Source organism: Amborella trichopoda, chromosome 13 (assembly GCF_054954075.1).
Source record: "Amborella trichopoda isolate Santa Cruz 75 chromosome 13, AtrichopodaSantaCruz75HAP2 v2.0, whole genome shotgun sequence".
Taxonomy (NCBI): domain Eukaryota; kingdom Viridiplantae; phylum Streptophyta; class Magnoliopsida; order Amborellales; family Amborellaceae; genus Amborella; species Amborella trichopoda.
The window spans coordinates 48,423,752-48,695,448 of NC_142348.1; the positions used below are offsets into that span (position 1 = coordinate 48,423,752).

At 35.0% G+C, this 271,697-nt stretch overlaps 13 protein-coding genes, 3 long non-coding RNA genes and 2 pseudogenes across 58 annotated transcripts in view; 5 read left to right on the forward strand and 13 right to left on the reverse strand.

Moving 5' to 3' along the window:
- The window catches only part of LOC18446064 (protein LATERAL BRANCHING OXIDOREDUCTASE 1), a 3,961-nt gene extending 2,956 nt beyond the window's left edge, over window positions 1-1,005 (reverse strand). Inside the window, exon 1 of the mRNA XM_006856189.4 lies at window positions 483-1,005. Within this exon, the coding sequence (XP_006856251.2) occupies window positions 483-952 (470 nt within the window). The 5' untranslated portion in view covers window positions 953-1,005. The remainder of the gene's footprint in view (window positions 1-482) is intronic.
- A 25,793-nt stretch (window positions 1,006-26,798) lies between these two features.
- Window positions 26,799-43,988, reverse strand: LOC18446063 (uncharacterized; annotated as a pseudogene). The gene is made up of 8 exons (XR_016048191.1): window positions 43,305-43,988; window positions 39,745-40,070; window positions 39,322-39,589; window positions 37,141-37,322; window positions 36,222-36,290; window positions 29,817-30,311; window positions 27,929-28,256; window positions 26,799-27,067 (listed from the first exon to the last, which is right to left on the reverse strand). The product of XR_016048191.1 is annotated as an uncharacterized LOC18446063 (transcript).
- A 5,410-nt stretch (window positions 43,989-49,398) lies between these two features.
- LOC18446062 (protein LATERAL BRANCHING OXIDOREDUCTASE 1) lies at window positions 49,399-53,297 on the reverse strand. The gene is made up of 3 exons (XM_011629448.3): window positions 52,710-53,297; window positions 50,813-51,137; window positions 49,399-49,835 (listed from the first exon to the last, which is right to left on the reverse strand). Exons 1-3 carry the CDS (start codon window positions 53,228-53,230, stop codon window positions 49,566-49,568), a joined length of 1,116 nt encoding a protein of 371 aa, XP_011627750.1. The 5' UTR covers window positions 53,231-53,297; the 3' UTR covers window positions 49,399-49,565.
- Window positions 53,298-54,822: 1,525 nt separating this feature from the next.
- Window positions 54,823-63,641, reverse strand: LOC18446060 (uncharacterized). 13 transcript variants are annotated; one of them, XR_002282958.2, is made up of 8 exons: window positions 61,707-61,858; window positions 61,542-61,604; window positions 60,673-60,774; window positions 59,667-59,753; window positions 59,445-59,576; window positions 57,616-57,695; window positions 56,793-57,034; window positions 54,823-55,377 (listed from the first exon to the last, which is right to left on the reverse strand). XR_002282958.2 is itself a non-coding variant. In XM_020674584.2 (8 exons), exons 1-8 carry the CDS (start codon window positions 63,180-63,182, stop codon window positions 55,314-55,316), a joined length of 873 nt encoding a protein of 290 aa, XP_020530243.1. In that variant the 5' UTR covers window positions 63,183-63,640; the 3' UTR covers window positions 54,823-55,313. The 13 variants fall into 13 exon arrangements, 9 of the variants coding, with proteins under 9 accessions (XP_020530243.1, XP_020530244.1, XP_020530242.1 ...); XM_020674584.2 differs by lacking the exon at window positions 61,707-61,858 and adding an exon at window positions 63,165-63,640 and having other exon boundaries at window positions 56,793-57,119; XM_020674585.2 differs by having other exon boundaries at window positions 56,793-57,029.
- Window positions 63,642-64,323: 682 nt separating this feature from the next.
- Window positions 64,324-68,182, reverse strand: LOC18446059 (protein LATERAL BRANCHING OXIDOREDUCTASE 1). Its single transcript, XM_006856184.4, has 3 exons — window positions 67,538-68,182; window positions 65,739-66,063; window positions 64,324-64,760 (listed from the first exon to the last, which is right to left on the reverse strand). Exons 1-3 carry the CDS (start codon window positions 68,056-68,058, stop codon window positions 64,491-64,493), a joined length of 1,116 nt encoding a protein of 371 aa, XP_006856246.2. The 5' UTR covers window positions 68,059-68,182; the 3' UTR covers window positions 64,324-64,490.
- A 1,466-nt stretch (window positions 68,183-69,648) lies between these two features.
- On the reverse strand, window positions 69,649-82,046 carry LOC18446058 (uncharacterized). 16 transcript variants are annotated; one of them, XM_088856738.1, is made up of 13 exons: window positions 81,426-81,628; window positions 81,261-81,323; window positions 81,073-81,132; window positions 80,387-80,488; window positions 79,280-79,366; window positions 79,058-79,189; window positions 78,551-78,960; window positions 77,869-78,333; window positions 76,219-76,280; window positions 76,034-76,142; window positions 72,566-72,645; window positions 71,742-72,068; window positions 69,649-70,198 (listed from the first exon to the last, which is right to left on the reverse strand). In XM_088856738.1, the coding sequence occupies exons 7-13, from the start codon at window positions 78,890-78,892 to the stop codon at window positions 70,135-70,137; spliced, it is 1,449 nt and encodes a 482-aa protein (XP_088712864.1). In that variant the 5' UTR covers window positions 78,893-78,960; window positions 79,058-79,189; window positions 79,280-79,366; window positions 80,387-80,488; window positions 81,073-81,132; window positions 81,261-81,323; window positions 81,426-81,628; the 3' UTR covers window positions 69,649-70,134. The 16 variants fall into 16 exon arrangements, 8 of the variants coding, with proteins under 8 accessions (XP_088712864.1, XP_088712860.1, XP_020530240.2 ...); XR_016048340.1 differs by having other exon boundaries at window positions 76,034-76,149; window positions 78,551-79,189; window positions 81,426-82,029; XR_016048346.1 differs by having other exon boundaries at window positions 78,589-79,189; window positions 81,426-82,021.
- A 5,444-nt stretch (window positions 82,047-87,490) lies between these two features.
- On the reverse strand, window positions 87,491-96,420 carry LOC105421580 (protein LATERAL BRANCHING OXIDOREDUCTASE 1-like; annotated as a pseudogene).
- Window positions 96,421-105,965: 9,545 nt separating this feature from the next.
- LOC18446056 (elongation factor 1-alpha) lies at window positions 105,966-112,844 on the reverse strand. Its single transcript, XM_006856182.4, has 4 exons — window positions 112,748-112,844; window positions 108,328-108,812; window positions 107,074-107,604; window positions 105,966-106,578 (listed from the first exon to the last, which is right to left on the reverse strand). Exons 2-4 carry the CDS (start codon window positions 108,787-108,789, stop codon window positions 106,228-106,230), a joined length of 1,344 nt encoding a protein of 447 aa, XP_006856244.1. The 5' UTR covers window positions 108,790-108,812; window positions 112,748-112,844; the 3' UTR covers window positions 105,966-106,227.
- An 8,094-nt stretch (window positions 112,845-120,938) lies between these two features.
- On the reverse strand, window positions 120,939-137,760 carry LOC18446055 (cyclin-T1-3). 2 transcript variants are annotated; one of them, XM_006856181.4, is made up of 7 exons: window positions 137,645-137,760; window positions 132,482-132,788; window positions 127,444-127,525; window positions 124,836-124,970; window positions 124,093-124,268; window positions 123,823-123,974; window positions 120,939-122,492 (listed from the first exon to the last, which is right to left on the reverse strand). In XM_006856181.4, exons 2-7 carry the CDS (start codon window positions 132,712-132,714, stop codon window positions 121,585-121,587), a joined length of 1,686 nt encoding a protein of 561 aa, XP_006856243.1. In that variant the 5' UTR covers window positions 132,715-132,788; window positions 137,645-137,760; the 3' UTR covers window positions 120,939-121,584. The 2 variants fall into 2 exon arrangements, with proteins under 2 accessions (XP_006856243.1, XP_011627746.1); XM_011629444.3 differs by having other exon boundaries at window positions 132,482-132,847.
- Window positions 137,761-147,950: 10,190 nt separating this feature from the next.
- Window positions 147,951-159,782, forward strand: LOC18446054 (hydroxyproline-rich glycoprotein family protein). Of its 12 annotated transcripts, none has more exons than XR_016048353.1 (8): window positions 147,970-148,083; window positions 148,173-148,462; window positions 149,441-149,555; window positions 154,676-155,149; window positions 155,630-156,164; window positions 158,479-158,513; window positions 159,338-159,492; window positions 159,611-159,782. XR_016048353.1 is itself a non-coding variant. In XM_088856748.1 (8 exons), coding segments are annotated over exons 2-8 (1,278 nt in total). In that variant the 5' UTR covers window positions 147,970-148,083; window positions 148,173-148,259; the 3' UTR covers window positions 159,340-159,782. The 12 variants fall into 12 exon arrangements, 7 of the variants coding, with proteins under 7 accessions (XP_020530357.1, XP_088712874.1, XP_088712873.1 ...); XM_088856748.1 differs by having other exon boundaries at window positions 155,630-155,909; window positions 155,996-156,164; window positions 159,338-159,782; XR_016048356.1 differs by having other exon boundaries at window positions 148,004-148,462; window positions 155,630-155,909; window positions 155,996-156,164.
- Window positions 159,783-165,404: 5,622 nt separating this feature from the next.
- LOC18446053 (thylakoidal processing peptidase 1, chloroplastic) lies at window positions 165,405-170,407 on the forward strand. 2 transcript variants are annotated; one of them, XR_002282978.2, is made up of 7 exons: window positions 165,405-166,260; window positions 167,795-167,863; window positions 167,975-168,043; window positions 168,169-168,255; window positions 168,721-168,788; window positions 169,857-170,180; window positions 170,313-170,407. XR_002282978.2 is itself a non-coding variant. In XM_006856179.4 (6 exons), exons 1-6 carry the CDS (start codon window positions 165,613-165,615, stop codon window positions 169,975-169,977), a joined length of 1,062 nt encoding a protein of 353 aa, XP_006856241.1. In that variant the 5' UTR covers window positions 165,405-165,612; the 3' UTR covers window positions 169,978-170,262. The 2 variants fall into 2 exon arrangements, 1 of the variants encoding a protein (XP_006856241.1); XM_006856179.4 differs by lacking the exon at window positions 170,313-170,407 and having other exon boundaries at window positions 169,857-170,262.
- LOC18446052 (Pentatricopeptide repeat (PPR) superfamily protein) lies at window positions 170,215-173,251 on the reverse strand. The gene has a single exon (XM_006856178.4). The coding sequence runs from the start codon at window positions 172,609-172,611 to the stop codon at window positions 170,443-170,445; it is 2,169 nt and encodes a 722-aa protein (XP_006856240.2). The 5' UTR covers window positions 172,612-173,251; the 3' UTR covers window positions 170,215-170,442.
- A 3,822-nt stretch (window positions 173,252-177,073) lies between these two features.
- Window positions 177,074-182,412, forward strand: LOC18446051 (lysine histidine transporter-like 8). Of its 2 annotated transcripts, XM_006856177.4 has the most exons (6): window positions 177,074-177,605; window positions 178,183-178,316; window positions 179,529-179,956; window positions 180,205-180,336; window positions 180,938-181,450; window positions 182,201-182,412. In XM_006856177.4, exons 1-5 carry the CDS (start codon window positions 177,142-177,144, stop codon window positions 181,421-181,423), a joined length of 1,644 nt encoding a protein of 547 aa, XP_006856239.1. In that variant the 5' UTR covers window positions 177,074-177,141; the 3' UTR covers window positions 181,424-181,450; window positions 182,201-182,412. The 2 variants fall into 2 exon arrangements, 1 of the variants encoding a protein (XP_006856239.1); XR_016048357.1 differs by lacking the exon at window positions 182,201-182,412 and having other exon boundaries at window positions 180,163-180,336; window positions 180,938-181,629.
- On the reverse strand, window positions 179,195-184,613 carry LOC148779296 (uncharacterized). Its single transcript, XR_016048360.1, has 2 exons — window positions 184,479-184,613; window positions 179,195-180,395 (listed from the first exon to the last, which is right to left on the reverse strand). It is a non-coding gene; the product is annotated as an uncharacterized LOC148779296 (long non-coding RNA).
- A 1,073-nt stretch (window positions 184,614-185,686) lies between these two features.
- Window positions 185,687-186,561, forward strand: LOC148779297 (uncharacterized). The gene is made up of 2 exons (XR_016048359.1): window positions 185,687-186,052; window positions 186,240-186,561. It is a non-coding gene; the product is annotated as an uncharacterized LOC148779297 (long non-coding RNA).
- Window positions 186,562-189,326: 2,765 nt separating this feature from the next.
- Window positions 189,327-190,247, forward strand: LOC148779298 (uncharacterized). The gene is made up of 2 exons (XR_016048361.1): window positions 189,327-189,474; window positions 189,978-190,247. It is a non-coding gene; the product is annotated as an uncharacterized LOC148779298 (long non-coding RNA).
- A 3,779-nt stretch (window positions 190,248-194,026) lies between these two features.
- Window positions 194,027-204,577, reverse strand: LOC18446050 (ATP-dependent Clp protease ATP-binding subunit CLPT1, chloroplastic). Its single transcript, XM_006856176.4, has 7 exons — window positions 204,092-204,577; window positions 203,717-203,988; window positions 203,561-203,596; window positions 203,214-203,323; window positions 198,087-198,266; window positions 195,605-195,732; window positions 194,027-194,562 (listed from the first exon to the last, which is right to left on the reverse strand). Exons 2-7 carry the CDS (start codon window positions 203,953-203,955, stop codon window positions 194,530-194,532), a joined length of 726 nt encoding a protein of 241 aa, XP_006856238.1. The 5' UTR covers window positions 203,956-203,988; window positions 204,092-204,577; the 3' UTR covers window positions 194,027-194,529.
- Window positions 204,578-238,224: 33,647 nt separating this feature from the next.
- Window positions 238,225-259,528, reverse strand: LOC18446048 (BAT2 domain protein). The gene is made up of 9 exons (XM_006856174.4): window positions 259,238-259,528; window positions 257,321-257,521; window positions 255,973-256,070; window positions 243,600-243,690; window positions 243,197-243,400; window positions 242,859-243,115; window positions 241,046-241,136; window positions 240,515-240,734; window positions 238,225-238,678 (listed from the first exon to the last, which is right to left on the reverse strand). The coding sequence occupies exons 1-9, from the start codon at window positions 259,364-259,366 to the stop codon at window positions 238,473-238,475; spliced, it is 1,497 nt and encodes a 498-aa protein (XP_006856236.1). The 5' UTR covers window positions 259,367-259,528; the 3' UTR covers window positions 238,225-238,472.
- Between the last annotated feature and the right edge of the window lie 12,169 nt (window positions 259,529-271,697).

Consider the following 271,697-nt stretch of genomic DNA (forward strand, 5'->3'; position numbering starts at 1 on the left):
TACTGTGAACAAATACAGAGAGAAAGAGAGAGATGAGAGATTTACTAAGAGTGACTTAACACCCAAAATGACCCACTTCTTGATTTTGATGAGAAAGGGACCCCAAGAGAGTGAGAGGCGTAATAATTTTCAGAAGAGAGCTAGACATATATCAAGAAATAAGAGTGAGATAAAACTAAAATCTGAAAGAGTAAGATTCTAAACATGAATGGAAGAGTGGGAAGTGTGTGTAATTCTCTTCAAAGAGAACCCAAATCCTTAAATTTCCATCAAAGAAAGACAAGCCCCAATAACTTACGTTTCAAGAGAAAGTGTTGAAAATTACTACTTGCGCCGAGTACTCGGATTGAGTTCGAGTAAACAAAAAAATGGTTAAAAATCTATAAAAAAAAAAATCAAAAAATTAACAAATGTTTGCTTAAAAGTAAAATTAAGCGAAACACATCAAAATAGAGAAACAAGAGAGAGAGAGAGGGCCATACTGGAATCCAGGTGGAAAGGCCGGCCTCTGGTTCCTCAACAACATAATATCCTTATCCTCAGGATCATGTGAAGCAGGAACCTCAACCGGATCTCTAAGCATATAGTCATAAACCTCAACCCAATCCCTCGTATTCTTAGTGTGATCAGTGTTATTATACCCGACCGGGTTATTCAAATCCCTCTTAACCTTCAACTTCTCCTCCAAAGGTTGGTGAAAAAAGAGGGCCAAATTCTCTCTCACTCTATCCATTATCTCTCTAGAAACGCAATGGTTAATACAATGGAAGAAACCCCAGTCTCTAAGAGCTGCACCCACCTCTTTGGCGAGCTTAGCCTTAGCCTCAGGGTCTACTGTTTCAGAGGAGAGGAGAGAGAAATCGATGATCGGCGTGTTCTCGGCGACCGGAACCGGTGGCTTGGCTCGGTACTCCACCGGTTGGATGTAAGTCGGGTCGACCACGCAAGTCATCGTGCTGATTTCTAGTTCTCTCTCTGGTGAAAGGTAGATGCCACCGATTTCTTGCTCTTGTTGGGAGCTGAAAGGGGTATTTAAAGAAGGGAAGGAAAATTCCAGAGAGAGAAAGAGGACATTAAGCAGCCATCGAGGGGCAATTTTTTTAAAAAATATTTTACTGAATTGTTGAGATTTTACTCTCATCTGTAAGATCTGTCACCTAGAGAAACCAAACAATTTTGGATAGGACAGGTTTCTATACTTCCCCGGGCGCATAGAAAATCTACGCTTTTCTTACCATCCAACTGTTTAGTTTTGATGTAAGTGAGCCACTCACAGTTTGATCTTAGATTGATGCTTTAAAGTATTTTATTTTTAATTTATTTTACATAATATGAATATAAAATTTGGTATGAGTTATCTTCTTATTAGTACGCACCTATAAAAATTATTAAAAATATTTTTTTTATAAAATATAATAAACAAACTACCTTTTGAATCTTTCAAAGATATTTCGATCATTTTAATTTATTAAAAATATTTTTTTATATTTTTTGTAAGTGTGAGTTTAATAGAAGATTGGACTCTCAAAATTTGATATCAAAATATTTTATAAAAAATTAAAATAAAATAATGTAGAGATATGCTAATGTGATTGGTGCAATCTTAACCTTTCATTCAGAATGGACAGTGGGATAAAAATAAAATAAAAAATATATAAGTTTTATATTTTAGGGGAAGCACATAAAGCTTGCCCTCTTAATATCCCCTAGTTACCCCTAACTATAAATAGTAGTTTGTCCCAACCGCTCTATTTTTGTATAGGGGACCATTCGGACATCCAATATCGTGACCTTTCTCCCAATTGAAAGATTAAATGATGGCGGTTTCATAAATTAGATAACCAAATATGACTGTTTGTACTCTTTTAAGGGGGGGACTGATTCGGATTCTACATGCTTCACTAATATATTTTCAAATGAGAGAGGGATTCAGACATTAATAGCTGAACCCAATTCTCACTTAAAAAATCACAAGTGAGTTTCAAAAAAATCAAATATCCAAATTGACCCACTTTAGATTTTATCAAACTATTTTTTGAAATGGGTGACAGGTTTGAACATTGTAACTAGTCTTCCACTAAAAAATTATAAATGAGCAAGTTCAGATATTAGGTGTGCAAATTCACACTTATTTTTCGAATATTGGATATCTTAAAGTAGGGATTGTATACTATGAGATCATTTATCTTTGTTATAAAGAGGTCACAATTGATGTTAGCCATTAGATATTAGATTGAATGGCTTGGGGTGTGTCACAAAGTTTGAGGGAAAAAAAAATTAACCTTGAGCCATCCGATTTGAAACCTGGTAAATAAGAGTAATTGTAACCTCTTTGTATTAAAAATAAATGGTCTCGCTTTATACTTTCCCTTCACAGTGACATATAATCAATGTTGCTTAAATAAGATACACTAACCGTAACAATTTGTTGGATATCTCTAATACACATCTAAAGAGAAGCCAATGAATTTGCAAAACGTCTGGCTAAGGCTAGGAGTGAATCAGCCGGAGCTAGGGGTAAGTGATGGTCTCTTTACTCTTGTAAAGATTATTCTTTCTTTCTGGTAATATTACTTGATTAGTCAAATTATGTAAGCTTGTTATGAAATACGAGTTAATTCAAGTGGAATGCTCAAAAAGAGCAAAAGGTCGATTAAAAAAAAATAAGGTTGGAAGTAGTGAAAAAAAATATGAGAACTTATAGCCTCTTTGAAGGTATGATCATGATAAAGCAGAATGAAAAACTAAGATTTGCATAGTCAACCTCAAATAATTGAAAACAAAAACTATGATGATGATGATAATGATGATACGTCTTCGGCACAAGTCACCTGTTGTTATAGAGTTGTATATATATGATCTTTATTTTCTTCATCTTTTATAATAAAAATGAGTTGGGGCTCTCTCCCTACAGATTTACCCCGAAAAAAAAATAAATCATGATATGTAATTTTGTAAGAAAGAAAAAGAGAGATGTTGAAGGTATAAGGAGAGAACATTTTGCTTTGCAAAAAGTTCAAATGGATAGAGAAAGAGGAGCTCATTTAGTCACACGTTGGTGAAGCATAGCCTTGTTACGACTTCATCAATTTTGGTGGCATTTGCCTTCGACCCCCATTTGTCGCGTCTTTGGGTTTAATTGTGATATATAAATTTTTTTTTTTTTTTAACAAATTTTGACTAGGTATGATTTATATAAGGCATTAATTTACTCACTGTCAAATCTTATCGAAGGATGCAATATTGGTGCCAAATTTTCATATAATGCTATAAAAATCTTCTATAATATCAAAAAAAAAACAGTGTGATTTGCGTAAGGTCGCAACCATAAACAATCAAAATAAAGTGCACTTCTAAATTTTATCTTAAGATGCAATTTTGGCATCCAAATTTCTTAGAATGGCCTAAGAATATATTTTATATCTAATTATACAATTTCAAAAATCGAAAGTTAATTAGATCAAACAAATCTTGAAATAGATGGTCTAAATAATGTGTTGTAAAATGTACTATTTTTTAGACTTGAAATCTTTTTTTATATATATCCATATTCTAGATAATCAATTAGATAGTTTTTTAATGTTAAAACAACTTTTTTCAATGGATTAAGGCGCAATTTAATTCTACAATTTAAGTTGTAACCTTAATATAAACTTTTTTTAAAATAAAATGTTAAAAAAATATGTTTTAACTCTTTATTACAAAATTTAAATCTCCAAAAATTATACAAATTGCACTGGTTTATAAAATTTTGAAAGTTTTGAAACATAGAATATATTATTTTTTCATGTTAATACATCTCAATGTCAAGATGATCAATTAAAAAAAATTTCACTAACTAAACAAAAGCTTTAGAGATGCACCTTACTTTTATACTACATGACAGGAGATGAGTTGTACAACATAATATCTTAGAATTTTATTCTATCATAAAATCTACCAAAATATATATATATATATATATATATATATATATATATATATATAACTGCAGCAAAGAAGGCCAAGGCTCCTCTCTCTCTCTCATAATTGAATAAAAAATGTGCGGCCGAGATGGGCACCTGAGTGCATTCCTTTGTGGCTTCAACGTGGTATTATTGGAATACAACACGTGGAAAGGCCTTCAAATTTTCATATTTATGATAAAAGTATAATTTATAATTAATTTGTTTTGTTCGTCAATAATACCAAGGCATTTTGATTGAAGGGGCAAAAAGTAAGGTTGGAAACGGAAGCGGGACCACAAGGGGGTCCAAACAAGCAGTCGACCTTATTTGACTAGCGTGGGGTCGGGGGTGTTTTTGGAATTAATGAACTTTAGTGGTTGGAGAGTCACATCAAAAAGACAAAGTGGTCCTGTCTCTACGTATTCGTTTGCATTCTTCCCCTTTTCATATACTCGTATCAATAACTTTGTACCCATCCTAATTTTGAAAATAAAAGAATTGGTGGTCCATGCGTCCAAACTGTACATTTGATAATGCGGATAAAGGGAATTTGTTTGACTTCGAAAATCATAAATCTACTGAAAATGCTGATGGAAAAAATTGATTTAGAGCATAGAAATTGCTTAAACCAAAGCCCCCCTTAAAGTTCAATATAGGCATGCATTTAATGGACAATCATATCTGACATTGGTATGAATCCAAAATGTAGGTCTATTATCCCCGCCCAAAACCGTTTCGGTGCTTCAAATCTGGTAGAGCCCGATTCCTTGATTAGCAAGGCAAGCTCGCACTCTCAGAAATCTGATCAATCGATCAAACAAAGTACGACTGTTGTTCAATTCGCGCTAGGTCTGACCTACCTATTCCTGCTCGAGGTAGGGCTATTCTTTGTTATCACGGGTACCCACTAGAAGTTGGAATTGTGGGTGGCCCGTCCCCACTACCATCTCTTGTGTTCAGTATCAATTCGATCGCCCCTCCACCTGAGGGGGGAAAAGCAATCGATGTCACGTGTGTCGTTGATGGGGGAATAAAACCACCAATCTCATCCCTTAGAAGGAAGATGAATTATGAAAGAAGGATTGCCCATCTATCGATGCCAGCTTCAATCCGAATGTATAGGGGTTGGTTTAACAGATCCAAAAGGGGAAGAGCGGACATTCACGAGGGATGGAAGAGAGAAGTTATTCAAATTCTAAGAGCTTTGAAATTTTCTAGAATTATCATAACATGAATTAAATCTTATTTTAAAAAATTCATCATACAGAAAAAGGTTTTATACTGTGAGACTATTTATTTTTGAAAAAAAATTATATAAGGTTTCAACCTTAAAATGTAGGATTAAGGTATACCTTTAAAATTCATCGTAAAAGCTGTTTTAAAGTTGGAAAATCATCTAATCACAATCAATTTTAGCCATTTGATGTGAAATCCAAATAATGAAAGTAAATCACAATATTCAAAACATTTTATTTTGGATTTTGTACTCAAGCAATAACACATCCTCAACCAGTTGATATCAAATCTAACGGGTCAATGATAATTGTTACTTGATTATGTCAAAAATAAATGGTCTCGTTATAAACATTATGTAGAATTTAGAGAAAATATCTTCATACCCTTTATTTTTTGGTTTTATTTCACAATAGACCCAAAGTTTTAAAAGATATCTTGGGGCATAAAAATTGTAGATTTTATTTCTTCTAACCCCTTGAACTAATTTAAACTTGTTTTTTTTTAAGCCAAACAAATCTAAAACGACATGCATTTTTTAAAAATAATACTCTCAAATTTCTAGAGAGAGATAAGGGTTTCATGGAGGTGAGAGGTTACTGGGAGGAGAGAGAGGGGTATTTGGAGAAACACAAGAGGAGAGAGAGTGAGAGACGCATGAAGAGAGAGAAAAAGAGAAATTTGGGATATATAAGTGAAGAGAGAAATGATTGGGGTTTAAAAAGAGCATATCTTTTTTACAATTATTTAAGTTAAAAAATAAATTTAAAATACTTTGAGGGATAGAAAATATCTTTTGAAATTTTGACTTTATCAATAAATAAAACTTAAAAATAAAAAATACGAACATTTTTTTCCTTAGAATTTAATCCCAAGCGACCACCGCACAGGCGGCTCAAAACATTGTATTCCACCGTTCAATTTCACTATCTAATAACGTGGACTCCGTTGTATGAGCACGACACCGTTGTTTAAATAAATTTGCATGAGAGAGATTGATTAGATTTAAATAAGTAAATAAATAAAGATTTTGAGATTTTGACTGATTCGGTTGTGGGCCAATGTGAGGTGTACAAATGACATCGGCGGCTTTTGGCCGCCTACATGGAAGTTCCTCTACTCATGCCAAAAAGGCTCTCTCTTCATTGAAAGAAAAAGTTTCCTTGAATTACATATGCACCTCAAAAAATCCACGAAGAAGGTTGCTTTGACGTTGGAAAACCCTCTAGATCATCTCAACATTATGATGCATGAATATTACAAAAAAAAAACAAAAAAAAATTATCTTAGAAATAATGTATATTGCAACACATAATCTAGACCGTCAATTTTTAAGATTTTTATATGTTTATAAATCTACTTGATTTTAACTATTTTTGGAGTTTAAAATTTTATAATTAGTGATAAAAATGGATTTTCAAGTAATCTTAAAAAAAATCATATTAAAATTACATGTTATGATAAAATTTGGCTGTGCGCCTTTGTAACAATCCTAAATTTTTTTTAAAAAAAAAAAAAAATTCTTTATAGTATGATGATCCATATAGGCATTATAGTCCTTAGGGACCATCACTACTTTTATATCTTTCTACCCTGCACTTTTCTTATCATCTGCCACGTCCTTTAGTGGACGTGGGATGCTACACCTCATGTATGTGGTGGAGGTGTTTAAAAGAATTTAAATAGGACGAAATATAAGACGTCGCCTAACAACTCCTTTGTCGCTCTCCTTTTTACAAACGCAGTGAGCTCTTCTCTTTAGCTGAATTTTTTTTATCGAAAGCTGCCTCTCAAATATTATAGGTAAGTGACTTCATTGTCTTAAAGAATAATTCGTTTTTTCGTAAAATGAAATAATTATTTTTGTCTATTATCACGAATTTTAGGCAAGGCAAATTTTATGCGTAAGTGACCTCATTGTCTCGAAAAATAATCTTTTTAATAAAATTGTGATATTTTATCTATGTTAGAAATTTTAAATGATGTAAATTCTTAAAAATAAATTTATTTATTTTTCTTGTCTATTGTTAGAAAATTTTAGATACTGTAAAATTATTAGAAATAAATGTGATATTTCTGCTTTTAGTAAAATTGTGAGATTTCTTTCTACTGTTTTTGAATATTTAGACATTGTAAAATTCATATGCAAATGACTGCCTTGTCATTTGAAAATTGATATTTTTGCAATTGATTATAGCATTGTCTGTGAAATGTTTATTTACGAATTGACATCCCATAAATTGTGATAATTTCGTGATAATTGCGAATGTACTTAAAATCACATTTATTGTGTGTACAGACCGGGACGAAGTCAAGATCCAGAATAGCTGAAGCTAATATGGAAGGAATTCACAAAGTTGCTCTAATATAACATCAGATGGAAAACAACAATCCACCCAGGCAGTCAGTTACGGGAAATGGTGGGAGTAATATCAAACAATTTAAGAAATTGAACCTACCTTCTTTTAAGGGTGATGTAAACCCACTAGAAGTCGCGGGATGGATTATACAATTGGAAAAAATATTCGAGGTAATGGAATGTCCTGATGATAGGAAGGTGGCCTTAGCAGTTTTTATGTTAGAAGGTGAAGCACAACATTGGTGGCGAATGGCAAAAGGAGTATTGGTCAAAGAAAATAAACCCTTGCCTTGGGAAGTATTTCTAAAGGCATTTAATGAAAAATATTTCTCAGATTTTATTCGAGATAAAAAAGAAATGGAATTTCTGGAATTAATCCAAGGAAACCGGACAGTAGCACAGTACGAGGCCAAGTTTACTGAATTGGCCAGGTTTGCACAACATATGATTAACAATGAGGCAAGAAAGCTGAAATTTTTTTAAAGGGGTCTCATACCAGTTGTTAGAAGCAGAATATCAGTCTTAAAATTGAGAACTTATGCTGAAATAGTGGATCGAGCCCAAATTGTCGAAAAAGATTGTGAAGATTACCAAAAGATGAAAGATCAGAAAAGTCAAGTTATACCCATACCATCTAATCGACAACAGTTTGAAATGAAAAATAAGAAGCCAAGGCCCTTGCCACTTCAAAGCCCAATAGAACTATGTAAAAAATGTGGGAAAAAGCATGGATCGAGCTCTTATTATTAGAATACTAGAGCCTGTTTTAAATGTAAAAAATTGGGCACCAGATAAGAGAATGTCCTAGCTTACAGATGCAATAGCTTCCAAAATAGGGAGAGATAGGTCAAAAGCCTCAGATGAAGGGAAGGGTATTTGCGATCACCCAACAAGATGCTCAGGCCTCAAAATCAGTGATCCAAGGTACTCTTATTATCTTCAAAAAAGTAACTCATGTTTTGATTGATCCTAGATCTACTCATTCATTTGTGTCACCACACTTTGCATGCCACTTAAAGGTAGAACCAGAACAATTAGAATACATTCTAGAGGTAGCCACACCGATGGCAAATTCAATTGACGCCAATATAGTGCACAAATCATGTGTAATAAAGATAGAAGAAAAGGAACTGTTGGTTGATTTAATACTCTTAGAAATTCAGGATTTTGATGTAATATTAGGCATGGATTGGCTTTCTTCATACCATACAAGAATTGATTATTACAAGAAAATGGTTACCTTTAGTATTCCAAATCAACCAGTATTTTACTTCAATGGTATCAAAAAAGACTCGCCATCATATTTAATCTCCTGTATTTGAGCTAATCGCCTCTTTTGAAAAGGGTGTCAAGGCTTTATTGCCTATATCAAAGAAGATAGAAAGGAAGAGATAAATTTGAATACCACTTCGGTTATCCGAGAATTACCTGATGTTTTTCTTGAAGAATTACCAGAATTACTGTCTAACAGGGAATTGAATTCTCTATTGAATTATTGTCAGGGGTAGCCCCAATTTCTAAGGTACCTTACAGAATGATACTTGCAGAACCTAAGGAACTTAAGGAACTTGAACAACAATTGAAAGAACTATTCGATAAAAGTTTTATCAGACCCAGTGTGTCACCTTGAGGTGCTCCGGTATTGTTTGTTAAAAAGAAAGATGGGACCATGAGATTGTGTATCGATTATAGACAGTTGAACCAAGTGACAGTGACAAATAAGTATCCATTACCTAGAATTGATGATTTATTTGATCAATTACAATGATCACATGTGTTTCAAAAATTGATCGTAGATCTGGATACCATCAGCATAAGATTAAAAGTGAAGATGTTCCCAAGACAGCTTTCAGAACAAGATATGGCCATTATGAATTTTTAGTCATGCCTTTTGGATTAACCAATGCACCGGCTGCATTTATGGATTTGATGAATGGAGTCTTTAAACCCTTTTTGGATGAATTTATTGTGGTATTCATCGATGATATTTTAATTTATTTCAAGAATCAGAAGGAACATGAGCAGCATGTAATAATGGTATTGCAAATATTAAGAGAAACGAAATTGTATGTCAAACTTAGTACATACGAATTTTGGCTTAAACAAGTGACATTTTTAGGACATGTCAAATCAAAAGAAGGTCTATCAGTTGATCCTTCAAAGGTTGAAGTCGTTATTAATTGGAAACAACCAAGTAATGTGACTGAAGTTCGAAGCTTTTTGGGATTGACAGGATATTACAGAAAATTTGTAGAAGGATTTTCTCGAATCGCAACCCCATTGACTCGATTGACACAGAAAATATCAAATTTGAGTGGACAAGTGAATGTAAGGAGAGTTTTCAAGAACTAAAATTTCGATTAACTTCAACACCTATTTTAACTATTCTTGAGGGGAGTGGGGGATTTATGATTTATAGTAATGCATCACATAAAGGCTTGGGCTGTGTATTAATGCAATATAGGAAAGTAGTGGCATATGCATCCAGACAGTTGAAAGAATATGAGAAAAAATATCCAATTCATGACTTGGAGCTGGCTGCAATGGTATTCGTTTTGAAAATGTGGAGGCATTATCTATATAGTGAGCAATTTGAAATATACACGGATCATAAGAGCTTGAAATACCACTTCTCTCAGAAGGATTTAAATATGCGGCTGTCACACCCCAAGAATTTAGAATACTGTTATTCCTGAGATGTGACAGACAAAACATATATACATCTATTGATAGGACAAATTTACAGTGGCGAGGTCTTACATAGTAAATAAAGAAAGCTAGCACAACAACAGTATCTTCCAAGGTTGATCTTGACTAGCACTCAAAATGAATCTGTAGTTATCCTGAAAAAATGTTTACCATAGTTTGATGAGTTTGGCTACTCAGTAAGTGATCATCATAATCCTAAAAATAATCACGATTGCAAGATATCAATATTTTCCAAAATGAGATCTATAAACAGAAATGCATCAACAGTTTCACTTTCAATAAATGCATAATTAAGTATAATCCGTGTAATTGAAATGCTTATAACACTTTTAACGGCAGTACATAATTCAAAGGATTTCACAAAATACCCTACTGGCGTCCCAAGTAGGTCACCTATATACCCCATCAGCGTCCTGATGGGTCCACTTAATCCCTATCGGCGTCCCAGATAGGTCCACTTAATCCCTGCAGGTTCACTTATACCTCACCGGCGTACCGGATGAGTCCACTTAATCCCTACCGGCGTCCCAGATAGGTCCACTTATACCTCACCGGCGAACCGGATGAGTCCACTTGCATACTTAAATTATTTCTAAATCTCTTTAAACATTCGAAAGCAGCAATATCATGTACTCAACATATCACTGAAACCATTAATATGAATTTCACTTAAACCATTAATAACAGTCACTCTCTATAATATTTCAAAAATAACCAATCAAATATTTGGGGCTCAAATTTAGAAAGGTAGCAGTTTGTAAAGGCATTCTAGCATAATTGCCAATTTAATATGTATAGAAAAACTCTTATAAAAATTCAAGAATACGGAATTATCACAATTTATGGAATATCAATTCACAAATAAACATTTCACAACAATACTATAATCAATTGCAAAAAATGTCAATTTTTAAATAATAAGGAAGTCATTTGCACATGAATTTTACAATGTCTAAATATTCAAAACAGTAGAAAGAAATATCATAATTTTACTAAAAGCAGAAATATCACATTTATTTCTAACAATAGACAAGAATAAATAAATTTATTTTTCTAATTTACAGCATTCAAAATTTCTAACATAGATAAAATATCACAATTTTTATTAAAAAGATTATTTTTCAAGATAATGGGGTCACGTGCGCATAAAATTTATCGCGCCTAAAATTCATGATAATAAGCAGAAATAATTATTTCATTTTATTTTTAAAAAGAATGGATTATTTTTCGAGACAATGAGGTCACTTACACACAAAACTGATAAAATAAAGATCCTAAACGGAAATATCACTATTATTAAAAATAGACTATTTTTCAGAAAGATGATGTCACGTACACACAAAACTTATAAAATAAAGATCCTGGACGGAAATATCACTATTTATTAAAAACAGACTATTTTTCAGGAAGACAATGTCACTTACACACAAAACTTATAAAATAAAGATCCTGGACGGAAATATCACTATTTATTAAAAACAAACTATTTTTCAGGAAGACGATGTCACTTACCCACAAATACTTGAGAAGGAGCTTCCGATAAAAATTCGGCTAGAGAGAGGAGTTCACTGTGTTTCGACCAAAGAGAAAAATCTCATAAGTTTTCTAAGGTAGGAGTCCTCATCTCTCTGAATTTAAATTCTACTAATATATTATTTTATTCTTTTATTACGTTACAGGTGTGAGCGTTAGCTTACGCTTTAAACGACTAAAGCCCACGTCCTTTAGTGGACGTGGCAAGAGCAAAGAAGCAACAAAGCTTTTAAACGAAAAGCTTTGAAAAGTAGAGATGGTCCTTAAGGACCATCATGTTCAAATGAATCATCATGTATTAAAAGTTTATTTTCTTCTTCTTTTTTTTCTTTTTTTTTTAAAAAAAAGTTTAGGATTGTTACAGCGGCAGATAAGATGGATGGATTTCTTAAAAAATTATGATTGTAGAATCTATTATCATTAAAGAAAAGTTAACGTTGTGACCGACGCTCTAAGTAGGAAATCTATGGGAGTATTAGCTCATCTAATGATCCAAGAAATGAGATTGTTAGAGGAAATAGTGGATTGGCATCCGGCTCCGTCCATTAATGGTGTGGTAAGTATAATTGCCAACATTAAGGCAGAATCCCAATTAATCCAACGGATTCGATTGGCACAAAAGAAAGACCCTCAGCTTATAACAATTGTAGAAGATGTGAAGCTGAGAAAGAGAGACGAATTCTCTATATGTAGTGAGGATTTGCTAAGATTCAAAGGTCGGGTTTGCGTCCTGAATGATGAAAGTGTGAAGAAAGCTATCTTGGAAGAAGCACATCACTCTCCTTATACGATACATCCCGAAAGTATTAAAATGTATTAGGACCTGAAGAAAACCATTTGGTGGAATAATATAAAAAAAGATGTAGCACTATTTGTGTCTAAGTGCCTAACATACCAGCAAGTAAAAGCTAAGCATCAAAGGCCCGCTGAGTTGTTGCAACCTTTACCCCTACCAGAGTGGAAGTGAGAGCATATCTCTATGGATTTATTCTCTGGCTTGCCTAGAACAAATTCAGGATATGATAGCATTTGGGTCATTGTGGACCGGCTAACCAAAGTTGCCCACTTTCTACCGATTCGCACGACATACACTTTGGATCGATTGGCCCAGTTGTACATTAAGGAAATAGTGCGGTTGCATAGAGTTCCGGTCAGTATTGTATCAGACAGGGATACTCGGTTTACTTCTAAATTTTGGGCTAGGCTACAGTCAACCATGGGGACGAGACTCACCTTTAGCACTGCCTTTCACCCCCAAACTGATGGACAATCGGAGAGAACCATCCAAACCTTGAAAAATATGCTGAGGGCATATGTCATTGACTTTACAGGAAGCTGGAATGACCATTTACCCTTGATTGAGATTGATTATAATAATAGCTTCCAAGCCAACATTCAGATGGCACCATATGAAGCCCTGTATGGAAGGAAATATAGGTCACCCATCTGTTGGGACGAGGTTGGTGAAAGAAAGCTTTTGGGGATAAAATTGTCTAGGTAACCACAGATAATATAGCATTAATTCGGGAAAGGCTTAGGATAACTTAGAGTCGGTAAAAAAGTTATGCCGATAACCAACGGAGAGATATTGAATTTGAGGAAGGTGATCGAGTTTTCCTAAAGATCTCACCAATAAAAGGCATTATGAGATTCGATAAGAAAAGAAAGTTGAGCCCACGTTACATCGGGCCATTTGAAATCCTGAAAAGAATCGGAGGTGTCGCTTGTAGACTTACCTTGCCACCCGAATTGGCAAACGTCCATAATGTGTTCTATGTATCATCACTACGAAAATATCAGCCCGACCCATCCCATATCTTGAAATATGAACCTTTACCGATCAGGAAGGACCTATCCTTCATTGAGCAGCCAATTTTGATACTGGATAGAAAGGTACAAGTGTTGCGCAATAAGGAGATTCCTTTGGTCCGTATATTATGACAGTACCATTCAAGAGAGGAGTCGACTTGGGAACGAGAAGACGATATCAGATAGAAATATTCCTATCTTTTTCAGTAATCAGGTACATAAATTTAAAGGACTAAATTTCTTTAAGGGGGGAAGAATGTAACAATCCTAACCTTTAAAAAAAAAAAAAAAAAGGAAATAAAAAAAAACTCCTTATAGTATGATGGTCCATATAGGCATTATGGTCCTTTGGGAAGATCGCTACTTTTATAGCTTTTTACCCTTCACTTTTCTTACCATCTGCCACGTCCTTTAGTGATGTGGGTTGTAAATATTAGAAGCTTATTATTAATGCTACACCTCATGTATGAGGTGGAGGTATTTTAAAGAATTTAATTAGGACAAAAGGTAAGACGTCGCCTAACAACTCCTTTCTCACTCTCCCTCTTACAAACGTAGAGAGCTCTTCTCTTTAACCGAATTTTCTTTATCGAAAGCTACCTCTCAAATATTATAGGTAAGTGACTTCATTGTCTTGAAGAATAATTCTTTTTTATTTTAAATGAAATAATTATTTCTGTCTATTATCACGAATTTTAGGCAAGGTAAATTTTATGCGTAAGTGACCTCATTGTCTCCAAAAATAATCTTTTTAATAAAATTGTGATATTTTATCTATGTTAGAAATTTTAAATGCTGTAAATTCTTAGAAATAAATTTATTTATTTTTCTTGTCTATTATTAAAAAAATTTAGATACTGTAAAATTATTAAAAATAAATTTGATATTTCTGCTTTTAGTAAAATTGTGAGATTTCCTTCTACTCTTTTTTAATATTTAGACATTGTAAAATTCATGTGCAAATGACTCCCTTATTATTTGAAAATTGATATTTTTGCAATTGATTATAACATTGTCTGTTAAATGTTTATTTGCGAAGTGACATCCCATAAACTGTGATAATTCCGTATTCTTGAATTTCTATAAGAGTTTTTCTATACATACTAGATTGGCAATTACGCTAGAATGTCTTTACGAACTGCTACCTTTCTAAATTTGAGCCCAAAATATTTGACTGGTTATTTTTTAAATGTTATTGAAAATGACTGTTACTAATGGTTTTTCTGAAATTCTTATTAATAATTTCAGTGATATGTTGAGTACATGATATTGCTGCTTTCGAATGTTTAAAGAGATTTAGAAATACTTTAAGTATGCAAGTGGACTCATCCGATTCGCCGGTGAGGTATAAGTGGACCTATCCGGTACGCCGGTAGGGATTAAGTTGACTCATCCGATACGCCGGTGAAGTGTAAGTGGATCTATCTGGGATGCTGATAGGGATTAAGTGGACCCATCAGAACGCTGATGGGGTATATAGGTAATCTACTAGGGACGCCAGTAGCATAATTTGTGAAATCCTTTGAATTATTCACTGTCGTTAAAATGTTATATGCATTTCAATTATTCGGATTATACATAATTATGTATTTTTTAAAGTGAAACTGTTGATGCATTTCTGTTAATAGATCTCCTTTTTGAAAATATTGATATCTTTCAACCAGTCGGGTAATTTGTGAAATCCTTTGAGTTATGCACTACCGTTAAAATGTTTTATGCATTTCAATTATTCGGATTATACTTAATTATGCATTTTTTATAGTGAAACTGTTGATGCATTTCTATTAATAGATCTTTTTTTTTAAATATTGAAATCTTTCAACCGTGGTTATTTTTAAGATTATGATGATCACTTACTGAATAGCCAAACTCATCAAACTATGGTAAACATTTTTTTCAGGATAACTGTGGTTTCATATTGAGTGCTCGTCAGGATCAACTTTGGAAGATATTGTAGTTGTGCTTAAACTTTCTTTTGTTACTTTGTAAGAATTCGCCATTATAAATTTGTCTTGTCAAGAGATGTATATATGTTTTGATTGTCACATCTCAGGAATATCAGTATTGTGAATTCTTGGGCCGTGACAGCTTTAATTGGATTGTTTAAAGTGGCGACCTTATAAAAACCACACCTATCGTTGAATATTTATCTATTCCTTTCAATGTGGACTAAAATATTGTAAAGGAAATTCATTTAAATTTACATACAGAATTTAAATCTCAAAATCAAAATTGAGGGTTATTATATTCAAAACTTCACTGAAATGTCATCACCACCCATATCTTGGAAACAGTGTTTTGAAAATCTACTTGGCCTTGGTACTCGGCCTTCGGCTGAGTCGAGTTATTTGGGCGAGTTCGAATGACTCGCCGAAATCCAGCCCTAGCTTAAAAATAAATAAATAAAATCGACATTAATAGATATAATATAGCTTTCACTTTGCTTGTCTGTTCTTAAAATGGCTCTTTGTGAGTGGCCTTGGGTAAATACACCTTCATGATTCCACTTTCATGATTTCTTTGCATTATTGCTCTTAAAATGCCTCTCGGTGAAGGCCTTGGTTGGATTTGAACCCCACTATAGTACAAAAATAAACATATGCACAAATCAATATGCCTTTTGGATGTGTTGGTATTGGAAGTGATACATTATTCCAATGGTTTAAAAAACGATTGGTGACTCGGATCGGGCACCCAAAAAATCGATCCGGATCGGCGAATCGACGATCCGGATCGGGAATCGGGTGAATTGGTCAGAATAAAGCTTCAAAAAAATTCGAAAAAATTATTAAAATTCATTATAAATATTGTTTTTTAGGAATCCAATAAGAAATGAGGGTACTCCATTAAGAATTTTCATGTTTTTGAATGAATATGCGAATATTGATATGTTCTTTCCCTGCATGAACAGCCATTCAGCATTTAATTTACGTCACACAAAAGGATAAACATGGAATTATCATGGAATAAGTATATCAACATACATGGACTACAATAAAGCATAAAATTAATAACATACGATCTAAAAATAAAATGATAGACGACGTTGTTGTTCTTTTTGGTCACGTTGGTGCCATTGAGAATTCGTTTGACAATTCATTGATTCGATCTAAAAAGAATCATCGATATTAGCAGGCGTCTAACTATTCCCAAATCCCTGAGTGTTAGTGTTTTGTTGTGTTCCTAATCCAAAATCCCTGAAGCTTGTCCATCCTTCATGCTCACCTGCACTGTCGTGCTCATCCCTACACTGTTGCTGTTGGGACTCGATATGTGAATAATATGGTTGGGATAGGCTGGCCTCAGAATCATCATCTCTCTCATTTTCTCTTAGACCTCCTTCCCGCTCTCCCTCATTAGGTGCAATATCACCGACATCTCCGACGAATTGTGGATACGTTGGCTGGCTGCTTCCTCTTTCATGCTGCTCATCACTTTCTTCAAGATCTTCATCACCGATAGCCTCAAGGAACGCTCTCTTGTGCAACACTGGCTCCTCCTCTTCTACTACACATTGGTCTGCTGTGTCTGTGACAAATATTGTGTCTAAGTCTATCGGCCCATTGTCTTCAAGCTTCCTTCTTATTTGTCGCTCTCTGAAGTTTAAATGATAATGAACGTAGAGTAGTTTATGAAGCTTCTCAGAAGTGAGTCGATTCCTCTTAGTAGTGTGCAACCATTGGAACGTACTCCAGTTGCGCTCAAGGCCAGTAACAAAACATGTCTGTGAGAGCACCTTAACTACTATCCTCTTTAGGTCAGGTGCATTAGTACCATATATCTCCCACCATTCAGCTGGATTAAAATGCAAAAAGCATTGTAAGGGCAAGAACAATTCATAAGATTAAATATATGAATGAACAAAATATTAGCGAGGGGATAACCTGGATCCATCATAGTTCGAGAATTCTTGGCAAGTCTAGTTCCGAAGGATTCTATAGCATCCATATACATAGCAAGCTAAAACAAATATATTACGTTTTCGAGCATTATTCCTCACAAATATAATAACTCAATGAAGTTCTTACCCAAACATTCAATAATACCTCTTGTATTGCTACTACTTGGTTTCGATGGCTTCTCTCCAACCTTGCAATAATGTATCTGACCCCTTCTGTAATCTTGTGGGGTTGTTCAGGTGTCAAATAGAAAAATTTTGGGTTGAAGTAGTAACCTAAAAAATATATAGGTAGAAAAATGTCATTTACAATTTCATAAAAAAATGATATAAACTGAAATATTGTAATGATATAAATATATATTTACCAGCATAATGAATTGGACGTCCAAATTTGGTGTTCCACCTCCTTTCTATAATCTCGATCACTTTGCTAACAAAATTACACTTCTCCCCAATATCTGATTTCGCCCTCCCAATACCTTCATAAAGGATACCCATGGTAGCTTTCTTGTCAGCATCCACCATTCTTAACACCGTGACCAAAGGGGCAGTGGCCTCTACAACACTGGAACATCGAGACCAGAACCGCCTATTTGAGACTATGTTGTCCACTTTTATACCGGTACTGGATTTCGAGAGGCGGTCATTTAACCACTCTTCACAGGTAACAATCTCTTTAATGCACCTTCAGATTCTCGAATGGAGTCCACAGGTAAGTAATCGATCGCAAAGCGGGTTATGGCAGGCCTGATTATCTCTTTTTTCTTAGAGTGTTCTCTAAAAAGAAATAAAATTTTAGAGTGGTTGTATATAAATCTCGACACCAACATTGCTTCCTCTAGAGTCTCCTTCACAATTTTGACTCACCGATCTCCTCTAACATAAGATCGATGCCGTGTGCAGCATACGGGGTCCATACTAGATGCTTCCTCTTATCCATCAACTTGCTGCCCGCAGAAACACATGCACGCGCATTGTCCGTAATAAACTGAACTACATGCTTATCTCCCACCTCCTCCACTATCTGATCATATAGTCGTACGTAGAAGTTTGCATCCTTCTTCATCCCTGATACGTCTTTGCTAGACAAAAAAGTTGTACCTTTTGGGGAATAAGCCAAGAAGTTTAAAAACTCATTTTTGCTAACGTTATTCAACCAACCATCACTCATGAGAGTAATGCCTGTCCTTGGCCAACTCTGTTTATATTCTTCAATCCACTTTTTAACTTCCTCCACCTCTTCATCTAATATTGGCCCACTGAGCTCATATGCCGTCGGGGGTTTTGCCCCGGGCCCGACTCTCTGGATTGCACTGACCATAGGTGGAAAATTTAGGCTATTGGCTGCATCAAAGGGAATCCCTTTATCGTAGAACCATTTACCAACATATCTCCCTAACATGTTTCTTGTACCTTTAACCATGGCTTTTACGGTCATCTATTGTGACTTAGGCTTTGAGAGAAATGGGTCTTTACGACCATGACCTACAATACTGACACTCCTATGTAACCTAGAAACAATTTCTTCAACATTTGATTCTCCTTGATACATATTGCCACCAACCCCTCCATACAAATTTGAGCTGGGCCCGCCATACATGCTCGAGTTGGGCCCGCCATGCATATCTGAGCTAGGGCCACCATGCATGTTTGAGCTAGACCCACCGGGCATTCTAAACCCACGTTCCCTCTGATATTGTTCATGTAAACTCAATCTTGTGGCCATGTTCAGCTCATTATTATATTGCTCTTTTAGATCATTATTATATTGCTCTTCTGTATCATTCCTGCTTGAGGGTGTATATAAACTAGCTATCTCCTCATTCATCCTATGTTTGACAATTTTTTTACCTTTGTTAGCATTGAGAATTGCCGCCATCTGTTTTTTTACATTATTAGGGACACTAGTGCATGCAGAAACTTCTCCCCTAACCTCTGCCAAGTGTTGCTTGAACCTATGTACCCCACTACTTATCACTCTTTGACAGTAATTACAAATAATTTTGTCTTTTTTGTTGGGATCAAGTCTGACCCCATGTTGCCATGCAGGGTCTTCTGCATATCTTGACATGATTCAACTGTTTTAAGATGTAAAAAGTATAAGATTAACCTGACAGTTCAAAAAGAAAAATAATCACCATGTGTAGTGATAATATGTTGCAATAGTTCATGTAGTCATATTTGTTGTTATTTGTTATTGCAAAATCCTTTATTGACAATAATATTTTCGTGCATAACAATTACAAACATTCAAGATAATATAATACAAATGCAAGCTCCAAACATGGCTACAACTCAGTTATCAAGAACATACATTTTTTGCATTAAAAAATTAATAATAAAAACAATTCTTCACAGAGCCAGCTAACATCAGTCATTCCAACTAAAAAATCCATGAACAACAGATAAAAAAAATACAGTTTGGCATTAAAAATATAATAACATGCATGTTTTTGCATAAATAATCTATCAACATACAATTTTTTCAACAAAACTTTAACAATAAAAATTTAAAATATGGTTTAATACCTCATGTTAATTAAAACCTTGTCAAGATTTTCACATCTTTTCGAAAAATCATCGTTTTTCAAAAAACTCGATCATGGAAAAAAAAAGGTACAGCAAACTCAAACAATAAAAATTAAAAATTGGGTTTAATACATCATGATAATCAAAACCTTATCACGATTTTCACATCTTTTCGGAAAATCATCATTTTTCAAAAGATTCGATCATGGATAAAAAGAAATTAAAAAAAAAGTACAGCAAATTTTCAAAAAATTCGATCATGGATTACAAAAAAAATTTGATCATGGATTAAAAAAAATAATTAACAAATTTTCAAAAAATTTGATCATGGATTAAAAAAAAAATCACAAATTTTCGAAAAATTCGATCATGGATTAAAAAAAAAAATCAAAAATTTTCAAAAAATTCAATCATGGATTATAAAAAATTCGATCAAGGATTACAAAAAATTCGATCATGGATTACATAAAATTCGATCATGGATTACAAAACAAAAAACAAAAAAATTGATCGTGGATTACAAAAAAAGAAAAAAACAGTTCGATCATGGATTACATAAAATTCAATCATGGGTTACAAAAAAAACAAATAAAGCAAAAAATTCGATCATGGATTACAAGAAAAAAAAACGAACATTTCGATCATGGATTACAAAAAATTCGATCATGGATTACAGAAAATTCTATCATGGATTACAAAAAATTTGATCATGGATTACATAAAATTCGATCATGGATTACAAAAAACAAAAAACAAAAAAAAACAAAAAATTAGATCGTGGATTACAAGAAAAGAAAATAACAATTCGATCATGGATTACAAAAAATTCAAACATGGATTACAAAAAACTCTATCATGGGTTACAAAAAAAATAAAAAACAAAAAATTCGATCATGGATTACAAAAAAAATAACAAACATTTCGATCATGGATTACAAAACATTCGATCATGGATTACAAAAAATTCTATCATGGGTTACAAAAAATAAAAATAAAACAAAAAATTCGATCATGGATTACAAGAAAAAAAAACAAACCTTTCGATCATGGATTACAAAAAATTCGATCATGGATTACAAAAAATTCTATCATGGGTTAAAAAAAACAAAAAAAAAAAAAAAATTCGATCATGGATTACAAAAACAAAAAAAAAAAAACAATTCGATCATGGATTACAAAAAAATCGATCAAGTATTAGAAAAAATTTCGATCATGGATTACAAAAAAAAAAAAAAAAAAAAGTCTGTTTTTCACATAGCTATCTTACATAAGCCATTTTAACTCAAAAATCCACCTCTAAGTGAATAAATTACATCCAATTGGGTACATTTTCTGATAAACAACAATATAAGGAATCAAAACTCTAAATTTTTAACACATTATTTCTAATATATCATGAAAAAAAAATCAAAAGGCGGAAAAAAAAAAAAAAAACAGTAGAATTTTGGTTCCGCAGACATCTCTGTGTTCATCTCAAATTTTATGCTGTAATTGACCAAATTACATAAAATTGAAAATTTTAAATCATAATAGACACAATAAAGATTAAAAACCCTACAAATTGAACTCATTATCTTCAAAATATGGTGTGAAATTAATCATATGGCGGAAAAAAAAAAAAACCCAAACTTCTTACCTGATTTTGTGAACCGGAGCCTTCAATCTCCAAAAAACTCTGTTTTTCTCAACGATTATCAGAAATTAGTAACAAAAGGTTTTGATGCACAACTTTACGATCAAAATGCTTACAAATTTTGAAAGATTCAGGCCCTATTTGGCATGAAACACAAGGAAAGGCGAAAACCCTAAAAATGCAAGTTTCGTGATCCAAAAACACCAAATTTTTCAACCATTTAATCCGTGTAAAAGCTGAATAAAGCTGTTTACAGCCTACAAATTAGATCACATGCCAAAAAAACAAAAAAAATGATCAAAAAATGATAAATTTTGAAGAATCCCGTGAAGAACATTGTGCAACCCGTGTTCTTCATGGGACTCGCCGATTCCGTACAGTGAATCGGCGAGTCACTGTGCAGAATCGTCTGGTTCTTTCTAGAACCGGATGAATCCCGATTTTTTTAACGATTCGATCCCTCCACGGCAATTCCCGAGTCGAACCGGGCGAGTCCGGTTCGACTCGGCGTTTTTTTAAACACTGCATTATTCTATATAACAAAAAAAAACCGATGTATAGAATAACTGAGTTCCAATCTTCTCAAAATACACTGCTTGGAAAGAGCGAAAAACACCACCTCTCATCTATAACTATGGTTCGATTGTTACTTGGTAAACATCGACCATAGCTAGATTGTCTGTTTCTTGATTCTTTTTGGTCGGCTTCTTGATTCTTTTCCCTGTTTATAATTCGAAAAATTACCTCCCTATTCTAGACTTCATTGCCCAAGCATTGAAGCATCATGTTACCTCTCCATATTAACATTAAGTATTACTTTTTGGAGAACATCACATGGAGTCAAGTACGGAGAACATCACAAGGAGTACAGTAGAATTGAGGCAATGTGTGGAAAGTTTGAAGTATTGGAGTCTAAGTTTAGTAGAAATAAGGATGTTGAGATGGATGAGTAGTAAAGCAAGAAGGGATAGAATTTGGAATGAATACATGTGAGAGAATTTAGATATAACACCAATAACAAATATGATGAAAAAAAAATAGACTTAAGTGGGCTGGTCGTGTGTAGGGCATACTCAATACAACACTTATTATGAAGTACAAGTTAGTTCAAGTAGAAGGTTCAAAAAGGACGTAAAGTAGTTTAAGAGGATATGGTTGGAAGTACTGAGAAAAGATGGTTTGGATCAGCAATCCAAACGATTGCCCTAATAGAGAATTAATCAATAAAAAATAAAAAGAAAAATAAATAGAAAATAATGGAAAATATAGTCAATAAAAAATAAAAATAAAAATAAATAAAAAATAATGAAAAATATAATCATGGGAACCATGCAATTTGAATTGTTCAATTCCCTAATAGAATTTGTCAATTCCATGCGAAACTGACCCAATTCCCCATTCCAACCAAGAACCAGGTCATTTCCCAATAATTCCCAATACGTAGTGGGTGATTCTAACCCACATCAGCATTTTTTAAGTCATTAATTATCTTAAGGGTGCGGTTTGTAATGAGCCTAGGCTCTAAACGATCAAATTAGAGTCTACCTTCAAATAGTATGGAGAAATGTGGTTTCAATTCTGAAAATCTTTGTGATAGCTTTAAAATATATTTTCATATTTATATATAAAGTTTAAAGCTTCAAAAATAGTGTAGATTGACAGATCTATAAAACTTGAAATCTGAAAAATTGATGGTCCAAAAATGTGTTATAAAATACACTATTTCCAAAAACTTGAAATCCATTTTTTTCTCATGTCCATACATCTTGATGTCGAGATGATCAATTTGAGGATATTTAGGCATCAAAACAACCTATTTTAGTGAAATTTTTTAGGTAAGCTCGAATTTGATTGTTGAGAGCCTCGGCTCTATATAAACTTTTTTCTTTTCTTAAAAAGAATTTCCTTATATTTATGTACGGACCGGCTAAGCTTGCCCTGCCTAATTTTACGGGCTCGAGCCTCGTCATCATGAAATCTGGCCGGGCCTAGGCCTAGCAAACATGGTTTCAGGCCAAGCTTGGACCTTGTCGGGCCTAAGCTGAACCCGACCACTAACAGCCCTACTAGTATGTGACTGCGTTGCATAAATTCCTATATGTCCTATTAAACTATTAATCATTTTGGCCAGCACACACACACTCTCTCTCTCATGTCTCAACAGGAGGTTATTCAATATCTTTCATTGCGTGTGCTCCATAGGATGCTGGATTTTAAACTCGTTGAGCTCATTGGTGACATGCCAAAGCAATGCTTATCTGACTCAGCCTGTCTTTTTAGTTTGTCTAGTGATATGAGTGATTACTTTATTATTACAACACGCAAATGACCACTCCTATAAAATGATGGTTATATACACAAAGAAATTTCTTTATTGTTGACCCTTATTTCAATTATTTATGTAAGGGTAAGGTTGAAACTTTGTATATTTATATAATCTATAGTCCATACACCTCAAAAAGTGACGAAATTTAACTGTCTTGGATTCTTTCATGGTGATGGATGAGTTCCACCTCCATTTTATGGATTCTGCTCAAGATTTTCGGTATGAACTTATATATATATATATATATATATGGGTGCGGTTTGTATAGAGCCTAGGCTCTAAACCATCAAATTAGAGCCTCCCTTCAAATAGTATCGAGAAATGTAGTTTCAATACTGGAAATCTTTGTAATAGCTTTAAAATATATTTTTATATTTATTTATAAAATTTAAAGCTTCAAAAATAGTGTAGATCAACAGATCTATGAAAACTTGGAAATATTGAAAATTAACGATCCCAAAATGCGTTACAAAATACACTATTATAAAACTTGAAATCTATTTTTTTCTCATGTCTATGCATCTTGATGTCGAGATAATCAATTTAAAGATATTTAGGCATCAAAACAACCTCTTCTAGAGAAATTTTTGAGGTAGGCTCAAATTTGATTGTTTAGAGCCTCGGCTCTATATAAACTTTTCCATATATATAGGAAAATTTTGAGATATTAGCCCACTAGCTCAACGGCCCAAATTGAATCTGACGATCACGACCTCATTTAGTGTTTGAATTTTAATTATTATTTTTTCTACGCATCCAAATAACTTGAAATTTTAGACGTCCATTCTTCTCATCAAGGAGCACCTAATAAAAATATTTTAAAAATAATTCGCAAAAATAAATTGTCCAAAATACCCCGAAACATTTCAAGGGTATTTTGGTTAATTTATTTCACGTAAATTTTTTTTTTTGATATTTTTATTAGATTCTCCTATTTTTAAGAATACACGCATAAAATTTCAAATTATTTGAATTTGTAGAAAAAAATTAAAATTCAAATCCGAAATGAGCTCGTGACCGTCAGATCTGCCTAGATTCAATTAAAACCGTTGGGCTTTTATGAACACACACACACACACACGCACGCACACACACACACACACACACACACACATATATATATATATATATATACTTTCTAGGTTGCATTTTCAATTTTTTTTTATTTATTTTATGATGTTCATTAGAATATAAAAGAGTGCATATTTTAAAATTTGGATCCAAAAAATGGCTCTAACACGATTTTTCAGGATTGTTGTATTATATTACTACACAACCGTTGCATAAAATCATAGCCTCGTTGCATGCAATCACTCTCGTTTTCACCCCAATATAGCAAACTTTTAAGGGAAAATTACACAAATATCCATTATATTCACTGTTATTACAAAAATGCCTTTTAGTTTATGTTATTAATCCGTTTTTCGAATTATAACACTTTTTTTAAAAAAACACAAATTTACCTTTTTTGGTTTTTCAAAAACCGAAAATTAGAGAATTTTGGTTTCTCATAAACCAAAACCAAAAATTAATGAAATTCGGTTCTTCAAAACCTCCTCTTTCCCGTTTTTCAAAAACAGAAATTGAGTTTCGTCTTCAAAACCTCCTTTTTGCTCTCTCTATCTCGCTCAGAAATCGAAACTGGGTTTTCCTATGGGCAAAAATGTGTTGCCAAATACAAAATGCGTTCCCCTCGGATCATGAGGAACAAATGATCCCTTCCCTAAAGCATCACTTCTCCAAATAGGATGCGCCAGATTTTCAGCGAACAAACTGAAGCCTTCTTTCCCATCACCAGAAAAGACTTTTTGAGGATGGTTGGGGAGCAAGCAGGTCCCTCAAACTACTGAGTCGCAATTGCCAAACTTGTCAAAGCATCTAGCTCTGCATTAGACATGGTCAGAATAAGCGTAAACTTCTTTCTGAACTGCAGCTCTAATCCTCGAAAACACGTGAAAATATTGAAAAGTAACAGGAGCAATTTGCGAAAAGTTTGCCATCCAAAAGAACAATCAGGTTCAACATCTTACTGTGAATCCTGCAACAATATTTTATAAAGAATGTTTTACATTTGCATAGGGTAATATTTCAGTCCAAGAATCATTACGCACGGGACTGTCCCCTCAATTCATCAGGCCACCACACCCACATCAACTTCAGCCAGACGCCCAACCTTCAGCTGAACCTAACAAAGTCCATAGGGGCCAATGTGCCATGCTCTGGAGATGAGAGATGCAGCCAAAACGTGCATGGAAAGCTTGGTGGGAATGCAAAAGATGAGTGGGACATTGGAAACAAAAGTGAACGAACCCAGCAAAGTGTAGAGAGAGAGGGGAAAAGGGGGTTTTGAAGATGAAACTCAATTTTGGTTATTGAAAAACTCAATTTTTTTAATATTCGGTTTTAGAAAAACCAAATTTCTCTAATTCTTTGTTTTTGAAAAACCGAAAACAACAGTTTGTCTTTTTTTAAAAAAAAATGTTATGAAGTTCAAAAAACAGACATATATATAATAAGGAAAACTAAAAATATTTTTGTAATAACGATAAATATAACAGATATTTGTGTAATTTTCTCGAACTTTAAACCTGCAAAAACTAGACCAACACAAGCACACATGTCTACATAGCCCAACCACGGCAGTATATCCATGTCAAAACTATAGACATAGAAAATCATAGCATTCCAAACTTCCATCTCATAGTGTAAGTCATCTATTACATTATATCATTTATTACATCATATGATAACTTCAAAGACTTCCTACCTGGGCCATTATTTCATTACATATCTGATTATTTCCTAAGGTTTCATATCCCCTAAGCATTCAGCTTGGCTACTCTAAAGTGTTGTATTTGAAGGTTTTCAATGTTCCTCTTCTTGAAATTGCCAAGCTTTCTGCTAACAAAAAAGTGACCCCAATTGTATGGTAAATAGTTAGGGGATTTTCTTCAGATACCATTTCTTCAAGAGGTTTTATGTACTCATAAGCAGAGGGATAGTAAAAGAAGGGCACTGAAAACCTCTCCCTCTTGGAGTTCACTACCACTCTGTGCTCTGCACACTCATACTCATCATTGCTTCACACCTACAAAAAGTTAAAGACACAGAATTTATGAGAAAAACAAAGAAAATGTAGTTTTAGCTAGGTCTAGCTTGATTAATAGTTTAGTACTGATTTATTTCACTAGAGATCTCTTAATTTCTTATGTGACCAATAGACATTTCTTGTGTACCTTCTTTGTTTGTTAAAATAAAATTTTCATCGTCTGTGAACGTCTATGGGAATCATTTTAAGTTCCAAGAGTGGAGAATTACAAAGAAAATAATATATTTTTATGTCTCCAACATAGCAAATGCATTGAATTATAAATGCAAAGGTTATAAATGCAAACATTGCTCGACTGGAAGATGCTCGTTGCTGCAACTTTGAGATTCTGTCTACGAACCAGTTCGATACCCCAAGAAAAAGGGAAATTGTATTATGATAGTAATTGGAACTTCAAGTTGAGGAATGACACAACTCGACTTACTCATTATTGCCATTGGATCTGAGGAGCTAGTTTAAGCCTCAAATGATATTATAATTATCTGAAAAATAAACTACAAATACATTGATTATCAGTAAGAAATTCAGCATAAACTTCTGCCTCATCCAATTTCTCTATCTAGAAGAGATCACCAACTACCACCTCTATCAAAAACATTTCAAAAATTTTAGGAGAAGAAAGTTGCTAAGAAAATCTATCCTTTTAACATGCGAACAAGTTAGTAATACGTTCGAAATAAATGCTACCAATGCATATGCACCATGGAAGTAAATCACGATATTAAATAAAACAATCAATCCTCTATGTTTTCTCACAATTCTAAGCTTGAATTTCAATAAAGTGTTGTTCACCCAAAAAAAAAAAAGATTTCAAGAAAGTGTTCTTTCTCTTTCACATACCTGAATCAGATCCCCTACATTGATTATATAAGAATTTGGCACTGGTGGCTTCACAGCCACCCACTCACCATCCTTGCGCTTCACCTCTAGACAACCAACATCGTCCTGTGCAAGCACAGTTAGGGCTCCAGGATCTTTGTGTCTTCCCACTCCTAGTGCCTCATTTGGACACGGGCATGGAGGGTAGCGATTCAACCTTATAGAACTTGTATGGTCCTTGAAAAATTCTTGTAAGCGTGAGGCTGGCAATCCTAAGTTCAATGAAATCAGCTCTAATAATCGGACTGCAAGCTTCTTGGTGGCCTGTGCATATGCTTCACATACGCTCCTTCAACAGACAAGTTAAAGGTTTATTAGTACAGTAGATTTTGTGAGGTTGCAAGATGTGATTTTTAAAATATAGGGCATTAATCCTTTGAGACTAGGTTTCACAAAAAACGTGGACACCAACAGTTCGACAATCCTAAACTCCGAAAAAATTCTGACAAAGTTACAGGCCATTAACTAAAGAAGAATGATCATGTAAGAGAATGATCTTTAACCAAAATGTATATTCTAAAAGGATTATATCCTTTGAGACCATTTACCATTGTCACAACAAGGTCACAATCACTCCTAGACATTAGATATCAAATTGGATATGAAACCATATATAATGATAGAATGGCATAATAAAAATCTAAAATAGAATAGAAAAAATAGAGAAAAAGAATAGAAATTTAGAAATAGAAGAATAGAAATAAAAAAGTTTAAGATCAAATAAAAGATAAAGGAAAATCTATTAAAAAAATACATTCAAATACAAATAACAATAAATAAAAATAATTGCATTACATAAATTCAATTATTTAATTAAATAATGAAAATTAAAATAATAATAATCACCTATAATAAGTCTGGCTTTTATAATGCTGAACAGAATAGGAACTTGAGTTGTCCTTTCATTAGTAACACCAAACAACATGACTAGGAGAAATGGCCGGACAGGTGGGCAATTCTAAAAACAAGAAATAAATAGTAATTTTTCCTATTCAATTAATGAAGGCTTGAAAGGGTGTCTTTACGTAATTTTTCCTTTTAACTATTTATCATTCCATTGATCGGGTCAACATGGTGTATCAAATCGAATGTATCGAGACAAAATGAAAGCGATGGTAAGGGCTGAACTAGTGATGAAAAAAAAAAAGAGAGAAAAGAAAAGAAAAGAAAAGAAGAAGAAGAAGTTCAATTAATCATCAAAATATGTCAAATTTGAGTGTATTGGGCTTTTTTTGCACACAAAAGTGGTTCCCAAACCCTTGATAGGGTTTGCTGCAATGCATAGCGTCCTTTTACTATTCATGTGCAAATGTCTTGGAAACCCCGCCTTTTTATTACATTAATATAAAAAGTTACCAACACTAGCCTACTTAAATTAAAACAAGTAATTCCATAATCAAAACATTCTATAAGTATATTAACAACTTTTCTAAATATTTTTACAATTTTAAAAATATAAAAAAAATTAAAATTTTAAAAAATAACCTAGAAATTTCTAAAAAATACAACCTTAAAATTTAATAAGAAAAATTCAAAAAGAAGCCTGGATTAATCTTCAATCAAGGTTCATTTCATGGAGAGTGAAGATTCACTATTCTTCATAAATTTTGTAGGTGAAGCCCTAAAATTCTAGAAAACTTCCAAGAACATACACACAAGGAAATTTCTATTTTTTTGAGCAAATCTTAAACAAAGATAATGAAATTACTAGATTAACCAGAGCATTCCAAAACTATAGAAAATTTCTAAATTCCTAGATTAACCAGAGCCATAATTTTGTAATTTTGAGAAAACTCCAGTCAAATAAGGCCTAATGATGACATGAGAGCAAAATTCAAATACTCCATACCTCATTTCTGGCGGATTCTCCGGCCACTGGTTTGCGGAGGTGGTGACCCTTTTGATGCTTTCGCCATCAAGCTCAGGGAATACAACGAGGCTCCTCACCGAGAAATCAAAGACCTCTTTCCAATCTCTCACATTCTTGGTATGCTCCCCATTGCATTGTCCTCACCTCGCCGAACTTTTTGCTTCTCCGGCAATGGAAAACCGAAAAAAATGATAATCACTTCCTCTACAGCTGTTCTAAGCTCTATTGGAACCCCATGGTTTATGACTTGGAAGAAACCCATCTTTACACCCATGCTTGATTTTATCCACCAAATTTGAAAGAGTTGCAGGATCTATAGATTCTGGAGAGAGCAGGTACGATTTCTTGGAATTCGGCGATAGGAGAGGAGAGAGGTCGAACACCTTCTGCAACTTGGTGAGAGATGAGTGAGGGCCTGTGCTCAGGTGCCTGGATGAAGGCTGTGTCCATTTCAAAAGGTTTTGATTCCAGGCCCATGATGAATTATGAGGTTTCTAAACCCTTTTTGAATTATGAGGGTAAAATCTCTTGGTTTTCTCTCACTAGCTGGAGACCTTTCTCTCACTGTAAAAGCTCTTGATTCACTCTCACTAACAGAAGACCTCTACCAGGAGAGAATGGAAGTAGGTTTCTCATATGTTCAGAGGAGCTTTTAACTTTTCAAGAGATACCGAATCTCCATTACCATACGTTTCTCTCGTTCATCATGTAAACCTACAAGTGGCAACAAAAAGCAAAAATAGAAGGATGAAGTTTCTACAAGGCCCAGGCATTATGGAAAAAAAATAGAGCCTGATCTTAAATCTTTGAAAGCATTTTTTACAAAGGAATTGTGGCTCTAAAATCAATTTTTAATATCAACAATCAAATTTGAAACTAAAAAATAATATACATCTTGCTAATCTGGCGACACTTATTTTTAAAGTGAAATAGATGGATTAGGTAATTTTTTCTAATATTCACTATTTTTAGAGCTTGATATACTTTTTTTTTTTTACAACCACAATGTTCAAGTCGAGATGATCAATGTTGAGAGAGGGCCATTAAATAAAAATTGTCTTTTAAAAAAAAAAAATTTAAAAAGAAAAAAACTTTCTAAAATGAGATAAAGATGAGCAACATTTTTAGGAAGTTATAGGATATTGTTTCTAATTTGGTCATTATCATTGGCCCATACAAAAACGAAAAACATAAGAGAGCATGGTGACCTTGATGCAAACCTTCCTTATTACCCTCGCCTTGCTTCCATTGTGGGGCTTTGTTATGCGTGGGGAGACCTAGAAGCCAAATTTTGCTTTATGCCTAAGGATGCAAATTTGCTTTATGTGCGAGGATAGCAGGTCGATCATCAAATTTCAATGAAATTTGCTTTATGCGTGAGAATACAAATTTGCTTTCTATAAAATTTCCTCATATCACTAAAGAAAGCCCTTTGTTGTTTAGTTAATTCATCTTCATTGAAGGTTGAGGATATCATTTTCGTTGATGTATTGGAAGCTCATACAATGGTTTGTTGCAATTGTATACTTATTGACGAAGCAGCTGTTCATTTCGTATGCGCATCAGATTGAACCTCGAAGGGATAGTTATTAGATACATATTGTCAATTTATAGAGAGAGGAACAATAATACTTATTTGGGTCTTCGATTGTTTCTGATTAAGGCATCTTCTACTCTAATCAGGTCAGGCTTCTGGTTATCTTTATCTTCTTGTAAATGGTTGATTCAGAAAATAATTCCAACATAAAACTTAATATTGTTCTTTTGAATAAACTTAATTATCTTGTTTGGTCAAAAGCTGTTTTTTGTTTTTTTTTTGAAAAATTTAAATTTTGATACATAACTATGAAGATAATCATGAATTTTGGTTTCAAAACCTCTGAAGAAAGTATTGAAAAATCTCCCTTAGTTGCTAATAATGAAAAATATTAAACAAAAATACCTCAAAATAATAGTGGAGGTAGAGACCCAAACAGATCTATCGATCAAACCACAACCACTCAAACTCATCATTGCAACTGTGATCATTATCATCGACCAAGTAACAACAATGGCTCTTCCTCCGCACAAGATCATTCTTCTTCATTCCCAGATACGGGTAAGCCTTCTGCTTTTATGACTTTCTGTGACATTTTTTCTTAGATAATAGATTCAGGGGCCACAGATCATATGACTGGCAATTTCAATATCTATCTGACCTCAAAATTAATGAAAATATGAATCATAAATGTATTGTCAATGGTTCCGTGATTCCCATCCATGGTGTTGGCAACACCAATTTCTTCTCCAAATCTGAAAACTCTGAAGTTCTTTTTATGCCATCACTTTCCTCTAACTTGATGTATGTTAGTAGAATTACTTAGAGCATGAATTGCAATGTTATTTTTTTTCTGAACTCTGAGACATTCCAAGATCGGGCTACAAGGAGAAAGATTGGTGACGGAAGACTATCTCATAGGCTATATTTATTTAATCAGAAGAATAAGGCTTTAGTTGCCAGTCAAGATAATTATAATATTAAACAATTATAGCATTAGAGATTTGGACACCCCTCAGTTAAAGTTTTAAAAATATTAATGTCCTCTATATCCTTAAACTTTAACTCCTATGAAATCTGTAAATTCTCAAAATATACAAGACTTCATTTTCAGTCTTCTATGCATGTTTCAAATGAACATATTTATTTGATACATTCTGATGTGTGGGGACCAGCCCTAGTTGATTCTTATGTCGGTTTTAAATATTTCATTATTTTTATTGATGATTGCTACTTAGGTATATTTATTGAAATAAAATAGAAGTTTTTCATGTGTTAAAAGAATTTTTCAAACTGATTTCTAGTCAATACAATGGCAAGATTAGAATTTTGTGGAATGATAATACAGAGTATGTAAACAAAGTTTTTTCTCAGTATTTATTGAATCTTGATATTATGCACCAAACATTAAGTGTTGAAACACCTCAGGAGAATGGAATTGCTAAAAGGAAAAATAGAAACATTTTGGAAGCTACAAGGTCTTTAATGTTTCAGATACTTTTTCCAAAAATTTATTGATCTGAAGCTGTTTTAACTGCTTGTTATTTGATTAACAGACTTCCAAGTAAAATTCTTAAAGATAAATCTCCCTTTGAAATTTTGAAAAATAGAAAAATTGACTTGTCTCATTTGCAAGTATTTGGATGCGTGTTTTATGTTCTTGTAGCTGGGCACAACCGCGATAAACTTGATAAACGTTCCAATAGATGTATTCTTCTTGGATATTGCTTTACTCAAAGCGTGTTAAAATAGAGTCATATTTCCATGACACATTGAATAGTGGTTTAGAAAATAGGACCCCAGGGGAGTGTTCAAGAGGTCATTGTCCCTTACATGATATTAATACTAGCAATGTGTCCAACACACCTAGAACAAGTCATGATGATTAAGCTGAAACTAAAGATACCTCTGAAATTTACCAAATTGGTTTAGAAGAAGACGACTACGTCGTAGCTGCGGCCCCGGCCCCACCTAATCTCCCGTTGCACAGGTCTCCTCGTTTCTCTCAATATTCTTCTTTACTTCAATATTTTTATATTTACCATGCAGTTTCTTATCCTATTAAAATTATATTTCCTATGAAAATATATCTCCTGCCAATTTTATTTTTTAAAATTTTATTTCCAATAATTCTGAGCCAACCAATTTTAAAAATGCTATTTCTCAATCTGTGTGGAGGAATGACATGAAAGAAGAACTTCAAGCACTTGACAGGAATCATACTTGAGACATTGTCAAGCTACTTAAATGAAAGAAAACAGCTGGATGTAGATGAGTTTATAAAATCAAATATATTAGTGATTCGTCTGTTGAGAGGCATAATGCCAGGTTAGTGGCCAAAGGATTTACCCAAACTTATGGAGTCGGCTATAAATAGACTTGTGCACCAATTGTCAAGATGAATATGGTTCGTGTTCTTTTATCTATCGCAGTTAATTATAGATGATCTTTGCATAAGATAGATGTTAAAAATGCCTTCTTATATGTGACCTTCACGAAGACATCTATATGATTTTTTCCCTAAGTCATTCTAAAAAAAGGGATAAAGGACTTGTATGCAAATTAAAGAAGGCTTTGTATAGACTTAAACAATTACATCGTGCATGGTATGTCAAACTCAGCTCTGCTTTGATGAGCATCGGGTTTCTTAAAATTCAGTCGATTCTTCGATGTTCACAAAAAATGGGAACTTCAGGTACAACAGTTGTATTCATTTATGTTGACGATATTATCATTACAGATAATGATAAATAAAGCATCATGAAGCTTAAAAATTATATTCACACGAAATTTGACATCAATGATCTTGGTCAACTAAAGTATTTTCTTAGCATTGAAGTAGCACATTCAAAAAAAGAACTATTCATTTTTCAAAGGAAATATGTATGTTGAAAGAAACTGGGAAATATGTATTAGACCCATTGACGTTCCTGTTGATATTAATTGCAAACTTAATTCAACAAATGGAAAACATTTTGAAGATGTGAACCACTTTCAAAGACTTGTGGGCAGATTGATTTATTTGACTGTGACACGACCAGATATAATGTATGTGGTTAGTCTTATGAGCCAATTTATGTATACTCCTCGATCATGTCACATGGAACTTGTCTATAGGATTCTCAGATATCTTAAGTCGTTACCCGGTAGAGGTGTTTGGTTGAAACCGAATGGTCACACTAATATTATTATTTATTTTGATGTTGATTGGGCAGATAGTCGAATTGATAAGAGGTCCACTACCGGTTCTTGGACATTAGTCGGTGGAAACTTAGTTACTTGAAAAAGTAAGAAACAAAATGCAGTTGCTCGATCCAGTATACAGGCCGAATATAGAAATATGACTTCAACTTCAAGTAAATTTATGTAGCTAAAATACCTACTTCGATATATAGGGTTCCTAACGGTCAATCCAATGAAGATGTTTTGTGATAATCAAACAGCTATGTATATATCTTCCAATCCATTTTTTCATAAAAGAACCAAGCATATAGAAGTTGATTGTTACTTTGTGAGAGAAACGGTTTTGTAAAAAATTATTAGTACTCATTATGTTCAAAGTGAATACCAACTTGCAGACATGTTTACCAAAGCTATTGCAAAAACAAAGTTCCATTAGATATTGTCCAAGTTTGGCTCCATTGATATCTGCGCACCAAATTGAGGGGGAGCGTTAACAGTTATATAAACCAGATATTTAGTTTCATATCTTGTATATTACAAGATATTAAGTTTCTTATATTGAGTTTCATATTTTATAAGATTACTATTGTAGTGAGGTTAGTTTCCTAAAAGACAATAATTGTAACTTTATAAATATCTGGTAAACCAGGGTAATCCCTTGTAACGAGATACTGGTTTACTCTTCATAGACGTAGGCACTATTGCCAAACTACGTATATGTCGTGTTAATTTTTGTTTCTCTTTCCTTCATCGCTATTTCTTTTATTGCAAATTCTACGTAAACGTTGTGATTGTGTATCATATATATTGAAAGGCTCATTCTCCCTTAGAGAGAATATAGCTTCTTATGGAAAGAAACATTGTGATTGTTCCTCATATATATAAGAATGCTTGTTTTTCTTATAAAGAAACGGTTTCGACAGAGATTTTGAGTGCTTTTTTTTCTTTGTTTTTCTTGTAGAGAAGCGGCTTCGATGGAGATTTTGAGTGGTTTTTTCTTTCATAGTAAGAGAAAATCTCGATTGTTCTCAAAGTTGTATTCTACATAGTGGTTTAATTATGGAATACAGATATTTAGGAGAGTAGGTTTAAAAGAGATCTAAAAGGGCTTACATGACTGGGCTTTGTCGAGGTTTAAAAACATAAATTTATGTCCCAAAATCTTTGATATCCGTAGATATAATCTTTTTAGTGAACCACGTAAATTTTTATGTCTTTTAAAAAATATGTATTTCATATTTTATTTCTCATACTTTGATGGCCAAAAATCATCCAATCGAGTTTAAAGCTGCCCCACCGAGCACGCTTTACTTTGATTGTTTCGAGTCGCGGCTCTATACAAACCGCACCCTTGCTCATATAGCTAAGTAGAAAATCCTAATTTTAACCCAGTTGGATGTGAAAACTAATCATCGCAAGCAACAATTAAGTTTTGAAACCAACGAGGGCACAACAATCGAAACAGACGCAACAATTTGAAAAAGATTCTCTGTCCTCAGATAGGACAAGGGGACCCACAAAAATAATTGAAGAAAACGATATGCATGTAATTATTGCAATTCTTAAGGCTCAGAGAGGAAAAGTGATGAAATTTTCGTAAAAAACTGAACCGTAAGTTGCCTGATTGACTCGTTGAAGAACGTGCAGAGCCATAACAGATTTACATTGAGAGAGACACCCTGAACATGGCCTGCCATGCTTTGAGAGGTGGCCAGAGACCCACATGTTTGCTGCTGAAAAAAAATATATTAAAAAAAAAAAACATAAATAAAACAACGCTCGGGTAGTTTTTTTGACCAAGGGAATAAATCTACATCGTGATTTGTACGAATATATATACACGTCAAAAAGACTTTGTAAGGACGCCGAGCCTGGCCCTTATCCTCATAGGGCCCGCTGCAACTGGAAAAAAAGGCCTTAACACACAGCCCGAGTTTTATTAGAGCCCGAGAGGAGGGCTGGCTTGACCCAGCCTCACCCTCTGACATAATTGCCCAGCCCTAGGCCAGGTGGGCCCGGGCTGATTGCACCAGGCCAGGCCACCCATCCCGTTGCGAAAAGCGAGAAATATGGTTATTGTGTATGGATGTGACACGCCAAATTGCACATGCCTCCTCTGACCTCCGATGTATAGACAATGGATCAGTATTTGAAAAATAAAACTTGTCCATTCAAATCGGAATCTCTCGTAAAACTCCTAAACAGGAGAGACGGGTTCTAAAGAGCTGAGAATTGGTGACTTCTAAGAAAATTGTGTGTAGGGTATTTAAAAAGCATTTTGTACACCGTTTGATATGTTTGGTAGCACTTGGTTGGTTTGAAAATATAACACAATTCAAGCCAACCCAAGAGCATGATCAATATGTGAAAAAAATCTGGAGAGATACTTGTCCCTAGTGGAAAAATCTCAGCCCCCATTTCATAAATTACACATAAATCTGGTTTGTCCCTCGACCTGCCTCGAAAGCCCTTTCCTGAACCCTTTGTTGTCTGAGAAGCCTTTTACAGGCCTCAAATTTTGATTGGGTGGATACATAAATGGCGTGGCCTCTCTGAAAATAGTATCGGAATTGTCTCTCATACGAGGAGAGCGTTAAGCACAGGGTCCACGACATCATCCAGTGGGTGGGGGGATTGGATTTGGCATAGAGTTTCTAAGCATCTCTGAACTGCTTCAACAGAGTTTTCTTCACTGCAGTTGAGCTCAAAACTATGGCCATTCTCTGCAACATGAACTACGAGCCCTGGGGGTGCCCTTGATTCCACTGTGTCAATGTAACTCATTATGACCCCAAATCAAGAATCTGTAATATTTGATTTTAGAGAGAGATGGTAGCTTCCGTGAGAGCATCTGCAAAATTTGATTTTAGAGAGAGAGAGACACGAGGGTGTGAGATTTAATTGGATTTGCGGCACTATTTCGGCACTTCCCTGGGGAATGAATGTTTGGTTTTGTTTTACCATATATTGGCCATGGTAAAATATTTGCATATACATTTGGAGTCTATCAAACGTGTGAAACGTAATTTACAAATATTTTTCAGGTAATATTTACAGGCGAACCAACCCTACCTTGAGATTTATCATTTTAGATTTTTTTTTATTTTTAACCACAATGCATATTCCACCCTTTAATTCATTTCAAGCTCATTCAGCCAATCTCGCTCTCCAGGAAACATGATATACCTTTTTTAATTGGAAATGTATAACATAGCGCGACTTATTTTTTTTATACAAAAAGGTTACAATCATTGACATCAATTGGATGTGAAATCGAATGGATAGTGATATACCACTAATTGAGCACAAAGTCCGAGATAAATTTTTTCGAAGGCAATAATACATTTTAATCCCTTAGTTTTCACATTCAATAGCTAAGAAAAGTTATGATCTTCCAAAATAGAGCCTTAGAGTACACGATCCCTTTTCAATTTGAAATGCATTTTTGGTGAAATTGAGAGTTACAAAAATTGGGCTATCCCAATTTTGAGCTCCCCATCTCTCGGATTTCAAGTCTAATCATTCCACATGGTTCCAAAACTTATTTACATTGTACATTCAAAGCAATTCGAAAGTTTACACAAAATAATTTAAGTGTTTTAATTCAATATTTCTTTTACAATTTCACGGAATCGAAATGGCTCAGAAAAGAGATAATTCCAAAATGCGATTAAGTGTTTGGAACTTTGAAATGTATTTTTTTGGCACTGAAACGGATTCAATATTTGAATTCAGCAAAATTGATTCAAAACATCGGCAAAAAAGGATCTTCCTGTGGTCTCTTTTTTTATGTAAAAATATCATATGAGGAAAAAATATTATTTAAGGGGTTTAAATACTTTGTAAAATTGTTGAAGGGGTAAAATCATCACAATTATCATTTGAGGAGTTGCCTTTTTATTTTCATATCACACAAGTACCTCCTGACAAAAAATCTTAAAAAGTTTGCACAATTCCCTTCTTCAGGGTCAGGGAACTGAGGTATTTCAAGAATTTGACCCCCCAATAAGCCTTAATGTCAATAATGACCTCTGCTTGTTTAGGATTACAAATAAACACAACTCAGGCCTGCTAATAAGGAATAATTAAGGTTGTTTATGTTATTTGATACATACAAAGCATTTAGATACCAAATGACAAAAACAGCCCGTTGTTCTTTTTAAAAGCTTGAAAATTAAATATAAACCTTAAACCTAAAAAAGGAAGACCAACAAAAGCAAACAGGTCCATATAAATATATTTAGGGTGAGCTTTGTATAAGGTTGCTTCCTCATACAGGAGCACCCTAGAAAATTTACTTAGAGATATCATTTCGGCGTAGAAAACCTTATGATGGTTTCAAAATCTCGTTTTATCTTCAATTATAAAATTTAAAATTTCAAAAATGGCATAGATCAAAGAACACTTGAAAACCTTGAAAATAGACGGTTAAGATACCCTATTACAAGATGCATCATTTTTTGGACTTGAAATTCTTTTCTTTCTTCACTTTCATTCATCACAAGGTTGAGATGATCAGTTAGAGGGTTCTCCTATGCTTGAACGCTCTCCACTGTAGAATTTTTAGGTGCAACTTACTTCAACAGTATAAGGTTGCAACCGTATATAAACTTTTTCCATATATTTATATAGAAGAAAATCATAGTGTTTCGAACTAACATTTCACAGTATAAGTCCTCTATTACAATGTAGGACCACTTCAAAGACTCTACCTGGCCATTATTTCACTACATATTTGATTACTTCTTAAGTTTGAAACCCCCTAAGCATTCAGCTTGGATACTCTGAAGTGTTGTATTTGAATGTTTTCAGTGATCCTCTTCTTGAAATTGCTAAGCTTTCTGGTAATATAACAGTGACCCCAATTATATGGTAAATAGTTAGGAGGATTTTCCTCAGACACCAGTTCTTCAAGTGGTTCTATGAACTCATAAGCAGAGGGATTGTAAAAGAAGGGCATTGAAAACCTCTCCCTCTTGGAGTTCACTACCACTCTGTGCTCTGCACTCTCGTACTCATCATTGCTCCACACCTACAAAATGTTAAAGACAGAATAGATGAGAACAAATAATGAAAATGCAGTTTTAGTTAGGTTTAGCTTGATTAATAGTTTATTACTCGCAAAAAAAAAAAAAAGAATTTCAAGAAAATGTTCACCCAAAGTAGTGTTCTTTTTCATTCACATACCTGAATCAGATCCCCTACATTTGATTATATAAGAATTTGGAACTGGCGTCACAGCCACCCATTCACCATCCTTGTGCTTCACCTCTAGACCACCAATGTCGTCCTGTGCAAGCACAGTTAGTGCTCCAGGATCTTTGTGTCGTCCCACTCCTAGTGCCTCATTTGGACACGGGCATGGAGGGTAGCGATTCAACCTTGCAGAACTCGTATGGTCCTTGAAAAAATCATGCAAGCGTGAGGCTGGCAATTCTAAGCTCAATGAAATCAGCTCTAATAATCGGACTGCATGCTTCTCGGTGGCCTGTGCATATGCTTCACATACGCTCCTTCAACAGACAAGTTAAAGGTTTATTAGTACAGTAGATTTTGTGAGGTTGCAAGATGTGATTTTTTAAAATATAGGGCATTGATCCTTTGAGACTAGGTTCTACCAAAAACGTGGACACCAACAGTTCGACAATCCTAAACTCCGAAAAAATTCAGACAAAGTTACAGGTCATTTACTAAAGAAGAACAGAATGATCATGTAAGAATGATCTTTAACCAAAATTTATATTCTAAAAGGATTATATCCTTTGAGACCATTTACCATTGTCACAACAAAGTCACAATCACTCCTAGCCATTAAATATCAAATTGGATAGTCTAGGTGTATCATGAAATTAAAAAATTGTGTTTTAAACTTTGATATTAGTCAATGACACACTTACAACCATCTAATTTAAAATCTGAAAAAACGATGATTATAATCTCCATGTACTGAAAGTAATTAGTCTCTTTATATACTTTTCCTATTATGAAGGAGAATGACCGTGTATGATTTACGCCTACAACCTTGATGCAAGATGTATGTTGAGAATAATTGGAACCCAATCCTTTTTTGAGATGGAGATACGGGTTACTAGTAATCTTGGAAAAGGATAGGGATCGAACAAATGTTAATGCATGTCGGACTTCTAGATTGTTGGCAAACATTCTCCTAAATCCAACTGCATAAAATATACACATCTAAAATAACTTAAAAAGAAGGTCAACTATTATGGTGGTTTTTTGGTAAATTTTGTTTCTTTTAAGGACAAATTACGTACAGACACCTTTCAACGCCTTCATTACAATATGGGTCAAATTTTTGTATGGATTATGTGGAGACCATCCTCAGCGGACCTCCTTCTTTTCTTTTCTTTTTTTGCTTTTCTTTTTTTGCCCATGTGTCCAGTATTTCTAACACTGGATACGTAGGAGATCCTGCAAGTTTACGACCATTTCTCCTAGTCAGGGCTTGTCGGGTAATGGTATTGCTAATACCGTAATCAACTTCTTTTAAATAATTATTATTATTTAAACTCTTACTATTTTGCAATAAAATTTCTTGAAATAGAATTTAGCATAATAGAATATCTTTTCTATTCTGCATGAACTACTAGATAGATATCTTTAATTGTTAGAATATATATTAGGATAAGAAATTCTATTCTATCATTTTTTTTATTTTTTTTTGAAATTTTAAATATATTTTAAATTCTAATTAATTCAAATTTATTTTTCTAATTTTAGAATTAGAATATGAAAATATATATAATGATGGAATGGTAGAATAGAAATCTAAAATAGAGAAATAGAATAGAAATTTAGAAATAGAAAAATAGAAATAAAAAAGTAAAATATTAAATAAGATATAAAGGAAAATCTATTAAAAAATTCAAATACCAACAACAATAAATAAAATACGAAATAAATTAAAAAAATTGAGAAATGGAATAGAAATTTAGAAATAGAAAAATAGAAAGAAAAAAAAAAAAGTAACATATTAAATAAAAGCTACAGGAAAATCTATTAAAAAAACATTCAAACAAATAACAATACAAAGTAAATAAACTTATATCCATTACATAAATTCCATTATATTGATTAGCTAATAAAAATAATCACTTATAGTAAGTCCGGTTTTTATAATGCAGTTGAGTTGTCATTTCATTAGCAACACTGAATAGCATGACTAGGAGAAATAGCCGAATATTGAACAAGTGGGCAATTCTAAGGGGGTGGGGGAAGAAAAAGAAAACGGGAGGCAAGGTGGGTATAATTTTCACAAAAATTTGACCCCTACTATAATAAAGGTATTGAAAGGTTGTCCTTACCATTGTTCGCAAAATCGTTCAATCTAACCACTAACCATCCGGTTAGATCGGAACCGATTACTGGCCGGTTTTAGTTTTAGGCGGTTAGGGGGATCGACCAATATTTTTTAAAAAAAATTCAAAAAAATGTATATAATTTCTGAAAAATAAAGACTTTTGATTTGTAATGTATTTTTAAATATTCTTTACATTATGGTAAAGATTAAAAACTATTTTGGTCATTAATACTTAATTTTATATTTTCTCATCTTTTTTAAAAAATTTAAAAAATGGCCCTTGAAAAATATAAAATGCATTAAAATCTATTTTCTTCATTAATTTTCAATTTTATTTGAATGTGTTTTGTTTTAATCATTCTTTATATGTTTTTCATATTTTAGTTTTATATATATATATATATATATATATATATATATATACATATTTATTTATTTTTTCAACACTTTTTTTACCACCCGGGACTTGCCCGGTTAGAGTGGTTGAATCAGCCGGTTTACTGGTTAAGCCAGTTAAACCACTTCCAGACCCATATCCGATTAACCATTCCGATTCGATTTTGCGAACACTGGTCCTTACGTAATTTATCCTTCTTCTAACTACTACCGGCAGGTGAAGGTGGTGTACCAAATTGAATGTATCCGGACAAAAATGAAAGCCATGGCTAAACCAGTGATGCAAAAAATGGATAAAAGAGGGAAAAAAAAAAAAAAAGGAAATCAATAAATCTATCAAAATATCACAAATTGAAGAGGATTTGGCTTTTCTTGTAAAAACAAAGTGACTCCAAAACCCTAAAGAAGGCTTGTTGTTACTATTCACAGCCTGTTTAGACTGATCATGTGCAAAAGTCTAAGACACCCAGATCTTTTTATTACATTATAATTAAAAAAAAGTGATCAAAACTAAAACAAATAATTCCATAAACATTTTAACCATTTTTCAAAACATCTCCTAAAATCCTAAAAATATAAAAACTAAATAAATAAATCCTAAAACCCAAATAAAAGTTAAAATTGTAATAAATAACAATAAAAAATTCCAAAAATAAATCCTTAAACTTTAATAAGAAAAAAAAAATAAAAAAATAAAAAAGAAGCCTTGATTAATCTTCAATCAAACTTCATTTCATGGTAAGTGAAGATCCACTATTCTTCATGAATTTTGTAGCTGAAGCCCTAAAATTCTAGAAAACTTATAAGGCCATAAGCATAAGTAAATTTCTAATTTTTTGAGCAAATCTTAACTAAAGATAATGAAATTCCTAGAATAACCAGAACTTTCCAATACTATAGAGAATTTCTAAATTCCTAGAATAACCAGAGCTTTCCAAAACTATAGAGAACTTCTAGCCAAAATTTTGAAAAAATTCCAGTCAAATTAGGCCAAATAATGAAATCAGAGCAAAATTCCAAGATTCCATGCCTCATTTCTGGTGGATTCTCTGGCCACTGGTTCGCGATGGTGGTGACCCTTTTTATGCTCTCGCCCTCGAGCTCTGGAATTACAATGGGGCTCCTGACCGAGAAATCAAAGACCTCTTTCCAATCTCTCACATTCTTTGTATTCTCCTCATCATAATACCCCATTGCATTCTCCTCATCTCGCCAAACTTTTCGTTTCTCCGGCAATGGAAATCCAAAAAATTTGATAGACACTTCCTCTACAGCTCTTCTAAGCTCCATTGGAACCCCATGGTTTATGACTTCGAAGAAACCCCAGTCTTTGCACCCATGCTTGATTTTATCCACCAAACTTGAAAGAGTCGCAGGATCTATAGATTCTGGAGAGAGAAGGTTCGATTTCTTGGAATCGGGCGACAAGAGAGGAGAGAGGTCGATTATGGTGACACCTTCTGCAAATTGGTGAGAGATGGCTGAGGGCCTGTGCTCAGGGGCTTGGATGAAGGCTGGGTCCATGTCAAAAGGTTTTGATTCCAGACCCATGATGAATTCTGAGGTTTCTCACTCTCTCACTGTAAAATCTCTTGATTTTCTCTTAGCTGGAGACCTTTCTCACTGTAAAAGCTCTTGGGAAGAAGGCCCTGGAGGTGCAAGTGGGTTTCCTACATGTTGAGGTGGAGGTGTTTTTAACTTTTTAAGAGATAGCAAAGCTCCATTAGCATACGTCTCTCTTTTTATCGTGCATGGCTAGGAGGAGCGACATAAAACTATAAACCAATGTTGTGGTTTTAGTTTAGGAGGAGTTTTTTTGGGTGATAAAAATGAAGCAATTTGGTACTACCTCATATTTAAGGGAAGATTTTGTATTTTTTAAAAAAAATTAATATAAAAAAATTTAAATATTTATATATATAAAATTAATAGAAAAATTTAAAAAAAATAATTTTTTAAAAAAATACTATTATATAGATTTTTGTTTTTCTGACAGAAACATCCTGAAGCTTCGGCTGAAACATACCCAAAGATGACTGCAGCATGCTGAAGCGGCTCGAATCTGACTGAAGCAGCAGTACCATACTTCTCTTCGCTTCAATTTATGCTTAAAATCTGAAAACGAAATGAATTTGATAATATTGCTATAAACAAACAAACACATTAAATCGACCTACTTTCTAATGACATAGACTGTAGGAAAAAATAAAACATTAAAAATCGACTAAATTTCTAGTTGAAACTGTCCCAAGGTTTAGATTCATTGCACCTGGACTTCAAACCATGAATAGACAGAATCACTAAAGATAGTCCTTCAATTACTTGGCCCAATTATTCATTCATTGGACATCTCTGTTTTAACGTATATAAAATCACTAACGATAATCCTTTAATTATTTGGCCCAATTATTGATTCATTGGACATCTCTCTTTCAACGTATATAAAATATACAAGGGATTGCCTATAGATTCTTTAGAATTTTAAAATGAGTAGTTGTAACAGTGTCATTGAATAAACACAAAATTCAAAAAAAAAATTCTCGAAACTCACTACTCACCTCAAACCATCCAATTTAATATCTAACGAGTAGGAATGATTGTGATTTTCATGTATAAAAAATAAATGATGAAATTTTTGTAAGCTTCATAATAACAAAATAAAGTCTTACTTGATATTCTCATCCGAAAAGCACTTTGAGCATTGGAAATTTTATGATGGTTCTAAAATCAATTTTCAACACCGATAATAAAATTTGAAACTGAAAAAATGGTACAAATCTTGCAGATCTATTAACATTTATTTCAACGGGAAATATATGGTCTAGATGATTTGTTGCAATATACACTATTTTAAAATCTGAAATCCTATTTCTTTTCACAACCATAATGTTTAAGCTGAGACGATTGATTTAAAGATTTTTCAGCACCTTGAAATTTTCGATGAATTATGAGGTAGGGTTTTATTTATTTTGATAGGGTTGACCATTTTCCAAAAATAGATGGCCTCTTTGTAAATCCCAGTGTATGCATTTGACCCGTTAATAACAGAATCCGGGTACCGAAAGAACCCGAATCTGCTTGAAAACAAGTCATGTTTACTGGATCTCGGTTGCCCGAAAAGGATCGGTAATAGCATGCCTAGTGTTTGGAAAATTACAGATCCAAACCAAAACTCGCCCGATTCAGATGGATAGGTGATTAATTGCGATTTTAAAAACCCCAAAATTCTTCTGATCTTTTTAACTTGGGAATCATACGAGTCAGACAAGTTTAACACTAGTGATTCAAGACAAGATTCCGGTTTTTACAACGCTAGCCTTCCGCGCGCTCTTTTTTTTGAGTCCAAATTCGAAAAACCATATTTTTGATGAAGCGGCTAGCATGCGGCCAAAGCTGGCATACGTAGAAATGCAGGTTTGCTAATAAATATATTTTTGAAATATAATCTGCTATTAATTTTTAAAGAATATACCATCTTTAACATGGAGATTATAGATATAAATAAATAAATAAATTTAAAAAATTAAAAATAATAATTATATTGAAAAAATATTTAGACTATTCATTACAATTATTTTTTGGTGAACTGCCTATTTGCATTTATCTTTATGATGGATGCTTTATATCTTTAGCCAGCATATTTTACAAATGCGGTCCAACCCATATGACACAATTGTTCATATTTTGCTTCGCTCTCGAAATAAACAAAATAATCATCAAAAACCATACAATACAACGCAATTACGGAAAAAAAAACAAATGAACAACTCTGCTTTCTTTTCTTTTTTTAAGGGTAATTCAGTTGTAGGAATCAAACTTAAAATATAACGCTGTTTAACATTAGCGGCTAATCACTCAAGCCCACGCCAATGAGTCCGAAATAAACAAAATACCATTAATGACTCGTAACAGTATGTGAATTGGGTTATCGTTGTCCCATCAATGGATGGGATAGCGATGAGGTGACGGCAAAATACACAATTGAAATAAGGATGAAGTTTTTATTAAGGCCCAGGCATTATGAAAACAAAATAAAACTATATTTTAAATCCTCATCCCAAAAGAACTTTCGGCAACACAAATTTTTATGAGGCTCTAAAACTAATTTTCAACATCAACAATAAAAATTTGAAACTCAAAAAATAATATGGATCTTGCGGATCTGCGAACATTTATTTTTAGGACGAAATGGACGGTCTAAATAATTTGTTACAATATACACCATATTTAGAGTTTGAAATCCTTTTTTTTTTTTTTACAACTATAACGTCCAAACCAAGCCAAAATGATCATTTTAAAGATTTTTCAATATTTGAATTGTAATTTTTGAGGAGTTATGAGGTAAGGCTTTATTTATTTTAATAGGGCCACAGCCCTATCGAATAATTTTTCTTGAGAAGAATAGCATACGCTTGATCGGTCCCACTTTGCCACCGTTGATACGACAGATGGCCGCCGATGCCTATGGCGATACTGTTGAAGTCCTGGTTACAGCGCAATTTCGGGAAAGGAATAATACCTCAAGACCAAGAAGAGACATGTATCTCATTTTTTCGTATGTGTAGGATCCATCACTTGTCCTAAAAGATGAACGGTGGAAATTAATTCTACCCATTGATATCCAGTCCCCCGGAGTTAGTACCTATCGTATTGTTAGAGAACATGTATTGTGCATTCTGAGCATCCATTTAGTGAAATTCAAGATCTAGACCTTAACAAACTAAAAAGAAAATTATTTTGTAGCATTATTTATCTAGTCATAATAAAGCCATCTAAGAAATTTAAAAATAGAAAAAATCCTTCTAAAGCCTAAATCTGAGCACCTTACCAAATTGGATGGCCTATGTTACTTAGGCAAAAAGTAATTTCTAAGTTGTGTTTTCAAAAAAAATTTTGTCGTGATGATTCATGATATGATTCATTGAAATGAAAAGAATGTATATTTAAAAATTGGGATCAAACACACAATCTTAACATGATTTTTTTAATATTATTTCATTATATTACGGATGCGGTTAGCATGCAGGCCAAGCCCGCACATGTAAAAATGCAAGCCTCTTAATAAATCTATTTTTTAGATGGATTTTTTGACTTAATTATAAAGGATATGTATTCTCTAATATGAAGATCATGAATATGAAAAATTAAATAAATTTTAAAAACTAAAACTAATAATTCTATTAAAAAAAATTTTGTACCGTTAGTTTCAATTGGTTTTAGATGGACAACATATTTGTATCCATCTTTACTTTACATTTCGGGGCCTACATATGTAGAAATGAGGTCCAGCCCGTATAAAACAATTTTCCTTATATTACTGTACAAATATAGAAACTTTAAGAAAGGATCAATGCACTCAATCCAATAGAAATGTGTAAATGACAAAGTATCAATCAAATCCATGATGAAAACGCGTGACCAACTGAGGAATCACAATCATCCATTTGAATGAGGAACAGTTATGGGGAGTGTGAGGACCCAACAATGAGGTCTCGTCCTCGTCCATGTTGGTTCCACGGGACATCCCCATCCATGGTTCAATTAATGGTGATAACCAAAGCAATAACATGGTTCTCCATGGTTCACTGGATTGTAGCATATGAACTCACAATGGAATGGAATGCCCAACACCGGCGCACACACACAATGCATGTCTTTACGGTCCTACACTAAAAGGTCCCAGTCTTTCCCTTAATTTGTATGAAGGACACGGTTAGCATGCGGCCAAGCCCGCATTTGTATAAACTCGGGCTTGCCAATAAATATATTTTTAAATATAGTTTGATTTTAATTTTTAGAGAATGTATAATTTTTAACATGGAGATCATAATATGAAAAAATAAATAATTTTTAAAAATTAAAATTAATAATTATATTATTAAAATATTTAAACCGTTAATTACAATTATTTTTAAATAGACCACCTATTTGCATCCATCATTAAAATGGAAGCTGCCTCAGGGCTGCGTGTTGTACAAATCCAGTCCAGCCCACACGAAGCAATTGTTCTTTCTTTACTGGGCAGTGAGCAAACCCTGTCCATCAAAATAGATGAAACTAACGGAAGGTTGTAATTCTATTTCAACAAATAAAACTGCAGCCTTATGGAAATCACATCCAATAAACAAAGACGACGCTTGAGTAGCTTTTTCATCCAAGGGAGTGTATCTACCTCGTGATTCGCATGAGTATCTTAGGTGCACGTACATGGCTATGAAAGGTAGGGTCGGTAAAGCCCCAGGTCTGGGTCGGGCTAGCCTTGGCCTAGCCCTATTAGCGCTAAACCGAGTTAGGCTGGTCTAAAAAAAACATTAAAAACAATTAAAGCAAATATATATATATATATATATATAAAAAGAGAATCAAACCTGGGTATGGATATGACATCCCACATGGTATGGACTATGGAATAGTATTTAAAGACGAATATTCGTCATTTCGATTCAAACTGGATTTCTAATAAAATTCCCAACTAGGATTGACCGGTTCGAATTGATTCAAAACTTATTTAAATTGTACTATGATTCTAAACCAATTCAAAAATTTGTAAAGAAAATATTTTAATCGTTTTAATTAAATATTCCTTTTACAATTCCTCCAAACTGAAATGGCTCAAAAAGGAGCCATTTCAAAATATGATCTAGTGTTTGGAACTTCGAAATGTACTTTTTTGGCACTAAAATGTGATTCAGTATTTGAATTCAATAAGATTGATCCAAAATATCGGCAAAAAGGATCTTCAGGTCGCCTCTTTTTTTAAGTGAAAATATCATATAAGGAAAAAATATCATTTAAAGGGTTAAAACACCTTACAAAATCATTCAAAAGATTAAATTATTAAAATTAACATAAAAAGAGTTGCTTTTTATTTTCATATCACGCAGATACCTCCTTAAAAAAATCTTAAAAAGTTTGTAGAACTACCTATTCAAGTTGGGAGAACTAGACAATCAGGAGCATTTCAAGGGCTGAGTGTCAATAATTACCTCTACTTGTTCAAGATTACAAACAAGCACTATTCAGTGTTCCTAATAAACAACCTTAATTGTTCCTTTTAAAAGGTTGGAAATTAAATATAAAACTTTAGACCTACAAAAAAGTAGACCAACAAAAGCAAACATGTCTAGATAGCCCAAGCATGGCACTATATCTACATAGAATAAAATCATAGTGTTCCAAGCTTACATTTCACAGTATAAGTCATATATTAAATTGTATGACTACTTCAAAGACTCTTTACAAGCCTATTATTTCATTACATATTTGATTACTTCCTAAAGTTTCAAACCCCCTAAGCATTCAGCTTGGATGCTCTGAAGTGCTGTATCTGAAGGTTTTCAGTGTTCCTCTTCTTGAAATTGCTAAGTTTTCTGCTAATATGAAAGTGACCCCAATTGTATGGTAAATAGTTTGGGGGATTTTTCTCAGACATCTTTTCTTCAAGTGGCTCTATGAACTCATAAGCAGAGGGATTGTAAAAGAAGGGCATTGAAAACCTCTCCCCCTTGGAGTTCACTACCACTCTGTGCTCCGCACTCTCGTACTCATCATTGCTCCACACCTACAAAATGTTAAAGGCAAATAATGGATGAGAACAAATAATGAAAATTCAGTTTTATCTAGGTTTAGCTTGATTAATTTCTTATGTGACCAATAGATATTTCTTGAATACCTTCTTTATTTGTTAGAATAAATTTTCATCAATGGGAATCATATTAAATTTCAAGAATGGAGAGTTACAAGGAAACAAATACATTTTTATGTTTCCATCGTAGTTAATGCATCAAATTATAAATGCAAAGGTTTTGATCCCATAGCTCAACTCGAAGATGCTTGTTGCTGCAACTTTGAGGTTGTGGCTAGAACCAGTTGCTACCACAAGGAAAAAAAGGGAAAGTATATTATGATAGTAATTGGAACTTCGAGCTGAGGAATGATCGGGTAGGAATTTTTCGGATCGGGTCTAGGGCAACCCAGATCCAGATCTAGATCAAAAAAGTATACATAAGATTTGAATTTGATCAGATCCAAATCAAGATCAGGATCGAAAAACTATCTATAGGATCCAAATCCACAATCCGATCCATAATGGGGATAAGGTCTTTGAAAGTTAAAAATACTATATATAAATTAATTAATATATAACTATAAGATTAATATATACTATTTTAATGACCATATTTGATTCACATTTACCCATATTTGATCCGAATAGTCATTTGGATCCAAATTTTAGATCCAAATCCGAATTTCAGATCCAAATCTTGGATCCATATGCAGATCTGAATAGGATCCAAAATTCAGGTTTAGGATCTGAACTGGGTAAATTCTCAGCCCTAAGGAGTGACACACCTTTACTTATCCATTATTCACATCAGTGCTGCTTAACGCATATGCACCATGAAGTAAAACATGATAAACGAAAACAATCAATCCTATATGCTTTCTCACAATTCTGAGCTTGAATTTCAAGAAAATGTTCACCCAAAGTTAGAGAAAAGCAATCAATGAACTAGTGTTCTTTATCTTTTCACATACCTGAATTATATCCCCTATATTGATTATATAAGAATTTGGCACCGGCTTCACAGCGACCCACTCACCATTCTTGCGCTTCACCTCGAGACCACCAACGTCGTCCTGTGCGAGCACAGTTAGAGCTCCAGAATCTTTATGTCTTCCCACTCCTAGTGCCTCATTTGGAGATGGGCATGGAGGGTAGTGATTCAACCTTATAAAACTTGTCTGGTCCTTGAAAAAATCATTCAAGCGTGAGACTGGCAATCCTAAGCTCAATGAAATGAGCTCTAGCAATCGTACTGCAAGCTTCTGAGTGGCCTGTGCATATGCTTTGCATACGCTCCTTCAACACACAAGTTAGAGGTTTATTAGTACACTAGATTTTGTGAGCCTGAAAATGTGTTCTTTTTAAATCAGGAAAAAGTTTGTATAAGGTTGACACCATAGTAGAATTAATAGAGGTGATTTTCATACATTTATAGATTTGTTTGGTTTGAACCATTTTTGAAGTTTAAACTTTCATAATTAGAGATAAAAATAAATTCTCGGGCCATCCTAAAAATTTTTGACACCAAAATTGTATCTTATAACAAAGTTTGAAAGTGCACCTTACTTTGTTTGTTCAAGTACTTTGATTGTTTAAGGTTGCGGCGTTCTACAAATCTCACTCTTTAAATAATAGGGCAATGATCCTTTGAGACTTGATTCTACATAAATTGTGGACATCAATCTCAATGTTGGTTCCCAAGCACAAATGATGAAGATGATCCAAACTCAGGCAAATTTATGACAAGATAGGTCATTCACTAAAGAACAATTGTGTAAGAGAATGATCTTTAAGCAAAATGTATTCCTTATAGGAGAATAGTCATGTATGATTTATGCCTACAATCTTAATGCAGGATGTATGTTGAGATCATTGGACCCCTATCCTATCAAGTGATAGGGTTAGAGATTAAAAACGGTTACTCTCTTAATTTTCTAATCCAACTCCATAAAACTATAAACATCTAAAAATAAATAAAGAGAGAGGGCAAACTATTCTTAAGGATTTTTTGCAAATTTTGTTTTTTTTCTTAATTTATTTTTCGCATTTCATTGATCTTGTCAAAGTGGTGTACCAAATTGAATGTATCTACAAAAATGAGTTCCATAACAACCTTCAGAGGAAAAAAAAAGGGAGTTTCTTAACAGACTGTAAAGATTCAACCTACATGCCAAAAGTATAACCACTTAAACTAGTGTCTAAATTATTCTTGGGCAAGATTTCTCTGTTTGTTAAGAGCAGGGGGAGGGGGGGTTAAGTCAGTGGGACAAGACGAGTTTCCCTAAGTTGGTTGCACAACTCACGTATATAAAAAAATTCAAAAAACAAATCTAAAAACAAATAAAAAATGAAAAAATATTGGATTGTTTTATAATCTTTTTGTATATGAATAGGATGAATTTGGTAAAGATTGGTGAGTGTTTCTTTTCCCATAATCACAACTTTTATATTATTTTTTATTTTTTTTTAATATCCCAATTTGTAGATCAGTTAATCATTTTTTCTCTACATTTTTAATCGTCTTTTAGGTTTCAATTTTTTTTTACTATATGTTTAATTATTTTTTATTTTTTTTATATTTTTTTGGGCCAAAAGGCCCTGTCCTGCACTAGACTCGGGATGACTCGGCCAAGGCCCTAGCACCTTGGCCGAGTCTATTTTCTGTACACTGGTGAAGGACAGACTAGAAATGGTCATTTTGCTAGTTTTTTGAGCAAATCTTAGCTAAAGATAGTGAAATTCAAGATTAACCATAGTTTTCCAAAACTAGAGACAATTTCTAACCAAAATTTTGTCATTTTGGGAAAATTCCAGTCAAAGTACGCCTAATAATCTATAACACAAGAGCAAAATTCAAACACTCCATGCCTCATTTCTGGCAGATTCTCCGGCCACTGGTTTGCCAAGGTGGTGACACTTTTTATGCTGTCGCCCTCAAGCTCTGGAATTACAATGGGGCTCCTCACCGAGAAATCAAAGACCTCTTTCCAATCTCTCACATTCTTTGTATTCTCCTCATCATAATACCCCAATGCATTCTCCTCATCTCGCCGAACTTTTCGCTTCTCCGGCAATGGAAATCCAAAAAATTTGATAGACACTTCCTCTACAGCTCTTCTAAGCTCTATTGGAACCCCATGGTTTATGACTTGGAAGAAACCCCAGTCTTTGCACCCATGTTTGATTTTATCCACCAAACTTGAGAGAGTCGCAGGATCTATAAATTCTATAGAGAGAAGGTTCGATTTCTTGGAATCGGGCGACAAGAGAGGAGAGAGGTCAATTATGGGGACACCTTCTGCAAATTGGTGAGAGATGGCTGAGGGCCTGTGCTCAGGGGCTTGGATGAAGGCTGGGTCCATGTCAAAAGGTTTCGATTCCAGACCCATAATGAATTCTGAGGTTTCTCACTCTCTCACTGCAAAATCTCTTGATTTTCTCTTACCCGGAGACCTTTCTCTCACTTTAAAAGCTCTTGAGGATGAAGGCCCTGGAGGTGCATGTGGGTTTCCTGCATGTTGAGGAGGTGTTTTAACTTTTTAAGGGATGGCAGAGCTCCATTAGCATACGTCTCTCTTGTTTATCGTGTACCCATAGGAGTGACAGAGACTTACGAAAAATTAAATTTTTCTAATGACAGAGACTATAAGCCGACTTAATCTCTAATAACAGATATTATAAGCAAAAACAAAACATTAAATGGACTAAATTTCTAATTGGAAAAGTCCCATGGTTTGGGTACATTGCACCTGGACTCCCAAGCCACGAATAGACAAAATCACTAACCATAATCCTTCAACTACCTGGCCCAATTATTAATTCAATGAACCGCAAGGTGAAAATTTGGGAGCAGCTAATTTTCTCTCTCTTAGGTTCATTGCACCTGGACTCCAAGCCAGGGATAGACAAAAATCTCTTCTTCTAGTGAGTTTTTGAGATGCATCATAGTTTTTTTTTGTTATTTAGGGTTATCAACTTTATATACACATTATATATATTTATATATATATGAAAAAATATACAAGATGATCATTTACTTTTTGTGCAAAAATATCACAATCACTTTTATCTTTTTGAATTTCAAATTAAGTGGTTGTGAAAGTGTCATTGAAAAGCCTCAAAGTTCAAAAAAAAAAATTCCGGACTTTCTAACCAGCACAATTCTATCCAATTTGACAATTCTATTTAATTTGACATCTAAGAAGTAGAAGAGGAATTGTGGTCTCCTTGTAAGGTAAACTACTCTCACTGTACTCTATATATAGCTAAAAGATTTTATAGTCTTGCAAAAGTAAGTGTCTATTCACTCCCCCCAATAAAACCCAATATAAGAGTATAAAACCCAATATAAAAGTAATTTTAGGAATCCAACCAACAAAACCCAATATATGAGTAATTTTAGGATTCCAAATTTTGAAGATGCAACCTCTTCAACCAGCACACTAACCTTACTAAAAATGAAAAATCCCAATTGAACTCTGTGCACCAGAAGAAAATAATGTTTCACAATTGAATAGAGACCGTCCAATTTTTGAAAGACAAGATCCAACAGTCAAAAACAAACTCAAAATTCAAACTTTTTTCTTTTAAAATAATTATCCAGTGATTCTTAAATGGTTCCCGAAATTTTAGACCGAATATTTCTTCCAAATGGATCTTTGGAATAAAGGTGCTTCTGCACAGCATGCCCCCGCAAAGAGCATAGTTATACGTGCTCCATACGTATTTGCCCTTCAGTAAAAGAATCATGGTATGAAATCGAACCCAAATCAGCTTGAAAATGAGTGATACTGATTGAATCTAGATGACCAAGAAAAATAGGAAATAGCATCCATTAGCGATTCAAGGCAAGTTTCCGAGTTTTGGAACACTGGCATTCATCGTCCTCTTTATCTGACTCCAAATTTGTATAAGAACACTATAATTTGCTTCTCGCTCTTGAAACAGACAAAAATTAATCATAAAAAACAATACAATAAAATGCAGTAAAAAAAAAAAAAAAGGTCCATATACCATTAATGACTCGTTAGACGTTACAGTATGGTAATAGGGTCATCACGGTCCCATCAATCGATTGAATGGGGATGATGGGAGAGTAAAATGTACAAATTGACAATAATGGCATGTTTGATGGGTCCTCTTTGCAAATATTCTTATGCAAATGGGGCCCTATGGCCATAGTGTTCCTTAAAGTTCTCGGTCGGAACATATTTTCGCAAAGGAAATAATTACCTCTAGACCAAGAAAGAGGGGACTTCACATCTCATGTTTTTCTATGTACAGAATCAAGCAATTGTTGCGAAAGATTATGGTGGAGATTTACTGTGCCCTGTTCACAATCCAGTCCCAGTGAGTTAAGTTTGATCTAAAACGTCGGTAAATTGACAACTGACTCTGCATTTCTCGCATTCCCAACGTAACATGGCAAAAGTTTGCTTCTTGAGGCTGGAAATTTCCCAAGTCCTTTTCCATTTAGGTTTTGTAATCGATGCTTTCCCTCTCTTTGTTACTGCAGAATTTCTGAAATCTCGTGAAACTGCATATCATAAAGAGGAATGGTTAAAAATACATACAATCTGTAAGGGATGCAAGCATTCAAACTAAAGAGGAGTAAATGGTGAAGTATCAATTTAATAGATGATGGAAACATCCATCATGTGGCGAGCTGAGGCATCACAGCCATCCATTTGAATGAGGAAGGGGGATGGAGAGTTTGAGGACCCAACAATGGAGTCATGTCCTCTGTGTTGGTCCTACTTGCCATCACCATCCATGGTTCGATTTTATTGAACACAAGGGCCCATCAAGAAAGCGGTGGCTTCCACCTAGGAGTCATGTGTCCTTGGTGGTTACAAGAATTAATCTCCCTCACCCTAGTTAATTGTTCCTTAATAAGCCCCAATGGCCCAATCCCTTCTGAGAGTGGTTCCACAAGGATCTTACATCAAAGTTCAGATATCAAAGTTCAGATCGGGGTTTTCTTCTCATATCCCTCTAATTTCCTCAAGGACTAAAATCCCATGCTATCAAACGAATAAAGAAATAAAAAAAAAAAGAGAAATTTATGCTAATATCCCCCACAATTTCCATTATTGAAAAAATCCCCCCAATTTTTGTCTTTTATAATTTATACCTTTTCAAATTGCCATGACTTCAAATCATCAACATCCTAAAGTAATTAGACCAGTTTTTGACTTTGGTCTTCATCTTGAAGATCCGAAGTCACCTATGACTTTGGATTCAAAGTCATGCCCCACATTCATCACTTTGAATTTTCATGATCCAAAGACATTGTCACATATTCATGACTTTAGATATTCAAGATCCAAAATCATGTCCAATATACATTGGATCTTCAAGATCCAAAGTCAACAATTGATCCCGATCTGATCTCATTTGGTCAAACTTTCCATTGACTTCCTCAAGAAAGAAGGGGTGCCCCTCCTATCTTGCCCTCATATGGAGAGCAATCACCCAAATAAACGGGCATTAGACCCGAGGGAAGGGCCTTCTCATTTGAATCCTAAGGTCAGCAGCCCATTTTCGACTCACGGTGATTTCGGATCTTTGAGATCCAAAGTGGTGGGCAAACAGAGGGAGGGAGAAAAAAAACAATTACGGTGCAATGGGGTATATGGGGCCCCGACTTCAGGACGTCAATATCCGAATTCATAAAATGAATTTGTGACTTCAGATCTTGAAGATCTAAAATGGCGGCAAATTGGGAATTAAAAAAAAAGAGGGAAAAAAGGACAAGCATGTAACAAACGAAAATTGGGGGAGATGTTTTTAATAATGGATATGATGGGGGATATATGCGTGAATTTCTCATAAATCAATAAAACAGTCGCTACAGCACTTGAGAAAATCAAAATTTGAAGCCTAACAGTAGAGAGAAGAAAGGTAAGACAAAGCAGTAACTACATGAGAAAGAAAACATAAAGCTTATACCTTCTCAATAAAGCAGTTGGGTTATAAGGGAACAAGTTCTTTTTGGGAAGATTCTCCAGAGCATACTTCAAAGACAGCAAACATTCTTCCGCATTTTCAAAAGTCGACTCTCCTGAAGTCTTCCCTTTCCTCTTTTTATGACCTGTTCGTGGTGGCTGTGTAGCACTAATTCCTTCAACTGAAGAGGACAGAGGCTGTACCTTCCCCACAAAATCACGTCCATCCACTGAGACCGTTCTTCTCTTGCAACATAACCGATTCATCTCATGATTAGGCATTGAAAATCCTTTAAATATAGGCCATGAGTTACAAACTAGCCGCAAACATCTAAAAAGGATAAACAGCAGCAATTAGAAATTCCTTAATCAATAAATTATATCCCTTTTATTGTGCCCCTGCAAAGTAAATTAATTTCTTATAGTAATCAGAATTTTATTGAAGAGCATAAAGAAATTACACAAAGAATGTCAATTCCCTATCAGTGTTCCCCAGAGAGAATTCTATATCAGGGAGAGAACACATTATGCAGAGGTGAAGATATTCAAAAAGGAAAAAACATAAACTATAATCCAATGGACTGCCGTCATTCTATCATCACCATCAATGGAAATGGATGGTAAAAAAGAGAGGGTAGGACCAGGCAAAACAAGACTTGACTACATTATCAGGCTCCAATGTCTCCATCACTGATAAACTGTAGAATACATAGACTAATAAAGTTTGGAAACTTTATCAATCTCAAGACATATGGACCAATTTTCACTCATAAAGCCTACAGACTGATATAGACAATCGATTGTAATATCTAACAGTTGTAATGTACCTTAGAAGGTATTGCAAACATAGAACTCCTATATCTTTTGAGATAAGGTAATCAAGAAGCAGGAGGTGATCATATCGTATCTGCAACATAACCAGGTTATAATACGGATGTTAACTCAACTGTACCAAGAATTAATAAATAATTTAAAAAAATACAGCAGAACAAAGCATTTGAATGCTCAGAGGATGAACTATATTAAAGGCAAGAGCAGAAGAGAAAGAAAGAGAAAATTTGATTTTACCAAGATAGAAAGAATTGGGAAAATATCAAATCATATATAACAAGGGATTTGTTACACCACAATTCCAGAAAATCAAAATCTGGTTAAACGGGTAGCACAAACTGCGAACCCCTTCTGAATATTGTGGCTCACTTGAGAGAGACTTCGCCGTAAATTTCACAGGTATACTTCAGAATCTTTTTTTTTTTTTGCTGCACTTAGTTCATGAACCAGCTTCCCACTATAACAACACATCTAACTCCAAAAGTTTTCATTTGATTAGTTTCAGTAAGTACTACTCTTTCAAACAAAGTTCCAGTTATCCGATTCTTGTTTTTGTACTTTTGTAATTTTCCAATTCTATCTAATATTTTTGGTTTATTAATTTAATTTCATAATGCCAATTTTTAGCCATCTTGCAAGAGAACTCTGACATGCAACACGAGACAACTGACCATGTCATGAACAGTCTATAACCACATAAGAATTCATGGGAAACTTTGGCACTGGAATGAAGATAGTCATCTCATCAATAATCTATTTGCACATTCGTGTTGAAACCATTTCACAATGTGCATTAGCTGTATCTATGTAAACATCATAGTAACTGCATGAATACATATAAAGGCCATAAGTATGATCATCATTCCAAGAATCAGCACATGCATGCCCAATGAAGCAATCATCACTACAAGCATGAGTAAATAAAGAAAGGATCCGGTTTCTATGCGGCCAAGCCCGCATATGTAGAAATTATTGGGTGCGTGTGGCCATTAAAGGCCTTACGAGTGCTTGTAAAAAGAAAATATAGTGGAACATGAACTCAATAGGAGTGTGGTCCCATGTGGACCATACTAAACAAACGTTATTTGCTAATACTGGCCCGTGCTTGACGTGTTAGGTCAGTCTGGTTAAGGAAAACCCATATTACCTAGGCATAGAGAAACAAACAGATGAGGATTAGATGGATTATCCCTTGATGAGGTTAGAGTATGCCCGGAAGAGCGAACCGAGGGACTGTGTGACCCTTGTGTTTGATGGAGGCTTTCAAAGACAGGGCCAAAGCTTTATCATTTGTACCATCACACGGCATGCACATTGCTAGCCGTTTTCGAGAAAACGAACTACCTAAAGCGTGTGCATATGCGAGAGATACCCCCTGTGCACCACCGAGCAATGGATCGCATCAGATCAAGATGACCTTGGTTTTGTCTCCAGGGGGGACCTGGAATCTATATACTGGGACTACGACCCCTTGCCCATTGGCTAGACTTTGGTGACTCACTAATGATCCACGACATGGACTGTGGGTCATGGGCAACGCTGGGTCGGTTTGAGAAAGCATGTGTGGTTCATAGTGCGCAATTGGACATGGAGTGCCCTAGTGGATATTTATTTCTAGACCATATGGATCATTTTCCCATCAAAGTATTTAATTTTGTTTATTTTAATAATATATAATTTTAGAATTGTTATTTGAATTTTCTTGAATCTCAGGATATTTTATTTATCAAATTTGAATTTATAAAAACAAAGAAGCAGAACTTGAGGTTGTGAAAGAAGCAAAACTTTTATTATGACAATCAGAATGGACGTTCCCAAATGCCACCTCTGAGGTTTTGGTGGCGATGTGATTGAACTGGTCATCTCCAATTATTAGAGGAAATGAAGAATCAATGCTAAATATTGCTGCTTCTAAGCTACTCCATAGAAAATATATTAATTTCTCCCATTTGTTTCCCTGCAAAATTTTCACGGTTTCAAAATTAAAAATGAAGCATAGCAAATTCAATTGGCCAAAATATTTAAACAGAAAGATTTAGGCACATACATATTTCCCAAGGAAGTTGGAAAGAACCACAAAAACTTTCCCAGCTGAATGACGAACAAACTGACTTGCAAACGTTAAGAAGACCACCTGTTTGGCGGAAAATTACTGAGAATTTAAACAATGAACAGGCATCCTAAGCATATAGAAAGAAAAAACCATCATAGAAATCTGCTGACAATGAACAAACTTCCTAAAAACATCTGAAGAGAAAACATAATAAGAAACTGAACAATGAAATATCAGCCTAGGCATATCTGAAGAAACTATAATAGCAACTCAAGCTGCACATAAAAGAGTACAAACTATCATTGGGACAGGGGAAACAAAACGAAGCCCATAGTTGAACCTCGCTGCTGGGTTTGACAAATAACTTTAGCCTCATCTTTCGCAGCATAGTCCACGGTTAGATGTCAGTCATTTCAAATTGTTTTTCTAAAAGAATAAAGAAGTGATGACTATTTTCAGGTGAAGGATCCGTGAGTGCAGAAGTTTTTCAAGGTTGATGGAAAGTATGGTATGATCCATTTCGTTAATGTAACGGCACAACCGTCATCACCATCCCATTAATAGGTTGGACGATGATGGAGGGAGAGCAGGTGCACCACCAGACATGCCATCGATTCAAATATCACTTCCCATTTTTCATTCATCACCATCCAACCCACCGATTGGGTGGTGATAACCCATATGACATGGTCCTGCAGACCATACTTATCATACTATATTTCTCATAGTTATTCATACTAAACACATAATAAGCCAGTGAATCATCAAGAATGATTTCCAAAACAGCACGTAGTATGCTTTCTTGCGCAGCAGAAACCCAAGGTATTTTCCTTGATTTTGTTATAGGGGCTCATTTAACCCAGACAAGCAAGCCACTACATATTATCACACACACACGAAGGAGAAAAGGCAATTACTATCGCAAATTGCCAAAGCATAAAGGTGCTCATTATTCATGTTAAAATGTCCCTATCAACCAAAACACAAAAATTTCCCTTACAAGGGTAGGCATGATGATATTCAGGCAGTCATGACCCATTGGAGAGGAGGCTTGGAATGTCCTATCACTTTTATCTTCACACACCACATTCATCAAAACTCCCTACAAGGAAGAACAGGAATTTAATTCCAACTTCTATGTTCATAATTATGCAGACAAAACCAAAATATGTATGCCTGACATAGAATTAAAATAACATGCAGATCTCAAACATACGGAACCCACCAACAATAAAATATTCCTACAGATACAATAATATCCTCAAGTATACCGAGGATTCTTCATATAAGCCACTTACACAAGGATTTTTCTCCAAAAACAAAAAGATAAAAAGTTCCATCACAAGAAAGGTCAATCCATATTCAAATACACACATATCTATCAAAATCTAAGCGACAGAGCAGAGAATGGCCATTCTGAAAGCATGTTTCTCAACATCATAAACAAAAAATCATTCACCAATTCTAAAATATGCTTAAAAAATTATTTTCTTTAATGAGATAAAACATGCTTAAAATCTTTTGAAGTTTTCACCCATTTTTTTCAAAGCTTCTAAATATGGTTAGCTTATGTATAGAAAACATATCTACAAGTATTGTACTCTTGGGATAGCATTGGATTAAAGTATGGATGAGTGAAACATAACATCTTAAAACTATAAAAACATATATATTCATTCTTTACTTGTTCAATTGCTTTTTTGAGTTTAACGGAATCCATTCTTTGCCGAATCAGCTGGGAAACCTAGATCAAACTCCTCTTTAGTTAAAATAGCTAAGAAGAAAACCCTAATTTTTACCCAATTGGATGTGAAAACTAATAATGGCAAAAAACAATAAGAACTGAAAAGAGATAAGAAGTGACAATACCTGTGATAACCGTATCAATGTATCCATTTCTCTCTCCTCAGTTAGGATAATGGGACCACAATCCTGAAAAATAATTGAAGAAAACGATATAGTTATAAAAATTGCAATTCTTAAGGCTCAGAGAGGAAAACAGAGACAGTGGCGAAATTTGCAGAAAGAGCTCACGGTAAGTTCCGTGATTGAGTCTTTGAAGAGGTTGCATAGCCATGATAGATCAGAAGAACACATGGGCGCAAATGCTCACACGCAACTGCACTGTTTTATAGAGAGACCTGCGATGCCGCATGGCCTGCCTACCTGCCTGCTTGCTATGCGTTAGAGCTTAGGTAGAGAGACCTACCATGCCACAAACCGCCGCTGAAGAAAAACGAGAGTAAATCTACAGCGTGATTCGCAGGAGTATCTTATCCGCGCTCAGACGCAATTACACCAAATACACAATGGGCCTACTCTGACCCAGCCTGGCAAGGTCCTGAACCGGTCAAAGAGGCCTGATGAAGGCCATCTTTTGAGGTGTCAGTCCTAACGGGGGAGCATTGACCCAGGCCCGGCGCAGCCCTACCCTTAGACTATAGTTGCCCAGCCCTGGCCCTGGCCCTCAGACTACATTTTATAGCCCAGACCCCAATTTTGTAGGGCTGGACTGACCAGGCCAACCCAAGCTGCCCTAGCCATTACCACCCTAAAAAGCAAGAAATATTGTCACGAGAAAACAGCTCAATAGCATAAGTTCAACGATTCGGATTGAATATAGATAGATTTGATAGTCACATGTTTATTTTATATTTAAATTTTAATATATTTTTTATAAATTTTAATGATTTGAAATTTGGAGTTTCTGTTCTTCACATCAAGGTGCATCTAATAAAAATATTAAAAATATTATTCGTAAAAAATAAATTGATCAAAATTCCCTTACAACTTTCATAGGTATTTTGGTTAATTTTTTTTTTTTAATTATTTATTAAACATTTTTATTAGGTTTGCCTAATTTTTTAGAGTACACACTCAAAATTTCTAATGAATTGAATTTTTAAATAAAAAAAATTAAATTAAAATACAAAATACAATCGTGACCTTTAAATCAGCCCATATTCAATCTAGACCATTGAACGTTTACTGCAGCTATAGACAATCTGGGCCATTGAACATTTACTATAGGTGCCTCATACTCTCAATGTCTCATCAAACACACAATTGGGAGTCCCGAAGGCTTTTAACAAAAAGGAAAAGTTTATATAGAGCCTACGCTCTAAACAATCAAATTAAAGCCTACCTCAAAACTTTCACTAGAAGAATTTATTTTGGTGTCCAAATATCATCAAATTTATCATCTCGACATCAAAATGCATGGACATGAGAAAAAAATAGAGTTCAAGGTTTGAAAATACCTTAGACTTCTGCTGCGCAAGAAAGCATACTACGTGCTGTTTTGAAAATCATTCTCGATGATTCACTGGCTTATTATGTGTTTAGTATGAATAACTATGAGAAATACAGTATGATAAGTATGGTCTGCAGGACCATGTCATATGGGTTATCACCACCCAATCAGTGGGTTGGATGGTGATGAATGAAAAATGGGAAGTGATATTTGAATCAATGGCATGTCTGGTGGTGCACCTGCTCTCCCTCCATCATCGTCCAACTTATTAATGGGATGGTGATGACGGTTGTGCCGTTACATTAACGAAATGGATCATACCATACTTTCCATCAACCTTGAAAAACTTCTGCACTCACGGATCCTTCACCTGAAAATAGTCATCACTTCTTTATTCATTTAGAAAAACAATTTGAAATGACTGACATCTAACCGTGGACTATGCTGCGAAAGATGAGGCTAAAGTTATTTGTGAAACCCAGCAGCGAGGTTCAACTATGGGCTTCGTTTTGTTTCCCCTGTCCCGATGATAGTTTGTACTCTTTTATGTGCAGCTTGAGTTGCTATTATAGTTTCTTCAGATATGCCTAGGCTGATATTTCATTGTTCAGTTTCTTATTATGTTTTCTCTTCAGATGTTTTTAGGAAGTTTGTTCATTGTCAGCAGATTTCTATAATGGTTTTTTCGTTGTATATGCTTAGGTTGCCTGTTCATTGTTTAAATTCAAATTGGATTTCTAATAAAATTCCCAACTAGGAGTGACCGGTTCGAATTGATTCAAAACTTATTTAAATTGTACTATGATTCAAAACCAATTCAAAAGTTTGTAAAAAAATATTTTAATCGTTTTAATTAAACATTCCTTTTACAATTTCACGAAACTGAAATGGCTCAAAAAGGAGCCATTTCAAAATATGATCTAGTGTTTCGAAATGTACTTTTTTTGGCACGAAAATGTGATCCAGTATTTGAATTCAATAAGATTGATCCAAAATATCGGCAAAAAGGATCTTCGGGTCGCCTCTTTTTTTAAGTGAAAATATCATATAAGGAAAAAATATCATTTAAGGGGTTAAAACACCTTACAAAATCATTAAAAAGTTAAATTATTAAAATTAACATAAAAAGAGTTGCTTTTTATTTTCATATCACGCAGATACCTCCTTAAAAAAATCTTAAAAAGTTTGTAGAACTACCTATTCAGAGTTGGGAGAACTAGACAATCAGGAGCATTTCAAGGGCTGAGTGTCAATAATTACCTCTACTTGTTCAAGATTACAAACAAGCACTATTCAGTGTTCCTAATAAACAACCTTAATTGTTCCTTTTAAAAGGTTGGAAATTAAATATAAAACCTTAAACCTACAAAAAAGTAGACCAACAAAAGCAAACATGTCTAGATAGCCCAAGCATGGCACTATATCTACATAGAATAAAATCATAGTGTTCCAAGCTTACATTTCACAGTATAAGTCATATATTAAATTGTATGACTACTTCAAAGACTCTTTACAGGCCTATTATTTCATTACATATTTGATTACTTCCTAAAGTTTCAAACCCCCTAAGCATTCAGCTTGGATGCTCTAAAGTGCTGTATCTGAAGGTTTTCAGTGTTCCTCTTCTTGAAATTGCTAAGTTTTCTGCTAATATAAAAGTGACCCCAATTGTATGGTAAATAGTTTGGGGGATTTTTCTCAGACATCTTTTCTTCAAGTGGCTCTATGAACTCACAAGCAGAAGGTATGTAAAAGAAGGGCATTGAAAACCTCTCCCTCTTGGAGTTCACTACCACTCTGTGCTCCGCACTCTCGTACTCATCATTGCTCCACACCTACAAAATGTTAAAGGCAAATAATGGATGAGAACAAATAATGAAAATTCAGTTTTATCTAGGTTTAGCTTGATTAATTTCTTATATGACCAATAGATATTTCTTGAGTACCTTCTTTATTTGTTAGAATAAATTTTCATCAATGGGAATCATATTAAATTTCAAGAATGGAGAGTTACAAGGAAACAAATACATTTTTATGTTTCCATCGTAGTTAATGCATCAAATTATAAATGCAAAGGTTTTGATCCCATAGCTCAACTCGAAGATGCTTGTTGCTGCAACTTTGAGGTTGTGGCTAGAACCAGTTGCTACCCCAAGGAAAAAACAGGGAAAGTATATTATGATAGTAATTGGAACTTCGAGCTGATGAATGATCGGGTAGGAATTTTTCGGATCGGGTCTGGGGCAACCCAGATCCAGATCTAGATCAAAAAAGTATACATAGGATTTGAATATGATCAGATCCAAATCAAGATCCGGATCGAAAAACTATCTATAGGATCCAAATCCACAATCCGATCCATAATGGGGATAAGGTCTTTGAAAGTTAAAAATACTATATATAAATTAATAAATATATAACTATAAGATTAATATATACTATTTTAATGACCATATTGGATTCACATTTACCCATATTTGATCCGAATAGTCATTTGGATCCAAATTTTAGATCCAAATCCGAATTTCAGATCCAAATCTTGGATCCATATCCAGATCTGAATAGGATCCAAAATTCAGGTTTAGGATCTGAACTGGGTAAATTCTCAGCCCTAAGGAGTGACACACCTTTACTTATCCATTATCCACATCAGTGCTGCTTAACGCATATGCACCATGAAGTAAAACATGCTAAACGAAAACAATCAATCCTATATGCTTTCTCACAATTCTGAGCTTGAATTTCAAGAAAATGTTCACCCAAAGTTAGAGAAAAGAAATCAATGAACTAGTGTTCTTTATCTTTTCACATACCTGAATTATATCCCCTATATTGATTATATAAGAATTTGGCACCGGCTTCACAGCGACCCACTCACCATCCTTGCGCTTCACCTCGAGACCACCAACGTCGTCCTGTGCGAGCACAGTTAGGGCTCCAAAATCTTTATGTCTTCCCACTCCTAGTGCCTCATTTGGAGATGGGCATGGAGGGTAGTGATTCAACCTTATAAAACTTGTCTGGTCCTTGAAAAAAGCATTCAAGCGTGAGACTGGCAATCCTAAGCTCAATGAAATGAGCTCTAGCAATCGTACTGCAAGCTTCTGAGTGGCCTGTGCATATGCTTTGCATACGCTCCTTCAACACACAAGTTAAAGGTTTATTAGTGCACTAGATTTTGTGAGCTTGAAAATGTGTTCTTTTTAAATCAGGAAAAAGTTTGTATAAGGTTGACACCATAGTAGAATTAATAGAGGTGACTTTCATACATTTATAGATTTGTTTGGTTTGAACCATTTTTGAAGTTTAAAATTTCATAATTAGAGATAAAAATAAATTCTCGGGCCATCCTAAAAATTTTTGACACCAAAATTGTATCTTATAACAAAGTTTGAAAGTGCACCTTACTTTGTTTGTTCAAGTACTTTGATTGTTTAAGGTTGCGGCGTTCTACAAATCTCACTCTTTAAATAATAGGGCAATGATCCTTTGAGACTTGATTCTACATAAATTGTGGACATCAATCTCAAATGTTGGTTCCCAAGCACAAATGATGAAGATGATCCAAACTCAGTCAAATTTATGACAAGATAGGTCATTCACTAAAGAACAATTGTGTAAGAGAATGATCTTTAAGCAAAATGTATTCCTTATAGGAGAATAGTCATGTATGATTTATGCCTACAATCTTAATGCAGGATGTATGTTGAGATCATTGGACCCCTATCCTATCAAGTGATAGGGTTAGAGATTAAAAAGGGTTACTCTCTTAATTTTCTAATCCAACTCCATAAAACTATATACATCTAAAAATAAATAAAGAGAGAGGGCAAACTATTCTTAAGGATTTTTTGCAAATTTTGTTTTTTTTTCTTAATTTATTTTTCGCATTTCATTGATCTTGTCAAAGTGGTGTACCAAATTGAATGTATCTACAAAAATGAGTTCCATAACAACCTTCAGAGGAAAAAAAAAGGGAGTTTCTTAACAGACTGTAAAGATTCAACCTACCTGCCAAAAGTATAACCACTTAAACTAGTGTCTAAATTATTCTTGGGCAAGATTTCTTTGTTTGTTAAGAGCAGGGGGAGGGGGGGTTAAGTCAGTGGGACAAGACGAGTTTCCCTAAGTTGGTTGCACAACTCACGTATATAAAAAAATTCAAAAAACAAATCTAAAAACAAATAAAAAATGAAAAAATAATGGATTGTTTTATAATCTTTTTGTATATGAATAGGATGAATTTGGTAAAGATTGGTGAGTGTTTCTTTTCCCATAATCACAACTTTTATATTTTTTTTTATTTTTTTTTAATATCCCAATTTGTAGATCAGTCAATCATTTTTTCTCTACATTTTTAATCGTCTTTTAGGTTTCAATTTACTTTTACTATATGTTTAATTATTTTTTATTTTTTTTATATTTTTTTGGCCAAAAGGCGCCTGCCCTGCACTTGAGCAAATCTTAGCTAAAGATAGTGAAATTCAAGATTAACCATAGTTTTCCAAAACTAGAGACAATTTCTAACCAAAATTTTGTCATTTTGGGAAAATTCCAGTCAAAGTACGCCTAATAATCTATAACAAAAGAGCAAAATTCAAACACTCCATGCCTCATTTCTGGCAGATTCTCCGGCCACTGGTTCGCCAAGGTGGTGACACTTTTTATGCTGTCGCCCTCAAGCTCCGGAATTACAATGGGGCTCCTCACCGAGAAATCAAATACCTCTTTCCAATCTCTCACATTCTTTGTATTCTCCTCATCATAATACCCCATTGTATTCTCCTCATCTCGCCGAACTTTTCGCTTCTCCGGCAATGGAAATCCAAAGAATTTGATAGACACTTCCTCTACAGCTCTTCTAAGCTCTATTGGAACCCCATGGTTTATGACTTGGAAGAAACCCCAGTCTTTGCACCCATGTTTGATTTTATCCACCAAAGTTGAGAGAGTCGCAGGATCTATAAATTCTATAGAGAGAAGGTTCGATTTCTTGGAATCGGGCGACAAGAGAGGAGAGAGGTCGATTATGGGGACACCTTCTGCAAATTGGTGAGAGATGGCTGAGGGCCTGTGCTCAGGGGCTTGGATGAAGGCTGGGTCCATGTCAAAAGGTTTTGATTCCAGACCCATGATGAATTCTGAGGTTTCTCACTCTCTCACTGCAAAATCTCTTGATTTTCTCTTACCCGGAGACCTTTCTCTCACTGTAAAAGCTCTTGAGGATGAAGGCCCTGGAGGTGCATGTGGGTTTCCTGCATGTTGAGGAGGTGTTTTAACTTTTTAAGGGATAGCAGAGCTCCATTAGCATACGTCTCTCTTGTTTATCGTGTACCCATAGGAGTGACGGAGACTTGTAAAAAATTAAATTTTTCTAATGACAGAGACTATAAGCCGACTTAATCTCTAATAACAGAGATATAAGCAAAAACAAAACATTAAATGGACTAAATTTCTAATTGGAAAAGTCCCATGGTTTGGGTACATTGCACCTGGACTCCCAAGCCACGAATAGACAAAATCACTAACCATAATCCTTCAACTACCTGGCCCAATTATTTATTCAATGAACCGCAAGGTGAAAATTTGGGAGCAACTAATTTTCTCTCTCTTAGGTGCATTGCACCTGGACTCCAAGCCAGGGATAGACAAAAATCACTTCTTCTAGTGAGTTTTTGAGATGCATCATAGTTTTTTTTTGTTATTTAGGGTTATCAACTTTATATACACATTTTATATATATATATATATATATATATATATATGAAAAAATGTACAAGATGATCATTTACTTTTTGTGCAAAAATATCACAATCACTTTTATCTTTTTGAATTTTTGAATTTCAAATTAAGTGGTTGTGAAAGTGTCATTGAAAAGCCTCAAAGTTCAAAAAAAAAAATTCCGGACTCTCTAACGAGTACAATTCTATCTAATTTGACAATTCTATCTAATTTGACATCTAAAAAGTAGAAGAGGAATTGTGGTCTCCTTGTAAGGTAAACTACTCTCATTGTACTCTATATATAACTAAAAGATTTTATAGTCTTGCAAAAGTAAGTGTCTATTCACTCCCCCCAATAAAACCCAATATAAGAGTAATTTTAGGATTCCAACCAACAAAACCCAATATATGAGTAGAATTCCAAATTTTGAAGATGCAACCTCTTCAACCAGCACACTAACCTTACTAAAAATGAAAAATCCCAATTGAACTCTGTGCACCAGAAGAAAATAATGTTTCACAATTGAATAGAGACCGTCCAATTTTTGAAAGACAAGATCCAACAGTCAAAAACAAACTCAAAATTCAAACTTTTTTCTTTTAAAATAATTATCCAGTGATTCTTAAATGGTTCCCGAAATTTTAGTCCGAAAATTTCTTCCAAATGGATCTTTGGAATAAAGGTGCTTATGCACAGCATGCTCCCGCAAAGAGCATAGTTATACGTGCTCCATACGTATTTGCCCTTCAGTAAAAGAATCATGGTATGAAATCGAACCCAAATCAGCTTGAAAATGAGTGATACTGATTGAATCTAGATGACCAAGAAAAATAGGAAATAGCATCCATTAGCGATTCAAGGCAAGTTTCCGAGTTTTGGAACACTGGCATTCATCGCCCTCTTTATCTGACTCCAAATTTGTATAAGAACACTATGATTTGCTTCTCGCTCTTGAAACAGACAAAAATTAATCATAAAAAACAATACAATAAAATGCAGTAAGAAAAAAAAAAAAGGTCCATATACCATTAATGACTCGTTAGACGTTACAGTATGGTAATAGGGTCATCACGATCCCATCAATCGATTGAATGGGGATGATGGGAGAGTAAAATGTACAAATTGACAATAATGGCATGTTTGATGGGTCCTCTTTGCAAATATTCTTATGCAAATGGGGCCCTATGGCCATAGTGTTCCTTAAAGTTCTCGGTCAGAGCATATTTTCACAAAGGAAATAATTACCTCTAGACCAAGAAAGAGGGGACTTCACATCTCATGTTTTTCTATGTACAGAATCAAGCACTTGTTGCGAAAGATTATGGTGGAGATTTACTGTGCCCTGTTCACAATCCAGTCCCAGTGAGTTAAGTTTGATCTAAACCGTTGGTAAATTGACAACTGACTCTGCATTTCTCGCATTCCCAACGTAACATGGCAAAAGTTTGCTTCTTGAGGCTGGAAATTTCCCAAGTCCTTTTCCATTTAGGTTTTGTAATCGATGCTTTCCCTCTCTTTGTTACTGCAGAATTTCTGAAATCTCGTGAAACTGCATATCATAAAGAGGAATGGTTAAAAATACATACAATCTGTGAGGGATGCAAGCATTCAAACTAAAGAGAAGAGTAAATGGTGAAGTATCAATTTAATAGATGATGGTAACATCCATCATGTGGCGAGCTGAGGCATCACAGCCATCCATTTGAATGAGGAAGGGGGATGGCGAGTTTGAGGACCCAACAATGGAGTCATGTCCTCCGTGTTGGTCCTACTTGCCATCACCATCCATGGTTCGATTTTATTGAACACAAGGGCCCATCAAGAAAGCGGTGGCTTCCACCTAGGAGTCATGTGTCCTTGGTGGTTACAAGAATTAATCTCCCTCACCCTAGTTAATTGTTCCTTAATAAGCCCCAATGGCCTAATCCCTTCTGAGAGTGGTTCCACAAGGATCTTACATCAAAGTTCAGATCGGGGTTTTCTTCTCATATCCCTCTAATTTCCACAAGGACTAAAATCCCATGCTATCAAACGAATAAAGAAATAAAAAAAAAAAGAGAAATTTATGCTAATATCCCCCACAATTTCCATTATTGAAAAAATCCCCCCAATTTTTGTCTTTTATAATTTATACCTTTTCAAATTGCCATGACTTCAAATCATCAACATCCTAAAGTAATTAAACCAGAAGTAATTAAACCAGTTTCTGACTTTGGTCTTCATCTTGAACATCCAAAGTCGCCTATGACTTTATACCTTTTCAAATTGCCATGACTTCAAGTCATCAACATCTTAAAGTAATTAAACCAGAAGAAATTAAACCAGTTTCTGACTTTGGTCTTCATCTTGAACATCCAAAGTCGCCTATGACTTTGGATCCAAAGTCATGCCCCACATTCATCACTTTGAATTTTCATGATCCAAAGACATGGTCACATATTCAAGACTTCAGATATTCAAAATCCAAAGCCATGTCCAATATACATTGGATCTTCAAGATCCAAAGTTAACAATTGATCCCGATCTGATCTCGTTTGGTCGGACTTTCCATTGACTTCCTCAAGAAAGAACGGGTGCCCCTCCTATCTTGCCCTCATATGGAGAGCATCACCTAAATAAACGGGCATTGGACCCGAGGGAAGGGCTTTCTCATTTGAATCCTAAGGTCAGCAGCCCATTTTCGACTCACGGTGATTTCGGATCTTTGAGATCCAAAGTGGTGGGCAAACTGGGGGAGGGACAAAAAAAAAAATTTACGGTGCAATGGGAGATATGGGGCCCCAACTTCAGGACTTAAATATCCGAATTCATAAAATGAATTTGTGACTTCAGATCTTGAAGATCCAAAATGGCGGCAAATTGGGAATTAAAAAAAAAGAGGGAAAAAAGGACAAGCATGTAACAAACGAAAATTGGGGGAAATGTTTTTAATAATGTATATAATGGGGGATATATGCGTGAATTTCTCATAAATCAATAAAACAGTCGCTTCAGCACTGGAGATACATGTCAAAATTTGAAACCAAACAGTAGAGAGAAGAAAGGTAAGGCAAAGCAGTAACTACATGAGAAAGAAAACATAAAGCATATACCTTCTCAATAAAGCAGTTGGGTTATAAGGGAACAAGTTCTTTTTGTGAAGATTCTCCAGAGCATACTTCAAAGACAGCAAACATTCTTCTGCATTTTCAAAAGTCGACTCTCCTGAAGTCTTCCCTTTCCTCTTTTTATGACCTGTTCGTGGTGGCTGTGTAGCGCTAATTCCTTCAACTGAAGAGGACAGAGGCAGTACCTTTCCTACAAAATCACGTCCATCCACTGAGACCTCTCTTCTCTTGCAACATAACTGATTCATCTCATGATTAGGCATCGAAAATCCTTTAAATATAGGCCATGAGTTACAAACTAGCCGCAAACATCTGAAAAAGATAAGCAGCAGCAATTAGAAATTCCTTAATCAATAAATTATATCCCTTTTATTGTGCCCCTGCAAAGTAAATTAATTTCTAATAGTAATCAGAAATTTTATTGAAGAGCATAAAGAAATTACACAAAGAATGTCAATTCCCTATCAGTGTTCCCCAGAGAGAATTCTGTATCAGGGAGAGAACACATTATGCAGAGGTGAAGATATTCAATAAGGAAAAAACATAAACTATAATCCAATGGACTGCCGTCATTCTATCATCACTATCAATGGAAATAGATGGTAAAAAAGAGAGGGTAGGACCAGGCAAAACAAGACTTGACAACATTATCAGGTTCCAATGTCTCCATCACTGATAAACTGTAGAATACATAGACTAATAATGTTTGGAAACTTTATCAATCTCAAGACACATGGACCAATTTTCACTCATAAAGCCTAGAGACTGATATAGATAATCGATTGTAATATCTAACAGTTGTAATGTACCTTAGAAGGTATTGCAAACATAGAACTCCTATATCTTTTGAGATAAGGTAATCAAGAAGCAGGAGGTAATCATATCGTATCTGCAACATAACCAGGTTATAATACGGATGTTAACTCAACTGTAACCAGAATTAATAAATAATTTAAAAAAATAAAGCAGAACAAAGCATTTGAATGCTCAGAGGATGAACTATATTAAAGGCAAGAGCAGAAGAGAAAGAAAGAGAAAATTTGATTTTACCAAGATAGAAAGAATTGGGAAAATATCAAATCATATATAACAAGGGATTTGTTACACCACAATTCCAGAAAATCAAAATCTGGTTAAACGGGTAGCACAAACTGCGAACCCCTTCTGAATATTGTGGCTCACTTGAGAGAGACTTCGCCGTAAATTTCACAGGTATACTTCAGAATCTTTTTTTTTTTTTGCTGCACTTAGTTCATGAACCAGCTTCCCACTATAACAACACATCTAACTCCAAAAGTTTTCATTTGATTAGTTTCAGTAAGTACTACTCTTTCAAACAAAGTTCCAGTTAACCGATTCTTATTTTTGTACTTTTGTAATTTTCCAAGTCTATCTAATATTTTTGGTTTATTAATTTAATTTCATAATGCCAATTTTTAGCCATCTTGCAAGAGAACTCTGACATGCAACAAGAGACAACTGACCATGTCATGAACAGAGTCTATAACCACATAAGAATTTATGGGAAACTTTGGCAATGGAATCATGATAGTCATCTCATCAATAATCTATTTGCACATTCGTGTGTTGAAACCATTTCACAATGTGCATTAGCTGTATCTATATAAACATCATAGTAACTGCATGGATACATATAAAGGCCATAAGTATGATCATCATTGCAAGAATCAGCACATGCATGCCCAATGAAGCAATCATCACTACTAGCATGAGTAAATAAAGAAAGGATCCGGTTTCTATGCGGCCAAGCCTGCATATGTAGAAATTATCGGGTGTGTGTGGCCATTAAAGGCCTTACGAGTGGTTGTAAAAAGAAAATATATAGTGGAACATGAACTCAATGGGAGTGTGGTCCCATGTGGACCATACTAAGCAAACGTTATTTGCTAATACTGGCCTGTGCTTGACGTACTAGGTCAGTCAGGTTAGGGAAAACCCATATTACCTAGGCATAAAGAAATAAACCGATGATGGTTAGATGGGTTATCCCTTGATGAGGTTAGAGTATGCCCGGAAGAACGAACTAAGGGACTGTGTGACCGTAGTGTGTGATGGAGGCTTTCAAAGACGGGGCCAAAGCTTTATCATTTGTACCATCATACGGCATGCACATTGCTAGCCGTTTTCGAGAAAGCAAACTACTTGAAGCGTGTGCATATGCGAGAGATACCCCCTGTGCACCACCGAACAATGGATTGCATCAAATCAAGATGACCTTGGTTTTCTCTCCAGGGGGGACCTGGAATCTATATACTGGGACTGCGACCCCTTGCCCATTGGCTAGACTTTGGTGACTCACTAATGATCCATTACATGGACTGTGGGTAACGCTGGGTCGGTTTGAGAAATCATGTGTGGTTCATAGTTCGCAGTTGGACATGGAGTGCCCTAGTGGATATTTATTCCTAGACCATATGGATCATTTCCCATCAAAGTATTTAATTTTATTTACTTTAATAATATATAATTTTTAGAATTGTTATTTGAATTTTACTGAATCTCAGGATATTTTATTCATCAAATTGGAATTTATAAAAACAAAGATATTGATTTTATAATGATTTAAATATTCAAATAATAATTTTATATTTTTTTAAAAATAAATAATAATATAATTGCATGGGAGGCCCAATAGGACTCTTGGGACCACCATAGCAAATTGGGTGGGGCCCATTACGTGCCACAATGGGTGGCATGCCCCACCTAAGACACTTTCTATTTTTTTGGTAATCAAGCTCTAAAGCTTGAGAGATAAGTTTGTGTTGTTTTAAGAAAGCTTAAGCCTTGAGGAAATTTTGAATGATATTTTAGTATGTATGAGAAGACTTATGCAAAATAAGAAAGGATAATATTATTATATATTAATTTCTTATTTGAATTAATTGATGGGAAAATAATTTAGGAAGTAGGGGATAATGGTTCTAGCACCTTCCACAGGATGTTGATGGCCCATCTATGGAATGGAGAGCTCATATCTCTCACCCCACAAGTCGCCCAAGATCAATGGTGCATAGTCAATCTCACATGAATGGCAAGCAAAGGAAAAACCTAAATTTGTTCAAACACTATAAAAAGGGGAGCACCCTACCCAAATCTCTACACCATATCTCTTATACCTAAAATCTCTCTTCTCTCTCCCATATACAATAAGAGGGGCACGCCCCTAGTAAAGGAATTCTCTCTCTCTTATGAAAATTAGGGGGCACGCCCCACCTAGTAGGAAACTTCTCTCTCATCTTGGAAACTCTCTCCTCTCAAAGAAAACCCTAGGGGGGGCACGCCCCACTCTATCTCATGTCATGGTTTCTCTTTCATGGTGTCTCTCATCTTCTCTCATGGCACATTGCGGTTAAGGTCCATAGGGTTGTGGTAGAAAGAAAAGTATCTCTCTCAAACTAGGTTATCAAGGGGGTTCATCTAAGGGTTTGAGTTTTGTGATCAAAGGTGTTCATGTACCATTGGTGTGACTAGTTCAAACTTGCTTTCCCAATTGAGATTCAAGGTTGACCATTAGATCCCGCACCATTGGAAGGTGGTTACTCAGTATGGGGTGTAAGAAGCCCGGTTGAGGTAATCTCCAGCACCCTCTTTTGTTTCTTGCATATTTATTTATTATGTCTTTTATTCCCAAACATAGGTTGTGTCTTTTCTTTGTTATTGAAAGAAAGGTTTTTGAATGGCTTCGAGTTCTTGAGATCCTATTGTATTCTTTTATTTTATTTTATTTAAAGTTATTATATTGTAAAAGGACTACTTGTGAGTGATCTAAGCAGTGAAGAAAATAAAAGAATTGAAAAAGAAAGAAAAAATTTATTATATACTCCGGCTAGATCACACGAGTCCTTTCAAAAATGCCGACCTCTTAATAAATCTATTTTTAAGATGGATTTTAAGGCTTAATTTTTAAGGACATGTAATCTCTAACATGGAGATCATGAACATGAAAAAATAAATAAATTTTAAAAACTAAAAATAATAATTCTAGTAAGAAAACATTTAGACCGTTAGTTTCCATTGTTTTTAGATGGAACATCTACTTGCATCCATCTTTAAGATGGATGCTTTACACTTTCTGGACCGCATATGTAGAAATGCAGTCCAGCCCGCATGAAACAATTTTCCTTGAAGAAAACATAGATTAGCCCAAGTTGGAATTCAGTCAGAAGAATTTAGCAAAAATTAACAATAAGAAGATAAAGATGCATACCAAGAAAGTAATGCAAAAAAATCAATTGTCTTCTGGTCTGAGAACTCACCCCAGAGAGAAATGTATGGAAAAGGAAGATGGGGTTGAAAATGTTTGAAAGATGAGAGTGAAAATCATCCTTAAGTTTGTCATAACGCATGCTAATTCCATCATTGTGACTGCATACTACCAAGAAACAAATGTCAGCAAGCATTCTACCAATCCGAGACAAAACATAACACAAATTCTTCTCACATTGGAGGGCCTGTATTGGGGATATCGAGGAGCTGCAGAAGCATTTCAAACAAGATATCATCCTGCAAGTAATAAGGAAACAGTGGATTTATAAAAAAAAGAATCCAAAGGAAATAAATAAATAAATGGAGGTCACTATAAGTGAACCAAGATGATGAACACTATGAAGGTCATGGAAGAATTCAGAGCAAAATACTTAATAGAAGAATCTTTAACAATAGAGTGTGATACTTAAAACTTTGGAAGGCCAATATTAAAGACAAATTAAACATGAATTAACTCATTTTAGACTTTCATATCCATTTATAACTCCATTGCGAAAAGTAGTAGGCCACCTTGCCATGGAAGCAATAATTCTTTAGTCCAGTTTTCCATTTTTCCAACTTTGTAATGTGGACAAATCTATATTCCTAAGGGAGAATATATAGGAGTGAGTTTTGAATTCTTCCATGAGTCCTTTCCCTCCAGTTTTCATAAAATCTCATTCTCTCTAAACTCTATCAAGTTCAAATAGGAATTCCTGCAAAAGAAGGAATTTTGGATCAATTATCAAAAAAACAATACTTATCTCAACTAATTTCAATGAAATTAAAAAATTAATCAATCGTAGTAAATGACCAAAAAAATCCTATTAAAAAAACGCTAACTTAATGCTAATCTTTTTGTTAAAAGTTAAATATCATGATTTTTGAAAAATAATTTTCATCTGAACCACATCAACGTGCAAGACATGTATCATTAGCAAGTTGTATCTAATTGGGGGTCCCAATCAATACTCTACAAGCCAATAATGATGATCATCATAATGGTGTAGTGATTACAATAACAACAACAATAGTAACTAAAAAACAATGTTGTTAATAATAATAAATTAGACATCTGTTTCCATATGCCAGAACATGAGTCAGCATTCACAGATCTTAAGTATTCTCCTAGCAAACTAGTGGACTACATGGCTGTTTGTTTCTGTTGATAATTAAGAGAAAATTATCATGAATTGATTCATACAATCAGCATAATGTCTTAACAAATCAATCCATAACCTCTCTTAGAAAAACATTTTGTCTACATCTTCTAGTTTTGCAATTCGATATCTTAATTATAAGCTCATGTTTTAAGAGTTCCAGGTTTTCAAATGCTTCAGACCATATATTAGTAGATGAAAATAAAGGCTCGGAAAGTAGGAGCAGGATGATGCCAGAAAGACTCCCTGCAAAGAATAATACAACTATGGGTATGAAATATGCATACGAAAGCTACATCTAATAATACAAGAGAGAGAGAGAGAGAGAGAAAGAGAGAGAGAGAGAGATTTGGAAATTGTATTATATTCCAAAATATTGTTCAACAAAAAATAAATAACAAACTTAAGCAAAGGTTTGTACGGTTCATGAAGCCTTGGGTATTACCTCTGGGGCTTTTGTATGCTTGGATATTTCTTATTAATTTCATATGGTACGATATTCACTCAAATTCACATTCAGAACTATCAGAATAATTTCAGATTACCAAGGCCTTATCCCCAAATAGAAGACAAGGGCCCTCCAAAAATTGCAACTAATTAACAAAATAAAAGCTATTCTTCTGCAAAGAAAACATAAATATGGGCCTAATGATACTACTTTGAAAAGTAGGTACAGGAATACAAACCTCCTCCACAAACAGATTTAAGAAAGCTACTCTAAATCTGCTACATTCTTCACAATTTGTGTTGTCGGCTTCCAACCTTGTTGAAGGAACATGCCACTGAAGCCACTTCATAAGTTCTTTCATGCCTTGATTGGAGGGAAACCCAACATCACATTGGGAATTCATGGAAGAAAAAGCTCTTCGTCCAGTGGTTTCGTTTTCTAGATTCATCAATCTGATGGAGAATTTGAAAAGAAGAAAAATAGCTTGTCTCTGTAAATGACGTGTAGACACACTACACAATCTGCTTTTCTCAGATAGACTTGAAAGAAATGGAGATCCTTCAAGAAAATCACCATGATCAACATAACCTTCAGAGATTTGTTTGTATAATATATCACTGCAACATCTACAAAGCAATTCCAACCAGAATTCAAGGGTTTCACCCTGTTGATGAATATGATCACATAGCCTGATCATTAGCATCTGCATAGAAAAAAAACAGCAGTCAATCGAACATGTCTTACCTCTTTCAAAATTTTAGACTTCCAAGACAGAATAGCAAGAAGTCAAGAGTAGGCCGATGAGAGAATGCAACAACATGTGTGAGTGCTTGTGCATGCATGTAGGTTGTGACAGGGAGTAAAGGTAGATGTATGTATCATAGAAACAAAACAAGCAACATACAGGATCAGTTGCATACCATCATCTTGTGTCGCAAGAATCCTGAGATGCACTCACCATTAGCATTTCCAGGCTTCACAAGACACCAAACAGCAAGCTCAGGAACAAGGTCGCTAACTTCTGTGGTGATAGAAAAATCCTCAACCAACGACCCTGAAACTTCCTCTGAACCACTTCTTTTGACCAGTGAACATAAAAGTTGGAGCATCATTCCTAATACGTGTGAATCCAGAAATCCTATGTCTCGATTAAATAAAAGCTCTCCATAAGGCTCTGCAGAACTTCCATTTGAGTAATTAGGCTTCATCATTTCCAATAGATCCCAAAACACACTTGATAAATATGCATTTGCACATTTCATGTAGATTTTGAAAAGTTCATCTTCTGGTTTCAGAGATTTTAGTATGGTACGTAAAATCCGAATGATTTCTGTAATGGTAAACCAATTTGCATTCATTAATCTTGAGGTTGTGAAAGAAGCAGAACTTTTATTATGACAATCAGAATGGACGTTCCCAAATGCCACCTCTGTGGTTTTGGTGGTGATGTGATTGAACTGGGCATCTCCAATTATTAGAGGAAATGAAGAATCAATGCTAAATATTGCTGCTTCTAAGCTACTCCATAGAAAATATATCAATTTCTCCCATTTGTTTCCCTGCAAAATTTTCACGGTTTCAAAATTAAAAATGAAGCATAGCAAATTCAATTGGCCAAAATATTTAAACAGAAAGATTTAGGCACATACATATTTCCCAAGGAAGTTGGAAAGAACCAAAAAAACTTTCCCAGCTGAATGACGAACAAACTGACTCGCAAATGTTAAGAAGACCACCTGTTTGGGGGAAAATTACTGAGAATTTAAACAATGAACAGGCATCCTAAGCATATAGAAAGAAAAAACCATTATAGAATCGCAAATGTTAAGAAGACCACCTGTTTGGGGGAAAATTACTGAGAATTTAAACAATGAACAGGCATCCTAAGCATATAGAAAGAAAAAACCATTATAGAAATCTGCTGACAATGAACAAACTTCCTAAAAACATCTGAAGAGAAAACATAATAAGAAACTGAACAATGAAATATCAGCCTAGGCATATCTGAAGAAACTGTAATAGCAACTCAAGCTGCACATAAAAGAGTACAAACTATCATTGGGACAGGGGAAACAAAACGAGGCCCATAGTTAAACCTCGCTGCTGGGTTTGACAAATAACTTTAGCCTCATCTTTCGCAGCATAGTCCACGGTTAGATGTCAGTCAATTCAAATTGTTTTTCTAAATGAATAAAGAAGTGATGACTATTTTCAGGTGAAGGATCCGTGAGTGCAGAAGTTTTTCAAGGTTGATGGAAAGTATGGTATGATCCATAAGGTTAATGTAGCATCACAACCGTCATCACCATCCCATTAATAGGTTGGACGATGATGGAGGGAGAGCCGGTGCACCACCAGACATGCCATCGATTCAAATATCACTTCCCATTTTTCATTCATCACCGTCCAACCCACTGATTGGGTGGTGATAACCCATATGACATGGTCCTGCAGACCATACTTATCATACTATATTTCTCATAGTTATTCATACTAAACACATAATAAGCCAGTGAATCATCAAGAATGATTTCCAAAACAGCACGTAGTATGCTTTCTTGAGCAGCAGAAACCCAAGGTATTTTCCTTGACTTTGTTATAGGGGCTCATTTAACCCAGACAAGCAAGCCACTACATATTATCACACACACATGAAGGAGAAAAGGCAGTTACTATCGCAAATTGCCAAAGCACAAAGGTGCTCATTATTCATGTTAAAATGTCTCTATCAACCAAAAAACAAAAATTGCCCTTACAAGGGTAGGCATGATGATATTCAGGCAGTCATGACCCATTGGAGAGGAGGCTTGGAATGTCCTATCACTTTTATCTTCACACACCACATTCATCAAAACTCCCTACAAGGAAGAACAGGAATTTAATTCCGACTTCTATGTTCATAATTATGCAGACAAAACCAAAATATGCATGCCTGACATAGAATTAAAATAATATGCAGATCTCAAACATACGGAACCCACCAACAATAACATATTCCTACAGATACAATAATATCCTCAAGTATACCGAGGATTCTTCATATAAGCGACTTACACATAAGGATTTTTCTCCAAAAACAAAAAGATAAAAAGTTCCATCACAAGAAAGGTCAATCCATATTCAAATGCACACATATCTATCAAAATCTAAGCGACAGAGTAGAGAATGGCCATTCTGAAAGCATGTTTCTCAACATCATAAACAAAAAATCATTCACCAATTCTAAAATATGCTTAAAAAATTATTTTCTTTTATGAGATAAAACATGCTTAAAATCTTATGAAGTTTTTACCCACATTTTTCAAAGCTTCTAAATATGGTTAGCTTATGTATAGAAAACATATCTACAAGTATTGTACTCTTGGGATAGCATTGGATTAAAGCATGGATGAGTGAAACATAGTATCTTAAAACTATAAAAACATATATATTCACTTCTTACTTGTTCACTTGCTTTTTTGAGTTTAACGGAATCCATTCTTTGCCGAATCAGCTGGGAAACCTAGATCAAACTCCTATTTAGTTAAAATAGCTAAGAAGAAAACCCTAATTTTTACCCAATTGGATGTGAAAACTAATAATGGCAAAAAAACAATAAGAACTGAAAACAGAGATAAGAAGTGACAATACCTGTGATAACCGTATCAATGTATCCCTTTCTCTCTCCTCAGAGAGGATAATGGGACCACAATCCTGAAAAATAATTTAAGAAATTGATATAGTTATAAAAATTGCAATTCTTAAGGCTCAGAGAGGAAAACAGAGAAAGTAGCGAAATTTGCAGAAAGAACTCACGGTAAGTTCCATGATTGAGTCTTTGAAAAGGTTGCATAGCCATGATAAATCAGAAGAACACATCGGCGCAAATGCTCACACACAACTGCACTATTTTAGAGAGAGACCTGCGATGCCGCATGGCCTGCCTGCCGGCTATGCGTTAGAGCTTAGGGAGAGAGACCTACTACGCCACAAACCGCCGCTGAAGAAAAACGAGAGTAAATCTACAGCGTTTCGCAGGAGTATCTTATCCGCGCTCAGACGCAATTACGCCAAATACACAATGGGCCTACTCAGACCCGGCCTGGCAAGGTCCGGAACAGGTCAAAGAGGCCTGATGAAGGCCATATTTTGAGGTGTCAGGCTAACGGGGGAGCATTGACCCAGGCCCGGCGCAGCCCTACACTTGGACTATAGTTGCCCAGCCCTGGCCCTGGCGCTGGCCCTAGCCCTGGCCCTGGCCCTCGGACTACATTTTATAGCCCAGACATAGGGCTGGACTGACCAGGCCAACCCAAGCTGCCCGAGTCATTACCACCCTAAAAAGCAATAAATATGGTTATTATTCCAAGGTGTGGAGTATGGACTACGGACTGGTATTTGAAACGAAAAATCTCGTCCCGGCAAAACATCTAGCTCAATAGGATAAGATCATCGATTCGGATTGGATATGGATAGATTACAAAATAAATTTTAATATATTTTTTTATAAATTTTAATAATTTGAAATTTAAAACGACCGCTATTCACATTAAGGTGTATCTAATAAAAATATTAAAAATATTATTTTTAAAAAATAAATTGATCAAAATTCCCTTACAACTTTCATAAATATTTTGGTTAATTTTATTTTTTAAAATTATTTGTTAAACCTTTTTATTAGGTTTGCCTAGTTCTTTAGAGTACAAGTTCAAAATTTCAAATGAATTAAATTTTTAAATAAAAAAATTAAATTAAAATATAAAATACAATCGTTACTTTTAAGTAGGCCCCTATTCAATTTAAACCATTAAACATTTACTGTGGCTATAGACATTATGGGCCATTGAACGTTTTACCGTAGGTGCCTCGTACTCTCAATGTCTCGTCAAACAGAGGGAGTCCATAAGGCTTTTTGACAAAAAGGAAAAGTTTATATAGAGCCTAGGCACTAAACAATCAAATTAAAACTTACCTCAAAACTTTCACTAAAAGAATCTCTTTTGGTGTTCAAATATCATCAAATTTATCATCTCGACATCAAGATGTATGGACATGAGAAAAAAATAGAGTTCAAGTTTTGAAAATAGTGCATCTTGGAATGTATTTTTGGACTGTCAATTTCAAGATTTTCAAGTTTATATAGATCAGCACAATCTACACTATTTTTTAAGCTTTAAATATTATAACTAAAGATTAAATACAATTTAAGGCTTTCACTAAACTTTTCGGTATTGAAGTCATATTTCTAGATACTATTTGAAGGCAGGCTCTAATTTAATTATTTAGAGCCTCCATTCCATCAAACTGCACCCTTAACAAAATTGTGTGGTTCGGTGTAGTGGTGATTTTGTGCCATAAATCAAGAATCGGACCGTACTTGAGGATTGCTTGAATGCATTGTTTAAAAAAACACCGACTCCGGTTCGACCCGGGAATCGCCATGGACGGATCGAATCGGCGCTGCACAGTGACTCGCCGATTCATCGTACGAGAATCGGCGAGTCCCGTACGAAATTTTTTTTTTTTTTTTTTTTTGTAATCCATGATAGATTTTTTTGTAATACTTGATCGATTTTTTTGTAATCCATGATCGAATTGTTTTTTTTTTTTTTTGTAATCCATGATCGAATTTTTTGTTTTTTTTTTTTTTTTGTAACCCATGATAGAATTTTTTGTAATCCATGATCGAATTTTTTGTAATCCATGATCGAAATGTTTGTTTTTTTTCTTGTAATCAATGATCGAATTTTTTGTTTTTTTTTTTTTTTTTGTAACCCATGATAGAATTTTTTGTAATCCATGATCGAATGTTTTGTAATCCATGATCGAAATGTTTGGTTTTTTTTTGTAATCCATGATCGAAATGTTTGTTTTTTTTTTTGTAATCCATGATCGAATTTTTTGTTTTTTTTGTAACCCATGATAGAGTTTTTTGTAATCCATGATTGAATTTTTTGTAATCCATGATCGAATTGTTTTTTTCTTTTTTTGTAATCCACGATTGAATTTTTTGTTTTTTTTTGTTTGTTTTTTTTTGTAATCCATGATCGAATTTTATGTAATCCATGATCGAATTTTATGTAATCCATGATCGAATTTTTTGTAATCCATGATTGAATTTTTTGAAAATTTGTGATTTTTTTTTTTTAATCCATGATCGAATTTTTTTTTGTAATCCATGATAGAATTTTTTGAAAATTTGTGATTTTTTTTTTTTAATCCATGATCGAATTTTTTTTTGTAATCCATGATAGAATTTTTTTTAAATTTGTGATTTTTTTTTTTTAATCCATGATCGATTTTTTTGAAAATTTGTTATTTATTTTTTTTAATCCATATTATTCAAAGAGAAAATGAGAGAGATGATGATTCTGAGGCCACCCTATCCCAACCATATTATTCACATATCGAGTCCCAACTGCAACAGTGTAGGTGAGCATGAAGGATGAACAATCTTCGGGGATTTTAGATTGGGAACACAATAAAACACTAACACTCAGGGATTTGGGAATCGTCAGACACCTGCTAATATCGATGATTCGTTTTTAGATCGAATCAATCAATTGTTAAACGAATTCAATCAATGGCACCAGCGTGACCAAGAAGAACAATAACATCGTCTATCATTTTATTTTTAGATCATGTGTTACTAATTTTATGCTTTATTGTAGTCCATGTATGTTGATATACTTATTCCATGATAATTTTATGTTTATCCTTTTGTATGATGTAAATTAAATGCTGAATGGCGGTTCATGCTGGGAAAGAACATATCAATATTCGCATATTCATTCAAAAACATGAAAATTCTTAATGGAGTACCCTCATTTCTTATTGAATTCCTAAAAAACAATATTTATAATGAATTTTAATAACTTTTTCGGATTTTTTTAAGCTTTATTCTGATCGATTCACCCGATTCCCGATCCGAATAGCCGATTCGCCGATCCGGATCGATTTTTTGGGAACCCGATCCGGGTCACCGATCCGTTTTTTAAACCATTGCTTGAATGTTTTTGAGGGTCAAGGATTAAATGTGGGTTTTTTTGGGGAATCACCCGATCTTTTTTAGGATCGGTCGTTTTAATTGTTTTTTTGGGAAAAGTTTATATAGAGCCGAGACTCTAAACAATCAAATTAGAGCCTACCTCAAATCTCATAAAAACAGGTTGTTTTGATGCTCAAATATCCTCAAATTGATCATCTCAACATCAAGATGCACGGACATGAGAAAAAAAATGGATTTCAAGTTTTGAAAATTATGTATTTTGTAACGTATTTTTGGACCATCAATTTTCAAGATTTTCAAGTTTTCATAGATCTATCGATCTACACTATTTTTAAAGCTTTAAAATTTATAAATAAATATTAAAATATATTTTTAAGCTATCACAAAGATTTTTAGTATTGAAACAATATTTCTCGATATTATTTGAAGGTAGACTCTAATTTGATTGTTTAGAGGCTATGCGCTATACAAACCGCACGTTGTGAGCCATTGAGACAAGTTTTCGTGATATTGAAAGTTCCAAATATTGGGTTTTATCCCAATTTTGATCTCCGATCTCTCAAATTTCAAGTCTAATCATTTCAAACCGATTCAAAACTTGTAAAAATTGCATTTTCATTCGAAACCAATTCAAAAACTAAAATAATAAAATAATAACTTGTATTTCAATTCAATATTTTTTTACAATTTCACGGAACCAAAATGGCTCAAAAAGAGCCATTTCAAAATGTGATGCAACGTTTGGAACCTTGAAATGTAGTTTTTTTGCCACTGAAATGTGATTTAGTGTTTGAGTTCAATAAAATTGGTTCAAAAAATGATCAAAAGGATCCTCAAATCGTCTTTTTTTAATGAAAAATATTGTTTAAGAAAAAATATCATTTAAGGGGTTGAAACCCTTGCAAAATTGTTCAAAACGTAAAAGGGTTAAATTATCTTGCTTAACATTTCAACTGGTGTTTTTTATTTTCATTTCGTTCAAGTACCTCCTTAAAAAACACAAATTTTCAAAATACCTTTGTCAAGTTTGGACTCATACCCATGTGTGTAGAACCCCAAAGGATCGCCATTAAATTTGGCACAGATCTCTAGAAAAGTAATCACATGGGTGAAAAAATAACTTTTCTAAAGATCTGTGTAAAATTTAATGGTGATCATTTGGGGTCCTATACATATAGGTGTGGGAGGATCTCACAAGGTCATTTCCCTTCAAGTAATTGGACTTACTTAATATAAAAAATACGCTGCTTGTTCAATATTACGAACAAGGAACCACGGTTAAAGGTTCCTATTAAGGAACAATTAGGGTTATTTGTCTTTTGATATATGCATGGCCTTTAGAAACCACATGATAAAAATACCTCCAATTGTTCCTCATTATTAACTCTAAACAATGTGTTATGTAATACTGAATAAGCAGGGTTAATTTCGTCGTTCGATTAGGGCCTCTTGAGGGTCAAATTACTAAAATGTCACTAATTGTTCAAGCTTCTCAAGCTTGAACAAGGATAATTTGGAAGTTCTAAATTTTTTTGAGGAAGTAAACTAAAAGAAAGAACTCATCACATGTTAATTGAGATCATTTGGCTCCTTAAGTGATTTTGTAAGCGATCCCCTAAATGATATTTTCTCCTTTCATAACTATTTTGAGTATTTTGATTCGAAAATTTTGAATTTACTATTTGAAGCGGTATTTTTTGGGGCCATTTTGAATGATTTAGTTTTTTTTGTATCTTTTAATCAACTTTACGGAAACACTTATTCAACAATTTTGAATAATTTTTTGCTTTTTTTCCCATCATTTTGAATCAAACCGCTCCAAAATTGATGGTGCAACTCGTGCTGAGTTGGCCACGAATTTCATTTTTAGCATACTATACATGGATGTTCCCATGTAAAGTAAATATCCAATGGCTCAGATTGAATCTTGGCCCGATCTAATGGTCATAATTTTATTTTGTATTTTAATTTCAATTTTTTTTACTACAACTCTAAATTGCTAAGAATTTGGAGAATCTATTCTTAAAAAATAGGCTAATTTAATAAAAATATCAAAAAAATAATTCACAAAAATTAAATAGACCAAAATACCCTTAAAACTTTCAGGGGTATTTTGATCACTTTGATTTTTACGAATTATTTTTTAATATTTTTATTAGGTGCGCCTTGATGAGAAGAGTGAACGCTCCAAATTTCATATGATTTTTTCTTTTATATAAAAAATATTAAAATTCAAATATGAAATGTAGTTAGATTGACCCATATTCAATCTAAGCCATTGGGCTTACACTATTCCATGAGTCCATGGGCTGACAGGATCTATATGTGTGTGTGTGTGTATGTGTGTATTGGAAAAGTATACAAAGAGACCATTTTGTTCTTCAGATTTCAAATCGGGTGGTTGAGTGTCATTGACTAAACTCAATCTTCAAAAACATATTTTTTGAACTTTGTATTACACCCTAAACCATCCAATTTAACATCTAATGGCTATTAACAATTGTGACCTTCTTGTATCAAAGATAGTCTCATAGTATACAATCCCATATATAAAATATAGAATAGATAAAATAAATAATAGAGCCTAGTATTTTTATGGGCATGCAAAGATGATGTGTCTCATGGAGTCATGGGCCCTTTATTGCTAATGACTTTATGGACATGGTGTCTGTGCCAATGATTGGAAATAAGTGTCTGTGCCAATGATTGGAAATAAAATGTTCTTTTCAAAAGGCTAGAATCAAACTAAAAAAACTTGAATCTACAAAAAGTAGACCAACACAAGAAAGTGTCTAGAGAGCACAAGAGGGGTTATATCACTCAAAAGAAAATCAGTGTTCCAAATTTCCAATTGATAGTTTAAGTCATCTATTACCGTATATGACAACTTCAAAGACCCCCCAATTGGCGACTATTTCATAACATGTTTGATTTACTTACAAAGATTTCACAAATCCCTTAAGAATTCAGGTGGGTACTCTAAAATGTTGTATCTGAAGGTTTTCAGTGTTCATCTTCTTGAAATTGCTAGACTTTCTACTAAGATAATAGTGACCCCAAATGTATGGAGAATAGTTAGGGGGGTTTTCCTTAGACACTATTTCTTCAAGTGGTTTTATGAACTCATAAGCAGAGGGATTGTAAAAGAAGGGCATTGAAAACCTCTCCCTTTTTGAGTTAACTACCACTCTGTGCTCTGCGCTCACATACTCATCATTGCTCCATACCTGCAAAAAGTTAAAAGTATATGTAAGAAAAATAAAGAAAATGTAATTTTAGCCGGGTTTAGCTGGTTTCATAGTTTGGCACATAAAAGGTCCCTTAATTTCTTATGTGACTAAAAGATTCTACTTGAATACATTCTTCCTTCGTTAAAATAATTTCTCATCATTTAAAGTCAGTAGGAATCATTTTCAATTTTAAGAATGGGGGGCTATAAGGAAACTAATATACTTTTATATTTCCAAATTAACTAAAGTTGTGAGTTAGAAATGCAATACTTTTGAGCCCAAAGCTCAGCTAGAAGATTCATATTGCTGCAACCTTGAGATTGCATGTCATCATCATCAGCATCATCATCCAAGACTTATCCCAATTAAGTAGGGTCGCATAACCTTGAGGTTGCTTGTATGAACCCAATTTGCCTAACCCAAGGAAAAAGAGAATGCATATTATTATCATAGTTGGAACTTTGAGTTGAGGAATCACATGCCTTTAAGAATCTATTGTTGGCATCAGACAATTGAGAGATGGTTTGAACCTCAAATGATATCATGGTATACTATCCAGAAAACAAATTATAAATATCGCCCATAAATATATGGATTCTCAATAACATAGTCTTCTTCCTCATCCAACTTCTCTAACTAGAAGAAATCACCAACTACCTCATTTATCAAAGGGATTCTAAAACTGTTGAGAGTCCTAACAACTCTAGCTAGGCACTGGAGGGGATGGGGCCAGTTGAGAAAGGATTCTTGAGTAGTTATGATGAATGGTAGAGCAAAGCTGTAAGGATGATTAATCATAAGTGATTAGGATAAGAGGAGCCCTAAGTGATTAGGATAGAGGGAATCATAAGTGAAAAATATGAGTATTGAATTAGGTTATACTAAGATAAATATTTAAATGGATAAGGATATGTGTATCAGAAGTCTTTGTGTAGATAAGAACTGAGGTGAAGGCTTTCTATATATAGAGGCATTCTAATCATGTAAGAATCAAGAGAGTGGATTAAAGTTCGTAATTCCAGCAACTTACTTTCTCTTCCATATTTCTCTCTTTATTTGCTTCTTTGGTGTGTGTATTTTCAGCAATGCTTTGCGATGATCATATGCCTTATTCTTGTTGATTTTTGCAGTTCGACTGAGCTAAACAAGAGGTTTTTTTAAGACTTGCTTTGGACTTCTTGTCAAGTAGTGTTTTCACTTCAATAAACACTGACACAGGTGATGATGTTCTCTCTTTTTTCCACAAGATTAATAACTCTAATTATGATTTACAGAAATCATGTATCGAGTTGTACATGCGATGATAATAGTTATGGAAGGTGGAGTGAGATCTAACACGATTGAGCATGTAGATCCTACCGCCAAAAAGAAGTGGCAGGCCAGGGTAGGAAGAGAGTGGTATATGTGCTCAAGCAACCAGTTAGTGATCATATGCTTAAGCAGTCCATTGACATGAAGATGCCCAAGGAAGCGTACGCAGTTGTTTTTAAGGAAAAACATACATATATTGCAACAATTGGAGAAAGAGATTGTCAATCTAGAAAAAGTAAGTCTGTTTATTTCATAATTTTTACTACGCATTAAAAAGGCATGTACTGGGTTGTCTCAATTGGATGAAATCAAGTTACAGATTCCAAGTTGAGGGGACACATGATCCAAGGATTACACTAATAGTATAAGGTGTATTTGGTTGCGGTTACATGGTGGACACCCCAATCTGCTAGAAAGACTCTCAATCAGTCATGAGTTGATCCCCATAAAGCGAGAATCTCAAGATTGAGGATCATGAAGAAGTTCTTTTCTCAAAAGAGGCCAAAAGCTAATAAAAAGTATAACCAAAAGTTGGAGCCATATAAAAGAGGCTCGAAAGATGGGGAGAGAACAAATCTCCTCAATAATAAGAAGCCACAAGACAGACAGCCCCAAGAGAAGTGTTGTTATTATTATGGAAGAGAATATCACTTTCCATGAAATTGCAGAGTAAAGATGATTGTTGTTAACGAAAACTCTGCCATATAGCACATGCAAGTAGGGGGAGGTAGCTATGAGAAGGGGAATGTGCATGCATTGTTCACAAGGATAATATATGAGAGTATATTCCTAGACCTTACTGCAGTTCTTAACATTAAAGATGTCAAGTTCAAAGTAGAGACGAATACTGCTTGGAATGCTCTCAAGGTCGACTGTTAGAATGACTGAACAGTTAATATAGGCTGTTCCAACCATTTGACAGGAGATGCACAAAAGTTTATACAAATGCAAAAATATAAAAGTAAAAAAGTAGTGGCAACCACAAATAACACCAGGCACCCGGTAGCACATGTCAGTGCCATGGAAATTTCCAATAAATATGGTTAAGATTATACATGAAATCTGGCATGTTTCGGAAAAAATAATTTGTTATTATTTTTGCAATGCTGCTATACTAAACAAAAACTTTAGACATGCTAGTGGTGGCAGCTCTATCACTTCAAAAATTTGTCCTTTCAACAAGCAAGTAAGGTACCACATCCAAAATCAATGCTACTAAATCATGTTATTAAACACAAATAAAACTAATATCTTTTCTCACAATTCTGAGCTTGAATTTCTATAAAATGTATCCTCAACCTTAGAGAAAAGCAATACAAAACTACTGTCCTGTTTCTTTTACATACCTGAACTATATCACCGATATTGATAATATAAGAATTCGGCACCAGCTTCACAGCCACCCACTCGCCTTCCTTACGCTTCACCTCTAGGCCACCAACATCATCCTGTGCAAGCACGGTGAGGGCTCCAAAATCAGTGTGTCTTCCCACCCCTAGTGCCTCATTTGGACATTGGCAGGGACGGTAGTGATTCAACCTTATAAAACTCGTATGGTCCTTGAAAAAATCAGGTAGGCGTGAGGCTGGCAATCCTAAGCTCAATGAAATGAGCTCTAGCAGTCGAACGGCAAGCTTCTCAATGGCCTGTGCATAAGCCTCACATACACTCCTTCAAAACACAAGTCATAGGTGTTGGAAATTGAGGAGGTGAAACTGAGCAAGAATATGAGATGAAAAATATAAAATGGGTTTCATTCTCTCTCATCCTAGGCATGATAAATTGTTTTCTCAAAATAACATTTGTCTCTTACTGATAGGAATCAGCCTACATTTAAGGTTTACCAAGTAAATTTGTCTTCAAGATACATGGGAGCAGATAATTGGGGAAACTATCTTGCCAATATAAATTTACAAGTATTACAAGATCTAGAGCACCGGAGTTGACACTTTTAAAGAGAAAAAGTTCTCATAAAACTCTTATAAAAAATTCATATTGCTTCTATAAAAAATAGGAGGGAATAGGTACCCATTTATAGAGAAATAGAATGCCTCATTAAGACAACACTAACCTTACAATTTATGGTGGAGTTACTCCTAGAAATTGGCTTCAACGCGGGTTATTTTAAATTGGTCAAAAGACTTTTGTCTTTTTAAACTTCTTAAGACAATTAACCATTATTTGGATACTATAATGGTGAGTATAACATATTATATTTAACTTACCAATAGTACCTCTCAACCGTTAATAAGGTAACTCTCTCAAGTCTTTGCTCTTTTCCAAAATGTTAAAGAACAAGAGACATATTATTTTGAAATAATCATAAGTATTTTCCAAAGCTAGAATGACAACAATAGATAGGTTTGTAAGCATAACAGGTCTTGTGAGGTAGAAAGATGTGATTTTCTTAAAAATTGGGCAGTGATCCTCTATATTTTGATCAATGTAGGACTCCAATCTAAATCATTGGTTGCCTGGCACAAATGATCATGATGATCCTTAACTCTGTTCAACAAACTTTTGACTAAGTTATAGGTCATCTCCCATCCAGTTGAGATCAGATAACATGATCATTAACCGAAATGTGTACTTCAAAGAAAAACAATTGCGAAGGATTTACGCCTACAATCTTAATGTGGGATATATATAGTAAGATCATTCAAATCCTACCGTTAATTGAGATCGAATAGGGTAATTAGTCATCTTGAAAATAGGTAGGGATCCAATACGTATCAATGCACATCTTACTTCAAGACCTAGGCATACACACTACACAAACATTCTCTATTTATGTTATCCCACTCCAAAAACCAATGTTTGTTTAACTCGCTTCGGGCCGCAGGTGAGTTACTCAGCTGATTAGTGTACAAGCCCAAAAGGCCCTTAAAAATTAAAAGAAAATTTCAAAAATTTGTTTAAAAATCAAATAAAAAATTTAAAGTAAAACAAAATAAAAAACAACAAAAAAATTCCAAAAAAATAACACACACATGTATACCATGGATTTAGAAAATTTTGATTTATGGTGGGCCGACATTTTAGAAAAATCTAGAAAAAGAGAATAATATGAAAATGGTGCATCTGAAAAGAAAATTCACAAGTCATTGTAAAAAAATCCAAATTCCAAATGTGACCTTTTTACATTGATCCTACATTTTCTATAAGTTTTGTGGTTTTTTTTTTTTTAAGTGGCACAAGTTACGCCAAAGTACTCCATTCGACAAGGAGCCAGGCCCAAGGAACTCGGCCAAGTTTAAAACCACTCCCAAACACCATACACATTTAAAAATTTAAAAGATATAGAAAAACTATATCACTCAAAATATAAAAAACCGTGAAAAGAAGATGAAACGGTAGAATTAATATATATATATATATATATATATATATATATATATATACGAAATTTGAATATTTTTTACAATGATTTTTGAGTTTTTCTTGTCCTAGAGTCACTTTTTATATTTCCCTCTCGTTTGGATGTTTATAAAATGTCTCCAACCATAAATTATTTTTTTCTAAATGCATACTACATATGTTATTTTTGGCTTTTGTAGATTTTTCATATTGCCTTCTATTTTATTTCACTTTTATAATTTTTATTTTATTTTTAAATAATTCTTTTAAATTTCCTTTTTACTTTTAAGGGTCTTTTGGAGCTCTGTACTCTACTAGGCCTAGTCCATTTGAGTTGATCGTCTTGGGCCACGACCGAGTCTGAGGCCCGAGGCAAGTTAAAAACCATTGCTGAGGCTATTGACCAGATTAAGCCATGATTAATGGTGCATCAGCCTTGATTGATCTTTAAGCAAGATTCATGGAATGTAAATATTAGTGTTCTTCAAGAAATAAGTATTTTCACAATACAGTGACGGACATGTGTCAAATTTTCACATTCATAAGGCATGTAGGTTGAAGCCAAAGCTATCAATCCTGGTTAATATTGACTACAGTTAAGCTATGATTAGGGCTGCATCAGACTTGATTAATCTTCAATTAAAGTTGATTTCATCGAAAGTGAAGATCCATTGGGATTTGGCTATCCGTTAGGTGATAAAGATGACCGTACATCACAAAAATCGCATCTTGAGTTCCGTTCCTATTATGGATAACCTTCTCCCTTTAACCTTCCAAAAAATAAAATAATAAAATTGAAGTTCTAGATACCTTTCAAAATTCTAGATATAACTAAATGTCTAGTCTTTTAGAGCAAATCTCAACTAAGATAATGAAAGTCCCACTGCTCAAAACGAAAAAAGATTATGAAATTTGTAAATTAACGAAAGAAGGATTTTCAAATATAATTAAAAATAAGAAAAAGTTAAGTGATAGAATTCATTAGAAGCCTTCAAGAGTCCAAAAGTATATAAAAATAGCGTATTGAAAATTTTGATTCATAGATTGAAATATTCAGAAAAGTCAAAAACTTCAAAACTAAAATTCGAACTTGTTTAGCAAAAACTTCACAACTCATTACAAAATCCATATAAACTATCTAAAAATATATTTTTTGAAATAATTTAATTACAATATTTTTAACAAAAATTAATCATTTAAAACATTTCGCCCTTGGTACTCACCCAGGCCGAGCGGACTAAGCCAAGTCTAGACACTGTAGACAAATTTTTAGGGCAAGCTTTCTATAATTTCCCCTACCGTACAAAACTTATGTACTTTCATCTATCCAACTTTCCACTCTAGACTATTTTATTTTAAATTTTTTTCTACAAAACGATTTTATACTAAATTTTGGCCGTCCACTACTCTCTTAAACTTACATAGATAAAGTAAAAAATAAGAACATATTTCCAATAAAAAAAATGACCAAAATACAACCGCAAGTTTTAGGGATATTTTAGTTATTTTATTTTAACAAAATATTTTTAAAATATTTTGTTAAAGTGCGCCACATGGCACATACCAAATTTCATATCTGTATAAGTTTTTTTAAAAAAATAAAAACACAATACTCTAAGGCAGTGATTTAAAAAAAGCCGAGTCGAACCGGGAATCGGCACTGGACGTGCCGATTTGGGCAAATTACACGGAATCGCCCGGTTCCAGAGAGAACCGGGCGATTCTGTACAGTGACTCGCCACTGTACGGAATCGGCGAGTCCCGTGAAGAACACGAGCTGCACAGTGTTCTTCACGGGATTCTTCAAAATTTGTCATTTTTTTATCATTTTTCTTGTTTTTTTTGTCATGTGATCGAATATGCAAGCTTTATGCAGCTTTTTTCAGCCTTTTCATGGATTAAATGGTGGAGAAATTTCATGTTTTTGGATCATGAAAGTTGCTTTTTTAGGGTTTCCGCATTTCCTTGTGTTTCATGCCAAATAGGGCATGAATCTATGAAAATTATTAGGCATTTTTTATTGTAAAGTTGTTCATTAAAACATTCTGTTATGAATTTGTAATAATCATTGAGAAAAACAGAGTAATTTGGAGATTGAAGGCTCGGGTTCACGAAACCAGGTAAGAACTTAGGGTTTTTTTTTTTTTTCCGCCATATGATCAATTTCACTGCATATTTTGAAAATAATGAGTTACATTTGTAGGATTTTAATCTTTATTGTGACTTTTATCATTTAACATATTCAATTTTATTTAATTTGCTCAATTACAGCTTGATTTTTTAGATGAACACAGTGATGTCTGTGAAAAAAAATTTCTGATTTTTTTTTTTTTTTCTGCCATTCGATTTTTTGTTCACGATATATTGCAAATAATGTGTTATATTTCTAGGGTTTTTAATCGTTAAAGTATTGTTTATAATCAGATGTATTCAATTTAATCTGATTTATTCAATTTGAGCTTCATTTTTTAGATTCAATGACTATTGTCTGTGAAGAACTGCGTTTTTTTTTTTTTTTGCCCAATTTAGTCGATTTGATTTGATTTATTGATGATAATGTGTTCATAATTAGGGTTTTGATTCCTTATATTGTTTTTTATCAAAAACTGTACTCAATTGGATGTAATTTATTTGCTTGGAGGTGGATTTTTGAGTTAAAATGGCTGATGTAAGGTGGCTCTGTGAAGAACAGATTTTTTTTTTTTTTTTTGTTTTGTAATCCATGATCGAATTTATTGTTTTTTTTTATTTTTTTTTGTAATCTATGATCGAATTTTTTGAAAATTTGTTTTTTTGTTTTTTTTTTGTAATCCATGATCGAAGTTTTTGTAATCCATGATCGAATTTTTTGTAATCCATGATCGCATTTTTTGTAATCCATGATCAAATTTTTTGTAATCCATAATCGAATTTTTTGTAATCCATAATCCATGATCGAATTTTTTTGTAATCCATGCAAGGAAAGAACATATCAATATTTGCATATTCATGCAAAGAAATGAAAATTCTTAATGGAGTACTCTTATTTTTTATTGAATTCCTAAAGAAAAATATTTATAATGAATTTTAATAATTTTTTTGGATTTTTTTGAAACTTTAATCTGACCGATTCACCCGATTCTCGATCCGGATTGCCGATTCGCCGATCCGGATCGGTTTTTGAGGTGCCCGATCTTGGTCACCGATCCGCTTTTTAAACCATCGCTCTAAGGTGTCAGATCTAGATCAAATGATGAGTGACTCACTCAATCTAAATTGGACGATCTGCGACGGAGGGTAGTATATAATATAAAACCTTTCCCCAATTTTTAACCAAAGTTTCCTACTTTTGAGTAAATTCCAGCAATTTAATCCCAAAATTTATAGAATAATAGCAAAATTCAAACACTTCGTACCTCATTTCTGGTGGATTCTCTGGCCACTGTGTCATCGAGACAACCCTTTTGACGCTTTTGCCCTCGACCTCCTCAAGAATTTCAACAGGCCCCCTCACTGTGAAATCAAAGACCTCTTTTCAATGTCTCACATTCTTTGTATGCTCGCTATCATAATACCCCATTGTGTTTTCCTCATTTCTCCAAACTTTTAGCTTCTCCGGCAACGGACGACCGAAAAATTTGACTGCCATTTCCTCCATTGCTCTTCTAATCTCCATTGGAACCCCATGGTTTATGACTTGGAAGAAGCCCCAGTCTCTGCACCCATGCTTGATTTTATCAACCAAGCTCGAAAGTGCCGCCAGTTTTATGGATTTTGGAGAGAGAAGGTCGGAGTTTTCGGAATCTAGCTATAAGAGAGGAGAGAGGTCGATTATGGGGACACCTTCTGCAAATTGGTGAGAGATGACTAAGGGCCTGTGCTCAGGGGCTTGGATGAAGGCTGGGTCCATGTCAAAAGGTTTTGATTCCAGGCCCATGATGAATTATGAGGTTTTCTCACTTTATCTCACTGGAAAATCTCTTGGTTTTATCTCACTACAGGGAGACCACTGGCAGGCCTCTGGTTCCTAATTTGATCTTAAGAGGGGTGATGGTTCACATTATTGAGGTTCAAATAAGTCAAGAATTGTCATTATTAAAACTAATCCTTCAATCAATTGGCCCACGTGGATGGATTGCAAAGTGAGGTTTATAGATAAGAAAAACACTTCGCAATGCCTATGGGCAAAATTCATCATCTAAAGTTTATCGTGCTGTCACGATTGTTCAGTAGTGTTTTATTTTTATTTGTTTTTCTACAAATTGAAATGATCTGAAATTTGGAGCGTATATTCATCAAAAATAGATGAATCTTTTAAAATTATAAAAAAAAATATTTTAAATGAAAACAATTGACCAAAACACTCCCGAAAAGTTTCCGATGTATTTTGGCCAATTTATTTTTCGTGGATAATTTTTTTATATTTTTATTAGATGCGATTCAGTAAGATGTACGTATCCTCCAAATTTCAGGTCATTCCGATTCGTAGAAAAAAAAATTAAAAATAAAATACTACCAAACAATCATGATCATGGGATGAAATTTGGATGGTGATGAGGGTAGGCAAAATCACTATTCTTTTTCACCTATAAGCGTTGGAAAGACTTTTTCAATAGATAAACATCTCTCTTCTTATTTTGTTTATAGAGATTTTTTGTCTTTTTTTGTTTTTTTTGGGTAAATAAGTAGGCATACGAGCCTCTACCCGTTTTATTGCTAAACAATGCCTCTACCCGTTTTATTGCTAAACAAAAAAATATATTACAAGTACAATCATCAAACATCCATTTGTAATGGTACATTGGAAATATCATGCAGGATGAAGGGGTGTATAATATCTGGAGGACGAGCATACCATACGGTTGCTTCTGCAAATGATACTATCATTTTTGCCAAGCAATCCGCAACTGTGTTCGCCTCCCTAAAAACATGAGAGATCAGCCATTGGTGATCTGCAAAGGAGGAGAGTTTGCCCTGCAATTAGACAAAATAGTGTGTAGCTTCCATGGGGTCTACCATCAAGCGGTGGAGCATGTGGTTGAATTCGATGCAAAGCGAAGAACCTTAACAGGGCTTGACATGCCGTGAATCCTCTTGAAAGAGAGGGGTGCCTTCGGGAACGCAGACACAGGTGGTGCATGGTTGTCATAAGGTGTTGCGTTAAGTCCCACAATGAGCGCAACCCTTGTGTTTAGTTGTGGGTAGAGCTAGATCTACATGTTGGCTAGGTAAGCATCCTATAGTAAGATGAGTAGTTATGAACGTTGTAGACCATCCCCATGGGGGTGGTGAAGGGAGGGCCCCAATTGGTAAAAAAAAACCCACAACCCCTTGGTGTTATCCTGCGCTTAGAAGAAGAAGTAGGAAAAAGAAGAAATATAGTGATAGTTTCATTCTTCGTAGTCATAAATAGAACAAGTCAGGCGAACGATGGGGATTAAACCCACGCATGGTGGATTTACAATCCACTGCCTTGATCCACTTGGCTACATCCGCCCATACCTATCTCTCTATTTTCTATAAATCTCTAGGAAATAGATTCAACAAGTATTTTAGAGTCACTCTCAATTATTAGGGGTTTGCAGTCTAGCTCCTTTGCCAGAGATGCCTCAGTCTTGAGTATAAAACGCAGCAACATTTTTGTAGGTGAAACCAAAGGGGCACAAAACTACCTGTGTAGTTTCTGATGATTCCCCCACAGCCAATTTCGTCAGGATTCTGAATGGAAGAACCATCAATGTTGAGGTTGTAGTGGACCGTGGGAGGGAAGGACCATGCAACAAGGATTGGGATGAGAGGGGGCTCCATACACCACTTTAGCTTAGATTCGCGGAGACGTTTAGCTTAGATTCCCAGAGACATTCTTTGAAGGATGGAAAGCCCAATCATTCTCACCTGCAAGCTTGCTAAGGCGGTGGGTAATCCGTCGTAGAAAGTGCTCTCCGGAAGTCCTCCTCCCTTCATGGATGCATGTGTTGCGCTAAGCCCACAAACACTAGATGGTAGTGGAGAAGATGGAGAGCCAAACATTTTTCATGCCATTGGATTTAAAAGTTTGCCAAATCTCCAAAGTAATGATCTCCAAAGGACCTGCGAGAAAACACACTACATAATAATATGGTTAGTGTTCTCCTCCTCTTGGAGGTAAAAAAGCATCTAGACACCAGAGGTAAGCCCCTAGATTGGAGCAAACCCCGTAGTGGGCAAACAAGAATGTAGGACGAGCCATGTGAACCATTTATCTCTTGGGTGGGATGGGGTTTTCCACAAGGCCTTAAAGGCTAGCTAGACAGGGGCATTAAGTCTGATGTAATCCCAAGCACTGCCTACTCAGAAATCAGCATTAGTAGAGTGGATCCAAACCAGTTAGTCATGTGAGGGGTGTAGAGGTAGCATATATGAATTCACCTCTGCCCAGACTTGGATGAGTTGGCTAAAAGTAGGGGGTGAACCTTCGATATAATCAGACATCTTGGAGTTTGCCAAATTTCTTAGGCCATTGTGTGCATCTTTGCCATGTTTCTACCATAAGGATTGCTCTGACAACCAAGGATCTGTCCAAAAGTCAATTAGGCTTCCATCACAGATTATCTATCTAACATTATTCTACAATCTATTTAACCCCAAGGTTACCCCCTCCATGCATGTGAGCAACATCTAGGCCGAGCAAATCAAACCAATGAGTGGCGAAAGTATATATGCTTAAAAAAACAAGACAATAGGGAGGAAGGTTTTGAGATGACTCTCCAAGCCAACTTCATCATGCTAGCCATGTTGAAATCGTGAATATAACGAATCTCAAGACCCCTTTCTTTAGTTTTTTGGCATACGATGTTCCAATTAATAAGATGAAGTCCCCTGGTCTCAAGTATCCCTGCCCAAAGAAAGTTGTGTTGGAGACTTTCGACAACATTGCATGTACGGCCAATAGATAGAAGAATCATTTAGGACCGATTTTAAGAATTGTAGGCACCCTGCAAAGGATAGAGACAAAGCTTGCCACAAGCCGATCCGAGATATAGTCTTCCCATGTAAGCTATGGCTTAGAGGACCATAAAAGATAAGGAGGCCAAGATATTTTGCAGGAAGTTCACTAGTCTCAAATTGGATGGTACCGAGGACTTGAGCTCTCAAGATTGTACCGACTTCAAAAAACATAGCTTTACTCTCACTTTGATTATGCTGTTGACCCGTGACACTGCAAAAAACATCAATAATATGTCAGACGATCAATATTGCTTGAGTTGAGCCCTTATAAAAAATTAGTGTATCATCCGCATAAAGCAAATAACTATACCCTGATGTGAAGGCAGGAGGGAGATATATGGTTGCAATAGACACACCAAGCATTTTATTGAGGTAGTCCATGATAAAGAGGAATAGGTAGGGGTAAAGAGGGTCATCATGTCTCAAACCCCTTTTCGCCTTAAAATAGTCCACAGGAGATCCATTATGCAGTATAGAGAATGATGAGGTAGTAATACAGTGTTAAATCTATGATATAAAAATATATGGAAACCCCATATCATGGAGTCTATCTAAAATGAACTTCCAAGAGACCCTATCACATGCACTGCTTAGATCCAGTTGAAGACACATTTTGGGTCTGGTTGAGGCTTTGTGGCATAAGGAGATGAGCTATCCATAATCAGCCTACCTCTCAAGAAAGTCACTTGGCAGGGGTGGATAAGCCCATCAAGAACCGTCCTAAGCCTATTTGCAATTATCTTGCTGATGATTTTGTAAAAAACATTGCATATGTCGATGGGTTAGAAATCCTTCATGACGGTAGGGTAGGTCACTTTAGGAATCAAGCATATGAAAGTTGAGTTTACCTCCTTTAAGAACTTGTCTTTCCCGAAGAAATCCTTGAGCGCATTCAAGATGTCTGCTTTAATAACATCTCAACTAAACTAACAAAATTCCACTCCAAGACCTTCAGGTCCTGGTGCACTCTCTAATTTCATATTGGATTGAATTTCAATATTCAAATTGACTGATATTCAAATTTCATTCAATCAAATTGAGTAGTTTATCATACTATTATTTTATTTTATTATTCTTATTTCAATTTCAGTGAAGTTGAAGAATCAAAGAGTTGTCTCTGATTGCTCGAGAAGTTTTTTTTATCCAATCGGACCAAAAAAACATGTTTTTTTATCCCTTGAGCCTCAAAGGGAAGATCTTTCCTTGACGAAAAGCTTTATTATCTAATAATATACTAATAAGAATAGATTGGTTGTACTTGTACTGCAATAGCATGAGTGACTTGCAATTCACTTGGTTCCTGGGCCATAATCATAAGATTTCGTAGGAGAGATGGCCAAGTGGTTCTTTGGCCATGCGAAAGAAAGAAAGGAAAAGGGCTCAATACAATGAGACAGGAGCGCGCCTGTCTATGCAATGGAGGAGCGAGCATAACGACTGATTCAAGAGCATGCTTAGTTTAGTTGCAGGACTTAGTCAAAGTCCAAGACCAGGAGGTCTATAGTTGACTTAGCGAAGCAAAAAAAAATTTTCTTTTCCTTAGCCCCCCTTCCCTTTCTTACTTTATGGTGAATGTGGCGGCTAAGAGTAGCGGCGTGGAGGAAGGACGTCATGAGTCCATGAGAGTGACCAAGTTTGAAGAACTTTGGAGGCACGGGTCGATTGTCTAGAAGACAGGAAAATTTCAAAACAACCATGAAGGATCAGAGTGCATGGGCGACTAAACAGGAGGACCGGTAGCACAGCGGAGGAGGACCTTGGTGAGGATGCTAAGGGGTTAAGTCTTACAGGCGCAAGTGGTTTGCAAAAAAAACTACGTGTAAAATTAGTTGTTTCAACCCCGATTCAGGTCTACTCGCATCATTAGCCTCCTGCTCTGCCACCATCCACCTCTGCACCTTCTTATCCCTCTTCTCAGTTGGGTATATGGCCTTTCAAGGCCTAAATACCAATACTCTCATTGAGTGGGAGTGATTGAGAGATATACTCTGGGCGCTTTACCAAACGGGGCCCAGATTCTTATACCCCGAGTACTTGAGGATATGAGAGTTTTATGTTCGAGAAAGTAATTTCTCAAGGAAGTGTGAGGGTCACCTCTTAGTCATGATCTTGTTTATATTAGAGTATAATAAAGTACAATAGAACCCAAGTATTTTTATGAGTAACGGCTCTGCATATGAATATGAAATTTGGTACGTGCCATCACCTCAATTGGGTGCACCTAAATAAAATATTAAAATATATATATATATATATTTGATAAAATACATTGATCAAAATACTTCTGAAACTTTCAGAGGCATTTTAGGTATTTTATTTTATTGAAAACATTGTTTTTATAATTTTTGTAGGTGCAAGTTCAAGAGAGGATTGAACGAGCAAATTTTGGTATTAAAATGTTTTGTATAAAAAAAATTAAAAATAAAATAGTATAAAGGGTGACATTATGATTGGGGCCATCTGAGCCATCCACTTAGAATGGACAGTTGGATAGGGGGTGTATAGAAATTTCATGTTGTAGGAGAAGTATAGAAAGCTTAGCCATATCTAAATGTTTGACTCAAGATCTATTGATGCATGCCGATTTTAAAAAACGGATCCCAAACATATAAGAAAAATCCCTTTAAATAGAATTTTTGATTGAAGGAGAAAAGTTGAGTGCGCTCTTCATAATTTTAGCTATAAATTGTTTGGATTTGTTTTCAAGACCTCCTCAGGGCTTCTTTTTTTTTCTTTTTCTTTTTTCTTTTTCTTTTTTTTTCTTTTTCTTTTTTTCTTTTTCTGTTTTTTTTTTGCTGTTGTTCTACAAAAAAGAGTATAGAAGATGTCAATCTTACACTATAAGAGTAAGGTAACACTTCATATGCTAGAGATACCCCAACATTCAAAAATGAAAAATAAAAAAAGATTTCAAATCCCATAACTAGTGCACCACAAGATAATTATTTGGACTGTTGATCTTCATGATTTTCAAATGTTTACAGTTCTAATCAATCTGCATATTTTTTCTACACTTTTAATTACATAATTGGGGGTAAAAATATATTTTTAAAGCTCTATTTTTGAGTTACCATAGAGGTTTTGGATACTAAAATTGCATATATTCGACGAGATTGGAATATATGCCGCCTCATACAAACCTCACCATATCATGGGTGAGGTTTACATAAGATGTCCCCTTTATATTGTAGAACTAAGGCACATCGCTAAAATTTGCTTACAAACGTAGTTCCAATGTCTGAAACCAACTTGTCGATCCAGATTGATGATGTAGATTTCTTGTCCGGTTCAAAAAATCAACAATCCAGATCAGTGAACCAATCATAGAGAAAGTGGGGTTGATCCTCAATTCTGTCAGAGAACCGACCAAAACCGGTTGTTTCATAGGGGGGAGCAGGCTAGTTCCCAATATTTAGCAGGATTTGGCCCAGACAATTCTTGATCCACATCTGGCAATTCCAATATGGAGCAGCATTTCTTTACACCTTGTCGAAAACCTTATTAATGGCTTGATAATCTACCCTAGTTATAAAAGTTAAGTTCCAAAAATGATATGGAAGTAAATCTATAAACACTAGAAAATTTTGAAACTATACAGTCTAGATAACGTATTACAAGGTGCATGATTTTTAGGACTTAAAATTCTTTCTTTTTTTTCATTTTCACACGTCTCGAGGTCAAAATGATCAGTGAAGCATTCTCCAACAACATTAAAACACTCTCTTGCACAATTTTTAAGACTTAAAATTCCTTCTTTTTTTTCATATTCACACGTCTCGAGGTCGAAATGATCACATGAAGCATTCTATAACGTTAGAGCACTATCTTTTAGTGGATTTTTGAGATGCGCCTTACTTGAATAGTATAGAGTATAAACCGTATTTAAACTTTTTCCTTCTATAATACCACAAACTAGTTCTTTTCTCTAGCTTTTTCCATTGACAAGGTGTTTGGAATTTATATGTGCCACTCTATCCGGGTCGTCCGATTTGAATGAATTGTTTGGATAACTTCAGCCACAATGTCACAAAGTGAGACACCGATTGTTTGATCAAGATCTGATGTTTCTGAGTATTTTATTTTATTTTTTACAAATCATATGAATATGAAATTTGGTGCATGCCATCAAATCAATAAGACGCATCTAAAAAAAGTTTAAAAAAAAAAGTGAGCAAATTACCCCTAAAACTTTATGGGTTATTTCGGTCATTTTACTTTATCAATAATATTTTTCATAGATGCAAGCTTAAAGACGATTGGACACCCAAAATTTAGTGTCAAAATTATTTTTAAAAAAAATTAAAAATAAAATAGTATTTAAACACGACATTGCGATTTGGGCCATCTTAACCTCTATTTGGTAGAGGGGTAACATATATGAATTCCTCACCCAAGTGGAGCATAGAAAGCTTTTTCCTTTGCCCTTTGTACGGCCTGTTAGTGGCAAGCAAAACTCAATAGGGAAAGACTAAGGAACTTTGTCCCAAAAACTCGAGAAAAAATTACTAGGAGAGTAGTAACCTACACACACAAGTCCATAATAATGAAGGAAAAAGTTTATATAAGGTTGTATTTTAAAAATATAGAATTACATATGCACCTCAAGAATCTATTGGAGAAAAGGTTGTTTTAATATTGGAAAACATTTTAATTGATCATCTCAACATCGAGATATATAAATATAGAAAAAAAAGATTGAGTCTCAAAAATAATGCATCTTGCAACAAATTATTTAGACGGTCTATTTTCAAGAGTTGCATATATTTATAAATCTCCTTGATTTTAACAATTTTTTGAGTTAAAAATTTTATAACTAAATACGAAAATAGATTTTAAGATAATCTTAAGAATTTTTTAAACCAAGATTATATGTTATGATAAGATTTGGAGGTGCGCCTTAATTGGATTGTTTAAGGTTGCAACCTTATAAAACCACACCCAATAATGAATGACATATGTGGAAAAAGACGGCACATAAGAGCACCATATCTTCAAGAAAAACAAATATTTAGGGGATTGCATGCTACGAGACCATGAGACCATCTACTTCCGGTACGTGGAGGTCACAATGAGAAGACTTCTCATTGATTGCATGCTACGAAACCATCTACTTCCGGTACATGGAGGTCACAATCACTTTTCACTTTTATTTAGATATAAGATTTGACAATAGGATGTGTCACAAAATTTGAAAAACATAATTTGAGACTTCAATTTTAAAAAACTAATTTGAAACTTTAAGCCAACTTGGTAGCACAATATCAAGCACTTAGATTTTACATCCAACGATTAACAAAGACTTAGATTTTACATCCAACGATTAACAAAGACTGTACCCTTATACTAAAGGTAAATAGCCTCCATGTATATATTTCTAATATTTAGGAAATAATACATTTGGCACATGAGGGCACACGTTAAGAGCATTAAACCCGCTATTACAATATAATTAACAAAATCAATGCGAGTCTTTCACTTCAAAATGCATTTCAAAAGTGTGATCGCAATAATGCCTCGAAAATCTGATTCCAAAATGCGAATACTCTCAAAAATCTTTTTCAACTTCGAATCATGAAATTTTAAGGTTCAAAAATGATGCAGATCTTGAAACACTAAAATAAATTTTTTTAAAAACTATAAATCCTTGTTTTGTGCCGCATACATAATAGCAGAAATTGAGATGATTAATTGAGAGTTTTACGTGACTGAAGCTACAAATTTCAATGAGATTTCAACAATTAATCAACCCAGTTCTTCAAATTCTATATCTAGATTCAAAATAAACAGGTAAATTTCATCAACGTCAAAACCTACTCCCAATTAATTGACAGCATGTAAAACCACAGAAAATCTCTCTATACAACCCTACATATAGAGAAATTAATATACGCCACCCCTCACACAACTGTTTGATCTGACAAATAGGACATCCCCAATCACAATGTCAAGCCCAAATATTATTTTTATTTTATTTTATTTTTTTATAAATAAATATATTAACACCAAATTTGAGAAGTCTAATCCTCTCATGCATTTACAAAAAATATTAAAGATATTTAAATACTTTTTTTTGTTCGCCAGATTGAGACGATCACATGCACAAATTTCATATTCATCTTAATTGTAAAAAAAAATAACAATAAATTACTCTAAGCCATTAGATCTAGATCAAATGGTCTAAGGCTCATTATGGATCAAGGTATCCCAACCATTCATTCAGATCCGATAGTTAGAAAAGAGTGGCAATATATATAAAGGGTGGATTGTATAAGGTTGAGGCCTAAACAATCCAAATATTAAAACCTTGAAGTATCAATGTTTTAGTATTGAAAATCTTTGTGATGGCCTGAATTTATTTTCAACTCCAACAATAAAATTTAAAGCTAGGCGAATTGGAACCTAACACATTGCCAATTCTAGCCTACCAATTCTCTCCAAATTTCTCACAAGGAAAAAATAACCAATTCACATGCACCTTTACCATGCATATAAAATTCAAACCTTAAATAAACCATCGGTGAACAAAGAGGACATCATCCAAATACAAAATCATATAAAACTCCAAAAAAAACTGAAGCTACCAACAAACCCAATCCAATTCATCTAAACTAAAAGCAAAATCCATGACAAAACTGACTCAAAATATATATTTAGGCCTCGGAAAAGAAATCTCAAAATCTAAAAGGTCATTTTTTAACCAGCTCCTCTGTCCACCTTTCAGAGAAAGGTAAAGAGTAAGAAAACATTACTTCTTCTTGGCTGCAGATTTGGTGACCTTGGCACCGCTTGGGTCCTTCTTCTCAACGGCCTTGATAACACCGACTGCCACCGTTTGCCTCATGTCCCTCACTGCAAACCTACCCAGGGGTGGGTACTCAGCAAAGGTCTCCACCACCATGGGCTTCGTGGGGATCATCTTAACGAAACCAGCATCACCGTTCTTGAGGAACTTGGGCTCCTTCTCAAGTTCTTTGCCAGATCGCCTGTCAATCTTGGTGAGGATCTCAGCAAACTTCACGGCAATGTGACAGGTGTGGCAGTCGAGCACAGGGGCATAACCATTGGCTATTTGGCCAGGGTGGTTCATGATGATGACCTGAAAGAGAGAAATCAGCAACAAGAATTAATGGTTTGTTATTAAATATATATAAGAATAATTAGTGTATTTATTCTTGGATCCACACAACATAATGCAAATCTAAAACACCCTAGATTGGAAAACTCAAGTATCCAAGAAAATTTGGCCCTGACGTTTCTGTAATAAATGAAATACAGAACTTGTAAGTCATGCTTCACCCCCAGAACACTGACTATATTGAGATGTTGCTCATTTACAGTAACACCCATCTAAAAGAAGTTCCCCATTTTACAAAAACTAAAAAACCCAAAATAGTTGTTAAGTCCACATAAATGTTGATTAAAATTATACTCCACAAGCAATTCAGAAGCAGAATAACATTGGTGGGTCCACTGCAGGCAAAAAATTGAAAAGACAATGCAAACACAGCAACAAAACATACTCCGGTGATCATGTAAAACCCAATTAATGCCCATTCATCATTAAATTGAAACTCAATGCAAAATCAGCTACCTGTGAGGTGAAGTTGGCTGCCTCCTTGGCAGGATCGTCCTTAGAGTTGGAGGCCACGAATCCCCGCTTCAGATCCTTCACGGCCACATTCTTCACATTGAACCCCACATTGTCGCCAGGCAAGGCCTCTTGCAAAGCCTCGTGGTGCATCTCAACAGACTTCACCTCAGTGGTGAGCCCCGAGGGAGCAAAGGTAACCACCATACCAGGCTTAAGGACACCAGTCTCCACTCGGCCCACGGGGACAGTTCCAATACCTCCAATCTTGTAGACATCCTGAAGTGGTAGGCGAAGGGGCTTGTCGAAGGGCCTCTTGGGCTCTAGGATCATGTCGAGGGCCTCAAGCAAGGTGGGGCCCTTGTACCAGTCAAGATTGGTTGACTTCTCGATCATGTTGTCTCCCTCAAAACCAGATATGGGCACAAATGGGATCTTGTCGGGGTTGTATCCCACCTTCTTGATGTAGGACGAAACCTCCTTCATAATTTCATCGTACCTGGCCTTGGAGTACTTGGGGGTGGTGGCATCCATCTATAGGAGAGAACACAGTAAACTCTGGGGTCAGAGAACATGGACAAGTGAATTTTTCTGCCTTAATTACATGCAAGTTCTTCAGTAACAAGTTTGGTGTAATTCAACAACAAAAAATTAAAGAGAGGACAAATACTTAAAGTTTACACCATGAAAGCAGTGCATGCATACAACAACCAAGTAAGTTTTTTAGTGTATTTCAAAACCATGCAATGATAAGCACAAGTATCTCGCTTAGAAGCCAATTGTTGAGCAACATGAAACATTTTGCCAGAACAGGCCAGAACAGAAACGGCAAATCAACCAAATGGAAATGACAAGTAACTCATATTTAATCTTTATTTCAAAATACAAGGACTTAATGCAGGAAATATCACCCACGCTACAGGATTAAGGACACAGTAAAGAGTAGCACTATCTCCATTACATTTGTAAGAAATCACTGGAACACCACTCTACTTGTACAGATCCTCAAAGTCTCTCTTCAGAAAATTTACAGTCAATTTTTTTTCAACATGACCACAAAAAAATTCCACAATCAAACATATCAAAGATTGAATACAATTCACAGTAAAAGAAAAAAGAAAAAATAAATTGACAAGTCTTATTCATGCACCAATTATCAAAGTGTCTACAACAGTGCCAAATATTATAACAGAAGAAAAAAGTGAAAACCATGCTTAGGTAAATACATCCATAAAAGCATACGACAAATGATCTTACCTTGTTACAGCAGCAAATCATCTGCTTCACACCGAGGGTGAAGGCAAGTAAAGCATGCTCACGAGTCTGGCCATCCTTGGAAATACCAGCCTCGAAACCACCGGTGGTTGAGTCAATAATGAGAACAGCACAATCAGCCTGAGAGGTACCAGTGATCATGTTCTTGATGAAGTCACGATGGCCGGGGGCATCAATGACAGTGCAGTAGTACTTGGTGGTCTCGAATTTCCATAGGGCAATGTCGATGGTGATACCACGCTCACGCTCAGCCTTGAGCTTGTCAAGAACCCAAGCATACTTGAATGACCTCTTGTTCATCTCAGCAGCTTCTTTCTCGAACCTCTCAATCACACGCTTGTCAATACCTCCAAGCTTGTAGATAAGGTGCCCGGTGGTCGTGGACTTGCCAGAGTCGACATGGCCAATGACCACAATGTTAATGTGAACCTTCTCCTTACCCATCTTTCAATACGCAAGATATAACACTGCAGATGAAAAGATGCACCATAAGCAAAATTATAGCATACCTAACAAGATAAATGAGTTAGAACCCAAAAAGAAGCAAAACTGATGAGACATAATCCTAGCATTCCAATAACAACAACCATGTGTTTAACAAACAACATTCTTTACAAATAATTGTAATATTTACACATCCGAGAAATGTAAATAATCATGCATCCATCAAGGAAATTGGCTATGAGATTCATCTTCCTGCATGCCCAACCAATAATCCCGATGACACGTGAACCATTGACAAACTACTGACATATCTATAAACAACCATAACCTACATGCAGTATACAGGTTACTAATGTTTTCTCAACTCATTGAATAGTTGTATGTGCATCCCAATTAGCGAAAACACAATATCCAGTGGATATCACAATATTATACTCTACAACGGCAGCCACATTGTCTTTTCGATGAGATATAGAGGAAGATGAATACTAAATGCTTAGGTTGGACTTAAACCCATTGCAATCAATCTCCAGAAAGAGTCAACAAGAACATAAACTGGATACCCCTAATCATAAATCAACAAGGTTGACACTTCCTTTATAGTTTCTCCTTTGTTATATGCGGATTTAATCATTTATCACTGAGCCACAGACTAGTAACTTTTGGTGCATGGAGAGGGAAATACCTCCAAGTTGAATCATTCATCATATGTTTGTTGTATATAAAAAAACAAAATGAATAGCGTCCAATAGGATTTGAACCTATACCAAAGGTATGATAGCCTTTGTCCTATCCATTAGACAATGGACGCTTTCCAGTGATAGCCCTTCTATCCAATTCCTATTTTCACATTCCTCGGTTTATTTTCTTGTTTGAAAAAAGAAGAATCTGAATGTGCCCCTTGAGGGAACTTCTTGGAATCATGGTGGATAGAAAGAACTGAAGAAGAACTGTTGCCAATGGAAGGAGACTTGAGATTAAACTCACAAATGGTTGAAAATGCAATCTTTCTATTTTATATTTCAGCATGTAAATATAAAGCAAAAAATTAGAAAAATGTCCGTTGAAAAAAAAAAAAAAGCATTGAGACAGTCTTGCATCAAATGGAACAATTGGAAACCTAGAAAATAATATCTCATTTACTTTAAAAGCACAATTAAGTTATAAAAATTTCATTCATCAATAGAACCAGTATCAGGTATCTTATAATCCAACCTAGAAATATAACAGATCATGCAATCATATGGGTAAAGATATGAAACAAGCCAAGTAGCTAAAGTAATAGAAAACAAGCCAAGTAGCTAAAGTAATAGAAAACTAAAGAGCACAACCAGTCACAATTAAAATTATGACATAGAGAAAAACTTTCAAGACTAGAATTTAAAACAACTTTAATGTTACAAAAAAGGTAAATAACACAGTGGAATCCAATATATAAAGATCTATGTAACTATATTCAAATTTCAAAATCATAGGAACATAGACATAATTACAAAAGAATTCCAATCATATATATAGTTTCTACTCTAAACCACATTTTTAATGTGGAAAGGGGACTACAATGTAACCATTTATGGAGAGAAGAATTTTTTCTAAAAATCCCCAAACATGCCTAAAAAAGGGCAAAATATATTCACATTCAAAAGGTAATAAATAAACAAACATATTCACTATCACAATATTCTCACAAGTTTGTAAGTCAACACCGCAGCACTATATCATCCCCATATTCCAACTAACTATTCAGTAATGAAGAAGCTACCTCAACTTATGAATGCCCAAATCACATAACCTTACCATCTCAATAACCTATCTATAGATATCTCTAAGAATCCAAACCAACAAATATTATATCTTAGAAGGTACTTCTGAATTTTACCATCAAAAACAAAATAAATCCTCAGTCAAAAAAAAAACATCTCAAAACAAGATATTTCTGAATTTTCATATATGAAACAACAAAATTATTATCAGAAAGAATTGAAAACAATCAGCAGCTAAAAAATAGCAGGATGACAAAAATAATTAATAAGGTAAGAATCGAAAACACCACAAAATATAGAGCAGGAAAAAAACATAAAAAAAAATGCAGGAAAAAACCTTTTCATACAGAAACACATCTATCACAAAATAAAAGCTACAAAAAAAACAATGAGGAGATCTCATAATCCAATGGTGTAAACATGAAAAGGATGGTAGTCTGGAGATTAATATGCACCAATTCTCATCCTAAACATGAAGCCCCTATATTATTTTAAAATAAATAACCAAACAAAAACTTTGATGTAATGAAACAAAAAAAAAAAAACTTGAAGAATTAAGATTCAGATAAGATCCAAAACAATTATTAACCAAACAATATCTTTTGGATCAGCAACAATTCATTTCTTAACTGAGCAAATAAAAGCAAAGGGAAGAAAAATCATTAGCAAATCTGTTGTCAAGTGTTCAAAAAAAAACTATGAAAAACAATCCGATGCCTGGGAGGCTGAGATATCGATAAGAATAGCCTTTAAGAATACACCAATCCTAGGAAGATAACAAATCACCTTATTTCTGAAAATCAACAAAAAAATGAACAAAAATTATCATATTAAAAATTTGGAGCGACTTAGCAATGAAAAAATTGAAAGAAAGAATGGATCTTATAATATCCAACTGATACAGAAAAATGGAACTAATAATATTCATCGGGAGAATGGAGAGACAAAATAACTACAACAAAAATAAAAAGTAAGAGAATGTACCCTCTGTCGAGTTCTATAAGGAAATGTACCCTCTGTTGAGTTCTATAAGGGAATCTGTCGAGTTTTATAAGGGAATGTACTCTCTGTCGAATTCTAAGGGAATCGACCCCAAACGATCTTTCCACACGATCAACTTTACTCAATTCCAATCTTGCATCTCTCTATATGGTAGAGCTTCCTTTTACAACTACTACCTCACGTTAAAATCTCCCTTCCATCCTTATCTAAAAGACTATTTCTAATAACCCTGGAGAGTTATCTCTAGATGTTACCCCACGTTTTACCAAACCAAAAAGTAAAGTTTCTAGAAAATATTCAAAGACTATTTCTTATAACCCTTCAGAGTTATCTCTAGATGATAACCCTACGTTTTACCTAACCAAAAAGTAATTTCTTATAACCCTTGAGAGTTATTTCTAGACGATAACCCCAAGTTTTACCTAACCAAAATAGTAATTTCCTATAACCCTTGAGAGTTATCTCTAGATGATAACCCCTCGTTTAACCTAACCAAAAAAGTAATTTTCTATAACCCTAGAGAGTTATCTCTAGATGATAACCTCACGTCTTACCTAACCAAAAAGTAAAGTTTCCCTTAGAAGGGTTAACGTTGCCAACAATTGAGAAGATAAACCCCCTCTTGCTAGAACTCATCCTATTTATATTTATCTCTTTAAAAACTAAACAACCCAAATGATCAAAACAAATCACGCACCACCCTAATCTCTAAACAACTCATTCACAAAATCCTCTCTCCTTCCAAATTAATTATAACTTATCCTAGGGCAATTCATAATCCTAAAATTAAAAATAAAATAAAAATTGAATATGAAAAAATAAATTAAACCCCAATTTTTATTAGTCAAATATGGCTGGGACAAACATGATAAAGAAATAAAAACTAAAATAAAAAATGAATATGAAAAAATAAAATAAAATCAAATAAAATTTTACTGACGATTAAAACATTAAGCATTGGGAAAATACAAAGATCACGTGGATCTGAAGCTCTAGCCAACTCATGGAAAAAGTAGAGAATAGAAAGAAAGAAAGCAAGATAGATGCAGAGCAAATCTGGTGAATGGAAACTAGAAAGAGCTGAATAAACATAAGGTCTACCATTTGTGCAACAGAAAGAGCTGAGGGCTCAAAACAAGAGAGAGAGAGAGAGAGAGAGAGAGAGAGAGAGAGAGAGAATATCATGATCACACCTGTTAGTTCAAGGGCAGTAGGGAGGAGGGAGAGGATCCGCAGAAGCTCTAGAGAGAGAAAGGAAATAGCAGAGAGCGAATGCGATCTGCAGAACCTGGCGGACTGGAAATGAAGACCCGAGGATTTATATAAACCCTAGAGCCTGCCTTGAACCTAAGTTTTGTGATCCACGGTGGAGATCCATTCTCACGGTTAGGGTTTCCAGTTAAGAGATCCTTTGCAGGAACTTACATAAATGCCCATGAAACGTTACACTGTAATATTTTATAAGCAAAGGGTTGGATGTGAGCTGTCCAGGCCCAGTAAAGCTCCAGGGGCATAAGCATAAGTTCAAGTCCGCTAACCCGGCCATGCTAGGGGTCCACCACGCCCTTTTTGGGTCGGCTTTCCGGATGACCATTTTCACTTTGTTGAAGTAGAGGTGGCAATCGGGTCACTCGACCCGAACGGGTCCCAGTCCATGTTTCTGACCTAGTACGTTGTTTCCCAGGTCAAGGTCGGATCTATGTTCAGGTTTGACCCGACCTGACTCAACTCGACACAGTGGCAAACATAGAAAATGTGTAATACTAACTAATATACAAAATAAATATTATATTTTAAAATATCTAAACTCTGTTCCGATGGTTTAAAAAACGGATCTGTGATCCGGATCGAGCTTCCAAAAACCAGATCCGGATCGACGAATCGGCGATCCGAATCGGAAATTGGGTGAATCGTTCAGAATAAAGCTTAAAAAAAATTCGAAAAAATTATTAAAATTCATTATAAATATTGGTTTTTAGGAATTCAATAAAAAATGAGGGTACTCTATTAAGAATTTTCATGTTTTTGAATGAATATGCGAATATTGATATGTTCTTTCCCTGCATGAACCGCCGTTCAGCATTTAATTTACAGTATTTCGTGCTCATCCCTACACTGTTGCTGTTGGGACTCGATATATGAATAATATGGCTAGGATAGGGTGGCCTCAGAATCATCATCTCTCTCGTTTTCTCTTTGAATAATATGGATTAAAAAAAAAAAAACAAATTTTCAAAAAAATTGATCATGGATTAAAAAAAAAATCACAAATTTTCAAAAAATTCTATCATGGATTACAAAAAAAAATTCGATCATGGATTAAACAAAAAAAATCACAAATTTTCAAAAAATTCAATCATGGATTACATAAAATTCGATCATGGATTACATAAAATTCGATCATCGATTACAAAAAAAAACAAACAAAAAAAACAAACAAAAAAAAACAAAAAATTCAATCGTGGATTACAAAAAAAGAAAAAAATAGTTCGATCATGGATTACAAAAAATTCAATCATGGATTACAAAAAACTCTATCATGGGTTACAAAAAAAAGCACAAAACAAAAAATTCAATCATGGATTACAAAAAAAAAAACAAACATTTCGATCATGGATTACAAAAAAAAAACAAACATTTCGATCATGTATTAAAAAACATTCGATCATGGATTACAAAAAATTCTATCATGGGTTACAAAAAAAAAAAAAAAAAAAAAAAAATCGATCATGGATTACAAGAAAAGAAAACAAACATTTCGATCATGGATTACAAAAAATTCTATTATGGGTTACAAAAAACCAAAAAATTCGATCATGGATTACAAAAAAACAAAAACAATTCGATCATGGATTACAAAAAAATCGATCAAGTATTACAAAGAAATCTATCATGGATTACAAAAAAAAAAAAAAAAAAAACCGTACGGAATCGCCGATTCACTGTTCGGACTCGCCTATTCCGTACAGTGAATCGGCAATTCACAGTACAGAATCGTCCGGTTCTCTCTAAAACCGGACGATTTCTGATTTTTGGGCGATCCGGTCCCCTTTTCACGATTTCCGAGTTGAACCGGGCGAGTCCGGTTCGACTCGGCGTTTTTTAAAACGCTGCTCTGTTCTAAAATCCAAATGATATGGACTCAACCCATGTCCGGGTCAGATCTACTCAAAAGTATGCGTGAAACCTAATCTACTCCAAGTATGGGTGAAACCTAATATGGTCGAGAGCATAATTAGCAAGTCGCCGATTTAATCGCAAAAAATCGGCACTTTTTTTAAAAACGATTTAATCTGCGACTTTTTCAATAGATCGGTAAAAATAAGCGATTTTTCATGAAGAAGTTTAAAACGCAACTTTTTCAAATTTTGAAAAAATCATTTCAAAAAACCTTTTCTATTAATATACTCTGATTTTGTATTGGAAAGTTCAATATCTTTATCTTATTTTATGAAATTTCTAATTCTATTTTTATGTCTATTCTCCCAAACTTTCTAGGCTATGGATATGATGCGTACTTTTTCGGGTGGTTATGGTAGACTATAGTTAGCTAGTATGGGGTAGACTATTTTTGAAAATTGAATTCACCTACACAATAACCTTGACTAATAGAATGGACAACCATCTTATGATTTAGAGATATATCACATTGAATATTTGAAATTTATATTTATAGGTTATGGGTAGACTATAGTTAGCTAGTATGGGGTAGACTATTTTTGAAAATTGAATTCACCTACACAATAACCTTGACTAATAGAATGGACAACCATCTTATGATTTAGAGATATATCACATTGAATATTTGAAATTTATATTTATAGGGAGGTCATTTTTATATTGAGTGATATATATATTTAGAGTTTCAAAATTTCTAATATTTTAAACATATCCGATTTTTTAACTCCGATTTTTTGTAGCTTAGTTTGATATATTTGCAATCTCTTTATATTAAGAATTTTTGTTGATCCATATTTTTTACTCGATTTTTTATGCAACTTTATGATTAGTTTCCGATTTCGGACTGAGCCGATTTATTGATAATCCCCGACTTGCTAACTATGGTCGAGAGTCGACCAATCCGACCCATTACCATCCTTGTTTGAACTAGAAAATCGCATAAACGAGCCCCGCCAAGTGTTTATCTAAGGGGCCTTGCCCCTTAAATTAAGGAATTATATACGATAAGTATCATATATTGTTTGTATGAGGAGGTTGTAGTCACTTTTGGCCTTTAGATTTGAATTCAAAAGGCAGCGAAAGTGCAATTGATTAGGTTCAAAGTTCATAAAAACTCTATGACATATTTTAAACTATTTGATTTGATATTTCATGGTTATGATAACTCGTAACTTTTTTATTCTGAGAAAAATATGGTTTTATAGTATACAATTCGTTAAACTCAAGTCGATGGTCTCTCAAGAAGGATGAGGAGCTTAAACTTTGTCTTCACCAGCCTCAATCTCAGGTATAAGAGGTGGGTTGCATAAGGATGACAAACAATGTAAAATCTTGTTATATCTTATCATAAACCTAAAAACAACAGAGGAACAAAATTCATGTAAACTCTATTTAATTGGAATAAAGCTTGGATAATGATAATAACAGCCTTATAAATACACCCCAAACCTACTTGCGTGTTCAAGTGCACGTCCCATTTAAACCCCTAGTGTTTGGTGTTAGACTTTTACAAAATAGTAATGGGAAATGATAATTCTTTTATGAGGCTTCGTTTTGTTGTACTTCTCCTAAGATATTTAGCTTTAACGTATTTTATTATTGATATAATAAAAAAATATAATTTCAAGTTTTAAAATTAAGAGTGCAGTTGGCATACAGATGCATCCATAGCTATAGAGGTAAGGTGCACCTTCAAATTTTATCATGGTATATAATTTTGATGTAAATGTTATTAGGATTATCTCAAAATCAATTTTTATATCTAATTATAAAATTTAAAATTTAAAAAATGGTTAAAATCAAGTAGATCTATAAACATATAAAAATCTCAAAAATAGACGGTATAGATAATATGTTGTAAAATGCACTATTTTTTAGACTTAAAATATTTTTATTTTTCATGGTCATGCATCTCGACGTCGAGATGATCAATCAAACGGTTTTTCAACATTAAAACTACCTTTTCATATGGATTTTTGAGGTGTATCCCTAGTTCTACATTATAAGGTTGCATCCTTATATAAACTTCTTCCTAAAATTAATGCATTTTGTAGCAACTTATCTAGACCGTTTATTTTAAGATTTTTAAGTGTTTATAGATTTAGTAAATCTATATTGTTTTTAGAATTTAAAATTTATAACTAAGAATAAAAATAAAATTTTAAGACATCATGAGATTTTTCACTCCAAAACTACTTCAATTCAAACAAATTTGAACGGTGCGCTTCACTTATACAGTATAATAAAGCTCGCCCTTTGCCCTTTCATGATTTATCCCGATATTTAGTTTTATTGGCTTTGGAATCCCCGTATTAATTGTTAATAGAAATAGACTCAAGGTGTAGGTGCTTAATGTAACGGGTGCCGCAACGTAGCATCTTGAGTCCCATGCCTACCACAAGACGAAAAATCCGTTCCTCATGTCTCCCCAAAAATCACTAATTATTAATATTTTTTTTTTACAATTATTATTTTTATTTATGGTGAGCTCCAATGAAGTTTTAAATAGAAGCTTTTGCCACCTTAAAAAAGTGTTACTTGGCGACCAAGACATCTCAAGGATAGTAGACTCCTCATTTGGCTTAAAAAATAGAGCAAAAGTACATGATATTTGACAGGCTTTATTGTCCAATGAGGCGAGCCAAAAAGAAAAGCCAAAATATATTATAACCCCATGAGAGCACACTATTTATTTATTCCCTCGGATAAAACCTCATAGGGCTAAGGTTAATTTTAGGACCCCCAAATTGGGCTTGTAACCTCTTCAACCTTCACCTTAAGAAAAAGAAATTCAAATTGCTTCAAACCTTGGATTAAGCTTGAGAAAAACAAAAAAAACAGATTGCATCCTTTTTGCACTTAAAAAAAAAAAAAATCTCAATATTGATATAATATTAGAAGATGAGATCTAAGGGCTAGGAAATGCAAAATTTAGTTATTTTTTCTTTTAAAATAATAATATAACGATTTTTAGGAGTTTCCAAAATTGAAGGTTAAGTACTATATGTACACTATATGCTCCCTGGGAGCACGGTATACGAAAAGATAAAAGAAAAAGTAACCAGGAGGAGGAAGTGCGGTTCGCAAGAAAGAGTGTTTTTTTTGTTTTGAACCGTAACGTACAATTTATTATTAATTCAAATGTAAAATACTAAGATATTCAAACAAAAGAAAAAAATTACTTAAATGAAATAACGGTCTATAAAATACAAACTAGTATCTAAGGTATAGACCATTTCATGGGTTACTGGTTCCTTTCCCTGATACTAAGGCATAGACCATTTCATGGGCTACTGATTCCTTTCCCTGGACATTATAGGCCTCTTAATCTCTTAATCATAAACCACTGGTTACTTTTCCTGGATATTATAGGCCTCTTAATCATACACCATTTTGCAGTTACAAAGGTTACTTATCTTATAAAGGCTTATCTATAAGCATAGGTTAGCATATTATTGGAAAATATACGTAAATATTTTATTTTATTTTTAGTATTTTAATAATAGTTTCATAAATTTTTTATTCTACACTCAACTTCCACTTTTGAGAGTATATAATGTATGTTAATATATCTTTTATTCTATAGACGGGATTAAGTTCAAATTTGACATATTCATACTTCTTAGCATCACTTCTTCTTCTTTTTTTGACGAATATTATGAGCTTTTATTAAGAAGTTGCTTCATTACAAAGTAATCAACTCATTAGATACAAGAAGAGAAGAAAGAGAAACTCCAAACTTAGCAAGACCATGCAGTGTCATTTGTTTCACGAAGAATTGACCAAATGAAATCCGCAGAGATGATGAAGCACAAAGGTCCAAAATTTTAATCCAAATTCAGAATAAAGACCACGGGATCCTTTGCTCTTTCCTGCACCATTTGATAATGTTAAGTGAATCTCCATCGGCAATAATGTCTCCATTGAAACCCTTTACAATAATAATTTGCAGGCATCACATAAGTATTAAAAATGGAAAATTTTATTAAAAAAACTATTTTATTATCAAAATTTAAAATAATCTTACACATTTTATAGGTTTACATTCCAGTGTTTGCAAAATCGAACTGGAATGCTTAATCAGACATGGAGCCGGAAACAGTTTAACCGGCCTAAACGGTAAAGTAGCCGATTCAACCGTTCTAACCAGGCAAGTCCCACACAGTCAAAAAATTGTTGAAAAAAATAAAAAGTTACTAAAAAATCTACTAATATATGAAAAACATATAAAAGATGATTAAAACAAAACACATTCAAATGAAGTTGAAAATTAATGAAAAAATATATTTTAAAGAATCAATTTGTGCCTAGGGGTATTTTTTTATTTTTTTAAAAAGATGGAAAAATATAAAATTAAGTATTAATGACTAAAATAATTTATAATAATTACCAAAATGTAAAGAATATTAAAAATATATTACAAAACAAATTCCTTATGTTTGAAATTTTATATACATTTTATTAATTTTTTTTCTTAAATACCGGCCTTTCACCAAAACCGCCTGAAACTGGAACCAGCCACTCTAACTGGGCAGTTACCAGTTAGATCGATCGGTTTTTCCAACATGGTTACATTCAACTCCCACTTTTTGAGAGTATATAGTGCATTTTATTTTTATTTTTATTTTTTATCAAGGTCGAATTTGGGGAGTTGATACTTCTAACTATCTTACATTCGTAAAAAATACCAAAATTATTTTAAAAATTAAAATTTTGTAGGGGTATGTGGTAATTTTGATTCAATTAATTATATTTTTTAAATATTTTTGTCAAGCATGTTATGGTGAGAGGTATGGATGCCTCAAATTTGAACTTAATCCAATGCATATTGAAGACAATAATATTAAAATACAGTACATATTTTCAAAAAGTGGGACGTGCGCACTTGTGTTCAAGGGGAGGGAGTGATTTCATGTGACGGTACTATAATAATAATATAATGATGACTCTTTTTTAATTTAAAAATAACTATATATATATATATATTACAAATTTGCCCATATTATTCAACATATAGTCCACATGCTCATACACAATGGGATCAATGATTCAAAATTTGTCAAGCTGACTCATAATCGTTTGAATCAACTTGAGATTGATGTGGACCGGCTCAAGTCCCCCAAAGAATTGAAGGAGTTGAATGAAAATTTCTATCTCTCACATCTCTTAACTAAATCCTCTCAAAGTTTTCAAAAATCATTCTCTTTCATTAATGTAAGATAGTCCTGAACAGTATTTAGGATCCAATCATATTTATGGCTATAATCCGCCATTTTCTTTGATTTCGTGCAATTTCCTAAACTAAAAAATTCATGAAATTTGTGTCAAAAATGTCCTCATTATTCAGTCTACATTATGTAGTACACGACTTAAAACAATACTTTAGTAGATTCCAAATTATTTCTATGATTTTTTTTTTTTTTTAAGAAAAAGCTAGTCTTTTTCTTATTGGGGAGATTTGAAACACATCAGTTTTGGACTGGACTGGCCTTCATACCAACCAAAAAATGGCATAATTGCTTTCCAATCGAGGAAAATCATTTTTTGGCTAATATGAGATGTTCTTTATTGCTTATCATCTTTTAAATCTATCATTATTTTATTTGTTTAGTTATTTATTTATCTATTTGATTGTTTTTGGTTTTTCTTTTGCAGGTCTTACCGACCCGACCCAATGAGTTGTCGTACTTGGCTAGACCCAATCAGTCGAACCAATCAGCGTATGTGTTTGATCAATAAGGCCAAGGCCTAGGGTCACCTTGGCAACCTAGGACGTCTGCCTACATCTCACATGGGGGGTTCACTGTGGATTACTATCAGCAACTTTAGCATGGCTGCTTACACTTGGGGGTGTATCACTTCAGTGACTTCAGTATCCACCTCTGTAACCTCATAGAAGATTACATCAAAAACACATGGAGGGTTGTGATTTTCAGTTTATTTAGTCAGAGAAGATTGATTACATATGGACATAAATTTAAAAACAATATTTACAACATACATAAAGGGTGGTATTTCAAAATGAGGAATGCATGGTACAACACACCACAGTGGAGATAAGCTCCTCTTGTAAAGATCAACAATGGAACCGACAGCACATCTCCACCGTCCATTGATGAGTACAAAAATAAAAAAGTGTGAAACTACAAAAGATGGAAAAAAAACAGTATCCCAAAGTCAACAGGCAAAATATAGATCCACAAATTAATGAAAAGAGTAGGGTTGCTGATTGATTCAGGGATAAAATCCAGTACCAATGGGCTAGCTTCCTTCCAATAATGATAAAGCCAGTAGGAATACAAAAAACATGGGGTAAGAAATACTAAACTTTTCATATATCCATTCAATATCAAAATCCAAAAAACACAAATAAACATGTCACTAACCCGTGCATCCATTAAATATAGGCCAAAAAAAAGCTCCCAACTTCATTAATTTTGCTTTTCCATGTAGATCCTTGCAGTCCACTCCAAGGTGCAGTCGGCAAAAATACAGCTGAAGACGAATTACAAACAACCATCCTCCACCTTAATAACCACGGTTAAATTCATAAGGACAGAACCATCCAAATACGGAAATAACGACCAACTCATAGAGAGAGAGAGAAGGGAGGGGTAGGGGAGTAAAGTTTCCCACTTCGTTTGAATCACTCCCAACCTCCTTGCACCGGAGACTAACTCACAAGATAAAACAAATAACTCTGTCCCGCATATATAATTATACACCAACCTCATCACTCACCAGACAACAGTTACAGTAAAAATGGATAGGGAAGATCCCGACCCCAACAAATGAGCATCTCCCTCTCTCCATCTCTCTAAACTTGCTCCTCATATTATCTCTCACTCTCTTAAAAGAGGTTTTCTACCCTGTGCCTCTTTTGCTCCCTCTCCCCATATTCATGATGCCGGCTCACACGAATCCCATCCCTCTCCCTCTCATGGTGCTGATATCCATGACGATGGCCCAAAACCGGTGATGCACCGTGCCCAACAGATTCGGAGGCATCAAGGCCTGACAACTCCCCTTCCTCGGTATTACCACCACCACCAAACAATACATCACCATCATCACCAATCCCGTTGCCCGAATCCAATGATCTTGATCGCTTCCTATTCTCACCTGGACCCAAAAACCCATCATCAGAAGACTCAGGTGGGAAGTGACCCCCACGACGTGTCTTTTTCTCGGCCTCTGCTGCCATTTCTACGCCATTCTCGAGCTCGCGCTCTATCAAATCATCCTCGTCAACAAAATCCGACTTCTTGGGGGCGGCAGGGGTGTTGCGGCGCTTCTCAAGGGCGGCCTTCACCTTGTCCTTGTCAATCTTCCCGATCACATTCGGCACGGGAACCCGCCACCTCTCATCCTTGCTGTTGGGCTCTGTTGGCTCCCTTTGGGGGTGGGGCCCACCGCCTTGAGAGTGGTCCCCATGGTACCTGCTCGGTCTGTGGTCCCCACCAGCTTGAGGATGGTTCCCGTGGTAATTGCTCAATCGGTGGTCTCCACCATGGTCTTCTGGTAGGGTGGTGGTGGTGCCATTGGCGGATGCCAGTTCATCGTTGCCGGAGACTGGGGCCCTGGTGGCAGCAGCGGTGGAAGGCTGAGCATTAGGAGGAGGAGGCCGATGTTGGTGATTTGTTGGGGGTGCAGTGCTTCCCCCAGCACCGGTGCTTCCCTCAACCTCGCTACCATGGGAAGGTGGTGGAGGTGCTGTTCGATTTTGCTCGTATAGCTCGAGCATCTGATTGCTCACCTCTGTTTAAAAGCAAAACAATCATACCAACACATGAATAAGAATTTCCTGTTCTTTTCATTTCTTATTTTTATTAATTTTGCAGAAATAGGGATTTTAAAGGAAGTTCATCAAATACACCTAAAATTTGAACTATTTAACATTTTACCCAGGTGTAATTTAATAGATTTCATAACTCATTTTAATGTGTCATTTGGATGGGCTATTTGAAACTAAATAGTTCATATCTTAGGTGTAGATAAATAAATTTCCCCATTTTGAAAAAAAAAATCTCGTTCAACATATCTGTTGGCCACACTCTGTGGATATCACTGTTTGGTACTTTGGTTAGTAGGTTTATGCTGTGTAATATATCTGAGACAAAACTGCAACTACCTGTAACAGTTTCTTGGTCAGGCTCAATCCAGGTTGAGATCAATCTGTTGCCACAATCTGTTGCCATTATATTTTACAATTTTCACCATGGACAAATTACACAAGATACCCCACCCATCGCTTCTTTTTCTTGGTAGGCGATGTGGGATTCGATCCTTGGATGTTGCAACACCCTAATCATGAAGACCAGGGTCCTAAGCCTCCCACCCATAAGTAAATTTTACAATTTTGACCATGGACAAATTACACAAGATTCCCCACCCATAGCTTCTTTTTCTTGGTAGGCAATGTGGGATTCGATCCTTGGATGTTGCAACACCCTAATCATGAAGTCAAGGGTCCTGAGCCTCCCACCCTTAAGTAAATTTGCAGGTCAGTCGATGGCCACAGTGCATCCCAAAATATGCAAGTCAATGAACTTAAAACATTACAAGAAATCAGTAGGAAAGGCTGGCAAACAACATGGGAAAGTATGCTATCCAATCATTTGGACTGCAGTTTCTGAACACTTCCCCAACCATCAGATGTCAAAAATGGACAGTTGGGGGTGTCATGGCCTGGCTCAAAGTCCATCAAATATTTGGACATGAATGGAGGAACTACACATGCCATTCATTGGTAGCATCAAACACTCAAAGGGAGTGCTAGGAAACTAAGGGAAGCCTTTTGACAGAATAGGATACAAACCCATACACTATTTGGGTCACATTTACTAGTTACCATTTTTCTTTTCATGATATCCTTTCATTAAGAAAGTGAGTTCCAAACATGTGAAAAAAACACACTAAAGCATGATTAAAAGAAACATCTGATAATCCCGGGGAAGGGAATAAATACAGATATTAGTTTATCTTCTTTTATTTTTGAATAAACAATGAGTTTATCTTTTTCTTTCGCATCTTGATATTAGTATCAAGAAAGAAAATAATGTTTCCTCCAGCAATGGAAAAGCATTACCTTCTAACTGTCGTGGGGTTACATCAAATTCTTGCCACCAGACCTTCTCACCATCGGAAGGCAGCTTCACTTTCAGAAACTTAGCAGCGAGGAAGATAGCTCCAGCAGCAATGTGATGGGGTTTGAATTGCAGACAGAGTGATGTCCGCAGCCTGCATACCCCTTAACGATTGGGTAAACAGATGCTCTGACAGAGAGAGAGAGAGAGAGAGAGAAAGAGAGAGAGTCCTTTGACTTTATCCAATAAAGAATATAGCAAGGACAACATACCCATCATTCACAAAATTCCACGCCACTTGGGCAAGAGCATTTTGGGCAACCTTGAATTTCTTGATCGCCTCAACAAGGGGCTTATATGGATGGTGTACATTGAGATCAAAGCCAAGAGTGGCCAGCACGACCCGCTCCCCTAGTAAAATAAGCTCCTTCTGCTGCTCATATACTTCCTGTTTAATGCAACCATGAAGTAAGTCCGACATCCGAATTATAATAGTCTGACAAGAGACCAACAACTTTTTCTTGGGGAATAGTTCAACAGTAAGATTTGAACTCGGGACACATGCGGCAATTATCAACACCTTGACCAATCAAACCCGAACGTATATCCCAAAGACCAACAACTTCAAATATTGGTAACATTTCATTTAGAGGAGACACTATCAAGAAGTTTGCCCATTAAGACTCCTAGGATTTAAGCTGCTATCCACCAAAATCCCAATTATCAGTGTGCTCAAACACATAAGGATGTATAATGGTGCCTCATCATTTTTAGACAAGGATCAGAAGTAAAAGAGGCAGCAATTTAATACTTCATATATTTGAGAGGGGGTATCAGTATACTATGTCAGCAAAAATTAATGCAATTCACACCAAAAAGGTAAAGAGGTTGCTGGAAATCTGTAAAATCCGACAATTATTGGGGCCCATATATGCAAATAGTAATTGTTAAAAGAAAGTGACAAAAGCAAGACATGGTGGATGATCAATGGCAAAAGGGGAGAATAAATGTATACTTTTTGCTTAATCCTCTGGACGGCAGAAGGATCCTTTTTGTGGATGATTTCATAGGAGACAAGAATGACATCCCTTAATGGCCGAGGAGTTTCTTCTACCTTCCCCGCAAGGAACATGCACACTGTTGCAATGGTCTGCAAAAAATATTCTCAGTTTGAAGACGGACTTTTCTTTAGGGGAATAACCGACGATGAAAGAACAAAAGTACATCTCTAACCATCATATAACACAAAGAATAAGAAGATATCCATTTAAGCAATGAACAGATGATGAACAACTATATTCAATTTATTGCAAATATACGAGCATCATACTGAAAGAACTCACAAAATGGGAGATTCAACAGAAGGAATTTGTTCTCTCCCTCTTCTTTTCTTTCCCACTTTTTGCAGCAAAAAAGAGCGCCAAAATAACAGTGTAATCTCGAGACCGGAGTAAATACTTCCATTTAGGCTCAGGCATTTTCATACTTCCCAGGATGCGTGCATGAAAATGCTTTATACACATTCCCCCTTTATTTGATAAATGGAAGAGTCCCAGAAGGAAAATTTACTTTATTAGACAAGAGGAAAAAGAGCTCACAGACATCACAGCAACAGGAACAAGCCAAGAGTACATATCATATGTCTCGTGAAGATACCATCCTTTATTCAGATAGCAATGGGATCATAAGCAAGCTTTCAAAACATAAATTTTTGCAACAAGCAAGCTCACCAATCATTTTTTGACATAAATTCAGAGTTAAAAATGTCTAAATATGGTTTTCAAGGGACATAGCATTTATCTAGCTTTCCCATCAAATGATTCAAAGAAATCCTACGAGCCGAAACACAACAAAAGTGTCTCTTCTATTTAACCGCAACAACCACAACTCAAACAAATCAAAAGTTCGTTTCTTGTCACTAACCCCATCTCACATCAGCAGACATCTTAAGGCGGGAACTGTTTCAGTTACTATAAACACATACCGTGAAAGGTTCACAAAGTGCCTACATACATACTGTCTCAGTTACTACAAACACTTCTCTATGCCATCTTCTCACACAAAGCCCACCTCTCTGTCATTAAATCTCCTGCTATTTCAGGCCCCATAGTCACCTACTCTGGTTCAGATGGCACAGATCAACCCTTCTATGGCTTTAACACTAGATATACATCATCAATTTCCTAGTACAACTCATCATTAGTTCAGAGTGGGGTTTTGTCTCCATTTCTGATGCAGTAGTTACTTGAAATCAATTGGATCTCACAAAAAGCGGTAAATGACCAAACCATTCATCCAACTGGCAGACTTGGGCTCTCTCTCAGTAGGGATCTTGCAGCTGAATATGGCACTATAGGTAGACATTTGCAGTTGAGATGTCGAATTCGGAGGAGGTTGGAGAAATACCCTCAACTTCCAAGTACACGATACGCACCCACAAGGTGATCCCCACCTCACTCCCTCTTAGGGCAAGGCAAGTTCCTTTAATTTAGAGAGAAACACAAGACCGGAGAGTCCGGTGAAGGTGGAGGAGGAGGATTTGTGATTCAAGTAGGCAGTTTGGCTATATTCTCGCTATTGAGGGGAGAATGCCATGCACTAAGTCAAAACAGGATTTATTTTTGCTTTTCTTCTCCTTTGTTGTGAGATTTTGGTTCTCAGTTGCAAAGGATCCTAACATCCAGTATCAAATGAAATGTCCAGTTTAGGAATACTTGTAACATTTATTTGCTCAAAACTTTGGAGTAATCAGTGTTAGTGTTGTTCCCATGTAAGTTGAATTTATTTCTCTCTCTCTCATGTTGTTCCCGTGCAATTTAGATTTTTCTCTCACTCTCTCCTCTCAATAAAGGAATGAATCTCTCTCTCTATTTGTTTCATACTGGGTGGGTGTGACAGAGAAGTGAAGGGTGAGAAAAAAGAAGTAATATTATTAACAAAGAGGTACATGCAAAACAACAACAAATTAATATTGTATTGATAAGGTACCTCCAAACAGCTAAAAAAGTAATATTGTATAGAAATTATTAATTTGAGACATAGTATATACGCATAAAGATTTAATTATCATCCAAATAGGCCCTTGAAGTATAAAATTCCCAGACTGAGAATAAGCACATTATCCCCTTTCATTTGAATAATAAACTAACTCGCTCTAAAGCAAATTGCATGTCTAACAAAGGCATGGTCAGCAAATGTCAAAGAGCACAGCTGCTGAACTTTCCAAAAAACTAAGGGACCAGATCAAGATCACCATGCACAACGAAAAAGGATTCAGGTCATGTTTCATTCTGTGTATGACATTTAAGATAACTGCTATGTATACTCCGGAGCATGTGCACCAAACCTTGTCTCACACAATAACATTTAGTGGGCCCAATAATCTGAAATTGTTTAGAGTACACTAAAATAAATGAATAACAATTTTGCACATATAGAAGCTAATAACAAAACACTAAACAGATTTTTATGCTGCCAATGGCATCCACTAAGAGGCTCAAAGTTCAAATGGATAAAAGAAAAGTGTATCATACTATCAGAAGGATAGAGGAAATTAATGGGAATGAGGATTCAAAGCATGTCGTATAGCACTTCATATATTCACACACAAAACCTACACTTACCCGCCGATCATTTTTTAAATGAGACTGACGAAGGAAAAAGCGATGGCAGAATATGATCGCTGTAGCTATTGTCACCTGAGGTCTGCATAAAAAGCAAGCTCCTTACAATTTGTGCACAAGTACAAATTGAATGAAACGAAAAGCAATGAGCAGCAAAACTGATATGCAAAGAATTTCCAAAAGATTATTACAACAATGTTAAATAGAGACAATACCTCACTTCAGCTCATAAATCATTTATTCTATTGTGATTCAGTAAGGGAAATTTGAAAAGATTAAACTCTAGAACAATAAACATGGGCAAGAATTTGCAAAAGAAGGCAATGTTTAAAAAAAGGGGCTGTCCAGCACCTAGCGCCCACATAGGAGCCCAATGGGCCCTAGACCGCACACCCAGGCCTAGGCACCCCTCCCTAGGCACCAGTACCTGGGTGGGAACCCAATGCCCAATCTTGGGCGAGCGCTTAGGGCCTAAGCCCTTCATTGAACATAGATTGAGTAAAAAAGTTCGTTTGCAATCTATATTTCAGATTCTTTTTTTGGATTTGAGATGTCTTCCTCAGGGTCTAATAGGAGTGGGGTTTAAGGAAGGAAGTATTACATTAACCTAAATAAAGGGTCTAATAGGAGTGGGGTTTAAGGAAGGAAGTATTACATTAACCTAAATAAAAATGACAGATGCAATTTTCGTAGACATGTTTCAAATATTGGGATAAATAGGTTCAAGAAATATCTTGCCAGTATTGGAGAGGATGTTGCCCCATGTAAAACAGTTCCCGAACTTGTGAAAAAAGAGATTATTGACTCAATAGAACTCGAAAATAAGAAAAAATCAACAAAGAGAAGGATATAGTAGAATTGAGAGCAAGGTTAATATTTTTGATGATGATGACACTAATGAGGATGATGAAGGGGGAGAGGAGGTGGGTCCAGTGGCAGTCTCTCAGAGTTCTAAGTAGGGTTTCGGCTCTAGGAGGCCCGGTAAGAAAGGGCCCAATGGTGCCTTTTTTTACACTTAACCCCGAGACTGCAGTTGATAAAGGAAAAGGCAAGGGGAAGACGAAAGTGACACTAGAAACAAATATATGAAGGAAGATAGAGGCCGAGTAAGTCAATATATTTCTAGGTGGTTTTAACATGTGGCATTTCTTTTAATACTCATTTAAGTAGGCTTCCAAACAATGTTGGAAGCAACTGGCCAATTTGGGCCATGATTGAAAGGCCCTACTGAAGAAAGAGGTAGAACTACCTCAAGTACCATAAGGGTGGGTGGGCTCAATTCAGGGTTTCCATAATGATTGATTCATGGAGTGTTAGGAGGAGTATCATGACTCTGTACAATATTTTGATATGCATTGATGCTTTTGAAGAAGTTAACGATGTGTATTTACATATTCTATTTTATTGTTAAAGGTATTGAAGATGTTGGGGACGAGCATGTAATTTAAGTGGTCAAGGATAATGCTACTCCTAATTTAGTAACAGCTCATTTTATTCGCCAAAAGAGGCCTAGCATATTTTGGAAACCTTGCGTCTGCACATTGCAGGCCTTATGCTTGAGGCTACCGATGACTTGTCTAGTATTAAAGGGACAATTTCTAAGGCTAAGGAGGTCACAACTTCATATACAACCACACCAGTACCCTTAGCAAGATGCGCACATTCACAAAAAAGGAGCTAGTGAGGGCCGGGGTCCCCAGATTTGCTACTGCTTACATGAGTCTTGAGAGCATATGTAGTAGGAGGATCCCATTGAGATCCATGCTCACTTCAGAGGATTTGAGGTCTAGGAGGTCTATAGATTCCAAAGGAAAGAGGGCCCATGATATTATTCTTTCTTAGTTTTTGGGGTGGGGTAAAGCACTTCTAGCAGTATTTCTACCCTTGGTCAAGACCTTGCATTTGGCTGATGCTCACAAGCCCTCTATGGGCTTTATACATGATGCACTAAAAGGAGCTAAGAAAGAGATAGGTAAAGAAGTTTGGCAATGCCAAGTATGTCCAAATGTGGACGATTATAGATACCAAGTGCGATAGGCAACTTCAAAGACCATTGTATGTAGTTGGGTACCATTTGAACCAGTGTTTTAAAATGCGGCCGCATCACGGCATATGCAGCCGCATCAGGTATGATGCGTTGCCCAATACATCAAAAATCACCACATATGCGGTTTGGAAAGATGCGTCGCATCTCTCTGCATCTGAGCCGCATCAGGCCACATAATCTTCCACCATTTTTTTTTCTAAACTGTACCCCTTGAGCAGCAGTAATAAGCTCATTTTGACCTTCGAAAATGGGAGGCAAGCGTTTTAGAGGGTATTAAACACCCCCCTCTCAAACAACATTTTTTAGCCACATCTGTGGCTTTTATTGGATCGATCGAATCAAAAAAAAATCTGGGCTCTTCGTTTCCCAATGGTACAATCTCCTCCATCATCGACCGTACTTGACTACAAGGCCAAATAACTAGCAACCTCCTCCTGAGATAATGATTAAGTTAAACTTTGATGGGTGCTCCCTAGGTAATTTGAGCCCAGCAAGGGCAGGAGGGGTTTTTCGAGACCACAAACGCACTATCCTCCTTACACTATCTGAGAACTTTGGACAAAAGGACTCACATCACATTGAAGCCTTAGCCCTTTTAATTGCCCTGAAACACTACAATCAGTCATGAGGCTTACATCTCATAATGGAAGGTGACTCACAAAACGTCATCTCCTGAGCAAGTAGAACAAGCCCTCCACCTTGGCATTCCAATTTTTTATGAGATACATCACATATGCAGGGCTATGGACGTCTCATGGAAGCATATATGGAGGACGTCCAAAGGTTACGCAAATCAGTTGGCAAAAGCGGGTGCTAGAAGTCAAAGTCAAGATGTTCAAGCCGAGTCCACCTTCTTTTTTGCGCGGGACCAATGGCACACAACTTAAACCTCCCTGCCTGAGTTTTTGCACAGTTGTTTGTTTTTGAAAGCCCATTGTAAATCTTTGTATTTGGGCATCTCTATAGCCCCTTTTTGTACATGATAGTCTAAACGATTTTTTTGCCGAGTCCCCATCTATGGGTGACATCGAACCACTCTTGCCATGTAATCTTTTACCATTGTAATACAAGTTAACTTCATCAAAAAAAAAAAAAAAAACTGGGCGAAAATTTTATTTGTTGAAGTTCTTTGATTTGTGCACTTGTTGATGCTTGGTTGTTGATTTCAGGAAAGGGTTTTGGGGGGTATTAAACCCCCCAAAAAAATGATGATTGTAATGACTCTTCTTGAGCTTGATTTTAAACTCTTTAATCTTCATGGACTTTCAGTTTGTAGTATTTTCTGACTTTAAAGTTTGTGGTTGTAGATTTGTGCTTATGATTGTTGATTGTTGAATGCTTTATGAAGCTAGTTTCAAATTTCTAATTTCTATCAGGGAGATAGTGGATACAGAATCTCTGACAGCTAATACTTTTGGAGTTAATGAATAAATTAAATAACTACTATCACATATATCACCTCCATCAAAGTTATGTGTGCCTTAACATTTTTCTCATCTAATGTGTCTAGTAATAATCAGGAAATATTGGCAAAGGGAAGAAATTTAATATGGTTTTGCAAGCAAAATTGGGAATACTCCAATTTACTTGAGTTTGTAAGCTTAACAAGTATATAAATTGCAAAAGGAGACGTGAACACTAAGATTAAGCCAGGTGCTGGACATTCTTTCAGAAACATTTTTTTAAAAGAAATCCTTTAAGAAACATTTCAAGAATTTTGTTGTGAACGACTCTTCATTAAAGAAAAGGAAAAGAAGGAATTTACGAACAACGCTTGATCTAAAGCTGAAAGTCGACCATGATAAAAAAGTGAGCAGTAAATTAATAAAATAAAGTTCCTGGGCATGGGTATGGGCATGGGTATGGGATTAACGAAAACAAAAGAAAACAATTATCAGCAAAGAAATAAGAAGACTCCAAAGAAAAAATATCATATCGACATTTTGTATTGGCAATTTTTTATTGGTAACCAAAATTTATTAAAACAAGGAAAAGGGTATCCGAAATTTTTTAACTTCATCAACTATTTTGGACAATAGGGTATCATGTCTGCTTTCCAACAGAGACCCATGGCAGATATCAAAATGTACTTCAAACTACAGAATCTGTCAAATGAAACTCACAGAATATGGCAGTCTGCTCCTTACACAGTGAAATTTGATCACCATGGTTTGCTACAACTACAAAATCAATCAACTCGAACTACAAGCACAGGTACCAGTAGAGACTAGAGAGCGGTAGAGAGTGAGAGAGGAACAGGTAGAAGCACATGTACTAAATAATTAGGCCTATTTACGCTTATTTGAGTTTTCACTATTTTCCACAACCCATTTTCGTTGCAAAGGAAACAAATCAGAAGGGTTGATTAGGTGAACATTTCTGCCTTTTGAAGAAAGGTCGACATGATCTGATGAACATTTTTCTGCTAGAAAAGAACATACAAGGTTCTCCATTTTACTTAAGGAAATACTCTGCTAGCTTGATCAGGGTTCCCATGAGGCCATTCATCCATGATGAGTAGGCCTCATTTTTTTTTAATGAAAAGTTAACTTATGAATAGCCCCCATTTTCATAGAGATTTGCTATATTCGGCATGAGTCCTATCAGTTGGTTGACTCACTAGCTAAGAAAAGGAACTAGAAACTTCCTCACCATCTTCCGAACTGGTTCACAAGCCCCAGCCGACCCATAGTATGTTAGATATTCTTGTTCAAGCTCGGATCAAATGTAAATCACAAAATTATTTTTGTGATTTACACTGATACTTGTAAATTTCTAACACAAATTAATGAAACTATACAAACATAACATCCTAAACAAATTAAAAAATATATCCTGCAAGACAGTGAACAAATCATAGATTTACAAGGACTGTATCTATTAAGACATCTGAAATTGAATAAATCCAATGCATGGGAAGAGCATACTTATCCATAATAACAAGGACAAAGCAAAAGCAAAAGCACACAAAATAAACTACAACAAACTTACACTTTAAGCCGCATGCCTAAATCTTGAAGAAATGTGCAATATGATTTACGAAAATATGTCTCTTTCTTCAAATCAATTCCATCTCTTCTAGATGGGGAGTTCTCTTCTATTTCCTTCCTGCCGAAGTACCAATTAGAACTCGAATGATCTGGCTCCTCCAGCTTGTCATGAGTGTATGAACCACTTTCTGCTATTCCATGATGAGATGGATCCCCAGGTAACACTCCCGCCATTTCTCGTTCTCGTTTGAATGAGAATATCAAGATTCAAATAACATAGTCAACCCCAGTCTGGAAAACACTCAGCTCTGTAGGAAAAATTGTTGCAATGTATCATACTCAGTTTCCAGTGCATAACAGAGAGAATCTAGCAAGCCAGGCAACAAGAAAATATTAATATGCTGTTGCCTATAAGAAACGGCATCATTTATTCTACGCATGAAGATATAAAACTCTTTTAAGAAACTTTAGCTATATTAGCAAATAAATAGTCAAACAAAGAATAATAGAACCACAGCATACCACAACCACTCTTTGAGGGTGCAAAAACAACCTAAGAACTAAGAAGAAAACAAACGTAGGAGAAGAAAGACAAACACATTGTTAATGATCACAATACTGTTTAAGTGCATATATTGAAGAAACGAAAAATCATTTTGATTGTTTTTAATACCAACACTCAGATTTTCAAAAGAGTCCAGAAAAGCCTCTGGCAGATAATACCCGAACCCACTACCTCCTATATCTATTGACAAAGACTGTCAGTGAGAGAAACCCCAAGGAGACATAGGGGACCTTCCAATAAGTCAATCTTCAAGACTGCCATCAAGCCCCTCAATGCCCAGAGCCTTTCCCCAAAACTCATACAATAGAAGGTGAATTTTCATGCAATCTTGAAAAAGTGTTGCTACTTTCTGCCTTTTAACAGATTTATGTTTCTGAGCTAGTGGGTATGGTATGTCTAGGTTCTGAGTCACCAGACAATGCCTCTTTCAGCACCCTTGCGTATGACATGTAGAAGACTGAGTGGTGTGGCCACGCAATCAAATCCCCATCTCCAAGAGCTTTCAATGCTAATGCTGCTATCAACCCACTGATGAATGATCACTATCCCTTGCTCCACAAGCACTATAAACGCATCCACATAAGCCAAACCTTCATGCCCAATTAACTAGGGATTCCCAAAGGCCATGAACGACAAAAGAGGACATTATTCAAATGGTGCAGCAAGGGCTTGGAATCTATCTTCATCAAGCACAAGAAGGAAAAGTGTGGCGCAATTTCTTAGTAAATGTTTTAAGCGGGTCTTTTTTCAAACTACTTATTGTAATAAGTCAACGAAATTTTATTATAACATGTTATGTCAGTTATTCTTCTAAAAAATATTGACAAGAGTTTGTTTATTGTAATTATTCACGAGAGATCTGACCAATCTCACAATATTTTTTAATTTCTCAAAAACAGACTTTTCACAAGTGAACATATGTGAAGGCCTGACAAGGACATTCTCAACAGAGATACATAAAGGGAAGAACATTTATGTGCATGAGAACACCTTCATGAGGTGACTTTACCAATACATCACCACTGAAAGCACCTACTCTTAAGGCAAAGCAAAAATGAAAAAGCCCACAAACCCACTTCAGGGACACCAAATATATAATTTAGCTCTCCATTAAAAATTTAAAATATCAGTGATATTGCACCACTTACACACACAAACGATGAAATTAAAACTCCCAATGCCAACAAGCTAAGACTGATTTTCCTAGATGAAATCAATGTCATCATCATCATCAGAGCCTTTTCCCAACTAATTGTGGTCGGCTACACGAATCCTGGTCCACCATTCTGCTTTATTCCAGTTTTTCTCCTTAAAAATATTAACAAGAGTTTGTTTATTGTAATTATATACGAGAGATCTGACCAATCTAATGATATTTTAATTTCTCAACTAACAGAATTTTCACAAGTGAACATATGTAAAGGCTTGACAAGGCCATTCTCAACAAAGATACATACAAGGAAGAACATGTATGTGCATGAGTACACCTTCATGAGGTGACTTCACCAGTACATCACCACTGAAAGCATCTACTTTTAAGGCAAAACAAAAATGAAAAAGCCCACAAACCCACTTCAGGGACACCGAATATATCATTTAGCTCTCCATTAAAATATCAGTGATATTGCACCAATTACACATGAAAACGGTGAAATTAAAACTCCCAATGCCGACAAGCCAAGACTGATTTTCCTAGATAAAATCAATGTCATCATCATCAGAGCCTTTTCCCAAGTAATTGTGATTGGCTACACGAATCCCAGTCCGTCATTCGGCTTTATCACGGGCCATAGCCTCAGTAAGGCCATAAGTCCCCATATCTTTTCTCACTACTTCCAACCCTATCCTTTTGGACCTACCCCTTGCCCTCTTTGAGCCTTTCACTTGAACCAACTCGCACTTCCTAACAGGTGTTTTACTGGGTCTACACTGCACATTGCCAGCCCACCTAAGTATGCTTTCTCACATCTTATCGTCTATTGGTGTCATACCTAAATTCTCCTGAATGTATTCATTTCGAATTCTATTCTTTCTTGTCTTGCCACTCATCGATCTCAACATCATCATCTCAGCTACACTCATTCTATGGATATGTTGTTTTGTTACTACTCAGTATTCTGCCCCACAAAACAAAGCTGGTCTCACAATTGTCCTATAAAATTTTCCTTCAGCTTCATTGATACACAGCGATCACATAAAATTCTAGTTGCAAATCTCCACTTCGCCTACCCAGCTCTAATTCTACGTGTGACATCTTCCTTACTCTCACTCCTAGTTAAGCTAGATCTGATGTCCTATGATGGAATAAACATCTTGTTAGGTTGTTAAATTAGAGATACTCAAATTTAGTAATTATTTGCTTCTACTATATGTAGGACAAGTGGTCAATGTATATAAGGAACAATAGTTCTAGTTGCCATGTCTGATCAGTTAAATGTGGCCCACATGCTTATAAGTGAGCAAATGACGTCCTTTGCAATCGAAAGAGACATACTTAACATTTGCATATGAGTATTGACAATCATAGATATCACATAGGTGTTGGTTCTTTTAAGGACTCAAAGAAATGTCTGCAATGCAGACAATGGAAGAAAAAAAAAAATTAAAGCATGATTGCAAGTATCAAAAATCCAAATCATCATCATCAATTAAGAATTTTTAATTGAATTGGAAATAATCACAAACAAGATAAATATAAACTTATAAAATAAGAGAAAGCGTAGTGAACCACCATCATCAGATAATTCTAAATTTTACAATTAAAATCAAATCATATGTTCCACAGACTTAATCAAACATGTAACACTCTTGAACACCCAAATGTATTATGCAAACTCTTTCCTTAAATATGTAATTTTGGTGAAATACAAGGCCCAAACTTCTCTTCTATTCCACACAAAGACACCAAATTTATCAAAAATATATAACTTTCTCTGCAGGTTCTCTAGGATTCTCCCTGTTGCTAACTTTCCCAGAATATGTGAAGAAAATGAAAATCGGTAGCCTAAAAGTTGGGAACCCTATTTGATAAATTGTGATGCTGCTATTGTTACCTATTTGGTAGTGAGAAAGCAGAAAACAGCTTGTTTTAACCGTTTGTTATGTATTGATTTGATGCGCAAAATGTATATTTTGAATATGATTTTCTTGCTACCACCCATCTAATGCATTTCTTACAATACATCATTAAGATTGGAATTTAATCTCATATCTATGTAACTTACGAAAGAAAAGCCCTCAATAAAAAATAAAAATTCAACCACATGAGTGCACCAGAATAGATAAGTACATAACCATGTCTAAAGTTCACCATAACTGTCTTATGAAACTCCAAGCATGACAATATTCTGAAAGCATGACAATATTCTGTTACAACTCAAGGCAAAATATATGAACACATATGGAGAACTGTATAACTCAATACAATTCTATATGATAAACTTTGGATCCTTGCATGAAAATACTTGCATGAAAACATCCATTCATATCAATTATGGATCCTTCTAATACTTTTAGGCCAAAACTTTCATAAATAGTTAAATACATATCTTATAAAATGTAATGGTTAAGATTCAAGTTTGTTTTCATGTCGTGCAATGCTCATCGAACATTTGGATCCCAAAAAACAGGAGAGCATATTGACAACTGGAAAAGAAACACTAACTCTAATCCAAAGAATGCAATTAACACAATAATTTCTCCCATAAAACCAAACAAAAGGAAAACAAATTTCAGTCCAACCACTCATTTGAACCACAGAGTCTGCCCATGGCAATTCTTCATAATAATAGCAATAATTTCCAACAAAAATTATGGAACAAAATAATTGACTGCTCAACTTATCCTTGGCATAAATTTTAAAAAAAGTGCAAAAGAAAAAATGAGCACTAATGATGAATAAATCATGGATAAACGGAATAAAATATTCATGGAAATTACTAAGATGTGAAAAATTACAGAAATAGCAAAGCAATCAGACAACAACGAGGTGGCCAATTATTGGCACATCATGAAAAACCAGAATCAGATCACACCAAAACATGGTCGAATTCCACCTCAAAACACATTAGAAAAATAATGGCAACTCAAAAGAAGCAAATGAACAGCAACTCAAAAGAGGCAAAAAAGAATCACACCTCACAACACAGTGCAAAAAAAAAAAAAAATTCCCAAAATGGACATGCCATTCATGATGAAAAGACCAAAAATACAGAAAATTTGAAGAAAAAAAAAAGAAACTAGACAACAGACCTGTGAATGATTCTTGAGTTAAATAAGTAGAATAAACCAACTCGACCCTATTAAAGTTGGGTATTGATATTCCGTGTAATCTCTTTAACAGAAAACCGTATACTAGATTTGGGTATTCTCTAATGCAAAACTAACATTAACAGCAAAACCCTCTAGAGAGAAATCAATGAAGCCTCCAACCACAATATCGAGAGACAGACCAAAATCATCTCAAAGTTCTAGAGAGAGACTAAAGATTGAATAATATCTAGAGAAAACACAAAATTTGGCTGAGTAAAGCCAGTCTCGTAAATTGTAGAGAGAGAAACAAAGAGACCAAGACCATGAGAGAGAGATGGATGAGCGTACCTGCTATCCTCCGTCCACAGCGAGAGAGAAGTGAGTGAAGTTTGGGCGAGGAGGAGGGAAGTAGCAGGGCTGTGTCTCTGTGGGCCGAGCGGCAATGGAAGGTCGAGATTGGGGTTGAAGCTCGGTTGGGCAATTCAAGGGTTTTATTTTTAGGGCTCGCTTGACTTGCTCAGGAGTCCCCTATGGTCCGCCGCTTTACTCATGAACAGTATTGGTACATTTCATATAAATATATAAACTAAAATTTTTCAGATACACCCTCCGAAGCCATTCCTTGGTCCCAAAGGAACAACTTGTTTAAATACGAACCAAATCTCACAAAGTCATGTGTGTACCACATTTAGGGTGCTGTGTGGCCGTTTTTGTATGAAGTTGTACAGAACAAGGGAAAAATAGGTTCTTATAGGGAAATCTAGGAAAGGAAAATATTTATATTGAGCCGAGGCTCTAAACAATTAAATTAGAGCACACCTATAAAATTTCACTAGAAGATGTTGTTTTGATGCTCAAATATCGTCAAATCGATCATCTAGACATCAAAATATATGTACATGAGATAAAAAATAGATTTCAAATTTTAGAAATAGTACATCTTTCATACATTTTTAGACCATCAATTTTTAAAACTTTCAAAGTTTTCATATATTTGTTAGATCTACACTATTTTTTAGGTTTGAAATTTTATAATTAAAAATTAAAATATATTTTAAAGCTATCACAAAGATTTTCAGTATTGAAATTAACATTTCTCGGTAGATGTGTTTTTCCTTCGATTGTTAAGAGCCCGGCTCTATACAAAGCACACCATTTATTAAAACCACATCAACATGGTGCTCCTGCGGGAGCATACCGTGGCATCAATGTTCTATGGCAAATGAAATTTTTTAGAGTTTTTAAGATAAATTATGGTAAATTTCTCTCAAATCTTTCCAGTACCATTTTCTCTTTTATTTGCGGTCATACCTATTTTTTCACTTTTTCTTTACCCTCAACATGACTTTTATAGACGTAATATGGCTAGACTGTCCATAAGCACCTTTTAAAATTCCCCATAGAAGTCAACAATCACTGTTGCTATTTGGGTAGGGGTGGCAATGGGTCAGGTCCATATAAGTCCAGGTCTCAAAAATATAATGCGAGATCGAGACCCAATTGGATCTCAAGGGTGGCAATGGGTTAGGTCGGTATAAGTCCGGGTCTCAAAAATATAATGTGAGATCGAGACCTGATTGGACAGAGATCCAAATAATGTTCGGCTTCAAGTTTTGGACCTGGAGCGGACTTGTTGGGTCCAATTTTTTGAGACCTAGACCTGACTTGACAGATCCAATTTTTTAACCCATACCCGAACCCAACTATGCTCTATCTATCGGATATGGGTCCATTGCGAACCTTATCGTTGGATTCTCAAAGTTAACGTGCAAGATATTGAAAAATGACATTAAATGATTTATGCACCTTTAATATATGCAATTTCCATTCCAAAAGCTCTAAGAATCACATGTGTTATTTGAATTTTCATGCATCATCTATATTTTATGATAGGATACTGAATACTTAATCGTTATAGCTTCCTCAAATTTATCCCTACCCTAAGTCTTCTTCTTTAAAATAAATAATAAAAATAAAATTACACCCGTACTTCCTTCTCTTCCTAAAGATTTTGAGAGATTGGCGAGATACAAGCAAAATTACCATGCACAGTGCCTTGAATCTCTCAAATAGACTCTATCATGTCTAGCGATAGAGATGTAGGGTCATCTTTTACTATTGTGTCCACCTATTGATAGTGATTTAATAATATAGTACAGTATGGGCAGTAATTTTTTGTATAATAATATAATGCAATAACTTTCAAAAATTATGTTAGGGCCCTTTGTTTGATCCAAATTTCAAAATATACACTTTTTTCATTCTAATGAACAATCACAAAAAAAAAAAAAAAAAAATTGAAAATGCAACCTATAAAGTATTTTTTTAGCCCAATTAATATAGGTTATCCATTTTCGTGATATGCTTAAATCTAGACTTTAGAATGATCTTTTTCCTTTCCAAATGTTTTAGAAATTTTTATTATCATTATATTAATAATATTAAACAAGAAAAAAATAATTTTGAATTCACAAAGGCCTAGATCTTGAAATTCATCAAATGAACTGTCTAAATTCATTGTTAGAAGGGATTCATTTTGCAACAAAAAGCGGCGCTTTCATCTTTTCTCAAGATTTGGAATTTGGATGCACATCCGACGGCACAAGAGTGGAGTTCTATAAAATCCGTATGTGCAAGGATCTCAGGGGATCATTACTCATATTTTAATTATTATTTTAATTTATCTTATTAAAATACAATTAATCAATTAGATAGATACTAACTGAGAGAATATAAAGATTAACATATAACATTTTAATTAGTTGGAAATTAATGGAGAGAGAGACTACTACAAGAGATATGAGTGAAAGTGGATAGAGAGATGAGAAATGAGAGTAAATTTTGCGAGAGATATTTTGAAGAAAGAGAGAGGTAGATTAAAGGAGATAGGTTGGGATGTGGTGAATAGGAAAGCCAGTGAGAGATTAATAAATAATGATTACTGAAATAAACATTAATTAATGGGTGTGGTTTCTATAAGGTTTCAACTTTAAACAATCCAATTAAAGCGCACCTCCAAATTTTATCATAACATATTAGTGTAAAAATTTCTTAGAATTATATGAAAAATCTATTTTCATATCTAATTAAAAAAATTTAAACTCAAAAAATAGTTAAAAATCAAGTAGATATATAAACATATGAAAATCTTGAAATGGACAGTCGAGATAATATATTTCAAAATGACCTATTTTTGGGATTGAAAGTTATTTATTTATTTATATTCATACATCTTGATGTCGAGATTGTCAATACAACCTTTTTCGATCGATTTTTTAGGTGCATTTTTAATTCTACATTTTAAGGTTGCAACCTTAAATAAATTTTTTCCTTAATTAATAGAAAGATTTAAGGAAAATGCATGTTCCAAAATAAGATGAGAACAATAGGTCAAAATTAGTAGAAAGTAGAAATCAACAGCACATAATTAGAACTAAAAGGGATACTTATCGCGAAAATAAAAGTGGTAACCTTGTCACTTATTAATATACAATAGATAAACAATTACAATTGTATAATTAACATAACATAATGGTTACATTATTGTGATATTTATTATAGTGTTGATGTTTAGCAATGGCTACTCGCTTTCTTCACGTTTTTCTCATTCTATTTTAACAAAATTATATATTTTTATTAATTGTATTTGATAAATTAAATTTTATTATCATGTGTTTTGTTATATGAGATTTTTAAGATTCCGTTATAACGCACGGGCAATGTATTAAGATGGAAGTGGATCTTGTTTATTCTCGTGACACATGTCAAGTTTCCTTCCTCTCTTGTGATTTCATTTTTTAAGTAATTCTTACTTGTTAATGCATCTTCTTTTATTAAAGAAGTCACTCTTTCATATTTATTATGTATATTTGATATAATAATTATACATGTATGTTTTCATAATAAGTGACCCCTTATCCTTATTAATTTATCCATCTCTTTATTCTCAACAAAATTCTTACAGTAAATGATAAATTAATTTTCCCTCTCCTACTTATTAAAAATAATTACTACTTTCTTAATTATTAGATATACATACATGTTTTCATAAAAAATACCTATATCTCTTTCTCTTCTTGATTTAAATGTTAAACAACTCAAAATAATTTGTTCCATTATTTGATTTTTTTAAAAAGTAAAAATATAGATAATTTATTTTTTATTTTTGAAAAAAAATATAATTGAAATTACAATATAGTCATAATAAATTATTCTTTAAAAATCATAATATGTCATCCAAAAAATATTCATGCGATATTTTTTTGTCAGTCATTGTCAAAGAATATAATTTAATTTATAATATATTTATCAATAGATTATTTTTTGCCAAAGCATATTTCTATATGAAAATACAAATACATACATTATATTATGCAAAAAATGATATAATATGGGCAATTTCTTATCTTTTTCTGTTTTTTTTTTGTTTTTCCTTTATTGCGTATTTCAAAATCCAATATTTTAATTACTTTGTTATTTCATTTTTTCTTGGTTACTTTTAGCAGCTTTCTTTTTAATTTCTAACATACCAATATAATTTATTTTTTTGGTTTTTAGCATTTCCAAAATAATGTATTATACTCTCTGATTTTATAGAAAATAGAAAATACAAATAGTTTATTTTTTGCAAAAAATATCATTAAAGTATAATATATTAATAAATATAATTTTTATTTTATGCAAAGTACAGTACATGTTCTATAAAATAACATTAATGAAAATAAATCATGTTTTGTTTTTTTGTAAATTATATCATTTAAATTTTTAAATTGTAATATATTAAGAAGTAGATCCTTTCTTGCCAAAAATGATTTATTGTACATAAGTAGAAATAATTGCATTACATTCTTTTAAAAATAAAATAATGCAACATTATTTTATATCATTTTTTCTGCAATAAATATTTTTAACATAATCATAAATATATATTTTCATAAATAAATGTTATAAAAATAATGTAATACTTTATTTTTGTTTTTCTGTTTTCTTTTTTTTGCCATTTTCCAAAATCATAACTGACATTTAAGAAAAATAAAAAAATTTATGCAATCCATAATTCTGTTTTTTATATTTTTTTATTTTCAGTCCATCTTCTATTGCGCACCAAGCAAATTCCTTGCATTATTTTTGAAATTACCTTTTTCCAATATTCATTATGAATATACTTGTTAACATAAATGTATTTTATTAATAAGCATTTTGAATATTTAATAATTACAACATAATGCGGTAAACAGAATAATTAACAATAATACATTATATTTAATATCCAGTGAGAATTATATTTAATACTAAAAAATATTAAAAATTATTACGATTATAAATATTGGGATTGATGATTTTTCTTTAAAATTATGTGTTGATCAATGTGTATAAATTATTATCCTTCTTTTGTTTGTAACAAGTTCAATGCCTTTGAAGCATGCCTCGTGACCTAATATATCGGATATAGGCATTAGAAAAACCTTATCTTAAATAACATATAATATTGGCATTAGTAAGACTCTATTTAATTTTTTCTGTCAATTATATGTATACTAGTTGAATTACGTGCAATACTTGTAACAAATTAACTAAATATTCAATGATCAAAGAGATCTATTAATAAAAAAATTGATTAATCATAAGTCACCCTTTAGATAACAATATATTTTTTAACCACAATAATATGGTGAAGTAACAAATAAAAAGTTACAAAAAATTATAATTTGTTACATTTTTTTTTTCCAAAAAATATGTGAGGAAAATTTGTATAGAACGACAATGATTTTGAATTTACACCACTATCATTGTCAATATTGCAGGAGGACCTTTTCTCTCGAAGTGAAATAAATTATTGTCATTGGAGAATTGGATTGATAATGAAAGAATAGTATTAGTCATTGGTGTAGAAACGCCTTGTGAAAAATTAGTTTTTGAATTTTGAGACGGTGTATATTGCATATGCTGATAAGCCTTTTCCATCACTCACAAATGAGCACATGAATGTGAATCTTTATATTCATCTTTTTGTATTCAAATAACTCTTACAAATTGAGTGGTTTTTAGGGTTTTGATCCATTTTATGTTATTACATAGTAATTACAAATTTTGAATAGGTATTGAACACTAATTCAACAATTCACACACCTTCCCTATTATTACATAGTCATTACAAAATTTGAATATGTATTGAACACTGATTCAGCAATTCATACAACAAATAAGATAAGAGTTATTAGAGTTATGATGTATTTCTTATTATGTAATATCACTATAAATTTTAAACATATAGTGAATGCATGTGACAAATACGGAACTTATTATCGCACATAAATATTGCACTACATCAAAATGAATATATGGGTGCATGCATGGACTATTATAGACAAAGTAATTGGTTAGTTGTTCTATCAATTGTTTTATTGAATATTATGGTAAAAAATGAAAAAAATATAAAAAATATTATTTTATTATTTTATTAGTGCTACTGCTGGCTCAAGCTTTTAGAGAGCAAATAGTTTAATTTTTTGGTTCATATTATCGAGAAGCTATGGAGCGCGGGCTTTGGAAAGAATATGTTAGGCTTCTTGATTTCCTACAATTGGGAAGATGTTCAAAACAAAATAACATCACGTCCATAAAAGAATACAATGTACAAATTAATTCAAAGCAAGTACTTATGATTTATTTATTTATTTTTAAATAATTGCAAGGGAAAAGCAAGGTTTAACTTGTCTTTAAAGATTAATATGTTTATCAATCTTCAAAAAATACAAAGAACATTTCAAAAAAATACAAACAAAGGCAATGCAATAGATAAATAAAAAAAGTTACTATGACTTACCTTCAATACAAACAACTAAAAAATGCAAACAAAGACAATAGAAAATAAATAATAGGAATTACTATGACTTACCTTCAATACGAGCTTTAAACCTGCAAATTATTGCAATAGTAAAATTTAAATGCAGAAAAATAGGCACCAACATTTATTTATCTTCCCACAATTAAGCACACAATACTAAATGAAAGGTCCCTTTAGGGTTTTCTAACTTCTATAACATCAAAACTCTAACTAATGAGAGAAAGAGATAGAGAGAGAGGGGTGTGCATGCATTGAGAGAGGTTGTCATGCTTGGATGGAGAACCCTCTTTGATATGAAAATAATCTTAGATATTTATGCATATCTTTCTCTCTCTTGAATTTGAGTAGGAGATAGATACCATAGAAAGTTTGAACAAAAAAAATAAGGAAAAAAAAAAGATATGGAAACAATATCTCTCTCCTCCTAAAATATGTACTTTATATCTCTCTCTTCTTTAAATCTATACTTTACATGCACAAATTTTAGCCTCTCTCGTTCCCTAAATTTGGGGAATATGTCCTACAACCTTTATAACATTAGGAATAAATATAGGGAATATGTCCTACACCCTCTATAACATTAGGGACTTTATTTATTTTCATGACATGTGTCCACCCCTCAACTCTTGCTTAATAATGTAGTATAAATAATTTAAACTATTTGTTAAATTGTGAAGATATTTTCATTAAATTTTCTCACTCTATTACCATGTTTTATTGATAATATATTTTAATAATAAATACATTTCAGTGATTAATTTTTAATGTCATGTGCATCACATGTGCATATTACTAGTATGGAAAAAGTTTATATACTTCCCCTACGGCATTGAAGATATATGCTTCCCCTACCATCTAGCTGTCCAATTTTGATCAAGAGAGCTGCTCACCGTTTGATCTTAGATCCAGCGTCTCAAAGTATTGTATTTTTACTTTTTTTATACAAATTGTATGAATATGAAATTTGATACGTGCCATCTTCTCATTGGGGCGCACCTATAAAAAATATTTAAAATATTTTTTTTGATAAAATATAATGATCAAAATACCCTTTAAATCTTTCAGGGGTATTTTGGTAGTTTATTTATTGAAAATATTTTTTTAATATTTTTCGCTATTACGAGTTTAATAGAGGAGTGGACGTCCAAAATTTGGTGTCAAAATAGTTTATAGAAAAAAGATTAAAAAAAAAAATAGCGTAGAGATGTGATATTGTGATTGGGGCAATCTTAGCCCTCCATTCAGAATAGACGGTTGGATAAGGAGAAGTATATAAGTTTTATGTAGTATGGGAAGTATAGAAAGCTTGCCCTACAAGTATTAGTTTAATTGAAGGATGCCATAAGTCCACCAAGGTATCCTCAATGCTTAAATTGAAGATAACGAAATTTTGCCCCTCAATAGAAACCCATATCATTTACAAATATACTATTTATCTTTTGTACATGGAGGTCACACTCATTCTCACTTATTAAATGTCAAATTTGATGGTTTAAGATGAGTCACGAAATCCAAGATTATTATTTTTTTGGAACTTTGTATCTATTAAATGACACTCTCGCAATTACCCATTTTGAATTTTAAGAGGCAGTAATGATTGTGACCTTTCTATACAAAAGATAAATGGTCTCTTTATAGACAATCTCATAAAAACCTAAGTCATTTTTGGTTTTTTTATTCTCTTTTCGAAAAGCATTGACAATGTCCATAACATGGGGTTAAATTGATGAATGGGGAATTTTTCCCTAATGTCAAAATCAGTGTTTCAAATTTTAGGTTCGTTGGCTGAACCAGTTTTTTCAAAAATCTAGTGTGGATTAGCGAACCAACGATTTTGATCAGCGAATCAGTTTTTTTTAAAATCCGGTATGGATTTGAAAACCAACGATATTGAAAACGGTACTGACCTTTATTAATCAATAGATCAATACATAAAAAATTACAGAAACAAGAGTTATAGAATCAAACCAAAAAACCATACGAGACTTCAAGATATGTGAGGCCCCACCTTTAGCTAGAAAATCAGCAACGTAATTTGCGTCTCTGTAAACATGTTTGAAAAGAAATATCTAAATCCATACTGATATCCATGATCTCAACCCAAATATGTAGTAAAGCGCAAGGAGGTCTACTTCGCTTGTTGCACCAATTGATCATATTTAGAGAATCTCCTCCTACCGCTAAGCAGCTCACAAGATTTTTGTGCTGCTTCACCAATTTCAAACCTTGTAGAAGTGCACAACATTCCGCTTTATTAGCAGTTGAAGTACCACACGGTCCAACAAAGGAGAAAAGAACATCACCAGAATTTATCACAAGTCCATCGATCCGAGCCAAACCTAGATTCTCTAAAAGTGTTTCTATCAAAATTGAGTTTAATGCAACTGGGTAGTGGCGTTGTCCATCATCTCCCTCTTCGCTTCATTGACACCCATTATAAGATTTTTCAAATTCATGGTAATGTCAACCTTGGACCTCCCATATCCTTCATTGGTGACCGAGTACTAGCTCCAAACATCATATAAAACCCTGTCTTGAACCCAATGTTATCAAATTCGCTTTGTTTTAGTTGAAGAAGCCCAAGCTTACAGATTTTAAGCATAAACTGAAGCGAAGAGAAGCGTGGTATTCTGTTTAGTTAGATTCGGGTCGCTTTGGTCTGCTTCGACCGAAGCTTTGGTCAGAAAAGAAATACCTACATAAAAATGTATACTTTGTAAATTGTTCTATTAATTTTATATATAAATATCTAATATATATGTATATTTTTATGTTTTAAATCCGAGGTCTCCCCCCAAATCGGCCGAAGCACCTAATTGCTTCATTTTGCTTACCAAACCAAATAAGACTTCGAAGCGAATTTGACAACATCACTAGAACCTCATTCATATTCAAAACCACTCCTATTTCTTTCCATCCATACCTCCCACAACACAACTACTCTAAAAATCCTCCACAGTAACTGGCCACACCTTTGTATATCCGGCAACTCCATGAGCAACAGTAAATTACTATCTCCCCTAGGTAGCATCATCTGGATTCCCATGACCTTAAAACCCCATTCCTAGATAGCCTTAGCAAAAAGGCAGGGACACGGATTATGAGTCCATGTAGAAATGGGTCACCTCTTAAAAATCTACTTTTGAGTTGGTTCTAATTTTTAGGGATACGTAAGCTCTAACATGAAGATCATGAATATGAAAAAATAAATAAAATTTGAAATTTTAAAATAATAATCTTATTATATATTCATGGAGATCATGAATATGAAAAAATAAATAAAAATTGAAAATTAAAAATAATAATCCTATTAAAAAAACATTTGGACCGATAGTTTTAATTATGTTTAGATGGACCAGATGCTTTATATCTCGAGAATCACAAATGTAGAAATAAGGTCCCTGCCGCATGAAACAAATTTCCAAAAGACAATGTAGGAAAGAGGTTCCCACATTCTCTATACCCCTTATGTGACAATCTAACATTCACTATAACTTTGCCTGTTATTTATAGACCGGAATATATTGTCTATTCTTTATTCTTTAAAAAAAATTAGATTGGAATATATAGTCTATTCTTTTTTTTTTATTATTAATTTTAAAAAATTATCCAGATGGATGAATAATCCATCCCACAAATGTATTTTTCAAAACACTAGTTTTAAGTTTTAACCATAAAATATTCAAAATTACGTATCAAATAATCACTAAACAATAACTCATCCTTGACGGTAAGCATTTGAAATCAGGACAAACCAGTGATAGGTGCCAAATAATACATATCTGGGCATTGTTTTGATAAATTTCTGGATTCTCTGTAGGCCCAAGTCAAAAGATGGTGTCAATTCGGTCATTTTTCCCATAACATAGGACCATAAGGGCCCGTTTGCCATTTTCGCGAAAAAGCATTTGTCTTCGCTCCATTTTAGGGTTTAAGGAAGGTTTGGAACTCCCCCCCATGTCTATGGCGTTTCATTTTTCAATTTTGAAATCGTTGCCTCAAAATCTAACGTTGTCCCCTCTAAACCAGAAAGCTCCCCCAAATCTAGCGAAGGTTTTCGCCATGGTTTTCTTGCCCTGAAAATCACTGGATAAATTTAGAGAGAAGGTTTCTTCAATGGCCTTCTCTTTCGGTAACCAGTCTCCTCTGCAACAAACCACGCCTCTAATTCAACAAAACTATGCCTTTCCTCAACAACAACAGCAGCAACAGGTGCAACAACAAATGTATCTCTTCACCAATGAGAAGGCTCCTGCATCTTATCAGACTACATGGTCGGATCTTCATCCGGAGTCGCAGAAGCTCCTGCTCGAAATTGAGTAATTTCTCTCTCTTCACGTGCTTTATCTTTGAAAGAATGGGTTATAGTTCGTGTTAGGGCTAGCTTTCGGATGTCTGGTTTGTTGGTGTTAAAGTTTGCACTTTGGTGAGTGCTCCTGTTCTACTTCTGGTTCGCTCTCTCTCTAAAAATGAGGCCAATACGTTTCTCTCCATTTCTCAATCTGGTCCCATACTTCCTAACCATCCAGAAGAGCCTCGATAGTAACGACAAAGTCATCTCCACTGATTTTAGGGTATATTTTCTGAATGATAATATAATAATTTTGCTGTTTCTCCTAAGCTGCCATTCACTTATTTATACTGCCTAGACTGAATTTATGATGCTATAAAATTGCTTGCTACCATGAATGGTCTGTGTAGGTAGCACTGATGAAAGTATAACATTGTTAAACTCCAAATATCTTTATCATAATAGAATTACCAAACAGGAAATATTACCAGTGTTTGGAAAATAGGAATTAGAAGTAGTCTGGAAAACCATGTATCCAACTGTAAACATTACAGATAACTATAAAAAAGCTATTAGAAATGCTGGGAAAAGCATCATATCAACATGAAATAATACTAATATGTTAGCAAAGAGAAATTAGAAATAAAGGACAAACGCCCATCGGTGGCAGTTCTGAATTTTTCGGAACATGGGGCATGGCCAAACTTCGTGCAGCATATGCTTGAAAAGACTGGAACTTAATTGGAGGCATTCACCCTGCTATAAGGTGCTACAGTTGTTATAAATAACATGTGTACTTGATATTAACAAATTGTTGCTTTTCTATGAATAACATGTGAATTTTTTTTTTTCTTTTTTCCTTTTACTTTTTTGTTGGTTCTACTCCGTTAGCAACATCAAATCAACTTGGGTATTCTCATGCAACCATTAAATTTATTGTTTTGCATGTCCTCATTTCAAATTTTCATGATAAACATGAGATGCTGACATGAAGTTTTCTCTGTAGGGAGCGGATCTTGGAGTACAGGGTTGAAAGCCAGAGGTTGGATCAGTGTAGTCGGTTATATGATACCTCAGTCTCCAATGATGCATTTGAGCTTGATGCTTGTCATATAATTCAGGTTGAGTCCCGGCCATAGTCATTATTTATTGTTCTTTGGTACAAAAATTCTGATTTTGTTATCCCAAAAAGAAAGAAAAACAATTGTTTGAACATGGTTTTTGTTTAACATTTCATAAAAAAATTATACTATTGTCGCATTCCCTTTGTTTCCATTTTTATTTTTCAGTGATTTGTAGGCACTCATATGGAAATACAAATTGCAATTTGGATGCATTACGTATTCTTCCTATTGCTTGATACGCTGTTAAGCTACTTGAATAAATGCAAGGCATTGTCTTATGATTGCTTTCCATCAAATCATCAAACAGGGCTGTTTAAATCATATGTAATTATAGATGATCTGGACTTGGTTATTGTCGAAAAAATGCTCTAGTCTCTGTTGATTCTTGAACTAAAGATGAATTTTGGTGCATGCCTTTTTAGCTGCAGCTTCTGTGTCAAAGTCTAGAATTCACTTGGTATAGATTTTTTTTCCACTTTTTTGTCTTTTGATAACTTCTATGTATAGAATCTATGGGTTCATGACTTCATACGGCAATATATAGATGGCCTTTGGAACTTTTTTGGAGGATTTATTGACATGTTATTTGGAACCTTCCTGGTATGGCTCAGATCCTTGAAGGATGTAGGCACTGTTAAAATTCTGTTATCATTTTTTGATTTCTTAGGGCTCATGCTTTCCCCTTTTCATGGAATGTGTGTGCAGACAAATGCACACTTTCTTGTGTTACTTTGCCCTGGACGACAATGCTGAACTGCATGGGATGTACAAAAAAATGTAATTGCTTTCTTTCTTTTAGTTATAGTTTAAGATGCCTAGATGCTCTTATGGAGGGACAGGACTCGGGATTGCTTGAAATTCGGAACAGGGTTACAAGTATCCTATCTTACCACATTTTATAAATATGTATATTAAAGCTTGTATGATATGTATCCAGCACATTCACACACACATACCATGTCATAATCCTAATATTATAACTCATTCATTATGTTTTTTTTAGCTGTCACTTTATGCTTACAAGTACCGTAGTATTATTCAGTATCAGCATTATGTCAACAACTTGGCAAGTGAGGGTCCTCTGACTCACGCTCGGGACCCCAGTCGAAGCTCAAGTCTGGGTTTTTAAACGCTGTTTTAAACAATTGTGAGTGCTAGTCAGAGAAAATTTATATTTTAAGAAGTTCAAATCAAGAATCTCATGATGATTGCTATAATTTTGAAACACATTAGCAATATTATTGTTTCTTTGTTGGGCTTACCAGATGTCCCATATAAACATCATCTGAGATTCCTGCCATAAACTTGCCATGGCTTGTGCAAGTCCATCATTTGTATATTGTACATCTGATTTTGCACCTGATAACTGTTTCGACTCTATTTATGCCTTTCTTTCACTGCATGCATCTCCATTTGTCTGTATTGAGTGCAGCTAGAAGTATATCTCACTTATTAATGAGTAGAAAAAAAAAGTTCATCTGCAGTAGAAAGAGGGAGAAATTTGACTGAGTCGCACGAAATTGCATCCAGTACCCTGTGTTTTAATTTTTTTATTAGTAATTACGGAAAATCTCATATAACAAGCGTTGGAGCAGTGGAGATGACGGTATTAAAAAAAATTGAACCTTCTGCATAAGGATAAACAGATCCCTGTTGTAGACCATTTATTAAAACTGGGAAGATCTTTGTATCTTGTGGTATGTTTGGAGGATCATTCTAGAACTTCACATGTTTAAAGCTAGAAACTTCACATGTTTAAAGATGCTCAAAACACAGGTTCTCAAATGCGTTGAATCTCAAGCTGAAAAGTATGATTTCAAAGATTCTGAAAAGCAAACTTGCTAATAACAATTTCCTAAAAGTTTTTAAATTCAGGGTTTGATAATCTTTTATCAAATCCTCTTGGGTCTAGATGTTACACAACAAGTTCAGTTCAGCAGCCTTTGGGCCTTCACAAATATTCAATGGGAAGTGATATCATGCAATGGTTCTATAGTAATATAATGAAAGAATATTCAAAAACCATGTTAGAGTCATTTGTTTGACCTCAATTTTTAAAAATGAACAATCACAAAAATGCAAAATTTGTAAACACATCCTATAAAGTACTTTTTAAGCCCTATTAATATATATCATCCGTCTTAGTGAGATACTTAGATGTAGGGCTTAGAAGGAATTTTTTCATTTCTAAATTTTTTAGATAGCTTTATTATCATTATAGTAACAATGTTAAAAAAGAAAAAACTGATTTTTGAATTCGTAAAGGCCTAGGTCTTGAAATTGACCAAATGGATAGTTGAGATTCATTTTTTGGAGGGCACTCATTGTGACCATATCTATGGGGCATATTGATTTTATTTTTTGAAGAGGAAATTGATTTTTTTTTGTTTGGGATTGATTATTGGGATGAAAAGAGTGTATGTGCAAAATTTAGGGTCATACAAATGCCACAAATATTGAATTGTGATAAGAAATTGAATGTCCATTAGAAATTGATTTCTTTTCAGTATCTCCACACACACTCTAATTGGAGAAAGATCTTACAGAACTTATTTCAACCTTTGCCCTAATTATAATTCAGACTCAGATGCCTTCACATGTTACTAATAAAGTAATGATCACACTTGCAATACTCCATAATATCAAATTTCTAAGACTATTAAAACTAAATCACAAATTGTCAACATGGAATTACTTGAAATTCTGACATCTAAATGGCCTAAAGTTTACCGAGATAGAGTCTGAGTTAAGTTTCAGTATCCCAAATAGGGCTTTGATAACACGTTAGCTTGTGGCAAATCTGAAAATGTAAAATCCCATAACCTTATTCAAGGTGACTTTATAGGTAAGGTCAGAATGACTAGAAGTCTAGAATGCCTTAAATGCCAAGGATAAAGAAGCCCCTTGCAAATGTAAAACATAACATTCACTATTCAAATTTCTCTCAACCTTGAGCCCCTCCAGATGCCACCCATGGTTTTAGTGGGGCAAAATGATAGAATCATCCAAGTCACTGGAAATTGGATAGGTAACATGAGTGATCCCACTCTTTACATGGGAAGGTAATGTTTTATTGATTTAGAAGGGTCATCTGACTCTTATACCGACTCAGCTGAATTTCTGCCAAGTTTATAAAAAGACTTGTCGAACTTGTGATTTGACTCTTCGATTGGTTGGTCTAGTGAACTTTCTCAGTCTTATACTCATGTGAAGCCTAGTTGATTAGAATCTTTTTCATTTTATAATTTCTTAATCGTTGCATTCTCATGTGAAGCCTAGTTGATTAGAATCTTTTTCATTTTATAATTTCTTAATCGTTGCTTTAAAGAGGTATACATCAAGACAACTTTTGATACTGCGAAACAGAGATTTAACATGTAGAAATTCATACGTTAATTGATATAGAAAGTCGGGCTACTCCCTCACTAGCAAAGGAATCTGCCTCCTCTCTGTGGTGTTTGAAAGAAATAGCCACCATCCTACTATTGTTGCAATCTCCTCTACAATGCCCATAATCTTGCATTGTCAGCAGTGTTTTAAAATTCCCTCGAATTAACTCGGAATGGGGCGAGTGACTTGGACTCATTAGGTTTCTGAGTCCAGAACAGGGTGCATTGTACATTACTTCGGTGAGTACAGTAGTAACTTGCCTGAACACTGTAGAACTTGAGCATGAATCACCCAAGTTGCTACATACTCCAGCAAGTTGCTGCAGTACTCATCCGAGTACTGTTCGCTTTGAAGTTTAAAATGGAGTCCGGAAATCCACCCCCTTATTTTTATTTATTTCTTCAATTTTGAGCTTTAGGGTTATACATTTGAGCCCAAATTGTAACCTTAGTCAAATTTCAGCGTGATCTAGCGGTTAGGAACAATGGATATGAGAATAAACTCAAGATTTGAGAGACTTTTTAGATTGAAAAATTGGGCCAAGTTTTTGGCCAATTTGAAAAATTGCGATTTCTTGGCAATTGGTGGTCAATATCTGATGAAATTTTGTCCCCAAGCTTTTTTTTTGTGTTCTTGATCCAAACACGGGGCTTGATTTTCACAAAAAAAAACACCGGATTTACTATTCATCCAAAATTCTCAAGAGTTGGGAACTCCTAGATCCAATCTTGAAACCCAAAATTGGTTTGTGGGTTTTGATTGGGGTTGTGTGAGGAAGCTTTGATAGTATAAAGAGGCATTTATTTGCACCAAGTGCAAAGATTTTGGGACCGGTGTTGAAATTTTGAGTATGATGATCTTTTTCCAATTTAAATTCATAAAGTTGATTTGTGTTTACAATAATTCATGTTGTATATGTTCTTGACTTTTCTTATATTTATTATATTTTTTCAATTTTTTTTTCAAGACAATAACATTATTTGCCCTATTCGATGTTTTCATGTACATGCTATGATTTAGAATGATATTTTTGGGTGTTTTATGATTTTTCTGATTGTTTTGGAGTTTCTGCGGTTTTTTTTTTTTTTTTTCCTACATAACTCCCCCTTGGCCAGCCCCAAGCCGGTCCCAAGCCTGCGTAAAGGAGGAAGGTTGAGTTTGGTAGGGCAGCCAGTGTAAAACTTTGCCAAAATCTTCGCATGAATTCTAAACCTATGAGCATAACGGCGGAACAGAATTCATGTGGCTGATCCAAATAGTTGGGATAAGGCTTAGATGATGTTGATGCTTTGTTTGGCACTTTTTTTTATTTTTTTTAAGGTTAATCTGCAAGACTCGGGCCACATGGCTTGGCATGGGGGTGATTCCCGATGCAGAGCTGATTTTTTTGGGCCTAAGCTTACAGGGGCATAACAAAATGTTGGGCCACCACCTGAATCAACTGATTAACATTGCGCTTGTGTCTAACAATTTTAAGAGGCAAACTTTGTTCTTGGCATGAAATTTAGGGGATGCATATCGAGACTTCCATATCTGCAGTTGAGTGAGGGAGAAAGATTGTTTTGATTGTGGTGCAATTGTTAGGATTCTATATAGTTCTCCAATTTATATAATGGAATTTTGTCCATAGTTTGTCTTGAATATAACAAATAGTTATATATTATGATGATATATATATATATATATTATTTTTGGGTCATTGTTACTGAGGTTTTATCAATTCACAGGAACTTGGAGGAATCAGTACAGCTATGGAGAGAGAGAAAATCCTACTGCAGGAACTGATGAGTGTTGTAAAGGGTATGATGAGAAACACAGAGGTTGCAGTTTGGTCATTTATGATGCTCCATCCAAGGTTTGTTCATACGCGTGGTTCAACTACAACACATAGCAGCACTCCACCGATTTCAGGAGCAATGACGCATGCAAACCCGAATACCCAACAAAAGGCCACTTCTGTTGTACCAGTTATAGATTACTATAGTGGGATTCCTCGGAGGCCCTCCCCTTTCTTGCAACATACAGTTGCCAGATTTGAAAAATATCTTGCAGAGTGTCGACAATGGATTGAAGAGTTAGAGCAGCTCCTCTTAAGGGGGTCTGATGAAAATGGGAATGGCAACACAGACTTAACCTTGTTGGACTCTCTACCTGCAGTGATGTCAAATGTGCATGATTTCTTTGTTCATGTGGCTGCCAAGGTATTAATACCTTTATTGTGGTGTGTTATACTGGATTAGTATGCTGTAATCGCTATATTCCTGGAACTTCAGCTTTTTCCCTTCCTAATATTGTCATATTTCAATTGTGTGAAAGTTATTTAAAAAAGAAAAGAAAAAGAATCATGCTACTTACTTTACATTTTTCATCATTATATACGAATCTTACTTTTTTTCATGTAGGGTACCATGCATGCCACTAGTTGTCAGTCTTGACGTTCTTGATATTTTAAGATAGACATTAAAACATTTATCTTGTTAAAGTTGGTCAGTTTTTTGGTTCTTCATTATACTGAGTGGGGATTGGTTTTATTACTTCTATGCTCCAATTACCATTATGTATGTCAAGAGTTTTCAGTCTTCCCATATCATAAAGCATAATTCCTGTGTTACTGGGAAATTAAATTTATTCTTTTGGTTCCAGGGGTTAATTTTTATCTTTTGGTTTGCCTTCATTTTCAGGTTGAGACTCTTCATCAGCATATGGAATCAATGCGAGCTGCATATCTTGCAGACCAACGTCGTAGAGGAGAGGGTAACGATCCATTTCTTGAGGCCGATAGGAGGGAAACTGCCAAACAAGAAGTAGCAGCTAGAAGAGTCCATCCTACTTTGCACTTGCCTTCACTTCCCCAACCATTAACACAAGTTGCTGGTCTCTTCGCTTGCTCATCAACCCCTTCATCTTCCTTTCCAGGAGCCTCGTCATCCACTCCCATAATGGCTGGAGGAACTTCTAGTGGTTTTTCTCTCTTTAACACCCCAACCTCGGCTTCCACTTCAACCTCAAACTTATCTTCTTCTTTATTCGCCACACCCAATTTGCAGGCCACCCCTTTTGCATCAAGTCGGTTATCACAGTCGTCTTCTTTGTTTGGAACCCCAACGACGCCCTCTTTGTTTGGGTCTTCATCGACGCCTTCTTTGCTTGGGAGTGCGCCATCCATTGCTACTCCAGCATTTGGAAGCTTGCCATTCACTTCAACACCAGCCATAGGTATGGGCAAATTTCAGAAAATTGCTTCCTATGTTCTTTTGTTTGGATGCCCCTTATGTTATTTTTATTTGATGGGGTGTCTTAAGTTTCATTATGGACATTTATCTATTATTTATTATTCCAAGTGACTTAATGAACGCTGGAACTTGAGTAATCATAGTTCTTGCTAAATAATCCAACCTTTCGTAGGCATTAGTTTTTTTATGATTAATTGTTTATAATCCATAGTTGTTTCTTATGCTATAATTATAGATATACCAGTCTGTCTGTTATGAATGATTTTTCAGCTCTTCATTTCCATCAACGAACGAAAAGTCGGCCGCCTGACCGCCTAGGCAGACTTTTTAAAAAAATGCCTAGGTGTGGTTAAGGCGGACAATATTAGGCGGAATATGCAAGGGCATGCCTAGGCATTGTAAAAGGCGGGTGCCTAGCGCCTCGAACTTGGCGGAAAATATTTTTCGGGAGAAGGCAAAAAATATAATTTAACCTCCTTAAAAGGGGGAATAAGGGCTTGGGGGCCATTCTTGCCCCCAAAAACAATTTAAGTGAATTTTAGAGTGAGAAACAATTTGAAAAAAACTAGATTTGAAGATTTTTTGAGAGATCGAATTTTTTTTCGAAATCCTCGAATGGTCACGATATTAAAGGATATTCATCCGAAAACTTTTTGAGGATTATAGGGGTTGTAAAAGAGGAGATTTGGGATGCCAAACATTTCAGTTTTGCCCGAAATCGAGTCCACTTCAAAAAGGTTGGTATGTTTCATTAGTTTTCATTAGGTTTTGTATTTTTTTTCCCTTAATGTCTAATGATGTTATTAATTGCTATTTGTAATTTTTTTTTTTTTTTTTTATACTTTGTGATATATATTTGATATGTTATTGTCTGTTTGGATTATTATTTTCCCATGATATGTAGTTTGGGTATTATTTTCCCCCAAACTGAATGAATATTCTTTTTACTTTGTTTTTTTTTAGTTTTATACATAAATTTACCCAAACTGAATGAATATTGTTTTTTACTTCTGTTTTTTTTAGATTTATACATGAATTTACTTGTATGATTCATAAACCATATTTTTTTATTAATTAGTTTAATAAGTTCTTAATGCTTATTAAATACTTGCATGTGTAATATGCTTTTTCCATCTATGATTCATAAACCATAATTTTTTTAATTAGTTAATTTAATAATTACTTAATGCTTAATTGCTTATTAAATAATTGCATGTGTAATATGCTTTTTCGATTTATGATTCATAACCCATATTTTTTTTATTAGTTAGTTTAATATTTGCTTAATGGTTATTAAATAATTGCTAGTGATGATGAAACTCAAGCTCACAATTGAGTTCATCAGACTTGTGGGGTGAAGGAGACTTTTTGTAGTTTATGGCCTTTGTTGGTCAGATGTGACTTTCTTCTAATAACTTTTGAAACTTTTGTGACTTATGATTTGGGAGATTTAAATGACATCGCGACTTGATTTTATCTTTTAATGTTGATTTTGAGTTATAATTATTGCATTTACAGTCTAAAGTCGTAAATGTTTATGTTTGATCTGTGCTTCCAGCATCTTAACAATATATTATATGCAAAAATGAAGCTCCGAAAGAAACCTATTCAGCAGTTGCTGAAACTTACTTATTAAATAAAAAAGCATACAAAATATACAATAAAATGGGGGGAGGTGTGGGGGAACCAACTTTAAAAATAAAATAAAATCAATGGCCACCTTTGGGTCTAGGAAGCGGCCATATCGCCTAGGTGGCCCAGAGCCCTCACTGCCTTGGTGGCTGTCCAAGTCTCCTACCTCCCACTCCAGTAGTGCCTCTACCGGCCCGGTGCATCTGCAACTGCAGAACACGGGGTGAGAACAAAGAATTCGGGGGATGAGAACCAGAGCCTATGCCTTCTTGAACATTGATTTCGATAGTAGTGTGCATTTGGCCTTTATTTCTTTAGTGCCAACTTTGAAGAGTTGGAACGATGTGATATTTTTGTTATTTTCTCTTCAATTTACGTGTTTGTGAATCAGGTCATTCCTTGGTTGTTTTTTTTTTTTTTTTTGGTGTAGTTTAGTAGTAGCATTCCAACTTGGGACATTGTGATGCAAATTTGCAATTTTCAACACTTTAACCACTCATGCCGAAAGCCTGAATCCTATAGTGAATGAGTTTCCAATGGTTTCTGCCGTACTGTTTAATTGTGAGATTTACAGTAGCATGGAAAGTCCTGAATTCACCTTTTTGATGGAATAAAAATGTTATTTGAGTTCCGTCTTACTTATACGCCTATATACTTGTCTGTAGGGCCTGGAACAGGGTTAAGCTTTGGGGCTACCACTGTAAGTTAATTTTCTTCTTCACAATTTTCTTCTTCACTTTATGAATTAAAGTTTTCACTAATCAGGCTTTTAAGTTTGGGTGCGGTTTGTATGGAGCCTAGGCTCTTAACAATCAAATTAGAGCCTACCTTCAAATAGTGTCAAGAAATGTGGTTTCAATATTGGAAATCTTTGTGATAGCCTTAAAATATATTTTCATATTTATTTATAAAGTTTAAAGCTGCAAAAATAGTGTAGATCGACAGACCTAGGAAAACTTGAAAATCTTGAAAATTGATGGTCCAAAAATACGTTCCAAAACTTGAAAATCCATTCTTTTCTCATGTCTATGCATCTTGATGTCAAGACGATCAATTTGAAGATATTTAGGCATCAAAATAGCCTCTTCTAGTGATATAGTGAAATTTTTGAGGTAGGCTCAAATTTGATTGTTTAAAGCTTCGGCTCTATATAAACTTTTCCCTTTAAGTTATCTGAACCATTTGTTTTGTTGAGTTCCTCATTGTTGCATTGCGAAAATCTTATTGGCGAAGGTTCATAGAGTCAGCTTCCAAGTTCAAGTAACAAGAAGACTGTCGTACTGCAAATTGACCCTGCAATCAATTACTAATTTTGTTAGATTTAGCTTAACAGCTCAGTGTCTCAGAAGTTCACATGCACACATTCATTCTTGTGTCTGTATAGTCATATAAGGAATGCACACTTGGATCACTCTGAGAGAAATAGAGAGAGAGATGCATATCCCAAAAGTTATTAAACTTGTATGGTAGCTTTTCCTGTAGAAAAAAAAATTCACCCATGATCTGTTGTCTTGCCCTTTGCAGAAATCCACGAAGCCTAAAGCTCGCACCGCACGGCGTTAGTTCTTAATCTCGTCAACTGTCAGAGAGCCCATGTATCCCAAGTTCACAAGTTCACAAGAAATGATTATTTCCACTTCCCAAAAATGAAGGGTTTATTTGGAAATTGCTTTAAAATGGTTGGGTTTCTCCATAATATTTTAACTTCCTCTCTCTCTCCCTCTGTTATTTATTTTTCTTCCCCAGGCATTTGAGGATGAGTTTGTGGTGAAGTCCTGCACTGATCTTTTATTGCAGGTAAAATGTATCATGGTGTAAAAACTCTTGTATGGGGCAGATGCATCTCTTGTTGAGGAGAAAAGCTTATTTTAATATTTTTCTGAAGACTCTGAGGTTGTGTACCTCTTGTAAGATTTTCTACAACAATAATCATGTGGAAATAGTAATGGTCAAATCTCTTGGATGCTCACCTCGCTGGACTCTGAAATTGACAGTAAATTTGGTGATTTCGATAGATACGAATGCGCACATGCATATCTTTAACATACCCTTGTGTCTTTTTTGTTTTTTCTTTTCTCCCATGGACAGGCACAGGCATGGTTATTTTCTCCTATACGTGAATTATTTTCCTTTCTAGTTCCATGGGAGGATATGAAACGGGGATGGAGCTTCTAATGCTAGGTCATTTTGGACTTTCAAATGATTTAGGATCCAGTTTCTGGAAGGATTGAGCTTTATGCGTAAAGGTAAAGCCTCACCTCAAAATTTCATCTAAAAAACCCTTCCGGTGTGGAAATTCTAAGGATGACTCTAAAATCTGTTTCCATTACTGATTATGAAATTTGTAGCTAAATACACGTTAAAGATCTAGCAGATCTATGAATATTTGAAAATAGATGGTTTAGATAATGTATTACAATATTCACGTATTTTAGGATTTGAAATCCTTATTTTTCATATCCATAATGATTAATATCGAGATGATTGATTTGAAGGTTTTTCAACTCCAAATTGGAACTTTCGGTGAGATTCGAGACTTTCTTTATTTTTTTCCTTATTTAGGCCTTTTTGGTAGGGTTTTGGTGCCTCAGCCGATGCACCTATTCAAATGATGCGCACTTTTAAAAAAGTCGGATTTGGATCTAAAATTTCACTAGGTCCACAATCTTAGACTGTCAATATAGTGAATCTAAGAACAAAATGGGGTTTAAAGTTAAAAAAAATGATATTTTTAAAACTTTATTTGGACTTTTCGTTTTAAGGCTTTCTGGATCTTAAATCGGCATTAATTTTTGGGTTGAACATCATGGAACTAAAATAGCAATGCATTTTGAGGACTTGAATCATGTTTCAGATCTTGAATCTATGAAAAAATGCGTGGACCATTAATATTTGTTTGTCATTAATTTATGGAAAAAGTTTTGGGGCGTCCATATTTATGGATCTAAAACAGTAATGCATTTTGAGGACTTGGATCATGTTTCAGATCTTGAATCCATGAAAAAATGAGTGGACAATTAATATTTGTTTGTCATTAATTTATGGAAAAAGTTATTGGGGCTTCCATATTTATGTTCATCTTCTTCCAAAATTCCATCACTGCGATTATGAATCTAAAAGAAAATAGAATTTAAATCTTAAAATAAATTATTTTGTACAATTGAAATGAACAATCCAAAAATAATGCGCCAAACCAACTAATTTTAAGATTTTTAAATAATTTTTAAATTTATATTCGTTGTATTTGAAATTACGTTCTAGATTTACTGGATTTTGGAAGGGCGGATGGATTTGAACAAATTGTGTCCGCTTGTGGACCAAAAGTTGGTTTGTTTTATGGGTAACGATCCTGACCCTTGCCATACCCAAATGACACGGTAATCAAAGTACTGTGCACTTCTAAATATTGGTAAAAGATGTTGTTTCATGCTACAACAACCTAAAAACTATTTTAAGACCAAATTAAAAAATTTAAAGCTAAAGAAATATGTAAAACAAGCAAATTTAAATACTCAAAAAGTTTAAAAATGAATGTCTAAATAATGTGTTACAAAATGTTTTATTTTTTACACATGAAATCGTTTCTTTTTTTAATAATCATATATCTCAAAATGGATATTAATTAAAATTTTGCATGAATTAATCTTCCAGGGGTACAGTGGTATTGACCAAACTTTAAGAATGTTGACTATAAAAATTTTGGCACATGTTATGAGGTATGCTCATGTCGTCAGCACTGACTTCGCTACGTACTTGTTGCTAGGGTTAGCAATCGAGTGCCCAATTTTGCCCTTCGTTTCTTGCCATGTCTCAGGACACCTTAAAGGGTTTGAAGCTCACTAAAAAATTGCGCAAAAAACATTTTGAGAAAAAAATATTAATTGAAGGGTGCGGTTTGTATAGAGCTTAGGCTCTAAAACAATCAAATTAGAACTTTCCTTCAAATAGTGTCGAGAAATGTGGTTTCAAAACTGAAAATCTTTGTGGCAGCTTAAAAATATATTTTCATCTTTATTTATAAACTTTAAAAATATTATCGATCGATAGATCTATGGATATTTGAAAATCTTGAAAATTGACTGTCCAAAAATGCGTTACAAAATACACTATCTCCAAAACTTGAAATCCATTTTTTTCTCATGTACATGCATCTTGATGTCGAGATGATCAATTTGAGGATATTTAGGCATCAAGACAATCTCTTCTAGTGAAATTTTTGATGTAGGCTCTAATTTGATTGTTTAGAGCCTCGGTTCTATATAAACTTTTCCCTTAATTGAAAGCTAAATTCCTTTTGAGGGTCGGGTGTCCCGGACTCACCCAAAAAATTAAAAAAATATAAGATATATGGAAGGCCCAGGTTTGGGCAGAGGCCCTGGGCTAATAAGGATTAGACCAAACCTTGGCCTAATCAAGACTGAGCCATGCCAAATACAACAAAGGAAAAAACAAAAGAAAAACAAAAAATAGAAAGAAAGACCGGGATGGGCCGAACCAGGCCAATCCTTCATTACCTTGCCAAGCCCGCTCCTTATGCCACATTTTGTGGCCCAGACCCAAGCTTTTTAGGGTTGGGTTGTCCATCCCATTTCTAACCCTACCAAGAATTAAGAGACACACCCTATTTTTGGGTGACTTACTTTGGAATCCTTCATGTCTTATTTTCCTTTTGATTATTTTAATGAATATCAACATTCTCAACACAAAAAAAAAAAAAGAAGGTCTTAGTCCCATTTTCCAATACATTCGGGATTTTTTTTTTCTTGATTTTGGGTTTGAATTTCTTTTTTTTTTTAAAATGGTGGAAGAGACAGCTTCCGCATTGTGGAAGAAGGGGCTTTGGCAGCCCCCTCTTCCGCATACCAAACACACCCTAACAAATTCAACATGATAACGTGATGTAGGTACCAGACTATGTTTTTTGGTGATTCGATCTAGGCCAAAACAACGGAGATTTTCCCAATTAGGTGAACAAAACAGAAAATTTAAAACAAAACAAAAATTACCTAAAAAAATGTCTTCATTTCTAGTACAAGGAGGACACTTTCACTGATGGACATAAAATCCGGTGGTTAGGAATATGCCATCATCATCACAATTTTTTTACAATTAATTAAGGTCGACTATACAAATCCTGATCCACTATTCTATTATATTAAGGGGGTCGTACACTCAATGACTAGCAGTATGCCAAAGGTTTTTTTTCTTTTTTTTAGCTTTGTTATACATCTTAACCTATCAAATTTCATATTTATCTAATAACTGTGACCACCTAACAAATAAATGATCTTTCTTAATTTTCCTTTAAATTGAGCAAGTAACCGAAATGTACATGGGCTTGTTCTTCATTTTGGCAAAAGATTGGGGGTAAGTGCTTAACATTCACTGGTGGAAGATTCAATGAATGTAAATCGTTGGCCAGTGAGATCAAAGTCAAAAGGAAAACAGTATACCAATGAATCTCATAAATGGCGCTTTTGTCGGCTTAAAAGGGCGCATCCACCACGAAACTCCCATATTCATTACATTATTGTACTGAAAAATCCTCAATTGCCCTTACTTTAACGACGTGTTATCCCTTCATACTAAAGTAGATCGTTTAGCCATATTTTCATTGGAAAAGTTTATATAGAGCCTAGGCTCTAAACAATCAAATTAGAGCCCACTTTAAAACTTTCACTAGAAGATGATGTTTTGATGCCTAAATATCAAATTGATCACCTCGACATCTAGATGCATGGACATAAGAAAAAAATAGATTTCAAGCTTTGAAAATATTGCATCTTGTAATGTATTTTTTGACCATCAAATTTCAAGATTTTTATAGATCTGCTCAACTACACTACTTTTGAAGCTCTGAATTTCATAACTAAAAAATAAAAATATAATTTAAGGGTATCACAAAACTTTTCAATATTGAAACCATATTTCTGGATACTATTTGAAGTTGGCCTCTAATTTGATTGTTTAGAGCCTTTGACTCCATACAAACCGTACCCATTTTAATTTTGGAAACGCATGACATCTTAAATATAAGTAGGTGTTCCATCTAAGAACCATGGAACCTAACCATCCAAATGATACTAGAATTATTATTTTCAGTTTTTAATTTTTTTTTTTTCATATTCATAATATTCATGTTAGAGATTACATGTCTTTAAAAATTAAGTCAAAAAATCTATCTCAAAAATCTATTTATTAATAGGCCTGCATTTCTACACTTGCATTTTTATATATGTGGGCTTGGCCGCCTAAAAACCGGTTCCATTAAATTTCTCAAAAAAAAAAATTTCTTACTTAAAGCTTCTTATTACAATATTCAGAATTATTTAATCACTTCCTATCACCATATTGCCAAATTGGGAGTAGTTTTCTTCTTTTTCTTTTAACTCCTATTCCCCTTTTTTTAACAGCAAATGTTTAGAAACTAAGCTCAGGCCTTGGGCTCGACCCTGGCAAGTTTGAATGGTACAAGGCCAAAGAGCCCTAAAAAAAAATGCAAAAAAAGGGCAAAAGTAAATAAAATAGTAAATTCAAACTAAATAAATAAGTTGATCAATATCAAATATGGATCTAGAAAAAAAGTTGATTTACAGTTATAAACATTTCAAAAAATCCAACAAAACATAAAATATAAAAATATAGTATAAGAAGAGAAAAACTCCCAAATGATTTTAAAAAATATTCAAATTACATAATAATATTGATGCATTGATTATGTTATTCGGTGTAATTTTCATATTTTTGATTTTTTTAATAAACCCCGAGTTGTTATGTACTATGCTCTGCAAGGGACTGACTCGAACTCAGCCGAGTCCATTAACATTGGGGATAACTTTGGGGTTGTAGGGAGAGATTTATTAATTTTATTCTAGATGTAACTTTTTTATTTTCATCCCAATTAATTGAAAAAAAGCTATAATGATGATGAAAGAGTTAGTCATAAAAAACGAAAAAAAAAAAAAAAGCTTATTGGAAAGAGTTTTCCTTTTCTCTTCCACACAAAAATGCCTATACATTGTGATAGGGACTTAGCATTCATGAAGGAAAAAGAGAGAAAAATCTTACTTTATATTTAAACTTAAAAGAGGATAAATTCTCAGGAATTACTAATTCAAGGTTATTATTAATGATTATTTAGAGCCATAACGGCGCTTAGCTCTAAAATAATTGATGGACGTTTCATGGAAATTTCTCCAATTCAAGGACCGTGTCACCGCGCGTTTGGAACTGTTGTCGATTTCTAACCGTTGATCTGGATTTCCCTTTGACTTACGCCTGCGGTTCCGATTATAACCACCACCAGTATAAATATTTAAATAAAACCCAAAAATACTAACTCACGTTTTTAGCCAATCGAGTGCCGAACTTTAGCTAAATATTTAGGGGCATTTTAGTCATACTTAAAAAATGAAGCAGCCGCCTTGTATAAATGCCATTACACGGTACCATTACCCTTCTTTGCGACCCATTTTGTCTCCTCCCTGAGTCTCTGAGAAGAGCTCAGACCCTGAGATCCAACCGTTCTCTCTCTAACTTCCCCTGTACTCCTCTCTCTCTCTGTCTCTCTAACTTCCCCTGTACTCCTCTCTCTCTCGCTCTCTCTAACCTGCCCTCTCAATTACTCTCTCTGTCTTACTTCCCTGTAAAAACCGTAAGAGATTCACCCCAAAACCCTAGAAAACACTGAAACTTCTTTCATCAATGGCGCTCTGAACCCTAAAGCATCCGTCAAACACCAGCCAGTCTTCGAAGGCCCACTGTTTCGATTGCTTCTGATCATATTCAAGATTTCTGCCATGGCAATTAGGGTTACAGTCTCATTCTCTGGCTACCTCGCCCAATCCCTCACCGGGGCCGCCGGAATAAGGCCTGGGAGGTTCCCGAAAATCCACAGGGATCGTGGGAACTCCAGGAGCCTTCTGGCGGCCCCCCCACCCCTCAGTTCGGGGTGGTCAGGCTCTCCCTGCTTTTCGATAACTTCGGATTTGTTATCGGAGAGTTGCAGTCAATGTCCTCTTCTTTTAGGGTTAATTTCAATTATAAAATCTTCCTCGGTTTGTTCTTCTAATAATTCAGGGGTTTTTGGAGTGGCCCCTGCTTCTAGGATTTGTTTAAAGACTTCTTCTCTTCTTCCTTTTTTCAATGGGATGAAATGGCTCCCTTGTAATGATTTTTTTCGGGGGGTTGATAAGGGAGAGAGCTCTGATAATGGTGACTTTAGTGAGGTTGTTGAGGAAATTAGGAGGAATGAGTGTGAGATTCAGGAGAGGAAGAAGAGGTGGATACCACAATGGGTGAATTCGACATCAGATGATGTGAAGACGATATTGTCGGCTTTGACGGTGAAATTGTTGTTGCAGTCGTGTGTTGCAGAGCCAAGAGCAATACCTTCTCTCTCTATGTATCCCACTTTTCACGTTGGCGATCGTATTTTAGCAGAGAAGGTAAATGATTTTTACCTTTTTTTTTGTGATTTGATTTGCACCTTGAATGATTCATTGGAATAACATCTATATTTTTTAAATATAACAGTTTTTAATTGATTAGATGGAAATGATTTTATGCTTTTTGACTAATAATATTTAATTGATGTCACTTTAAAAAACAATCATTTGTTCTTTTGATGCTTATGCGTGAGATATCTTAGTCTATGGTTAGGATAGATGGAATTCAGGTTTATTTGGCTTCAGGTACAGAGAGGAATGAAAGAATTTGCTTTGAATTAGAGGAATGTAAAAGCTTGGGGGTTAACAAAGAACAATTGAATTTGATTAGAATTGGGGAAACATAGATTAATTTCGGTTTGAGCACACAAATGAATAAAGGAATTTGCTGAAATTAGAAGATTTCAGATATGTGTGTGAACTAATGTCTTCATTCAGTACAGAATTACAAACATTGTATAGCAGACAGCTGATTTCATCCCAACCTGAGCTTTACATTATAGAGTCTAGAAAGATGCCTTTGCGCTTATCATTATATTGAAAAATCCAAATTACAATTTCATAGGTCTAAACATGAATAGTAGATGGTGTCCAAATACTCCTCAATATTGTAGAGGTAGGGTTCGGATGGGTTCGGATTCTCTTTATTTTGTAGTCAATGGTGTTGGATGTTGATATTTGAACTGTGCCATGGTGCTTGATTTTGTGTTGAATCTTGATCTTTTGCATGGTGCCTTGGTGCTTGCTTCTGTTATTCAATTACTTCTTAGAGTTTGTTTTAAACAAGTTACATCTAATGATGATGGATTTCAATTGAGTGCAGCCCGTGCTATTGATTAAAGCCTTGACTTAAAACTTGCATGTATATTATCTATTAGTATATATTTACATCTTGGGAGTCGAGAATATCCTTTGCTAGGGTTCTTAGGTTTCCAAGTATCATGTAACTTTTAAATCACTTTCTTTATTGCTAGCATCTTAATACCCATATACTCAGGACTTGTAAAAGTTGTTTTGCACATGCGTCAGAAAGTATCAAACTACATTTGGAAGGGAGGGTGCCTAAAACATGTGCATGGAGAGAGGCATGGTTCATTCTCAGAGTGTCAGAGTGGATTTCGTAATCCGCCTGGATGCTTGCACAAGTGTTAGTGCCATGTGGTGTTCACTTTGTACTTGAAGTGGTTTGAGCTGAGTTTGTATTCTTCCATTGTTCTTCTGAAACTAGATTCTGGCCTTCCTTGTGCTTTCATATTAGTTAAGATGCATGTCAAAGTAACCGATTTGTTCTCATGTCAAGGTGCATGCTTGCTTATATAGGTCTGTCTCTTGAACTTGATGTGGTTGCAGTTGCAGATGATCATTCTGTTATGAAATTATGTTGCATTTATTTTGGTTGTCTAATTTTTGCCATTGAAGTGAATATCCTCAATGATAATGATGAGGTCCCTCTTTAGACTGGCTTCAAACTTTTCTTCCTTAATTTCCTATGTTTGAGGCCTGAGGTTCACAATTTCCTGTTCTGAATGTCCAGGTGTCTTACCTTTTCCGCAAGCCAGAAGTTGCAGATATTGTAATTTTCAAGGCTCCTCCAGTTTTGCAGGTTGGGCTTCTATTACATTGTATATGGTCATATTGAATTATCATTTTTAGATAACAATTTTCTAGTATATGGACTATAGAAATGAATGTGTGTCTGCGGTATTTTCTGCAGGAAAAAGGTTTCAGTTCAGGTGATGTTTTCATAAAGCGGATCGTCGCCAAAGAATGGGATTGCGTGCAAGTGAGTTTATTACCTATGTTAATTTTTTCCACTCTGTATGTTTTTTAGCACCCTTTCTCTGATTTACAGTTTCCTGCGTTTCGAATTTAATTCCTTATACAATAATGTGCTTTCTCATGCTCTAGGTTCGCAATGGAAAATTGTTGGTGAATGGAGTAGCTCAAGATGAAGACTACATTCTAGAGCCACTTTCCTATGAAATGGATCCAGTGGTATCTCTTTCTCTCTCTCTCTCTCTCTCTCTCTCTCTCTCTCTCTCTCTCTCTCTCTCTCTCTCGCTCTCTCACTCACTCACTCACGCGCACTCACACACACACCGACACTCTCTCTCTCTCTCTCCTGTTTCTCTGGGAGGCTTTAATTTCGGCCTTATTCCTGGTTTCAATCAAATCTCAGCAGGATCTGTTATGTTTGGCAGACGATATACTCCAATTTTTCCCATCACTGTCATTGAGACATTATACAATCTCTTTTACAAGTTAAGATGCCAAATTTATATTTATTGATGGAAAAAAATTGATATGGATAATCTTGTAATCTTGAATACATTAAGATATAATTTACCAATAATAGATGTCCATGACCAAACTAGTTTCATCGAAAATGTCGTGCCTTTTCTTTTTCTATGCTTGCCATATAATCTCTCACTCTGTTCGCTCTGTTGTTGTTTATGGCAGGTTGTGCCTGAAGGCTATGTCTTTGTTATGGGAGACAATCGCAACAACAGCTTTGACTCCCACAATTGGTACACATCTGAAATGTGCCTAGGTCTTATTGTTAATTGTTCCAACAAAAAAAAAAAGTTTTTAATTGTTTTAACGAAGAAAAAATGTAACATACAAGGCTTAAAAAGAACAGATTGGTGTCTTGGATCACCCCTCCGTATTTCCGATCCGGTTTAGCGATTCGGATAAGTGATTCAGTCTACTGAACCGGAAATTGGAAATATTAAAAAGAAAATTAAGGGGGCCGGTTCAATGATTAAAGAAAAAAACAAAAGTTGAGGCGGTTCGGTTTTGTCAAAGAACTTGCACGGATTGAGATGGAACCGGCTGGTTCATGGGGGGACCTGTCAATTACCAATATATTACAAGATCCGGATCAGCTGATTCTAATCTGGATCACTGATTAAAACACTGGTGTGTGTGTGTGTGTGTATATATATATATATATATTTATATATATATATATATAGAAAAAGGCTTGGGTGAGTCCACTAGCTTATGGAATAGTATAAGCCCAACGGCTTAGATTGAATCTTGGCTGATCTGACGAATACGGATGTCTAGTAGGTTTGAATTTTAATTGTTTTTTTTACAAATCCAAATCACTTAAAATTTTAGATGTGTTCTTCTCATCAAGCTGCACATAATAAAATAAAAAAAATAATTTGTGAAAATGTTTTTGATCGGGTATTTTGGTCAATTTATTTCATGTAAAATGTTTTTTTGATATTTTTTGAAGATTCACTTATTTTTGATGTACACACGCTTCAAATTCAAGTGATTTGGATTTGTAGAAAAAAAATTAAAATTCAAATACTATCGGATATCCGTGATCGTTAGATCAGCTCAGATTCAATTTGAACCGTTGGGTTCATTATTTTCTGTGAGCTAGGGGGTTCACCCTAGCATCTTTCATATATATATATATATATATATATATATATATATATTATTTTTATTTATGTTTGACAAGGTCCATTTCCTTCATGGACTGTCCTAATGCCTTTGCCTTTGCCTGTGAATATTCTCTTTTGTTGGCCTTATCTGCATCACTTTTTGACTCTTGAAATAATTGAATTGATTTTCAGGGGACCTCTGCCTATAAAGAACATTCTTGGCAGATCGGTGCTTAGATATTGGCCTCCCTCCACAGCATTTGACATTCCTTATGAACCACAGCCTGGACCAAATATTGCATTGGCCTCTTGACCCTGGTTTTTCCTCCGGTCATATTTGTCTTCAGGTGAAGAGTGCGAATATAAGACGCCCTCTTTTACCACCCCTGAAATGGCGTGCCCAATTCTTTGAACAGCTACTGTAAATACTTGAACCATCGTTACTGTTTGTGTATTTTATGCTGCAAAGCAGGCTCGCCTATAATTGCTATGAAAGTAACCTTATTGTCTTTCTATGTAAGTTCCAGTTACTTGTAACATTAAGATCTCCTTAATGGCCAAAACGCCAGGAATCTCATTATTTCTGTTTCTGAAGCAAGTTGGAAGGAGCTGATACTGATATTGATTTTTTTTTAATAATTTGTGCAGATAATTATCGGCTGATAATGTACAATTGTCCAATGGGTTTTCCATTGTCCGTGGGATTATTAGTATACTTAGCCATATTGGTCTTGTGTTGAAAATCTATAGCTTGCTTTTACCTGGTGCTTCTTAAATCTCACAAATCACATGACCTCTTCATTGGCAAAACCTGTGTTTGTTTTTCAGATTCTTTCATGTTTTTCTCGAGCCTCTTCAACTCTTCTAGAACATTGTTGATTAGAGGGTGGGATTCATCCCCTGCAGAAAAGACATGGAACCTATTCTTGAGTTCAATCCAGCTAAGGCCAGGATCCTTCTCCAACCCCAAAGCCTTAATCTTTCTTCTCACCTTTGCAACATCTTCCCATCTCTCTGCCACTGCGTAGACATTTGAAAGCAGCACAAAAGTTGCAGTGTCCTCTGGCTCGAAGCTCAAAACTCTCTCAGCTAATTTAAGCCCCATCACCAGATCACCAGAATCAATACAAGAACTTAGCAAAATTCTCCATAACTCCAGAAAATCAGTGCCAAAAGGCGAACCCAAGATCAAAATTTCTGCTTCTTTCAAGAGCCCAGCCCTACTAAACAAGCCCACCATGCTAGTATAGTGCTTTATGCCTGGCAAAATACCATAGTCCACGACCATTCTATCCCATAGAAGCTTTCCTCTCTCTACCAGGTGGCGATGACTACAAGAGGACAGCAGTAAAACGAATGTAACTTGATCAGGTTCTATCCCTCTCTTCACCATTCTATTGAATATCTCAAAAGCCTCCTCTGCATTTCCATGATGGCTGTACCCTCCAAGCATGGCATTCCAACACTCTAAATCAGGCTCTGCAACTCCTGAGAAAGCCATAATAGCCCCAATCAGGTTGCCACTCTTTGAGTACATATCGATCAGGCTTCCGCAAATGATATTATCATTGTCATAGCCCAACTTTATCACCTTAGAATGGATTATTTCACCTTTTTGCAGAGATGCTAGATCGGCACAAGAGCTTAATACACTGCTTAAAGCAAATTGATCCGGTTTATGCCCTTGTCTCTCCATATTACAGAAATACTTGATGGCCATGTCTCCATGGCCTATCAATGCATGGCCTGTGATCATCTCGGTCCAAACAATTGCATCCCTCTCTCCCATACCATCAAATATCTTATTGGCTGAATCAGCCTCTCGATTCTTGAAATACATGTCTATAAGGGTACTTCCTGTGAAAATACTGGACTCATATCCTCCTTTTAAGATTTGAGCGTGGAGGGGCTTACCATAGCACTGTGCTGGTAAGGCCCCAATTGTTGAAACAATGGCAGCAAAACTGTACTCATCTGGCCTCTCACCCTTGCGGAGCTCTGTGAACAAATCCATAGCTCTCTCTCTCTTCCCATCTTCGGCAAATCCTGCTATCATTGAATTCCATGAAACCAGGTCTGGATCAACAATCTCACTAAAAATGGCGAAAGCTTTTGTTCTCTCTCCACAATTGCAGTACATATCAATCAAAGCATTTTGCAGTGATACATCCACAAAGCAGTCGGTTCTAATTATCTGGGCATGGATGCTTTTCCCTCCAAGTCCATCCATCCTTTTACTACAGGTATTCAAAGCCATTGCAAAAGTGAAGCAATTTGGCTTTGTTCCAGTCCTCACCATGTTGCAAAAAAGATGTAGACCTTGTTTTGTGCTCTCATTTTGCAAGTGTCCTATGATAATGGAGTTCCATGAGATGGTATCGGGGTTGCATATGCCATTGAAGACTTGGTTTGCTGAACCCAAGTTCCCAAATTTGGAATAGAAGCCAATGAGAGAGGTTTGGACACGGAGATCATCTGAAAAACCAGATTTTATGCACTGCGAATGAATGGTTTCTCCATGGGAACTTTCATCTAAAAAAGAAGAAGCAAGAAGAAGGCTTGCAAAGGTAGAATTATTGGGTTTGAGGCCATCATGGGTCGCCATTTTTAGAGAGAGAAAGAGTGCAAAAGAGGCGTGATGGTGGTTGGAGGAGTGAGAATAGGCAGCGATGAGGGAATTCCAACTTACAATGGTCCTCTCAGACATCGTATCAAACACCTTTTGGGCATCTTCTAAATGGCCGCATCTGGCATACATGCTGAGGAGATTGTTGTTTAGGAATGGCGGTGTTTCGGGGATTGTGGTGAGAATTAGAGCGTGCAGTGGCTGGCCCTGTCTGATGGAATTTGAGTTGGCGAATTTTTGGAGGAGATAGGCTAGGAAAGAGATATGTTGGCTTTTAGTTGCTTTAGATATTTCAAGAAGCCCATGGAGAGATGTGAGCATAGTGGAAGGGTTTGGTGAGAGAGAGAGGGGTGATGTTTGCTGATTTTTCAAAAAATAGTGGCTGCTTGGAGAGCGAGAGGGAGAGAGGAGGTTGGTCCTGTGGTAGTGTTTCCTCTTATATATAAAAAAAAGCAGAGAGAGAGAGAGGATGGTGTAGTGTTGGGGAAACGTTTCATGACTTCCCTTAAGATGGATGCTTCCTCCCGCTCAATTTAGATCAAGTGAGCCACTAACCGTTTGATCTTAGATCCAATGTCTCAAAGTATGTTTTTTTTAATTTTTTTTTCAATAAATTAATATTTTTTTAGTTTTTTTTTCAATAAATTATATGAATATGAAATGTAGTATGTGCCATCATATGAATGAGGCGTATCTAAAAAATATTAAAAATAATATTTTGATAAAATATAATGACCAAAATACTTCTTGAAACTTTTAGAGATATTTTGGTCATTTTATTTTATTAAGAATATTTTTTTTACTAAAAAGAGAAGTAGATGATGAAAATTTGGTATCAAAATGGTTTGCAAAACAACAATTAAAATTATAGTCTAGAGATATGACATTGTGATAAGGGTCATTTCAAGGTCCATTCATAATAGACAGTTGGATGGGGGAAGCATATAAATTTTATGCAGAAATGCATAGAAAGCTATGCCCTTAGTAGTGTGTTTGATAAGAGTATGTTTGATAACTGGAAGTTAGAAGAGGAAGAAAGAATTTTACAGTTGATGTTACGTGTTTGATAAAAAGTGGAAGATAATTTGAGAACACTTTCTTAATATTGAAATTCCCACTTTTTATGTTTGAGTAAAGTTTCATGGTAAACTATAAAATTTGAAAAAGGCAATTTTTTTATTTTGCAGATGACATATATATATATATATAAAATTTTATTTATATAATAGATATTTATAATATTATATAATGAAAATATATACAATGCATAATATATTATATTATATATTATAATATATTATATATAATATAATATATTATAATATATTATATATACCATGTATGATATATTATATTATTTTATGTAATATAAGATAATTTCGTATATATATATATATTAAAAATAAATATAAAATACAATATATTATATATTATAGTATGTTATAAATTATAGGAAAAAAATGAGATTAGTCCATTAGCTCATATGAATATATGAGCCCAACGTCTCAAATTGATTATGGGTCTATTTGACGATCACAGATGTCTGGTAGAGTTTTGAATTTTAGTTTTTTTTTTACAAATCAAAATCACTTAAAATTTTAGGCGTATGTTTATTAAAAATAGGTGAATTTTTGAAAAATATCAAAAAAATATTTTATATGAAATAAATTGACCAAAATACCCTCAAAAAGATTAGTAAGGTATTTTGGTCATTTTTTTAGGAATAGTTTTTTTATATTTTTATTAGGTGCGTCTTGATGAAAAGAATATACGCCTAAAATTTCAAGTGATTTGGATTTATAGAAAAAAAAAAAAATCAAATACTACCGGACATTTGTGATCGTCAGATAGGTTCATAATCAATCTGGACCGTTGGGTTCATATGAGTTAGTGGGCTAATCCCATCTTTTCTTTAAATTATATATATTTTTATTTAAATTATTATCTATGTAAATATAAATCTCAGGAGTTATCAAACTGTGAACTTCTTAACTTCTTAGAGAGTTATCAAATACCGAAACCATTAACTTCTTAGGTAACTTCTAATTTACCAGTACTTTTAATTTGTAGTTCATGTGGTTGCTTCCTGTTATCAAAGGCGCCCGTAAGAGAGAGAGAGAGAGGAGCGTGGTTTTGAAAGCCTTTATAAGAGAGAGAGGAAGGTGGTAGTGTTTAGAGAGGAGGGGCGAAGTGTTTGGTGTCTGCTATTTTATAAAAGAAGACGCTGCTTTGAGATCATCCCGACTGTCTTTCTTTATTTCAATGGACATCATATTTGGCGCTAAGCTGGCAGCCTGTAGCGATTCTAGAGATGGGCTTTAAATGGCAAGAAAAAAGCTTATGCTCTTTTGAAAAGAGGGAGGAGTCACGTTGTCTCGGAAAAAAAAGTTAATTCTTCGCTGTGGTGTGGACCACGGTTTTTCAATGCTTTTTACGCTGCCTCTACCTTAAACCACCACATTACTCTCACCGATCCTCCCTTGGTCAATTTTGTTCAAGTAGGGCTGTCAACGGGCGTGGCCAGCCCTGGGTTATGCCAGCTTGGTCCCAGTTGTATAGGGCTAGCCATGCCCGACAAGGCTTTGACAGGGCCAAAAGAGACCTTAGTCCCTAGCCTACTTGGCTGGGCCAAATAAAAATATAAAAAAAAATAAAAAACAGCACTACGTTCATGATGTGGTTGCTCGGCCTTGGCCCGGCTCTCAGGCCACATTATATTGGCCCAAGCCCTTGTTTTTCAAGGCTGGGCCGGGGCCGGGCCACACCAGCCTAGTGCCACCCCTCAAGCTTAATGGTCATAGAAAAAGCAACTCGTGTATTTTTAATGGCATTACTCACTTAGGTGGCGGAACTCAGTAGCCACCGGTGCTCTCGAGGACTATGAGAATGGGCAAAATGGTCATAGGTGCCTAAGGACTTTATGTGCATATTGGGAAGTGAGGGGGGGGGGTAAATTGGTAATTTATCACCCAGTCAAAGATCAAGTCATGCATGATCACGGCATGCTATCTTTTATGATGATTTGTCGGAGAATTTTACTAAAGTCACCAACTTTTCAGCATTTAATTTGAAAACAACGAGCATTTGAAACCATGAAATTAATACTCAATTCTTCCAAAACTATAATACCTCAACTACTGTTTTATTATTCCTTATTCCATTTTCATTTGGTACCTTGTTGTATTTAATGTTCAGAAGCAGGAAATTTATCAAAATACACTAAAGAATCTTTCGATTGAATACCAAAAAAACCTACTAAAATACACAGTGGTCATAGGTTGGAACAGTTGAAAATAAGTAAACTATTAAACAATTGCATGTGTCTTTCATAAATTTCTCCTTAAAATATTATAATAAGGTCCTCAAATCCTCAGGATTTGATATGCCGCTGTCCGACTCGGCGATCCCTTAGTCCAATTCGGATATATAATGTAAAAAAAAGCTCGGGGATTTGGCCAATTCCATATCCAAATAAAGAGTTTATAGATTGACGATTTTTTAAAGGGTGCACTTTGTGTTCAGTGCTAGCCTTAAATAATCAAAGTAAGGGACACCAGCAAATTTTGTCAAAAAATGTAATTTTTGGATTGGAAATTCTTATGAGGGGCAAAAAATTTATTTTTATCTCTAATTATAAAATTTAAAACTTTAAATGTGGCACAAATAAGTATATAAAATATTGAAAATAGATAGTTAAGATAACGTGTTACAAGATGTACTATTTTTAAGGACTTAAAGCCTTTTTTTTATTTTTCCATATTATATGCCTCTGAGATCGAGATGATCCATTGGAAGGTTTTAAAGTGTCATTAATTTTGATAAGTTTTGAGGTTTGCTTTGGTTTTAAAAAAAATGCATATGACGGATGTATCATTGTTTGAGCACAAAGTCCATAATAACATTTCTTGAATATTGCTAGACACTCTATCGATTGGATTTTACATTGAATCGGCTAAAGCGAGATTAGACTTCTTTGTACCAATAATCAATAACTTCATAATATATAATTCTTATTTTGTAAAAAAATAATATATAATTCCAATTTTTAAAAAGAACAAGGACTTTGTCCTTTTTCAAATATGGTAAATATTGACAGGGGTTAATTTTTCAAGAACTATCTTCTCAGGTATCCATTTTCGGGATAAAAATATATTGGTTTTTCCTTTTATTCATGCAATTACAGTGGCACCTAGTATTAAAATAACAACTCTATTTGTTTGGGCTTGAATAGAAATCGTTTTGCTTGAAAATAAGAGCTCAGCCAGTGGTTGTCCCGAGTCCTGACCAGCAGAATCCAAGAGTGGTATTTGACAAAAGGATGATGAGCATTTTGGTCAATATTTGAAAGTAACGTCCCCTGTTTCTGTCCTGAAACTTTGCAACAGGCGTCAGATTAAATACGTGACATTAAACTTTTCCATATCCTAAGCTTCTACTGTCACTGATTAATACATTTTTCATACCCAAACCAAAAAATGGCATCTAGAGAGAGAAAGACCCCTTTTCCATGTAGAGAGAGAAAGAGAGAGAGGGACTATAGAATAGAGAGCACAGAGCAAGATCACCAGAGATCAGAAGCTAGAGAGATAGAGAGTCATGTTTAATGTTTATGTAAAGAGACTAGAGAGAGAGAGTCCTTTTTGTGCAGAGGAACAGGGGAGAGAGAGAGAGAGAAGCTCCATTATTAATGTACTAGCTAAACCCCACACACACAGTAACTAGTACACAAATCACCAGTTGCACAAGCAACGTTATAGAGAAAGAAATCACCACTTGTACCAGCAAACATAAAGTAGAACAGAGACCCAACATCAAACAAACTCCACCATTGCTCACCCCAACTTTCCATTAATGGAAGAAAGGAGCTCTGAACCAGAGCTGGTCTCTATACCTGCAACTCCAAAGGTCTCCACCCCACCTTTGACACCGGACATTCTCTCTAGCTCACATTCCCATGCTGTAACTCCCTCCGGTCAGAGATCACCGAGGCCCCTGTCTTCTTCTCTTATTTCTCTCTCTAACCCTGCATCTCCTCCCCCGCCATTAAAGACCCCAAGAACTCCATGGACCCCCTCTTCTCTTATTTCTCCAAGGTTTTTGAGCCCAATAGGAACCCCAATGAAGAGAGTTTTGGTGAATATGAAGGCCTATTTAGAAGACATTGGGCATTTGACTAAGCTAAATCCACAAGATGCATGGCTCCCCATTACCGAGTCGAGAAACGGGAACGCATACTATGCTGCATTTCACAATCTCAATGCCGGGATCGGGTTTCAGGCTCTCATTCTTCCTGTGGCTTTCACTTTTCTTGGATGGTAAAGACTCTCTCTCTCTCCCTCTGTTTGCTTATTTGTTTGAATTGTATCTGATTTAGGAAATGAGAGGTGTTGGCATAATTTTTCTTGTTTTTCATTTTATCTCATGTCAAGGTTCTTCCTTTATACTGTAGAGTTTTGTGGGAAGGTGGTTTGTTGGTTTTCTTTCTCTGTCTTTGATTTATCTTTTTCTTCCTTTGTGCCATTTTAGATTGTTAATAACAATTTTTTATGTTATGCAATTTTTCTTTTTATCATTATGCATGTTAGACAATCTCCATGGGAAATTGAGGAAGTAATTCGGGTTATTTTTATTTTAGTTCATTCAGCATTATATTTTTTGGTTAATCTCCCTCCTTCTCTCTCTCTCTCTCTCTCTCTCTCTCTATCTCTCTCTTAAATTCTTTTTGGATTTTTCCAAAATTGTTTTCTTTTGGGTTTTGAGGATTTCACTTATTTAATTTATTTCTTGCTCCTCTCTTTGTCTCTTTTCGTTTTTGGGGCAATCATGGGTTCAGCTTCCACCCTTTTCTACTGTTCAATTTATTACTTTTTGATCACCTAGAGATAAATGCAGGAGTTGGGGGATTATCTCTTTGGTAATAGCATATTGTTGGCAACTCTACACACTCTGGGTTTTAGTGAGGTTACATGAAGCTGTTCCTGGGAAGAGATACAACAGATATGTGGAGCTTGCACAAGCAGCATTTGGTAATGGATAATTAATCCCTTATGTTGCTTATCATAATTTAGAGTCAGTGAAGATACATCAGCATTGCTTCTTTCTTCAAATCATAGTTTGGAATCTGTTTAGTAGCAGAAATATGAGGCATTGGATAACTAAATTATTTGTTTGAATTGTGATTGGAAGCGAGAGCATGGAGAACCGACAAAACAAATTCAAATTGTTAAACAATGCACAAACTTTTCTCCATTCATGCATTAATAAGACTGGCCATATGTAATAAGCAGTGTTTAAAACATTGCTGGCTCAGCTCGGGATTCAATGAGGTTGGCTTAGAACAGAGACCTGGTGAGTCTGGAGGTAGTTGGTGATTTTTTAAAAGAAATACATAATTTATTTGTTTAAAGCCATGCTGTCTGTCTCAGGGCACCCCTGAATGGAACTGAGTGCATCGGGCTTGGGACCCTAGCAAGCCCCTGCTCAAGCCCATGTTTTTAAACACCGGTAGGACTTTGAAATAAATTAAGTCATAAGTAGTCGCCAAACATCCATAGCCTAAATGCAGGGTAAATGAGTAATCACAAGTTATATAACTCCTCAGATTGTCAGCAGGTACACCAGACTTATACGGTTATGGTTTAAAATGATATTCTGTAGTTTTCTTTGTATAGGGAGCTACTATTATTATGAGTTTAACAAGATGCTGCTGTAAACTATCCAAATGAATACAAAAATCCATATGAGATAGGTTCTGTCAAAGTAATAGAATAATGGATTCAGTTTTTTTGGTGAAAAAAAATCTGAAAAAGATAAGAAAAAACATAAAATCCAAACGATGAAGCATTCTAAAGCACAAAAGCAAACCCCAATTTTCCAAGTGAGTTGACTTACACATCTGAATCGATCAAATATTAAAATGTGCTTTTTCTTTTTGTCAAAATAGCCATATCGCTGTCTGGAGTGTCAGATCAGTCTGGTCTGTTTTTAATCACAATAGGTTGCCAAGTAAAGATATGAAAATGTAATCTTATCCTCTATTTCAAAAGCTATTCATTTGGTGAAGCTTTTATGCTCTTAAATTCTTTGTTGAGTTATGCTCTTACCTTCTCAGAGAAGAAGATTCCCATTTTGTAAGGTTCATTCTGTTGAAAAAAAGGGCCTTCGTACCTTAAAAGTTAGTCACTATCCAATGAATCTATTTCTGCAACTCTCATCCATGAAAAACTCATTATTTGCAGGCGAAAAGCTTGGAGTATGGTTAGCTCTCTTCCCAACAGTGTACCTCTCAGCAGGAACTGCAACTGCTCTTATCTTAATTGGTGGGGAGACCATGAAGCTCTTCTTCCAGATAGTGTGTGGACCCAACTGTGAATCTAACCCTCTCTCCACTATTGAATGGTACCTTGTCTTCACCACCCTTTGTATTGTTCTCTCTCAATTGCCAAACCTCAACTCCATTGCAGGGCTCTCTCTAGTAGGGGCCATCACAGCCATCACATACTCCACCATGTCGTGGGTCCTCTCTGTTAGCCAGCCTAGACCACCTTCCATCTCTTACCAACCCCTCAGATCTCCTTCCTTCTCAGTGACCGCTCTCTCTCTCTTGAATTCTCTTGGAATCATTGCTTTCACGTTTAGAGGACACAATCTGGCACTAGAGATTCAGGTAATAGTTACTCATCTAATGCATGTAATTGTGCAAGCTGGTGTGGAGAGAGAGAGAGAGAGAGAGAGAGAGAGAGAGAGAGAGAGAGAGAGAGAGAGAGTGTGTCACACAATCTTAGGAATGGGGCTTGTGTGATCAATTGCATGCCCTGATGTTCATGAACATTATTCTTGATCTTCTTTTACCCTTGTTTGTTCTTCCTTCAGTTAATGTTGTAAATGGGAGTTCTCATGAAATGAGTTTGGCAGGCAACAATGCCCTCAACCCTCAAGCACCCAGCTCATACACCAATGTGGAAAGGTGCTAAAGTTGCATATTTGTTGATTGCCATGTGCTTGTTTCCCATAGCAATTGGGGGCTTTTGGGCATATGGAAACTCGGTAAGTTCCAATTATATACAGTCTGTGTCAAACTTGCTTCCAAGAAATTGATATGCATCCTGCAATATTTTGTGAACATAGAAAAATAAATGCAGATAAATAAAAATTCTTTGCAAATTATAATGAAGACAAAAGCATTTACAAAGGAAACATGATGGCATGACTTAAGAAAGAAAAGAATAAGATCCTCATAGCATGCTCAGTGGACACAAAGATATATTAATGTTATCTATCTTTGGAACTACGAATCACTGCAAATGTTAGCATGGTGGTCATTGAAAACTTAAAGTCCATACTTGCACTTGTAACTCTCTGTATTATTTATTTTTTAAAATTCCACATTGATCTGCACCCCTATCTTTCTATCTATCTACTTGCTCAAGTGCCAATGTGCATATATGCACGTTTTACTGTCATAAGAAGCACAAGCGCCTTTGTATATCTTATCTTCTGAATAATGAAGACCCTATTGTAAGGGCAAGGCAAATTGCTCTAAATAATTCCAACTGTGTGTTTGTGTGTGTGTGTGTGTGTGTGTGAGAGAGAGAGAGATATCTCTTTTATCATATTATCACCCTTTAAATTCTCTCTCCTGTTCCAGATGCCTGCAGGGGGGATGCTGAACGCCTTGTATGGGTTCCACAGCCATGACATCCCCAGGGGCCTCCTTGCAGTGACATTCCTCTTAGTGGTATTCAATTGCCTGAGCAGCTTCCAGATATACTCAATGCCAGTTTTTGACAGCTTCGAGGCCGGTTACACAAGTCGCACAAATAGACCATGCTCAATATGGGTTCGTTCTGGTTTCCGAATTTTCTATGGCTTCATCTCTTTCTTTATTGGCATAGCCCTTCCTTTCCTCTCGAGCCTAGCTGGGCTCTTAGGAGGGCTCACTCTACCAGTTACATTTGCCTATCCTTGCTTTATGTGGGTTCTCATTAAGAGGCCAACAAGATTCAGTTTTAGCTGGTATCTCAACTGGACCCTTGGAATATTGGGGATTGCTTTTAGCATGGCTCTCTCAGCTGGGGGTGTCTGGAGCATGGTGAATAGTGGATTGAAGCTCAAATTCTTCAAGCCAAGCTGACGAACTGGCCGACAACAGAGAGGGAAAGTGAGTTTGTGTCGTTATTTTCCTAGAATCTGAGATTATTCTGCTATAGGATGGTGATTAAAGATGTGTAGGAGAGTGGGGTTTGATTAATTAGTGCCATCGGGTTAACTTCCATATATTGTAATAGATGCTTGCTATGATAATGGCATGCCATATTCATTTAACAATGTTACAGATGATATGTCTTGGTATTTTTGGCCACTGGAGCATATATTGACATATACACACATATATGCGGACGCATGTGCACATACTACACATGTACATGCATAAACACTTATATGCTCTAATGCATAGACCCATATGTGTGTGTGTGTCCCTATTCAATGCAGTTCTGCTGTTTGAACTCACTGAAATATCTGAAAAATTTGACCCTTAATGAAAGATTAAGCCATTCAAACAAGGGGGTCAGATCACTCTTGATATGACATGATCCATTATGTGTTTTTCATAATATTTGCATCTTGTATTTTTATATATGATATTCTTTTGAATTGTTTCAAAATAAAAAGAACTATGCAACCAAAGGATATGCTCTTTTTCTTCAAATTGACCTTAGGATACACTAACTGGAAAAGTAAGCATCGGCACTCAAGTTACAAGTCTTTTCGCCATCTTTGCATGATTGTCAACTAAATGGATTTATTCAGTTCTTTTGAAGCACTATTTAGTACAAGAAATGGAACAGGAAATTTATTGTTAAGCACAACAGTTAGAGATTGATTATGATACAAATTTTTTGTCCTGCAGAAAATCAGCAACCTATGTGAGCTATAAAATTGGATTAAGGCCATTGTTTACCACATGGGATTCAAAGGACTGGTGCTGCTTAAGCCTAATTTCTTTGTTAGAGACAAAATATGGTGATTATTTGTTTCTTTTCCAAAGACTAGATTGTTATTAGTTGAAGAGGAGATTAACAGAATGAATATGAAAATAAACTAGAGGGAAATTTGTTTAAATATCCACTATACTCTTGAAATTTTAAAAATGTCCCCAATATTTTGTATTTTACATTCATGTCCCAATTTTTAAGTGTACATCCTGTATTTCAATTTTATCTTTTTTTTCCTCATTGATTGAGCTCAAATTTTGTGTTCAGTTAATACTTCTCGCAATCACATATCTGTAAATATAAAAATAATTAAATAAAAGCAAAATTATCAAAATTTTAGGGGTATTATGGTCTTTTTGGTTATTTTTATTTAATATTATTATTTTTATATATTTTACAGGTGCAATATGGTGAGAAGCATGGACACCCAAAATTTGAGTGCAATTTGATAGATATATAAAAAAGATAAAATTAAAATACTAGATGTGCTCTTAAAAAATGGGACATGAATGAAAAAAATGAAAAACAACAGTTATTTCTTAGATTTCAAAACATATACGACATATTTATGTAAATATCCCTAAACTGAATATTCAAAGGATTGATCAATTTACAACCAAAGTTGCAGACATGCATCTGGAGTTGCAGCAGTTGACACAACAGGAACTTATTTAATATCCATGAAGCTATTTGGGTCCATTTAGGGGCCTTCCCAGGACTGTGATCAAAACTCCAAATTGAGGGGAGATACAACGAGCTCCAAGGTACTAGATTGTAGTTAGCAAACCCACAAGGGGACTCGACTGGTAACCAGATCAGGTTCACCTTCTTATTTGCAGGGTCAACAGAGTAGGTCAAGCAGATTGTTAAAAGTGTTCAGAGAGGTATGCTAATGCACGCAATATTTGGAAATATAAACGTAACTTATAAATCCAGAAGGGAAAATAAGCTTAGGAAATATAAAGAGAAATAAGTTGACTTAATTAAAAGCAGCACAGGAAAGTAAAGGAAAAGAGAAAAAGCTAAGCAATAACTTTATGTGGCTGTTAATTGATTTAATTTTCCATTCATTTCTAGTGATGTAAAGACGTAGGATGAAACTAGGAATGGGCCCGAGGCCAGGATGGTCAGGGTGGCAGCACGACAATGTGACATCGTGATTTTCATTCCTACCTACCGTGTGGTACCATGTCAAAAAGGAAAGGGCTTGGGATGAAGCTCATAATGATCTTTATTTAACCAAGCCAAGTTAAAGGAGTCCAGATCATGTACAGGTCGATTGGGTTTGGCCGAACCCATGAAGGCCACCTTTTATCCCAGAAAACCTGATCCAGGAAGGAACCTGCTTCAGTCAACTTAGGCAGATCTTGAGTTGACCGGCTCGGCTTTTGAACTTATGAGAACCCAAGGAATGGTATCTTTAAGTTCAAGAATCCCACCCATCAATCTGTATTTTCATTAATGTAAACCGCATAAAAAGTGTTACTAGGCTGAATGGACAGTCCAAGACAGTCTTCAGATGCCCTTTCAATCTAGATCACCCAATCAGAAAATTCACAACAACAGCAATCAGTTTCATGTTTTAAGATTATATGCCGCCTTTGGAACAGACTGGTTCAATATGAATCAAAAAATAAGGTGCATGGAAAGAATCAATGTTGTCAGATTCAGAGTCTTTTCCAGGTTTGGTAAGAAAAATGAAATAATTCGGTGCTTTGGCCGATTCGGATGAAGACTTCGGGTTTTTGTTGTTTAAATTAATATAAATAAATTAGATATTTATATATAAATATATAAAAAAAATAAAAAATAAAAAATAAAAAATTCAAAAATAACAAAAAAAAATATTTTTATATAAATATTTCTTTGCTTAGGCTGAAGAGGCCAAAGCTTCAGCCGAATCAGCCTCAAGTCTTACGAAAGAGGCAACACCAAGCTTTGCTTTGGTCTAGACCTAAAACCCGAAGGCTTCGGCCGAAGTGAAGTGAAAGAACTTGTCGTATCCAAGAGAGAGACCTACTTCGGGATATTAGATGGGGATCCAAAGGAAGATCAAGAAAAAATGATAATAAAATGATGACACTAACAAAAGCACTCAATAAAAGCATGATAATAAAATGACAACACTCATAAAAGACAAACACTGAGGGGAGGAAAGTTCAAACTCATAATGGAAAATCTTGGGTATCATACGAGAAGCTTCGGCGATGATTTTGTCATATCCGTTCTTTCTACAAGTCACTTCCACTAAAAATCAATGGAAACAGCATTTGTCATCATGCCAGGGATTTTCACAAGAAAAAGGTGGGCAAAACCTTTATTATGCCCTGAATTCTCCCAAGTAAACTCATATTTATATGCAATCTAGGTTTGGACCTTGATGGACGGTCCAGATGTATGCATGATTAACATATTCTTATGTCAGTATTACCCATTAATAGGCATGTCTATAGGGCATAACCTATGCACCACTTATTAAAGCATCATCAGAGAGGTCCACCTCCACTTTCTCCTCTTAGATTCCTCCCACTCGAACAATTTTGACTTGGAAAAGGAGCTGCGGTCGTGGTGGTAGCACTCTTAATATCTTATTCACACATCGTGTTCTCGATTCCAATTAATAGCTTCGAAAATCTAATCATTTTAAACATGGGTAGGGGCATTGAATTACCCAAAAAAAGAAAAAAACAATTTTGACTTTAAAAAACAGGTAGGGGCACTGAATTACCCAAAAATAAAAAAAAAACACCCAAAAAAAAAAGAAAAAAACAATTTTGACTTCTGAGTGGGGAGGGTTGCTTCATGAGATATCCCAACATTGGCATTGACACAATAGGCAAAGCAAGAACCAAGAATATATGAAGGACAATAGACTGAGCAAGAACCAGCTTTAACTTTTTAATAAAGATAAAGGCTGAGGACCATGTGATCGAAAGTAGGATAAAAGGTAAAAGAAAAACAACCCAAAAGCTTCACAGCAACAATAAAGTTTCCTTTCTAGCAAGGAAAAGCATCTCTGAAAAGAAGTATGAATAAAATGAATTTAGCTCAAATCAACCTGCACGCACACTTTCGAGATTCGAAGGAGAGTTTGGCACTGATGCCAACAACAAATTATACGTTGGCGTCTCATCGCACTCGTTGGTGATGTACACATCAGCGAGCATTTTTCTTTTTCTTCCACTTCACTGCTCATGGATTCATCACATTCAATCAAAAAAATAAAAGAACAATATGCTCAGGCTGGATCTCTAGACATTACCTTAAAACTATTTTAATGCTTCCATTTGAAAACGAGCAGTTGCACCACTAAAGTGCTTTGAGAAAAAAGAGCCCAATTGTCTGGTGAAGGCCTCTACCATGATGAAATTCTATAAATACCCTTATTATGTATAAGGTGAGACACAAATGGTAAGCTTGGATAGTCCAGAACCATTTAAGTTACTGTAAATGGTAAGAACGGAGGATAAAGCATATAGACATTAGCACGAGAGATCAAGGCGCAGTGTACACATCCTGAGAGAACCACTTCTATGAGAAAGTGAAAATTGAGCCAGGATCCGAGCATCTGGCTATCTCCAGAACATGGGTTTGTGGTTTATTCCATCTCTTGCACACTGGACCAGTGCTTCAGCAACTGGTTGGTGTGCAGGGGGTGGAATATGGCACCCATCCATGCAGTCAAAAGCATAAGTGGCTATGTTCGTGAGCTGCAAACCGACGCCTGGAAGAGGTGACCACGTGCGACTCTTGAAGATATATTCATGGTTATACCTCTCTCTCTCCTTACACACACACACGACACACATGTACACAGCTTCAGAGCTTTCTTCTTCCAATTAGAACAAACTAAGAAAATAGAGAACGAATTTTTTTAGCAAATTTTGAAGATATGACCTAGTCATTGACTTGAGTTCTTCTAAACTAAATGTATGATATCCTCTCCATTGCAAGGTAAAATAAAATGGATGTTGAGGCTTGATAGTGCAATTATCATCCTGAACTTTGGCATGGAGCTCTTGGACCCTGCGAGTTACTTTTAGACGCATCTGAACTCGATGCATGAAAAGAGTAACATGGAGATTCACCACCCAAATCACCCATGGGTTAAGACCAGAAAGCACAAGCATCATAGTCTGAACTCTGAAGAAGTTACCAGCCTCATGTGAATAAGCTGAATATGATGCTGAAGCATATGGAATACATTAGAAAATAGTGATTGGAAAATTTCAATTTGCAGTACATTGGGGGTCCATTATGAATTATGATTTTGACACTATTGTTTTTCTCGTAACTTGTTAACATGTGGAAGACAAACTGCCCTAGCTGATGCTCTTGCATGTGACTGAGACATTTTGGAATATGTGAAGGGAAAGTATTGTATGAGAAACTTTCTCACATAAAACCATGAGTTCATATAAAACAACAAGAAGGCAGATGGAGATCTCCAATGTCCATCAAACACTCTAAAAGGAATGATCACCTTGGTTAAGCTGTAATAAGGTTACCTTAACTTTAGTCACACTTTAATCAGGATTGATGGGTGGTGGACATCAGCCTTCTGATGGTTATTATGTTAAAAGGCTTCATATACCATACGCTCTCATACTTGAACTACTACCATTCAAATTATAATCTGTCTGATTCAAATCATTCAATGGCAGATGTATGATTTAGAACTCTGAGGTCTACAGGTAGTTGTAATATAGTGATTGTGACATCCTTGTAACAATGGTAAATAGTCTCATAGTACACAATCTCTTAGGATAATATGAAAAGGGAAAGGTTTCTATACTTTGCCTACAACATAGAAGATCTATGCTTCCCCTACCATCCAACTGTCCAATTTTGATCAAGAGAGCTACTCACTGTTTGATCTTAGATCCGACGTCTCAAAGTATTTTATTTTTATTTTTATTTTTATATAAATTGTATGAATATGAAATTTGGTAGATGCCATCTTCTCAATGGGGCGCACCTATAAAAAATATTTAAAATAAATTTTCGATAAAATATAATGACCAAAATACCCCTTTAAATTTTCAGGGGTATTTTGGTCATTTTATTTTATTGGAAATATTTTTTTTATATTTTTCGCTAGTGAAAGTTTAATAGAGGATTGGATGTACAAAATTCGGCATCAAAATAGTTTATAAAAAAAAAAATTAAAAATAAAATAATGTAGAGACGTGACATTGTGATTACGGCAAACTTAGCCCTCTATTCAAAATGGACGGTTGGATAAGTGGAAGTAGATAAGTTTTATGTTGCAGGGGAAGCATAGAAAACTTGCCCATATGAAAAATCATAAATAGTACTTAAGAGGAGAGTTACTCAGTCAAGTTGGAGTGGACTTTGCTGAGTCTTGTATAGGGCCAAAAGCCCTAGATAAATTAAAAATATAAGACAAATTGAAGCCCTAGATAAATTAAAAATATAAGACAAATTGAAGCCCTAGATAAATTAAAAATATAAGACAAATTGAAAAAAATTAAAAGAAAGGTAGTGCAAGTAAAGTAAAATGAAAAGCAACATTAAAAAGTCCAAATAAGCATAAAAAAAGTATCAAAAAAAAGATTTAAAAAGAATTAATTTATAGGTGGGGACACTTTAAAGAATTCAAAAAAATATAAAAATAAAGATTACGGCAAAAAACACACGCCAATCTTTGTCCAAAAATCCAAATTATATACAAAATTTTTTCACAACAATACGATAATTTTACCTATTTTTTATGAGATATAGAAGTAAAAAATAGGAGATAAAGAGATATTTTCCCTATTTTTTATGTTGTGTACACAACTCGGGTTTACTCTGTCTCACCCATAGGCAAAGTCAGAGTTACTCGCCCAAGTCCACTCCCATAAGACTGATTGGAACTAAATTTGTCATTTTTAGTTTTATTTAACGGGAAACGGTTTTATGAGTCAACTGGCCTATGGGAATGGCAACTGGCCAACCTAGACCTGACCCAACTAAGCTTTTACATGGACTTGGACCCCACCTGGACACCCGGTTGGTCTAAGTGTCTTCAACAAGGATCCACTCCGGATTGGGTTTAAGTCATTTGGACCCAGATCAAACCAGAACCTGGGTCTAGAAATAAAAGAAATAAGAAAATTAATTTACATACTATATATTACATATTTGTATATGTTTTATATACTTACACTGGATGGGGTCAACCAGGACCTAGATCCGGCTATGGACTTGGACACAACCCGTTGGGTCCAAAACGTGGACCTAGATCCAGACCCAGACCTAGTTGGGGTCGACCTACCGGATCTGCCGGTCGACCTAACCCAACTGCCACTCCCAAGTCCAATAACAAAATTGTGAAAGTCCAATAAGAATAATTTACAATAGAACTATCTATGTTAGGTACAAAAAAAGTCACAATCATCTTTAACTTTTAGATTTGGAATTAAATTTAAAATCAAATTGTTAAGCGTGTAGTATTAATCACATTCAAAATCTGACAGAAATTTTTTTTTTTCCAAAACTTTGTATAACACTCTCAGCCACCTAATTTCATATTTGATGGCTCTTAGGGATTGTGACCATTTATAAAAGGAAAAGGTTTGTAGTATACAATCTTCAACTCCATACACTTAAATAAGGGCATAAATAAGAGTTAAAAAGACTAATACTTTAAAAAGAAAAAATAGGGGTTATGACGAGGAGTTTGCATGTCCCACGCTACTCTCTTTCCACTGAAGAATAACTCGAAAAGGAGAAATTAGAAATAGATTCTTTTCTCGAAGCTTTTAAAACTTGAAGCAGAAGGAAAGCTACTTTCATTTTTCGTTGGCGCAAGGCTTTGGATTCTATAAAAAAATAATGAACCATCTCTTGTTCGGTTTGGATGGAAAAACGAAACAATTCGGTGCTGTGACCAATTTGGAGGAAGACATTGCAATTTTAAATAATATTTAATATAAATAAAATATATATTTATATATATAAATATATTAAAATAATAAAAAATATAAAATAAATATACAATAAAATATTCAATTATATGCCTCGGCCGAAGGGGCTGAACCTTTAGCCAAAGAGGCCGAATCACACCGAAGCATGCCAAAATTTTGTGCTTCATCCGAAGAAGTCGGATCAGACTGAAGTGGGCTGAGGCGGCCAGAAGCGAGCCGAAATGGATGCACTGGAGCTTTGCTTCACTTCGATCTAGGTAAAAAATTCGAAGACTTCGGCTTCTTCGACTGAAGTGAAACAAATCTGGCAACTTTGCTTCAACTATTATTCATAATATTTTGGAATTGTATACAACGAGACCATTTATCTTAGACTTCAATAATCATGGATACGTATTTTTATAGTGACTTAGAAGCCTCAAATTGGTTTTAGATTTCAATAATCATGGATTTGAGAATAAAGAATTTTAAAATTTTAAAATAATGTATTTTGTAACTTATTATCTAGACTATTTTGTAAGATGTGCACAATTTTTAGAGCTTCAAATTTTGTGAGTGCGAAAATAGATTTTCAGTTCATCATAGAGGGTTTCTCGGGTTTCAAGCACTATGCTTTGATGTTCCTTCTTATGTTTGGAGTATGACCATTCGTGATGTTTATGTTATTTCATCCACTACTCGTCGTGATCGATGCACGGTTAAGATGAATTCTAGCTCTGAAGAATGGTGTTATCTGGTGTGAATGGTGTTATCTGCACAGGACGTGAATGGTGTTATCTGCGGAACCTGGCTGTGAATGGTGTTATCTGCACAGGACGTGTATGATAAAGCCAATCAACTTTGGGAAAGTTGGTCTGTACTCTGTACCAGCGTACTTCGTTACCGTAGTCCATAGAAGGTATTGTCCACTTCGTATTGTACTCCTGATAAGTAAAATCTTAATTCTTGCACTTTAGAAATGAACGGTTGAGATGCTATGCACCATAGCCTGTATTTCTTTTGAAAAGTAAGAATTTCATCGTTGAGCGTTTTTTACCCCTAAGTCGGCAAGAGGTTCGATTGACATGGCTAAACCTAATGGGATTATTTACAAGAATGCTATTTATCTTTTGTATATAGAGGTCACAATTATTTTTGCCTTTTAATTTCAAAATAAGTTGTCGTAAGAGTGTCATTGAATATACACAATGTTCCAAAATAAAATTTCTTGGGCTTCGTAACTCACTCCAACTCGTGCCATGTAAAATCTAATGAGTGAGAATGATTGTGACCTCCATATACGAAAGATAAAGGAAAAAGTTTATATAAAGATGCTACCTTATAATGTAAAACTATGGATGCCCCAACAAAAATCCATCGGAAAAGATAGTTTTAATGTTGAAAAACCCTTTGATTGATCATCTCGACATCGAGATGTATGACTATGAAAAATAAAAAGATTTTAAGTCTAAAAAATAATGCATTTTACAACATATTATCTACACTGTTCATTTTCAAGATTTTCATATGTTTATAGATCTACTTGATTTTAACCATTTTTGAAATTTAAAATTTTATAATTAGATATAAAAACATATTTTAAGATAATCTTAATAACATTTTATATCAAAATTATATACCATGATAAAATTTGAAAGGCACCGTACCTCTACACCTACGGAGGCATTCGTATGGAAACTGCACCCAAAGATAAACGGCCTCTTTGTAGACAATCCCAAAACTAATAGGCTAGCTTATAATGGGAAAGCTTTCTATACACCCCTGGGTTTAGGAAAGTCTTATAGGACACCTCTCTCGTAGGCTTAAATCTAAATAGACAGTTAAGATGACCCTGATCACAAAACAATATTTTATTTTAAATTTTTTCTAGCAATAGTGACACCAAATTGGAGGGTCCAACTAGGGTCGGCAATGGGTCGGGTCCGGCTGGACCCGAACTCACACCTGAATATATTTGGGTCCAGGTTTTGGACTCGGACCCGACCCATCGGGTCCAAAAGTTGGACTCATACCCATACCTGTCGGGTCCTGGGTCTGGATGGGTCTATTGCCACCCTCCCTATGAGCTTCCTTTTCTGTAGCCTACAATGGTGAACAAAGAAGAACTAATTTTTGAGAGGTGGGTGATTAGAGAGAGAGAGAGAGATAGACATTTGAGATCCAAAAAAATAACTATGTCTCCAATAAACTGAGAGAGGGAGGATGGTGATGGGGTTTGGCCGTTTGGAGAACTAGGAGAAGACAACAAGTATTAAAAGGATATTAGGATTGGGGCTTTGGCCTTTGGGTAATCTAAAAATTTGGATTCGGGTACCCACCGAGTCTTGTATAGTAGGACCCATACCTGGACCCGAGACTATCCGGGTATTCTTTATTGGACCCGGACTTTACCCGTGGGTCCAAAACTTGGACCCATACCCTGACCCTTATCGGCTATACCCGACGGGTATGGGTCAGGTCCGAGTCCATTGCCACCCCAGGTCTAACCCTCTTTTAAGTTCGCACCTATGAAAAATATGCTAGAAAAAATATTAGTGATAAACTAAAATAACCAAAATGCCCCTAAGAGTTTTAGGGATAGTTTGGTCACTTTTTTTTGAAAATATTTTTGTTACATTTTTTTTGGGTGAACCTTATTACCAATTTTTATATTCATATAATTTGTATAAAAAATTAAATATAGAATATCATGAGAAATCAAATCTAGATCAAACAGATGATGGGTCACTTATGATATAGAAAAGTAAGCAGAGAGACCATTTATTTTTGTACAAAAAAGTCACAATCATTCATGTCCTTTGGATTTCAAATTGGGCGATTGTAGAAATATCATTGAATAGACTCAAAATTCAAAAACAAATTTCTCGAACTTTGTGACTTACCCTAAGCCATCTAATGAATAGGAATAATTGTTACATTTTTACATAAAAAAAGTAAATGATTTATTTGTATACAATCCTATATATAAATGTTCTTTTTGTAGACAACCCCTAAATTTAATCCTTATTATCTATTATTTGGTAGCATACATTAAGGCTCGCTGGAAACCCATATGCAGTTCTGCATGTAAGTTCATTTGTTTGAAAATATTTTTTAGTTTATGCAAAGTAATTGCCTAAAAATCACATATTCTAGCCAAAAATAATTAAAAGTTACTAGACATTATGAACAATATTCAAGATGGCAGAGCAATATTCAAGATGGGAAATTTTGTTGCCTGCAAACAAAATGTTTTTTGGGGCGAGGGGGAATATTTGAGGCGTTCTACTTGTTACTTAGCCCCCATGATTGTGTACATAGAACATCTACTTTCTTTTTTAAAGAATATTTTTCATAATTTTTTGTATGTTATTTTATGGATACGGTTAGCATGCAGGCAAGCCCGCACATGTAGAAATGCAGGCTTGGTAATAAATATATTTTTTAAATATAATTTAATCCTAATTTTTAGAGAATATATAATCTTTAGCATGAAGATCATTATTAAGAAAACATTTAAACCATCATTTACAATTGTTTTTAGATGGACTAAGTATTTGCATTCATCTTTAAAATGGATGCTTTATACCTTTAAACAACATATTGTAGAAATACAGTCCAGCCCACGTGAAACAATTGTTCTTATTTTATTGCGCAGTTCAAATTTAAATATACATGGCTTTGGAGTTTCAACTATGAAATTGAATGACAAAAAATCTAAAATATTTAACGAGAGAAAAATTGCCCAAGATTCATCCATTATGTCAATTTTGCATTACAAATCACATAAATGAAAAATGGAAAACATTCCACATACACAATAACCAAATTGAAACCAACAAAATGAAATACACCAACCTCTCAAAACCCAATCAAACTTAGCTCGAATCAGTGTTTGGTTACCAAATGTCATTTTTTACAACCACATCAAGTCTCAAAAAGTATTTGATTGAATACTTTTCAATTTTGCAAAAAATAAAAAATTTGAATTTTTTATGATCTTCAAAAAATTACAAATTCTTGTTTTTGGGGGGTGTCTTTCAAGCTCCAAATCATCATAAATAAATATTAAAGGGCATAACCCAGTACTGATCCCACCTATATAGGGTCCCATCATCCCAAGAGGGGTGAGCTAAAAATGGTCCCAACCTTTTGCTTTTTATGTACAAAATAGCCACTCTCATAATTCGAAACTGTTCTCTTGCGCCGGCTAGCCCAGCCTTTTTATCGTCACATCAAGTGACTGTCCCTCAACATAAATAAATATTAAAGGGCTGAAATACCCTATAAAACCCTTTTCCCCACTTTTGGTGGGAAATCGACATTTTTCATGGGAAATCGACATTTTCCAGAGGTCCCTTTTCCACCCACGGCCAAGGTGTACCCTCGGGCCACCTAGCTTAGGTGATCTACATAGGCGGGCACCCAGATACACAACTGAATTAGACCCTGCCTAGGCTCTACTTCGTGTGATTGGCCCCCTACACTGCCTAGGTCGCTAGGTGGTTGAATTTGTTATTATTGATTATTAAAAATGTTAAATAATTAAACAATATTACATATGATACAAAATACCTACCAATACAATAAAATACATGAAAAAAGACGTATACCCTTCTCTATAACTATGAGCATTTTTATTACCTTGTGGGCATTTTTAAAAGATGGGAAAAACTACATCCCCCTTTTCTATAACCTTGTGGGGATTTTTAACAAGCAAAGATAATGTAGTTCATAGAAAGATAATCTAGTTCTTAGAAAGGGATTTAGAACCGAAGACTTCTAGGTCTGTGCTAGTGATGTAGTTCTATTTTTTACCATTCATCACCATTTATTTCAAAAGTTTCCCATATTATCAGGTCTGTACTAATTTAGTAAGTTACAAAAATCATGGATCCAAAGAGGAAATGCACCTATTACAACTTGGGATGTCTTTCAAATCCTAAATCCATCTCTAAGATGGATTTTTGAAAAGGAACACCACTGGATTATGACCTCATCTAAAATGTTCCAATTAATTATTAGAGCACCCACCATATCATCTGCATAGCATTGAGTAAGCAAAGTAGCATGGAACCTGTGTGCTGAGCCTAAGTTGCCCTGCAACTCCAATGGAGCAAGCAGGGCTTCTAACCCAGTGGCGCACAACAATGGAGATGGATGGAGCATCAATTCCATTTCAATCACAAGTTACAGTGAAGACCCTCTTTAGAAATCCGAACTCCTAGATTCCAAGTCTAAGCAAAAATTTTCGACTTCTTCCAATCAAATTGCTCACTTGGAAAAAGTCACCGCCATTGATTGACCGCTTGTTTTTTCTTTGTATTGCTTTGCTACTTGGTGGTGAGAATCACATCCTTGTCCATCTGTTTAAAAAGCACATTAGATTCTTACTCTAAAATTCCTCTCTCTCTCTCTCTCTCTCTCTCTCTCTGAGAAAAAGATCTCCCACACAGAAATGTCTGTTCTCTCTCTTTCTTAAAGGTCTCCCACACAGAAATGTCTTTTCTCTCTCTTTCTTAAAGGTCCTCTAACAAAACCCACACCAACATTTCAGGACTCAGCCGAGTCCACTGGGAACTTGGTTGAATAACTTGTATGGCCGAGGCGAGTTCCAAGGGCCAACTCTGCCCATGTTTAAAATGATTAAACCTGCCTAATTTTTTATTAAAAGATTTTAATTAAATAATTAAAAATACATTTTAAGATAATTTATATAGTTTTTATAATGATTTGGGAAGTTCTCTCAACATGCTCCAATTTTTATTTTTCTGAATATTTAAAGGTACAAATAAAAAATTTCAATAATCCATCTTTATGTATATTTTTGGACTTTTATGGGGTTCTAATGAATTTGAAAACTTATTTTGCTTTTTCCTGATTTTTGATAAATTCTTTGCTTTTTAAAATTGTTAGCTTTTTTGTCTTATACACTACTTGGCCAAGTCCGAAAGGACTCGGCCAAGTTATTTCACCAGGGTCAGGCCCAGTTTAGAAACATTAACCCCACACGTGCACACATACACATACATAAAAATGCGTGTGCACCCACGTGTGCACATGTGGGAAACCTTGTACTTGATCATCTCGCCCTCAAGGTGTATGGATACCATACAAAAAAAAACTTCACGTCCTAAAAATTGTGCATCTTGTAAAAAGCTATTTAGACAGTCTATTTTCAAGATTTCTAAGAGTTTATATATCTGCTCAATCTGGACATGTTTTGAAGTTTTAAATTTCATAATTAGGGTTGAATACGGATTTTCAAGCCATTATAAGGTTTCGGTTACCAAAACTACATTTTCCGGTTAAATTTAGAGATGTGCCCTACTTGTATAATATAAGGTGGACACCTTATATGAACCTCACCCTATATATATATATCAGATTGAGGAAAGAGAGACTTACAGATTTGGCCAGCTCCTCAGCTTTCTTGTCATCAAACGCAAGAGTAGCCATTATCTTGTGACCAGCAGACTCTTTCTGAGACCAAATGCCAAGAAGCAAGTGGGTGTTGGTTACCTCCCCATCCTCACCTGCAATTCAACACCAATCTCTCATTGGGTTCCTCAAAACTAAACAATCGAAAACAAGTAATGCAAATTAAAGTAGTAGTTCACAACATTCTAATTATCAATGACTATTAAAGGGCTATGTTTTCTTGGGGAAAGAAATAGGCAAGTCCTACAACCTCAAGATATATAATTTCTTTGATCTCGGATTACACTACAGGGTATCCAAATGCCCCCAGAAAGAAAAGGCGATCTTTAACTGTAAGTTGGGGTTCCAGAGAAGAGAAGTCTCCCTCCATTAATTTTATTCAAAAAAAGTCTCCCTCCATTAAGCGTTTTGTGGAGTAGCGTCATTCTCTCTATCTTTAGTTTCTTTTCTTTCATATCAATCCATACTGTCATATTTTTTACAGGAAACCAGCTACGGTTGTATGTGACCGAGAAAATGGCCAGGGGTTATGCACAAGCAGTTTATGGCAATCGAAGTGGGCATGGACTAGTGTATAAAATCATGAATAGGAGATTACATACACAACCACTCCCAAAACAACACCTCCCCCTCCCCCCCCCCCCCACAAAACACACACACAACAAAAAAGAAAAAAGAAATTTTTTTTTTTTTTTGTTTTTTTGCTTGAACCAACCATTTCTTACTCAAACATTGGATTTGCTTCAACTTTGAGATAATGAGGGACCTTCAAGATAGTATAAAGAGACAAATTTCCGAGAAAACAAACAGAATCTACAATATAAGATAAATAGCATGTGTGAACATGCTATATGAGACGTGGTTGGGACCTTGAGATGCAAGAGAGAATAAAGAAGCAACCCAATTAAAAAAGAATAAAGGCAATCTGATAAATTATAATTCCATGAACTGAAGTATTAGTGACTTGGATTTTTAATGTCTTTCATGCAACTTAAACACGTTATAGATGCATCACATCTATATAGCTAGATGAGATGTTCATGGCATCAATGCACCTAGTTGCAACAATTATCCATTCAATTTTTGAGTGTGCTTTCATCAAAGGAAAGCTTGGCATGCATGCATGCAATGTTTATACCACAATTTGTTTTTATGTGATTCATATTTACCCGAAAGAAAAGCCATATTGATAGTTTGATTTTTAAATTCATTGACATTTTAAATGCTCCAAACTTTTTGTATATTTTTATAAAGAGATGAAACAGGATCCTGCAAAACAAGTGAATGACTTGGCCTTTGTACGTGCAATGAACACAACAGCAGAATAATTTGGATCTATAATAATCCCACTCATCTTTTTAATGGACGATGCTTAGGAGTCCATGGACAAGTACTTGGTCATCAGGCTTGGGCTCGAGTGGTTAGCAGCTGACATGCAGCAACTACATCTCAAAATCGATTCCTACCGCAGAACTACACAAGAAAAACTCCATGTTTTTTTCTTCTCTTTTTTTTGGGGGTTTTTTGTTTGTTTGGGGGTGGGGGGGAGAGCAGAAATATGAGTGGATTTGGCAAGGGGGAAGAGCAGAATGTTTGTTGGCGGGAGAAGGGGGAGGGGGTTTATGACTTGGGATATGATGGTTGAAAACAGGGCGAAATACTTGTGGACTTATGGTGATAGTGATATAAATTTAGATTAAAAAAACAAGTTTTCATCCAAGGACCAATACATGACTTTATTTACGACATCAAAAATCTGAAATGTGCTGCACATGTTAAGTTTTTAAGACGAGGCTTGCATAACTAGATGGTTCAATAAAGCATGACCAGAGGGACATTCAATTGATTCATTGATGCATGATGGTTTACTAATCATTGAGTAAAATCCTAATCTAGCATGTTGGTAACTCATAGAGGTTTTGAAAACTTAGATTAACTTTCTCAAGGAGCAAAACAAACAGACAAAGTTTTGTATAGATAAAAGACTTTCAAAGAGAAACCACCATGTCAACTTATTTCTTCTTTTTGATTCAGCTTGCCAACATGGTTACGAGCCTCGTTTTCTTTTCGTTTTTGAGTCAACTTGAGAACGAAGAATCAAATTTGAGCAGACAATTACATCCATCCACTTATAAGGCTCAATTAATTGCCATCTTCTGTTAACGAGATTGAAAAGGAACTTCCATGATCAAGGAACTTCCATACTAAATGTGGCGACCTCATTTAATATTTGCTTTAGAGAGATACTTAAAGATTCATCAGAATGTATCCAAGAAACAACAACTATGTTTCTAGGTCTTTGGGTTACATAATCTATAATAACACGCAACATTCTATAGTATTGCTTGATTGCAATCAAACTCACAGGAACATAAAAAGCCAGAGTGCCTTAAGTTACAAGTCCATCAAAGAAAGGATTGGATAAGTAGAGGAATAAGCTTTGTATTACCTGATTTCATTTTTTCATCAACAGCCCAGTCTAGAGCTCTCTGTGCCGGCTCAGTTAACGGCGGATGCTCAGGACTGAAAAAGTACATCTCAGACTTTCCAAGTAACTTGACAGTTTCATCCCGCATTTTGAAAAGAGTTATTCCATTAGATCGTAAAAACTTTGCAGCAAGACTTGTACCTACAACATAAAAAATCTAAAAAGAAAGGCGTTGTGTATAGAAGAAATAGAAAATGCACTGCAAGCTTGAGCCTGAAAATGTAAACAAGTTTAATGATTATTAAAAATGATCCATTACTAAGGCTGCCAGCAAACCAAGCCAGCTTGAGAGCCAGTTCGTCTTGGCTTTGTACGCACCAAGCTTGAGCAAAATATAATTTGGATTGACAAGCTAAGCTCAGCTGAGCTTGTTAACTCACTTATTAAACAAGCCAAGCTCAAACTAAGACAAGCTCAGCTTGAGCTCGGCTTGAATTTGATTAATATATCACCCAATACATAAAAAAAGCGAAAAATGATTTTACGAGCCGACCTATCAATATAGGCCAGATGGAGGCGAGGTGAAATCGATAGCCAAGAATGGTGGTGCGAATTCAATTTTTTTTTATTTCAGCACCTTGATGAGACCTACATGAATGTGTAATTGGGATCCATTGGACTCCTAATTTTCTCGAAATCCTAATTTCATTAGCACGCAAATCTGGCCCTTCATCTCTTTCTCCTTTGATCTTGGCCATCTGGCCCATAGTGTGCCGTCGTCCGGTTGGTTCATAGAATCGTTTCCCATAAAAATTATACAATATATGTTATCTTATGTTCGCCCCACCTCAAGGAGGATACTTAACTTAATACACACACACACACTCACACTCACACATATAGGGGATTGGATTGTATTCAATGCAATCATTTCCCAATGGTACAAGGTCACTATTACTTATAAACATCTAATGTGAAATCTGATAGCTTGAATATATATAGAGCAACAGTCTTAAAAATGCTTATAGGTGAAAATGAATAGGACTTGCTATGTCTGTGGTGGTTTATTGAATGAACTTGCAGCGAACGACGAAATGTATGTGACGCTTCCGCGTGGATTTTTTACCGTAATGGACCTAGCATGTCCGTGGCAGTCTGTGGCGGTCGTTTTATCCAGGCTGTTCAATTTTTTCAGGCGGTGATGAGCCTATAGGCGAAATCACTGCAGCATTTCGCATATAGGCGTTGCGTAGTCTCTTCCATATATATATATATATATATATATATATATATATGAGAGAGAGAGAGAGAGAGAGAGAGAGAGAGGGAAAACACATATTATATTATATAATTCATATTATGAAGTTGTGGAAGAGAGTGATTGAGCAATGACTAAAGTATGAAACGAGTGTGTCAAAAATTAAATTTGGTTTTATGCCAAGGAGGTCAACAATTGAGGTCATTTTCCTACTTAAGCAGTTGATTGAGAAGTTCAGGGAGAAGGGAAAAGACTCCACATGGTCTTTATTGATTTAGATAAAGCTTAGACAAGGTACCTACTACCTAGAGATTTAATTTGGTAGATGTTGGAAAAGAAAGGAATCTCCAGATTCTACATTAACATGGTGAGAGATATGTATGAGGGAGCACCAGCTAGTGCAAGGACAACTTAGTGGAGGGAAAGTGAGTTTTCAATGGCAATAAGCCTACATCAAGGGTTAGCGTTGAGCCCATATCTCTTTGTTTTAGTTATCGATGAGTCAACTAGGCATTTACAAGCTGAGGTACCATAGTGTATGCTGTTCACGGATTCATAGATTTGATCGATGAGACTAGAAGTGGCGTCAATGCAAAGTTAGAATTTTGGTGGGATGCTCTAGAATCTAAATATTTTAAAATTAACTAGACTAAGACAAAATACATGGAATGCAACTTTAGTAATGTTTACGATGCAAATCGGGACGATCTCAAGATAAGAATCAATCAGATTCGAACCACAATCTAATTTTTATTAAGAGTGACAGAGAGTGGGGGTCAATTGAATTCTAATATGAGGTTAGATCTACTCAGAAATAAGCAGATCTGCTCTTAGATTAGTGGCAGAGCTAGCATTGATCCAAATGCACGAAATATTGAATGAAACGCCAATAAGATCTTAGATCTAACAAAATAATTAAAAAAATAAAGATAATGAAAATCAAAAAAATAAGGATAAGAAGAATACCTGGCTGCGCCAGTTGGCTTGGCAAACCCGAGGCTTCGAGGAAGCCTCACCCGTATCATGACCGACTGAGTTTATGCCGTGCGTCCTCTTTGTTTCTCTTTAGGTTTTGATCAGGCCTTGGCTTGGCTGGATGGCTTTCTTAACCTAAGGGCTGCATGTTTAATGGCCTAAAGCTAGGAAAAAGGGTTTTCTCAGGGTCTTCTCTCGTATCTCAGAGTCTCAGGTTTTTCCTGGCATACAAGCTAACAACGTCTAACATACGGTTTAATGGCCTCCCCTAAAATGATCTCGAGAATACGTCATTTAAAGGCCAAAAAATGCATGAAATGATAACCTTCTAAAAACAACCAAATCTGCCAGCTGAAATTCAATTTTGGGGGTCAAAGGGGCTGGGCGGCACAGGTGCCGTCCAGCCCAAATCTGAACAAAATTAGCAGTTTCTGATTATAGGGTGATTCATGCGCTTTTGTAATATTGTCTACAAAAAATCAGGTAAAAATAAGTTCTTTTGCTATTTTTACTTGATTTATTATTAAAACAATGGTCCTAAAGAATTCTAGATCATAGGATAGGGATCACGGACTATGGTAGTCTATGGTTTGGGGGTTTTCTGGAATAGTGAGGTCTTAAGGGTTCAAGAATATCACAGAATGGGGTGTCTACAAGTAATAATAGGAAAAGAAACAAGGAAGTAGCTAAGATTGATGGCTAAGAAATAGCTAAAAGCGAGTATTTTTGATATCTTGGGTCAATAATCCAGGAAAATGAAAAGATTGATGAAGATGTCGCATATAGAATAAGAGATGGGTGGGACAAATGGAGATGTGCAATTGGAGTCTTATGTGATCCTCGCATACCAATGAAGCGGAAGGGAAAGTTCTATAGTATAGTTACGAGACCAGCTTTGCTCTTGGGTCAATAATCTAGGAAAATGAAAAGATTGATGAAGATGTCGTATATAGAATAAGAGATGGGTGGGAAAATGGAGATGTGCAATTGGAGTCTTATGTGATCCTCGCATACTAGTGAAGCGGAAGGGAAAGTTCTATAGTATAGTTATGAGACCAGCTTTGCTTTTGAGACGGAATGTTAAGCGGTCAAAAAATAACATATCCATAAGATGAGTGTAGCAGAGATGAAAATGTTGAGATGGATGAGTGATGAGACAAGAAAGGTTAGAATTTGAAATGAATACATTCGGAAGAACTTAGGGGTGGCTCCAGCAGACTTAGGTAGCCTGGCCATGTGCAGCGTAAACCCAATATACGAGTTAGGAGATGTGATTTGGTTCAAGTGAATGGCTCTAAAAGGGCAAGGGGAAGGCCAAAAAGGACATGGACGAAAACAAGTGAGAAAAGATATGGGAACTTATGTTCTCATTGAGGGTATGGCCCTTGATAGAGCATAACCAAAAAACAGGATTCGTGTGGCCGAACCCAAATAGTTGGGATAAGCCTCTGATGGCGACATTTATATTATATATTTCATTGTTTATGGGTTTATAGTCAGCTTGTTCATGGCTTGACTTAGCTTGTTTATGGGCTTTAAGGAAACAACACATGACAAGCCAAGCTCAAGCTTAAGGTTACTTTCCCTTAATCATGCACAACCAAGCTCAAGCTTACTTTCCCTTAATCATGCACAACCAAGCTCGAGCTTACTTTCCCTTAATCATGCACAACCAAGCTCAAGCTTATGATCCGTTAACTAATCCCGCTCAAGCTGGGAGGTTCAAGCTCAAGCCAAGCCAAGCCAAGCTTGAGCATGCACAAGCCGTGCCTCAGCTGGTAGGCAACCCTATCTTCTCCTCATCACTTACTAGTGCTCACCATATTCCCATTTAAACATAAGTTGTATTTATTTGTAGTGAATGCTCCACCATAATAATTTGTTGCTCTTCTTCGTGATGTCAATCATATTGAAGATTTCTCAGTGTGCAAGCAAACTGGAAGAGCCGATAGATTTGATACTTTTCAACCAGGGTAATTGTTTGGAGCCATCTAGAGCCTCAAGTGTGCATCCACCATGTATCATTTTTTTCCACTCTAGATTCAACCATTTATTGTCATTACCTACTAGTGTTCCATTCATGGCACCAAAGGCCAGAACATTTAAATTCTGATAAAGTTCATTTTTTTTTTTCTAGTTTACTTGGTTCTTTTCATTCAGTTCTCATACAAAATTATAATTGTTGGACTATGTTTATGATAAGCAACCACTCCATATTTTATGACATCTCAAAGTGAACAGTACCTCTCGTCTTGACCTTGTGGAGTACATTGTACAGGAAGTTTCTCCCGTTCCATAAAAATTCACTCCAAATTATCATTCACCTCCACCTTCATTGATGATTTCTACACATTTTCTGGATACATTTCATGAAACATAACTCCAAAGTTTATGATGTTTTTCTTGCCTCATATAAAAAACTTTTCAGATCAGACCCAATTTGAAACATATAAAAGAGCCTAGCTCAAATTGTAAGGAAGAGCTTAGCTTCAATAAACTTGAAGACCATCAAGATGCATCCTGGAATACACTGAGAAAAATATGGAGTTCATAGAGACATCCATAGTTCTATTGTTTTACCCAGAGAGTCATCATTATTTGGGGTTCACACCTGATTGAAAAATGATGCTTACACTGCTAGAATAAATATTGAGGCAATTACTTATGTATAAACACAAGCATGAAGCATTCTTTGTGTACATATGACTCAGGTGACTAAATCATTAAGAAGGTACGCAGTCCACATAATGCAAGCATGCGTGTGTGACAATATACAACACAGAAAAAGAAGAGGAAAATATGAACGAGAAACAGAGTAAGAAAATAACTGATAAACGGCAAAACTGACTTAATAAATGCGCTTTAATAACAAATGTTGCTAAAAGAATATATTCCAGTATGTTGGCAAAGCTAACCTTCAACCAGTATGCCCATAAGAAGGGTTTCTGTTCCTGTTTTTGGGTATTTAAGCTTCCTTGCTTCCAACTCTGCCATGCCAAAAGACTTTATAGCCCTAGCTGACCATCTACAGAAAACGAATGCTATAAACAATCTAACAACCTTAAACTAATGAAGAACAATAAATGTTTCCCATCAATGAATCCAATAACATTTTTGGATCTTTTTTTTTTTTTGATGGATAACTGTTTCCCAACATTGAATTCTAGTTCCCAAATTTGCGAACTCCATATGAATCCATCAACTAATGAAATGGAATAAAGAAACTAAACTGCAAGCAATTAACAAAAGAGGATGAGCTTACCTAGGAACCTTACCAGAGGAAGCCCTTTCTGGTTTGCTGTAAAAATAACATCATAAAACTTCCATTATTTTTCCCTTTCATTTAAAAACGGTCCTTCTCAACCAAAACGAAAAGGAAAAATAAATGTAAATGTCACTAATTTCCATGAAAACTTACGCGGTAGGCAACATCATGAACACAGTGGTAATAGAACATCGTCTCTTCACATAAGGCACAGAAACCCTAGAACGATAAACCAAACTCTGAGTCGACAAGCTCAAACCTAAGCCTAAACCTAAAGCCTCTGATTTCAATTCACCATGTCGAGAAAGGAAAGGGATCCTGGTCTTATTAGAACCAGAAATCAACCAACAATGCGTTAATAAGGATGAAGATGTGAGAGCTTGAGCAGCCATGAAGAACCTAATTGTTCACTGAAACAACACAGACTGCAACAAAAGAACAGTAAGAAAACCCTCAAATTCTGGGAATGACGAAGGAATGAAAGCACTTATTAGGCCAAAAGAGAGGGAGTTTTTGGGTTTTCTTTACCAGATATTAGGACGTCGCCTTCAAAGATTTAGTAGCACTCATGGTGGTAATAGCAAATGGAGAGAGAGAGAGAGAGAGAGGGGGAGCGACAAGGCCTTTAAACTGGATAGAATTCAGAAGAGTCCACGAGCATGTCTACAGTATGCTCGAGTTCAGGTGAACGGCTGAGATTGGTGGCGTCGGAAACTAAGAAGCAATCGAACCTGTTCGATAGGATGTTATGGTTTTGTCATTGTTTTTACTGAGCTGAGCTAGACTGTAGTGGATAATGTCCTCAAGTACATGAACCATCTCCGGATTGTATACCACAAAACTATTTATCTTTCTTAGGTCACAATTATTTCCATTAGATATCAAATTGGGTTGTTTTGGAGTTTAAGATTATTATTGTTTTTTTTTTTAATTTTGAATCCAATCGATGACACTTTTATAATTACCCAATTTAAAATTTAATAGAAAAGCATGGCTATGTCCTCTGTGTACCCATGTATGTATTGTAAAGATCCACTTATATTGGCAAAGTGGTACAAAATCACCTCCATATGACATTTTCCTATTTGTATGAGGGTATTTTTGTCAATACAAAATAATATTTACTTGGGGGCCATATAAGTTGAGATTTGAGAGACAAACTATTATGGGAATGCTTTTTATGTTCTTACAACATAAAAATTCTATCTTCCCTTTATCCAACCATCTATTTTTTAATGGAGAGTTAAGATTGTCCTAATCACAATGTCACATCTCTATACTATTTTATTTTTAATTTTCTTTATAAACTATTTTGACATCAAATTTTGGAGACATCAAATTTTGGACGTCAATTCCTCTATTAAACTCGCACTAACAAAAAATATATAAGAAAATTATTTTTAATAAAATAAAATGGCCAAATACCCCTGGAAGTTTCAAGGGGTATTTTGGTTATTATTTTTTATCAAAAAATTATTGTTAATATTTTTTATAGGTGCATCCCAATGAGAAGATGACACGTACCAAATTTCATATTCAGAAAAATTGTATTAAAAAGACTAAAAATAAAATACTTTAAGACCTAGGATCTAAGATCAAACGGTGAATGACTCTCTTGATAAAAAATGGACGGCTGAATGATAGGGGAAGGATAGAACTTCTATGTTGCAAAAGGAACATAGAAAAGCTTTCCCATCATTATAGAGTGAATAGAAGTTATAGGAAAAAAACCATTTGGGGTTTGGCTCCTCTCTCAGCAAACTACGGTATTGTTGGGCCAGATTATTGGCATTTCTTTGTAGAGACAAAGTTGGTAGACTGTATCACATAAAGGAGCCCACTAATTGTCTTATTGTAGTAGAGAAATCGATTTAAGCTTTCTCTACTATCGTGTGTGATCTCTATAAAACTCACTAATTGTAATTTTTCTTAAGGCTGGCATTGGGCCAAGACAAGTCTCGGCTCTAGCCCACCCCTAGTCTCTATAAGGCTGATCGAACCCTGCTGGTCCCCTGCCATCTTTATCTTATTCCTTTTTTTCTTGGATTGTACCTGAGCCCAACCCAGCAAGGAGGTTGAGGCCCTGGTCCTATTAGGGTCGAGATGGGCTAGGCCAAATACAATTCAAGAAAAAAGCAAAGATGGAAAAGAATTAAGGGAAAAAAAAGGCCAGGTCGGGACAACCCGAGCAAGGTTTAGCTCAGCTCAATCCTCTAGCCATGGCTTTCAAGCAAATTTTATGGCCCAGACCAATTTTCTAGGCTGGGCGCCCGACCTATTGTCAACTTGATAATGAATTCATCCTTGCCCATCACTAATTAGTCCATTTTAGGTATACCAAGTAAATTCGTATGTCTTTACTTTGTGCGTGTGTTGTGGTTTATTGGATTCTTATTTCATTTGCTTTTGGTCCTTTTTATACTTTCCCATGAGACTTAACGTATAGATTTGTGCCGGCCGTCCCAAATATCTTTTAATGGGGGATAAAGTGAGAACTCTAGCTACCAAACCAAACCATGGCATTGTTGCACCCTTGTATTGGGCCAGGTTATCAGCCTATTTTTGCAGCGACATAGTTGGTAGATGGTATTTTGTTGTAGTAGGGAAATTGATTTGAACTTCCTCTGCCATTGTGGGTAATCTCTATAAAACTCGCTAATTTTTCCTAGGGCTGGCCGTGGGCCAAGCCAAGTCTCAGCCCTACCCCATCCCTAGTTTCTTTACTTAGCTCAAGCCCCACCCAGCAAGGAGGTCCAGTCTAGGTCCTATTGGGGTCGTACCGGCCAAGCCAAATATAATCAAAGCAAAAAAAAGAAGAAGATAGAAACAAATAAGGGAACAAAAAGAGCCCAGGCCAAGCCTTCCAGGCTGGCCATTTCATGGTCTTGGCCCAGCTCAATCCTCTAGCCATGGCCTTCAAGCACATTTTATGGCCAAACCCCTAGTTATTATGAGCCGGGCACACTACTCATGGCCTTGATAATGAATTCATCCTTGCTCATTGCAAATTAGCTCATTTTGGGTAAACTACATAAATTGTTGTGCGTCTTTACTTTGTGTTTGTATTGTGGTTTGTGGGATTCTTATTTCATTCGCTTGTGGTTCTTTTTATGTTTTTCCCAATTCTATTGCACATATTGTTATTCTTAGATTTATTTTTTTTTTAATTTAAAAAAATGGGCTTTTCATTTGGTTAATCTCTTTCGTGGTGTTGGGTTTGTTGTGGAGAGCTCACGACTTCAAACAGCAATTGGGGATATCTGGGTGTTCCAACACCCTTGAATTAAAGTATTTGAAGTTCCTGTGATGACTTAAAAATTTAGTTCCACATATAAAATTTGTGAACACTTAAAATGGACAATTGAAATTATGTACAGTCATTCATCATAGAATTTGTCCATCCAAAATTAAAAGGTTATAATAGTTTTTGAAGATGGTTTCATTATATTACCATAAAATTGTTGTAAGAAATCACTCCCCAATATAGTTAATATCAACTGCATCCTACCACTTCTAAACTTCTTTTTTTTTTCCAATTTTGGACATGTTCCATTGTTTAATCACTCCTACCTGCTTCACTCTTTTAACTGTAGATATACTGTAGAGTCCAAGTTCTATAAACACCCCATTTTTCGAACCGAGAAAATACAATTTTGATACTCAAGAAAGGGAAGCTCTGTACGTGCGAGTTTGGACCTCTTACATCAAAAAATTAGCTATCTCACTATTTTCTTAGTTGTTTATTCTGAAATTTGTTTCCTTCAGTTCTAAATTGAGTCCCAGAACCAGTCCTTCTAGCAGATCTTGTGCCTCAGGGTCCTGTTGAAACACTTTCTAAGTCATTTTTAAAGGTTGAGTTTGAAACTCCATTTCACTCTTTTGGTTTTGCCCTGTTTGAGTGGACCTTATGAGTAAAGTTGGCACCAGTGATTCTTCACTCAGTTGTAACTTCTTTTTGTTTCAAAGTTGTCATCACAAGAAACCGAGATTTAGGGAAAAAAGAAAGAAAGAAAGAAAAATAACTCTTTTTTACAAGTTATTAACAAATACTCGGATCTCCAGTGAATAGAGGAACCAGATTCCCAAGGATTGGTATTAAAAGCAAGTAATAATCTGATTTCGACCGGGATTTCATCCTTTATCAGTGGCAGTCTAAATCTCACTACCCTTGCCTCAAGTCGAAGCAAAATTTTTCCTGTGGTTAACTTGCAATAACTTTCAACGAATCTTTGCATTAGAAGAGTTGTTTTAATCCGATTTTAATCACTGTAATTAGGCATTAATAGGACCCTAAAACCAACAAATGTGACCGTCATTTTTCTTGAACTTTGAGTAAACATGAGAAGTCTTGGCTAATCATGGTTTATAGGGTTTTATTCGCCCGTCCATGCTTATTATCTAAGATTTATCTCATCAACATATTTCGCAAGTTTGGTTCATGTTAAAATGTTTTCGGGAAAACATATTCACATGGAAAATTTCTCTCATGTGATTAAGTGTGAACTGATGTGAAAATATGCACTAAGACCAATTGGTAAGACAATATTCTCACACTAAACCACATAAGAGATTTTTTTCATGTAAAAATGTTTTTTAGAAATATTTTTATGCGAACCAAACATGACCAATTTATTTTTTATTTCCAACTTTCACACTGCTCGTCTTTTGCATGCTCACCCCATTGGATTCCCCTTCCGAATTTTTAGTTATTTAGGGAGCATATATGGTTTTTCTACTATTGTTGTTCCCAAGCTCAATCGAAAAAGGAGAAGGGTTATGTTGGGTTGGCAGCCAACAAAAAACTTTATCACATTTCTATCATGAATCCTGATCCAACATTATATGCTCATGTCAGGATGTTTCTTGTGACGGAGGGTATAGACTTCGATTGAGTGGAATGATAGAACAAAATTCATATAGCCGATCCCAAATAGTTGGGATAAGGTTTAGTATTGATGATAATGATAATGACGAGGGAGCATATATGATGAAGGAGCACCTAAGTGGACCACACATATGTTTGAATTGCTATATGGAGTATAGAGATTAGTGGTCCACGTGCTCAAGGCACCATGTGCTTGATGCATGCGATCATTAGACCTAATCAAATCCAATAGTTAATTAAGTCCCAAGTTAGGTAGTTACCCACCTCCTAGAAGAGCCTATATAAACTAATAAAGGGGTTAACTGAGATATTTTAAATAGATATTTTAGGTAGTTATGGACTCCAATTGTGCTTTTTAGGGGCCTACTTAGGGAATCACTTACAAATTAGGCGCTGTTGTTAATACTTTTTTGGTGTAGGTTTAGGTGGTTCGAGCCTCAAACCTCCGTGGTTGAAACAACTCCCTATTCAAATTTAGTCCTGAAACCACTACAAAGGATGTTTAAGCTTAAAGGATTACAAAGAATCCAAAAATAATAATAAGAGACAAACTGGTTCAATAGAACAAAGAATAAATTTACTCCCTCAAGAAAATGATCAAGTATCGGGGAATTTTCTTGATTCAAAAATATGCGATTGACTTTAGACTCATTAAATCAGATGAGTGCCAGAGCATGATATTTTTTCTTTCCAAAATACACCATCATGATTCGGATCTATCGCTCCAAGCTCTGCGCACATAGATGGGTGTATTTAAAAGGCTAACCGAATTTTGAACGACGATAACATATATACCATCATCAGGAGGTGCGATTAATCTCCACCATGCACACTGGATTTACTTTGTGGTGTATCATACTCCATACCCCACCATGGCATTTTGCTTTCACTATAGTCTATGATATCAGAAATTGGTAGCTTATGTAGTTGGCAATGTGGTACCTCAATGAGATCACATCATTTGTTCCCCGGAGGTGGGACTAAATTTCTAAGTCCTTTCCTCAAGCATTATGAGTCCCACCTACTCCCTAAATGAATACCACTTCCTTGCACTTGTTTTATTGGACAAAATAGATCAAGAGGTGCGTCTAAATCATTATGGGAGTAGCACTTGATCTCTCTCTTTCTCTCTGTCTCTCGTATGGATCAGATGCATCCTAGTCATCATGACAGTCGCACTCAAGAGCTCCCTCCCGCTCTATATATACTAGTAATATGCACGTGATGTTTAATATTGATCGCTGAAACATATTTATTATTGAATAATATTTTCAATTAAACATGATCTTAAATATCATTGAATTTATCATGAATAATCTTATTAAATAATTTTAGATTTGATATTAAATATAATAATAAGGAGGTGCTTTCCTTACTTTATATATGATAGATATGGATGAGATGCGTCTGAATCATTAATAGAGGCACAACAACTCTCTCCCTAACGTTATACAAATTCAAACTGGTAAACATCACTTTGTTGCTCAATCGAGTCCCTCTGATTTTCCCTTTAATGGGCTGGACCCATCTCGGTTCTGCGTTAAGATCAATGTTCGGCCCATTTCAAATGTGAAACAGGCTGTGTGCCTCCGATTGGTCGTCTCGACCTCAAGATTTATGAATATAATATAAAATTTTTTAAGTCCCAAATATAGTGTATTCCTAAACGTATTTGCTTCTAGACCATCCATTTTTACGATTTTAAGATTTTCAAGTGTTTTTTAAACGTATTTGCTTCTAGACCATCCATTTTCATGATTTTAAGATTTTCAAGTGTTTTTTAAACGTATTTGCTTCTAGACCATCCACTTTCATGATTTAAAGACTTTCAAGTGTTTATAGCCCAGCCCTGCTCAATCCGCACAATTTTGGTGCTTAAAATTTTATACTTAGGGGTAGACATAGATTGTTAGCCTATGATTGGATTTCTATACCAAAATTGCATCTTTTGGTAGGGTTTGAAGTTTGAACATGCATTTACTTTTGATTGCTTAAAGTAGATCCCTCATAGAAATTGCACCCAAGTTTAAACGTGGTCCTTATATTTTTTTTGACATATGTTATGAACTTTTATTAAAGCAATGCCGCATGAGATGAACTTTTTAACGTGGTCCATACATTCATCCTTGCCAAGTATCGAAGTGATGGAGTCAGGACTCCTTGTGATGGATTTAGAATCTCAAGCACATTTTAGATAAAATCAGCTCAAAAAGTTGTGCATTTTGATATAGATTGAAGACGTTGCAGTTGGAAAATTATTGTATTATTCCTTGAGAACTTAAATAAACGATAGAAAACAAACTTTAAAAAGTTGCAAAAAGCGTCAACCTTAAACAACCACAACACCAAATGCACACATCAAAATTTTGTCCAAAGATGTAATCTTGATGATGGAAATTTCTATGATAGCTTGAAAATTTGTCTTTAGGGCTTGAAAATACACTGTCCACATAATGTGTTGCAAGATACACAATTTTTAGGGCTTAAAAACTTTTTTGCCCTATATCTATACATCTCGAGGTTGAGATGATCAATTAAAGGGTTCTCGAGTGTCAAAGCCACATTTTTCAATGGGTTTTTGAGGCACGCCTTATTTTTTAAAGTATAAGGTTGACACCTTACATAAACTTTCTCCAAATTTAAAATGGTCTACTTTTTCCTATTCCTCATAATGGTGATCCACCTCTTTAAGTCCGAAATCCATACTAAAATACATTTGAAAATGAATTTCGAAGGGGTCCTTATTTGAAGAGGTGCATAAGGTTTTAAGGAATCATTTTTACTTGCATTTATAGAAAAATTTTATATAAGGTTTCATTCATACACTATTGCATATCAAAAATCCTATTAGCATTCCTATGTTGACCTTCATTGATCATCTTGACATGATGATGTATGAATATGAATAAAAAATAAATTTCAAGTTTTAAAAATTATGCATCTTGTATGAGTTATCTAAACCGTCTATTTTCAAGATTTTTAAATACTTACATATCAGTTCAATCTGTACCATTTTTTTAATTTGAATGTTATAACTATAGATAACAGTTTTTGAGCCATCACAGGGTTTTTAATACTATTTTTTGAATTTGAATGTTATAACTATAGATAACAGTTTCTGGGCCATCACAAGGTTTTTAATACCAGAACAACATCTCTGGGGGTGGGCTTAAGTTATAAGTGGGATGCCTCGTATAAATCTCACCCTTCATTCATTTCACATTATGTCATCCTTTCAATAGAAAGTTTAATTATCTAGTTTCTTAATTTCATTCCCGGAGTTCACCACATCACAATCCATCTATTGAATTTAAGTTTCATTTAATTTTGATGAATTGGGTAATATTTGGTCTAATTTTGATAAATAGGTTAATATTTGGTCCTTCTACGCCTTTTAAAAATAGAGAAACAAACGATGTCATATTCCAGCTAAAATATCACAGGCATTTTCACATGCGCATCCATTTTCTTGCTTGTCTTCCCTAAAATCTCATGCCACCCCTAAAATTAAAAAATTTGCATGAAATTTAGACTTGTATAAATTTAAACTTCCATCTTACCAGTCTTACTTGCTACCAAAAAAATTGAAAATGTTTGAATGATCTTATGAGGTTTTTAGGATTAAGAACTTTAAGATCCAATGAGCGGAGTGACTTTACACAATTGCAAGATGCATCTTAAAAAAGATCAAGACATGGAAAAGTAAATTACAATTCTAAAACTTCGGGTTTATGCATTCAGAAAAGCATTTAAGAAAGGGAAAATAGCTTACAATTACACAACATGATCACAATACATCATCACCTCATATGTAAATTTATAATATTTTTCACTCAGCCACAAAATATAATAAATTAACAAGTGAAGAGATACGGCCACAATCCTAAGTCCATAACCCCAAAAACCCACCTTGTACATACACTCTTCTCTCATCATTTCCAAAATTAAAATTTAAAAAACACCAAAAACCCAAATAAAGACCAAAAGAGTATCCTATCCCTCCCTTTCATCAATCAAATTTTAACCCCCAAAAAACCCAAAAAAAAAACAGAGAAAGGTATGGGTTTCCTTCACAAATTCCAAAAAAGAAAAATGTCACAAAAGTAATTCACTGTAGACCTGAACCAGCAGACCAACAGTTGGCATCCAACCCTTCAGTCTCCACCATCCACGGCTCACAAATTCCACCACCCAACCACTCCTGCAATGACCCAATACCGCCTCTCACAAAACTACCTTGCATGAGACCGCCTTCCTCAAAACCACCCACCCTCTGAAAACCGCCATTCCACCAAGGCTCTCCAAGGCCCCCAAAACCACCGTTAGCAGCCAACAAAGAACTGAACGTCCCCGTTATTTCGCCCGAAGTTTCAAACATATCAGCCGCTGTGGTGGCCGATATTTCAGGCATAGAGGGCGTCATTTCTGGTAAAATAACGGATTTGGATGGTGGTTTTGGCTTAGAAGAAGAACGTTTTGTGGTTTTTCGAGTTGCCCCTCCTATTGGGATGTTACGAAGAGCTCCTCCTTTGGTCCAATAACGCCTGCAATTTTTGCAGAAATGGCGAGGTTGAGAGAGGTTGTAGTTGTTATAGTAGCAGAACTTGGTGTTCGTGGAGTCGCATCGAGGGCATCGGAGGTGTTCGTGGGGTTGATCCAACGGCTGGGGTTTGGTCACCTGGTTTTGTTGTTGGTGCTGATGATGAATGTCCATTGACGGTTTTTTTGCTCTTTTGATAATATGTATTGTCGTGTTTTGGATCAAAATTTAGAGAGACGGAGAGGTGGGTTTTCTTTAAAATTGAAATTTGGTTAAGAGGAAGAAACAAATGGGTTTGATTGCAATTGAAGTTGGAGAAAAATGAAACAGGTTTGTTTGAGATTGAGGTTACGGAAGGGCTTATGTTCTAATCAAAATCCGAAAAGAAGAACTGGTTTTCAACTAGGATGAAGAAGAAGAAGAATTGGGTTTTTATGAAAATTGCAATTGTAATGGAAGAAGAAGAAGGAAAAGAGGAAGTGGGTGTCTTCCAGAATAGAATTACACACGTAATGGAAAGAGAGGAAGAATAGTAAGAAGTGGGTTTTTCTCAGAATACAATTCCACAAGTAATGGAGGAAGAAGGACAGCTGGGTTATATCACACCAGAACTGCAGAGTAAAGCGGAATCACAAACGAGCATTGGCAGGATCAAAACTACAGAAAGAGAAGAGTAAGAAGAGAGAAATGGCTTTCTCAGATCAAATAACACAAGTAGAAGAATCAAGACCAAGGAGTGGTTTTCTTTCTGATAAAGAAGAAGGGAAGAGGAGAAGAAGAAGTGGGTTTTTCTCTCAGATCAAAACTGCTAAAGAAGAAAAGATAGAGAATTCACGAGGAAGGAGGAGAAAGAATGTTAGAAAAGAGTGGGCACTTCTAGAGACACCAGACTATGACAGTGTGTGTGGAGTGAGTGGGGGAGTATTAAATATTGAGGCCGCTGTTTTCATTTCTTTATTATTATTTTATCCGAAAATTCCTGATTTCTTCAGGCGCAATTTTCCATTTGTTTTTTTGTTGTTTTTGCCGGGGGGTTCGTCCTTATTCGAAATTTTCGAGGAGATGTACCTATCTTCTTCTAAAATGACCTCAAAGATCCAACTCGTTTTTAGATATTTTATTTCGGTTCACATTAAATCTTCAAAGAAAAAAGTCAAGTAGGTGCACTTCGCTATTGAGGGAGCATTCTGTGTGTGCTTCAACCTCATGCCATATGTGCTGAAACCTCATACTGCATGAGTTAAGTGCCACTAAAAATTTCAATCAAAATGTTTTTAGCTCCAATATTAAAAAATTTTCCAAATAATTTCTAGCTCCAATATTAACAAAGTTTTCAAATAATTTCTAGATCTTGATGGATATGGAAAAAAATGATTTGAGTTTGAAAAAATTGTATCTTGTACATCTTTATAAGTATCTGAATATGCAATTTTTTATTTATAAATCAATAGCTTTCTTTTCAACTCGCATCATCGTAGCATTTTTTTTCAACTGATTTAGGTTGGGGTTATACCCTCAATAAAGCTATAAGCTTTCGTATCTTTTATCACTACTTCCAGTCATGTCTTTTTGGGCATACTCGCCTTTTTTTAGTTTTTCACTTGAACTAACTCATACCTTTTAAAATGTGTTGTACTGGGTCTCATCTTGTCGTCTATTACATTCATTTTGAATTTTATCATTTCTTGTCTTGCCACTCATCCATATCAACATCATCATCTCCGCTGTACTCATTCTATGGGTATATTGTTTTTTGACCGCCCAACATTTTGTCTCATAGAACAAAGCCAGTCTCACAATTGTTTTATAGAACATGTCATTCAACTTCATTGGTATGTGACAATCACATAAAACTTTGATTGTACATCTCCACTCCGCCCACCCAGCTTTAATTATATGTGTGACATCTTCTATTTCATTAAAAAATAAAAATTATGATCCAAAATTACATCAAGAAACTCTTTTTTAAGGGATGTTGGCTCTATCAAATATCAAGAGAGGGTCTAAAAAGTTTGGTTGTCATGAACGCCAGATCGTAGCCTTTGAATATCCAGTGGTATACATTGCAAGTGCATATACGACATGATTAACTTCATTGAATACATGTTTAACTGTCCAAATACTAATTAACAAGCTTTCAATGACAATTGAGGATAATATTACAAATCTACGACATTTTTGGAGCTCCAAATTCTATTTCTAGGTTACTAAAAGTTTCGATACTACAATTATATCATGTGACAAAATTTAGACACCATTCATTGTTTAAGTGGGTACCTTACAACATCAGCACCCAATCTTCAAATACAATGGAAACTCAGCTTTGAATGGAAAAGGATAAAAAATGACTTAATCAATTATGGAGTTTTACCCTTTGAGTTTAGCTTTTCACTTGAACTCCGATTCGATTAGGGGTGGGAAATTGGTCAGGTTGACCGTTGACCCAATGGTTCGACCCAATTGGGTTTGGACTTCGACAATAAGCCTTATCGCTTATAGAATTAGAGTACGGTAGGTGTAGCGGAGATGTGCAACTGAAATTTTATGTGATCATCGCATATACTAATAAAGTTGAATGACAACTTCTATAGGACAGCTGTGAGATCAGCTTTGCTCTATAAGGCGAAATGTTGGGCAGTAAAAAAACAGTATACTCATAAAACGAGTGTAGCAGAGATGAAGATTTTGATATGGATGCGTGGCAAGACAATGAGGGATAGAATTCAAAATGAATGTGTTTGAAAAATTTTAGGTGTGGCACCAATCTACGATATGATGAAAGAGAGTAGACTTAGGTGGGTTGGCCATCTGTGGTGCAAACCCAATACAACACCTGTTTTGAAATACAAGTTAGTTCAAGTGGAAGGTTCAAAATATACAAAGGGTAGGCCCAAAAAAATATAATTGGAAGTAGTAAAAAAAGATATGGGAATTTATCACATCACTGAGGGTATGACCTTTAATAGAGCAGAATAACAGACTATGATTCGTGTAACCAACTCCAATTAGTTGGAAAAAAGCATTGACGTTGATGAGGATGGCTTGGACAATGACCTTGACGGGTTGTAGTTGGGTCAACTTGACTTTGACCTGACCCAGACAGGGTTTGGGTCCAACTTGGATCCTATTAAGTCGGGTCGGGTCGGGTCGAAAGGGTTTAGGTTCGTGTTGAGGTCAAACCAACCCTGACCCCAACCCAAATCGATCCGACACATACTAGCATAGAATAGATATGAATAATACTACCCATGTGCTATTAAATAAATAAAAGGAAAATTTATATAAGAGTGCAATCTTAAACTATATATTAAAAAATGCTTCTAAAAAATCTATGAAAAAATGTTATTTTAATATTGAAAAATCTTTTAAACTAAACCCAAGTTCAACCCCGTGCGTCAAGGTTGGATCCGATTGATTTGGACCCAACGGGGCCGTCAGCTCCAACTTAAACCTTCCCGAACGCTGGCTTCGGGTCGACCAATTTGAGTTATTTAGAAAGAAGTTAGGGTACTTTAGCCATAGGAAGTAGGGGCGGTGGCAGGAAATAGATGATTATGAGGATCAATCATGTCATCGACATTGTCTCTCTAAAATACACTTCCTCCCTTCTCTCTCTAGTTTCCAAAGTCCAAAATGCCTAGAAATATTCTCTTCGCCCTTTCCGTTACTATTCATCACGCAAGCCAGTTGTTTTTACCTAAAACACCCTTGTCTTGTCCAATCTACTAAAAAGCTCAAGACCTGAAGTTCCATTTCCAAAAACTAAATCAATCTATTTTGAATTCTACACTTCACTTGGTTTAAGATCCCTATATTGGTCAATCGGTTGGGACATGGGTGGTCGATAACTCTAAAATTTAAAAGGGATTTGTATACGATAAGAGTATTTACCTTTGATGTAAGGAGGTCACAGTTAGTTACAACCATCCGATGTGAAATACGATAGCTTAGATATGTCACAAAGTTTGAAAAAATTTCTTTTGAAGTTTGAGCTTGATCAATGGAATAAATATAGCGATCAAGTTTCACATCCAATGGTCAAGATTAATTGTGACCACCTTGCACCAAAGGTAGATGTTCTCATTATATACGTTTCCAATTCAAAAACTCGAACTTTCATATCATCATCATCATCGAGGCTTTATCCCAACTCAGACTTGTATTGTTGGGGTTTGTAATTGACACTAATTTTCAATATTATCAAATTCGTTTCGCTTCGACCAAAGAGGCTAACCTTTTGGTTTTTAAGCATAAATCGAAACGAAGAGAAATGTGGTGTTGCCGCTTCAATCAGATTTGGGCCACTACGAGCTGCTTCGGTTGAAGCCTCAGCCTGTTCGGTCAGAAAAGAAATACCTATATAATTTTTTTAAATTTCTTAAAATTTTTATGTATTTGATATATAAATATCTAATTTATTTATATTAAATTAAAAAAAATCTGAATTATTTTCTTAAATCCACCAAAACATTGAATTGTTTCATTTTTCTCACCAAACCGAAAAAAACTCGAAACAATATTAATTTTATTGTAAAATTGGTTTTACTTGAACATTTTTTTGAAAATTGAAAGTTCGCAGGTTGAAAGGGGCTCCTCTATTTTTCAGGGGCATTTACGTCATTAAAGTTGAAATATAGAGAGAGAGTGCAAGAGATATAGAGAGAGAAAGTGCGCTCGTTTTCTAACCGACTGCTAGCATAGCATAGCATAGCATGGTGGTAGAGTAGTAGAAGAGAGAGAGGGGGAGACAGGCATGATTATGTCGGGCAGCGTGGGCAACAATAATTGGGTAAGATTTTAGAGAGAGAGAGTGAGGGGGCAGCACCAGATTCCTTCGTACGCGCCGGATTTCTAGGGTTCCGTGAGGTCATCTTTTAGAGCGGCTGCCCCAACAGAGTTAGAGAAAGACGAGTCGTGGAGGTAGAGAGAGAAACAGAGCAGACTCCCGCAGGAGGAGAGAAAGAGGATTCTTAAAGAGTAAAGAGAAGAGACAGACAGTAAGGGACAGACAAAACTGTGGAAATAGACTCGAAAAAAAATTGAAGATTAGATTGAAAAATTGAGGAAGAAAAAGAAAGAGAGGGGAGGCGGCAGGTGATCCGTCGGTTTAGAAGTGCAGGTAGGCAGGCGGGCGTCCGAGTCAGGCAGGTGGCGCGGTCAGTCTCAGACCGGCTCTTCGGTCGAGGAAGAGAGAGAAAGAGGGGTGGGGTGGGTTGGAATTAGATTCGTTTTTGTCTGATTTTAGGGTTTTAGCGGCAACATCTCTCAAACGTCTTTTTCGTCTACAAACATTTTCCTTTTCAACGAGACAGCCCTTCTTTTTTGACAAAATAATTTTAAGCTCCCGCGGGAGCAAAAACTTGACGTTTGAACCACCAGGATTCAAATATTTTGAAAGGAACTTCAAATTTTGGTCCAATTTCTGTTTTGCTTGACTAGACAGACGCGTATGGCCGGTAGGTTTCCTATCCAAGGTTGTGGCGTTAGCCGTTGGATTTCCTATCCAAGGTTGTGGAGTTAGGAATTAAGGTAAAGGCAAAATGCATTCCAAGTTGGGTTAAGTTAAAATGTACTCGGATTGTTTATAAAGAAATCATTTACTTCATGCAGGCTGGACCAGTTACTGCATGCAGGCTGGACCAGTGTTTGTAAAATCAAATCGGAATAGTTAACCGGACATGGGCTTAGAAGCGGTTTAACCGGTCTAACCTGTAAACCAGTCGATTCAATCGTTCTAATCGGGCAAGTCCCGAGCAGTAAAAAATTATTGAATTTTTTTTAAAAAATACAAAAAAATCTACTAAAATATGAAAAGTATATAAAGAATAATTAAAACAAAACATATTCAAATGAGGTTGAAAATTAATGAAAAAAATGAAGTTTAACGAATCGATTTGTACCTAAGGGCATTCTTAATTTTTTTTGTAAAAGATGAGAAAATATAAAAGTGAGTATTAATGACTAAAACAAATTTTAATTTTTATCATAATGTAGAGAATATTAAAAAATACATTATAAACCAAATTCCTTATTTTTTGGAATTTATATATATATTGTTTTAATTTTTTTAAAAAAATACCGGTCGATCACCAAAACCGGAACCGGTCAGTACCGAGCAGTTAGCGGTTAGATCGCTCGATTTTTCTAACAGTGGGCTGGACCGCATTTCTACAATATGCGATCCAAAGGTATAAAGATGCAAATAGGTGGTCCATCTATAAACAATTGTAACTAACGGTCCAAATGATTTTTAGTATAATTATTATTTCTAATGTTCATTTTTTTTTCATATTCATGATCTCCATGTTAAAGATTATGCATTCTCTAAAACTTAGGATCGAATTATATTTAAAAAATAAGGAAATTATATAAAGAGACCTTTTATTTTTTGTGCAAGGATGTCACAATCATTAATGTCCCTTGGATTTCAAAATAGGTGACTATAAGAGTGTCATTGAAAAGACTTAAAATTCAAAAATAAAATTCCCGAACTCCATGAATAGCCCAAGCCATCCAATTTGACATATAATGAGTAGGGTTGATTGTGACATCTTTGTAATAAAGATTCATCGGTCTCATTGTATACAATCCCTAAAAAATATATTTATTGCCAAGCCCGCATTTCTACAATATGCGGGTTGGCCGTATAGAATCATGTCTTTTAACGTTTGTACAAGAAGGTCACAACTATTCTCACTCCTTAGATATCAAATTGGATGGCTTTGGCTGAGTCACAAAGTTCAAGATTTTCTTTTGGAACTTTGTGTATGTTCAATGACACTCTTACAACCACCCATTTTGTGATATTCTTGTACAAAACGTAAGTGGTCTCTTTGTTGACATTCCCAACTGTACTATACATGTTTTGTATATAGTTTGCAAAGCAAATTTACAGTCATCCATTGTCCATTTTAATGAGCGTCAATAAAAATCAGATTGGAACCGATAGGTGACTGGTATGAATCCCTCGTTAAATCAGACTTAGCCTATGTACCCTAAAATCATATTAGGTAAAAGATAATGAGGAACGATTTCATGTACCACACTTCCAGAAAACCATGTTTGTGCCACTTCTATAACCCCGAATTTTATATATTCGCTCTTTTTATCCCAATAATCATTTTCTTTTAAAAAAAACAACTTGCACATTAGATATTGTCTGAGTCCCCTCCAAAATATGAATCTAGACCATCTATTTGGTGAATTTCAAGATCTAGCCTTTGCGAATTCAAAATTGATTTTTTTTCTTTTTCATTTTCAACCTTGTTAATCTAATGATAATAAAGTTATCTAAAAATTTTTAAAAGGAAAAATATATTTTTAAGTCACAGATCTAAGCATCTTGCTAAAATACACGGCCTATATTAATTAGGCTAAAAAACACTTTCTAGGATATATATTTAAAATGGGATCAAATAAATAGCCCTAATATAGTTAATCTAATGATAATAAGATTATTAATCTAATGATAAATAGCCCTATATATTGAAAATTTTCTTTTTCAACATTGCTAATCTAATGATAATAAAGCTATCTAAAAATTTTTAAAAGGAAAATATCTTTTTAAGTCCTAGATCTAAGCATCTCACTAAAATACATAACCTATATTAATTAGGTTAAAAAACATTTTCTAGGATATATATTTAAAATGGGATCAAATAAATAGCCCTAATAAAGTTTTTAAAGATTGTTTCATTCAAATAAATAGCTCTAATATAGTTTTTAAAGATTGTTTCATTATATTACTATAGAACCACTGCATGAAATTAATCCTTAAGAATAATATAATAAACTATCATTTTTAAAATAATTTAAAGTTCCAAAATTTTGTTTAATCGGCGAAGTTGACTTGTTGATTTGTTGAGCTGACTTGGGACTAATAGGTAACAAGTTTTATTTTTTAGGGTTTTGTTAAGCCTTGACAATTAAATACCTTTGAATTGTAATACAAATTTTTTCAAAGTAGGGGTACTTTTGGCCATTTAAAAGGGTAGAATGGATATTTTTATAAAAAAATAGTGGCATTCTTGTAATAGTTAAAAATTAATTCATGTATCTTAAGAGTAATGTTACACACCATATTGGTGATATTATTATCCACTATTGTTAATAAGTACTTTTGTTTATGTTAGAAATTCCTATTTTACCCTTAACAAATTATTTAAAGGGTGCGGTTTGTATAGAGCCTAGGCTCTAAACAATCAAATTAGAGCCTACCTTCAAATAGTGTCGAGAAATGTGGTTTCAATATTGGAAATCTTTGTGATAGCCTTAAAATATATTTTCATATTTATTTATAAAGTTTAAAGCTTCAAAAATAGTGTAGATCGATATATCTATACAAACTTGAAAATCTTGAAAATTGATGGTAAAAAAATACGTCACAAAATACACTATTCCCAAAACTTGTGATCCATTTTTTTCTCATGTCAATGCATCTTAATGTCTAGATGATCAATTCAAAGATATTTGGGCATCAAAACAACCTCTTCTAGGGAAATTTTTGAGGTCGCTCAAATTTGATTGTTTAGAGCCTCGGCTTTATATAAACTATTCCCTTATTTAAAATACCTTTAGACAAAAAGTTAGTGCACTATGGATAATGATATCTAAGTGTTGAAAAATGTTGAAGAATTTAAGGGTATACAACACATGCACAACCCTATTTTGTAATAATGATTCTTACTAAAGGACAATTATTTCATGTGGTGGGGACCGCATTTGTACATTTGCGAACCTCAAGGTATAAAGCGTCCATTCGAAAGATGGATGCAAATATATGGTCCATCTAAAAATAATTGAAACTAATAGTCCAAATATTTTTTTAATAGAATTATTATTTTTAATTTACAAAGTTTAGTTATTATTTCATATTCATGATTTCTATGTTGGAGATTACGTATACTTAGAAATGGGAAAGGTTTCTACGTATCCCCTATGGCATAAAAGATATATACTTCCTCATTCATCCAACCGTTCAATTTAGATCTAGTGAGGCACTAACCATTTATTCTCGATCCGATGTCTCCGAGTATTTTATTTATAATTTTTTTTACTAACCATATGAACACGAAATTTGGTACATGGCATCACCTCAATAGGGTGCACCTAAATAAAATATTTAAAAAATATTTTGATAAAATATAATGACCAAAATACCTCTAAAACTTTTATAGGTATTTTAGTCATTTTAATTTATTGAGAATATTTTTATATATTTTTTATAGGTGCGAGCTCAAGAGAGGATGTGACCCCAAATTTTGGTGTCAAAATGTTTTGTATAAAAGATATTAAAAATAAAATAATATAGAAGGTAATATTGTGATTGGGGCCATATATAAGCCTATCATTTAAAATGGATGGTAGGAAAAGGGAAAGTATACAAGTTTTATGGTATAGAAGAAACATAAAAAGCTTGCCCGAAATCAAAAATGGATTTTTAAAGGAGGACTCATTTCTAACTCGTGGAAACTGTACCTTGCTAAATGGAGAATTCTAGAATTTTTAATAGCCAAGCCCTTGTCTCACCTGAAATAATGTAAAGTAAGCGGGGTCCCAGACCAAATTCATGATAATGCAGGCCGAGCTTGGTGCATAAACCCATCCATTAATTCTATTTCTTCCCATTCCTCTCTACCATCCATTAATTCTATTTTATTTCACTTCGTCTCGCGAATTTTCCCTCCAAAAATAGCCAGAAAACACCATGGATCTGTATCCCTTTGTCATGATCCGCGTCCAAAGTAGCTCGTGCTTAGGACCCGAAAACTCTTAAGGGATGGGGAGAGGGAGCCTTAATCACAACCAAAACCCTAATCGAGTTTAAAAGGGAGCACGAAATCGCCAAGCAAAAGAGAGAGAGAAGTATTTTGAATATCGGACAACCTTTTTATTTTGAAAAAAATTAACCTTCCTTGTGTTAGGTATTTGCATTGCCGGACATGAGAGCAACTTTGAAAAAAAAAAAAAAAAAAAAAACCCACGGGAGGGGGGTGGTGCTTGTAATTTTGGACAAATGATTGTCCATTTGATCCACTATATCATTATATTTTACAAGCACTCATAAGGCCACATAAATCCAACACATACATCTAATCCTCGTCTGAAAATCACTTTTAGATACAGAAATCTTTGGCTCTAAAATTAATTTCCAACACCGACAATAAAATTTGAATATAAAAAATCCTATATATCTGGTGGATATTGGAATACTTATTTTTAGGGCGAAATGGACAATCTAGGTAATTGATTAAAATATACACTAATTTTTGGAGTTTAAAATCCAAAATTTTTTTACAACCATAATGTTCAATTCAAGATGATCGATATACAGGTTTCCCAATACTTGAATTACAATTTTTGACATTTATTAGGCGAGGCTTTATTTACTTTGACAGGGCTACAACCCTATCAAATAGTGTAGATCGGTAGATCTATGAAAACTTAAAAATATTGAAAATTGACGGTCCAATAATGTGTTACAAAATACACTATTTCCAAAACTTGAAATCCATTTTTTTCTCATGTCTATGCATCTTGATGTCGAGATGATCAATTTGAAGAAAATTGGACATCAAAACAACCTCTTCTAGTGAAAATTTTGATGTAGGCTCTAATTTGATTGTTTAAAGCCTCGGCTCTATATAAACTTTTCGCATATATAAATTGAGACATATATTATATATTTAAAATAATTTTTTATCTAGGTCAGTACTAGCCCTGGCCTAGCCTATGGGCTTTTAGCGTGCAAGCCCACACTACACCCAGCTTGAGAAGACATTGGGCTGGGCTTGGCCTCTTAACAGTTGATGAGAACATGCGGTGAATGGCTCTAAAGAGACTCCATACTTGCACTGTATATCAATCTTAGAGGTTCAGCTCAGTGCCAGCCCTGCATGAACGGCGATAAGGTAGCCCAGGCCTAGACGCAGCCATCCTTTTGGGTTTGGTGGCATGGCTCGGTCTTGTTAAAAGGAAGGGGCTAGGCCAAGCCGCGGCACTAGATGTTAAATTACTCTGGAAAATTTATAAAAGAAAACATAAAAGAAAAAGCGGGGTTGTGCTGGGCCAGGCCTGGTCATGACCTTCTAGCCAAATTTAGTGGCCGAGCCCAGGCTACTCAGGGTTGGGTTGCTTGGGCCAGGATGGGCCTCGTAGCCCATTACCATCTTTGAAAAAAATGAAAAAAAAAAAAAAAAACACGAAAAAACAAAGAAGTTCAATTTAATTGCAAACTTGGCAGCAGCGTTTCAATTTTCTGCATTACTGAAGCCCTAAAACTCATGGATTCTAGGTGCGTTCTGGGTTTGGAAAATCGCCTATTCCTCTTGGAATCGGTTTGATTTGAAATGGGATTGGGTTTTATGCAATTACAGTTTGAACGTGAATGTTACCTTCATTCTCTTTACTATTTATTTTTATTTTTGGGCCTCTGTTAACCATAGCTTGATCTGAGTTGGGAATTGTTGGTTAGATTGGGTGATTTGCAATATCCTAAGCCGATTTGGTGTCTGATTCATAGCTTTGTTTTAATGGGAAATAGCTTTGTTTTAATGGGACATTGGTTAGAGATGTGCTCTTTGGTATTTCTCTATGTTATTTCTGTGCTATGGTATTTCTTCATACTGAGGTCCATGTGGAATTATTACTGCAAATGTAGTGGAGGCTCGAGATCTCTTGGAGGGATTGGAATTTCTCTAATGATGAGAAGGCGACAAGATTATTGAAGGAGATTCGACAAATGTTATAGATTGGATCCGAGAATAATTTATTGTTTCATGAGATCAAGAACAATCTTTCATCCTACAATGCTGATCTGCAATATAACTTTCGTGAGGCGAACAAGGAAGCAGATTGCTTAGCTAAAGGAGGAGTTAATTCCCCTTCTTTAGTTACGAACTTTTTCTAATCTTCGTATTGATTTTTTCCTGTAAATCTTGTATCTTGTAACCCTCTTTTGATTTAATGAAAAGGTTGTGTTAATGTTAAAAATAAATAAATAAAGGTGTTCTTTGGTATTTTTTTATGGTTCTAAAAATAAAGACTTAGATTGAAATCACCGAATTCAGATTGACTTTGATGTGTGGGTGCTTTGCATCTATGAATCTTGAAATCGTTGGGTTTATGTGGGCTTTTAAAGCCTTATGAGTGTGTATTGAATACTTTTATTATAGTGAAACATAAACTCAGTGTAAGTATGGTCCCTCGAGGACCATACTAAGCGAATGATGTTTGCTTATACCGGACTGTGCTTATTGATCTAGGCCAGTCAGTTGGAAAACTCAAAATACCTGAGCATAAAGAATTAACCGATGAGGGTTTTGGGTTATCCCTTGATGAGGTCGGAGCTTATGTCTAGATGAGTGAGCCGAGGGACTGTGTGACCCTTGTGTGTGATGGTAGGCTTACTGAGACGAGGGCCAAAACCTCATCCATGTTTTATCACATGGCATACATATCGATAGATCGTTCGGGAAAGTCAGATATCCACCTTTGGGTTAAGCGTATGCATGTGCGAGAGATACCCCTATGCACCATAAAGCTGTGGTCGCATCAGGTCATGTTGATATTGACTTGTCTCTAGGGGAGCACCTGTAATCCATAGACTGGGATTGCGATCCCTTGATTCATCGACCTGACTTTGGTAACCCGCTAATGAGCTACTGCTTGAACTGTGGGTCATGGGAAATACTAAATCGATTCGATAAAGTTAGTGTGGTCTGTAGTCCACAGTTGGAGGTGGAGTACCCCATATTTACAGATTGAATTCCTAAAACCATATGGATCATTTTTCCATCATATTAATTTAATTGTGTTCATTTTATTATTGAAATGATTTTAGTTTTATTATTTGAATTTTTATGAATCTCTCAATATTTTAATTATGATTTTTGGACTTATAAAAATACAGTTATAGATTTTATAAAGTTGTAAAAATTCAAATATATATATATTAATTCGTTTTATTTTAAATTTTTTTTATAAAATTCCATGGGACCCCAAAGTGCACATGGGCCCACCATGTGGCATGTGGGTGGGGTCCCACATGTGCCACAAGAGGGTGGCACGCCCCACCCTTTGGAATCTTTGTTTGTTTTATGTTCAAGTCTTTAAGTTAAAGTAAGTTTGATTTGTGGCATGTGGTCAAATCTTGAAAGGAAAATATTGACCATGGCTTTATTTGTTTTATAGCAAGTTTGTTTTAAAGGGATATGGTCAATTTGAATAAGATAGTAAATATTGACCTTATCTTATTTATATTTGGTAGTATTTATTTACTTGATAATATTTGACATATCCTTATGGAATATGTGACATTGATCATGCAATTTATGGAATGCATGATATTTATTTTATTTAAATATATTGATGGAAAAATGTTTTAAAGAAAGGACGATATTAGTTCAAGCACATAGGACGATATTAGTTCAAGCACATTTCATAATGTTGATGGCCCATCTATGGAATGGATGGCTCAGATCTCTCACCCCACAAGTTACCTTGATCGACGGTCTATATTCAATCTCATGAAGAGGCAAACTATGGGAAAACCCTAAGAAAATATAAACCTAAATATTCAATATAAATAGGGGTGCTCTCCCCCAATCTCTACACAACTTCTCTCTCTCTCCCATAACCTCTCTCTCTCACCATCTTTCTCTCTTAGAGGGGCACGCCCCACTCTCTCTCGTCCATATTTATCTCTCTAACTTTCTCTCTCCAAAACCTTAGGTAGTACTCTCTCTCTCCTCTCTAGATCTAAGTTAATTTTAAGTGTTGGAAAAATTAGAGAGGGGCCTAAGTTAATTTTGGGGGTTAAAGCTTAGTAGAGATTTTAAGGGGTGGTTATTTAGTTTGGCCGAACTCAGCTATCCTGGTTCGAGATTGAAGCTAGACCACAGATCCCGCGCCATTGGATGTGGTGACTCTGTGTGGGGTGTAAAAAACCCGGTTCAGGTAATCTCTGACGTCTTTTTCTTTTATTTATTTGTTCTTTTATTTTATATTCTCAAGCACAGTATTAGGTTGTATGAATGACATCAAGTAGTTGAGATTTATTTTATTGATGTGTTATTTATTTTAGAATTTTTATTGTTTGTAATAAGACCACCTGTGAGTGATCTTGTTGCCAAAATTATAAGGGGTTATTATTATTAAAAAAAAATTTGTATTTCCCCCACAAAAAATCATATAGGTCTTTCTTTCAGAAATAATGGGTAAATTTGAATAGTATTTCGCCCCACAATGGACATAGCATGTCCGTTGCGGTTTATAGTAAAAAAACCACAACAGCTCTATGACAACCATGGTTGGATCCCATGTTTTTTGCATGAAAAAACCCCGCAACAGACATGCTATGTCCGTGGTAGCCTTTTAATCCACACAGTCCAAAAAAATCAAATGGTGTCAAGCCTATGGTTGAAAATACTGTTCATTTTCGCCCATAGGCATTGCGTATTCTCTTATATATATATATATATATATATATATATATATATATATATATATATATATATATATATATATATATATATATGTGTGTGTGTGTGTGTGTGTGTGTGTGTGTGTGTGTGTGTGTGTGTGTGTGTGTGTGTGTGTGTGTGTGTGTGTGTGTGTGTGTGTGTGTGTGTGTGTGTGTGTGTGTGTGTGTGTGTGTGTGTGTGTGTGTGTGTGTGTGTGTGTGTGTGTGTTTTTTAAGTTTGTCTAATATTTTTTTAGGTATTTTTTTAAAATCTCTACCATATAAATCTATATTTTTTATTTTTATTTATTCATTTTTAATATTTGTAGACTTTGATTCGAATTGATCCAAATATATATGTGTGTGTGTGTTTTTTTGTTTTTTAAGTTTGTCTAATATATTTTTAACTTTCTTTTATATCTCTACCATATAAATTTATATTTATATTTTATTTATTTATTTTTAATATTCGTAGGTTTTTATTCGGATTTTAATCACGCTTTCGGCAACGTCGGAAACCAATTTCGAGTTTAGGAAAACGAATTTATTCGGGTATTGTCCTTTATTTCGGTGAAATCTTGACAATTTCACCAACTTGGTACGTTCATGAAAAGACGAGGTGTTTGTCATTCTAACTTTCGGCTTTTATTCAGATACACCCAGTGGTTTAAAAAGCGGATCAGTGACCCAGATCGGGCACCTCAAAAACCGATTTGGATTGGTGAATCGGTGATTCGCATCGGCAATCGGCTAAATCGGTAGGATTAAAGCTTCAAAAAAATCCGAAAAAATTATTAAAATTAATTATAAATGTTGATTTTTAGGAATCCAATAAGAAATGAGGGTACTACATTATTAATTTGTATTGTTTTCATCAATTTATGAATATTGAGATGTTCTTTCCATGTATGAACTTATGTTGACCATTAAATTTACATCACACAAAATAAATCATAGAATTATCATGGATTAAGTATATAATCATATATGGACTACAATAAAGAGTTGACTAAATTGATGAAAAATTGGCCACTAAAATCTCGAATCGGTAAGAAACCTAATCCGCTAAAAAAATCCAAATTATTACAACCTAACTAACTATAATATTATATACCAACAATATTTTATAATTATTTGATTATATAAATAATAACAAATCCAAAATATTTTATAATATCATCTAATTTAAAATGTATGATTGACAACTGTAAGAAAAATAGTACACTACATGATTTATATTACAAAAATTAATAAATAAAATAAAAGATTTGATTATCAATGTAGAAATTATTAAAATGCGTATCAATTTTCTTTAATTTTTTAGGTTCTAGAATAAATTAGTGGAAGAGATTGTTAGTAGAAAGAGAGAGATTTCAAATGGCCTCATTGTATGAATCTTATCTTTAAATTAGTATTACTAAATTTATGTTAAAGACCATCATGTTATAAAAATAAAAAATATAATTAGACCATTTATTCCTAGGTTGTATTAAGAAATACCTTTTATTTTTTTGACAAGAAATACTTATTGTGTTATCTTTTTTTTTTTTAACAAGAAAAATATGATACTTGTTGATTATCTTCTTCTTTTTTGGCAAAAGAAGATGTTGTACTACATTTTTTTTTGCTAGTTGTATTACTTTTTATTTTTTTTATCTTATGAGCTAGTACTAATTTTTTAATCCTAATTAACTAATTAATTAATTATTACTCATATAATGAAATAATACCATGATCTAATAGCTTAATAGGCTTTTATGTTTTTTTGGTAAGTAAATTTAATTTTTTTTGGTGAAAGATAGGGGTGATGGGCACCTAATTATTATTTTTATTAATTTTTTTCTTTTTTTATCATCAAATTTCATTGCCACAATCAAACATACAACTTTCTTATTCATGACAGGCGTACACCGTTGTACGTACACCATCGCTCGTACACCATCTCACTGCAATTTATCCCAAGCTAATAATATTTGCCAGCTTTTTTTCAACTCACAGATATATCCTACATCGAAGCGATGTGAGAAGGATTGATACTATAAAAAAAACCCAACGATGTATGTGTTGAATGTTGTCTTGGCCGCGTATTGCACGTTGAGACTTTTTAAGGGGGAGTAAGGCCACGTAAGGTAGATTGTAATCAGGTGGGGGGAATAAGGCCATGTAAGGTGAAGTGCATTCACGTGGGGGGAGTGTGCCATGATTGACAATGACGTGGTAAAAAAAGTGGAGTGAAAAAGGTTGGGGAAAAAGGTAGAGTGCCAGTTGGCATAAAAATGTGTTATTCACATTTCCAAAAAAACCAAGGTGGGCGTATAAAAAGAAAACCGGATTGAAAAATGAAAAAGTAGGAACCGCCTGGTTTTACCGATATTGCATTTAGATCGGTTATCACCGATACCTGATCCAGATCGCCCGATTCCGAATCGGATCGACAATTTTTGAAACACTGGATACACCACATGCGAACGAATGACACTAACCACCTCTCCCATCTCATCTGGTCGACCAAAATACCCTTCCAATTTTATAAAAAATGACAAGAGCATAAGAAATGCAATCTCACTGTTGGTTGCATTCTTTTAACTTTTAAAAGGCCGGCGATTTTCGATCTTGATCATTGATTCAAATAAGAATAAGTTGGAATCGGACCGATTTTGAGATGGTATGGATCTCGGCTTAGTTTCCCTAAAACTCCCCACATGTATCCCTTTTTTTAACCTTTAAATTGTCACACCCTGTAAACCTTTATTTTTATTTTATTTTATTTTATCTATTTTTAATATTTTTAGGATAACTTATTCAGACTAATTAAAACCAATTCAAATAATTGATCCAACGGTTGAACACAAATTTGTGGATGAACTACCTTCCCCACCGATTTGGTTTTTAAAACACTGGTTAGACGACAATTCCAAGTGACACTATTATATACATTGGCTACTATAAAGGGTTACATGCGTAATGCCCTGCTTGCCATTGAGCACAAACTTTGGAGGGAGATGCCACTTAGTGTTATACTTGGAGTGTACTTCATGCACTATTTTTTTCATGAACTGACTGGACCGGCCAGTCAAAGCTGTCGGATTGTCCGTTAGTGATTTAGTTAATCTGGTCCAAAACAAAATTGGGTTTAATAAAAACATTTATTAGGAATATTTGATTGGTTTTGGTAAGTAAGACCAACCGATTATGAATGATTGGGCATGCTAAAGTAAGCTTTTTTTTTTAATATATTAAATATATGAGATTGTACAATATGAGGCTATTTATCTTTGACATAAAGAGGTCACAAGTATTACTAACCATTAGATATCAAATTGAATGGTTTGAGATATGCCTCAAAGTTCAAATTTTTTTTTTTTTTTTTTTTAACTTTTGAGTCTAGTCAAATGACACACTTACAACCATTCAATTTGAAACATGACAGACAAGTGTGTTTGTGACCTTCTCCTTATATTAACAATAAGTTGTCGATTTGTATACATTTCTTCCTAAATTTATTAAGTCATTGTTCCATATTACTTAGAAAATTCAATGCTACGCTGTCATCTCCATTTTCTATGCACATCAAAAAATGGTGGTTATGAAATTTGCCTCCCCATACATAACCCAACTTTTTATACATATACATTAGTGGTACATATCAAGGATCAGCCACATCAATGTTGAGAGATTTGATCCGGTTAAAAATCATTCTTCACATTGGGAGGGACATGATTTCTAGAAATACAAAGGAAATGGAAGAATGACTTGAATATATAAATATAATGAGCGCATGCTACTGTAAGAGTAAATTGTCCATTTGCTCCTTTGGGTGGAAAATATGCTTGGAAAGACCTTTTGGATCTAAAAATTTGAGACTCACTTCAACATTATCATATGATTGTCTTTAAAAAGAAAATTAGATTTTTAGCTCTTTAACACTTAGATCTTACTATCCCAAAATTGCAAGTCGTATGTTCGACCTTGGACAGTTATTTGCTACAAGCTCATAGAGTGTGTTTAATTATTATTATTTTTTAAAATGTCCCCATTTGATATATCTCGAAGATTTGGGATCTTAAAAATATCTCTAGCATAGTTTTCGCCCAAGGTAGCAATGGATAGTTTGCTCCCGCAGGGGCATGGAATCATGCAGCAGTAGAGATTCTCATGAAATTACAAGTGGGGCCCACGAAGGTCAATATGAAAAGACAGGTAGGCCTTTTCCATAAGAGAATGGAGCCACTGTGTCAATCGTATGATAGTTAATGTGAAGGAAAAAGTTTATCGGAGCCAACCTCGAAAATTTCATTAGAAGAGGTGGTTTTGATGCTCAAATACCTTAAAATTGATCATTGACGCATTTTTGGGCCGTCAATTTTCAAGATTTTTAAGTTTTCATTGACCTGATCGATCTACATTATTTTTGAAGATTTAAATTTTATAATTAAAAATAAAAATATATTTTAAGGCTATCACAAAAATTTTCAGTATTGAAACCACATTTCTCGATACTATTTAAATGTGCGATTTACTTTGATTGTTTAGAGCCTCAGTTCTATACAAACCGCACCCTAATGTGAATATATACCAAAATCAATAATGACCCTAGAAAATCAAGGTCACGTGGTGAATAGTGGGGCCCGGTCCATGACATGACCAAAGTGGCAGGTCCCATCCTTCATCACCATCTGTCCACCAATTGGAAGGTATTGTTCTTAAAATCTTTATCTTTTTATCCAGATTGCGAATTGTTACCGACTGGGCCGGTTCGTCGATTTAATCACGAATTGACTGAATCTCTTCTTGGATTGCCGATTGCCGTCAACAAACGGCAAATCTATTGTAGTAGAATTGGTGCATCCCCCAATGGTAGGTTATAATTTTTTTTGATAACAGCTCATTTGGGAAACCCAAACTTACAAGAGAAGGAGGCGAACTTAGAGATCGGTCCACTAATGTGGTATATTATTGAGCTGGACCTTGTGGTTAAATTACGGCTAATCAAGCATGACTACTATCTTTGTTGTAAGGACTAAAAAATCTTTAGAGATAAAATTTCTATGGGACACCTGATTGTGGAAGGGGATTTCTTAAATGTTATTTAGTGAGACATAAGTAGCACAGTGCACTAGAATTTAAGTAGCACAGTGCACGAGAATTTGAGAACTAGATATAAGTGCTTCACTCACCATCACTTTCAATATCATTTACAAAGAAGCTAATGAGATAGCTGATGGGCTAGCTAAAAGAGGTTAGTCTTGCCGGTCATTATAGTCTTTACGCTTCAAAATTTGTAATCGTCTTATTGTACTTCTTTTTATTAATAAAGCTCTTGACATTGCCCTTGAAAAAAAAAACAAACTGTTCACCAGTAAGAGGTTTTCTCAACGCTTTTCGTTTTCACGTTTTTCATTTTTTCAACGTTTACTATCTTAGGAAGGTGTGCAGACTCTTCTAATTCTCTCTCTCTCTAAATTAGTCACCTCCTCTCTCTCTCTCTCTCAAATCACACACTGACTCTCTAAATCACACCATCACATTGTTGGGGAGGCACGTCCTCTTTTTCTCTCTCTAAATCATGCTATCGGATTTTTTGAAACCCCTAGCTTGCGGAACTAGAAATCTCAAATATTAGGACCTTATTCAAGATCGTGTACATGATTGGCTAAGTATGAAGTAAATGAAATATAACTATAAATCAAGTGCAAGAAATAAAGTAGACGAAAAAAAACATATCACAACAACACAAAATTTATGTGCTTCACCCCATAGGACTATATCCACGTATCGGCAACTAGAAATCCACTATCATAATGAAAATTATAATTTTGGGTTACAAGAGATATACCTCTCTCTCTCTAAACATCAGTAAAAAACCCTCACCAATCTTCCCTTTAAACCAGCTCTCCCGATCGAGCAACACCGTCGATTAATATATTCTTTCCCACCGCAATACCTCTATTGGAAAGATAATTTCGAGAGCAACCAAGGAAGTCTCTCTCTCTAGAAGTGGAAGCTAAATCAACCCAAAATTTCATGAAAATACTGCCTCTATCAGGAAAAGAGAGCAGGCTTAATTGGTTAGCCCTTAGATGTTTTACAACAGGGTAGGTGCCCTCTCCCTTGACCTTGAATCACACCTCCTACCAAAGGGGTAGGTGCCCTCTCCCCTGACCTTGAGTCACACCTAGAAAAAAAAAATTACCGCCTCTAAGAGGTCATGTCTCTCTCTCTTGGAGACCCATCTCTTCTTTAGAAATCCATTCCCATAACCACCAAAAAGGCTAACTTTTAAAATATAGGTATTATGTCTTCCTTACTCTCTTTTATAGATATTACTTTTTTGTTAATGTATTATGTCTTTTTTACTCTCTTTTATAAATATTACTTTTTTGTTCATAAAAAAATTTCATTTTCTTTTTACACTAGGGGAAAGGGTTTTATGCTTCCCCTACAGCATAGAAGTTTTATCCTCCCCCCACCATCCAGCCGTCCAATTTTGACCAAGAGAGCCACTCACCGTTTGATCTTAGATCCGACGTTTTAAAGTATTTTTTTTAAAATTTTTTTTATACAATTATATGAATATAAAATTTGGTAGGTGCCATCTTCTCATTGGGGCGCACCTGTAAAAAATATTAAAAATAATTTTTTGATAAAATATAATGACCAAAATACCTCTTGAAATTTTTTAAGGGTATTTTGGTCATTTTATTTTATTGAAAATAACATTTTTTTATTTTTTTGCTAGTGCGAGTTTAATAGAAGAATTGACGTCCACAATTTGGTGTCAAAATAGTTTATAGAAAGAAAATTAAAAATAAACTAGTGTAGAAATGTGACATTGTGATTGGGGCAATCTTAGCCCTACATTCAAAATGGACGGTTGGATAAGGGAGAAGATAAAACTTCTATGCCGTAGGGAAAGCATAAAAAGCTTGCTCTTATACTAATACCCTTATTCTTCTAAAAAAAATATGGGTATGGTGATTTGGGTATCTTCAAACCCAATACAAACCACTAGGGCAGAGGGCACTGCCTTTCTGTCTAAAACCAGGGCACCCCTCTTAAAACAATGCATTGCCTTTCTCTCTGCTTCTTCCCCATTTTTCAAGCCATTCAGTCCCTGTAGTTGTTTTTCCAATTCTTCAGGCTCTTCTACTGTCGTATACCGCTCTGTTTTTTTCTCACTGATGTTCCACATTCTTTGGGTCATTCTCCATTCTACCTCAACAATGGCCTCTTCAAAAATGTCCTACTCTTCTTTTACAGAAAAATATTAAATGTGTGGGGGATGCATTCCTACATTTGCGTCCCCCCAAGGCATAAACTACCAATCCAAAGATGGATACAAATGATGGTCCCTCAAAAAACAAAAGGTAAAATCAACCATTTAAATCTTTCCTTCAAAAAATACCATTTTTAGTTTCCAAATTTATTATTATTTACACATGAATGATTTCTAGGGAGGTTAAAAAAAAACAAGATGTAGACCCAAAAAAAGTGCGGTTGGAAGTAACAAAAAAAAATATAGGAACTTATAGTCTCACTAAGGGTATATGGCATTTAATAAAGCAGAATGATGAATCAAGACGCGTATTGTCGATTCCAATTAATTGGGAAAAAGTTTTGACAATAATAATAATACATGAATAATTTCTCTATTAAAGGTTACATATTTCTTAAAAATTACGGTCAAAATACGTTTCGAAAATAGATTATTAAGAGGGAATGCATTTTCACATGTGAGTCCAAGACTCAAAGAAATCATGTCCTACATACCTGGAATCGTGAACAAAACCAGTTTAAAGAAACCAAATGCAAAAAGAAGTCTTATGGAGAGACCAGGAAAGGTGATGAAGGCCTAGCCTTAAGAAAAAGATGAGAATTGTTGGATTGTAGCTGGATCAATTATATATATATATATAACAATGATTTCATGAAAACCATTGTACGGTAATATGATGCAATAACTTTAAAAAACCATCTTATGGCCATTTGTTTGATTTAAATTTTGAAATATACACTCTTTTCATTATAATAAATAATTATAAAAAAATAAAAAATTGAAAACACAACTTAGAAAGTATTTTTTTAGCCCAATTAACATAGGCCGTTCATTTGGCGAGATGCCTAGATCTAGGCCTTAGAAGGATTTTTTCATTTTCAGTTTTTTTGAATGGCTTTATTATCATTAGATGAACAATGTTAAAAAAGAAAAATATGATTTTGAGTTTATAAAGGCTAAGATCTTGAAATTCACAAAATGAACGGTCTAGATTCGTTTTTGGAGGGGACTCATTTTGACCATATCTAAGGTTCAAATTGAATTTTTTCTTTTTTTGGAGAACTGATTATTGAGATGAAGAGAGTGTGTGAGCAAAATTTGAGGTCATACAAATACCACAAACATAATTTTCTAAAAGTGTCGTTGAATTATACTACAATACAACTGTTGCATTGGATCATTACTTTTATATATATATATATATAAAGAGAGAGGTGGGTAATTTAGGAGATTGTACGCAAGAATTAGGCCACAACTAATTCTTGCCAGTGAGTGTCAAATCGTACAGCCTAAAGTATGCTATGAAAAATTATCTAAGAATTTTGAGCTAAATCAATTACAAACCCTCAGCCCTCTTATTTCAAATCTAACCATCATAGATGACTATGATTTTCTTATCCTTATACAAAAAGTAAATGGTTTTATTTCATATATTTCTTTTTCTTATGAGAGAGCCGAGATTGGGAACATGGTTCTTATCCTTCACTTCAAAAATAAAATAAAATAAAATGAATAAAATTCAAAAAACCCCAAGGGTAAAGAGACATGGCAAAATTTTGGAGAGAGACATGGCCAAATTTGAGCCACAAGCTCTCTCCCCTACTTACATGACGAACCTACCCGGTACCTCGCAGCACGTGGGATGGTGTTTCTTAATTTTTATATTTTATTTTGTTTGACTGTAGAATACAATTTCTTAAAATTCTTTGTTATTGTTTTAGTTGTGGACCCGTTTCTATGCGGCCCAGCCTGCATATGTAGAAATGCGGGCCTCTTAATAAATCTATTTTTAATATGGATTTTTTTTTTTTTGAACTCAAATTTTTTAGATGAATTTTAAGACTTAATTTTTAAGGATAGGTAATCTCTAACATGGAGATCATGAATATGAATAAATAAATAAATTTTAAACATTAAAAATAATAATTCTAGTAAGAAAACATTTTGACCGTTGGTATCCATATTGTTTTAGATGGAACACCTACTTGCATCCATCTTCAAGATGGATGCTTTACACTTTTTAGACCGCATATGAAGAAATGTGGTCCAGTTATTATTAGTTACTAATTAGAATGTATGATTCCTTTTTCAAAATTATTATACTAAAAGTGTTTGCTGAGTCGACCAACTCACCCTTTCTTGTACCGTCACCTTTTGCAATATATATCAAAGAAGTATTTTCAATTCAAAATTTTAGAGTTCGATAATCTCAACCATGATAATAATTTAAATTTAGAAATTTCCTTTTTTTTTAAATATAGACCTCATTTTTTGAATTCCTTTTAGTACTGTCAATTTAAGGTATGGTTTCTATAAGGTTGCAACCTTAAACAATCCAATTAAGGTGCACCTCCAAATTTTATCATAACATGTAATTTTGGTGTAAGAAATTATTAGGGATTATATAAAATCTATTTTCATGTCTACTTATAAAATTTTAAACTCCAAAATTGGTTAAAATCAAGTAGATATATAAACATATAAAAATCTTTAAAATGGACGATCTAGATAACGTGTAGCAAAATGCACTATTTTTGGGACTCAAAATCTTTTTTTGTTCATATTCATACATCTCTATGTTGAGATGATCAACAAAAAAGTCTTTCAACATTAAAACAACTTTCTACGATGGATTTTTGAGGTGGATCCGTATTTCTACATTTTAAGGTTGCAACCTTATATAAACTTTTTTTAAAAATTTTTAGTGGATGTACCATTTTTTATTTAGAGGTGAGAGATAAGGGGAAAAACCGTAAATGGTGAGTTGGCTGAGTCACCAAAACCGTATCCATTATTATATTGCAAATTATAATTGTTATGCAGTATAATAAGATGCATAAATTTATGTAATAATGATATTTATACTTTGTAAAGTGAACTCATTAATAATAAGAATAATGATCTTGAAGGACCCTCCCCATCCATGTGTAGGATCCCAAATGATCACTATTAAAGTTGACACGGATCTCTCAAAAAATTATCATATGGGTGTAGGACTTGATTTTTTTATAAATCCATACCAACTTTAATGGTGACCTTTTGAAATCCTACACACATGAATGAAGAAGTGTCCTATAAGATCATTACTCAAACAATAATAGACTATAAGCTATAAGTAAGTCAAAGTCACGGCATTGGGGGATTCGGAATAAGACCGAGAATCGGGATGCAACGATAGAGAATCGGGATGCAACGATATGGCAATTTATGGTATAGAGGAATTGATCCATGGACCTATTGACAATAGATGCGTGGTAAAAATCAAAAGGCGCCGGCTCCCTTCTAACTGAAAGGGTGGATAATCATTAGGCATACCCTTTTGGATTAAAGCATTCAAAATAACAAAAGGATTTGGTTGCCTGATAGATATTAGACTAAGTCCTTTCATTCTTTCTCTAGCCGCAAATTATGTGAACTCCAGTACTTCGTACTTTTGTAATTGTACTCATTCCAATTTAAAACTCAACCAGGACAAGAGAAAAGCCATCCACATTTCTGATTTTTGAGGAAAGAATTCGGCCATCTAATTTCTGCATCTTTCGGCAATGAAAGAGGTCTGATATCCAAAGTTTTAAGTCCATCTATAGACAATGAACAATATAAATTTTTCCAACAAATGCAGGAAATCTATACAAACATCAGTAAAAGGTCGTATTAGTGTTGAAAAAAATCAAATGTGCTATGAAAAAATGAGCTCTACCCATTTTTTTGGCACTATTTTTTCACCTTTGCCAAATTTTTACATGTTCACGTGGAGGCAGAAATGACTACAAAGGGCAAGTAGTGGAGCCCATCCTGAATCTTGCTTATGGCCATGGTTCTGTCATTTCGAAGGTGGGTAGAAATGGCATCTGCTTTCTTGTGAATTGAGGCATGTTCTGGAAGAGCTTCTGGGCCATCAGCTGATGCACTTTTAATTGCCTCTTGGAAGGCCCCAACAACATCTGATATTCCTGCAAACATGTGCACACACACACACCAAAAAAAAAGAAGAGAGAAATTATGAAGTCTCCATATCCATTTGATCACCACCAAATGAAAGTACCGAACAGTGAAGTGGAACTACCATTACAACAAACATTTCAAAACGGGCATCACAGTACACTGGCTGAGCCATTATATTGACAATTACAACATGCATCACAACTATTTCTCTACAATATCACCCACTATTTAGGCCCCATTTGGATGTGTCTCTGTAGCTGCAGCCCGCAGCATTTAAACCTCCCACCAGAATGGGTTGGCATGCCACTATTCACATCCACAACTTCAGGATTAGAACACTGCGTATTTAAAAGTGCCACTCTACTCCCTGTTTTTGCCTTGGGATAGACAAAAATAGAACAATAAACCACTTTTGTCTATGACCATTACTGAATGCCTATTTCTGGATTGCCGAGAAAGGCAGGTAAAGATAGGCTTGAATATTGTCAGCAGGAAGTCCAACGGCACCTTATCTGCTATAACAGCCAAAGCCAAATGTCTTTATCGCTATTAACAGCAAAAGTCATGTTTCTTTAAAACATTGACCACTACTACTAGTCTACTTCTATTAGTAGTACTGCGACAAACCCCCAAGAACTGGGGTGTGGCATTGATTCGACAAGATATATGCCTAAGATCCAAACCTTCCAAGAGTCCTTATGTCATGCATTACGAGCAGCTCGCCTAAGTCTATATTGAAAAAGATCAAGTAAAACATCTAGCATGTCCTTATTTATTTCAAAATGACTTACCAGAAACACATAACAATCTCAGATAATAGAGAGTATATGGCGTAGAAGCAGTATAACCCAAAGATGTGGGAAGCTTGGATAGGGAGTGGTGAACCCCTCAGGAATCTCGCTAATGTCGATACCCCGACTAAAAGGGATCTTCATCCCTATGTAACGGGCATCGCAACCTATTGAAAATGGGGTTCAGATCCTGGTTTTAAGGGTTTCAATGCCAAGGAGAGTTCCAAGAGTTTCTAAATTTTGAACGGTTCTTGATATTGTGTTGATTATTTGCTTTCTGATGATTTTCTAGCTAATAAGCACCCATGAAAATTTTTGTTTTCCTTTTTCATGGTCGTGGTTTGCAAGAGTGGTTGAAAACTTGACAAACTGCTTGGAATTGCTAAGTCTGCTCAGACCCAGGAGTCCCCAGTCCTAGATGGTCATGAGCCAGGGAATTACCTAGGTTGTCTACAGTAGGGTGGTCCTCACTATATTGAATCATTGCCGAGTTCACTATAGGTAATCGGCCAGAGTAACTAAGTTTGATTCTTATCATGGCCCTACAATATCATTTTTTCCAAATTTGTATGGAACTTTCATTCTATGGAATTTTCATTGCATGTATGTAGATAATGCTAAAAAGTGGATTATACATTTTCAATTGTTTAAATCACTTTAAAACCAAAATAGAATGATCTCTATTTGTGTGTGTGTTTATACATATACAATACAGTAAATATATCAAGCCGCCCCGAGGTGCTCCCAAGTTAGGAAGCTTCAGCACTGTGTAGATCCCAGACTCAGGCTCCAGCTCCCAACAACCATCGTCTGCTAATATACGTTTATACTAACAAACGTAATGAATGGGGAGCAGACCATAATCCCATGGACTATGGTAAATGGTAATTCAAGGCTACATCCATCTTTAATGTTCACATCAACAGATGGTCTACAGTGACACCCATCCAGGCACAGTTAATCTCCAACCATCCAACAGCAGAACAGACAGTGTCTGTAGCTTAGAGTACCATAAACCAAAGTTCATTCAACAACTTTCCCTAATGAATTTACCTGTAATAAAACTGTTGGAAACGGCTTCTACATCTCCAGTCATAGACTGAGCCCTCAATCTAATGATCTTTGCTTTAGATACTGAGTCATCTGGCCACTCTATCTTCAAGCTTTCCTCCTCTTCTATTTCATCATCACGTGATTTTGCTGAACTTGAGAGGACTGATTTCCCAAGCATCAAAAGCTGAGATACCCCAAAGCAACAAAGTTCAGAAAGCCTCTGCAAAAGAGAGAAAAAGTAAAGGGATGGAATGGGGCAATCTCATTTTTTGGTGAAGTACACGATTGTCCAATAGACTTCAGTATATTGTATAAAAGGTTACATCAGTGGTTCAAGATTAAATTAAACAGGACCCACAGGGACATTCATATGGCCCATTTGATATTTGACCATTCTTTAGTGGGAATGGACAGTAGATGCAGCCTGGAAGTACCATACGTTAGACGCTGTAAAAGCTGAGGTATATAATTTGCCTTCAAATTCTATGAGATTTAGATTTTAAAGTCTTCAAATTGAAAACACTGACTTACATGGATTCCCTCAGAATGGATGGATTCAAGCCTGTCAGAAGTTCGTTGAAGTATTTCATTTGCAGCAAGTCCACCAAGTGCTGCCGCAAACCTGCAGAAGAGATCAATGCAAGTGAGGAACTCAACCAGTAGCACAAAAGATTTGCATCATAGTAACCCCCCCCCCCGCTCTCACTCTGTATCTCTCTCTCAAGCAACTCACTTTTTTTTTCAATAGCTAGTCCAGAAATAACTGAAAAAGGGTAGAGTGCTTATGAAATCCAATATCTAAAGTGATGCACTTCACACTCTCGCAAGCAACTCACTTTTTTTTTCCAATAGCTAGCCCAGAAATAACTGCAAAAAGGTAGGGTGCTTATGAAATCCAATATCTAAAGTGATGCACTTCACAAATTTCTTGAAATTTCGCAGATGAAACAAACAAAAATCAGGTAAATAGACTAGAATGAACTTGTTGGAAATGAAAGACAGTAAAAGAATGACTCAAGGACAAGGAGACTGAAGTACACCAACAGTGCCCTAGAATGAATCACTTTACATGGAACTGGATAGGAAGTGGTGCAGCACAACAAAAGAGATATTATTCTGTGTGGACCTGAGATTACTCCGATACTGCAGCCAATGGTTTGTGTGTTTTTTTTTTCAATAATGAAACCCACTCATTATTTTTCTTATAAATATATGAGAAATTTCACAGCGAAAATGGGACACAAAAATATGTACTCCTGCCAACACAAACTGATCAACCCCTTCTGAGATCCCCACTATATTCTGGGCATCTTAGTCATATGTTAATAAAGTTCAAGAACTCTGTTATCCCTACCTCAGAGATACGTTTATTGAAGATACAGTTCTCTTAGAGAAGAGGGGATCATGAGGCAGAAAGTTGTTTCTTTACCTTTAAGGGACAACACTCTTAACTTCCACATTTTGTCTGCTTCAAGTCTAACACCATAACTTCTGGAGGTTACATTTTAGTGACCACTTGGCAAATGGCGAAAGAACTTAAGTTTAATTCCAGTGAGAGCCAGAGGGTTTATGGTCCTCGGAATATGTATCAGCTTTGGTTTCAGAAAGTTATCCATAAGCTCCAGGAGTCCTCAGGGCCCCCTCTGCTAGATTTCTTTTATCACCTCCTCTTGACCTAGCTAGCAAACAACTCAACTCAACAATATCGTCATCCCCTTCGTTCCTTCTAGAAAAGGGAACTGCACCACTCTAGCTCACCCGTTGAAACAGTCACCAACACAATCCTCATAACAGGTATGCAAATTACTTTAAGTTATGCAGAATATTCACAATCTGCCAAAATAACAAGCACAAACTAGATGATATGCAACAGAACACATCTCCAAGTTACCAAGCGTACATTTTTTATAATACAATACATTTCCATGTTACTTATCCAAAATAAAAGAATACATCTCCAATAACGGGTATCTAATTTATCTTAATTACTTAAATTACCTGTCAAAATGAAAAGCACAGACAAGATTTTAACCAACTAATTACATCTCCAATAACTTTCCTGGAGATGCAGGTTGCAATATTCCCTTAAGTATGAATAGTTTTGAATGATTAAGGATGACAGGTAACAAAATAGTTGTCCACACCTTGGGAATTTCCTCATGACTAATACCATACAAAAATAGTAAGACAATCAACAACCTAAACGCCAGAACCAAGATGCATTCAAGAACATGTTATCTAAACCAAATCCCAAAGAACTAGTTATCTTCTACAGATAGTTTCAGAATTTAAATATCCCAGTGAAGATATATGGAAAAAGGATTATAAGTGTTGAAGTTTTTACCCTGCAGCCATCTCTGCAGCTTTGCTCACACTAGCAGTGCAAAGACTTTGCATCTCATTGCCGCCACCCACTTCTACGGTGTCAACATACTTGCCTTTATCATGATCCAAGCCATTTCCATCACTTTCACTACTCAAAGTTAAAGTCTGTTGTACTTGTTTAAGATTTCCATCAAAAGAGGACTTCTGCTCAGATGATAACTTGGCTTTTCTACGGTTGAATAATAATGCATGATGGTTTGACAAAGCTTCCAGTTCCTGAGGCGCATCAAGAGTTCAAGAATTAGCTTCTGGAAATAATTTATAACTCATGTAGGTGCATTCAAGAAAAAGAATCACCTCAAGCTGCTCTGGACCACCATAAATGTAAAAACATCGGTCAAATGTAACCTCTTCAGCGAACTCCTCTTCTTCAACTTTTTCCTCAGCTTCCTTTGGATCCTTCTCGACTTCAAAACCAGTCTCTGTAATCAGTAGGTCCATAGTTTCCTTCCCAACATATTCAAGCACTTGGATTCCTTTAGCTGTCAATGCCTTTCCAGTCTGAAATGCAGAACCAGGAATAAGTAACCCTGATCCAAGAAACCAAGCAAAGACAACAGGATACATGTACATGTCTTTTTTTCTTTTTGATTGAAAGGAATACAAGAGTATCCATCACGATGTTCTCAGAAACACATATGCATGACATTCACCTAAAAATGAAAGTAAACATACGGAGGCAGGAAAGACCACAATGTACCTCCACTAGAGATGGAGCAATGGAGCCAGCTTTTCCAGGCAGACCACCTTTTTGGATGGAATCAGCAAGGTTTGCTGCAGAATTCTCAAGCCTGAAAAGAGATCACAGAGTGTATCATGATTACAACGATTGAAATCGATACGAGAAGGCAAACATATGAATAACATCAGATGTAATATTTAAAAGCACGTAACTTCAAATAAATGGTTGTCTTGGTCACAAAAAGATCTTGTACAACTCAGGTGGGATCGGAGACCAGTCAAAGTAACCAAGATAACCAGAAAAATGTCAAGTATGCCACAAGGAAATGACCAGATCTAAGCCAAATTTGGCCCCAAATCACATATTGGCTTTCTTTTAATTTTTCCTCATTTGTATACTTTTGTCTTATTTTCAAGTATTTTTCTATTATTTTAGCTCTTTAAGTGGATGAGACATGTTGAGTTTGAGCACAAATCCGAGTCTGAGTCTCCAGGTGTAAAAGCTTGTTATGTGATGCTAAGAGAATTTCTAAGATCCCACACCATTTCTTTTCTCTTTATTTTGGAAAGAAGCCCACACCAATTCATGAGCCAAGTTAAGGAGTTTTGGCGTACCCAAGTGGAGGTACCTAATCCAAGAATGATATATTATAATGCTTACATTATCAAAGGCAATCCACTACCTCATATAGGCAAGACCTTCAGGAATGGCAACCCAACTCCACCTTAATTAGAGTCATTTCCATGGTGAATACCAATATCTATGGTTATGTCTTTTGTATTTATGTCAGCAAGGATTTATTTGTCCTTTCTCATATTTAGGGGCAGTTTGCTACATCTTTGTAATTTATTATTATAAAAGGGATGAGAGGGGCGTGTGAGCTGATAAGCCAAGGCTGCCTCTCTCCTTTCTCCTTCCCACATGACACTCTCTCTTCTTTCTCTAAGCCTCTTTCTTTATCTAAACCTTCATCTTTATCCTTTTCCATTTTTTTTTCCTTCTTGTATTTTTAACTTGGTATTAGAGTAGGAACTTCGGCATGGAATCTTAAAAACCTAATAATGCGATCTGACCCTACAAAGTTCTTCATCAACCTTACAGTCAATAATCCTAAATCTGAAAAGCAGGTAGGAAATGTAAAACCCTGATTTCACAGCTGCTTCCTATCCTTCTTCAGGCTCATGGTACAAGATTAGAAAGCCTAGATCTGGTGGGGAGGGTCCAAATTTTTCAAGCCTGAAACCCTTGATCTGGTTGGGAGGTTTTGATAGTTTCAAAACCTGTTGTTGGACCCCTTAAACAAGTATTGTCTTTGAGTTGTGAGAATCATTCATTATTGAGTCTCTTGTGTGGATGGTTTCGGATTCCTGTGGGAAGTGAATTTCAGCAGCTGGTTGTGCCGATCAATGTGTTCATTTAGTGTGTACAAGCTTTGTTGTGATGACAAGTCTAATATTAGTGATTCGGACCACTCTTCTACCATTTCTAGCATCTCGATGTAACCTCTCATTTGGGCATCCACGGAAATCAGTCTGGACTGTAGATTACACCTGTTAAACATGATGAACGAACTATTTAGGGTGGTCATTTTATACTAAAATGTTCATTAATGAAAAAGGGAAATTGGGATGCATCAATGGCGAGATTACTGAACCTGAATAATTAGATTCCTCACATAAGAAGTGGGAAACTAAAAATTTGACTGTAACGTTTTCTTTTCATTCATTGAAAGTTTTGTTTCCTAAGTTTTTTATTTCAGCTAGAGTATCATAGTTTCTAATGTGACATCTGTGAACAGTCAAAACATTGGAGAAACTCTTATTTACCTAGTAATAATAAAAGCATCACTCCTTTTGCTTTTGTTTATTCAGATATGTGGGCAACCTCTCTGGTTAGATATACTTTTAACTATCGATATTTTGTTTCTATTGTGGATGAGTACGCCCCATATACCTAGATCTAGCTTATGAGTATCAAAGATGAGTTCCTAATATCTCCAAGGTCTTTCATAAGATGATCCATACTCAATTTGAAACTAATAGGTGCTCAGATCTGACCAAGGTGGGGAATACTTTAATGGCGAGTTGTTGTCTTATTTGGAAGAATATGGAATAGAGCACTAAAATTCTTGTTCATACACACCAGAACAAAATGGTGTGGCTGAAAGAAAGAATATACATCTTTTGGAGGTTGGTTGTGCTCTTCTCTTGGGAATGAATGTACCTAAGAAATTCTAGTCCAAAGTTGCGATGATTGCATCTTATCCCATCAATCATATGCCGCCTCATGTTCTAGACTACAAATCTCCCTATAAACTTTCCTGCGTTGATCGTCTACTATTTAGTGTTCGCTTAAAGTCTTTGGTTGTGTTTTCGTTGCTCTGTCCTTGGTCCGTACTATACAAAGTTGGATCCAAAATCTGTAAAATGTAGTTTTCTTGATTATTTGTCCTCCCAAAAGGGTTACAAATGTTATGATCTAGTCTTTTACAGAAGTTTGTTTCTATGGAGATGATCAAGAATGGAACTTGAGAACCGGTAGAACCTCCTAAAGAGAAGAAGCTGATTGGTTGCAAATGGGTTTATACTATAAAGCACAAGGCTGATGGTAAAAGTTGATTGATACAAGGCACGATCAGTTGCTAAGGGGTTCACTCAAACATATGGAATAGACTACCACGCAACATTTGATCTTGGGGCTAAGATGAACTCCATTAAGGTCATTTTGCCTCTGGCAGCTTATTTGGAGCTGACATTGCACCAATTGGATGTTAAGAATGCATTTCTTCATGACGAACTACAAGAAGTGTACATGGTACCTCCACCTAGGCTTTGGGATCCTGGATATGAAAGAAAACTTTACGGATTAAGAAAGGTCATCTATGGTCGAAAGCAGTCTCAGCAAGCTTAATTTGAGAGGCTCAACAGGGTATTGTTCAAAGAAAAAGGTAAAAATTAAACTCATGTTGACCATACCTTATTTGTCAAACACACCAAGACCAGTACCATTGCCTTGATTGTACATGTGGATGATATTGTTGTAATAGCCTAATAGGTAATCGTCCCAAGGAAATTAGCAACTCGAAGACTTTTTTGGTGAGGGAAGTTTTAAATTTAAAGATCCGGGTCCACTAAAGTGTTTTCTTAGGGTAGAAATAGCCAGGTCTAAGAGAATAATGTTTATCCCTCAAATGAAGTATGTGTTGGATCTCCTTTAGGAAACACAAAAGCTTGGGACTAAACCATAGTTGTTGAAGGCGGGAGTGGGATCAGTTTGGGATCAGTTTAGGTTTATAGGAGCGGGATCCAATGTCAATGGGTTTGATGTTTTGACAAGCAAGAATCTAAGCTCCACTATACAAAAAAATGAGATTGTAAGTAGAGCTAGTACGAGTTCCCTTGGTTAAGGAATCGAGGTTTAACTATTTCATGTAACGGGGTTCCTCCTATTCTAATATCGAGATTCTTAAAGTATAGGAATCAAGGTCCTAAGTAGATTGGCCCCAAGGTCCGCAAGTGCCATTTACTGGGGATCCCTTATCAAGTGCCCCCCGCCCTTAACAAAGGATTTTTTTATTTTTGTGTGAATACCAACAGATTAATTATGTAGGTCTATAAGTCGGTCTTTCTTATGACCACTACATCTTCAGGCCATGACATACGTTTGGCATGCACCATTCCCTCCGAGTCCTCGGCAACCTAGAATCCTACCACTCAAAAGTCATCTTCTTCGAATGTAGTCTCCTCTGCTTCCATTGTTTCTCAAAAGCTAGCTCTCCGAAGGGGCAAGAGGACAAGATGAACTACTCTCTCTCTCTCTCTGACTGATGTAAAAGAAGCTTTTTAAAGCTTGAAATGAAAGCATATATATTCTCATATCACAATTGTAATCAAATTTAAGACTCTAAACAATAGGACATCAAAGATTTTAAGTAAAATATATATTCTTACAACTAAGAGGGATGTCTTACACAATAGGACTTAATAAAATAATGGGTCACTCTAGACTATGCCTAGTTCAAATTAAGTATCTAAAATAATAGAACTTCGTGCAATACGAAAAAGGGACTAGTCTTTAACATCATGGAACTTGTGATTCCTAAATAAGGAGAACTTCGGACAATGGCAATCTCTAACCTGGCATCATTCGTTAATAAAAGCAGAACCCGGGGTTAGAGATGACATCTAAAATGACCCCGTAGTCTACATTATTTACCTTTGTTAAATTTTATAAACTCTCTGGTGAATCTACACTCTCTTACACTGTGCTCCAGTGCATACTTAGAAATCCTCATACACCTATTAAAATATTTAAGCCCTGGGGCATAAGATTTACAGAATTAGCCTTTCATCTTATCTCCATTATTGACATAAATACCCCTTTTCACTTCTCAATATCATGAGGACTGGAGCAATGTCAAAATTCGTTCCCAAAGAAATGATATGCTACTTGCCGGAAGGGTAAAGCAGAAACACAAGGCCTTTCCTTCAAGTCACTCCTAACGGAAGCACTATTTATTTCCAGAATGTTGCACTAAAATAAGGTACAATGTTGCACACATTCTAGACTGGGTGAACACTCCAGAACCCACTCAAGAATGAGATGATCATATGGGGTTGCGTGTTGAATACAAATTTGACACGTAGACCACTACCACTGTAACTACCAGACATGCTCAGTGCTTTTAAATAGACCTATGTAAACACTCGAAAGAAGATGGCCAAGAAGGGAGCAAACAAGAGAGCAAAAAGGGAGAAGGAGAGAGCAGAGGAAAGTAATTGATGGTAGAATAAAATAAAAGCATTGTACATGGATATACCCTGTCAGAGTATTGTTTGAACTTGTCTTGAGTTGCTTTATGCATTCATTACCGAATTCAACTTAAGCTCACCCCAAACAAGAGGTCAATGTCCTTGTATTGTGATAACAAGTTAGCCATCGGTGTAATTCACAATCCGGTCCAGTATGACAAAACCAAGCACATGAGAAGTAGATTGACATTTTATTCAAGAAAGAGTTACTACAAGAGAAATTTGCCTTCCATATGGTAAAACAGAAGACAAAATATAAAATATTCTTACCAAGGCTGTTGGGAAACCTCGACTACAAGTGATCTTAAGCAAGCTGAGTGAATTGATATCTACGTACTAACTTGAGGGGGAGTGTTTCAATATCAAAGTCTACTTTTTGTTCCCTTTTTTTCTTTTTGAGAATTTTTTTTTTTTTTGATAATGTTAACCTTTAATTTATAAGATAAAATAATACAAGCGACCTTGTCAATCCAAATGCAAGGATGCTCAAGGGAGAGAACAAACAAAAAGCTGAATCAAAATCCTCTTTTAAGAGGTTACAGTGAGGCACAACAACCTAGGAAAACAGGTTGATTCGTAAAACAAGAGGAAAAGGCAAAAAACCAAAAGCAAAGAAGGTCTAATCGTTAGCCATCTTCGTTTGCTAGGGAGTCAACATCCTGATTTCCTTCCCTCCAAGTATGCATCCACCCAACGGACATATTCTTGCAAAGATTATCAATCTCGTCAAAGACAGGTGCCAAAGACCAAGGAGGGGGTGAGGAAGAAGGGCTTTGTGCCTAGGGAATGATGTTCCTGGAGTCTCCCTCCACTACAAGCGAATGCAATTGAAGGGGTTGTGCGAGTTTGAGGCCTTCCAAGAGAGCTAGTGCTTCAGCCTCCATGGAGTCGATGTGGCCAATGCGTTTAGATGTTGTAGCCACAGTAGTACCGAGGTGGTCTCTGAGGATTGCTCTTATCCCTGACAAGTCGTGGTTGCCAAGAGAGCACCCGTCAAAATTGAGTTTTAAGATGCCCGGAGGAGAAGGTTTCGATCGGGATGACCTTTGCAGGCGCGGTTGATGGAATTGAAGAATATTTGTCCAGTCTTGGCTGAAAGCCGAGGCGGAACCTCCTTTAAACACTGATGATTGGTCACCCAAAAGATTATCATGGACTTGAGCTTGTTGAAAACTTTGTACCAAATTGAGAATTCCCCCTTGAAAACTCTATTGTTGCACTCGAGCCAGATAACCCACAAAGTTGTTGCCACCATGGATTTCCAAAGGAGAATTCCGGCCTTGTGCCAAGGGTAAGGTTGGATGGAAATCACCTCTGCCGGTAGCACCCATTGCACATTAAACAATTTGAGGATGGACCCCCAAATGTTCGAGGCAAATGGACAGTGCAGTAGTAGATGGTCATTGGTGTCTTCTGCTTCGAGAACATGACACATCGATTAGGAATCGGGATCCCTCTTCTTTGCAACTGATCTACAGTGAGTATTCTCTTGGAGAGGGCCAACCACATAAAGATCTTGATTTTGGGTGGGGCGAAAGTTGTCCAGGCAGTTGTAACAGCATTGGGAGCTAGAGGGAAGGTTGGTGGGAGAGAAATACTATGATAGAAAGAGGAGACAGAGAAGGTTCCCGTCGGGAACGGAGACCAAATAATTCGGTCTTCACCATAGTTAGCAAGTCAGGGACTATCAATAAATCGGCTTACCATAAAATCGGAAGCAAATCGTTTTTATTTTAAAAATCAGATGAAAAAATCGGGTAAAAAATACGGATCGGCAAAAATACTTCATATAAAGATATCCCTAATACATCAGATTAGGCTCAAAAAATCGGAGTCAAAAAATCAAATAAGTTTATAATATTAGACATTTTGAAATTCTAAAAAATAAAATTTATGTTAAATGCCATCAATAACTAATTCATCCATAAAAACTTTATTAGACTAATATAATTAAGTCAATTAATTTAGATGCCTCGTGACTCTTATCCAATCATCCAATATTAAATATATAATTAACTAGTATATACCCAAACAAATGTACCATATAAATCTTCCCATTAAATAATTTAAGAAACATCAGACCTATTTATCATATACCAAAAACAAATTTACTATATAAATTTATTCATTAAATATTTTAACTATGGTATGGTGACAAATATACTTATATAAATTTATTATTAAACATCACACGTACTTAGTTGGTAAAAAAAAACACGATTTTTGTTTTCTCATTACAATGATTTAAGTGTAGTATGGTGACTATGGTCACTCCATAACTATGGTTAAAGTTTTATAAATTTCTTTAATTAAAAAGAGGCTCCTACAAATTTGGGTTTTACTTCTCTGTGTTTACGGTTTAGAGAGAGAAGGAAGAAGGAAGAGAAGAAAATAGGATTGGGCTCCCATTAGGGTTTATAGAGAGAAGGGTTTAAAGAGAGAAGAAAGGAAAAGCTTCACAAACCCTGCCATTAGGGTTTACAAATAGAAGAACGAAGAAGCTTCACAAACCCTGCCATTAGGGCTTATAGAGAGAAGAAGGAAGAAAAAGAAAGAAGTTTCACAAACCCTGCCTTTAGGGTTTACAGAGAGAAGAACGAAGAAGCTTCACAAACCCTGCCATTAGGGTTTATAGAAAGAAGAAGGAAGAAGCTTCACAAAGCCTAATGGAAGACGCCTTAACTGATTTTTGGAGAGAGAAAAGGAAAATGGGATACTGATTTGGGATAGTTTGAAGAGGGTTTTTCTCTTTGATTTGGGATGTTGTTTGAGAAAAAGCCCTAAATTTGTGAAGAGGCCCTAACTGATTTGTAGAGAGAGAAAAGGAAGAGGGTTTTTCATTTTCTTGGGGAAACAAGAAGTAGAGCTGAAGGATTAGGTTTGGGGAACTAATCATGTATGTACATTTGCTTGCTCCTGTAAGTTTACAATTCAAAATATTGATTACTTGGTCCTTAGTCACACTCCCTGCTTCTCATTCATCAGTAAAAGACTATGTTTTGAGCTCTAATTTCTGTCATCAGTAAAAGACTATGTTTTGAGCTCTAATTTCTGTCATCAGTAAAAGACTATGTTTTGAGCTCTAATTTGTGCCATAAACAGTGTTTTCATAAAAACAATTATCACAAATAATCACATAAATCTGCATGTAAATGATTTTCTTTACACAATGATTTACTTTAAAAAATGATTTGCTATAAACAGTATTTCATTTACAGAATGATTTTCCATAATAACAATTGAAATCTACATCTAGTTTTTTAAGTTTTTTAAAAAAAGGAAAAAAAAATTCATACCTTCAATCTGCAACTGGCTTTGAAGAACAAGGGATAAAAATTTATATTTTAGGTTTTTTTTTTTAAATAATATTTTTTTTCAAAAGCATGACAGTAGCAATGGCTGTAATACAGAAAATAGGAAACATATATATATATATATATATATATATATATATATATATATCTTTAAAAAAAAATTTATTGGTAAGGGTAAAAAAAGATACGATTTTTTGGCCTGATATAAATAGCATTATGAAAAAACGCTTTTTAAACGTTTTTATGAAAACTACACGATTTTTCCCGACTTTTTCAAAAAGTCACCGTTTAAAATGTTTTACATAAAAAAGCCGATTTTTTTAAAAAATGCCGATGTTTTGAAAAAATCGCCGAATAACCGGCGATTTGCTAACTATGGTCTAGACCCGAGGGTGAGAGGAAGTAAGATTGAAGTTCTGCTGTCAAGATGGCAAAGTTTTCAATCTCTAGGTCTATGAGAGCCCTTCTGAAAGTAGGATTCCAAGAGCGGAATGATCATGCCAAAAGCATTTCTTGAGCTACCATAGTCTCTTGATTTCTGGCCAGTGAAAAAAGATCAGGGAATCTATCCCTAAGAGGCGTACGACCCCGCCAAAGGTCGTACCAAAAAAGGGTACGGTTTCCTTCTCTCAGATGAAATCTGATGCAAGACTTGAAGGCATAGAATTTTGATCAAATAGACCTCCAAATACCGGATGACCTCTGATTGGGTCTAAGATTCGGCAACCAAGGAGAGTTCAGGAGATGGTATTTGTGTTTAAGGATGTCGGTCCACAGCTGATTGTTTAAAGTAGACAGTCTCCAACTCCATTTGCTCAGCAGCGCTGTATTTTTTAGAACTGAGATTCTTAATTCCCAGCCCTCCCCTTTTCTTGGTCTGACGAAGTTTATCTCAGGCGATCAAATGGAATTTATATTGAATCATCTCCCGACTAGAAGAATCTCCTCATTAATTGTTCGATACTAGAACTAACCACTATGGGCATGTGGAAAATAGACATTTGGTAAACCGGGATATTGGCTAGAGTGGCTTTGATTAAAGTTAACCTTCCTCCAAGAGAAAGAAAACGCCCTTTCCAGCCGGCTAGTCTGCGATCCACTTTGTCAACTGTGGGACCAAAGGCTTTGTTTAGGTTTGTCTATGCAGAGTGGTAGACCGAGGTATTTGGATGGCAAAGTCTCTACCCCACAGCCCCAACTCATGGCGAAATCCGAGAGGGTGGTAGAGTCAACATTGACCCCCATCATCATGGTTTTATCGAAGTTGAATTTGAAGCCAGTTGCACAGTCAAAACACCTAAGAAACAGGAAAAGGTTTCTAATTTCATTGTGGTCGGCATTGCAAAAGACCAAGGTGTCGTCTGCATATTGTAGGTATATGTAGAGTCCTTGGATGTTAAAGTTTAATGGCTGAATCCTTCATCATGTCCTGATGGATGGCAACCTAACCACAGACTCATTGGTTGGAGAGGGGTGGTTAGAGAGGAGTTGACCATTGGGAACATCATCCACTCCTTTAACATCTTCCAAACATGTTCTACTTTATATCTCCAAACATTCTTCTATGGGTAGTTCAGAGGAAGGAATTGAAATCGGGACATAATGTTGCATAGTCAACAACTAACTAATCAAGCCCAAGCCAGATTCCTATACCTCCAAATACTCATGCCATATGAATTGGATATATCTCTTTTAAAGTATGCCCTGGCAAACAAATCAAATGAGTAATAGTTATTTATAACAAAGATACAAATTTTCAAAATTCATGTAACCTGCGGTCTAATGATCTTTAATTACACTTACTAAACATAATGATAACTATTACATACAAATTTCATGTGACCTGCGGTCTAATGATCTTTATTTACACATACTTAACATAGTGATAACTATTATATACTCCTATAGTCATAGGACATAAGCTTCACACCTTTAAAGTCTAATGTTATATCATCATGCAGATGAAAGTATGTTGGATCAAATGTTCTGACCAGTGTTCAAAAATTGTGATTTGGATGGGGAATCGCACGATCCAAATTGGGAACCCAGCACTGCACCAATTCCTCGTCTGAATTGGCTGGTTTTTAAATATATAACATACAATAGGCAATATCCTATTAACCAAGCTGAATCGCTTAGCCGACTAACGCTGATGTGCTATTAAGCACTGGTTGATGGTTTGACCCCCCCAATAAGCAATCCCCTTTTTAAAGTTTGTGTACCTCCAGCCTTTTCTTATTGACATTTTATTTGTAATTAACATTGGCTAAAGCCAAAAAAAAAAACTCAAGCGGTAGGAGGAATTGAAAATTCAATGCTTAGGAAAGGAGCAACACACTATTACTACTGAAATCCTCCTTGTTGAATCGTTAAAACTATATGTACTCCATTTTATATAATGCTTCTTTTTTTTGGGAGGGGGGGGGGGGGGGGCAGATCGCTGATCCAGCCTGTCCAAATTGTGACCGGTGAGTGGATGAGCCACCCCACCGATCCCTGTTTTAAAACTCTGGATCTGATATAAGAGTTATAAAGTTTCATAAGATGAATAAAACCACTAACAAAGAATATGTCAAGATGATCTATTAAGAATAAAGATGAAAAATTATTTGAACAGGAATGCACAACAACTTTTTAAATTGAAGAAGTGGAAAAACAATAAAAAATGTTGATCACAAAAGCATCATGATTTTGTCATTGGCCTGAATTCAGTTCTTTAGTTGCATTGCATGTAGTCTCCCATAATTGTGACAGTTTATTGAAGAAAGGAAAAAAGCTTCATTTGGGATGGGTATGTCTGCTGCTTGCCCAATGGCGTGATTGCTGTCATCCATTCCTCCAACAGCTAGTGATGAAGGACCCCTTCCCTAATCCAATGCACATTACCAATGGAACAGAATTGCGCATCCCAAACCACCTAGCATTGACTGCCAACGCTATCCAAGCATTACACCCCAGAATGGATTCTGGAAGCTTTCCCAAACTCAACCTAAACCAATGCTTAAAAACCATGCTCAGGGAACCAAACCGGGTGCTTGCCGGATCCTAGTCGGCCAGGCCGACTTAGAGAGTTTGCTCATATAACTCGGCCAATATTATAAAACAAAAAAAAAGAGAGAAAAATGGCCAAAACAAAATGGAAAAAACATAAAATCAATAATTGCAAACCATATTATAGTTAGCACAAATCTAAATCAAAATCAAAAAAGCATTTTGGAAAGAAAATAACCAAAAAAGTTGCCGAAAATCAACGAAAAATCAAGTTTCGAGATTTTTCATATTGGTTCAAAGAAATTGTTAGGCCTTTTGTAGATCAATATGACAGGAATATTTTGCAACAAATTTGAATTAATTTGGTGAAAGAATAAGACACCAATCAAAGATTTTCAATTCGCGTTCAAAAAGGCCCCAAAATTTGAAATCTCGATTTCTCTTATTTTAGTTTTCCATCCAAAAACTGGCACGTAGGTTTTTGATACAGGGCTCAAACACGGTTAATTTGGAACAAGTTTCAAGTCTTTTGTTAGAAAACGAGAGGGAAATTGGTTGAACGTTGGATTTGATATTATTATCCCAAATGAACTAGTTTCGGATGAAATATAGGGTGTTAAAAGATTGATTTTGGAAGTTAAATAGCATTGGATAACTTATTGATTAAAAAAACTTGAAAAAAGGACTCAAAACCTCCCTTGTTTAGTTTTGTAGCATGAATATGTGGAACCTAGTGACTTGCCCGAGTCGCAGCGAGAATCACCCCTTATCCCATTGGGCCCGAGTCGACTCTATGATTATGTTGACTCACCATTTTTGAACCTTTGCCTAGCCTACGATGATTATGTCTGTAGAAAAGGAAACCTTTATCGAGCTTGAGAGAAAAATGAACTATCCAAATAAAATTTCAAGTGAGAATGTTGTTGGCTTATGGGAATAAAAATGATAAAGAAAACAAGGGGTATATTGAGGAGAAGGTTGAGGGAGACAGCAAGCATCTCCAGTGCATTGATGCATTAATGCAAGGAAATATTACAAAAGAATCCAATTTAGTGCATAAGAGAGTGGTCAAAAACCATGTCACTCCATGGCCAAATAACTAGCATTTCCTGGAAGCCAACCAAACACCCAATCCACAACTAGTTATTTGTTGCACTTTGTTCTACTGCAAATTATTTTAAATACATTATTATTGGAAACGAAAATAACCAAAACCTGACCTAGCACAGTAAAAAATCAAAACAATAACACTAAGTCTTGATCACGGGTACCTACTTGTGGACCAAACTGGAGCCCCCTTTCCAAGCATTACCAAATGCTTGCCATGCCCCAGATGCAATATTTTCCACTGAATGGTCAAACGCCTTAAGACCCTGCAGATAATTGAAACCATGTCATCAGCAAAGATATAGTAGCAGTGGTTTAAAATTTGGCAGAGACCACTCAGGCTCGGCTGAGTTACACACACTCGGCTCCTTTCCAGGCCAAGAACTCGGGTGCAACTCAGGCCACTTGAAATAATATAAAAAAATGTAAAAACTACATAAAAATAGAAATCAATGTATAAAAATTACATATGTAACTTGGATGTTTTTTCCAATGATTTGTGGATTTTTCTTGTCATATGCCCTATTTTTATATTTTCCTCTCTTTTTGTATTTTTCTAAAAATGCCTCCAACCATAAATAAATTTTTTCTAATTTTTTGGACTTTTTATGTTGCACTTTGTTTTGTTTCACTTTTAAAAAATATATATTTTTTAAACAATTTTTTTATTTTTTTATTTTTTAGGGCTTTTGGGCCCTATACTCTTCTTGGCAGAGTTACTTGCCTCAGGCTACGAGTTAAAAAACACTACGTGTGTTCGAAATAAACTTTTTATCTGAATAAATGTCAATGAGGCCCTACATTTGTTCACATAATCAAAAGATAAACTAACGGTGACTCCTCTACAATTTTACACTAGTATTGAAGAAAATCAAACACTAGAATTCTTTGGTCTTTACATGTGGCTCATTCACCAAGGTATTGGTTGCCTGTTCCTATTAATACTCTGTTAACCCCTCTTTTCATAGATATTACTTACACCGACTAACATTGCACACTCTTTAGGATTTATAAATGATGCTCATCCTAAATAACCGCTTTTTTTCATCATTAAGATCTTCTACATGAAACCCAGCAACTGCAGTGTCGTTCACTACATGCAATAGCCAGTCCTACCCCCTCTCCCAACACACACACACACAAAGAAACAGAGGGAGGGAGGGAGAGAGAGAGAGAGAGAGAGAGAGAGAGAGAGAGAGAGAGAGAGAGGGGCAAATAGAATCGGTGACTATTGTCTACTGCTGGGACTATCCAATGTCAAAAAAAGATAGAAAGAGGAGAAATTGTTACAGGTCAGGTAATGCAAAATTAGAGAGAGAAAAAAAAACAGTTAAATAAACATAGCTTAACCAGAGACAACTGAAAGATACAGAATGTTGGAAAGGTAATAAAAGCGTATAGATCACAATTTGCTGCAATGTTAAATAATGTGCACAGCAGGGCTCGTAACCTTTGATATGTAAAAGATTCCATTTTTTGTAATCTTCTTTTAGGTAAAGGAGTTAGGGAGGCTTGCCTGCCCCAATAGGGTATCTTCACTTGCTTTCTCCAACTTATCCAAGGCAGATCTTCGCCGCTTATCCTCCTCTGTTTCCGGAACTTCTTCAGTTTCCACTTTCTCAGATTCTTTCTCTTCCTTGTCAGATTCTGAACCTTTTTTAACTTCATTCTGAAGATCTGAAATATCTTTGGCAGCATTTTTGGCAGCTTCAACAGCCTGGTTCAATAAGGAGAACATATCTTCATCAGTGAATCATATACTTTTAATGGAGCAATTGAAAATTGAGTCTCAAATGAATTTCCCTACCTTGCATCTGACAACTCAGATTGTTTCAAAATCATAATCAATAATATTAGACGTTTTCAGAATCAACATGTATTACAATTCTTCAAGTATACTAAATATTACAATTCCTAAGGGGTACATTTCCAGATTTCGAGCAAGGATTAGGAGGTTTTAGCCTCACATGCAAACATGTTTATAGCTGATAATGATCATATGTAATTATCTCCATGTGAAAGCTTATATATTAACTGCACAGGTATACTTGTTAAAATTCAGTGATCTCCATAACGTCTGTGGACCTAAGGTCCTTAGAGAAGACTAAGAAATCTTATAGGGGATCAATGCTTGCAAGATTTGTTCCAAAGTGTTTCCTTATCACCACTGTCCTGAGTAACATATATCATTGATGAAGTTCTTTCATAACTGAAAGAAAATTAATTACAATTATCCTAAGTAACTTAAAATTTATGGCATATTCAACCTAGCCCAGTGTATTATGGATATACAAATCCCACACCCTTCAAGTCAAGAAAATTGTAAAGTCCTATCACACTTATCAGATGTGCTTTGGACTAAATATTTCCCATGAAGCAAGTGTAGGGCACACCTTTGAAGATGAAACAAAGATGCGGCAAGGCTCAAAGATAACCAAACCTAAGCAGTTTTTCTGACAATGATAACTCTTATCTCAGTTTGCTAAAGTTCCTGACACAAATGGGAAGGAAGGATGAACATGAAAATTAAAACTTGTGGACAGTTTCAATATTAGCTCGTTTCAATACTCTAAATTTTCTACATTTTCGAAACAAGTATTCCTATTTTCTAAACAATCTGGCAATGATACTTAGGAAAACAATTTCGTAATGATATATATTGAGAAATGATGAGGTTCAGCACCCAGAAGTAAAGAGAAAAGAAAAGACTAGGCAAAAGATTTCAATGGGGTGTTGAGGATAGAAAGTACACAGATTACATACAAACTAAAGGTTCAATCAGATATGGCAGTTTACTTACCCAAAAAGCTTGTGGCAATTACTAGAAAAAGAAACAGTGGCAAGTTTACATTAAAGACCTCAACGAAAGGATTTAGCACTAAAAAGAACAGAAAATAGTTTATCCTTAACCCTAACTTGCATCATCACATAAAAAAGCATATAGTTTTAAAGCTCCACAGAAATACAAAAAAAAGAATTCTAACAAGGAAACAATAAGAACAAGCACCGGACAAAATCACATTGCACATACATCTAAAAGTAGAAAAAAAAAATCACATAAATGCTATCATTTGCTCATTCAACAAGCATTTATTTCGCTCGTTTAGTGTTCAATAAACTTAGGCATTCACAACCAACCAGAAATGAAATCTCACAGACATAAAACCCTACTTATGTCAATAAATAACCTCAATCAATTCAACATATCAACCAACATTTCCAGCAGATGAAGCTCTAAATTCAAAACAGTAAAATAATATAACCAAAAACGGACCCCAAAATTCAAGAGTGAACCCCAAAACCCTACTTCTTCCCACTTCCAATCAGAAATACATTTTTGAACAAAGTAGAGTAAACCCAGCACCCGAGACCCCTTTGAAATCCCAATCTCAAAAATCGAGAGACAAAATTGGGAATTAGGTCAAAAGAGTACATTTCGTGAGATCTCTCCTGCAGCTTCAGCAGCGGCCTTTTGAAAATCAGAGAACACGGAGAAAGCAGAGGCGCCCCATCCTCCCCACCCCCGTGATGGAGTTAATGACTCGTTTGAAGAATCGGCCATGGTTTTTTAGTATCAGAGCTCCAACTTCAAAATGCGAAGCAATTCGGAGTGGAATTTACAGGGATTAGAGCCAGATCGCGGTGAGAAGAAAGAGAAACCGTAGTTTACACGGCAGAGAGAGAGAGAGAGAGAGAGAGAGAGAGAGAGAGTAGAAATGAAGGCAACGGAATTTTGAACTCCGGAAAATTGAAGATTTCGATGTCAATCAACAACTGTTTACAGTTGAATTCCGGTAAATTTTGAACCCACAGTCTTAAACAACTGAAAGTAGCTCTACATTAAATTATAGGAATTTGGTTTGTTAGGGCTGCAGCTCTATCAAAACAAGTAAAGCCTCACCCCGTGACATTGAAATTGCAATCCTAGTAATAGAAAAGGTAAATTGTTTGATAGGGCTGTAACCCCATTAAAATAAGTAACTTCATAACTCATCAAAAATTACAATTCAAATATCTTGAACTTTACATCAATCATCTATGCTTGAACATTATGATTGTGAAAAAATTAAGATTTTAAGCTCTTAAAATAGTATATATTATAACAAATTATCTAAAGTATCTATTTGACCCTAAAAGTAAAGTGTTGATAGATCCGCAATATCTACACCATTTTTTGAGTTTCAATTTCTATTGTTGGTGTTGAAAATTGATTTTAGATTCATCGTGGAGATTTCCATTGTCGAAAGTGCTTTCAAAGGATTTGCAGTGAGACTTTATTTTGTTTTCACAAAGCCTAAGCCTTACAAAAACTTCATCCATTAGAAAACATTTGCATCAATTATCTTGGCTTGAACATTATCGTTGTGAAAAAAATAAAAAATATTTCAAGCTATTAAAACAGTATATATTCTAACAAATTACCGAGATTATCCATTTCACCCTAAAAATAAATGTTTTTAGATCTGCAAGATCTATACCATTTTTTTAGTTTCGAATTTCATTGTTGGTGTTAGAAATTGATTTTAGAGCTTTCATGGAGATTTCCATGCCTCCATGCCGAAAGGGCTTTTTGGACGAGGATTTAAGATAAAGGTTTATTTTGTTTTCATAAAACCTAAGCATTATAGAAACCTCATCCGAAATTATAAATTTATGGGAAAATATATTACGGGAACTAGCCATGGCATTCTCCCGTAAATGTCTGATATGGACTTCCACTAATGCACTCTGTCAAATTCCTTTGAAGGATAAGTTTTTTTCATAAGACCCGGCCTCACCTATTTAAATGAGTCCTCAATCCATTTTAAAGATGGATTGTTTAGATTTTCTTAATGTTATTTTAACACCTTTAACTGTGAATTTAGATCGGATCACCATTCATTGACATCCATCTACAAGACGGATGTTAAGTGTGATTGACAACAGTATTTGTAGAAGAGTATCCTCATACGCACATTTTTGTTTGGGAATGTATATTGAGAGACTATTTATGTTTGGCACATGGTCACATTCATTCCTAACTTTCAGATTTCAAAATTCGGACACTAAAAATGAGTTAAAAAGTCGGAGAAAATTTTTATTGAGTATTGTTACACAATGGATGACACACTTTGATCGTTTGATTTTATATTTGATGGCTAGGAGTAAGTATAACCTCACTGTGTCAAAAGTAAATGGTTTCAGCTTATACTTTCTCTTCTTAATTTCCTTTTCTAGATTTTCTTTTTCCGCCTTTTATTTTATTTTGTGGGTGAAAGTCATTAGAAATGCAACTCAAGAAACCGAACTAGTTAGGTGCCAAATCTGCATCAACTCAGTAAGTGGGCATGGCTGACTCGGCCAATATTAGAAGGGTGTGGTTTCCATAAAGTTGCAACTTTAAACAATCCAATTAGAGTTATAAATATATGAAAATCTTGAAAATGGATTGTCTAGATAATATGTTGATTCAAAAAAAAAAAAATTTCATAGTCATACATCTCAAGGTCGAGATGATCAATTAAAGGGTTTTTTAACATTAAAACAACTTTTTCTGATGAATTTTTTAGGTGCATATGTAGTTCTAGATTTTAAGGTTGCAATCTTATATAAACTTTTTCTATATTAAAATAGAGACATAGACAAAAGAGAAAAATGCCTAAAACAATTCCAAAAAATTGCATACAATTGGATTAATCAAAATTAAAACACTTAATTTCATATTCTAGGAGGTAAACATAGTTAAAATAAATACAAAGGTAGGAATGAAAATGGTGGAAAAAATAACTATGGTTTTCTTTCAAAAAAAATTATTAGGGCTTTTGTAGATCAATGTTATAAGAACATTTCAAGACAATGTTTAACGAATTTTGTGAAACATCGAGTTGACTCGTTTAGTTGGCATGACCAACTCGGCCAATGTTGAAGAAAAGAAATAGAGAAAAAAGAGAACAATTTCCAAAAATATAGAAATTTACATAAATTTTAAGTATTCAAAATCAAAACAAACTCTTCCCAGAAATACAGAAATTTACATAAAATTTAACTATCCAAAATAAAAACGCTTATTTCATATTATAGGAGGTAAATCAAAATGAAAATAAAAAATTAAATAAAAGAAAGTAAGAATGAGAATGGCAAAAAAAAAAAGCCCCAAAAATCACAAAAAATCAATCTTCGATTTTCTTTGGTTTCATTCAGAAAAAATTGTTAGGGCTTTTATTATATGCTATAATAACATTTTAAGACAAACTTTAATGAATTTGCTGAAACAACGATTGAGGAATCGAAGATTTTTTTATTTCAGGTTAAAAGACACCCAAAACTTCAAATGTAGTTCTCTTTGAACAAGGGTTTCAGTCCAACTAGTCATGATATATATTTGCTTGAGGGATCTAAACAATTAGTTTTCCAAACAAAAAATTCAAAAGTTTTGGTAGATAATCAAAAGAAAAAACCGATAAAAGGGCAGACTGGGAGTTTGAGCTTCGAAATGGTTTTATCATAAATCTCAATACTTTGATCGCGAAATGTTATTTTGTAAATATGAAAGGTTTTATCATAAATCTCGCCCTAAAATACTTTTGATCGCAAAATGTTGTTTTGTAAATATGAAAGGAAGCTAGAGGAAAAATAATGTGTGAATTATTTCAGGTTAAAAGACATCAAAAAATTCAAATGTAGTTCTCTTTGAAAAGGGTTTCAATCCAACAAATCATGATATATATGTGCTAGAGGGATCTAAAGGATTATTTTTCAAACAAATTTCAAAACTTTTGGTAGAGAATCGAAAGAAAAAACCGATAAAATGGCAGACTGGGAGCTTGAGCTTCGAAATGGTTTTATCATAAATCTCGCCCGAAAATACTTTTGACCCCAAAATGTTCTTTTGTAAATATGAAAGGGGGCCGGAGGAAGAATAATGTGTGAAAAGTTGAATAAAAAAGAGTTAAAACATCATTCTTAATGAAAACAATTAAAAAAAAAAAAAGCCCAAAAATTAATCAAATTCAATTTTGGTAGGAAATCATACTAGTTGCCTGCGAGACATGAGTCAACTCGGACGATTTTGAACCAACTCATCAGTTTTTATTACAATTGCAACTGCTGTTATAGCTCTATAGTGCCAACTGGTAACATTGTTTTGGGGCAAATAACTTTTTTGACCTTTTTGTTTATGGGATCAAATATGTCATAAAACCATTCATATCTGGTGTAAGTACATCATTGTCGCTCTTAATTTTAAATGTGAAATCAGATGGCCAGAATTGGGTTAGAATTTTGAGAAAAACGGTAGCATTGGGTCCGGTCTGGCTTTTGGGTCCAGAATTTGGACCCATACCTTGACTCAAGTTCAAGTCTACCATTGGGTCTGATCGGGTCCATTGCCACCCTATGACAATGAGTTTCGCTTTTTTTTTTTTTTTGCCCTTATTTTTACCATCATATACTTATATCATTGGCAACATTTACAATATTACACAACACTTTTGAATACTCACATGTTACATATACCTACATCCCTTATTGTTTTACATAATAATTAGAAATTCATAAGAAATAAATGTATTAGCAACAATTATGAATACCCTCATATGGACCATATTGTTCGAGTCGGGTCCGGTTGGATCTGGACCCAAATAGTATTCGGGTCCAGGTTTTGGACTCGAACCCAACCTTTCAAGTCCAAAATTTGGACCCATAATCAGATCCAATGTGGGGTCTATCTGCTGAGTCGCGTACATTGCCACCCCTAACTTTGAGTGTGGTCATCAATAGCACAACACTAGACCTTCTTGTATTAAAAGTAAGCACTTTATTTTTATTTTATTTTTGTTCTTTTTACAGTCATTATCTCAAGAGTTTGAAATCAACCTTACGTTCTTGATCAAGGAAAAAAAGATTTAAGTTCCTGGAGCCCACAACACAACTCTCATCATCAAATGGGTAATCCGTGTTCAATCTAGAAGAGGGTGCTTTTGTAGAATTATTGAGCTCCTGATCAAATTGTGTTAAATGGATGGGCACTAGCATGGATGGCGAGCTTGGCCCAGTTGGGCCGGGCCAAAGGCTCTAGCCCCTAACCCTGGCTCCTACTGGAAAAGTTTGACGAGGCCGACCAAGCCTAACCCAATTTTTTTGGGTTCATAAGGACCCGACTAGGCCCAAGCCAATGGCACTCAGGTCTAGCCTTATCTTTGCACTTAGGTCTGCCACCCAACTGTGGCTCCCATTGTAAAAGCTTTTTCTTGTGTTTGCATAACGCCCGACCGGGCTTGACCCAAATTTTTTGGGTTCAGGCCCCATTACCACGTTTTTGGGTCCGACTCCAATCTTACTTTACATGGTTTTGGGCTAGCTTCAAGCCTGGGAGGGCCCAACCCGATCCTGGCCCCTTAGCCGGCCTAATTGCCACATGTCCTACTTGACCTCTTAAACCGTAGGTAAGGAATCCACTTAAAATTCTCATTATATGCTCTCTTCTTTTGGATTAACATTCAGTGTCTACTTTTGAAATGAAAGAAATATATATATATATATATATATATATATATATATATTTGTGAAAAAGATTGTATATAATGACATCATTTACCTTGATACATGGTGGTCATAATTCCTTACAACCATTTGATGTGAAAATTGAAAAAATAGATAAATTATTTACAATCTCACTCATTTCTGAGATGTCAAAAAAACAATCTCACTCATTTCTAATTTAATTTAAAGTAATCCATAAAAAAAATGGATAATCACGAGTTAGAATAGTTGATATTTTGATTTTATTTTATATAAATAGATTAAATGTTACATAGTTAATGTTTTAGGAGAAAATATCCTATTATTCTTTATTTTTAACTTCTATGTCCCATAAGACCCAAGAATTAAAAATATTACTTGTAAATAACTCCATATTTTCTATCTTCCAACCTCCTAAACCCTTTTGGCCATGTATTATTGACCTCAACAACTTATGAAATGACTCAATCTCTCTCTCTTTAAAACTCCATCTCTCTCACATAATTGTCTCTCTCTGTCAAAACTCCATCTCTCTCTAAAACCAAACTTCATCCCTCCCTCTCACATCATTGTTTCTCTCTCTCAAAACTCATCTCTTTTTAAAACTCAAACTTCATCTCTTTCTCTCTAAAACCCAAACTCCATATCTCTCTCTCTAAAACTTTATCTATCTCTTACACAAAAGGTGTGCTCGTGTTCTAGCTCAAGCTAAACCTATTGGTTGGTAAACTCACCGAGAAGCAAAAAGAGAGAGAGATAGAATTTGAATAAGGTGTCATTTTAGTGTTTGTTTGGGTAAAACATTTATGGTCAAAGGGATCCAGAGGGTTATAAGATATAAAAGATAGAGACATTTTGCTTACAAGTAATATTTACAATTCTTGGGTTCATGAGATATAAAAGTTAAAAATATGGGACAAGGAAATATTTTCCCTTTTTTTAGTGTATTTTGACAATTTTCCCTATAAAATTCATCATTTTTCACATTCATGGAGGCCAAGGAAAATTCTAAGAATAGAAAGGGATTTACTGGCATGTATATGGTTCTAGGCACTAGTTGACTCATCTATTTGATAACATGCATATGGTTCTCGGCAAATTCTAAAATCTGATAGGCCAATAATCTCAACAACAGGACTGTCGATCTGAAAGGGGAAAAAAAATCTTCTAAATTAATTATTTTAAACTTTGATTTTGGACTATTTTCTTAGCATTCATCTTAATTCTTTTAAAATGATTTTTAAAGATTCAAATTATACATTTTCATAGTCACAGACATCATAGTGGCTAAGAATAATAATACCTCGAAATTATCTATGATAAGAATTCTTTTTGAAAGGAACCACATTTAAACTTGAGTCAATCACGTACGCACACACAAAAACAAATTGACTTGAAAATTACAAGGAATGTTGGTTACTATAGATTTTTAAATTTTTTCAAACTGCCCCTTGGTCGAGGATAACATCCCCTGACCGGGTTTAAGTTTTTTTTCTTTTTTTAGTTTTCTTCATTGTGTGCTATGTTTGAGGACAGTTGGCAACTGGTTTGAGATCGCTATCCTCATATTACTTAGATTATGGTGTTATACCACATTATAGGCGGTCCGATGATAGAGATATTGGACCGCTCACTTAGGCTCAACCTAGTTAGCAGTCCGAGGTCCCCATCCCAAACCGCCCCTTCTGTGGTATTCGACTACATTATAGACGGTCCGAGGATGAAGACCTCAGACTGCCTGTAATATGATGCAGCACTACGATCTGGGCGATCCGGGGATTAGGATCTCGGACCACCTGTAATGTGGTATAAGATCACAATGTGGGCGGTCCAAGGATGGGGACCTCAAACCGGTCGCCAATTGTGCTAAAACATAGGACCATCGAAGAAAACTAAAATTAAAAATAAAAATAAAAATAAAACCTATCGGGGGATGGAATCTTGGGACCAAGGTGCATTTTGGGAAAAATTTAAAAATCTACAAATTCATTGTAATTTTTTAGTCAATTTAACTCTTTTTGTATTTTACATACTTTTTTTGTATGTTTATTTAATTGGCTCTTAAACTTTTCCTTATCACATAGCCATTATTGTAAAAATTTTATAACATGCATCACAAGTCAAAATAGGAATGACTTTGGTCGTTCATTCAAAATAGTTTTGTCAAAGGAAACATGTATTCATCCAATGTATCTATTATTGCCTGCCAGGCACCGCATGTTGGTGATATCAACATTTGATCGAATGCCATTGCCATTTGCCAATAATTTATTGTCTTTAAGAAAAAGGAGTGTATATAATGAGATTATTTACTTTTGATACAGGGAGGTCACAATTATTTATAACCATTTCATATAAAATTCGATAGCTTGCGTATGACACAAAGTTCAAGAAAATTTCTTTTAAACTTTAAGCTTGGTCAATGAAATAAATGCAACCACCCAATTTCACATCCAATGGTCAAGACAAATTGTGACCACCTTATACCAAAAGTAAATGGTCTCATATACTTTCTTATAAGAAAAAGGAATGTGTGTCACCTAAAAGAACTTTGGGGGAAGTTAGAAAAGTTTGTGGTGTCATGCTATGAGGTATATGTTTGCCAAAATAAAGAAAGAAAACTCTAGCATACGTATCCGGAATCATGAACTTGCTTAGGTTTTTCTATGGATTTTGGGATGAAGAACGCATCATGCATCATTAGGAATAAAATTTCGCCGTGGATTTATCTTTTTGTAGCTTTAAAAATAGTATATATCTGATGATTTGTGAAGAAATAAAATGAACTTTGCAAAAAAGATGTTAAAAACTATCATTTTTAAATCTAAATATTTATTTATTTATCTAGATTTGTGATCACAGTGGTCGAGTCCAAATCCATAGTGGAGGGGGACGCAACCAAACCAGTACATATGCTGACACACCAAAACCTCATCCAATAAAGGAATATCAAATTTTGGATTTCCAATTAATTATGTTTAAGTATATAGGATTGCATATTACAAAATTATTTACCTTTGATACAAGAAAGTGACAATGACATGTAGTAATCAAATATGAAATCTAGCATTTAGGAGTGTTCACAAAGTTCGAGAAAATATTTTTTTTGAACTTTAAGCCAAGTCAATGGCACACCCCAGTAACCAGATTTCCCATATGATGAGTTATAGTGATTGTGACTTTCTTGTACCAAAGGTAGACAATCATTATTATATATTAATATGCTAGTAATTTTTCTTTGATTGAAGATTTAATTATATCTGGAAAAAAATTATGTAAGTCGTCAACCTTATTCTATAAAACTAAGATGTATTTAAAAAACCCACTAGAAAAATTATTTCGAATCTGGGAAACTCCAATTGATCATCTTGACTTCATGATGAATGGATACGAAAGATAAAGACTTCTAGTCTTGAAAATAGTGCACTTGTAGCACATTATCTAAACCATCCATTTTAAAGCGTTTCAAGTAGTCGTAGATGTGCTCAATTTATGCCATTTTGGTAGCTTTAAATTTATAATTAGGGTCAGAATCAGATTTTTAGCCATCATAGGGGTTTTCGATACCGAAATTGCATCTTCTAGTAGAATTTGGAGATGCAATTGGAGAAAAAAAAACTTCACTTATAAACCTTGTTAGGTATGGAAATCCCTATGATGGCTCTAAAATATATTTCTCTCACCAATTATAAACTTTGCGGTTCAATAAATAATACAGATCTTTGCCGATCCCTGAATAGTTGAAAATTGACAGTCTAGATAATGTGTTACAATATACACTATTTTTACAGGTTGAAATCCAATATTTTTTTTCACAAAGGTCAAGTTTATTAGTTTGAACATTTTTCTATGCCAAAATTACAATTTTTTATAAGTTTTGAGATGAGGCTTTATTTTTTTTATAAAACCTAAGCCTTATTTTAACCTTTTTCTACTTTTTTTTAGTTTTTACTATAAATTTAAAAAATAATGTTCACATGACTGACCTTGCTTTGCAGACCTAATGTATGACCTAGCCCTGCATAACCAATTTAATAAAGCTGGGTTGGATCACCTAGTCCAAGACTATAGCTTGACCTAGGCTAGACCCTTTGGCCGACTGCCCGCTCTAGGCTCGAGCCAGTCGTAGGCCAAGTCGTTGCCATCCCTATATATATTTTAGTCAGCGCCCGATCCTCTTGTGCGTATGATAGACTACGTGCACACATATATGCTCCCACTGGCACACCACAACTCCTCGGGGGTTAAAATGTAGAAGGCAACCAATCACGAGGCCATGCATTCACAATTTCTTTTCCAGAGCCTTCATGACACAAGCTCTCATAACATTGTCACAAGGGATTGTATACAATGAGACTATTTACCTTTTGTGGAAGGAGGTCACAAATACTTAAAACTATCCGATGTGAAATGTGATAGCTTAGGTGTGTCGCAAAGTTCGAGAAAAATTATTTTGAACTTGGAGCTTGGTCAATGAAATGAATGCAACCACTCAATTTGACTTCTAATGATCAAGATTAATTGTGATCACCTTGTGCAAAAGGTAAATGGTCTCATTATATACTTTCCCTTGACAAAAATAGTATACTATGTTCCTTGATGAATAAAATGAACGGCCCAAACAAAATTGTATGATAAATTATTTTTAAGGCTCAAAAATTCTTTTTTTTTTTTTATTTCCAAATTCAAGATCGTAGTGGTCTTAGATCATAGACCAACAAATTTTTTGATCCAAAATCCATATCCAAGGTAGATTTTAGGCAGGTGGGCTCATTGTAATTAGTGCATCACTAAGGGGGAACCTATCTAAATGATACCAGGTATAGGAAACTTTTATATGTTTCGCTTTGCTAACTGTTTGATCTGAAGGGACAGTAGGGATACCTTCAATCATAATCTGAAGGGACAGTAGGGATACCTTCAATCAGAATGTCACAAAAGAGTCTCTGAATGTTTTTTATCATGATTTGATGACTCAGAGTATTTTATTTTAAATTTTTTTCTATAAAATATATGGACATAAAATATGGGGGGTGCCATCCTCACTTAGGGCCGCACATAAGAAAAATATCAAAACAGTATTCCTGAAAAAATCAAATAAAGTCTCTAGGTAATTTAGGTGCGGCCATACGAGAAAATGTGATGCCGAAATTTAATGTCAATATGATGTGTAGAAAAATAAAAAATAAAATAGTGTTTACATATGACATTGTGATTGAGCCCATCTCGGCATCCAATCAATTCAGGCAGTTGGGAGAGGGGTGTTGAGATATTGGCGTGAAGCTATGTTGAGATATGGTTCCTTGATTTTAGGAACTTGCTGTATTTGATAGCAACATATCTCTACTATATTTATGGAGATCCTATTTTATAGGATGTAAATCTTTTTGGGTTAAGGGAAAGTCATGTAAACCTGGATATGATAGAATCCTAATAGATGTAGGATATCTAAGTGAATTAGGAATGGGAGAGAGAGACACGCAGGTATCCCATGGGGTTCCTCTTTATAAGTAACATCTTGTAGAGAGAGAAAATAATACATTGAATAATATGCAAGAGATAAGGGTTAGTTTTTTTGTCCTTTTGGGTAGGTATTCTAACAAGAGAAATATCATCTTTTAGGGTTTGAGAAAGAGAGAGCTTGTAATCCCTTGTATTCTTTATACATGCATGATGTTTTTTTATTAGTGGAAGAGAATTTTGTTGCCTCGTGGATGTAGGCAACTTGTTGAACCATGTAAATCTTTCTGTTTCTGTTCTTTTATTTTTTTGCATTATTTTTATTTCCCTTATTTTGGTCAAAGGTTGGCTTTTATCCTCTACAATTGGTATCAAAGCCTTAGTATTGTTTAATATCCTTGTTGGGCATAAGGTTTGTGGTAGATCGCAGATCTTTGAAGATGGCTGGAAGAAGTTCAACAGATATAAAATTCCAAAATTTGATGGTTCTGAACTCTCAACCTGAAAATTAAAGGTGCATGCAGTGTTGGTGAAAGATGGATTGTGTAGTGGCTTTAAAAGGCAGATAAAATAAACCAAAAAAGATGGATGATGAGGAATTTAATGAGAAGGATGAATTGGCTAGAACGAATTTTATTGGGGCTTGATGAGATTGTTTTATTCAATGTCTCATCTGAAACTTTCACGAAAGATTTATGGGATAGGTTGAAATATATTTATGAAGGTAAGTTTCTTCCTAATAAAATTATTGTTTGTCAGAAACATTACAATCTCAAAATGAGTGATGGTGCATCTTAACAATGGCATCTAAATGAGTTTAATGTCTTAATTAGCAAGTTAATGTCACTGGATGTAAAGATTGATGAAGAAGACAAAACAACTATTTTACTTTTTTCTATACCGGAATCTTGGGATGGATTAATTATGAATCTCAGTAGTGTAAAATCTTTTGAATTTGATACCATTGTTTCAACACTTTTAAAAGAAGAGTCTAGGTGAAAGTTTGGTCAGGATTCTTCTTGGAATGTGTTTGTTGCATAGGGAATATCAATGGGGAGAACTACAGGCAAAGATCAGTCAAGATCCAAATCAAGAACGCATAAGAAAGTAAAGTGTTGGATATATGAGAAAAGATTGTAAGGCACAAAAAGGGAACCAAGAAGCCTCTAAATATGGTTATAATTAGAAGCCTAGTTCAAGTGGTTATCAAGGAAATCTAGTAAAAGATATTGACTTTTTTGAAGATGAAAAAATTTTGTCTGTGGATAGGGAGGGAGTTATGCAGGTTTGGCTTCTTGATTTAGGTGTGTCATTTCACATGACTCCACATATGGATTAGTTCTATAAGTACCAACTATATGATGAAGGTATTGTTTACATGGAAAATAATGACTCAAGTAAAATAGTGGGCGTCGGAGATGTAAGAATCAAGATGTTCAATAGAGGCATATGCACCATCCCGGGTGTCAAACATGTTCTGGGTCTCAGAAGAAGTCTCTTGTCCTTGGAAAAATTTGATGAGCCAGGTTTCAAGTTTACAGGTAAAAATAGATATCTGAAAATTTCAAAAGGAGCACTAGTAGTTGCGAAAGGAAAGTTAGCAAACAATTTATACATGCTTGTTGGTGAAACCATTTTGGGAGAGGCCAATATTGTAGAGGTGGACTTTGTCATGACATGGCACGCACGTTTGGGTCATATGAGTGAGCGCGGACTCAAGGTACTTCTCGATAAAAACCTTCTCCCAGGTTTAAAATCTTTTAATTTAGATTTTTGTGAGTCATGCTTATTTGGAAAGCATAACAAATTGCGATTTGCTTTATCCACCGCTAGAAGTACGGATTTTTTTGGAATTGATTCATTCAGATACATGGGAATCACCTACTGCTTCTATGGGGGGTATTGCATATTTTGTCACTTTTATTGATGATTTT

What these genes read in the sequence shown, in the direction of transcription:
- LOC18446062 (XM_011629448.3), bottom strand. Translation starts at nt 53,230, where the DNA reads ATGGGTCTGGAATCGAAACCTTTTGACATGGACCCAGCCTTCATCCAA. An exon ending in GAGAATCTGCCAGAAATGAG is followed by an intron (nt 51,138 to 52,709) that starts GCATGGAGTGTT and finishes TGTGTGTTGAAG; the next exon opens with GAGCGTATGCAAAGCATATG. An exon ending in ATATAGGGGATATAATTCAG is followed by an intron (nt 49,836 to 50,812) that starts GTATGTGAAAAG and finishes AACATTTTGTAG; the next exon opens with GTGTGGAGCAATGATGAGTA.
- LOC18446060 (XM_020674583.2), bottom strand. Translation starts at nt 61,769, where the DNA reads ATGTGTTCTTCTGATCTATCATGGCTATGCAACCTCTTCAAAGACTCA. An exon ending in ACTCAATCACGGAACTTACC is followed by an intron (nt 61,605 to 61,706) that starts GTGAGCTCTTTC and finishes ATTATTTTTCAG; the next exon opens with GATTGTGGTCCCATTATCCT. An exon ending in CATTGATACGGTTATCACAG is followed by an intron (nt 60,775 to 61,541) that starts GTATTGTCACTT and finishes TCTTCCTTGTAG; the next exon opens with GGAGTTTTGATGAATGTGGT.
- LOC18446059 (XM_006856184.4), bottom strand. Translation starts at nt 68,058, where the DNA reads ATGGGTCTGGAATCAAAACCTTTTGACATGGACCCAGCCTTCATCCAA. An exon ending in GAGAATCTGCCAGAAATGAG is followed by an intron (nt 66,064 to 67,537) that starts GCATGGAGTGTT and finishes TGTGTGTTGAAG; the next exon opens with GAGCGTATGCAAAGCATATG. An exon ending in ATATAGGGGATATAATTCAG is followed by an intron (nt 64,761 to 65,738) that starts GTATGTGAAAAG and finishes AACATTTTGTAG; the next exon opens with GTGTGGAGCAATGATGAGTA.
- LOC18446058 (XM_088856734.1), bottom strand. Translation starts at nt 81,488, where the DNA reads ATGTGTTCTTCTGATTTATCATGGCTATGCAACCTTTTCAAAGACTCA. An exon ending in ATATCATCATGCCTACCCTT is followed by an intron (nt 79,367 to 80,386) that starts GTAAGGGCAATT and finishes TCCCCCAAACAG; the next exon opens with GTGGTCTTCTTAACATTTGC. An exon ending in TCCATACATTTCTCTCTGGG is followed by an intron (nt 72,646 to 76,033) that starts GTGAGTTCTCAG and finishes GTTATGTTGCAG; the next exon opens with ATACGATATGATTACCTCCT.
- LOC18446056 (XM_006856182.4), bottom strand. Translation starts at nt 108,789, where the DNA reads ATGGGTAAGGAGAAGGTTCACATTAACATTGTGGTCATTGGCCATGTC. An exon ending in TGATTTGCTGCTGTAACAAG is followed by an intron (nt 107,605 to 108,327) that starts GTAAGATCATTT and finishes TCTCTCCTATAG; the next exon opens with ATGGATGCCACCACCCCCAA. An exon ending in CAGCCAACTTCACCTCACAG is followed by an intron (nt 106,579 to 107,073) that starts GTAGCTGATTTT and finishes TCTCTCTTTCAG; the next exon opens with GTCATCATCATGAACCACCC.
- LOC18446055 (XM_006856181.4), bottom strand. Translation starts at nt 132,714, where the DNA reads ATGGCGGGAGTGTTACCTGGGGATCCATCTCATCATGGAATAGCAGAA. An exon ending in TTAGGCATGCGGCTTAAAGT is followed by an intron (nt 127,526 to 132,481) that starts GTAAGTTTGTTG and finishes CTTTTTATGCAG; the next exon opens with ACCTCAGGTGACAATAGCTA. An exon ending in TCCAGAGGATTAAGCAAAAA is followed by an intron (nt 124,269 to 124,835) that starts GTATACATTTAT and finishes TGCATTAAACAG; the next exon opens with GAAGTATATGAGCAGCAGAA.
- LOC18446054 (XM_020674698.2), top strand. Translation starts at nt 148,260, where the DNA reads ATGGCCTTCTCTTTCGGTAACCAGTCTCCTCTGCAACAAACCACGCCT. An exon ending in AAGCTCCTGCTCGAAATTGA is followed by an intron (nt 148,463 to 149,440) that starts GTAATTTCTCTC and finishes TTTTCTCTGTAG; the next exon opens with GGAGCGGATCTTGGAGTACA. An exon ending in TTGTTCATGTGGCTGCCAAG is followed by an intron (nt 155,150 to 155,629) that starts GTATTAATACCT and finishes CTTCATTTTCAG; the next exon opens with GTTGAGACTCTTCATCAGCA.
- LOC18446053 (XM_006856179.4), top strand. Translation starts at nt 165,613, where the DNA reads ATGGCAATTAGGGTTACAGTCTCATTCTCTGGCTACCTCGCCCAATCC. An exon ending in CCTATGAAATGGATCCAGTG is followed by an intron (nt 168,256 to 168,720) that starts GTATCTCTTTCT and finishes TGTTTATGGCAG; the next exon opens with GTTGTGCCTGAAGGCTATGT. An exon ending in AGCTTTGACTCCCACAATTG is followed by an intron (nt 168,789 to 169,856) that starts GTACACATCTGA and finishes ATTGATTTTCAG; the next exon opens with GGGACCTCTGCCTATAAAGA.
- LOC18446052 (XM_006856178.4), bottom strand. Translation starts at nt 172,611, where the DNA reads ATGCTCACATCTCTCCATGGGCTTCTTGAAATATCTAAAGCAACTAAA.
- LOC18446051 (XM_006856177.4), top strand. Translation starts at nt 177,142, where the DNA reads ATGGAAGAAAGGAGCTCTGAACCAGAGCTGGTCTCTATACCTGCAACT. An exon ending in GCTTTCACTTTTCTTGGATG is followed by an intron (nt 177,606 to 178,182) that starts GTAAAGACTCTC and finishes AGATAAATGCAG; the next exon opens with GAGTTGGGGGATTATCTCTT. An exon ending in ATCTGGCACTAGAGATTCAG is followed by an intron (nt 179,957 to 180,204) that starts GTAATAGTTACT and finishes TGAGTTTGGCAG; the next exon opens with GCAACAATGCCCTCAACCCT.
- LOC18446050 (XM_006856176.4), bottom strand. Translation starts at nt 203,955, where the DNA reads ATGGCTGCTCAAGCTCTCACATCTTCATCCTTATTAACGCATTGTTGG. An exon ending in TCCTCTGGTAAGGTTCCTAG is followed by an intron (nt 203,324 to 203,560) that starts GTAAGCTCATCC and finishes CGTTTTCTGTAG; the next exon opens with ATGGTCAGCTAGGGCTATAA. An exon ending in TGATGAAAAAATGAAATCAG is followed by an intron (nt 195,733 to 198,086) that starts GTAATACAAAGC and finishes GTTGAATTGCAG; the next exon opens with GTGAGGATGGGGAGGTAACC.
- LOC18446048 (XM_006856174.4), bottom strand. Translation starts at nt 259,366, where the DNA reads ATGGCCGATTCTTCAAACGAGTCATTAACTCCATCACGGGGGTGGGGA. An exon ending in CAGGAGAGATCTCACGAAAT is followed by an intron (nt 257,522 to 259,237) that starts GTACTCTTTTGA and finishes TTATTGAACCAG; the next exon opens with GCTGTTGAAGCTGCCAAAAA. An exon ending in GTGGTCCAGAGCAGCTTGAG is followed by an intron (nt 243,116 to 243,196) that starts GTGATTCTTTTT and finishes GATGCGCCTCAG; the next exon opens with GAACTGGAAGCTTTGTCAAA.